The sequence below is a fragment of the Xenopus laevis genome, chromosome 6S, assembly GCF_017654675.1.
Source record: "Xenopus laevis strain J_2021 chromosome 6S, Xenopus_laevis_v10.1, whole genome shotgun sequence".
NCBI lineage: Eukaryota > Metazoa > Chordata > Amphibia > Anura > Pipidae > Xenopus > Xenopus laevis.
Window position 1 is genome coordinate 104,756,451 of NC_054382.1, and position 250,985 is coordinate 105,007,435.

The 250,985-nt window shown below is 38.7% G+C and overlaps 4 protein-coding genes, 1 long non-coding RNA gene and 1 pseudogene across 7 annotated transcripts; 1 reads left to right on the top strand and 5 right to left on the bottom strand.

Annotated features, from left to right (window-relative positions):
* Positions 1-6,582: 6,582 nt before the first annotated feature.
* On the bottom strand, positions 6,583-9,202 carry LOC108695321 (transcription factor 24). The gene is made up of 2 exons (XM_018223759.2): positions 8,748-9,202; positions 6,583-6,692 (listed from the first exon to the last, which is right to left on the bottom strand). Exons 1-2 carry the CDS (start codon positions 9,189-9,191, stop codon positions 6,591-6,593), a joined length of 546 nt encoding a protein of 181 aa, XP_018079248.1. The 5' UTR covers positions 9,192-9,202; the 3' UTR covers positions 6,583-6,590.
* Positions 9,203-47,994: 38,792 nt separating this feature from the next.
* On the bottom strand, positions 47,995-56,588 carry LOC108719736 (annotated as a pseudogene).
* A 2,303-nt stretch (positions 56,589-58,891) lies between these two features.
* On the bottom strand, positions 58,892-67,422 carry cops5.S (COP9 signalosome subunit 5 S homeolog). Its single transcript, NM_001092822.1, is given in 8 exon segments — positions 58,892-59,185; positions 59,883-60,031; positions 62,198-62,309; positions 62,781-62,866; positions 63,673-63,738; positions 63,818-63,946; positions 65,469-65,703; positions 67,269-67,422. Coding segments are annotated over 8 exon segments (999 nt in total). The 5' UTR covers positions 67,406-67,422; the 3' UTR covers positions 58,892-59,100.
* A 5,193-nt stretch (positions 67,423-72,615) lies between these two features.
* Positions 72,616-167,526, bottom strand: LOC108695329 (brefeldin A-inhibited guanine nucleotide-exchange protein 1). Of its 2 annotated transcripts, none has more exons than XM_018223771.2 (39): positions 167,159-167,526; positions 140,906-140,936; positions 129,654-129,810; positions 128,186-128,332; positions 125,281-125,460; positions 123,508-123,775; positions 122,832-122,945; positions 119,420-119,580; positions 117,209-117,342; positions 115,343-115,577; positions 114,665-114,764; positions 114,386-114,525; positions 112,463-112,571; positions 111,408-111,609; positions 111,136-111,247; positions 110,679-110,884; positions 110,066-110,150; positions 109,358-109,529; positions 108,646-108,797; positions 107,530-107,658; positions 106,517-106,675; positions 104,559-104,709; positions 104,344-104,434; positions 102,309-102,349; positions 99,785-99,954; positions 97,950-98,101; positions 96,280-96,452; positions 95,840-96,000; positions 95,593-95,723; positions 91,091-91,220; positions 90,066-90,201; positions 87,050-87,188; positions 86,145-86,217; positions 84,839-84,971; positions 84,332-84,471; positions 76,568-76,736; positions 75,438-75,576; positions 74,958-75,075; positions 72,616-73,909 (listed from the first exon to the last, which is right to left on the bottom strand). In XM_018223771.2, exons 1-39 carry the CDS (start codon positions 167,253-167,255, stop codon positions 73,676-73,678), a joined length of 5,571 nt encoding a protein of 1,856 aa, XP_018079260.1. In that variant the 5' UTR covers positions 167,256-167,526; the 3' UTR covers positions 72,616-73,675. The 2 variants fall into 2 exon arrangements, with proteins under 2 accessions (XP_018079260.1, XP_041423850.1); XM_041567916.1 differs by having other exon boundaries at positions 119,411-119,580.
* A 75-nt stretch (positions 167,527-167,601) lies between these two features.
* On the top strand, positions 167,602-183,549 carry LOC121395162. Of its 2 annotated transcripts, none has more exons than XR_005962302.1 (4): positions 167,602-167,680; positions 178,582-178,668; positions 182,763-182,896; positions 183,037-183,549. It is a non-coding gene; the product is annotated as an uncharacterized LOC121395162 (long non-coding RNA). The 2 variants fall into 2 exon arrangements; XR_005962301.1 differs by lacking the exon at positions 167,602-167,680 and adding an exon at positions 167,723-167,902.
* On the bottom strand, positions 181,464-233,595 carry LOC100126651 (uncharacterized). The gene is given in 11 exon segments (NM_001110751.1): positions 181,464-181,809; positions 182,800-182,884; positions 186,165-186,367; positions 189,031-189,121; positions 191,422-191,532; positions 195,581-195,685; positions 198,661-198,762; positions 199,929-200,043; positions 203,858-203,982; positions 208,172-208,247; positions 233,309-233,595. Coding segments are annotated over 11 exon segments (1,305 nt in total). The 5' UTR covers positions 233,413-233,595; the 3' UTR covers positions 181,464-181,621.
* Positions 233,596-250,985: the final 17,390 nt, after the last annotated feature.

The window sequence follows — 250,985 nt, forward strand, 5'->3', positions numbered from 1 at the left end:
GTTAAAATAAAATTTAAAAAATTAGAGAGAAAAGTCTCCGCCGACGTGCGTTTCGCAAATTAGCTTTATGAAGGCTTTATCTAACCAAGATTAGAAAAAAATTGTCTCCGTCCAAAGATTTATGGACCTAACTGTATGTACAATACCATATGTATGTGTGCTGTGTATATATATATATATATATATATATATATATATATATATATATATGTTCTAAAATCTCTTTGCATGTTGCTCTCAGAGATCCATGTTCATTGCTAAATGGCCAAGTTGAGGTCAGACATTGTACAGGTCTTTAGTGCTTGGATATTGATTATCCAAATAACAGCCGGCATCTGGGGAGTTGCTTCTACCTAAAAACAGTTAAAGTATCAGATCAATAAGTCCTTCCAGTGATGCTTTTGAGTAAGTGACATCTTCATAAATCACTCTGACACTTGACTGTCTGAATCACATGATTAATTGCTCTTCCGTCTGAGATATAATGGTCATGTGACCCTGACGCATCTCTTGTAGCTGCTCTTTGTCATGTACTTTAGTTCTATTAGTTAACTCCCTGCTGGGCCCCTCGATCTTCATCCAAGCAATGCTACATTGTGTCACCTTTTGTATGTTCCTTATGATACAAAAGGCCTTGGCTATAAGATACCTGGGACTAACTGAAGCCCCCAAATACTCCAGTGAAAATAAATTACAAGATAGATATTAGAGGGGACCTGTCACCCAGACATAAAAAGCTGTATAATAAAAGTCCTTTTCAAATTAAACATGAAACCCTAATTCTTTTTTTTTATTGAAATATCCTTACCTGCTATAAATGTATTTAAAAATATCCACTGTCAATCATATTGCCTGCCCCGCCTCTATGCCTTGGGTATAGAGGCAGGGCAGACAATTACTATCACTTTCCATTCAGCACTTCCTAGATGTCACTGCTCTCTCCAAATTCTCCTCCCTCCTTGCCACCTAATTGTGCAGCCAATTCATGGGCATCAGGCTCACAATTCTGGCACATAAACAAGATTTTGGCAAGATGTAAAGTTTTCCTTTCCGTTTGTGTTCACAAAATGGCTGCAGTTTGCTTGAGTTGATTATGAATTACAAGACCTGAAGGAAACAAAATGTAAAAAAGCTACATAAAGTTTATTTTGCTTGACAAACCTTATAGAAAAGAATTTGGGATTATTAATTCAGGTGACAGGTCCTCTTTAAGGGGCATATTTATCAAAGGTTGAAGTTAAAAAAAGTTCAAATTCAAAAAGACCAATTGAATGGAGGTCGAAGTTTTTTGGGGTCGAAGTGGGCCGAATTCGGCATACTTTGAATCGTACGTTCGTATTGCGATTGTACTTCAATTCTAAGTTTTTTTTAACTTCGACCTTCAATCTCCCAAACTCCCCAATTGCCTCCATACAGGTTGTAGGAGGTCCTCCATAGGCTAAAACAGCACTTCGGCAGCTTTTAGGTGGCGAATGGTCGAAGTTTTAAAGAGACAGTACTTCAAATTCGACACTCGAATTTCAAAGTTTTTTCAAATTCGAATGGAAGTATGACTATTCCCTAGTCGAAGTACACAAAGAATAGCTCGAAATTCAAAGTTTTTCACTTTGAAACTTCACCTTGACCTTTGATAAATCGCCCCTATGGGTCAATAGTAAAGGACATGGAGCACAGAGATGGCAATAAAAGATTTGAACTGACAATGCTGTTTACTTCTCTTCTGTGCATTTAATAATGTTTTATTTAAAGCAAAAGTGCTGGTTTTTATTGGGTACAGGGCTAGAACTAGGGGTAGATAGAGGAGGCACGTGCCTGGGGCATGGCGTGGGGGAGGCCGGGCACGTAGCTCATTTGTAGCCTTCCCCTAGCCCGGACTCTTTTTGAAACACAAGTGTGTGCAAAAGTTGCCTAGAGCTCTCAACCGGCTTGGCCCTGATTCCATAGTGTTATTACCTCTACCACATTCATCCATCTTTTATGGGCAGATTTATCAACAACTCGAAAGGGAGGTTATTTAAGAAATAAATTGAACGCCTAATATTAGATTGAATAGTCCTAACCCGGAAATTTGAATCAAAATCGAATCGAGTTTTCCCTCTGAAAAAAACTTGAATGTCAGGAAGGCAATTATTCAAATGGTTCAAGGGACCTCTGCCATTGACTTTAAAATTAACTCGGCAGGTTTTAGGTGGTGAATATTCGAATTAGAACTGGTTCCGTGGTTGAGGAAAATTAAAAAATTCATCTTGAATAAAAATTGAGTTGGATTAAAATTTGAATGTGTGAATTTTGACACCAACATGTTTTTTGAAAATTCTAATTTACTATTTGACCCTTATTAAATCTGCCCTTTAATATTTGTCTATATTGCCCATGTATTCTTTTCTGTCCAAGGTAAACCTTTCATATAAAATAAGTTTATATAGGTGCAATATTTTTATGAAGAATACAATTTAGTACATATGGCTCCCCTGGGCAGAACTTGAGTCAGCTCAGTCAGACTCCACTTGACTCAAAGGCTTGGCTCCTCTGCATCCACCCTCTGACCTCCCCTCCCTAACTTTTCCTCCCCCCCCCCCTTTTTTTTTTTTCTCTTCTTTATAACTTCTATTAGTATCCATATGAAGCATTATTAACGGACTGGACACTGCATATCCCATACCATAGATTGAGCACATGACAGTAGCACTAATAAAGACAATAATGCATTTATCTGTTCCATACGAAGATTTATTGGTTACTAAGTGATATGTATCTAGCAGTGCCTGCGAATCTTGATTTACCGATCCATGATAATGTAACTGTACAAATCATACATGTGTTAATATTATGCTTGTAATTACTGTTTTCTCATAAAAATAAAATCTTTAAATAAAAAAAAAAAAAAAGTGAGATTTAGGTTTGTAACTATTTTCTTTACATTGCATTTTTAATACAATCATTTTTCCACTGACAAAATGTGTGCCAGTCTTGGTATGCAGACCCGGATTTTGGAAAAAGGCCACAAAGGCCTGAGCCTAGGAGGGAAGGTTGGTTGGTTCTGAAGCACTGGGAATGTGCAGGAGATTTGATCGTTTTTTACGTTTCCCACAAGCCAATCCCCAGTGCTCTGGACCTAATAAAGGACAAGTGGGAGGGGGAGGGGTCACTCATTGGTAACAGGCCTATGGGCACCCCCTGTCTTATTCTGGCCATATACCTGTAAATGTTTTAACCTGTAACCAGTGAAGGGGGTGGCACATGCTGCTTATATAAAGGTCTGTGATCTGTTATCCAGAATCCAGAAAGCTTCAAATTACGGATATCCCGTCTCCCGTAGACTCCATTATAATTAAATAATCCAATTTTTAAAAAATGTTTTCCTTTTTCTCTGTAATAATAAAACAGTACCTTGTACTTGATATAAACTAAGATATAATTAATCCTTATTGGAATCAAAACCAGCCTATTGGGGTTATTAAATGTTTAAAATACAGGTCCCAATACCTGTATTCCTAATTATATATATATATATATATATATATATATATATATATATATATATATATATATATATAGACAAATACAAGATTCCTCTGCACTCAACCCATTATCAATATATTTAAGACAGAGACATTTTGTGCATACTGCTACTGAAAAATGCCTTACCCTTTAAACAAAACAGGGATTGTTTGTCCATATATTGCAATATATTTAAGCTGGCCAACTACGTTAAAGTCATCCCATATCTGGCCACTCCAGTCCTATGCTCAATATATTGCAATATATGGACAAACAATCCCTGTTTTGTTTAAAGGGTAAGGCATTTTTCAGTAGCAGTATGCACAAAATGTCTCTGTCTTAAATATATTGATAATGGGTTGAGTGCAGAGGAATCTTGTATTTGTCTATATGTATTTTGTGGTCACACCCTCATTGCACCCCCGTCTAATGATTTTAAAAACTAGTGGTGAGCACAACTTTCCCTTGTTTGTTATAGTTCTACAAGAGCAGTGACCAGCTCCATGTTGTAGCTCCCACCCCCTCCAACTATAGTCAGGTGATCCCACTGGTGTCTAATAAAAGGGCAGCCAAGTTTGGGAGTTTTGCTTTGAAAGCAGCTAGTAAGTTGCAGGTAAAACGTATTCGTCCCTTTTATAAAATGTATAATTAAACCATAGAATTCTTAATGAATCAGATGAAAATTGAGCATAGGACTGGCCAGATATGGGATGACTTTGACGTAGTTGGCCAGCTTAAATATATTGCAATATATGGACAAACAATCCCTGTTTTGTTTAAAGGGTAAGGCATTTTTTAGTAGCAGTATGCACAAAATGTCTCTGTCTTAAATATATTGATAATGGGTTGAGTGCAGAGGACTCTTGTATTTGTCCATATGTATTTTGTGGTCACACCCTCATTGCACCCCCGTCTAATGATTTTAAAAACTAGTGGTGAGCACAACTTTCCCATATATATATATATATATATATATATATATATATATATATATATATATATATACATATATACAGCTTGTAAGACTGTTGCACACACTTCAAAGGAGGATCATGCCCTGGTGCCAACAGAATGTGTATATATAAATTCTGTGAAAAGAAAGCTGTTGCACGCAAGGGACTTTTGTCTGAAGGTAAAAATTTAAGTTTTATTTAGATCGACGTTTCGACCCTCACGGGGCCTTCTTAATAAAGGCCCCGTGAGGGTCGAAACATCGATCTAAATAAAACTTAAATTTTTACCTTCAGACAAAAGTCCCTTGCGTGCAACAGCTTTCTTTTCACAGAATTTATATATATATATATATATATATATATATATATGTATATGTATTTATATGAATAGTATAGAATAACAATGACAGCAAAACGTTATCCTGATTCAGATTTTTTTCAGATCTGTTTCCACATATTTATTATTCTTGCTTAAAGGATGCCCATCCATAGACCGGGGATTCCCTCACATGGAGATCATTGCAATCAGTCTGGCAGTGCACTTAAACGTGACAAATTCTCAGCCTATTGTTGCATGCATTTAGTGCAAATATTTTTACAAAGAAATCATCTTCCAGTCAAGCATGAGGTCAGTTCTCTTAAATATACACAATTCCTTAATAGGACCCAGTAAATAATTCCAAGTAGTGTCTCAGAAATGTAAGGGTTGTATCACAGACAAGGCAAACATTACACACAATACATAGACAGCTGTAGGGAATGACATTAATTAAAGCTATAGACACACAATATTCTGTTTCAAGAGTTAGAGTTTGTGGCGAATAACGACAATATCTATAGACTACAATACATTGTACTGTATATAGCAAGTGCTCAAAAGAGCTTAGAAATGAAACAAAAACCTCTTGAAAATGCACAGCAAGGAGAGTGACAATATTGTGCACACAGCAGAGGGATCTTGAAGGTAGAGTCCTGCGCAGAACCAATTTGTTAAGGACAAGTCTAAAATAGAATAAGGCTAGAAAGGCTGTATTTTATAAACATAAACATGAACTTACTGCACCACAAGCCTAATCAAACAAATGATTTATGCTTTCAAAGTTGGTCACAGGGGACTGTCATCTTGTAACTTTGTTATACATCTGACCCTGACCCTGCATATGCTCAGTGTGGTCTGGGCTGCTTAGGGATCATCATAAACAAAGCTGCTTGAGTTCTGCATGGCTGGGAAGTAAGGCGGGGGCTCCCCCTGCTGTTCATAAGTATGATTGTTTCCCTGCTCAGCAGTTAGGGACCGTCTGACAATTCCTATCCACAGCAGTAAATGAAGGGAGAATTATTTCACTGCATACAGTCAGGTTTCTTATAAAAACGGTACACATTTTTTAATTAAAGTATATTGGAGATAGGTTTCTTTTTCATTAAAGAAAGTAAAAATGGGATTTTACTTTTTTGCCTTTCCTTGTCCTTTAAACCCGACCTGGACCCGCAACCTCCATACTTACCCGCTATGCGACCCGCAAGTACCTTATCCACAACCTGATCCGCGACCCGATGACCATCAAGAAAAGAACTGCTGTCATTGTAAACCGGAAGTGACATCATTAGAAGTTGAGAATTAGGTGTCTAAAAACTCGCTATTGAGAAGACCTGGAGAACCGCCGACCCACGTCTGTACCTGCTCCCGAAACCTCTACCTGCAACCCGCAGTGTACAGCAGGTTTTTGCGGGTAAACCGTGGGTACCCGACCCGCTGCAGGACTCTACTTGCAGATACCAGACAAAAATATTTGCAAAAACCAGTTGGAATCACATACTGAAGAGTTAATTAAATATTTAATTCTGCGTGACCCCTTTGTTTCCCTTTTAAAAAAATAAATAATACTTTAAGTAGATATTTGCTGTTTCTAATAAAATGTATAGAGCAGATCCTATTAACTGCAGCTGAGAAACCATCGTCTTATCCTAGGCTACAGTTCTCACGTGGAATGGGAAGGTGGGACTCATGCAGACATAGAGTAAAAGATAAAGTCCCAGGATTCCCATCACAAATGTGCAATTCTTTCATGTCTGTATATAACATGTCACAGTCTGCTATGGAGGCAGAATCCTGGTAGTGCAGATGGAGCTTTTCATTCAGGGCGTATTCTCATGTTGCTCTTGGCTTTGAGAGGACGTTGACTGGTGTAGGAACTGTCCTGTGGCGCCAATGTAAAGCCTGGAACGCATCGGCCATTTCTAAAAAAAAGCAGGAATTTTTACGTTAGACCAATGACAATGAAATAAAGTAGGCGTCCGGTATATCAGGGGCCAATTTACCTATCTATATCATTTTGGGTCGTGGGGATAAACCTTGCTCAGCTCCTAGCCGATGGCACCCTGGTGTGACTCAAATCAGGGCCCCATTGCCACAAAGGACATTTCAAACTTGATTTTGTGATTTCGCACTAATATTAATAATGCTGATTTGCAGATGAAATTAAGGGTCAAATAGAAAATTTGACACCTTTTTTTATGTTCAATACTCTCAAATTTGAATTGTGAATAATCCAAACTCGAATCGAATTTATTAGAGTTAAAAAAAATTCACATGAATTCAAGATTCAACCTTTGATAAATGTGCCTTTAAGTATCCATTCTATTTCACCACACTTTGTTCTGTGAGTATAACTGACATTGCAGAAAATGTGGATATCCTGCTTCAGCAACAGAGAATTATAGCTCTGCAGGTTGGATACGCTAGCAGAAAATTCTAAGTGTACCTAGAAGTGATGTGCGGGTCCAGAATCAACCCGCACCAACCCTAACACGTCCCCTCCAAATCCACACCCGGCCCGCTGCTGCCTCTCTATTTATAGACCCGCACCCGCCTGCAGTGACGTCACAAAAGGGACTGGTACAAGTCTATAAATTTTGGCGCATGAAGTGGTCGTGGGGCGGGGAGAGCAGGAGAAGAGCTCGACCCAGACCCGCCCACGACCTGAAGATTTTGTGCAGGAGTCGGCCCCAACCCGCCCGACCAGCGAGTTGCGGGCTGGCCGGCACTAGTACCTAGATATTGTATATATGGTGCCTATATCTAAAACTAAACTAAAACATCCAGCAGGTTCAACCTTTTGTTCAACGTGTTGTGGTACTGTGGTATAACAATATTAAAGGAGTGGCTCACTGTTATGTGATTTTTACTTTTCCTTTAGTTTTCAAATTAATTGTCTTCTTCTTCTGACTCTTTCCAGCTTTCAAATGGGGGTCACTGACCCCCATCTCCTCATCTAAAAAAACAAATGCTCTGTAAGGCTGCAAATGTATTGTCATTGTTACTTTTTATTACTGATCCTTCTATTCAGGCCCTCTCCTATTCATATTACAGTCTCTTATTCAAATCAGTGCATGGTTGCTAGGGTAATTTGGACCCCAGCAACCAGATTGCTGAAATTGCAAACTGCAGAGCTGCTGAACAAAAAGCTAAATAACTCAATAACCACAAATAAAAATGATCTAAAATGATAATATTCTAAGGGCAGAAACAGGTGAGAAGATTCAGGGAGATTAGTCACCCGGCTTTGGGCAACTAATCTCCCCGAACTGCCTCCACGCCGGCTAGAATCTAAATCACCGGCGGGATGGCAGTTGGCGACTAAATCTCCCCGAATCTTGTCATCTGTCTCTGCCCTAAAAGTGAATTTAAAGATGAACAACCCCCTTTAACATTTATATATTTTAATATGTTGTATATTTTCAGCATGCAACTGCAGCATGTTGTATTTTATAACGTGCAGTTGAATGTAACTGTGCTAAAATGTAGGGCTGAAAGCTTATGGTACACCCAGGCAGAATATGATGGAATGAATTAGCTAATGCATTAGGTGGAACTAATGCTACTCTATCAAATGCACAAATACATATGGATATCTGTCTCTAAGGGACCCATGTTTTCTACATGTTAGTCTGTAGGTATAAAATCAATTGCGGGATGTGAAACTTCATACAGTGGACGGGATGTTACAGTGGAGTGAATGGAGCCTTTGGGGTATCTGGACCAAAATCAAACAAAAATAGATGGAGCAGGTCTTAAAAGCCTCCCGGACGAGGACCTCAACCTCAATGTGGTTCTCTTTTGACGGGTCTCCCAATTTGGCCCACGTGTTAGTGGCCAAATCCGGTAAAGTTCTATTAGTCTGGTTATCTCACCAAACAAGCAGATCATACCATATGTTCTCAGCTTTACTCCAAGTCACAAACCGAATAGAGTCCCTAACTATACAGTATAGGGGAGGAGTTACTTTTTCATACCTTGACAGGATGCAGATATCCTTCTCCACTGTGCAGAGTCCCCAAGAGCTCTGGGCTATGTGGTGCATTGTTACTAGGAGTAGTAGTGGGGAGCTTAGAGTTGCGCTCATCCTCCTCCTGCAGGCTGCGGGTAAGATGGGCAATGTAGGTTGTGGCCAGTATTAGCACATCCAGCTTGGAGAGCTTTGTATCTGGAGGCACAGATGGCAGTGTCCTCTGAAGCTCCAGAAAAGCATGGCGCAAAGTTTGCACTCTGTTCCTTTCTCGGGCAGCATTAGCTGCAGCTGGACGCCCTGCAATGTTGCTTCCATTGCTTCCTCCAACTATCCCTTCCTCTGCATTTTCTTTTCCAAATGCAAGAGAGTCCTGTTCGGAACTACTAGGAGTCTCTTCCCTGCTGTGCACAAGGCTGGACACCTGAGGGCGCTGTACCTTCTCCACCATGTCTACGCCAGTCACTGCAAGGCAGAAAAGTGCATTAGACAAATGGAATTGCAGTGGGTGACAAAAATTACCCCTTAGTTTTTTAGTGCAAAATTGAACATAAACCATGCAGTGCTGTTTTGGTCTCCAGTGCTCAAAAGGAATAATGATCTCTCTATGATAGAGAAAGTCCAAAGAAGAGTTAGTAAGCTAGGGTAGGAATGGAAGGTCTCAGTTAAAAGGAAAGGCTGGCCAAGTTGGGGTTGTTGGGAGATAGAAGAAGAGGCAAGTGGGAGGGGTGGGATATGATAACTTTGTATAAATATATAAGGGGACATATAATAAACTCTCTGGTGCTTTATTCATGAGCAGCTCCTTTCAGCAGGCACAAGGCACAATCCATTCAAAGAAAGAAGGTTTCATTCTATAAAGCAAAAAAAGATTTGTTACAGTGAAAGCAATGAAGTTGTGTCAGTCTCTCCTTGAAATGGTTGTACCCAGGGCCACCATCAGGGGGGACAGGGCCCGGGGTTTTTTAGGACGTACTGCTTGGATAGCTGGCCCGCTGTCACTGAGCTGGAGACTTTGGAAGGGGGAGTGGGCGGGAGCCAGCATCTTCTAACTAAAAGCATCTAAGTAGATTGTAAGTCTCTATTAAGCCGCATGGTGATTAAACGGATGAATTTTGAACCTCCCGTCCAGCATATCCAATCACCATACAACATTACTGGGACTTACATTTCACTGGCAAATCAGAGCACAGGAAAGCTGAGGACACAGACACCCGAACTTGCCTGAACTTTGCAGCTGAGGCAAGTACACTTATTTTTTTTAATAACTTACAGGTGTCCTGGCCAACAATTTTCATGTAACCTGTAGGGGCCCTGGCCAATAATTTTCTATATAACTTGTAGGGGCCCTGGCACCATTTTTTAATATAACTTGTTGGGGCCCTGACCACCAATTTTTTTTATATAACAAATAGGGACCCTGGCCACCAATTTTTATTTTAAATAACTTATAAGGGGCCCTCGCCACCAGTTTTTTTTCTAATATAACTTGTAGGCGCCTTGCCCAGGAATTTTGTTTATATAACTTTGTTATACAATGTTTTTATTTTTTTTAAATAATTTGTAGGGGCCCAGGTACTAATGTTTTTTTCTTTACCTTGTAGGTGGGCCTTAAATGGTTTAGCACTTGCGCCTGTGTAGCCTTTGTACTGGTGGGTGGGCCAGAATTTTTTGTTGTGCAGGGCCTGTGATTTCTGATGGCAACCCTGGTTGTACCTGTAGATACACTCGATAGCTTCAAGAAAGCATTAGATGCCCTTTTATCAAGAGAGAAAATGCAAGGATATTAATATTAAAGGAGAACTAAAGCTTAACTGAAGAAGTAGGTAGAAATGTTGTACATTATGTTTTGTGCTTCTGTACCAGCCCAAGGCAACCACATCCCTTTAGCAGTAAAGATCTGTGTCTCCAAAGATGCCCCAGTAGCTCCCCATCTTCTTTTCTGCTGATTCACTGCACATGTTCTGTGCTGCTGTCACTTACTGAGCTTAAGGACCCACTCACAATATACAGTACATATAGAATAGAAATGTCACAATATAAGGCTGATTAGTAATTAATACAGATAATTACTACATGGCAGCACAGAAACAGTGCAATTAGCACCAGCATTTAATAATCAGCCCTGTAGCATCAGCTTATATTACAGGCCAACCTCATTTTCTGCTTGATAATTTGTGACAACCCCTAAATTTAGCTTCTCAACAGCTGCTCAGAGCCCACTGAGCATGTGAGTGTCACAGACACTTTCCAAGATGGTGACCCCCTGTGACAAGTTTGAAGTCCTGGATCATTGCTGCTATTGACAAGCTGAAACTTTAGGCTGGTGCAAAAAGTTCACTATATAAAATATTGCATTTTTAGTCACATTCATTTTTAGGGTTTAGTTCTCCTTTAACTGATATTAGTCGACCCAGGGACTGAACCAATTTCCATCTTGGAGACAGGAAGGATTGTTTTTTGCCTTTGATGCAAAGTGAAAGGTTTCAGATGGGGTTTTGCCTTCATTGGGATCAATTAGCCGTTAGGCAGGTTTCATTTAGACTTAATGGATGTTTACATGTCACAACATAGTAATTTATTAGATAAAAAAAACACACTAGTGTTATTAGGTATCACCACACAAGGTGCTATTTCAGCACAAATAATTCATTATTCTTCTTCTTGTAAAAGGTGTCAGAAAGAAATCTGAACTGGTTAATGGGACCCTTGTACAAGCACTCAACATGTCAACAGCGATTAAGGAAAAACCATCACTAGCCACCAACATACCAATGACTCCCTGGAGAAGGAATGTCCTGAAACAGACAGATTTTCCCTTGCCCACCTCTTTCTGCCCTCGGGCCCTTAGTAAAGTTCAGCGCCAGAAGAAACACCAACAGTCTCTGAGGTCTGAACTGAAAGATGCCCCTCAGACTCACTCAGTGTTACTAATGGAATGAAAAGCTTGAGGAAAATATATATAATAAAGGCACTGACTCTTTAGCAAAACACCTGGGACCTGTATTTATTCATTTCAGGCAACATAATATATTTTATTAGCTGTAGCTTTTCCTTTACCTGTACAAATGCAGCAGTGTAGCCTTATTAAAACTACGTTAATGATTTCCTATGTACAGAAGCCCTACAACTATAATTGCTCATTAATCATAGAGAAGTGCTTACATTCAGTTAATCCTTCAACTACACAAACTTCTGGGTAAGGATGTAAGTGGCCAGACAGGGGTCAGTATTGGGGAGTGTGAGTTGTGTGCTTTGGGAGGCTAGTTTCCGGAGGGGACATTTTTTGGCTAAACTAAAATAAAATTAAATTTCTAACGTTAATAGACTAATTGGTTGGTTTGGGCAACTGCACCTGCGCAATGTGGAACCTGGGTTGCTAAATAAGCCATTAAAGGGGAACTAAAGCCTAACTAAAAAAGTAGCTAGAAATGCTGTATGTTGTGTTTTGGGCTTTTATAACAGCTAAAGGCAACCACAGCCCTTTATCATGGAAGATCTGTGTCTCGAAATGCAATTAATACAGATAATTACTACATGGCAGCACATAAACCAGTGTAATAAGCATCAAAATATAATAATGAGTCCTGTAGCATCAGCTTATATTACAGACAAACCTCATTTTCTGCTTAATAATTTGCAACGAGCCCTAAGCTTAGCTTCTCAACAGCTGCTCAGAGCCCACTGAGCATGTGAGTATCACAGACACTTTCCAAGATGGTGACCCCCTGTGACAAGTTTGAAGTCCTGGATCATTGCTGTTATCGAGGAGCTGAAACTTTAGGCTGGTGCAATAAGTTCACTATATAAAATATGACATTTGTAGGCATACTGTATTTATTTTAAGGGTTTAGTTCTCCTTTAAAGGAGAATTAAAGTTCAACTGAAGAAGAAATGTTGTACGTTATGGTTATGTTTTGGGCAATGTTCCTTTTATGCCATTCATTTTTTCTTTTCCCATACCTGTGTTAAATTATAGTCACTGATACTGGAAAACAACGCCAGTCCATGAAATGCAATCCATTTTTACAAAATCCCTATAAAGGAAGGGTATGTAAACCAACCAATGAAGAAGAAAGGAAAAGGGGGTAAACTCAACCCTCTCTTTGCCCAGTGATGCTGGAAGGTACACACATAACATTCAGCTCTGAATCTCTATTAACATCTTCTACCACTTCTGAAGTGCTGTTGGTCTGCCCACACAAACCAAGAGGTACAAAGCTTCTAATATTCTCTTCCCACAGGAATGATGTACATACAGTAGCTCCTGGGGGGCAGTGCAAAAAACCCACTCACATTTCTAAACTGAAATCAAAGTGGAAAAAATTCTTTCACCCTCCAGATTAGCAATCAGATCACTTAGGGGCAGATTTATCAAGGGTCTAATTTCAAAAAACGTTGAAATTCAAATTCAAAAAGACCAACAAAATTAAATTGAAGGTTTTATTGAAGAATAGGTCAGTTTTTGATCGAATTCGAATCATTCAAATCGTAGTAATAGCACATTTGAATCGTACATTTCGACGTTTCCCCCCCAAAAAAACATAATTTTTCCACCAATTGACTCCAAATCTAGGAGGTCCCCCATAGGCTAAAACAGCAATTTCGGCAGGTTTTAAATGGCAAATGGTTGAAGTTGAATTTTTAATGAGACAGTACATGATAAATTTCAAATTTAAATTTTCGAATTCTTTTCAAATTCGAATCAAATTTGGACTATTTCCTAGTCGAAGTACACAAAAATTAGCTCGAATTTAGTTTTTTTTAAATTCGAATATTCACTTTGATCTTTGATAAATCTGCCCCCAATTGTATGAACACTATACAGCATCAATTCATACCAGAAACCTTGTATTTTCTCCTTATTTAAATTATTTAAAGATAATAATAGAAACTGTCTTTTGTATCTGACTATATACACGTTGCAGGGAGACACTGCAGCATTTCACAGTTCCAACTATATTGTATTCAAAGCTGGAGATAATGCCCTCATGCCACCTGAGAATAACAGTAAATGGATCCCTAAAGTATTTTTATGACCTATAATATGTTGATAGAAAGTGATAATATCTGCCCAAATGCCCTTATCCTTTGTAATTCAATTAAATGAGCCTGTCTTTATACCAGAAATCTTCTAAGCCCCTTATTCATTTTGTCACTTTACACTGGACTGGGAGTCCCAGGTAGGGTTGAATCCGCAAAGGGAGCCTGGCCATGGCTTCAATGGGGGCGGGGTTGTGACAGTCTGGGCGGGGTCATGGCATCAGGGGTGGGGCTATGACTTGGTGATCTGCGACTTTTGAATCCTTCAAAAACCCAGACTAGGCAACCCTAGTTCCAGGTTATAGTTTTATTCATCACAAACATCAGTAACATCATAGGTTCAATCAAGGAATCTTGAGTTGGTTCTAACATCCCACTCTCATGGTTAGATGCAGGTATCGGACCTGGGTTATTTTGGATGAGGCATCATTATGTAATTTGGATCCCCATTACAAATAATTGAAACATGAAATAAACCCAATAGGATTGCTTTGCCTTTTGCCACCAATGTGAATTAATTCAGCTTAGTTACCATCAAGTACATGGTACTGTTTTATTATTACAGAGAAAAGGGAATCATATGGAAAAAAGGACTTAAATGGAGTCAATGGGAGATGGCCTTCCAGTAATTCAGAGTATAGGTTTCTGGATAAAGGATCCCACTCCAAGCAGCAGATTTACTAAAGGGCGAAGTGACTAACGCTGGTGACGATTTGCCGCTTTCAGGCACTTTGCCGATTTACTAACAGGCGCAGGAATAACTTCACTAGCAAAAGAAACAGACGCTAGCTGTCATTCGCACTCTATCGCCAGACGAATTTTCGCTCTGACGAATGGACGTTACTCTGCAAATTCACTAAGATGCGGATTTTATTGAACGTTACCTCTTTCGCCAGACTTGCCTTCGCCAGCTCAGACCAGGCGAAGTGCACTGGAGTGCATAGATCTTCCTCAATCTTCTGTTACTTACATCATATTTGTAGTGGAAAAAGTCCCAAAAAACAATGGCGTCTTTTCATTTTTTCAGAGTGATAGCCTGCAAAGTCCTTACATTTTTTTTGGGTAACCCCGTACATTTTCTAATATATGGAACATAAAGTATACAGTGGACTCATGTGTAGGGCAATATAAAAACTATATTTTCTTTATTAAGGTTCCCTTAATGTAATGTATTTGCTGCAACATATACGTCCATTCAACTTTATAATTTCCTGCCATATGCTAATTAGCCTGAGCGAAGACATCTAACGAGGTTGCGCTGGGCATAATTGAACGCTAGCGCATCTTCGCTTTGATTGCCGACGTAACACTACCGAAAATTCACCCACGTTCGGCGCCCTGGACGCAACTTCGCATTATAGTAAATTAGCGTTGTCTGAGCGAATTTTCAACTGGCAAAGTGTTGCGATGGCTGCAATGTATCTTTTGCGCCATTAATTTTTCCTTTTTTAATATTTTTCCATGTGTTTAAACAGGTTCTACAGTCATATATTACTTTATCTGGCAACAGAAAAAAAGAATGGGAATTTTATCATTTTAGCTATTTGCCTCCATCATGCTTTGGCACAATAAAGATATGCAGTATCATAACTCTCTAATATAGACTTACATTGCAAAAGGCAAATTTTCTATCTTATTTATGCATTTTCTTTTACATCCCCCCCACATTTGTGATGGATGAAAAGTTCTTTTTTCTTTTTCAATTTGGTTCTGAAGTGCAGCAGCAAAAGAGCTCCAGGGTTTCTCTTGAGTCATTGAGATAAAAGATATAACTTATGAATGTATATGTGACATGGTACGGCTATGGTATAATAAACACACAGGGCAAATTCACTAAAAGACGAAGCGCCTAACGCTAGGGTGAATGCGTAGTGCATTTTCGTTAATTCGCCGATTCACTAACGGACGCTGGCGTAAATTCGCTAGTGTTACTTCGCACCCTTACGCCTGGTGAATTTGCGCAACGGACGTAACTACGCAAATTCAATGACGCGCAAATTATTCTGAACGCTACCTTTTACGCCAGACTTCCTTCGCCACCTCAGACCAGGCGAAGTGCAATAGAGTAGATAGGGATTGCTTCAAAAAAAGTTAAAAACGCTGGCATTTTTTTCATTTTTTATGGATGATCTAAAATTTTTGGGGCTCCCCTCCTTCCCCCCTACATTTCCTAACTCATGGCACCTAAACTATACAGTGGGCACATGTGTAGGGCAAAACAAAAATGTTATTGTGCTTGTGTAGTGCTGCTACATATACCTCAATTTTAACTTCAATTTGGTGCCGTATGCAAATTAACCATCGCTAGCGTAACTTCGCTTTGCTTGGCGAATTAACGCTAGCGCAACTTCGCAACCTTACGCTTCCCCTGAGTGCAACTTTGGATTTTAGTGAATTTGCGTAGCACTGGTGAAAATACGCCTGGCGAAGTGCGGCGAAGCGCGACGAATCGGACGCTGGTGCAACAACGAATCTTAGTGAATGTCCCACACAGGGTCCAAAATGTGTGCACAACATTGAAATAGTAAAATCCTCATACTCGAGCCTGTTGTTGTTTTTACCTCTGAAAATATTCTAGCTCTGTGTTCTCAATGAGCAGTTCAGAGCAGAAGGTGAAAGACTCTAAAGGAAAAATTCACCAGCTGCTGAAAGTATATATTTTAAGAATAAAAAAATAAAAATAAAATTGCAAATTAACATATACAGGTATGGGCCCTATTATGCACACACCCTTTATCTAAGAAGCTCAGAAACAGGGCAATCCATTTTGCTTGGTGGCATATTTATCAAGAGTCGAATTTCAAATTGAAAAAACTTTGAAATTCAAATTCAAAAAGACCAACCGAAATTAAGTAGAAGTTTTTTTGGCCGAATAGGTCCGTATTAGATCAAATAGGTCCGTATTCAGCCAAATTCGAATCGTATGAATCAAAGTAATAGCGCATTCGATCACATTTGAATCAAAGTTTTTCCTAAGTCCATCAATTGACCCCCATGGGCTAAAACAGCAATTCGGCAGGTTTTAGATGGTGAATGGTCGAAGTCAAATTTTTAAAGAGACAGTACATGATAAATTTCGATATTCAAATTTTCAAATTTTTTTCAAATTCGAATCGAATTTGGACTATTCCCTAGTTGACGTACACAAAAAATAGCTCGAAATTTGAATTTTTTGCATTTGAAAACTCGAAAACTGCCCCTTGGAGTCATATTTAAAGGAACAGTTCAGTGAAAAAAATGAAAACTGGGTGAATAAATGTTATATAGGCCGTGCAAAATAAAAATGTTCGTAATATAATTAGCCAACTTTCTGCTTTGAATTGCTCTAACTCTTTGTTAGTCAGCGACTTTAAGGGGGGCCGAGTTTACAATTGATCTTCAGCATGCAGCTTAGATTCAAAAGCAACAGATATGACCCATGTGGATCACTGTTAAGTGACTGACTGGTTTTATTTACCCAGTTTTTATTTTTACACTGAACTCTTATTTTGCTTTTTTAATTACGCATTATGGCATTGCGCTCCAAGTTGTGAAAACAAAAACCCCTTATGTGGGTAAACCCAGAGGTCGCAAGTGTTTCACTAAACAGATAAAATCAGTACAACATTACGGGGAATATTTATCAAAATATGATTTAATAAAAAAAAGTCTGACCAAACTAGAATCCACGACGTGGCCTTATTTACTATTAAAAAAAGCACAATTTAATCGGTTCGGAGACAAATGCGAAAAAATCGTGTGTAAAGATATTTTTCCTGAATTGTTTTGTTTTTTTGAACTTTTTCCCAAAAACCCAGAATTTTTGGGATTTTTTCCCGAAAAATCTGAGATAATCGGATTTTTGGACTAATTCCAGTGCAGACCACAGAAAATAGGTAGGATAGGGACCTCCCCGATTGACTTATATACAAAGTCGGCAGGTGTGAGATGCTGTAATTTCGGATTCTGACTTTTTCCATCCTCGTGGTATAATAAATCTCAAAAAATTTTAGTTTTTTTTCTACTAAAAATTTGGATTTACAGTATAGTTTTTGGCATTTGGACTTTAATTTTATAACCTGACTTGTGCTCTGATAAACTTCAATCACTCTTTACTGCTGTACTGCAAGTTGGAGTGATATCACCACCTCCCTTTCCCCCCCAGCAGCCAAACAAAAGAACAATGGGAAGGTAACCAGATAACAGCTCCCTAACACAAGATAACAGCTGCCTGGTAGATCTAAGAACAACACTCAATAGTAAAATCCATGTCCCACTGAGACACATTCAGTTACATTGAGAAGGAAAAACAGCAGCCTGCCAAAAAGCATTTCTCTCCTGCAGGCACAAGTCACATGACTTGGGGCAGCTGGGAAATTGACAAAATGTCTAGCCCCATGTCAGATTTCAAAATTGAATATAAAAAAATCTGTTTGCTCTTTTGAGAAATGGGTTTCAGTGCAGAATTCTGCTGGAGTAGCACTATTAACTGATGCGTTTTGAAAAAAACATGTTTTCCCAAAACAACAGGACACACACTTGTATATTCACAAAAATCAATAGTACAATGCTCTGAACAGTTTCTGATGTAAAGACACCACTATTGCGTAGTGGAAAGAAATTTAATATTTTGATTAGTTGAAACGGGGGACCTTATTTATCAAAATCCAGATTTTTCCACATTTAAATTAGAAAAGTCCAACCAAAATAGAATCCACAATTGGATCTTATTTGTTATTAAAAAGGCAGGATTTATTAGGATCTGGTAAAAACTCAATAAAATAGAAAGAAATTTAATATTGTGGTTATTTGAAACAGGGACCTTATTTATCAAAATCCGAATTTTTCTGAGTATTTAAATTAAAAAAGTCCAACCAAAATAGAATCCACAATTGGACCTTATTTCTTATTAAAAAAAGCAGATTTATTCGGATCTGGTAAAAACTCGATAAAATAGAGCAAAAGTCTGAATTGTTCGTTTGTTTTTGGATAAGACTGAATATTTCAGATTTTTGCCTGAAATAGTCCGATTTTGGGGCTAATTCCAGCACAGACCACAGAAACTTCCAAATAGGATAGGGACCTCTCCCATTGACAACCTCAGCAGGTCTGAGATGGAGGATTTTCGAATTCAGACTTTTTTCATACTCGGGGTATAATAAATCTTCCACTAAAAATTTGAATTTTATAGTTAAAAAAATAAAATTTTCTGAGGTTTTTGGATTCAGACTTTAGTAAATAACCCCTAAATGTGAAAATTATTCTAATATATATATATATATATATATATATCATATATTACAATAATTTTCACATCATTCCCTCCAGTAATTACCTGACAGATATACCTAATATATTGACCATATAATAACTATCTATAATATTACTTCTTATCCCCATTTCTAATTGCCTTTAGAGTTATAGTTAATATCTAAGATATTAACTATAACATATACACATATACATATGTGTTTATTTACTGACAATTATTGTAATATATATATATATATATACTGAGAGTATAATAATAAGAAACTAAAAGAAAATAACTGAAGAATATTAACTGTAAAACTGAAGATGAATAGAATGTCAAGCAAGAAAAGTAATAATATGGCAAGTAATGACAGTGGCAAAATAATTTCCTGATTAAAAAGAGCAGTAATAAACAGTATAATCTGACAAGTAAGTGATACCTGAGCATTAATGGGAAGAGGTCAGTATTTGATAGGAAATGTCTTGAATATTTCTTGAAACAGCAGGGAGTACAGGCGCACAAGGGGCTCAGTTGGCACTGGGGCTCTCAATACTGTATGCTATAGCACGGCAGGCCCAATGGTTATAATAACTTATCTAGAAGCCTGTTATACAGAAAGCTCTGCATTACAGAAAGGTCATATCCCTTAGACTCCACTGCAAGCAAATAATTCTAATGATCAAAAATGATTTCCTTTTTCTCTGTAATAATAAAAAACTCCGCTGTAGCTGATGGTAACTAAACAATCTCATAAGATTTATTTAATCTCAATATATTTATATATATTTTTTTTTATTATTTTTTTTTTTCAAATTCTTTTTATTGAATTTTACAACAAAGCATTATGATCATTTCACAACATGTAAATAAGCATGCAGTTTCATATTTCAAATGAATATCATGCAGATTTTGTCCTAAACAATAAACAAATATTGTTAACTATCTTGACCTGTTTCTCACCTATTCAATATTCGCTCGTGCTCGAAACACATGAACTTTAGAGTTCAGAAAGAGAGAAATCGTAAACACGTTTTAGAAATTAAAAATTGACATGAATGGGATGACAATCCAGTTTAATTCCTGAATTATCAATCAGCCTTCCCCATGAGTTTATGTATAAATTTATTTTTGTTGTCATCTACAGATTCTATATAAATTGACCATCTTCTGTTTATTTTTTCGTTCAAGGGAAAATCCCCCATTCTGAATCCAAGAACCTCCTGAATATATAAGCGATGTAAATATGAAAGTACATCTTTCAGAGTGGGGTTCTTTTTCTGTTATCCAGAACAAAAATATATATTTCCTAGTGACTGCCATTAATAGTTGACAAAAATTCTTAATATAATTTTAATAAGGTTCAGCGATTCAATTACTGATAGATTCCTTATCCGGAGGTCTTGAGCATTATGTATAATAAATCCTATACCTGTACTTGTATTTGAGCTCCAGTAATTTCTTGTGGCAGCCCCGGGATAAGCCTTGCGTTTAAACCAACAGTTTCTGTTGGTCCTATTTGTGAAAAGTAACATATATGGCTGGAAACATCATGTACAGGTATTGTCAGGATCTACCAACAGTGTGTGGTTGGCAGGTAGGAGCCGAAATGCATGGTAACATGGCGACACCATGTTTGGTGTTAGAATAACCAGGAAATGGAAGTGTGCTCAGAATGAAGTTTAATGGTAAACTATAAACAATTGGTGCTGGTGAAACGGAAGACAAATAATAAGAAGTAAAATGAGAACTATAACAAACCAAAGGTTGGGGCAGGCTGATGCAAGTCCGTGTACACAGGCAAGAGTTCATAGGCGGGCGGCAGGCGATACAAGTCCTAGGAACAGGCAAGAGATCAGTGGCAGGCGGCAAACAATGCAAGTCCGTGAAACAGGCGAGGGGTCAAACCAGGAGATCAGATCAAGGATGTAGCAGGTACAAGCAGGACAAGTCAGGAATCAGGGACTGGGTAATTTCAGAAACACTGGCACAAGGCGACTAGAACACAGAAATAAATCAATGATCCAGCAATGGCTGGCAGAAAGGTAATGGCTTATATAGAGCCTTGATGATAAGATCACCGACACCTGGCTTCAATGAGATTAGGGGTGGAGACATGGAATAGCAGTAATCTACACTGACAGTTCGAGGTGTGAGCTCCAACTGCCTCCAGTGGCTCAGCATGAGAATGCACTGTCCAGTCAACCTGCAGACCAGGGATTCAATCCCCAATAGTCCTGACAGGTATGGGACCTGTTATCCAGAATGCTCAGGACCTGGAGTTTTTACGGATAAGGGATCTTTCCATAATTTAAATCACCATACATTTTCTAAAAAATAATTTAAACATGAATTAAACCTTATCGGATTGTTTGGCCTCCACGAAGGATCTATCATATCTTAGTTGGGATCAAGTACAAGGTACTGTTTTATTTCTACAGAGAAAAAGGAAATCATTTTTAAAAAATTTGAATTATTTGTTTATAATGGATACGGCCTCTCTGTAATTCTGAGATTTTTGGATAGCGGGTATACATGTATATTCTGCTGCTCCTGACTCCTCACCACTCACAGTGTACACATTTGGCTAGAGAGAACGCCGTTGGGATTTGGGAACTACCAGGCTGCTTATTTTATTTATGCTTCACAAATTCCAGCATGCATAGCCAAACATTGAATACAAATCAGTCAGCTTAGTGATTTCCACCCTGCAACCCTCCAGCTGTTGTTGAACTATAACTCCCAGCCTCCCCTGACAGGCTTCAGCTTTAATTCAACAGCAGTTACAGAGAAGAGGTTTGACTTGAAGGAGTTATCTGATAACAAAGTGGAAATTGTTGAGCAAACTGGTCTCTGCATAAGGCTGCACCTCTATATAGTGACAGTCATGGTTATTATTATTACACATATGTACCGTATGCCTAATAATTAGGGATGCACCGAATCCACTATTTTGGATTCGGCCGAACCAGCAAATCCTTTGCAGAAGGATTCGGCCGAATCCTGCTGAAAAAGGCCTAATCCTGGCCGAATCTTGAACCGAATCCTGGATTCAGTGCATCCCTACTAATAATGTGCACAACTGCCAGAAACAGTTTTTATTCCCATACAATTACAGTGAAAAGTCAATTTTACATCCCATGATTTTAAGTTTTTCCACATTTTTCTGCTCCCACCTATATATTATGCATAATACATTTCCCTGATTTTACATTTTTCTGGATTTTACACCATTTTTTTCTGATCTCCTGAAAAACGTAAAATGGGGGTTCTACTGTACAAACAAGAATATTGTGCTTAGGGCAGTTTGTTTAAAGGGTAAATTGGTAAATTATATTTTAAGGGGGAAAAGGCACAATTGTTCACATTTTTTCCAGAAACGAAGGGGTGATTTATTAACTTTCTCAACAACACCAGTTGTTACTCAACCCTAATCCAGGTCGTAAAGATTTATTCCACTGAAGAAACGAGTTTTTCCAAATCAGCAATTACCTTATTAACTTTGCATTAAATTTGTTAATTACGGCAGCTGTCAATTTGGTTTGGTTCAACTCTTGAAATTCTTTTAAACTGACACAATCATCTGCTTTGATAAAAGTGTCGATTGATTAAAAACTCCCCTGACTACAGAGGGAAAGTGTTAGTAACTGTGAAAAATTCTAACAATGGTTATCCAAGATTTCTGTATTTAGTCAATTTTCCCCTAATTGAAAAGGGGAAATTTGGATTGAACATTGGAATACTTCCCTTGGGGAAATTTTGTGAAGAAATTCCTTGTGACACCTGTAAATGTGAAGTAATTTCTGTTGAACACCAGTCGCAATGGACAACCCAAAATTCACTTGCGCCCCTTGGTAAAGAAGTTTATCTATTACTTTAAATGTTCTAATTTCTTGGGATTTGTGGTGCTTTTTTTAAAGTAGAAAATAAGACTTCCCCTTTAAAATTCTGAAAATTTCATTTTAGTGAAAACTGATTGGGAGCGGTTTAAAAAAGGGATTCCGATTCAGGAATAGTTCTTAAATTTCCAATGAATAGAGCTCAAAGGAGAAACAAAAAGGAAAATAATTATATATCAGCTATGGATATAGGATCAGATCCTCTAACTGGAAAGAACTGAAAAAGAAAAATTAGAAAATTATTTACTGGAACTTTCTTCACTCAAGTAACACATCTTTTGAAATGATAATGATCCTATTTGGGAATTTCTAATAATATTAGCAAAATCAGTGCTTTGCTTTCAAATAAAGTGTTAGAAAAACAATTTGTAATCCAGAGTATCAGGTCAGTCTAATATGATACAGGTATGGTAGCTTGTTGGTACAGAAACCTGTTATCCTGACAGCTCTGAATTACAGAAAGGCATTTTAGCCAAATAATAAAACATTTTCAAAACAATTTCCCTTTTCTCTGTTACAACAGTACATTGTACTTGTTCCAAACTAAGATATAATTAATCCTTATTGGAAGCAGAACCAGTCTATTGGGTTTATTTAATATTTACGTGATTTTCTAGTAGACTTAAGGTATGAAGATCCAAATTATGGAAAGATCTGTTATCCGGGAAGCCCCAGGTCACAAGCATTCTGGATAACAGGTCCCATACCTGTATTATTTTGCAGAATGTTGTAAAATGTGGCAGTATTATTAATTATAAGTCCATTGTCTATATTTTAATGATTTAATTTCTTTCGACAATTGATACAGGTATGGTATCCGTTATCCAGAAACCCATTATCCAGAAAGCTCCAAATTACAGAATGCCCATCCCCCATGGATTTCATTTTATCCTAATAATCCAAATTTTAAAAAAGGATTTCCTTTTTGCTCTGTAATAATAAAACAGTAACTTGTACTTGATCCAAACTAAGATCTAATTAATTCTTATTGGAAGCAAAACCAGTCTATTGGGTTTATTTAATGTTTACATGATTTTTTAGTGGACTTAAAGTATGAATATCCAAATTATGGAAAGAACTGTTATCTGGAAAAACACCAGGTTCCGAGCATTCTGGATAACAGGTCCCATATCTGTAATAACTACGGTGGCATACATCCTATTCAATGGCAAAAAAATCCTAGTGGGTTTATAACACTTATATAGTATTTGCCTTAAGGCAATATGATTCACATTACACCCCCTCATCTAGATTATACCATTATATTCATTATCTACTCCCCTATAAATTTCTGTTTGTGTTGCTGCTTCTGTTCTGACTGGGGTGAATTATGAGGATAATAAAAGTCTAACTGAGCAGTAACCAAGGATGAGTACCAAATTTAATGCTGTAAGGAAAAGAACACTAAAATAAAGAAAGGCAAAATAACACTAACAAGTGAATAAAACATGTGTGTGTAACCTCTCATTTGTCAGCGACTCGCAGAAAGTGCAGTACCTGTGGCTGTAGTTGTTCCAATTCCAAAATGTCCAAATCCAGAGTTCTGTCTATACTTGGACTATTCCTCTGAACTTGCTGTGTGACAGAGGTGGCTCATCTGTGAAGCTTCTGTAGCCAGTAGTGCTGTCAGGCTGAAATGTCTACTCTCGTATTCCACATGTTCTCTGGTCAGGAGGTTAAATGGTGCTTGAAATATCCCACACACTTCTTACTGGAACTGGGCTACTCCCTCTGCAACTGCATCTTTACTGGGACTGGATTCCCTCCTCTCACACGCTCTTTTCTGGGATTGGGCTACTCCTCTCCCATACCATAGCCTTCATTACATTAAACTTCTCACCAATACCACCATGTCTTCACTGGGACTGGGTTACACCCCTCATTCAGCCTATTGATAATTAGTTTGTCTGGGCAACTGTCTTCTTTCTTCTTACCTATACTTAGAAACTGCCCTTTTTTCAGTGTATCATTCCTGACATAAGGCTATTGCCTCAACTAAACCAAACATACTCAATCAGTATTAGTGCTGGCCTACGCTAATCTTCCTTCCTAGGGCTGGCTTGCTACGTCCCTGTTTTCCAATCTTTTTTTAGTGAATCATACTGGAACTTGGCTACCCAACCCATCTTTACTTCATGTGGTCTATTCTCTATTCGCTTCCCAGGTTCACTTGGACTGGGTTACGGCTCCTTCCCATCCCATCCTTACTGTTACTGGGATACTCCACTATATACTTTAGATGGACCTTTCTCCATCAAAAACCAATCCTTACAGCGATTGAGTTATTCCAACCCCTCATCTCATCTTTATCTTACCTTACCACATCCATACTATCTATTATTGTTTTGACTATCCCATCCTAGCTTAGTTTTTCTCTCTTTTCTCTCTTTCATGTTCATCTAAATGGGACTGGGCTACTCATTGCTCCCAGGGGACCCACGCTTTTTCTTGTGATTGTACATTTTTCTTTTTCTAAATTTATGGTCTGGTCATGGTCTGCTATACTTTACAATCTCACACTTGCTGCACCTAGGCTATTTCCTCCTACCATCCCATCTTTACTTATTTACTCCTTCCTCCCAACCCATGTTTACTGGACCGGGGTTACTACCTCCACCTCCACCTCCACCATTCTTTCTGGATCTGGTCTATTTCTTTGCCGCTATTCTTACTATAATGGTATAATATATATTGTAATATTAATCCCACACATTCTTTTAAAGCCCACAGTATCCTCTCAACTTCTACATCCTTAGTTACTCCATCCTCTTTCACCATTCATACAGTCTGGTCTATGCCCTCTCTTCACTTCCAACCTTATTGGAACTGGAATACTGGTCTTTATCTCATTAGATGGGGTATTCTGTTTTCATGTTGTCCATAGCATAACTGTACGGCTACTATTTCTCAAACAGTCTTTACTGCATGACTCCCCTCTCACATCAAATCCTAGCAGGGTTTGGGTTACCATGTCTATCCTTACTGAATCAGAGTTAAACTCCCCCTTCTGCCCATACATGCACTCCTACTGCATGACACTCGCACCTGAAATTTGAGACATTTTGTAAAGCATAAATATCCCACTGACTGGAGAAACCACCCTACTGAGGGGTCAAAAGGCAGTAAAAGAAAAGACAATAAGTGTCGAGATGTGACCTTCACACAACACATACACTACCATAGCACATACTATATTAAGCCATTACAGATATGTCTTTTAGATAGCTATTGGAAATTGAACCATATTTGCGATTTCTAAAATATTAAAATACACAATTAATAATACCAACCAACCAAACAGAGATACCAGAGCCAGTCAAGCAGATAGGATTGAAGCTGGATATACAGATATGCCGTATTCAGCAATTGATAGAATCTCTCACAAAGGGTTCGGCTGAATCCTAAAATAGTGGACCCTAGTTCTTGCATATCAAGATAACATATCTTTTTCTTTTTGGAAGTGTCTGGGTTACAATTTTTATTCCCATACCATGAATAAGAATACTCCAGCAATGGCAATTTGTTTAACATCCCAGCAGAGAGATTATATCTGATTATTTCCCTGTGCTTTTACTTCTATCATTTGTTTCTCATTGAGAGGTTAGGCATTCTCATTAATATGATTCCTTTGCATTTGGCTTTGACTTGCTGCAGGTGAAGGCACTAGAGACAGTGGGGCAAAGTCACTTTTTGCTAAACTTATGCTAGCAACGACCACTTCTCCCTTTAGTAAATCTGCCCCAGTATGTACAGCCCCTCACTGTGATGGGGACATGAACCAACCAACGTTATGCAACGCATTATAGTAACATCATTTCAAGACAAATTGCAATTGTTCCTTTATTTTTTATTTTTGGTGAAATATTTACAGTTTTTGTGCTGCAGTCTCTAAACTTGGAATTTGCAGTTATTTGGTTGTTAAGGGGTTAATTACTCCAGTAACGACGGAGCAGTTTTGGAATAACAGAAGCCTTTATAAGAAAAATAAGCAATAATGAGCAATAAAAACTAAGAATATGATGGCTTTCATCTGGGGGAACAAGTGACCTAGGATCAATAGACATATTATGTACCTCCACAAAACCAGAGGCGGATTGGGGGTCCCACATTTGCTTCATTATTATAGGGCAGCACGTTGTGCCCAGATCCCCCCCATACATGGAGTCTAATATGATACAACCTTATTCATTCCAGAGCCTACTCTGGAATCCGAGCTCGGATATTAAAGTATGTAGAACTGTTTCCCCATTGACTTATACTATGATGCAACTATGGAACATACTTAAATTCAAATATCGTATGGCATCAAACCCTTCGGCAATGGTACCATTGCATGGAAACACCCTTTTTCCCCCGAGCCGATCCGAGTCGGCCTTTACCTGGTGGAAAGACAGGGGAGTACTTACCGCTTACCAGCTCACTGATGGATCTAAACCGCTACTTATGGAGAAACTTATTCAGAAATATCAGGCCCCGCCAACTGAGACATACCGGGCAATGCAACTATCACATTTTGCTACACACCTCTGGAACAAACATATGGCCTCTAGAACCTTTTTAGAGGCCATTTGCATGACTTCCCCAATGAGTAAACGAGTCCTATCAACCATTTACAACCAGTTGAACCATGCTGTTGCACCGGACAAACTTTGACACATGCTGGACTGGGAAAAGGACTTGGGGAAAACGTTTTCTCCGGAAATATGGCTCAAAAGCTACTTGAGAATTTTTAAAGGGAGCTATAATGTCACCATAGTGGAAACCTCATTTAAACTCTTTCACAGAGCGTACTATGTTCCGGAACGACTTCATCGTAAATACCCAACTGTTTCACCTCAATGCTTCAGGAATTGTTCCACTAGAGCAGGGGTCCCCAACCTTTTTTTACCCGTGAGCCACATTCAAATTTAAAAAGAGATGGAGAGCAACACAAGCATAAAATAGTCCCATGGGGTGCCAAATAAGGGCTGTGATTGGCCATTTGGTTGCCCCTATGTGGACTGGAAGCCTACAAGAGGCTCTACTTGGTACTATACTTAGTTTTTATGCAATTAAAACTTGCTTCCAAGCCTGGAATTCAAAAATAAGCATCTGCTCTGAGGACACAGAGAGCAACATTCAAGGGGTTGGAGAGCAACATGTTGCTCGCGAGCTACTGGTTGGGGATCACTGCACTAGAGGGACGGTATGGCATACCTGGTGGAGCTGTCCTATAACACAAGCCCTATGGCAGAAGATAGCTCGGATATTGACTACGCTCTTTTATACTCCCATTGATCCATGCCCAGAAGTTATGCTCCTTGGACATAAACTAGAAGGCATGAACCATTCGGCACAACATCTGACTCAACATATCTGTATGGCAGCTAGGATTCATATTGCGGCACAGTGGAAATCACCCTGCCTTTCCTTACCTAAAGTCCTGGACAAGATAGAGTTCATACATATCAATGAACGTTTGAAATACCAAATTGATAATCAAATGGAGAAATACACAGAGATCTGGGACACTTGCAGGGGAATGTAATAAAAGTCGCAAAGAGCAAAACAATTCACACCAATAAAACTAAAAATCCACATCTCGCAATGTAATATTGTTCCTTAAACTGTTATTGCATTGCGAATTTTAATTGCGCATTGCGAATTTTAATTGCGCATTGCGAATTTTAATTGGGCACTCATAAGAAGTGCTTGAAGGTGTCGTAATCTTTTGGAGCAAACATAACGACTTTTTCAGTAAGAAGTTTTATTACATTGACTGCGCATTGGCGCAAACTATAAAATTCGCAAACGGTCTTTCACTGTCGGAAGTGGTCGCTAAACAGTTTCCGGGCTCGCAAAAGCTATATTAAATTCGCACAAAGCAAAATTTGTTCGCGCAAAGGCATAACTTTTCGCATTGCGAATAGTTTTTCCGTTAGCGATTTTTATTACATTCCCCCGTTGGATTCTTCATAATTCTTCCAATTCCTTTGAGTTGGAATGGGGCAATGGGCAGAGTTCATTTAATTTTATTAGAGTATATGCTTAACTGATATCTGAGGCCTATGGCAGCAACATGCTCTTAAGGTACCAAATGTGACATGCTTAGCGATACTTCTCTTATACACAGTGGATCATTTTGCTTATGGCTCATTTTCTTTTCATGTTTTTTCCTTTTTTCTCTTTTCTTTATTTTATTTTTCTGTATCTTTTCCCCTGTCAAGCAATATATTGTACCATGCATTCATGTGTTGTGCATTATGACGTTTTTGTACACAGTCCTACGGGAAAAGTAAAAATTGAAATAAAACGAAAGTTGACAAAAAACTAAGAATAGCAATAAAACAGAATCTTCCCAGCTAATCTGATTTCTTTGGCTTTTGGGGGTCAGTGACTCCCGACAACCAGGGATAATTTTAAGCAGCAGGCTAGAAAGAGAATAGGAAGGCTAATAGTTAAAATAAATAAATAAATAAATAATGAAGACCAATTAAAGACATAATAGAATAGGTCTACCTATAACAAACTAAAAGGTGAAATTGCTGACTTTATACACTGCAACTGTCAGCAGCACATCAGCTGTTAGTATGACTGGCACTACACAACACATTACAGGACATAACTGTGAATAAATGACTTTGTATTAACATTGCCTGCAGCCATCTGCTTGTCCTCTGACATCCCTTTGGGACTACTGGATTTCTAGGCCTCGGAATGCTGCCCATGCTTTAGGCATATGCCCAAGAGAACTTGTTCTGAAATGAGGCTTTATGGGATCCAGCATACTTGTATTCATTTCATTTTGACAGAGACCAATACTATACCCACTACACAGCAACTGCTTATGTACAAAGCCTTTTAGTCCAGAAAGAGTGCAATGGCCTAACATTAATGGGAGCAGAACCAAGGATAATGGGGGGGTGGGGTCTGGAACAGAGAATAGTTTTTTACCACCTGGGCTCATACTTTTCCTGGGATGGTCAGACTTACTGGTCCAATAGGCCCACTGATATGTGCAGGAACACATCTGCAATATTAATGCACCCAGATTGTGCAGATTGTCACTTGAGACCCACATAAAAGCTGTTGAAAGTGGAAAGAATTTGGGAGAACTCAGTAACATAACCTAGATGTATCTACAGAATAGCTCCCTGAAAGTTCCATTGTAGGAATAAACACAAGATATCAAATACATAGTCTGGGCACAGGGCAGGGGGGCAATCTAGTTACCCTGAGTCCATTATAAGGCATCTCAGTACCTCAGAACAATCCAAATGTCTCGGGGGGGGGGGTGGAGCAAACAATGCTAATACATTTGTGCACCGTGTCGTGGCCTCTTCCAACCTGTCAGTCTCTCTACTGGTGGCAGCAGCTTCCTTGGCTCAATAGGCTAAGAAGGTCTCAACGTTGAATTCACTTGGGGATGACAAACAGGGGTCATTTGTCAAGTGACACAGACAGGGGCCACGAGCAGAAGTCACATAAACAGTTTGGAGAGTTGCCCTTATGCACAATGCTCAGTTTATTAGCCCTAGAATGTATGGGAAAGTAAACTGAGAAGTGACAGGTGATTCATTGAGGTTTCATTTGAACTAGTTTACAAAAGGTATAAATTAGCTTTGTAGCTAATAGTGCGGAACAGGCTCTGCCCCTTCATGCCCAAGGGCCCATCATGCCAGTCTGAGCGAGTCTTTAACCCCATCCTCAACCACCACTTAAGGCTAGTGGAAACAGATGCCCTTGTACTGCACATTTGCATTGCTGCTTACGGCCTGGAAACTTGGCAAGCCCATAGCTCCAAATGCCACTCGCATCCAGTTACTGGTCCTGCTATTTTGGCTCGGAAACTACTTTTTTTCAAATGGACCAACTGCACAGAAGGATTTTAAAGTGATACTGACACTAAAAATTTTCTTTTCAAAATATTAACCTACATTAAAAGTTACCTAAGCTTTTGTAACTAATTGTCACTTGAAGGCCCTAAACCTGACTGTTTTGCCAACCTGACTGTCCCTTCTCAGTCTGTCAGTTAGAGTTTCTAATGCTAACGGACTCCTGCTGCACAAATATGGCAGCCCCCTCATACAGGAACATGGGCAGCGCTGATCCTTGCCTTTATGCCACCTGAGGTGGCCTTCCATTGCCGCCCCCACCCCTCCTCACGGCGCTCACTTTTCAGTGCTGGAGGGGGGTCGGGGCGCTGCATGTCGCTAGTGCAGAGAGAGCACTGAAAACCGGAAATTCAGCTCTTAGTTACCAGGAGCAGCATTTTTGCCGCCCCTGGCAACCAGGGGGCACTGCCGCCTGAGGCAAGTGGCTCAACTCGCCTCACTGGTGGAGTGCCCCTGAACATGGGGGTAAGAAAGGTAATAGAAAAGCATCAGGCAAATACTTTTATGGCAAAATTATAAATAGCATTCAATAATGATGGGTATAAAACAAGATTATTTTTCAGTGGGGCTCATTTATCAACACTAAGCAAATTTGCCCATAGCAACCAATCAGTGATTAGCTTTTAAAAGCCAGCTGCAAGTAGAACAATAAATGCAGCAATCTGATTGGTTGCCACTGGTTACTGCCCAGTGTTGATAAATGACCCCCAGTATCTCTTTAATGTCATTGATCTGTAACCCTGCTAATAACCCTTTCCAGTTTCTTACAAGTAAAAGAGTATTGATACTCCATGTACCTGAATCAGTGATAATTCCTGGTGATGTTACTGCTCCTCTGCATATTTTTATTGGAGCACTTACACAACAGACACACTTCCTATCTGGGGCCAGCACTGCTCTGGAGTATTTTCCTGTGAGTGCCGCCATTTTATTCCATGTCCCAGGCATCCCATGTGCCTAATGAAGTTGGGCACTAGGGATGTCGCGGACTGTTCGCCCGCGAACTAATTCGCGCGAACATCGGCCGTTCGCGTCCGCCGAATGTTCGCGAACGTCGCGCAACGTTCGCCAATTTGGGTTCGCCTTAGCTGGCGCTTATTTTTGCCCTCTCACCCCAGACCAGCAGATACATGGCAGCCAATCAGGAAGCTCTCCCTCCTGGACCACCCCCACACCCCCTGGACCACTCCCCTTCCATATATAAACTGAAGCCCTGCAGCGTTTTTTCATTCTGCCTGTGTGTGCTTGGAAGAGCTAGTGTAGGGAGAGAGCTGTTTAGTGATTTGAGGGACAGTTGATAGTAACTTTGCTGGCTAGTAATCTACTTGATACTGCTCTGTATTGTAGGGACAGAACTCTGCAGGGATTTGAGGGACAGTGAGTTTAGGTTAGTTAGCTTTGCTGACTAGTAATCTACCTTCTACTGCAGTGCTCTGTATGTAGCTGCTGTGGGCACTGCTTCTGATCTCTCATCTGCTGACTGCTGCCTGTAACCCAATAGTCCTTGTAAGGACTGCTTTTATTTTCTTTTTTCTTTTTCTACTTTGCTACTATAAGAGCCCAGTGCTATTAGTCTAGCTGTGTTGGGGAGTGGGACTGGTGTGCTGCTCCTCCTAGTAGTTCACCACTACCAGCACCAACCAGAGTCAAAATTGTTACAAAGTATCTTATTTGCACCTGTTAGCTGTTCTGAGCTCTCTGCCAAAAGCTAATTAAGTTAGAAACTGGTTTTTTTCTGGCTGTTCAGTGCAGAGAAAAGAGGGACTGGTGTGCTGCTCCTCCTAGTAGTTCACCACCACCAGCACCAACCAGAGTCAAAATTGTTACAAAGTATCTTATTTGCACCTGTTAGTTGTTCTGAGCTCTCTGCCAAAAGCTAATTAAGTTAGAAACTAGTTTTTTTCTGGCTGTTCAGTGCAGAGAAAAGAGGGACTGGTGTGCTGCTCCTCCTAGTAGTTCACCACCACCAGCACCAACCAGAGTCAAAATTGTTACAAAGTATCTTATTTGCACTTGTTAGCTGTTCTGAGCTCTCTGCCAAAAGCCAATTAAGTTAGAAACTGTTTTTTTTCTGGCTGTTCAGTGCAGAGAAAAGAGGGACTTTCCAGTACAAAAGAGGGACAGGGGGTTGAGTGGTCAAAAGAGGGACAGTTGGGAGGTATGCAAGTGCCACCTAGCTGTGTGAGCTTTTTCACATTCTGTCTAAATAACAATAATAATTCCGTGTCCGTAAACATCACCTGAGTGATGTTTTTACAGCAGCAATAATATATTCCGTATCCACTACTGTATACGTTGCCCTTGCAGGCATTGTTTGCCCAGTCTTTAACCAAGTGCCACCTAGCTGTGTGAGCTTTTTCACATTCCGTGTCCAGAAACATCACCTGAGTGACGTAGTGTGATTTCTGCCCTTTACAGCACAAAACGCAGCGCTGTGTCAACAATGTATTTTTCAGAAACATTTTTGCCCTTGATCCCCCTCTGGCATGCCACTGTCCAGGTCGTTGCACCCTTTAAACAACTTTAAAATCATTTTTCTGGCCAGATATGTCTTTTCTAGCTTTTAAAATTCGCCTTCCCATTGAAATCTATGGGGTTCGCGACGTTCGCGAACTGTTCGCATTTTTGTCCGGAAGTTCGCGAACATGTTCGCGAACATTTTTTCCGACGTTCGCTACATCCCTATTGGGCACAAGCACAGAAATTGGCAAAAAAATGAGAAAGTGAATAAATCAGCTTTTACGTACAGTACACATGCTCTAGAAATGTAGTGTTTGCTGTAAGATCTATCCTTACCTCCTGTGCAGCATTTGTATGTAATCAGTTTGTGTAATATATACGCCTTCTATCATACAGTGCTGCTGCAGAATATGTCGGTGCTTTATAATAAAAAGTATTTATTATTAAAAAAAAGCAGCCGTCCTTATTCATCATAACTGGGGTGCAAATAAGGATATGTCCTTGGTTTTCATGTAGGATTTATGTAGAATTAGTCACCAGATCCAAGTGTCTTGCAGCTTTTTCCCTAAACCTGCAGGTGACGAGTCCCTCAGTTGGCCCCTCAGTGCCCAGTGCCAGCCAGTTGCCTTTGGCAATAAACACTTCAATATTTCTTGTTTGGCTCTAACATAAAACCCACTAGTGAAAGAGATGATTATATTGGTGAAATTTTAGATTATATTTCACTTCAACGCACAGTGTTTGTGTTGGGTGACACTATTGCTCCAGGCAAGTAACTATCCAGTGACTCACACGGGTTAAACCAAGGGCTTTTTTGGGTAGCTGCTTGTTAACTTTCCCTTTGTTGTGTTTTGCCTGTACATTCTGCAAATAAGAGCATACTAATGTTTAGCTGTACATTGAATACAGGAGGCTGTTTCACCTTTGGGGCAAAGGCAAAGGCTGATTTGCAGATTTTTTTCACCTCAACATTTTGTTGCTCCATTGCAAAAAAACACTCCAAATTACCCCTCTATTAACTTGAATTAAAAGCACCTGAAAGTGTTAGGCGCAGTTTTGGGACAGACATTGTAACTTTAACCAAGGTATCTCATAATTCTACAGTTTACATATAATAAATAACAATATCATATAAACAGTCTAAACGGTAATTATACTGCACTACGCAAATCTTACCATAAATTGCTCCATTCTTTATTAGGTGCCAGAATTTGGCAATTGGTGGGCACATGTGTCTGCATTTTGCATTATCATTGCTGCATCTGTGACAGAGTGATGGCTCCTCATGACCCGTTAGGGGTAATTTTAGTGACGGACTGGGACACCAGGGGCCCACCCAAAAACCTTAGAAGCCAACTAGGAGAGAGGGACCCGCTCTCAGTACTTTTATTCTTCCTCCCTCACTCAACCTCTATTCGCTTAGTCTCTTTTCTTTACATACAATAATCTATTATTACATGTATTTAGCCTCTGTGTTATCATAGAAAATAGGGAATGGCCATGAAATATGCCAAATGTTTAGCAGCACGAGGGACCACTGACACCTGGGCCCACCGAGAGTTTTCCTGGTATCCCAGCGGGCCAGTCCAACACTGGGTTATTTATACAGGTTAATATAAATTTGAAGAGTAAATTTTAACTTTTATTTATAAAGGTCTCTCAAGAGTGGAGATAAAATAACAATATACATGGAAGCAGTTGCCACTGATCTAAAGATAGGAGAGTAAGGAAGATGCACATGTTTTGAAATAGCAGTTAAATATCAAGGAAATGCACCTGCAATAACATATCCTACATGTGTGTGTGCTGTGCATATAAATCCCTCCAAACAAACTGACAAGTGCAATGACTGTGTCTATAGTACGAGCAGTTAATGATATCTCACAGTGCCCTGTTCAAATTATTTTCCAAACTAAAATCTGATATCTGCTTTATTCCAAACATTATTTCTGGAATGCTTTTCATACACTGACATTTCTTTGACCAGTGATTGGTGGTATATACAGTGATCATTTATTTTTTGTGCTACAAATATATATTTTTTTGTTTCAATACAAACATTGAACTAGTCTCGATTTATCCATTCATGAAAACATTACTAAGTTAGTGACCATTTTACATTAGGGGGCACATTTGTCAAAAGGTGAAAAGTCATACCTACCAACTGTCCCATTTTCTGTAGGACAGGCCTGATTTTGACAGCTCAGCCGTCAGTCCCAGGCTTCTTACTGAAATGCACGAGTTTCTCTTTCTCTTGCACAGATACCAGAAATGTTTTTTCAAAACCCATCAGTTAATAGTGCTGCTCCAGCAGAATTCTCCATTGAAATACATTTCTCAAAAAAGCAAATAGATTTTTTTAGATTTATGTTTGAAATATGACATTGGGCTAGACATATTTTCAGTTTTCCAGCTGCCCCCAGTCATGTGTCTTGTACTCTGATAAACTTCAATCACTCTTTACTGCTGTACTGCAAGTTGGAGTGATATCACCCCCTCCCTTCCCCACCCCCAGCAGCCCATCAGCAGAATAATGGGAAGGTAACCAGATAACAGCTCACTACCACAAGATAACAGCTGCCTGGTAGATCTAAGAACAGTACTGAAAATCCTGATCCCACTGCGGCACATTCAGTTCCATTGAGTAGGAGAAACAACTGCCTGCCAGAAAGCAGTTCCATCCTAAAGTGCTGGCTCTTTCTGAAAGCACATGACCAGGCAAAATGACCTGAGATGGCGCCTACACACCAATATTACAACTAAAAAAAATACACTTGTTGGTTCAGGAATGACATTTTATATTGTAGATTGAATTATTTGCAGTGTAAACAATGTAATTTAGAAATAAAAACGACATCAGAAAAATCATGACAGAATCCCTTTAATTGAAATAAGAGGCTTTTGGCAGAGAGCCCAGAGCTCTTAGCAGTTGCACTTTGATACATTTGTAACAATTTAAGCTAAGCAAAGATACAATTGTAATTATTTTAGTCTTTTGGGAGAACCGAGACTCACAGCATAAAGGGTCATTTCAGCTAGCAAAACTGTTATAACATACAAAACATGGCCCTGAAATTCCAAAAAATGTGTCCAAACTTTCAGAATTTATAACATAACAAATTTTGTAAAATGGACACGTAATTAGGGGGTGTGGTCATAAAATAGGCATGGACAAAATTTTTCGTCCTCTATGTGCCCCTGATACTTTTGTCCCTCTTTACATTTTTAATTCTTGGGAGGTATGCTATAGAATACTTTAATAATCCTAAATAAGTTAATAGAGCTGTGAAGTTCTCCTTATATACAGTATATCTTATTATGTCACCAGGCGTGGGCTTCATTGTCTGGCGCCCCTAGGCCGCCAGGCCCTAGAGTCCGCCGGCTTTGTCGAGCACTGCCCTCATTCCAGTGCGAGCGCGTGTGTGCAGGCACGCATGCGCCAGATCGTTGGGGAGCTGTGGTGCCCGGTTCATTGTAGTGAGCCCAGTGCAGCATGCCACCCCTGAAAATTTGCCGCCCTATACCTCGCCACAAATCCGGGCCTGTATATCACTGACATATACATAGTATATCATAAGAATAAGAAAAAATATATTGTATATACAGTATATATATATATATATATATATACAATGTATATATATATATATATATATGTAATATAATCACTATACACAATATAATAATTATTCGTGAGACAGAGCGAACCTCACTAAAGAGCCTAAAAGACAAAGATAAAACGGTTCGGCCGTGGTAATAAAGACACAGTCGTCATGTGAAGCGGAGCAATTTAGTAGTTGACAACCAAGATTTTCTGCACACCCATGTCTGATTCTATTTGAATCGCCTGCAGTTGAGTCAGGCACATCATAGACACTATTACACTGGCTTAGACAGTAAGCTCTGTGTGGCAGGGAACTCCTTCCTATTGTGTTTCTAACATTTTAAACAATTAATTTAATTTTGTAATTTTAATTAATTTTTTTAAATATTTTTTTTAATTTTTACATCTTGAATGGAACTGCATTTTGAATGTTATTATTGAATTGACTGTTTGTCCTATGAGTGTATTATTCTACTGTACAGAGCTGGGTTCACAACTATATAACTATAAATAAAAAGACACCTGCAGCATTGAACCACTCTAGCCACACCGTAGTACCTGGATAGAGAACTGGCTAAAAGATAGACTACAAAGAGTGGTGGTAAATGGAACATTTCTAATTGGACCAGTGTTGTAAGTGGAGTACCGCAGGGCTCTGTACTAGGTCCCTTGCTTTTCAACTTGTTTATTAATGACCTGGAGGTGGGCATTGAAAGTACTGTTTCTATTTTTGCAGATGATACTAAATTGTGCAGAACTATAGGTTCCATGTAGGATGCTGCCACTTTGCAGAGTGATTTGTCTAAATTGGAAAACTGGGCAGCAAACTGGAAAATGAGGTTCAATGTTGATAAATGCAGGTTATGCACTTTGGCAAAAATAATATAAATGCAAGTTATACACTAAATGGCAATGTGTTGGGAGTCTCCTTAAATGAGAAGGATCTAGGGGTTTTTGTAGATAACACGTTGTCTAATTCTGGGCAGTGTCATTCTGTGGCTACTAAAGCAAATAAAGTTCTGTCTTGCATAAAAAAGGGCATTAACTCAAGGGATGAAAACATAATTATGCCTCTTTATAGGTCCCTGGTGAGGCCTCATCTGGAGTATGCAGTGCAGTTTTGGACTCCAGTCCTTAAGAGGGATATAAATGAGCTGGAGAGAGTGCAGAGACTAAGTGCAACTAAACTGGTTAGAGGGATGGAAGACTTAAATTATGAGGGTAGACTGTCAAGGTTGGGGTTGTTTTCTCTGGAAAAAAAAGGTGCTTGCGAGGGGACATGATTACACTTTACAAGTACATTAGAGGACATTATAGACAAATAGCAGGGGACCTTTTTACCCATAAAGTGGATCACCGTACCAGAGGCCTCCCCTTTAGACTAGAAGAAAAGAACTTTCATTTGAAGCAACGTAGGGGGTTCTTCACAGTCAGGACAGTGAGGTTGTGGAATGCACTGCCGGTTGATGTTGTGATGCTGATTCAGTTAATGCCTTTAAGAATGGCTTGGATGATTTTTTGGACAGACATAATATCAAAGGCTATTGTGATACTAAACTCTTTAGTTAGTATAGGTATGGGTATATAGAATTTAATTAAAAGTAGGGAGGGGTGTGTGTATGGATGCTGGGTTTTCATTTGGAGGGGTTAAACTTGATGGACTTTGTCTTTTTTCAACCCGATTTAACTATGTAACTATGGACCTATGTTGTCATGTACACCCACTTTTTCCAGTCCGTTACAGAGGATGGGGAAAGGCAGTTACAGGGAATATTGGGAACATAATAGGTGATCATGATGACGATGACGAACCTATCATCCGTAACGTGTCAGGTGACGTGGTTCCTGTTTCTCTGTTTAATGGCCTGAAATAAACGATGATGTTTTAACAATTTTCCATGGAGTAGGTGCAGTTCTATTCTTTGGATCTTATAAATAAAATATACATACAAAAGTTAAAGGAAAACTAAAGCTTAACAAAGAAGTAGGCTAGAAATAATGTGTACTATGTTTTTGGACCTTTTTTTACAAACTCAAGGTGATCACAGCCCTCTAGCTCTAACCAAAAAATAACATCCCACATTTTTCATGCTAATCTACAGCACATTCTTTCGACTTTAACAACCCATAGCGCACTGAGCATATGGTTTAACAAGGTGCAAGATGGCGAGCTCCTGTACTGTTTTGAAGAACTGGATCATTACTGTCATTACTCTACTCTCTGTACCCTAAGTTCAGTATATAAAAAAACAGCATTTCTAGCCAAGTTCATTAAAAGAGAACTGTATATTCTAAACAAAACATCAATAATTTGCTATCCTAATAAGTCATAAAAAATTCCTATTTGGCAAATATATTGAGCCACGATTTTGTGATGTTGTGTGTCACTCACTGATTACCTGATAGCACATACTGTTTAAAATATATATATATATATATATACACAAGTCCCAAAGGTGCACTCCGTTTCCTGTGTAAATGCCGGGGTGCCAGCAAACATCTAATGGTATATCTGCAGGAATAGCGACACTCACGGGACTCTTTTGAGGCTTAAGAAATGTGATACTTTATTGGAGACTCAACATCGTTGTCAGGAGAATACAGAACAAAAAACCTTTTGTTCGGTATACAAATAGGATCCGCACGCTCAGGTCTTATAAATATTATCAAAATATATTTAAAAAGGCCTCGGAGGACTTCTTTTTAATAAAACTTTCATAATATTTATAAGACCTGAGAGTGCGGATCCTATTTGTATTTTATAGATTTATAATTGAAGATACTGCACTCAGGCAATTGAAACTTTTTATCGTGAGTGCCGGCTTTTCGATGGATTATATATATATATATATATATATATATATATATATATATATATATATATATATATATATATATATATATATATATATATATATACAGTTCAAGAGGACCCGCACTCCTTGGTTAGTGAACCAAAAATATCTTTATTTTTCAAACTTGTGCATCCAACGTTTCGACCCACATTAGGGCCTTTATCAAGAACAAAATACAAGTGTGCTGGTGAGAATTTAAACCTGTGTAGCTCCTCCCAGTGTTACAAAGGCACCAATCATAAAGGCATATAAATCCACATTGCATGTAATCAGCCATTGGTGAAAAAAATTGTGCAATATCTTAGCTCACCATGTGATGTCGCTGTTTTCTTTTTCAGAATAAGTCCATTCAATAAAAAACATCCTTCCCTGTGCATGTTTTTTATTGAATGGACTTATTCTGAAAAAGAAAACAGCAAAATCACATGGTGAGCTAAGATATTGCCTTTGTAACACTGGGAGGAGCTACACAATACTTGGGACCTGGGGTTTTCTGGATAAGGAATCTTTGTGTAATTTGGATCTTTATACTTTAAGGGGCACATTTACTTAGCTCGAGTGAAGGAATAGAATAAAAAATACTTTGAATTTTGAATTTTTTTGGCTACTTTGACCATCGAATTGGCTATGTCGACCTTCGACTACGACTTCGAACTAAAAATCGTTTGACTATTCGACCATTCAATAGTCAAAGTACTGTCTCTTTAAAAAAAACTTCAACCCCCTACTTCGCCACCTAAAACCTACCGAGCATCAATGTTAGCCTATGGGGAAGGTCCCCATAGGCTTTCTAGCCAATTTCTGATCGAAGGGAAATTGTTCGATCGATGGATTAAAATCCTTCGCTAAATCGCTAAATCCTTCAACTTCGATATTCGAAGTCGAAGGATTTAACTTCGACGGTCGAATATCGAGGGTTAATTAACCCTCGATATTCGACCCTAAGTAAATGTGCCCCTAGGTCTATTAGAAAATCATGTAAACATGAAATAAAGCCAATAGGCTGGTTTTGCTTTCAATAAGGATTAATTATATCTTAGTTTGGATCAAGCACAATGTACTGTTTTATTATTACAGAGAAAAAGGAAATAATTATAACAAATTTGGATTATTTGGATAAAATCGAGTCTATGGTAGACAGCCTATCCGTAATTCGGAGCTTTCTGTATAACATGTTTCCGGATAACGGATCCCATACCTATACCTGAAGAAAAACGAAACTGTTTGGGTCAAAACTGAACAAGATTCCATCCATTCCAGGGCTCTACACAATTACATCTGCACTTGATTCTTTAGAGACAAACCTGCTGTGTCTATAGGAAGTCTGGAATTACGACCACCTTCAAGTTATCGGTAGATTCATTGTCTTAGTCTTAGTCAGTAGGTGCAGATGAGATTCAATAGGTAGATGGCACTTGACAGAAATATGTGCAAGTGCAAATAGTTTGCTTAAAAGCAAGGTACAATGATTGAGTCTATTTTTGTGCAACCCACTTGTGGTTGTTTTATTTCAATGAACCATTTAAAGCTATAACTGCTGCAGAAGGGACATGATCTTAATTTGTGGGCACTTATTTAAGTTTTAGTGCTAGAAATAAAAACTAACAGAAAATACGGCCATAAAATCATAGAATTGGTCAAGCAAATGAATTATTTTAGCCCATGATATAATTAATATTTTTTGTGTGTAAAATTCAGGTTCACTGACCCAGAACTGCCCCTAATTTTCTACGAATGTAATTCCTTTTCTGTTCGCTACTCCATTCTTGTTTCTTGAGATTAACTATGTCATTAGTCCAGGATGACAGCTATATGCATCATTATTTTATCGGGTTTATTATTGCTGCTAGACTTTTGTATACACTTTCGCAATGTTATTAATCACATTACAGAACCCTGTACCAAAAACATGGGTAGTGCTCCCTGTCTTCACTTGATGTCAAATCTCAGCTATAAGCCAGAGGTGTTTGTGTATTTATTTATGTAATGACATAATGTACTCTAGTACTGCTACGCTACTGTCAGTTCTGTGCAAACAGCTCATTTAACCAAGTAAACGGATGTTTCCTGTAGAATGTTTTTTTAACGAATAGATCATGACTTACAACATGGTTGTACAACAACTTAATTTAAATATAATCCAGTCTGTGACTACCAGGAGTGTAACAGGCACTAGATTTACATACGGACTGTTGCTTGAAGTCCAGATATTGTTTGCAACAGAATAGTACTCTTATTTGGACATGGGAGAGAAACCTGGTAAATGAGAGGGTAGAGATGGAAAGAGACAAGCTTAGTAAAGTATTGTGCAGACAGCAGAAATCTAAAGATGGCCATACAAGCTCAGATTTGGTCTGGCAGTTTAGTCAATTTGACCACCAGTACGTGAATGTCAGGACTACCTGCCAGCTTCCACTCCTACAAGCATTGCTGTGCTGGAAATTAAGCAATTCTCTCCCACACCGACACAGATATAGGGGGTTATTTATCAAAATCCAAATGTAAAAATCCAAAAAAAATCCAAATCCAAATCCAAAAATAAAAAAGTCAGACCAAACTTTAGTTATCATTAAAAAAACACAAGTAGATCGGATCGGGGACAAACTCGACAAAATCAAGTGAAAACCTGTATTATACTATTTCCTGAGAGTTTTTTCTTGAATCACTCGTTTTTTTGGGGCTTTTTCCTGAAAAGCCCGAATTTTTCGGATTTTTACCTGAAAAGTCCCAAATAGTCTGGCTAATTCCAGACCACATAAACTTGCAAATTGGATAAGGACCTCTCCCATTGACTTAAATACAACCTCGGCAGGTCTGAAATGTCGGATTTTTGGATTAAGACTTTTTGGATTTAGACTTTTTGCAGCATAAAAGCCCAAAAAAGTTTTTTTCCCACTAAAAATTCAGATTTTATAAAGAGAATAATGTTTCTATATCTAATGCAAAGCCTTTCTAGAAGAGTAGAGGCTGGTATAGCACACAAGAGAGGACCAGCTCCATATAAACACCCTTGGTTTGTGAATGAGACATTAGCCAGGCAGACGTCAGATACTTTTGGTCATATGATTGTGAATATGACACACACTACATTACACACTGTGTGTAAATGTCAAGTCATCATCAAAATCTGTATATATCACACTTTGCAACCTATTGTTTACTGCTATAAAGCTTTCTCCCTTACCTTCAAATACCGTATATACCGTATAAGCCGACCCAAGTATAAGCCAAGGTACCTAATTTTACCTACGAAAACTGGGAAAACTTATTGACTCGAGTATAAGCCTAGACACAAATACAGTTCTGTCTCCCAGCAGCGCACATTCCGCCAAAGCGACCCCCCCAGCGATCAACCGGACTTCTTTGCAAAGTTGATGGTGACAGAGAATTGCCAAACGGATTACTGTGTGCATTGTCCCACTGTCCCACTACCATGTGCAGAGGGTGCTGTTTGATATTGCCATCACTGTTAATCTTTCGTATAACCAACAGAGGGCGCTGTGTGATATTGCAGTCACTGTTATTCTTTCATATAACCAACAGAGGGCGCTGTGTGATATTGCAGTCACTGTTATTCTTTCATATAAAAAACAGAGGGCGCACATTTTTATTCTTTCATATAACCAACAGATGGCGCTGTGTGATATTGCAGTCACTGTTATTCTTTCATATAACCAACAGAGGGTGCACTGTTATTCTTTCATATAACCAACAGAGGGCTCACTGTTATTCTTTCATATAACCAACAGAGGGTCGCTGTGTGATATTGCAGTCTCTCCCCAAGTGAACTGTTGGTATAGGAATGATTAAAAGTGACTGCAATCTTAGCTACTGCCCACTGACTTGAGTATAAGCCGAGGTAGACTTTTTCAGCACATTTTGGATGCTGAAAAACTCGGCTTATAATCGAGTATATATGGTAATCACATTTAGAGGCACGCTTATCAAGGGTCGAATTTCGAATTCATATGAGTTTTTTTAAACTCCTATAAATTCAAAATTTGACTAGTCAAAATTTATTAATAAAATTAAATTTTTTAAACTCCAACAAATTGAAACGACCTGAAAACTCGAATCGAATTCGATTCAAATTATAAAAACTCTATTCAAATTTTTAAAATTTATGGGACTTTAAAAAAAACTCATATGAATTTCGAAATTTGACTTGATATTTAGGCTTTGCACTAGATATAAGAACATTATTAGTGGGATTTGGTTTAATTAAGCCACAAGAGCATAAGTGGAATTGGGCACTGATGTTGGGTGAGTGAGCTATTGGCTTGCGAGGGGGGTCCACGAAGATGGCAGAGGGGTCCAGGGGGCCGCACAGAGAACATAATTGTACTCTCTACATTAGAATAGCCGAATTTGAAAAACAGAAATTCGTCTCTTAACGTTACCGGAAAAAACTTGAATGTCAGGAAGGATACAAACGACTCCAAATTGATCCCTGGACCTTTCCCATTGACTTATACAGTAATTCGCCAGGTTTTAGGTGGCAAATAGTCAAATTGAGTTCTTAAAGGGCCAGAGTAGGATAAATCAAGAAAATCAAATTCAACATTTTTTCTAAAATTAAAATTTCCACTTCGACCCTATATAAATCTGCCCCTTAATCACATTGTACTGCTTTTGTCTATAAATACTGCCCTTAAGAGTTCTCTACAAAATGAAGAAGGAAGGTGGTGAAGCCACAGTTACCTCCACTGAATTGTGTCGTTTGCCAACAGAGCAAGTCTCCACGTTCATGTCAGAAGATGATATATTTATCCCAGCAAAAAGAAAACAAATTATACAGAGATTAACTCCCACCTTTCATGTAAATCCCATGAAATAAAATATAATAATGTGTATATATTCACAAAGAGAAAACAAGTGGGCAAAAATGTAGATATTGAGTTTAACCACTGAAGCAAGACAAGATGCTATTTTATATTTATAAATGCAACAGCATCCTGAGTTCTGGTTACTAATACAGTAGGAGATGCGGTTTGTTGGGAGAAAAAGAACGCCATTCATATATCTCACAGAAAATCAACTGCAGTATTGAAATGCAGGTTTCTTACGAATACGTTTTTATTGGAACAAGACTGTAATTAATTATACAACACTTGATCAGGCACGGTTGAGAGAGAGAGAGAGAGAGAGAGAGAGGGTGAGAGAGAGTGAGAGAGAGTGAGAGAGAGAGAGAGAGAGAGAGAGAAGGAGAGAGAGAGAGAGAGAGAGAGAGAGAGAGAGAGAGAGAGAGAGAGAGAGAGAGTTCATGTTTCAGGGTTAGGAGTGGGAAAATGTAAGGAAAACGAATATCAATCTAAAGAAAAATATGAGTTATAGGCTTGTATACACAAACGAATTTTAAAACAAAATATCCTGTCTGTATTTACAATTGACAGGTACATTACATTATACAGGTATGGGATCTGAAAACCAGTTATCCAGAAAGCTCCAAATACTTTCATAACCAAATTTTGTAAAATGAACATGGTAATTAGGCGGTGAGGTCACAAAAATGGGCAGGGTCAAAAAATTGCCGCACTCTGCTTGGCAGATCTCTTTGTCCCTCTTTCTATTTCCAAAATGTTGGGAGGTATGGACACACCTTAATTCACCTTCACACTGGGCCCCGCATCTGTCTGGAAACATAGTCTCCACTCAAGTGGGCTCCAAAATGCCCAATTTTGCATTTCTGCCTGCATACAAGTGGAGGCAATGTTTTTGGGTGCAGGCACATCGATCAGCAGAGCAGCAGTGGATTCTCTGAAGGCTGAGATCCGAATAGTGTGGCACTAGACTTGCTTTTGACAATAGGTATAATAAACAATATATTTATAATATATATTCTGTACATAACCATGTTCATGCCGTGCATAGCCCGCTTTGAGGGAGTAACGAACTAGGGCTTTGGAAAAGTCCATGTTGCAGAACAGAAGCCATTAGTCACACATGGTTATTTGCTATGGCAACATAAAGCTGCAGGGCAGTTTATATTTTCAGGGTTCGCAGATCCTACTTTTGTAAAGGGGTAAAAAAACCTTTAACCAGAAGCCATCACTGTACGCAGTACATCCTCACACATTGCTTCTACTTTTACAGTTTCTATTTGTGCCGGGTCCCCTTGCCTTCACACCCCGTTCACACAAAAAATGAAGTGCAAAAGAGCTAAATTTTTCACGATCTGGAGGAAAAAAAGGGCTGATTTAGGGGAAGACAATGGGTGAAAGGATTTTTGTTTGCTCTGGTCCTATCTGTAAAATGTGTGGGTTCCCTGTCAGTGCTGCTGCTGCAGGAAGTTCTGGGGCCCCAAAAGGTTTCTTGGTTACACTGTTATCAATGATACCTGAACATGGATCTGATGTAGCCAGCACTTAACCTGGGCTAGCTGCAATGCACCAAAAGAGCCAACCCTGCCCCATGATCTAAAAATATTTTTATCAAGCAGTAATCAGAAAGAAATATCAGGTATTTCATACTAAGCAATCACAGAATGTTTTCTGTGCTGGAACTACAGAATTTTCCAACTCTTTCCCTCCCTATAGATTGGGAGTTGAAGCATGATGTCAATCACTGACATCTTTACATTTTAATAAATCTGTTAATTTTAAGTTTAGGGGGCAGATTTACTAAGGGTCGAACTTTGAAATTCGACATACGAATTGAAATCCTTCAATTTCGAATATCGTATTCTAAGGATTTTTAGCGTATTTGATCGATCGAACGAACAATTAAATCGTTCGAATCGAACAATTCAAACGATTTTTCGCGATCGATCGAAGGATTTCTATTCGACCAAAAAAAACTGAAAAAAAAAGTGCTGTGGAAGGTCCCCATAGGCTAACATTGCACTTCGGTAGCTTTAATTTGGTGAAGTATGAAGTCAAAGTTTTTTTTAAGGAGACAGCACTTCGATTATCGAATAGTCGAACGTTTTTTACTTCGAATTGTTCGAATCGAAGTCGAATGGTCGAATATAGCCTATTCGATGGTCGAAGTACCCAAAAATTTACTTTGAAATTCGAACTTTTTGACATTCGAACCATTCACTCGAGTTTAGTAAATCTGCCCCAGTTGTCAGTTGAGTGCCGGGGCAATCTTTTTATACATGAAGAGGACAACCAGCATTGCTGTATTTTTCAAGGAATTCCTTCTGTTTAATTTTTTTTCTCCCTGAAAAAGCGAGAATTATGGAACTTTTCTGTATTTATTTTAATAGATAAAGTTCTGTTCATAATATATAACTAGAGATATTAAATAAAGAAAATTAAAATGGAACTGATCCCTGACAAAAAATTAGAAGTGCTGTACTTTTTGCTGCACCAGCCCAGAAGTACAGCATCCCAAATATGTGACTATCTGGGCACTTACTATGGAGCAGGGTGCAGAAAATAGTGTTTTGCATCTGGTTTTGCACCTTTCAATGTGATTTCTAATAATGTACTGGATCACAGGATGTTTTGATTCAGAGGGTTACTAGGATGGATCTGGTGATCTGCTAGAAACGTATACGATAGCATAATTGAAATAGAGTTTTCTTTAAAAATTTCTATTTCAAAAATTCTTATTTTAACAAAAAGTAGAGTATAACAATGAGTCTACTAAAGCTGAATTGTCCCAGAAACATCGGCTATTAGACAGCTGTGCTCTTGACATTCCCTTAGGTAGAATCTCAGCCATAAAGCAGGGCAGGACTGATGCTTACAATGGGTTTTAGATAGGATCTGTGACACTGAGACAGAATGCTTCTTAATAAACTTGAGCTGTTTTAATTCATAAAATAATTCTTACCTTCCAAAGATTTATTACATTTTTCCCAGATGTGGGGTACCCTGGCCTACCATTGGCTGGTTGTCCTCCAGTACAATCACATCAATTATCCAGCACACTTGGCACATTCAAAAGTTTTTCCTCATAGGGTGCCCTCAATATAATGTGTTCACCTCCACATACCTTCAATTGCGAATGTATAAGAATTGCAGCACTCCAAATATGTGTTAAAACTGCCTTTATTCCAGGTACAGCATAACGACGTTTCGGACACACAAGGTCCTTTTTCAAGCATATCTTCAGCTCAGTCATGCTGCATACCCATACTTTTAGCATTGATTTTTTAAACTGTCAGTATCTGTTTAATATCACTGCATTCTAATGTTTGTGTTTAGCTGATGTACAGCAGCCAGTGGCAACAAGCACAAATATCTTATGGCACTGACATGTAGTCCCTGGCCTAACAAAGTAAACCAAACAGTCCTAGGGCACTTGGTCAAATGCAGGGGCCAATAATGAGCCATTTCAGAGACTGCAAAACGGACTGCAGCGGGTACAGAATAGGGCACCACTTACCTGATATCCTCAGAAATGCTAATATTTCTCTTCCCAACTGACCTCTGTAACTGTCCATGTGTATTAGAGCTTTGTGTTTGAGCCATGACAATATATTTTGGTTGTTCTATAAGCTGATGCCTGAAATTCTGATTGTAAAGCGACCGATAATTGTCAGATTCATCTGTGATATATATGAAGAAAAGAATAAAATTATCATATTTCCAGTACGTGATGTAAAAGCAAAGCTTTGAAAGAATATGTAATTATAAAAGTTTAATATATACTGTATATATACAGTATATACACTATATATTTAATGACATAGTACCACACTCAACAAGAAAACTTGTGAAAAAAATCAAGATTTATTGAAAAAATAAGTATTTGTTCAAGGTTTTTGTAGAGCTGAACCTGTACTCTGCAATGTCCTTTTACATTCTATCAGAACTTTATATGCAGTTAATCATAGTGTTGCCCAGTGAACTCTTTGTTAGCATGTGTAGAAATGTCTCACATAGTTGTGGCAAGAGAGTATTAGTCCAGTCATGTTTTCCAAATTGTTTTCTTCTTCCTAATTCTTGATGCCTTCCAGTTAAGTAAGAACAAAAATTTCTAATCAGGAGAATCGATGAATTATTAATGTATACAGATTTAATGACAAACTAGTTTCAGAAAGAAAAGTTACATTCTCATGTACAGTGTTCTAACTTTGAGTGTTAGGTGATAAGTTATGATCATACACTTTTCTCAGGGACAATTCACAGAAGAACATAGAAAACGCACCACATGTAGCACAAGTTTTTATGAATCCAGTAGAAGAGTAAAATTGTATGAATATAAAAATGCATATATCTAAATCAAAAAGAATAGGTAGAAACTGACATTTACCTAATGTTTTTGAGATGATTATAACCTTTTCTTTATATTTTGGTTTCAAGCAAACTGAATTCTCACTGAGATCCATTCTCCCAAGCTTTGTCCATTTGCTCAGAACAAATTCCAGATCCTGCAAACAGACACAAATTTTCTTAATGTTATTTACAAACTTTATATAAAGTTGCGCTAGCGGCAGCTTCACCAGGCGTAGTTTCGCCAGCGTTACGCAAATTCACTAAAATGCAAAGTTGCGCTCAGGGAGGTAAACGGTAGCGAAGTCGCGACAGCGTTAATTCGTCAAGCAAAGTGAAGTTACGCTAGCGATGCCTAATTTGCACACGCACCAAGTTAAAGTACAATGGACGTATATGTAGCAGCAAATACATTACACTACACAAGCCTGGGAAAGCTTCATAAAATAAAATAGAGTTGTTATATTGCCCTACACATGAGCCCACTGTATAGTTTAGGTGCCATATGTTAGGAAATGTAGGGGGGAAGGAGGGTATCCCCAACAAAAATGTACTGTCTTTTTCAGCCTATCACCCTTAAGAAAGAAAAAGAAGCCAGCGGTTTTTGGGACTAAGAAAAAATTTCAACTTTTTTTGAAGCAAGTCCTATCTACTCTATTGCACTTTGCCTGGTCTGAGGTGGCAAACGCAAGTCTGGCGCAAGAGGTAACGTTCAGTAAAATGCGCAAGTTAGTGAATTAGCGTAGTTACATTCCCTTCGCCATAGCGCAACGTTGCCTTGCGTAAGGGTTCAAAGTAGCGCTAGAGTAGGTCCACTACGCTAGCGAATTTACGCCAGCGCCCGTTAGTAAATCGGCAAAGTAACGAAATTACATCCTGCTGGCCAATTTGCCCTAGCGTTAGCCGCTTCACGCTTTAGTGAATTTGTCCCTTGGTCTGAAGGGAAGGAGAATGATTCTGCCCAGCCCATAGTGCACCCGTTAACCCAGAATACTGTTTTTTTTTTTTTGGAGTTTAACTTTTCATCTTTATTTGTTTTTACAGTTTACAAGAAAAAGAAAAAAGGAAAAATCATTATACCTTAATTATAAGAGAAAAGAAAGTAGGGTAAGTAGGTAGGTAGATAGGTAGTCTCTCCTTGTATTAAATGAGTCTAGCATCAATGCTGGTTAAAAGTATTTAGATTTCCATAACTGCCACTGTTGGTTGGCAGTTTGGACTTAAATGAAATATATTTTGCTTCTAGCAATTAGACCTTCAAAGGTAATGTTAGAGTCTATTATGTATACCAGGTCTTATTTTATTTCCATAGTCATAGTTAACCCAGAATAATGTTAACCCAGCATCATTTTAAAAATTCAGTATTTAACATTGCTCATGAAGTACAGAATTGTGAATTTCTTTAACTTGCATTTTAAAAGCCCACATTTTATTAACTACTGTGTTAGCCAATCTATGGCTGACATGATACAACACTGATACTTTCTAAGATCCGTTTAATTGGGGGGGGGGGGAAGCTGTCAGTGTTCCAAACTATAGATGGTGATGGGGTTGTGGCTGCTAGTAGTTTTTTTTTTGTTTTGTCCCAAGCCAAAAAACTTCCATGTTTACAGCCCATTGTTTCCACACTGATCGATACAATTTCAGTTTAGGCCCCTCCAACCCATTTGTTCACAAACGGAGAGAACTGTTAATCCACCTGTTAATGCACACACAAAGTGGATTTTGGCCAGAAAACGTGTTTATGTCAGCAGAGAAAGCGCATTGTGTCTGAAGGCTTATGGGTAAATTTATCAAAGAGTGAAGTTCCGCCACTAGAGTGAAATTCCGCAGCTCTCAATTCATTTCTATGGGATTTTGGAAGGCGTATTTATCAATGGGTGAAAGTGAAAGTTAATCCTTTGATAAATACGCCTATAAAAATCCCATAGAAATGAATTGAGAGCTACGGAATTTCACTCTAGTGGCGGAACTTCACTATTAACTTCACTCTTTGATAAATATACCCCTTGGAAGTGAAGCTTCAGATGGAAAGATTAGCAGACAGTTAGGTCATTTCTGGCACCCCAGCAGGCGTTTTTAATCTGGTTGCTATTGTGCTGCCTGGAGTTTTAATCCCAGTAAAGTGAAATAGATCAAGTTAACAGGGTGAACATCCAAACATCTCATGACTCCACAGACAACAAGCAAATTTTGGGTGACCTCCATCTGGCAATTTAAAACCAGGCCCAGACTGGCAATCTGTGGGCTCTGGCATATGCCAGAGGGGTTGCTGTAAGGTGCCATAGAAAGCAACTATTAAGTGGGCTGGTGGGGGCTGTTTGGGCCTCTGTGTAGTAGGAATGCCAGGGCCTATTTTGAATCCCAGTCCAGCCCTGTTTAGAACTATGACACATATTGATTCCAAGCAGTTCTATAAATTCCCCATATATGAAAATGTTCTGTATTGAATTTCAGAAATTCAGAAAGCTACCAAGGCAGTTTATTGCCAATAGATTAGCCACATCAGTGTAAGATAGAATACCATTTTTATTCTTTAGAATGATTTACCATACCTGAGAAAACAGCTGAGTAAACAGCTCTAGAAGCTTTCTCTGTTTGTTTAGGATAGCAGCTGCCATATTAGCTTGCTGTGACATCACTTCCTGCCTGAGTCTATCCCTGCTCACCCATTGCTCTTGGCTCAGATTACAGCAGGGAAGGGAGGGGAGCAAACTGAGCATGTCCTGGAGGTTTAAGCTGAAAACAGGAAGTCTGATACAGAAGCCCATGAGTACACAATAAAAGGAAAGAAATGCTGTGTTTCTTTTGACACAGGACTCAGAGCAGCATTACTTTGAGGGTTTACTGGTGTATTTATATAGACCTTTCTGATAAAGCTTACTTAATTTTAACCTTTCCTTCTCCTTTAAAGATTTCTATGCTGATCAAAATGCGTTCAGCTGCTAGTGCTCAGCACTGCTCATCTATCAGCCATCTGAATCCTTACACACCACAGCAAATCGCATGCCGGAAGAATGGATTCAGACAATTTATGTGCTGGAAAATTTGTGTTTATTATTATGAGATTTAGATTTATAATGATCATCAAGGAAAGCAGAAAATGATACATTACAATGAAATGCACAATTTATAGCAGCGGCCTTTGATTAATATATTGCTACTTTCAAGCATTTTTTTTTTTGCCAACTGCTACTCAGTTGATAAATGACCCAGAACATTCTGGTGCTATTGTATGTTTATGTTAGAATACACTAATTCTGTGGTGAGATATGATTACCTCTTTGGATACGCTCTATTTGTTTATTGCCTTCCTGTCTCTAATAAAGTACGTTCATTTCCAGATTTCCAATAGCACTTGCTGAAAGGAGCAGTTTTTTGAGGAGGTGTCTCTATTTGATAAATGATCACGTCAGGCTATCACTTAGAGGTTACTGATTTGTCCTGAAAACAAATCAAAATGAACACACAAGGGATACACCACTGGCATTAGCCTTCTATACCATTAATGCTGCTCATTTATGAACCTGTATTTGAACTGTGCGGCATCATTATTATTGGGAATGACTTCCCCGAGTACTTCACTTCGACTTGAGTCATTTGTCACTCGCTTGACTATCTGTCATAATCTCTGTGGGAAAAGACAAAATCCATATCGCTGTCCTGGGCCTTGACTAGGTCATGAACAAAATGCATCCATCTTTTTTGGTTCTGTTTTTCTAATAATCGAAGTTGCATCCATTAATGGCACGTTGAATAAAGAAATGGCCATGGGAATATTTTAACTATATCAGTCAAATCATGGAAATAGGCCAAGGACTCCAAAGTTAAGAGGAAAAACTCCAAGTTCTTGTATTACTATTTAGTAGAAATGTGTTGCTACAGGATTGTATTAAAATGAGATGTAAATATTACATGTTTGAAGGAATAAACAGCTACAGTACAAATTACTGGATAGTCATAGAAACAGCTGTGTTTCTTTTCATCACTGGAACTTGTGAAAATGTGCAATGCATGAAATGTTCATTATGTGGCAGGGAGTGTTAACATTTGGAACATTCCATATCTGATTTATTTTATTTTTTATATCTAAAATGGACAGGATGATTTGGGAATGCTAAGCCTGACCTGTATAATTCCTTAAAGTGATACTGACACTAAAAAATGAATTTTAGCATATGAATGTACATTAAATGTTACCTATAGGTCATGTTGATCATTTTTTGCTTGAGAGGTTTGTTTTTGTATATCATTTTTAGTTGAAGTTCCTAAGCCTGACTCTCTGACACTCTGACACTCTGACTTTGCCGACCTGACTGTCCCATCTCAGCCTGTTAGTTACAGTTTCTAATGCTAACGGACTCCTGCTGCACAAATATGGCAGCCCCCTCATACAGACACATGGGGCATCAGACAGGTAATGTAAAAGCATCATGCAAATACTTTATGGCAAAGTTAGAAGTAGCTTGCAAAGCCAATATTATAATAGATGTAAAAAAAAGTTTAATTTCAGGTGTCAGTATCTCTTTAAAGTAGAACTAAAGAAGTAGCTAGAAATGTTGTACATTATGTTTTGTGCTTCTGTACCAGCAAAAGGCAACCACAGCCCTTCAGCAGTAAAGATCTGTGTCTCCAAAGATGCCCCAGTAGCTCCCCATCTTCTTTTCTGCTGATTCACTGCACATGCTCTGTGCTGCTGTCACTTACTGAGCTTAGGGACCCACTCGCAATATACAGTACATATAGAATAGAAATGTCACAATATAAGGCTGATTAGTAATTAATACAGATAATTACGACATAGCAGCACAGAAACCAGTGCAATTAGCATCAGAATTTAATAATCAGCCCTGTATCATGAGCTTATATTACAGACCAATCTCATTTTTTGCCTGATAATATGTGACGACCCCTAAGCTTAGCTTCTCAACAGCTGCTCAGAGCCCACTGAGCATGTGAGTGTCACAGACACTTTCCAAGATGGTGACCCCCTGTGACAAGTTTGAAGTCCTGGATCATTGTTATATTGACAAGCTGACACTTTAGGCTGGTGGAACAAGTTCAGTATGTAAAACCTGGCATTTTTAATCATATTTATTTTTAGAGCTTAGTTCCCCTTTAACAAAATTGATGCCACAGTGACCTTCCCCACTTTATATTTACTGAGACTGGGGAGAGAAAGCTGCCATTCATAATATTTGCAAATTAAAAAGCTACCAGTATTTCTATTTAAACAGTATAAAAAGTTAATAAACACATTGGCATGTGATGCAGTGCTTTATGTGTAAAAAGTGAAAAAATGGCTCAAAAATTTCATTTTTTTTGGACTTTCCCTACCATCTGGTGCCTTGAGCAGTAGTGAAACTTCATTTTCCTGTGCCCTTTGCCTTTGTAATTTTAAATTGATTGCATTGGCTAATGCTTTGACTTCCAGAGAAGAAACCCTGTTCACAAACAGGAAGATATAAAAGAGAGTAAGAGAAAGGGGAACAGTCATTTACCTTCATTTCTTTAAGCTGGTTATCAGCAGCCACAAACTGTGTTAAATTCTCTAAAACAGCGAAGTCCTTTAGCTCGTCTATATTGTTTTTGCTGATGTTCAACACAGAAAGGGATATCTATTGGAATACAAATATATAATTATTTATTTAATGATAAATGCCACAGTCACTTTTGCCACCAACTGAATAGTATTTAACAAGAGCTGTAGAATTCTCAGAAACTGTAAATACGCAACGTGTGTACACTTTGACTATATTAAAGGATCAGTAATACCATTCAAGGAAAACTATACCCCCCAAATGAATACTAAAGTAACAGTTTATATCATATAAAGTGACATATTAAAGAATCTTACCAAACCAAACGGGAATATATGCTTAAATAAATCTTGCCCTTTTACATCTCTTGCCTTGAACCCCAATTTCATGATGGTCTGTGTGCTGCCTCAGAGATCACCTGACCAGAAATACTACAGCTCTAACTGTAACAGGAAGCAAAAGACACAGCTCTGTCTTTTAATTGGCTCATGTGACCTAAAAAGTATGGTTTGTTGGTATGTTTGTGTGCACTGTGAATCATATGATCCCAGGGGGCGGCCCTTATTTTTTAAAATGGCAATTTTCTATTTATGATTACCCAATGGCACATACTATTAAAAAAGTAGATTATTATGAAAATGGTCTATTTAGACGAAACAGGGTTTTACATATGAGCTATTTTATGGAATATCTTTTGTTATAGAGACCTACATTGTTTTGAGGGTATAGTTTTCCTTTAACATTAAAACAAGTTTGTATATGTTCAACCAGTAACTACACATAAGCTATTTCATTGCAACAAATTTCCTGTTTTATATGAGAGATTGTATTCTATAGTATTGTAGAGAGTCCTAATTGGACATTACTGCAACCTATAGCCCAGAGACTATACCCAGAGACAACGGAAAACCCCAGGTCCCGAGCATTCTGTATAACAGTTTCCATATCTGTGTATTCTCACTATACATCATTTTTTTTTCAGCCCCACCAATATATAATGCATAATGAGTAAATTTATATTACCGTAATTTACTTTTCTCTTAGTCCCTTCGGCCGCACCATGAGATCTATTTTGGCCTTCCTGCCGTGTAGGACAAGTGGAGTTAAAATGTTAACAGCCTCAAACCCCAGCTATAAGTAGGAGTAACTTGCTATGCACACTAGTAACCACACAAATCCATGCTTCAAATTTTAATAGGGAGGGAGTATTGCTGCCGAAGGGACTAAGGGAAAAGTAAATTACAGTAACTATAAATGAACTCGTTCCCTTACATACCATACGGCAGCACCATGAGACTTAGCGAGTAATATAGGGCGGGTATCCGGTCACACCGCCTTCTGGAGCACCTTACTACCAAAGGAAGCTTCCTGAGAGGCTAGAAAGTCCACTCTATAGTGCTGAATAAAGGTGTTTGGATTACTCCATGTAGCCTTTCTACATTTATGATCCATGGAAACAGCTGCCTCAGCTTATGATGTAGACAATTTACTTGTCGAATGCGCTTTGATCCCCAGAGGAGGAATAAGGTCTCCTTTTATAGATGTTTGTGAATAGTATCCTTAATCCATCTTGCCAACGAAGATTTGGAAGCTTTGAGACCTTTATTTTTCCCTGCAAAGGAAATTAAGTTGCTCTTCTGTTTCCTGAATTCCTCAGTGCGAGTAATGTCAATTTTTAGAACTCTTCCCACATCCAAAAGTTGTAGACGTGTAAAATTCTCTTGTGGTTCCTGAAAATATGAAAGAAACAATTCCTGATTCTACATTTCCTAACATATGGCACCTAAACTATACAGTGGGCACATGTATAGGGCAAAATAACAACTTTATTTTATTTTATGAAGCTTTCCCAGGCTTGTGTAGTGTAATGTATTTGCTGCTACATACTGTATACGTCCATTGTACTTTAACTTGGCGCCGTATGCAAATTAGGCAACGCTAGCGTAACTTCGCTTTGCTTGACGAATTAATGCTGGTGCAACTTTGCTACCACTCACGTAGCGCTGGCGAAACTACGCCTGGCGAAGTGAGGCAAAGTGCGGCGAAGCTGTCGCTGGAGCCACTTCGGGTCTTAGTGAATTTGCCCCTTAGTCTCTGACTGATGAGACAGGATTCCGAATTCATGAACTTCCTCCACCAGACTGACAATCTTGTCCTGGGGTAAGAAGACTTTCATCTGCACTGAGTCAACTACAAATCCTAGAAACTGGAGTACTCTGTTTGGAGAAAGACCAATTGCCTACAGCAGGTAGGACAGAAAACACGGGTGAAGCCCATTTAGAACAGCACAATTGTAAGTGGAGGTGTCAGTTTCATTACTAAAACTTGTGAATGTTAAAACATCACATTGATTTATTTTGAAACCAGAGTGAAAGGTGAAGTGACTTGGGACCCAACCCCCAGAGAGAACATAACAATAATAGAGTTACATTTCTCAGCTAATTGATTCATATCTAACTCGTTTCAATAAACAAGTCCTGAGCATTTTTTTGTTAATTATTTTCTTCTTTCAACTAAAGAAAGTTCTTGTAAGATTATTTTCCAGAAAAGCTTTTGGTAATAAAGTGCCTTAATATCAGATAGGTACAGATTTCTGCAAATTTGACCTCTGATTTTCACAAAAATGGGTATATTTACTGAAACCAAATGGTATTTAATTTAACTTGTTCATCAATGACTTAGGGGAGGTATTGTAGTGTTTGCAGAGGACACAAAATTATCCAGCCCAATTAATTCCATCCAGGATGTGGCATCTTCGCAACATGATCTTGACAAACTGGCAATCTGGGCAGCTAAGTGGCAAATGAGATTCAATGTTGATAAATATAAAGTCATGCACCTGGGATGTAAAAATATCCACTTATACCCTTAATGGGACTGCACTAGGCAAATCTATAAAAGGACCTTGGAGTGGAGACCTTGTAGATGATAAACTTGGCTGTAGCAAGCAATGCCAGTCAGCAGCATCATACAGTTTTGGTCTCAGGGATATTATTGAATTAGAGAGGGTCCAGAAATAGCTTTAAGAAAAGGTTGGCTTTTTAGCAAGTGAGGGAATACAGGGTTATGGGAAATAGCTCATAGTACAAGTTGATCCAGGGACTGTTCCGATTGCCATTTTGGAATCCGGAAGGAATTCCCCCCCCCCAATTGGAGAGGCTCCAGAATGTTTTTTCTTTGCCATTCTTTAGATCAACTAGCAGTGAGAGAGATTATATAGGCCTTAAAATGTTGAACTTGATGGACGTGTGTTTTTTTTCAACCTAACTTTCTGTATTACAACAATGTCTTCAGAAGCTTCCTTTATTTTTCATTCAGGCGAGATGGATGATTGGCAACAATACTGAATCAAATGAATCGTCCAAGTGCTCTTGGATATATAGTGGTTATGCTTTTGCCCACCCCCTTCTTTGATGATTTCAGCTTTTTCCTTATGTTTCCCTGTAGTTCCTTTTTGGGGCTAAGTACCTTTATTTAAATTTCTTAGCTTTATTTGGCCCACTGCCTTCTTCCTTAGCATGGTTGAGGAGTTGCAGGTTAAGGTGATTGTTAAAGGGGGAAAGGCAGAGAAGCACAGAGATCGAGACTGAGGCATTGAAAGTGGGTGGGGATGGAGTTGAAGGAAGGGGGAGGGACACAGAGAGGGATGGTGCAAGCGTGGAGGGAGACCACCATGGAGGGGATGACATCACGCCAGACCTTCGGAACACCCACCCCTCCTCTAACTGCGATATCTGTCTGTGGCAGCAGCAGCTCCAGACCCCACCCCCAATAACAAATACACGTGTGGGGAGCCGGGCATCTTGTGTGTAGGGTTGCCATCTTTTCTGGAAAAAATACCGGCCTTCCTATATATTTATCTTTTTTCTTATTAATAACATTGGGATTAACCATCATTTTTACTGGCAAAGTGGCAACCCTACTTGTGTGGAGACTGGGCTACACTTGCTTTTTTATGCTATATCAGTATGGAGTGAAACTAGAGAAGCTGGATGCCTGGGAGGGTGGGGGATCAAGACTGGAGAGAGACCGTACTAAGCAAACGGAAGACGTGAGGGAAAAACTACAGCGAACAGTCAGGGACAGGGAAAACAACCTGCGCTGGAAGTTAATGCGGAGCTGAGAGGGCGTGAGCGCGGGAGCAGGAGGGCTCTGTGCTCTAAGAGGTGAGACTGTCAGTCAGAACTGGAGGGAGAGAAAAAGCGGAAAGGAGAGCTGCAGAGCAAGAGCAGTGGGAAATGTCTCTGTCTTCTAAACGGCGCTTCTGATATAAGAATGCGCCGTTTATAAAGATATAATTTACAGTTTGGTCCCATAGGGAAATGACAAGACTGTAGATGATATATTCAGAATTAACTCCACTGTCTTTCTAGGTTAAAGAGATCTGTGAATAGTTCACGGGGTAAACCTTACTTTCAGTCACGGAACATTTCTCAAACAAAGTGCAACAGAAGAAAAAAAGAATGAAAACCAAACATATAAAGACCGTTTATAATATTTTATTCACTAAGAAAGCTCCAATCCAATAAATGCTGGAATATTTCTAGAATGTTACATCACATGACTTTTTCTTTCCATACTTTAAACAAAACAAAAAAAGTGCTACCCAGATGAAAATCTCTGGCCTCTGCATAAAAGAAGCAACTTATCTGAACAAGACAGACAGCCAGTCTTGAAAGAGTTAAACACTAGAAAGTATTGATCTGGTTAAACAATTTATCTTTAATCACTTGTGACATCAGTCCGTGGATGGCTTCAATCGTGGTTTTGCAGCTGAAAAACAACACACAGAGAAAAGGAAGGTAAAACAAATCTTTAAAAAAAAACAAAAACATTTAAACAGGAAGGAGGAGTGGCTTAAAAGATCCAGGATCTGACCAATAGCGAGGGGTTATTTATGACCACAAGTGGAGAGAACAAAATACATTTCTGTTTATTTCCCACAATGCAGCAACTTTTAAAATGCCGCATTTTCGTTTAACCGGTTTTGTTGGTTTTTTGAATAATGAAAAAAATTCTAAACATTTCAACATATACATTGATTTAAAATGTCCAGTGGTGAGAACGTTATCTGTAAATCTCTTTGTTGCTAAAATCAACATTTATTCATCGCTTTCCTCTCTCTGGGATTGCTTTCAATATCAATTTCATTTACATATAACCACTCAAAATGTTTGTATTTAACACACTTTTTGTTGCTTGGAATTACATTTTCTTTTACTATGCAAAAATGTTCTTTTAATGTGGAGCAGCCACGTTTTGTCGAAGTTTATCAGTAACTTTTTAATCTACCGGTGTATGGTGCCTTCCACCAGATGGCAGGTACAGTTGTGTTCAGAATAATAGCAGTGTGTTTAATGTTTAAATTTTACCAATAAAATCTTTCTTAGCGCTGACATTTTTGCAAAATATATTCATATAGAAAAAAATAGGCAAAAAATACAAATAAAACATAGAATCAATGCATTACCTGTCCCTTGTTGCCTTTGCCAGTTTATCCTCAGATTTTCGGTCGTGAGACTCTAACCCGAGCATGAAACTCCCTCGGCCGAGTTGGGCTTCAGACTGCTCTAATTTCTCTGATAAATCAAATACTTGTCCAGTTGTGTACTCTGCATTCTGGGAATGAAATGGGAGCAATTAGATCATAAAGAAACAAATAAACAATTCAAATATGACTAGACTATAAGCTTCTACGCCTTGTCAGAAGGAAATTCCACACGTTACACTTCTAGTTAGAACTCCATGATAGGGATAAAGGCACACGGACTCAACTCAGCTGCTTCAAATATATTAAATTTTTTAATTTGGAGTTCTGAGTAAGTCGGCTCATTTTTGCAGCTGAGCAGATATTGTTTTTATATTATTTTTTTTTGAGTCTGCCCAAGATAGACCATGAGGGAAAGCGGGTACGTCTTGGTGTTTTGGGTCAATGGCAAAAAGGAGGGATTTTGCCAAGTTTATTCTCAGGCCAGAGTAGTCTGTGTGACCGTTAATAACGTCTAGTGAAGCGCCAACCGCCCTTCCGGGATTAGCTAAATATAATAACGGTGCCGCATACATGGACACTGTTTCAGTAACTCGACCCAGTTGAAGTCCAACCACCCTTGGATTATTTCTAATTTGACAGGCCATAGGTTCCATGGCTAGGGAGAAAAGCAAAGGGGAAAGAGGACAACCTTGACTAGTACCTCTCAGAATGGAAAAAGGTTTTGAAATTGTAAAGTTTGTTTTGACTCTAGCTACGGGGTTATTATATAGAGCTTGAACCCATCGAATGTAAGCAGCTGGGATGCCCACTCTTCTCATCGTGGACCACAGATATGGCCACTCCACCGAATCGAAGGCTTTCTCGTTATCAAGTGAAGCAATCACTTTCACCCGAGTTTATATTATTTTTTTAACAAGAAAGGAAACAGAGATTTGATTACACTTCTAGTTAGAATACTGGTAGAATATTAATCAACCTGTAGGCCTTGAGGTGTTGTTGAACTATATCTTTTCACTCCCAACGCCTTATAATTCAGCCCAAACGGTTTAGTTGATCCCAGAGAACTTTTAAAAAAGATCAGTTGAAAATATGCATTTTGGGGTGGTAGGGCTTTTTTTGCACACATTTGTACACGTACATACACACGGTCACACAACTTTTACAAGTGTGCACATTTAAAATCATGAAATGAATAAATGCAGTTTATTAATTTTACCATTTTGTCGTTTGTGGTTTTTTTTAACCTAAAAAGGTATTTGCAGCATGACTTGGATCTGGTATTTTGACCACTAATCATGCTGTAATGTCATATTTACAATGTTTTACCTGGTTATCTAATGATCTATGGGAGACCACATGCTGTAAGCTGGAAGCTTTGAGGTCATTTTTCAAAAAACTGATAACTTGAGAAAAGCATTCAGTTTAGAGTAGAAAGACATATTTAACTATTTTGGATTTCATAAAAATATCTTCTTTCCAAAAATGTATGGTTATGGTATGTTAAGCCTATTGTTAATGGAACTACTGGCTCTGAAAACTAAATTGTGCAGATTCTGGAGCAGTGCAGCTAAAAACGTATCTGCAACGCTGCAAATCATAGTGCAATTATTGGCAGCAGGTGGGATATACCACAAGCTCAACTGGACCAAAGATGTATAAACTGTAGAATCCGTAAAAACCTGTAATGTCAATATTATGTCAGCATATCTTCCTGCCTAGTAAGGTGGGCTCTCTCGAGTCTGTATACATGAATACACACTACCAAAAAAAATCACCTCTGAATAACCTCTTATTAGTAGGGATGCACCGAATCTGCAATTTTGGATTCGGCTGAACCCCCGAATCCTTCGTGAAAGATTTGGTCGAATACCGAACCCAATGCAAATTAGGGATGGCAAGGGGAAAATATTTTTTACTTCCTTGTTTTGTGACATAAAGTCAAGCGATATCCCTTCCTGCCCCTAATTTGCATAAGAAGATTAGGATTCGGTACGGCCGGGCAGAAGGATTCGGACGAATCCGAATTCTACTGAAAAAGGCCGAATTCCAAACCGAATCCTGGATTCGGTGCATCCCTACTTATTAGTCATGCAGGGTTTCACACAGGTCAGTAAAGACATGTAAATCTAAAATGAGCCTGTGAGCCATTTGTGGTGTAGCTCAGCAAATCTGATTTACCCTTTACCAATGGGAATATACAGAAACGACTCCATAGATAAGAATGAGAAAAAAAAAAGATTTCAGGAGACTTATAGACAGGATACATTAAACACTTAGGCAGGTGGTGTACTTACTGTCAGAAGGCTTGAGGAACTCAGTGTATTCACCCAATATTTATTCCACAACAGCTCAAGAAGCTTCCGGTCCAAAGATGATTTGAAGTACGTAACTTCCAAGGCATAATACCTTAAATTATGAAAAAAATGCTGTGTGAATTCACAAGAAGTGTGTTGTGTATCAATATGTAGTTTAGTGTATACAAATAACCCTACAGTAGATTTAAACAGGTCATTCGCCTTCCAACACAGGTCTCAAGTGGTACATCAAAAAAAAAAAAAAAAAAAAAAACGAAGGGAAATATGTGGAAAATTAAAATAATAATAAATGGTAGATAAACACAATATCTACACTTGTATTTTACTCCAAAGAATGTCAGTCCCGTTATGTGATTTACTTTCCAATGCTTTTTCAGAACAGGTCTCAAGGGGTACATCAAATAAATAAAAAAAATGTAAAAAAAGAGAAAACAAAAGCACAAGAAAAGGAAATAGTTGGATAAAATACAAAAATAAAGGGTAGATAAACTGGAAAACATATAGCGTACTACATTAATAAACATTAATTATCCAATATGGTTTCCATTATAAAAATACTTACTGCTTACAATGTACCCCAAAATCTTCTATTTTGTTCAAAGGAATTGTCTGGTACTCTGACGGACCCTCATCTGGAGGTTTATAGCCCTACAACAAGAAGATCATGCATCAGCATTGCAATAGTTATAATCAGAGTTGCTAGATTTTATTTTTCCCCATCTCAAAATTATAGTTGAATGTTATATAAATATATGTTTGATATAAGAGCCTCTATACTGGGAGGTTTTGTAGCCCCTCACCACAGGGCGCCATCAGAAATGTTGGATCCCTTCCATAAACACAAGTGTATTGGACCAACATATCTTTATGGACCCGGTACAACAGTTCACCCCCCAATGGCAGCCCTACCTCAGAATTACCAGAGGTTGCTGTGAGGACAAAACCATGGCACAAGTAAAGAAGGCAGTGTCATGACGTTACTTTCCAATAACTAGCATGCACTGCTTTCCAAAAGTCTTATCATAGAGTCTTTCCCCCATATGTGCCGATTGGTTGATATGAGTTACTGCTCCTGGCAAACAAAAGTGATTTTTATTAAATTTTAACCCTATATAAACCAAAAACTCCAGAGCAAGGAAGTATGTGCATTTGCCATAAAGTTTTATGAGTAGTGAGTTTAGCCTGGAGTGTAACAGTGAATATGTTCCTTTCTTGTGTTATCGGTCTCATACTAAAAGCAAATAGACTTAAGCCATAATTATTAGAGAATTTGTACAAGTCAAGTAATGGCTGAATTATGATTGTGTCTGCATTTTGTAATGTTTGGCAGGCAAAGGTGTCGAGTAATTGCCTAATAGATGGAATAGTTATGTCAGCACAGCCTATAAACCAGATTCCAGTTACATTTATAGAACAGATGAAAGTAATACGAAACAAATATAATAAACGTTTACCTTTGGATATGTTCTGAAAGCACCAAGATTAACTTTGCCAGCAGATATTGTTCTTGTTGGATCGATCTGAAGAAAAGAAAAATTAAGAGTAACATTAATTGTAAATTAAAGATCTGCACTGATGGCAAAGTAATAGAATACTCACCACAACTGCAACAAAGGGTTCTTGAAACTGCTGATTAAGCATCTGGGTACTGACATCTATGCCGGAAAGCCAACAGCCGTAGCCAGGGTGACTGTGGTACCAGCCAATTGCATTTTCAAGTCTTCCAACCTGCGAAGAGAAAAGAAAGTAGGTTCTGCTATGCTCTTATGGCATTTTAATTCATTCATAGTTTTCATTTTTTTAAAAAAAGTGCAGCATGGACATTATACAAGACGTAAAGAGGAAGAGTTTGCAAATTGTATTTATTTTTGATTTGATTTCCATTTCATATACATGCATGTGTATTAAACAATTGTTATCTTTATACCTGCGGACTTCTATGTTACTTGTTACCAGTATAATGGAAGGCCTGGGAGACTATAGCATAAGGAGGTGGATAAGCCATAAATAAATTAATGGAAGGCACTTCAAATGGAACACTCCAGCGTAGACTTGTTAAAATCCATTTTCCAGGCCGGTGCTCCTGTTAGCAGAGAACTGCAGGCCGGAGTACTTGAGACTGAGCAATCCCCTTCCTCCCTTCTTTCTCCTGTAGCCGAGGCGTGCGCAGTCGAGTGAAATTGCTGGATTGTTTGTTAAAGTTTAGCTTTTCATTCTACTGTGCATGTGCAAGCAGCATGAAGTCAGAAGAAGGAAAAGGATCATCCGCTTGCATGTACCCAAGACCGGTGTAATTTTTTGCTAACAGGAATTCCGGCCTGGGATATCAGGTAAGTGATTACAATCCTTGGGGTGCCCTAACAATGCCCCCCCTCCAATCAATTGGACCTTGCTTTCTCCTCCTTTAGGAGAAGGAAAGGTTAAAACTAAGTAAGCATTATCAGAAAGGCCTATATAAATTTAACAGTAAATCTTTAAATTAATGCTGCTCAGAGTACTTTGTCAAAAAACAAAACAAAAACATTGCATTTCTTTCCTTCTATTGTGTACACATGGGCTTCTGTATCAGACTTCCTTCTTTCAGCTTAAACCTCCAGGGCTGGGGCTTGAGCATGCTCAGTTTGCTACTCTCCACCTCACTCCTCCCCTCCCTGCTGTAATCTGAGCCCAGAGACCCCCCCCCAAGCTCATTTAGAAGGTGAAAAATGAAACTTTACACTTCAATATTAGAGAAATGGCCACAAATAGAAAGTGATTGGAAAAAGTCTTTATTTCTGGTGAAGTATCTGAAACCAACTGAATTCGAAAAAAGTTTTTGAAGGTGAACAACCCCTTTTACAAATTCCCCAAAATTAAGTCCTTCTGATGGCTAACTGTCTGGTGTGGGGCTGTTTGGGCCTCTGTGTAAATAAAAAATAAAGGCCCAAGCCTGGTGTTTTCAAAGCATACAGCATCCCTATCTCAAACTGTCTATAAATTTCTGATCCCCAAACTCACTAATTTTAATCTGCCCACAAAAGATGGCTAGACTGCTACAAAACACAGACAATTAATCCTAGCTGCTGTGTTTACAAACAGGCAAGCTTATCTTTTTCAAAGAAATATGCAACTGTGTATTCAGAATATACTTATATAATTATTAATGTTCAATAAATGTTAAAAATAAAAAATAAGTTCAGAGGGTCCTTTTCGGTAAAGTACATCCACCCTTTGATCATATGATCTTTAAGCCAGAATGCAGTGAATTTACCTGCTTTGCGTTTTCAATATACGCAGCCATGTATTCATAAGCAGCAGCTTGAGCATTGACTCTGGTTTCAGTTCCTTCAACTGGTAAAGCAAAACTGTCCATAATAATCATCGTCTCCCCGTCCACTTTTCCAAGCATGAGGCCCATCACCTCCAGATTCCCTCCTGATCGGGCGTGCATCACCATCTTCAGCAGGGCCAGGGCAGACACCTTGCAGTACTTGAAGTAATGATGGCTGTAAAGCAGAACAAGAGAATTGTTTAATGCGTAGGTGAGGATCGCTCATGTAAACGTTAGTTCTAAACCAGTGTTTACTTTGTTAGTAACATATCTCACCATTTTCAATCAAAGTGTTTTCACCATTAAAGGCATTGACAAACAGTGCTACTTGTCCCCCGCCAAAATGCTAGAAAATGCCATAGACAATAAGAAAGTCATTTCTGCTAAAACACCCATATTGCACAATCACTCAAATATGCCTACATATGCCTTTTAGAGCAATTACGCGATTTCAGTGTTTTAGCAGAGACAAATCTCAGTAGTCAATTGCAGGGTATTTAGTGGCTTTTTATAGTAAAGTCCTGCGCGGAACCAATTTCTAAGACCCTAACCCGCATATTTACCCACTTTGATCCGCTACCCAACCCGGACCCGCAACTACCGGCCACCATCAAACAGGAAGTGATGGTGCTGCAAACCGGAAGTGACGTCATCAAAAGTGGGCGGGGACAGAAACAAGTTATGTAAAACTTTAAAAGGAGTAAAATATGGACAATATTATGAAAGATATGAAATTTAGATGAGACCCGCAACCCGACCATACCGCACCTGAAAATCCTCCCCTCATTCCACAGGGTGCCCGCTTTTTTTGCGGGTACCCGACCTGCTGCAGGACTTTTATAGTCACAAATATTGCGGCCGACAAGTCGCACCCAATGTCATTGCCTTAAGGACTCTTACAGATGAGCAGTTTTACCTGCTCTCCCCTGCGTTCAGCCACAGGGGAGCGCAGGAGTAGACGCACTGAATTCTTTTCAATGTGGCTGTACTCACACAGACGCATGTAAGCGCCGAACGCAGGTAAAATGCAACATGCTGCATCCCAACCTGCGTTCAGCTCTTACATGCGTCTGTGTGAGTACAGCCCCATTGAAAAGAATTCAGTGCGTCTACTCCTGCGCATGAAACCGGAACGCAGGTAAAAACACTCATCTGTAGGAGCCCTAAAACTGTTTGAATTACATTTATTGGGGGGGGGGACTTGGTAATAAAATACTGCACAGCAATATTCTTATTTTGACTAATGCTGGGTCAGTAGTGTTTCAATAGTGGAAAATGTATTTTTCATTAAAAAGTTTTATTCTTTTTTAATAGGAGTGTTTTAAATATGTAATATATATATATATATATATATATATACACACACACACACACAGAGCTGGGTCATGTAACTAGGGTTGCCACCTGGCCGGCAAAAATGATGTTTGATCCCAATGTTATTAATAGGGAAAAAAGATAAACATAAAGGGAGGTTGGTATTTTTTCCCAGAAAAGGTGGCAACCCTACATGTAACCTGGGGCTTTGGTTGGAAAGTTATAACTAACATTGGAACCATTTGGCCGCCAAAAGCGCCTGGGATTTGTAGTCCAGTGAGACAAATGCTGGGATCTTTTCCCTCAGACCACCAGTTGTTGTTGTTGTACTACAACTCCCATCCCCCTGATTGTCACAGTCCACCTCCCCCCACAACCCCAACCTTCTCAAATGCCAATTGCCCTACCCAGGCCCCACAATCTTACTCTTTTGTCCATGGCTTGGCCGCCAGGATCTCCTGCTGCTGCTTCTTATCGTATTTATAGATCTCATCGATGCTCTGCACCTCCTGCATGTTATTGGAGAGCTCCCATGTCTTCTGGGCCACACTGCTACCGGCCATGGCGGAATAGAGCTGCACAGTCTGCCCAAGAACGCAGATACACAAGCTCCTTCCCACTGCGCACACCCGGAAGTCAGGACTTGTCTCGCAGGCTCAGTCACAGACAGGGGAGCGGCTGCCTCTGGAATTATATTCGGTGTAACTATCGTGGCTCTGGGAAACAGTTTATTTGGACTGCGTTGGCCTGTTACATATACAGAGCGAACTGGAAAAGATCACACACAACGATCGTTAAAAAATCGTTTTTGGGAGGCAAACACGTACAACATTGCCCCCCCTTTCCCTATACATATGGTATCGTCTGCTGTAAAGTGGCGAACGGTGCAACTCGGAACATTCGCGTAGCTCCATCTAGTGTTGGGCGGGGGGATTGGCGTATTCCACTGAAAACAAGTTAAAGGACCAGCAACATTAAAGGGATACTGTCATGGGGAAAACATTTTTTTTCAAAATAAATCAGTTAATAGTGCTGTTCCAGCAGAATTCTGCACTGAAATCCATTTCTCAAAAGAGCAAAGAGATTTTTTTATATTCAATTTTGAAATCTGACATGGGGCTAGACATTTTGTCAATTTCCCAGCTGCCCCAAGTCATGCGACTTGTGCCTGCACTTTAGGAGAGAAATGCTTTCTGGCAGGCTGCTGTTTTTCCTTCTCAATGTAACTGAATGTGTCTCAGTGGGACATGGGTTTTTACTATTGAGTGTTGTTCTTAGATCTACCAGGCAGCTGTTATCTTGTGTTAGGGAGCTGTTATCTGGTTACCTTCCCATTGTTTTTTTGTTTGGCTGCTGGGGGGGGGGGGAATGGAGGGGGTGATATCAATTGCAGTACAGCAGTAAAGAGTGATTGAAGTTTATCAGAGCACAAGTCACATGACTTGGGGCAGCTGGGAAATTGACAATATGTCTAGCCCAATGTCAGATTTCAAAATTGAATATAAAAAAATCCGTTTGCTGTTTTGAGAAATGGATTCCAGTGCAGAATTCTGCTGGAGCAGCACTATTAACTGATTCATTTTGAAAAAAAAATTTTTCCCCAAGACAGTATTCCTTTAACATTTTTTTTTTAAAAATTCGTTAGTATAAAACTAATTTTTGTGTGTGGAGGGGGGGTTTACACATCCTTTAAGGTTAATGGACCATTCAAAATAATGTACATTCAAATATCCTGTAGATGAGTGCTCTTTGGCTGGACATTTAGAGGTTTGCCCCCCTTGTCTCAGAGGAAATTCCATTTCATACAGTCTGGTCAATAAGGCAGTGGTCATATCAGGCCTGGACTAGGATTCAAAACAGGCCTAGGCATTTCAGGTACACAAAGGTCCAAACAGCCCACTAAATTGTGACTTGTTATGGCATCTTACAGCAGCCCCACTGGCAGGCCCGGACTGGCTATCTGTGAACTCGGGCAATTGCCCGTGGGGCCGCTCTGTTTCCTGTTCAAGTGGGCCGCTCCTGAACAGCGAAATCAGTGTGTTTCCCCCTCCGTTGCGTTGAATGAAGGCAAGACCAATAGGGCAGCTTCAATGTGGCCCAGCTTGAAGCACTCGGTTGCCGTATAATCAGGAGGGAGAGACTCTGCTGCTGTGCTCTGTGACAGCACGCCTCCTCCCCCCTCCCCCTCGCAGCTTCGCTGGCCTGGCTGGACTGTGTGGTTGAATAGGAGACGTCACAGCTCGTCATGTGACTCTTCTCGTCTAGACCTGCCTCTCTGCATTGTGATCCGTCGGCATGTCAGCTCCTAGTAAGAGGTACTGCTCAGTAGGGGAGGTTAAAGCTATAGACACGGGAAGGGAGCCTGTGAGAGGGATCGCTGACTGTTTATTGCTAAAAATATACTAGCCACAATCTGATACAATCTGGACTGTTGAGGGGGGGGGGGGGGTTGGGGAGTTCTAGTTCAACAAGTGCTTTTTTTTTTAGTTTAACTGTTTATTGCTAAGAGTGTTTCGTGCTGCGCAGGTACCAGCCACAATCTAGACTGTTGGGGGGGGGGACTTTGTGAGTTCTAGTTCAGCGAGTGCTTTCTTTTTTGGTTTAATAGTCATTAGTGAGTAATGCCTTCCTACCTCAGCTAATTTTCACACAGTGCAACCATTTCCCGTCACAGTACAGCACACCATGTCCAACACCGAGCAGCTCTCCGTCGGGTTATTACCTCCTGTCTACGCTCAGCTGACTCGCACTGACAACCACCCTTCTGATTGGCGGAACGCCGTGACGATTCCAACTACAGACGCCATGTTTGCTATGGGAAAGTCACTATCCAGGGACAACGGAAATAGAAGAATCGCGCGGAATGGAGGGAATGATGTCAGGGGCCTCTCTGTGACGGGAAATGGTTGCACTGTGTGAAAATTAGCTGAGGTAGGAAGGCATTACTCACTATTAATAATAGTCGGAGCTGCTGCGGACTCTGGGCTTAATAAACCTAACTAGAATATAACATATACAACAGGTCAGGCATAAACATGCTGTCTTAGAGTGCTCTCATACAAAGGAAAGATATGCATTTGGCTGATATGGAACATAAACAGGTTTTCCATAGGCTGCTGTCACAGTTGTAGCGCTTAGCTTCCGGTTTTGGCAGAAGTCGGGTTAGGGGGAAGATGCAGAGTGCAGTCGCCTTATCGCCGTTTTGCAGTACACAGGAAGTAGTGTTTTCAAACAGTATTTTTTCAATAAAGTATGGATTTTAATAAACTTTATGCAGGGTAGACCTATTATTCGTGGGGGGGGATGGATTTTTTATTACAAAATTTTTTTGTGTTACTGGTCCTTTAACAGCACAATGAAACTTCAAACAGAAGTTGGTGGACTCCATGTAACACAGATGTGCAGCAGTTCTCAGAAACAACTAAATATTAGTTCAGTGATTCAAAGGAAAGCAAAATCCCGAAACATTTTTCAGTTGATAAAGTGAATGTTTGAGTTTGTAAAGAAGAATGCAGACACTGCTATTATTTTAAACTAATATTCTGTGCTTGTAACAAGGATGTAACCTTCCCCATTGTTAGTGTCTGCTAGACTAATCAGATGTAAAGGTGCAAATTAAGAGCCAGAATCATGGTTACTTCTTGGGTAGTGAGAGAGGATAGTTTCCTTTGAGGTGGTAGTAGAACTTCAACAATGTCACAGTCAGACACACTCATTCCTCTCTATAAGCTTCATGTGCAATGTTTTCATTGCTCAGTCTTTTTTCAGACTTTCCCGAAAACAATGGGCTTTTTTTTTTCTTTTTGATTGTCTTTACATCCACTGGCTTAGTTAGTATTTTTTTTAGCTTTTCTATGTTTTTATCCATCAATGTTTTTCATTTTTGAAAATAACATGCCATTGTATGAAAAAAAAAATTGTTTGAGTCTGCATGGTATTTGCCATCATGTTGATTTCTCTTGTTTATGTGAAAAACAAATAAAATATTTTAAATTGCTTTGTCTTTTTTTTTAATGCAGAAAGTTAAAGAGGTTCACCTTGGAGTTAACTTTTAGTATGATGTAGAGAGTGATATTCTGAGACAATTTGCAATTGATTTTCATTTTAATATTTGTGGTGTTTGAGTTAATTAGCTTTTTATTCAGCAGATCTCCAGTTTGCAATTTCAGTAATCTGGTTGCTGGGGTCCAGCAATGATGCATTGATTTGAATGGGAGTCTGGAATATGAATAAGAGATGGTCTGAACAGCAAGATGAGTAATAAAAAGTACCAATAACAATACATATGTTGTCCCACAGAGCATTTGTTTTTAGATGGGGTCACTGACCCCCATTTGAAAGCTGGGAAGAGTCAGAAGAAGGCGGTAAATCATTCAAAAACTAAAAATAAATAAATAATGAAGACCAATTAAAAAGTTGCTTAGGACTGGCCATTCTATAACATACTAAAAGTTAACTCAAAGGTGAAGCACCCCTTTAAGAGGTTTGTCCTTATTCAGTAAATTTACAAAAAGAACGTTCCGTGTCGAATGCAGTGAAGGATGGGGTTCACTTACCCAGAAAAAGGGGGATCCAGGTGCTCAAGCCCCAGACCCTCAGCTCAGGGAGGCAATTAATGCAGATAGATAATGAAGGGCTGGCACATACTGGACCACACTCCGTAGTAAAAAAAGTATTTAATAAAGCAAAAACATCAGAATAAAGCCTAACGCGTTTCGTGCCTTAGGGGCACTTAGTCATAGGCCTTATTCCTTGCATACAATCCCAATTTAGCTTTGCTAATCTCCATGGTGCATGCTGTTTCTGGAGTCCAGGAATGAGGGAAAGAAATGCAGCCTGTTTAGCTGATTGAGGTGAGGATTCAACTCGTAGGGGGTTAAAGGAGAAGGAAACCCCCAGGGCGCTAAACCCCTCCCCCCCCTCCCCTGTGCTGCCCCCCCTCCCTCCTCCCCCCTGGGCAAATGCCCCTAACTTTTTACTCACCCCTCTGCGCAGGTCCTGTCCACGGAGTACGCAGTCGCCATCTTCTCCCACGCGCGTCTTCTTCCTGCTCTGATCGGCGTTTTCTGGCGCATGCGCAGTAGGAACAGGTACCGGTACGGCTCTACTGCGCATGCGCCGAATGTCAGGAAGTGAAATCGGAAAACTTCGTGACATTCGGCGCATGCGCAGTAGAGCCGTACCGGTACCTGTTCCTACTGCGCATGCGCCAGAAAACGCCGATCAGAGCAGGAAGAAGACGCGCGTGGGAGAAGATGGCGACTGCGTACTCCGTGGACAGGACCTGCGCAGAGGGGTGAGTAAAAAGTTAGGGGCATTTGCCCAGGGGGACAGGTAGGCCAGGGGGGAGGAGGGAGGGGGGGCAGCACAGGGGAGGGGGGGAGGGGTTTAGCGCCCTGGGGGTTTCCTTCTCCTTTAAGTAATAAAAGGCACTAAGTTTGCCCAGGAGCAACCAATCAGCAGGTAGAATTTATTGGTCACCTGTTTAAAAGCAACCATCTTATTGGTTGCTATGGGTTACTGCTCCTGGCCATACGTTGTGCCTTTTATTACATATAGGGGATTATGTTTCTCTGAAATCCACTAAAGAGAAATTACACTGTGATAGAATTTGCCTTGTTAAAGGATCGTGAAAGACAAAGGCTCCCTGTCCTCTCCCCTTCTGTACCAAAAACACCAGACAAAATGGCCACCCCCTGTAATAACCTAGTAAATAGATAGTTTACCCTTAATAAATAAATATATATGTACACACAAGGAACTGGGACATTGCTTAGTTTGCAATGATGAAAGAATTCAAAAACTTTATTGACCTAGAACCTGATTATAATATGCCAGATGAGAACCGATATTGTACAGAAAGTTGTACAGAATTTTTACATAGAAAACTTTACAGGTCTGTACCATATACATTTGTCCAGTAATTCTACATCCACTGCAATAAGGAATGCTCATCAACTGCAACCGTTTCCCCTTTCCCGCCATTCACAGTAGCGATATCTCCTAATCGCTTTCCCTTTCCTCAGGCCAAACCGAGGCAGATCCGTTACGTTAATATAACATTAATATCTGTACAGAGTGAAATCTACATCAAACAAAATAACGTAACTTGAACAGCAGACGAGAGCAGGGCTTGCCAAATGATTCCAGCCCACCAGAGGAGACCCATTTATATTTATATATTCCATTGCTCTTTGTTTATTCCAAGCCCTACCATTATTATTTGTATAGATCATTAATTCCAATGTCTTGTCATCGTCCTCTGCTTGGGAAAGTCAGCAGCAGTTACATTAGGGCTAAAATAGAATTACAGAAAAAACTAAAAAAAAAAAAAAAATACATCTTAAATCTCAACAAAAAAAAAATGAGTGCATTCCATGGACAATAAAATAATGGGATTTGCAGTAAATCAGTGAAAAATTTGTAAATAAAATATTGCAGGAAGATCTGTATGTAGTGTTCTATGGAGGTTTCTGTTATGGAGCTGCAGACGTACAGAGTGCAACAGAAATGGCCATTTTTGGTTCTTTATGGATCTTCCCACAATAAAGAGTTAATTTGCTCAGTTTAAAACATTAATTGGGACCACAAAAATGTTACATCTTTTCCCCACACAAATAAGCCTTACTATATACTGCTCCCCCCATCATTTCATGGTGCCAAAGCCTTTAACGGTGAAACCCCAGCTCTGTGCGGGAAGTGATCCGGTCATGGAAAGAAGGAAAGACAGAGAGAGAATGGATACCCCTAACACACAGTCTGAAGTGTTGTGAAGTCACAAAGTGGCCGATGCTACAGAGCCAATCAAACAGTGGTAGAAAACGAGTCTTAGTTCAAAAGTTTGCTGGCTGGGCGGTCTCCTTCCTCCTCCCTTCTGGATACGGCGAGTCAGTTGCTTCCAACTTTTCCTCTACTCTTTGGGGTTCCTGCTCTTGTGGGATAGAGATTTTAAAAACAAGGCCGATCCGGTGGAAGAACCTCCGTAGTATAGTGCGCAGCTCCGGGATGAGGTCAAACTGGATTATCTCACAGAGCAGAGGGTAATAAAATGACGCATGAGCTTTAAACTGGAACAGAAGAAAAGTGTCCAAATCTTTATTCTCAATGTAGACCTTTAGCTGGTGATCAGACACTGTCTATATCTCTATGTCTATATCACCCTCCTATTTCATGCAGATATTTATTATTTATTAATATTCTTTCGACACGGAGCACCAGCGGCTTTAAAACATCCTTTTACAGTCTCTTAAAATAGTATTCCGTTTTCAATCTCACTATGCCATCATATTGAATACGTCTTTCTTCATCTGCATAATATTTGCTGTCATAATGTTATTACTTTAATATGAAAATCAAATAAAACATTTTCAAAAAAAAAAAACACATCCTTTTATTTGAAAATCTTTAAAACATCAGAGAGAGCACATAACAGCCAATTTGTTTGATGCGTTTCGTGGACAAAACCACTTCCTGAAAAGCTATTTTAATTGCATAAGGCTTATGGAGGAGGAGTCAATTTAACTGTTTATCTTCTTTCTCCAAGGTTATTTTGGGCAACTGCACTTCTCCATTCAAGTCTTGTTGACCCATCCTGTCTGACCACTTTACTCCAGGGTTGTAAATATTTAATTTCCCAAGCCACCCATGGCAGTGGTTTTGTCCACGAAACATGTCAAGCATTTGGGTTTTATGCGCTCTGTCTGATGTTTTAAAGAGTTTCAAATAAAAGGATGTTTTAAAGCCGCTGGTGCTCCGTGTCGAAATAATATTGTTGGAATCTTCACGCATCGGGAGTGGTTTACATAGTAGCACAGCAGAGATTCATCAAAGGGTCCGTGAGTGCTCCCTGCTTTTTTGTCTTTACACAGTTTATTTATTAAAGTTACATTTGCTCATTAATCAATATGATATGTAAGAAATGTTTTCAATGAAACAAAATGTTTTTATGGATGTAGTAATAGCCCAATAGTAATTGGGCGCTCCTGCATTACAGTGTTTACTTTGCCTTGAAACTATTTTTCTCATGCTGTGTGTCTTAGGAAACTCATTATGATCAATGAAATAATCACGGGGCTATTGAATCAATGAAAACCTTGGTGCATGCTGAATACTTACCCGTTCATCACTAATTTTCAGGACTTTGGTTAAGAAGAGCAGCAGCAGATTAGTCCAGGCCTCTCTGTGACTCTCAGATGTCAGGGTCAGAAAGTAACTCAGGGCCTCTCTACAAACACTGGGGGGGGGGAAGAAAATTGCACATCAGTAACTTTGCTGCACCATTTTTTGCAACAAACTTGTAACTCTACATTTATGTCACATTCTCATTGATTTTAAAGTTGTCATGTAATTCACATTCTAGGAGACTTCTCCCTTCCCTCCATCTGTGTTCATAAGAGAAGAAGACCCGCTTTAACAGTAGCAGTAGCCACAGCACTTAGACAGTTAAACAGAAGGGAGAATCCTCAGGAAAGGTAGTAGTATGTCAGTACCCACACCTATGCTTGAATTCAAACAAAGAATGTACTTGTTGTGCGCACAATATCTAATGAAATCACTGGTATAGGACTTTTCTTATGCTGGCGGCATTAAACTCACTTAAGCAATCGATGCTGAACTTCATCCCAGGCATCGCTTCGGTTGTCGTCCATGTACATGCGGAACAGAATGCGTAAGCCACAGGCCAGGCTGCTGCTCTCTTGTTTCAGGAGATTGGGTTTTGATTTCCCTTTGAAGCCTAATGGGAAAAAAAAAACAAAATTCATATTTATGCCATACATATATATAAGCCCACAAGAACAACTGATTTGTATGAGATGTAGCAGGGCCTCATACCCACACTGCACTAATTTGCAGGGGAGCAGGTAAAAAAGAAACCAGGGAAAATGTAAAATCAGGGAAATGTATTAAAAGTAACTTTTTCCGTACTGAAAGGATATAAGCACAGGAGTCAGTTTTACCGAGATATAATATTTACTGTATTAATAACAAGGGTTAAGCTTTGCAGCATTAATGTTACACTATGGGGGGTGTGTGCAAGACTCTCTGTCCTAATGCAATAAGTGATTTGTGCAGGACTGTATAAGGGGCAGCCTAAAACATTACTTAAAATCAAGGAAATGCACCCATTCAAATGCATTATAAACGGGTGGGACCAGAAATAAGAAATGTAAAATGCAGGAAAACTTGAAATCAGGGTAGTTTTTTTCAGCCAGCTACAAGTAGAATAATAAAAAAAAAAAACATTATTAGTTGCCATGGGTTCAAGCACAGGTGCATTTTTGCCCGGTGTTTATAACTGATCCTTAGGCTGCGGAGTCCTTCTTTTGTGTAAAGCTGGCCATAGATGTGCAGATTTACCTTCATATCGGACGAATGACAGGACATCCCCATCTCCTGACCTGCCACTAACTAATCAGATCAAATAAAGTAGTAAAAGAACAGATCAGACGATGTTCTGCCCCGAACAGCAATCGTACAAAAGTTATATCCGACAAAACCTGGTGACAGTCTCCCACTGATATCGTCAGATTGGCAATACATGCAGAGAAATTATCGGCAGCTGTCCGATAAACTGAACGACCGATCGACATGGCACGAAAAATGTCGAGACACTCCACACACAGTCCGAAAATCGCACAAATCGAGGATTCGTCCGATTACATCTGTATGTCTATGGCCAGCTTAAGTCCCGTCATTAGCTTTGCCTGGAGAGCCCCCACACTCACCTGCCTTCCACAGGGCAGTCCTTTGCTCATTGTTGGAATTAAAGGCCTTTGCAAATCGGTGAGACTCCAGCAGACAGTCCAGGAGTTTGAAGAGCTGTTGAGATGTGAGGAAGCGATACATGCCTTGATCCTGAGTGTCAACGTGAACATCCAAATGCACCGCATCCCTCTGTAGTGGTGGAAAAACACAATGTAGTGGTCAGTCAGCTCTTGGCATGGTTCCTATTGGCAGCATCACATTTGTACATCTATCTTTTTTTTTTTTTAACAGGTGTTCTTTTTATTGAATTTTCAAAAAACGGGGGGGGGGAATACAGAAAGGAAGGGAAGGGGGAACAGATACAAGAAAGCAGAAAATAAAATAATAATACAGCAGCAGTCATGACATCACAATCCGTCAAAGTACAGCAATATAAGGACCACACAGTTATGGCAAAGTTAACATATGTGTCTCCATCCAGACACCCCATATCCTACCAAATTTGTCGGGTTGCCCTCTAGCCTCGTAGGTCAACTTTATTAGAGGCAGCATCTTATTAACATAAGCAAACCAGATCGCTTTCTTGGGTGGAGCAGGGGCCATCCAATGCAGTACAAGTACCTTTTTAGCATAAAATAGCAATGTCCTCACCAGAACCCTGGTATTACTGGCCGGTATCAGATCGTCTAACAGACCCAGGAGGCAAATTTCCGGTGATTTCAGAGGGGGTAACTGCAGCGTATCAACAATATAGCCTACCACCTTAGCCCAGTATCTAGCTATTATAGGGCACGTCCAGATCATATGCCAGAGAGAGCCATCACTATCCCCACACCTTTTACACAATGGAAGGGGTATTTTCCCCATTCGATGAAGTCTATTCGGGGTCAAGTAAATCCTCATTAAAAATTTGTACTGAATAAGTCTGTCCCTGGTGCTTATTAGGAATTGGTAGAGCCTATCCGTTACTTCCTCCCAATGCTCTTCAGTTAAACTGGGGATATCAGCCTGCCACTGACTGAAAAGGGAGCGGAAAGGGGGGGACCTGGAGGATTGCAGACAGGCATAAAGCCTGGAAACCATTTTAACTGGGTCCTCCTTCCTCAGTTGGACCAAAAGGGAAGGATCCCCCAAGACCAACTCCCCAGACCCGAATTGTGCCCTAAACATATGCCTCAGCTGTAAATAACGGTACATAGGGAGGTCTGGAACGCCCATCTGATCCCTCAACGGAACCATATCCATGAATCTCCCATTACACACAATATCCCCCAGGTATTTGACATTATGCTGGGCCCAGAACCACATGGCCTCTGATGGAAGGAAGTGCTGGAGGTGTGAATTCCTCCAGAGAGGCAGCCTTGGAGACAGGATAGGGGATGGCATTTTGAGTGTTCTCAGAGCAACTAACCCAGCCGCACGGGGGGCTACCATGCAAGGGGGCAGTGCAGGCGAGTCCCTTGGTTTCCTGAGGATGCAATTACGAAGGGCTTCTAGGGATCCCACTAGACGGGCCTGTAGAGGTACATTAGGATTACTCAAATCCTGCGTTAACCACCAGTTAATATAACTAAGCTGACTAGCAATATAATAGTCATGAAAACTAGGGAGATTCAATCCTCCATTCATTGACGTGGCCATCAACTTGAGTGACGAGATTCTAGGAGCTTTGTTACACCAGAGAAAGGGGGTAATCAGAGCCTGTATGGCCTTACAGGTTTGCTTGGGTATAACCGTTGGGGAGTTATGAAATAGATATAAGTACTTGGGTAGATAGACCATTTTCACAATATTGATCCTGCCCCAGAGTGTTAAAGGGAGATTACCCCAAGCCTGTAACACCGTGGCTAGCTGATGATTAATGGGAGAAATGTTCAAGGGCACAAATTGTTCTGGATCCAGATGGATGGTGATCCCCAAATATTTAAATGAATCAACCCACTTGAGGCGGGAGTCAGCCGCTAGCTGGGGGTCTAAACCCGGGTCCAGTGGAAAGATCACAGACTTAGTCCAATTGATACGGAGGCCGGCATAGATTGTAAATCGGGCAAAGATGTTTAACACTTCCGTTAGAGAGGGACCAGGGTCTGCCAAATAAATTAATACATCGTCCGCATATAGTGAGATTCTTTCCTCTATGCGGCCATACTTAAGACCAATGAGATTAGTGGAAATGCGAAATTGAGTGGCCAGTGGCTCTATCGCCAAAGCAAACAGGAGGGGCGACAGGGGGCAGCCCTGTCGCGTCCCCCTGCCCAGAGGAAAGGACGGAGTGACAAAGCCATTCACTAAGACCTGAGCCGTGGGATGACTGTAAAGCAACTTGATCCACTTAATAAATTGTTTACCAAAACCAAAGGACTCCAACACAGCCCACAAGTATGGCCATTCAATAGAATCAAATGCCTTTTCGGAATCTAAAGAAACTACCACTCTGGAGCCCAGGTTGTCATGAGGGACCTGCAAATTATAATAGAGCCGTCTTAAATTAACATCTGTGGACCTCTTGGGCATAAAACCGGTCTGGTCAGGCTCAATTAACTGAGTAATAACCTGTTGCAATCTGACCGCCAGCACCTTCGCCAGGATTTTGGCATCTACATTTATTAGAGAAATGGGACGGTATGAACCGCATTGCTCCGGATCTTTCCCTTCCTTATGGATCAAAACAATAAGCGCATTAGCAAAGGAGGGTGGGAGTTTACTGGCTTGGTTGGCCTGATTCAGAATTTCACAGAGTGTGGCCGGTATTTTCTCCCCCAAGGTACGGTACCACTCCAAGGGTAGCCCATCTGGACCCGGGGCCTTGGCTGGAGTCATAGAGGCTATAGCTTCGCGGATTTCACCTGGTGTAATAGGACTGTCAAGTAACGCTACATGTGAAGGGTGTAAAGTAGGCAGGGGAATATCCAATAAAAATTCTGTTAGCTGGGCCTCAGTATAAGACACCCGGGAACAATATAGATTGGCAAAGTACTCAGCAAATACGTCTGCTACTTCACGTGGATCTGTTATCGGATGCCCGGTAGCAGACATTACCCTGTGAATGATTGTTTGTGGATTAGTAACTCTGGATAGATAGGCTAACAGTTTGCCCGACTTGTCACCTTGCTCAAACCCCCTCTGGGAAGCATATAGTAGCTTTTTCTGGGTAACAGCTGTCATTTTACATTGCAGTCTGGTGTGGGCCTGCATCAAGCCCTCATGTAGGTCAGGGGAGGGGGCCGCAACATACGCTAATTCCGCCGCCTCCAACTCCCAAGATGCCTGCTGAACCTCCCGTTTGGCCTCAGTCCTCACTCTACTAATGGATTGAATCAGGGCACCCCTCGAGACCGCCTTAAACGCATCCCATAGCATAGAAGGGGAGGCTGAGCCCTGGTTTTCATCTCAATAAGTTTCTGCCGTCTCGCAAACTTTCTCCGCCACCTCTTTGTGCGTGAGCCACAAGGGGCTGAGCCTCCACCTCCTATCCCCGGACCCTGCATAAGGTTGTATAGTGACAATTAAGGGAGAATGGTCGGAAAGGGACCTAGCACCATACTGAATGTGCCCAATTTTGTTAGCCATCTCAGAAGACATCAGGGCCATATCTATTCTCGAAAGAGTTCGGTGCGAGGCGGAGTGACAGGAGAAAACTTTAGTCCCAGGATGCCTGGCCCTCCAGACGTCCTGAAGCCCCATTGAGTCCGACCAGGCCTTCAATTTAGTTGGTTTAGTATCAGCTGAATTAAGCCTATCCAACACAGGGGTCATGCCGCTATTAAAATCACCCACCCAGCATTGAGGGACCAATGGAAGAGCCGCCACCCTCCGCATTACCGTATCCAGAAGTTCCGTTGTGAAGGGAGGGGGTACATATAGATTGATCAATATAAATTCAAAGGAGTAGATAGTACAGTGCATGACAAGATATCTACCATAGTGGTCCACATGAATGTGATGAAGCAAAAAATGAAGGCCCTTCCTGACTAAAATGGAGACCCCTCTCGCATGAGTGGAAAAGGTAGCGTGGTACGCCTGAGCGACCCACGCCCTTTTCAGCGATAGGACTTTTTGGCCCGTTAAGTGGGTTTCCTGGAGGCATACAATCGCCGGGGACCATTGCTTCAATGCATTGAATAGGAGTGCCCTCTTAATTTTATCATTAAGGCCTCTGATATTCCATGAAACCAAAGTAACCTTAGCCATAGTCAAATAGAAGAATGCTACTGTATGTCAAGACCTCGCTGCTGCACGAGTAAGTAAGAGGGTGGGGGCGAAAGGGGGAAAAACCTGGGGAAGACCCACAACACCCTAGCCCGCCCTGCCCACCCTGGAAACTGGGGTGGGCCTCGACCCCTAACAAAACCTCAATAGCCAGCGCCAGGGACATGGCGACTATAGCATAAACACTATGTAGTTAAACAAAATACTCAACATAAGCACGGGCCCCCAGTCCTCCGGGTTTTGGTGAGTGTCCCCACAGAAAAACAGATGGTACCAATGAGAGACTGTCCAGTAAAGACATGAGTGGTGGTCAGTACATAGGAACACTGCTTGGCACACCACGGGAGGAGGGTATATACTCACGAACCCAAGGCCACAAGTCCGCATCTGAAGAGTGGACAGAAGCCCCCAAGGGTAGGTACACCCCAAGGGGTGAGCAGGATGCAGGAGGGCCTTATCGCCGTTCCAGCCAGTCCATGGCCTCCTGTGGCGTCACAAAAAATCTGGTGTTGTTGCCGTCCACCACTCGCAGCTTGGCTGGGAAAATCGTAGAATAGAGAATGCCTTTATCCCTGAGCCTCTTCCGGACCTCTGCATATTTGGCTCTTTGCCGCTGGACTTCCATAGTATAATCCGGATAGATCATAATCTTGGCATCTCCGACGTGGAGGTCCTCTTTAGTGCGCATCAGCCGCAAGATGGCGTCGCGATCCCTGTAATTAAGGATCTTGGCAATCATGGTGCGCGGGGGAGCCCCCGGGGGCGGTTGCCACGATGGAATACGATGGGCCCGCTCAACCAGGAACATCTGAGATAGTTGAGCAGCCCCCAGGTGGTCCCTGAGGAGGTTTTCCAGGTACAGTTCAGGAGTGGCTCCCTCCTGTTTCTCGGGTATGCCGACAACGCGTATATTATTGCGTCGCTGCCTCCCCTCGAGGTCGTCGGCCCGCGTCTTACATAGCTGCAGCTGGTTCTGGAGATCAGCAATTGCGCGTGGGACCTCTCTGGTAACGTCCTCTAGGTCCGAAATCCGGCGCTCTGACTCCGCTGTGCGCTCCCTCAAATTTTGGAGATCTTGGCGGAGCAGCGCCAAGTCAATCTTCACCTCCTCCACCCTAGTATCAATCTTTACCTCCACTGCTGTCCGAGTATCCCGAATCGCCTGCAGTACCTCCTGGAGTGTCGGTTCTGGTCGCTCAGGAGGCTCAGGTCCGGCCGGATCAGGAGGGGGTGGAGGTGGCGGGTCAGTCCTACACAAGCGGGCGCCATCTTGGTTCTGATGCCGCACATATTTATCCAGCTTGCTGGTCGTTGCTTCGGCTGACTTCTTAACGCCTCCCATCTAGTGGCATCAGGGGGCACTCGGGCACCCACAGGGAAAATTTTGTAGCCCGTGGGGGCACAGGATCAGCTGTGACGGAGCAACTGCACCGGAGCTCTGAGCAGACGCGTCTCTCTACATCGGCAGTTAGGCCACGCCCCCTTGTACATCTATCTTTTATTTATTTTACCAGTTGTACAGAACACCATATTGCATTGTAGTATACTGAATTTCTTATTATGTCATGGGGGAACTGCACAGCTTATATACATTTAGTAAAGTTTTCCTTTGCAAAACCTTCACCTCAAACTTTGTGTGCTTGGGTTCCTGCATGGCTCTTATCTAAAATTTGGACTTTTCAGACAAGAGCTACAGTTTGGGAACCCCTCTCAGCCTGCATAATAATTTACTCCACTTTCAACAAAAAAGATAACAGTGTATGTTTTTCATTTCCCAGGAACATCTGAGTACTGGGGGGTTTTCTGAACAAAGATTTTTAGTGAAGCAATATTCAGTTGTATGTAATTAAATCAAATGTGAAAAACTGGCTGCATGCATGCAACTGCTCAATACTGATTACTGGCAACATCAAATTGGTTGGATAAGCTCACTAAGCCTTGAACTTCATAGGCAGGTTTGTTCAATCATGAGAAAAAGGTATTTAAGGTGGCCAATTGCAAGTTTTGCTTCTATTTGACTCTCCTCTGAAGAGTGACAGCATGGGATTCTCGAAACAACTCTCAAAAGATCTGAAAACAAATATTGTTCAGTATCATGGTTTAGGGGAAGGCTACAAAAAGCTATCTCAGAGGTTTAAACTGTCAGTTTCAACTGTAAGGAATGAAATCAGGAAATGGAATATCACAGGCACAGTTGCTGTAAAACCCAGGTCTGGCAGAAAAATACAGGAGTGGCATATGCGGAGGATTGTGAGAATGGTTACAGACAACCCAAAGATCACCTCCAAAGACCTGCAAGAACATCTTGCTGCAGATGGTGTATCTGTACATTGTTCTACAATTCAGAGCAATTTGCACAAAGAATATCTGTATGGCAGGGTGATGAGAAAGAAGCCCTTTCTGCACTCAAGCCACAGAGTCGATTGTTGTATGTAAAAGCTCATTTAGACAAGCCACAGTCATTTTGGAACAAAGTGCTTTGGACTGAGACAAAAATTTAGCTATTTGGTCATAACAGAAAGCTCTTTGCATGGTGGAAGAAGAATACCGCATTCCAAGAAAAACACCTGCTACCTACTGTCAAATTTGGTGGAGGTTCCATCATGCTGTGGGGCTAGTTCAGGGTCTGGGGCCCTTGTTAAAGTCGAGGGTCGGATGAATCCAACCCAATATCAACAAATTCTTCAGGATAATGTTCAAGCATCAGTCACAAAGTTGAAGTTACGCAGGGGTTGGATATTCCAACAAGACAATGACCCTAAACACACTTGGAAATCTACAAAGGCATTTATGCAGAGGGAGAAGTACAATATTCTGGAATGTCCATCACAGTCCTCCGACCTTAACATCATCGAAAATCTATGGGATGATTTGAAGCAGGCTGTCCATGATCGGCAGCCATCAGATTTAACTGAACTGGAGAGATTTTGTATAGACGAATTGTCAAAAATAGCACGATCCAGAATCCAGACACTCATCAAGGCTATAGGAGGCGTCTAGAGGCTGTTACATTTGCAGAAGGAGGCTCAACTATGCTGAGTTTGGCTGCTGAAATGACCCCCATAAACTTCAATGGGGAAAAAAATGCTGCGCGTCAAAAAAAAAAAATGTTGTCGTCCATAGACTTTAATGCATTTCGGCGAATTTTTAGCAAATGGAAACGGGTCAAATTAGCCCATCCTTAGAGCTATATTGTATATTGACTTATTCCTATATGTAGCTATATACTAAAATCTATATATCACACTATAAGCATATTTCAGAATATTTTACCTGCCATGCATAAATCCTGGACATACGATTACCTGTTTATTTAAAATGTTAAAGAGGCTACGTATGACGTGAGAAAGGAAAAGTTATTTTTCACACTTTATGATAAAAACCCAAACCCATGAACCACTGCTGCTTTTGACTGGAAGAAAATACAGGTATGCGTCTTCCAGGAAATAAGCGTCTAAATGAAGTAGTAGGGTAGGGTATGGTGTATATGGACTAATGCAGGACAACAGGAGTTGTAGGACAACAAAATCAGGAGGGCACCAGGCTCCCACACTCTTTAAACATTGGACAAGCACCTGTGCTGCAGCTAGATTCTCCGCATCTTCTTTTCTACTGGTGGCAGGGAAGAACACAATGTTGTCGATGGTCTGTATAAGCTCCAGCTGCACCACACATTTAATGAGTAAGGCTGCAAATAACCGCTGCTCCACCACTCCTGCAACACACAACACAAGATGGATCACGTAACCATGGGGTACATCAAGTGAGGTATCAGGAGGTTAAAACAGACAAAAAAAAAAAAGATGTGCTGGAGATCTTATGAAACAATTGGGGCAAATTTATCAAGGATCCAACTGAATAAAGATGTTTTTTTCTTTGATGAAATTAGAAGCACCTACAGAACCTACACTGACAGCTGTGGATAGTGAGGGGATTGTAACAGGAGACGAGGCTTTGCAGTTTCAGTGTAAGTGCCAATGTTGATGTGCAGGGTCACACATTGCAAAATTACCTTAAAACCGTGCTGCCCAAGGGCATATGTATGTAAATAGTGTGGATAGCTGGTACATTAGTGCACTTACTTGCACCAGGCCTTGCACAATGCCCGTCCTCTTGGACCACTGGGGAAACTTGAGCCGGGATGTTTCTCCTACTGTCGGCTGTGCGAGGCTGGATAGAGTCATGGATATCGACTGATTTCTGTGACACGGAATCCTACGATAGACACACGTGAAACATCATGAAGCCACTCCAGGATCAGATATCACATACAGCATCCTGGTACACTTTATAAGAAACCTAAATGTGTCCTGCTCCTGACAATCATCACATTGGATGTGGCCAAATGGCACTAAGCTGCTAATAAATGGAGACTAGAGCACACACAATGCATCATCCATAAATGTGCTGCTTGAAGGGGACCTGTCACCAAGACATAAAAAGCTGTATAATAAAAGTCCTTTTCAAATAAAACATGAAACCCAAATTATTTTTGTTATTATAACATCCATACCTGTTATAAACTCATTTACAAGTCTCAGCTGTCAATCATATATTGCCTGCCTTAGGCATAGAGTCGAAGCAGGCAGTTACTTTTACTTTCCATTCAGCACTTCCTAGATTTCATTGCACTCACCACACTCCACCTCCCTCCTCACCATCTAATTGTGTAGCAAGTGCATGGGCAGGGGTATTTGGTCCCCCCATTCTTGCATATAAACAAGATTTTGGCATGATGCTAAGCTTGCATTAATAACAGTGTCCTCAAAATGGCATCTGCCTGATTGCTGTGCTTTTGAATTCCGAGACTTAAGGTCCCCATAGACGCAAAGATCTTTCGTTGGTGAACGATCGATTTCAGCGCAATCCAACCAATCCGTCAAATCATCGTGAAGTTAGTGGGAATTGAACGATTGTGCATCTTACGATTTTTCGTCAGACATCTGTCAGAAAATTGACCAGCCAGGTTAAAAAATCTTTATCTGTCTATGTTTGCAAGGCCAAGCAGGCAGCTACCCTCAGTTTTCCTGGCAATATCGCTTGAAATGGTCTTTTTAGTTGATAAACAAATCGCACATTTAAACAATCGTTTTGAGATAATCGTTGTCTCACAATAACGAAAAGATCTTTTAAAAATCTTTACATATATGGCCAGCTTAAAAAACCAAATCAAGATTTAAATAATGTCATAGTGTCAGTGAAGTTTATTTGTCTTGACTCATCATAAAAATAGGATTTGGAATTATTTCTTAAGGTGACAGGTCCCCTTTAATACATTTACAGTATTCATGTAACACTGCCCAAATGGAATTCATTTATGGAAACAGTTTATGATATTTTAAATAGACCAGGGCAGCAAGTCTTTTACTGGAAACATAGAAAGCTCACCGCTTGTTTATCCCTGCTGTCAGTCTGTGAGCTCAGTTCTGTGTCTCCACCTGCAGGTTTCCATGTCAGTAACCTAATAGCCAAGAAAAAAATACATTTGTACTTACTATATATATATATATATATCTATATATCTATATATATAATTCATTCCCATATTCAGTAGCTGGAAGGAGAGCTGGGATGGAGGCTGGGTTTGCGGAGGACCGGAGTAATAAGCACTTGTTTGAACGAGGATGGAAAGGTGGACATGTTGGACATTTTTAAATCTGACCCTATATGTTTTGGTTTATGAATTATATTTGTACGGGATGTGAAAGCCAAATCATTGTCACTAAGTCACAGGGTTCTTCTTATTCTAATAGCAAATCTGTCATCACTGGTTTTATTTTACCGTTTCAGCAAATGATTAATCTTAGTATAATAAGCATATTCCACATGCCAGTGCCTTTTGGTTTGTTGTTCCAGCATTCTCTCCTTGTAAGTCATTTCTTCCTCAAATATTTTCTGTTACAGGTATGGGACCTGTTATCCAGAATACTCGGGACCTGGGGTTTTCCAGATAAGGGATATTTCCATAATTTGGCTCCCCATACCTTAAACTGACATAAAAATAATGTAATTATTAAATAAACCTAATCTTGCCTCCAATAAGGATTAGTAATATCTTAGTCTGAATCAGGTCAAGGTACTGTTTATTTATTACAGAGAAATCATTTAAATCATTTATATGATTATAATGGAGTCTATGGGAGACTGTAATTCAGAGCTTTCTGAGTAACAGGTTTCTGGATAACAAATCCCATTCCTGTATTATAATATTTATTTTTTAATTTGTGTTTACTTTTAAACTTATGTGTATGGCCACTCCAGCAGAACGATTTGGAAGCACATAGAGAACTTACGCCTGAGGGATTGTGGTTTTGAAGATATCCAGCATACAGTTGCAGGTTTTGTCCCAGATTTCCAAGGTAAACTTTTCTCCGTTTAAAATAACAACATTCTCTAAGCAGTTGGTGCCTGAGCGAGCGAGCTGTTCATTGTCTGCAAGTACAATATCATTTATTAGCTGACTGAAAACTTGTGCCAAGGATATTTTTATCACATAGTCATAAAATATATGATATAATATTTTAACGTTTTAATAACTTTTCGGCATACAGGATATGATGTCACTGACATAAGATTGAGGAGGATGTAGCTGCATCTTAGCAGTTTGCCAGGTCTAAGGTGGCGAAGTAAACTCTGGCGAAAGAGGCAACGTTCTGTAAAATTCACACTTTACTGAATTTTCGGAGTAACGATCATTCGAAAATTCACCTGGCGATAGCGTGCTAAACTATGCTAGCGACGGTCTCTTTTGCTAGCGAATTGTCCTCTCACCTGTTAGTAAATTGCCGATGTCCCTAAAGATGGGATTTCTGGCGAACTTTCACTAGCGACGGCCACTTTGCCCTTTAGTAAATCTGCCCCTAAGAGTTGAGAATTCTCTACCTCTAGGTTGAAGCTGATGAATCCTGTGCTATTATTCTTAAACCTGGCAACATAACCTGGGACTGGTCCAATTATACAGGCCAACTTCAAGTGAACTGAATGAGCAATGTCTTTTGCAAGTCTGAGCAGATCTATGGCCTGTATTAGCATGTGTATGGGGACATAAGAGAAGAATAACACTAATGTAGTTCAACAATCGATCAGCCATTTTAATCTGTGTGTAGCAAAACTGTCACACATCCCACTGATGTGGATTATTTTTTATCTTTTTCACCTAGGACATAAAGCTCCTTCTTGTTTAAAAGGTTATTGCTTAATGGTGGGCTGCCTAAACACACATAACTGTATTAAACACAAGAAAGTTACCATCGCTAGCTACTTTAGCCACCATTATAACAGAATTTGGGAGATTGTCAGGGCTGCGGGTCAATTGGGATAAATCTGCCTTACTACAAGTAGACCCAACTCCTCTTCCTGCTTTATCACAGGAGATTCCAATAATAGTGGTGGGGGAATTTAAATATCTCGGAGTCAATATCAACCCAGAATTATCCACCTTTCTACCACGCAACCTGGACTCAGTTGTATCCTCTCTCACTACTACTCTCTCTGTGTAGTCTAAGCTTCAATTGACACTCAGGGGGAGGATTAACATTTTTAAAACAGTGTATCTGCCACAATTTCTATACATATTCCACAACTCACCTACTCATATTCCGAAGAGTTTTTTTAAGACTGTCAATCAGATTGTAGTAAGATTTATATGGAGAGGTAAAACGCCCAGGTTGACTTGGCGGAAACTTACCCCCACCATGAAAGATGGGGGACTGGGCTTGCCAGATTTTTTACCTCTACTATCTAGCCAGCCAATTGCACTATGTTTAAATTGTGGTTCGAACCTGATCCCTATAACCCCAATACAACACTTCAGGCGCTGGCTATGCGGTCATTGGAAGGACTTAGGCACCTTCCATATGGACCAACCACAGATCATGATAAACTCCCAGCGGTTATGACAACCCCAAGGAAGGCCTGGAATTTGGCACTTAAGCTGTATCCAAAGAATCCCTAAATTTTAACACCTAGTGTGCCGTTGTGGGCTAACTCCCGCCTTCCCCATTTCCATAAATTCCCCGATTTTCTCTACTGGCCACGTAAACACATTAGGCGATTAAAAGATGTGCTAGACGGTGCCACGTTTGGCTCATATGAGTTCTTTAGAAAAACTTGCGGAACCCAATCTATCTCACTTTAGGTATTTCCAAATGTGGCAAGTGTTTCTAGCACAATTTGGAGGATCTGCAATACAAACCTCACAACCACAATTTGAAACGTGTTATGGTCTCCTAACATAACCAAACCTACATCCACTTTATATAAGACCTTGTTGCAAACGTGTCCCCCCCCCCCCTTTAAGGCAGCATATCAAAAACTGGTTGGCTGACATCCCAGACCTCGAAGACGAGGAATGGGAGTTAGCAACAGACAAAGGTTATAGTCATCTCTACTCTATACGCGACAAACTGGTTCACTTTAAATGGCTTCACCAATTCTATATCCCCCCTGTGCGATAGAAGGCCATGGGAAGTAACCCAACTGCAAGATGTCATAGGTGTGGGGCAGAAGGAGCAAACTTCCTACACATGGCTTGGTCATGTCCAACAGTCTCCAAGTTTTGGACCAAAGTCATGGATATCTTAGCAGATCAATTTGATTTCCCTAAGCTGCTGACCCCACAGGTGTACATATTAGGAGTCATAGACGAAATCATATACACTATTCATGCCAGAGTTAGATACTGAACACTGTTGTACTATGCTAAGAAAGTAATTGCTATGGCACGGATGGGACCCCAACCACCCACGGTGCAAAACTGGATAACATTGGTGAATCAGAATCTGCCTCTCATTAAACTCACCTTACTAGCCAGAGGCTCACTGAAAGGATTTGAAAAAATATGGAGTCCATGGTGGGAAGCGGGGCTTGGGGGTCAGGGCTCCCGAACATGAAAAGAAATATTTATTTATATTGTAAAAGGCAGAAATCCTTTATTGTATCTAGAATATGATGTTACTGTTCAGTATGTCGATGATAGGGACTTCAGAGGCAACATCCACATCTCATTGTATAACTGTTTGAACTGTATTTTAGATCTTGAGTGTATCAACCAAATGACTAAACAAATCTGTAAGTAAATATTTTGCTCCAAGCTGATAAGGGTGTTCCCCCCCGAAATGTTGAATGTTTGGTGGCTAAACAAAAGGGGATACTCCCCGACTGAATTAACTAGCGTGTGTGCGGATCCGTTTTCTATACGTATGCGTTGCTAAGGGACCCGGCCGGGTCAACGGGAGAAACGCAGGACTGGTGAACTACAGGTGTGCGGTAGGAAAGATTACATTGTATTGAAGCCCTGCCAATGCTTACCTTGCTGCACACACCAGTAGAGTTGTGCAAAGATATCATCCAGAAGTACATCGCTGAGTACCTCAAAGTATTGTGTAAACACATCACAAATTGCATAGAGGGCATGATTGCATGTAGTAGTCATCCATTCCGCCTTCTGAAAAGAAGAAACACAAACAAATGTCTGTAACTAAGAGAGGCATTTTATAATGAGAAGCATATAGACAATGTTGGCATATTAATTGGAAGAATGAAATGCAAGTAAAAATGTTTTATGAAGCTTTGGCTGCTTTTATTCTTCTTTATAATGCAGAATAATTGGCTTTACAATGGGAAGGCCAATTTAAAGCAACTGCTGAGACACAGGCTGTCTCACTTGACAGTATTCGTATGCGTGTTACGTTATGTCTTTAGATTGGTGACACATATATTACATATATTAGCTCAGTATATATTGAGAATCATTTGCTACAAGCCAATGATATTTTTTCTTATTGAACATAAAGAAAAACCTGCCAGATCGAGTGGAAGTGAGCAGGGCTACATCACCCTTACAGAAGGACTATTTAGTAGTTAAATAACCTTTATTTTTAACTCTTTGATTTAATTACTTACATTATTATTTAGCACTGAACCACTGATCAACGATTTTAGAGATCATTGATGCTGCCACTAGATATTGCTGAACCGTTACAGACTTGAAGGTCTGGAGTATAATATTCATTTTATGATATCCTGTAAATCATATACAGAATAATGGAAACCTATAGAAGTCAGGGAGACTTTATGTAACTGTATAAAGGCACAAGACAATGCACAATTCCCACAGGTAATTAGGGGAACATATATTTACTCATTATTTGTTGATTCTGCTACAGCAAGACATGTACTTTGCTCCTCTATTCACAAAGTTGTTCTCCACTTTGTATACTGAACATTATTTCAGATTAAGGAGACTGGAGACTCAAATATATTTTATAATGATGCAGTGTTTTTGCTATAGGCTGGAGTCTGGCCTTCCTAAAAGAGGCTCCCAGGGGTCTTACCTCCGTCTGCTGCTCTGGAAGTTTCATGTTGTCAAATATCCTAAAGACAATCCTAAACAAGTCTTGCCACCAGTGTTTCTCAAATGTGTGCCCATAGGTTTTCATCACCTCAAACATAACAGTCAGACCTCTGCAAATGAAGATTTAAACTCATGTGAGAAAACAGTGTAACAACTATCACAAGTATCTGCTTTAGTCTGATTTGTTGACTCTTTAACTCAAGCTGGAATTTTAGTGATGAAAATTTTTACAATTGATATTCTGACAGATTTGCAATTGGTCTTCACTTTTTATTTTTGGCGGCTTTTGAATTATTTAGCTTTTTGTTCAGCAGCTCTCCAGTTTGGAATTTTTGCAGCTATCAGATTGCTAGGATCTTATTTACACTATCAACCAGGCAGTGATTTCAATGAGAGACTGAAATATGAATAAGAGGGTCTGAATAGAAAGGTTAATAAATGTAATGTCAATCACCTGACGTGAATCCAATTGAAAATCTATGGAAAAAAAACTGAAGAGCAGAGTTCATAGAAGAGGCACCCTAGAGACCTTCAAGATTTGAAAACAGTTTGTGTGGAAGAATGGGCCAAAATCATACCTGAGCAATGTATGTGACTAGTTTCTCCATACAGGAGGCACATTGAAGCTGTCATTACCAACAAAGCGGTATATTTATCAAAGAATGAAGTCTGAGATAACCACAGTCTGCTAGAGTGAAATACCGCCTCTCTCCATTCATTGCTATGGGATTTTTAAAGGCGTATTTATCAAAGGGTGAAAGTGAAAGTTCACTCTTTGATAAATACGCCTTTAAAAATCCCACAGAAATTCATGGAGAAAGGCGGTATTTCACTCTAGCGGACTGTGGTTATCTCTAACTTCACTCTTTGATTTATATACCCCATTGGCTATTAAATAAATTTCATGTTCAATACTTATTCCCTGTGTCATTCCACTTTACTGCACATAACTTAATTTATGGATTTATTTGTTTTGAATTCATTGCATGTGTGGATTACTTGGGTTGTTACCAACATCTGGTGTAAATTTTATGTCAATAGCCCCATTTACTATTGTCCACATTGCAGCGTCATTTACAGCTTTTAACGGCACAATTTCAAATAGCCTGTAATGAGAGCTCCAGCGTTTCTTAAGACTTTGACTCTCTCTTTGTAGTGTTTCATGCACGGCTGCATAATGATTCTGTCAGCGCAATCCTGGAGGTGTTAAACCGGTGGGTGCTGTTTTGTGTAAGCAGTCAAGTCTTGAAAGCACCGATGTCATGTTGTAAAAAGGAGTGATAAAAGGCGTCTAATTGTCGGGCTTGTACAGTATATACAATTGAAACTATGAAAGAACATGCTGGGATTATTGTGTAACATCAAGAGAGACTCACAAACCAGGCCCGGACTGGCAACCTGTGAACTCGGGCAATTGCCCGTGGGGCCGCTCTATTTCCTGTTCAAGTGGGCCGCTCTTGAACAGAGAGATAAGTTGTGTTTTTCCCCCTCCGTTGCCTTGAATGAAGTCAAGAGTAAAAAAAACAGCAGACCAATAGGGCAGGACAGAGTTAAATGCGGCCCAGCTTGAACCGCTCGGTTGCCTGTATAATTAGGAGAGAGAGAGAGACTCTGCTGCTCTGCTCTGTGACAGCACGCCCCCCTCCCCCTGGACTGTGTGCTTGGCTGGACTGTGTGCTTGAATAGGAGCGTCACAGCTCGTCATGTGACTCGTCGCCTCTCTGCATTGTAATCCGTCGGCAAGTGAGCTCCTGGGAAGAGGTACTGTTCAGTAGGGGAGGTTAAAGCTATAGACATGGGAAGGGAGCCTGGGAGAGGGATCACTGACTTTATTGCTAAAAATATTTTGTGCTGCGCAGGTACTAGCCACAATCTGATACAATCTTGACTGTTGAGGGGGGGGGGGTTTGAGGAGCTCTAGTTCAACAAGTGCTTTGTTTTTCAGTTTAACTGTTTATTGCTAATAATGTTTCGTGCAGCGCAGGTACCAGCCACAATCTGGACTGTTGGGGGGGGGGGAACTTGGTGAGTTCTAGTTCAGCGAGTGCTTTCTTTTTTGGTTTAATAATCATTAAACCAAAAAACAAAGCACTCGTTGAACTAGAACTCCCGAACCCCCCCCCCCCCAACAGTCCAGATTGTGGCTGGTACCTGCGCTGCACGAAACATTATTAGCAATAAACAGTTAAACTGAAAAACAAAGCACTTGTTGAACTAGAACTCCCCAAACCCCCCCCCTCAACAGTCCAGATTGTATCACTTGCATATCACGTATCACTTGCATATTATAAGAAGTAATATACCCCATACTATAATGGTGAACTATTGAATCCTTGTAATTTTTAAATAAAATGTTTAAGGCTTATAATAAATGGCAAATCAACAAAGTGGTTAATATAGACACACTAGATTTATGTGGTGCCGTTAAATAATGTTTTATTGTACTATAATGTAATAATAATAATTACGGTAATATTTGACATTAATTACAGTTAAGCAAGAAAGGCAGCCCTTTATGCACATCACCTATAACCATTTTTGCAGTTTTACCCCAATATACTGTATGTGTGGATGAGTACAAAACATAGTGTTTTTACATGTGGGCTGCTTTGATTATTTTGCCCGGGCTGCTTTTTACTCCCAGTCCGGCCCTGTCACAAACTGTTCCAGCAGCACAGACTAGGTCTGAGATCTATTATACAGAGCAAGCAGCTGTACAGATTTTATTATTATTATTATTATTATTTTTAACATGTATTTATAGAACGCCAACATATTACACAGCAATAACTGGCCACAGCTGCTAGAAAGCAGTGGCTTTGTGTCTGATATAATATTTTGCTGTCATATATGCAGCTGCAGCTATAACCACGTAGGAAGCAACCTAAAAACATTACAAAAAAAACAAAAATATATATTACGGTCAATGCCAATGTCAAAAGATCACAATGAGGGAGACAAACTACTAGCTCAGTATCAAATGGGATAACATACTGGCAAATACGGACTCTTTCAGGTCTGGTTCAGTAATCACCAATTTCCATTACCTTTTACCTTGCACAAATGATAAATGATTTATAATATGATTATTATTATGGATTTATAATATCATAACAAGCAGCTATTCACAAATAAGGGCATGTGCTCTAAATGTAATTTCGTCTGTTGTGTATATTTTTTGTATGCAACATAGATGACTATAAAATCTATCTATCTATCTATCTATCTATCTATCTATCTATCTATCTATCTATCTATCTATCTATCTATCTATCTGTCTGTCTATTTTTCATCTATCATCTATCTGTCGTGCACCGCTTCACTTCTAGGACCAAGTTACCTGAGAAGGAAACTTCTTTTGTTTCAAAACATAGTAATTTCAGCAGTCCAGCCACCTCAATTTCCAGACCCGATTAATTAGAAAGCTGGGTTGCTGCCTACGGTCCAGTATGACCACAAACAGAAAAATTATTTGGTCTCCAAGAATATAGAATTATAAATGTTTTAATTGTTCTATGATTCAGTCTGCATCCCTCTTACCAAGAATATCACTTAAGACTTCCAACACTTATTAAAGGAAAACTATACCCCTGAACAATTTTGCTGTCTCTGAAAATATATTGAATAAAAAGGCTCATATGTAAAACCCTGCTTGATGTAAATAAACCATTTTTATAATAATATACTTTTTAGTAGTATGTGCCATTGGGTAAATAGAAAACTGACATAAAAAAATAAGGGCCGCCCCCTGGGATCGTATGATTCACTGTGCACACAAACAAACCAAACAAACCATACATATTAAGTCACATATTAAGTCACATGAGCCAAATAACAGACAGGGTCTTTTGCTTCAACACTTCTTCCTAATACAGTTAGGGCTAGGCCACACGGGAAGATTTCAGGGAGACTAATCGCCGCGTCTAATCTCCCTGAATGGCTTGCTGGTATCTTGCACCCGCTAGCACTAAAGTCGCCTGCGCCTATTCACACGCAGCGACACGTTTTTTGCCTTGTGAGGCATTTTCGAGCGACTTTGAAAAACGTATCGCTGTGTGTGAATAGGCGCAGGCGACTTTAGCGCTAGCGGGTGAGAGATACCAGCAAGCTATTTAGGGAGATTAGTCGCCTCAAAGACGCAGCGATTAGTCGCCAGGCGACCAATCTCCCTGAATGTTCCCGTGTGGCCCTAGCCTAAGAGTTGTAGTATTTCTGGTCAGGTGATCTCTGAGGCAACACAGAGACCATCATCACAAAATGGTGGTTCAAGGCAACAGATGTAAAAGAGCAATATATACTTAAATATATATACCGGTTTGATAAGATTCTTTGATATAAACTGTTGATTAAATATTAATTTTGGGGGTATAGTTTTCCTTTAAGCTTTTCTATTGTAAAAACAGACACAGATGATACAAACAATAAACACAGAGAACTTTGTAAATACCTTATAGAACTGGAATTGCAAATACGGATTGTTACCTGGTTCTTACATCTAATTTGCATCTGTTGATGATGCAGGACAGCTCAAACAGGATGGGGAACCATCCCCTCACCCACACACGGTCTTCTGGAGCTACATTCATATCATCACTTGTATACTCCTTAAAGGCCTAAAAAATAGAAGCACGTTTTAATATGCAGTATTATCAGTCTGTAGTATGAAATATGACATTTAAGGCAACATGTGTTGCTACTGGATAATCCCATGAAAAGAACGCTCCAGTACCTGTGGCCTGTCTGAAACATATTTTGCACAGTGACGAATCAGACGAATGGCTTCCATGCTTGTGTCTGGGAACGCAGCATTACACGCAAATTCAGACAAGCACTTAACTGCATCTTGGAAAGAATCAATGGTGGCAGGGAAGTGTTTTTCAAACACAAGCGCTGTAATAAAGACGATAATGCCATTATGATACAGATTGAAAAAGTGATACAGGCTAATGTATGAAATAAAATGGAAGAGTTTTAAGAACGGACACTTGTTTAATTTTATCTCAGGGCTGTCCAACTTTTTCCATGCACTGGGCTGATTAATCAACATACCAAATGTACAAGGGCTAAATTAAAAAGAATGATTTTATGCAAAGATGTTTGTGCATCTCATGAACATGAAGGGCCACATCCAACCCTAAATGCTCCAGAAATACCACAGTAAATACTCACTGACTATGTGCCCAGTGGTCTGGAATGCCAGCTCCACTATGCTTTCATCCTGGTCTGATGCAGCTAAATGAAAGACAGAGAAGATATTCTTCCAGCCTGAGCGAATGTTAGCAGCTTGAGAATTCACCATTTGCGCAATGCAGCGTACCACCATGTCTCTAATGGTAGGAGACCTAATTGACAGAAAATATATATTATGAGTGTAAGGCAGTGGTGTTTAGACTATTTCTGCTCAGGCCACTCTTTGCATTCTAACACTTGGTTGCAACAAATATATGTTGTATCAGTTTCCTTCAACAACTTCTAGAATACTTATGATGGCTTATAAGCTATCAGGTGACATTCAGGTGAGCTTCCAGGTATATTTACAAAAGCAATTACACATTCAACCTTATTTAGCCTAATAGCCACACAACACCAATAACCATATACTTTGTATTCACTGCTGTCACACCAATAGATAAGAAGTACCATGTCTCATAATTATTTAATAAATAAAAAATAAGCTCTCTAACTCTAAGTTAGTCGTTGACTTTAAGGGGGGCCACGCGGAACATAGTTATTCTGTGAGTTTGCAACTGATCCTAAGCATGCAACTCAGATTCAAATGCAACAGTTGTGACCCATGTGACCCCCACTCAAGTTACTGCCTGGTAACCAATCAGTGCAGACCAAGAGAGCTGCAAAGCAGAAATACCGTTCTGTTTATTATGTTACACATGCAGTCACTGCAGTCTTTATACATTACATTACATAGATTAACTATATTGAAAACATTTTTTATTTTGCACAGACTATTTATTTATCCAGTTTTTATTTTTATACTAAACAATTCCTTTAAACAGTCAATCTAATCCCAATCACTTCTTCCTCTATCTGCACCAAAAGGCCTGTGTGCAGAAACACGGAGTGGATTTCTGCATGAAATTTTGCATTTTAGCTCCGAAATTTGCTCCATGTTTCTTCACATGGTTCAACACAGAGCCTATCAGTGCAGGAAGAGCAAGAATTGGATATGGGCGGATCTGCTGTTTCTACACAGGCAGAAAAACAGCCATGTGTGGTGTTATCCTTAGTGATGGACTTGTGCAAAGCAAAGTTATTTACTATAATCAAAGTCAGCACTTGTGGTTAAGCTTTTACACATCATTTGCAAATAAGGGGGTCAGCATGAAGGTAAAAAAACACTTAGGGGCCCATTTACTTAGTTCGAGTGAAGGAATAGAGGAAAAATATTTTGAATGGTCGAATGGGCTACTTCGACCTTCGATTCGAACGATTTGAACTAAAAATTGTTCGACCATTCGATAGTCGAAGTACTGTCTTTTTAAAAATTTCTTCGACCCCCTAGTTCGCCACCTAAAACCTACCGAGGCCAATGTTAGCCTATGGGGAAGGTCCCCATAGGCTTCCTAACAATTTCCTGATCGAATGAATATCCTTCGATCGATGGATTAAAATCCAATAGCGCAAAATCCTTCGACTTCCATATTCGAAGTCGAAGGATTTTACTTTGACGGTCGAATATCGAGGGTTAATTAACCCTTGATATTCGACCCTAGGTAAATGTGCCCCTTATAGTATGAAAGCAAACCTACCTAGTACAAGCAACACATTACTGTCAATACGTACTCCCCCTGGCGAACCTACAGCTGTGACTGCTTTCTTACCGATTTCTTTTCATGATGTGCTCAAAGGGTCTCAAGAAGTCCTTCTGGAAACGGAAGTTAGCAAGTTCTCCCTTTTCTAAAAATTTCATTGAGAGTTGCCTTAGGGAGTCTACTGCAAAGATTGCCACATCTTCATTTGGATTGCAGCCAACCTGAAATACATTAAAAAAAAAAAACCAAAACAGAAATGTTATTAAGACTTCATGTATATATTAAAAGGGTGTGAAATTAGCATGTTAAAATAGGTGTTGAAATTATATTATGCCTATTGTTTTAATTGAAAATAAATAATTTTGTTTTATTTTATTTTTTTGCCATTATAAAGAACTAATTTAAAAGTTGGGGGCTGAACAGTTTTCTGAACTCATCTTCCCCAGGGGCATCTAGTATAAGTAAATCTAAAAACAACTGGACTTGCTGAGTAATCAATGAAGACGTTTCACTACTCAGGACTTCATTAATTACTTGCTGCTCGGATGAGTAGTGAGCTGCTAGGATGAGTAGTGAAACGTCTTCATTGATCACTCAGCAAGTCCAGTTGTTTTTAGATTTACCTATACTAGATATACCATGATCTGGATGAATGAAAATCTTAATAGTCTTATCTTCCCCAGGGGCATAACTACAGAGGAAGCAGACTCTGCAGTTGCAGGGAGGTCCAGGTGTGTAAGAGCTTCATATCTACCTTAAAACACATAAGGCTTTCCCTTTTCTAAGCAGCAGCCCCTGAACAGCAGATTTTCAGGGGATTCTCAGTGGACAAGTAATTAAAAATATTAGTTCCTTTAACGTTCTTTGGGACCAAAGAACTAAAGTGAAACTGGCTTCATATTTTTGTTTAGTGCCAGAAACAACAGAACCCATAGATATTTCTTAATTAAAACAATAGGTATGTTCGGCATAAGCCCTTTTCATTTAGCTCATGTTGAAAAGGTGTGTCTGCCCCTTTAACAGTGACTATTCAGATCCTAGCAATAACTAGATTAGCACATGTCTAAGACCGTTTACCTGAGGGAGCATTACCAGCAATGTTTCTGTATATAACATGAATACTGCCTTTGTGCGTGTTTATATTCTCAGATAGGTAAACTTCACTTTATATGGCCATACTTGGTTGCCAGACAGTGATGTGTGGTGTATTTGATCATTATTATTTTTTTGTGTGTTGTACAGCTTGATCTTAATGCCTGTACAACACAGAGACACACATTTTATTATGCTAGCTTGTTTGCCTTGCCCCAAAAATGTAATACAGAGCCTGCTGAGGGATTTAACCTCATCTTCAAATATGAATATGAAACCTCTAACCTGGCTGTGCCAGTCACAAACTATAAAAGAAGAAACTGGAAGAGTGTTACTTTCTAGAAACTAAGGGGGCAATTTACTAAACTCAGAATGCACAAATCACAAAAAATTCATGATTTTTTTTTAAAATCGGACTTTTAAAAAAATCACTGATTTTTCGGAATTTATTAAACCCCGAGGATGGAAAAGTCTGAATCAAAAAATCCGGCATCTTAGACCTGTCAAGGTTGCATATAAGTCAATAGGAGAAGTCCCAATTATCTTGCACTGGGTTTCGAGCAATACCCCAGTGTTTCCCCGCAAAGCAAATTTTTGGGAAAGTGTAATAATAAATTAACACAAAAAAACAGAGCGGATCTGATTGGAGTTTGTAGCAGAAAATATTGAGATAAATTCGGACTCTGATAAATAACCCCCTAAACGTTATAAATGTACAATTTAAACCTAATGAGTGATGTGAGGTAGTTCATGCTAAGGCCATGATTTGAAGGTAAAAATTTGCTACTTCAATAATGGAAAGTGACGTGTACCTTATTAAAGTGGTCTCCGATGACTTCCCATATCCTAGACCACTGCAGCCTGATACGCCCCATGTTGTAGTATGAGATTTCTACAATCTTTTGTAAGCTGAACATACGAGGGTGCATGGGAGATAACAATTCATCCATGGAGACGGCACACAGCCAGCGCACAAAATCCACTGAAAGAAACCAATGACACTTGTTGACCAAAAATACTGGATAATGATCTAGTCGGCACATAAAATCTACATTCAGGAAAGGTGTTCTATTGTCTTTTACACATGCTAGTGGATTTGTGTGACTTGCTGCTATTTTCAGAGGATCAACCACACAGAAGTCACAGTACCAGGATGTTCTGAAAAAACACATTTATTTCACCCCACTAGGTAAAGCTTTTGAATGCTGTGCAACGAGGAGAAGTGCCCAATCAGAAATCAGGTAGTTTGTATGCAAAAATATGGGCACTTGTTAGTATAGCCCAAATGATGTGCCTGTGTGGTAAATTAAGTAGGTCATGTACAGTTTACTCCCAACATACTCAGCTGGCGGCTTCTCATAAGCAGCAAAGTGTAGGCAATGTAAAGCTCTACAGGGCAGAGACCTCATCCCAACAGTGTACTGAAATTCTCAATACTTATTAAGTTTTTATTTTCACTGTCTTACTATACCCCTGCTTGTGTTTACACATTGTAAAGTTCTATGTACATCTGTGGTGATATATAAATAAATACAATATGCAGTACATTAGATTGTTATCTGCCCTTACTATAACCTGACCATTAGTCTCAGTGCTTGGTAAAGGTATGGGACTGGTTATCCACAACACTAGGGACCTGGGGTTTTCCAGATAACAGATCTTTTTGTAATTTGGATCTTCTTATGTGTACTAGAAAATCATGCAAACATTAAATAAACCAAATAGGCTGGTTTTGCTACCAATAAAGATTAATTATATCTTAGTTTCGATTAAATACAAGATCAAGGTACTATTTTATTATTATTATTAGGGATGCACTGAATCCACTATTTCGGATTCGACCGGACCCTCCGAATCCTTCGATTTGGCTGAATACCGAAACTAATCCGAATTTGCATATGCTAATTAGGGGTGGGAAGGAGAAAACATTTTTTACTTCCTGGTTTTTTGACAAAAAATTAGGATTCAGATTTAGTTTAGCTATGCTGCAGGCCAGGCTTCCATGTGGTTGTAGCACCCCCATACCCGTCTCTTTAAATGGTGGAACAATGCCTTTGGAAATGGGTGTTGGTCAGGGCAGTTTCTCTCTCTTAAAAGCCGCAAGCGGGGGAGGGTTAATCTCATGGAACCAATGCTGGGGTCTAGGTTATCTCTCCCCTTTGAAAGCTAATGGCGGGGGAGGACTAAGCCCTATGATGAAAACCAATGCCCAGGTCGGGAGACCTTATTTTTCAGGTAATGCTTTTATGCCGTGAGGCTTTAGCATTTGAAATTATGACCAGAGGTAAATAGTTAGGGACCGCCATATGGGTTTTACCTTGACGTGGTATGGTGGCTTATCAATTTTATGATCATAATTTTGTAACTAAAAAACCCCCTGTCTTTGTAAATACATGCATCTGCATAGATTACTGATATGACAGGGGACCAGGGAATGTGCATTGATCAATTTTTCTTCTTTTTTTCTATGTCTGTAGTTAATTTGGCCAGATCAGTAGCACTTCCAATGTATTTTAGTACATTTTTATTTAGCCATGGAGTGCTCTCACAATTTTTCCTTTTTGTATTCAGATTTAGTTCAACTGGGCAGAATGACTCGGCCACATCCGAATCCTGCTGAAAAAGGCAGAATCCTGGCCCAATCCCTAATTATTATAGAAAAAAAGGAAATCATTTTTTAAAATTTGGATTATTTGGATAAAATGGAGTCTACGGGAAACAGCCTACCCAGAATTAGGAGCTTTCTGTTTCCAGATTACAGATCCCATACCTGTGTTACCTGTAATGCATTATTTATAAATGTTTGTTTGCCATGCTTTGGCAGTTTCCTTTGACACAAGTTACTTCCAGTTTAACCTCACAATCTGCTTACTACACCTAATTAGTGCAAGGCCTAAACTTCTATTTGGGCTAAATCTCTAGTAGAAACAAACCTCTTATATTTAAATTCCCACCAGTCAATGACAGGAAGTCAGTGCTTAATTCAACAGCCAATCAAAATTCCTTTCTTTTTCTATGCTTTTTCTTACAATTATTTAAATGAATTTTAGGAATTGTCTTTCACTTTTCAAACAATCTTATTGTGTTTTGTTTTACCATATCATCCACAGTCTATTGCCCTTGTATTGATGGTGCAGTGTATGAATGTGTCAGAATGCTTAGCCACTGCAATAAAGTGAACTGGACAATTATAGTGAATCAAAAAATAATATAAAAAATGAGTGACTGATTTTTCCCCACACATTTTGTATAGCTTATTGCTTATTTATTATTTATTTTAAATTTATGCACACCATTTCATATGGAGGCCTTGAAAATGAAAATCTAAACTCTTACCTATTGCATTACCATCCAGTCTTGTGGATCCTGTAAATATCCTGCAAAAATCAACAAACCGTTTATTCAGCAACAGATTATAGAATAAACACTTATATTTAGAAGCTTTTTATAGAGCAATGGAAAGTTCCCTCTATGTATAAATGAAACAGTTGCTTTTCCATAAGCTAAAACCAGTTTGGAGTATCTTGCCAGTATCATGCAGGGAAAGAAAAACTAAATATTCTTAAAGGGATACTGTCATTCAAAATGAATCAGTTAATAGTGCTGTTCCAGCAGAATTCTGCGCTGAAATCCATTTCTCAAAAGAGCAAACAGATTTTTTTTATATTCAGTTTTGAAATCTGACATGGGGCTGACATACTGTCAATTTCCCAGCTGCCCCAAGTCATGTGACTTGTGCTCTGATAAACTTCAATCACTCTTTACTGCTGTACTGCAAGTTGGAGTGATATCACCCCCCCCCCAGCAGCCAAACAAAAGAACAATGGGAAGGTAACCAGATAGCAGCTCCCTAACACAAGATAACAGCTGCCTGGTAGATCTAAGAACAACACTCAATAGTAAAAAGCCATGTCTCACTGAGACACATTCAGTTACATTGAGAAGGAAAAACAGCAGCCTGCCAGAAAGCATTTCTCTCCTAAAGTGCAGGCACAAGTCACATGACCAGGGGCAGCTGGGAAATTGACAAAATGTGTAGCCCCATGTCAGATTTCAAAATTGAATTGAAATCTGTTGGCTCTTTTGAAAAATGGATTTCAGTGCAGAATTCTGCTGGAGTAGCACTATTAACTGATGCGTTTTGAAAAAAACATGTTTTCCTGATGACAGGATCCCTTTAAATACTATCTTAGTCCTTTGCCCAGTTAATTTTAAAACTAAATAATTTTAACCCCTTCTCACAAAATTCTCATTTATTACACATCTTCAATATGGAGTGGCCTAATCTTCATTACCCAGCTTCAGTATAAATTCCTAATCGAACTGCGCATTTAGAAGTAATACACTGCTTCATCCGTGCATCCACCCTTACTTTTTTATTTCAGTGCAGTAAGTTGTATTTGTAATTTAAAATAAACAAAAAGTTTATATTATCAACTCATAATATTGAGGGGGTTATTTATTTAAGTCCCATTTTTTCTGGTTGGCGTTTTAAAGGGAAAACAATTTTTTCGGAGGAAAAAAAAACTTGAATCTGTTGTGCTTTATTAAACCCTGATGCTGTTAAAATTCTGAATAAAAAAGTACTTCATCTCAAACCTGCCAAGGTCATGTAGACGTCAATGGCAGATATCCCGATTAGAATAGATCTTGATCTGCGCTAGGTTTCGACCATAATCCGAAGAATTTGTGCATAAACACTATCACTATCATATGCACAGACAAAACTGATTCCATAGACTGAAAGGAAAACATGACAATTTTTCTCTGCTCAGAGGGACCATTTCCAATAATTCTTAGGCTCACAGAATCATTCATTCTCTCTCTTTTTTTTTTTTTTTTTACATGTATGAGCTCATGTCAGTAAGGAGGGAAATGATTCCACTTCAGGAAGTTAAGGAGACAGACAATCCACAACAAGAATTTGTCTCTAGGAGGGATATATTGATATAAAACGAGAGCAATTTTGTTTACATTATCACCACGCCTATCACATGGTCTGTTGCTGGACTACTACGACTCCCAGTTTCCCCCAAGATCCGCTTTTTGATGTACTGAGATGTGTAGTCTAACCTACAAATGGAGGAACATCAGTATATTGCTGGGACAATTGAATCCCAGTTGTGTCAGATATTTGGAATTTTGATTTGTAATTGAGGTACCGCTACGGGACTACAGCATGAGACCCTCTTTTTTGAATCAGTAAATGGATCACGATTACTAAACCCATATTAGTAAAAACATGGCATAACCACAGAATTTCGCACCAAAATTTCTCAAACACAATTGGCCTTTTGTCTTTATGTCAGAAAAAAATTCTGGGACAAAACACCCAAGTGTCATAAGCCTAAAATATAAAAATTAAGCATACCTGTCAACAGCCACCACAACGCTTTGTGAACTTGTCTCCCCTATGGATTCCTGAATGCTTGCTATTTGTTTCCAGTCCATATTTCCCCCAACTGTAAACAGCACAGAATAAAATAGTGTAAAAATTGCAGCGGCACAGGCACACCAAAATGCTATCATAACATGTGAACCTCAACTGAAGAAAGTTTGTGTCTTTAATTTATTGGAAATACACACCTAACCCAAGACTGACAAATTCATCAGATGCTTGGTCTTTGGTGCTTGTAAAAAATCCTTCTCTGTTTCGAACAGTTCCAGATATGTAACGTGGCTTCACCCCAGTGCCAATCAACTGCGCAAGCTCCAGCTGACTAATGCACTTCAAAATCTGAAAAGTTAAAAAGAACAAATATAAATACACACACATTATATATACACACACATTATACACACACACGAGAATGAGAGTCAGCTCACATCATTTTTGTCAGCACCTGTTGGAGGTCACACCATGGCCATTTCCATCTCAAGAAATAGTATTTCCTAATAGTAAATAGTTAAATTTATCGTTTTTTTCCCCAAAATTAAAGTTTAATGTTCCTGTCTCTGGTCTTTCAGTCTGGCAGCTCAGTAATCCAGGGGTACATTCGCAACTGTTACAATTTGCTACATTTAGTTGATACAATTAGTTTATCAGCAGTACCTTTGAAATATTAGCAACTATTGTATCAATTCTCACAGACACCTTTAATGAAACTTAGGGATTCTGCTCAGCTGGGACAAAGATAAAAAATGTATCAACTAAGGAGGCTATTTAGCAAAATCCGAAAAGTTTCCACTATTTTCTGAAAACTACTCTGACCAAATCCACACCGACTTTCCCCCATTTATCAATAAATTTCTTGTGCGAGGAAAAAAATAGATAATATTGTGAAAAAAATCCAAACTGTACCAATTTTTTCAGATTTGTCTCCGAAAACTGTATCTTTTTCGAATTTGTCGCCGAAACCTGTGACTGTTTAGTATTTGACAACCGAAAACCACAAATTCTTTGGATTCGGATAATTGAATGAAACCCAGCCCAGATCTGTCAGGATCACTCCTTGACGATCCTGTTCCCGGCCGAGGCAAATCCAAGATGGCGGCACCCATGGTCGTCGTGTGGTTTCGAGCACCAGCACGTTAACGCCAGTGTGCAAAATCGTGATGCCACAATGCCGTGTTTTGGCGCCAAATTCAAATTAAAAGGACGCCCAGGACACCGGTTCAATGCCCGACTATAGGATTTGTTTGGTACATTCCTGGGTGTTCCTAAATTCAGTTAATTGTGGATTCCTGGACTTTTGACCCTGCCTGTACCTTGACTTTGCAATTGTCTGCCTGCCTATTGAACTATTGCCGGGATTTGCCTACGCTTATTCCTGAACCCTTGTCTGTACAGCAAACTTGGACTTTTACTCAAAGCTTCATCCTTGATCCGGACTTCCCCCGCTGGGAGCCGATAGACCCCCTGACAAGCTCAAGATATCAATGGGACATCTGCCATGACTTCTACATGAACTCGGCATGTCTGAGTTGGAGTACTTTTTATTGTGACTTTTAACACCATCGGGGTTTAATAAATCACGAAAATTTTAGGTTTTCCCCTTTAAAAGTCTGACCAGAAAAAAAACAGACATTGATAAATAACCCCCAAAACTTATACATTTAGAACAGTTAAAAGTCGGCGACCCACCCCCCCAAAGCTGCTTTAGAAGGTGAAACATTTAACTTTACACTTCATTATTAGAAAAACTTTCTCAAATAAAAAGTAACTGCAAAAAGTCTTTATTTCTGGTGAACTATCTGAAACCAACTGAACTGAAAAAGTGTTTGAAGGTGAACAACCCCTAGAACTACTAGAACATTATGTAAACATGATTAAAATAACCCCAATAGGATTGTTTTGCATACAGTGGATTTATTACATGAATCAAAAGTACAATGTACTGAGAAAAAAGAAATCATTTTTTAAAATTTGATTTTATGGAAAAACTTGAGTCTATGGAAGATAGCCTTCCCATAATTCAGAGCTTTCTGGATAACAGGTTTCCATATAGCGGATTCCATATCTGTATTGCCATTTACTATTCAACACCCAGACTTTGAAATGTATATTTTTGTCTAAAATTCTTCTAAAAATATAGAGGTAGTACCTCATGCCAAGACGATCCCAAGTAGTTTCCATCAGTATGGGCCACTGTGATGAGGGTTTTGATAGTATCTATGTTCTTCTGTTTCATTTCGGTAATTCCAGAGCTCACAGTTAATAATGTAAACCTCGCTAGGGCTTGTACATAAGCATCTCTCTCCAGCTACAAAAACAAAAAAAGAAAATGTAACCAGTGTTATTTATATATAAATCTCTCTCTCTGTGCCTAAGCCTTTACAAGCATATATATATATATATATATATATATATATATATATATATATATATATATATAGAAAGGCATAAGGAGCGCACAACCATGTGTCCATATTCGCCCTGGGTGCCAGTCAAGGAATATGTAATAAGAATTGCAGCAAGCGACGGCACTCCTAGGAATTTCACCAAAACAGCAGTGATATGAATCAAAGGTGAGGTTTATTAAACCTCACCTTTGATTCATATCACTGCTGTTTTGGTGAAATTCCTAGGAGTGCCGTCGCTTGCTGCAATTCTTATATATATATATATATATATATATATCCCAGTGTGCAGGAAAATCTCTGCAATTTAGGGGATCACTCTGGGATTAGTCTGTCCTCTTACTTACGATAACATAAAACATAGACTTCTGTATTTGAGAAGTGTGGAGCCATCAAATAAATGTCAGAGATGTGACAACAAGCAAAATCAGTGTTTAACCCTTTCGGAACCTACTTCTATACTGTAGATTACACACAATAGATTTTTTCCCGGTAACTTTATCAACATAGAAAATAATTGTCAATTTGATTTGCAATTAGGGCAGCAAGAATTCAGGTGCGTGATACGAACAGCACTGCTCTGCAACCCATAGATGGGAATGGCGCTGGACAACTCAGGCTAACAAACTCTGACATAGGCCTCAGATTAGATAAATGTGACAACTATTTATAACTTTTCTGTACAGTTAAACAAATGAAAACTTCACATAGAGATAGTGATCTGGCAATATGGAGAGTATAAGCTTTTTTTCTTTACCTGTATACAGAAAATGCATGCAATTCTGATGGCACAACGAATACCCTCCAGACACAGAGACGCTACTTCAGTGTCATCACAGTCTTGCAGGCCAACACTGAATGCAGCCAGGAATGGTGTCCATGCCAACTGATAAATAAACATACATTCATTATTTTATATGAAACCCCACGTGTGATAACACTGCACACACAACCGCATGTATGGCAATGATGAAACATTGACAATTAAGAGTTAATTTGTACAGAAAATAGTCCCTAGTTGAAAAGGTTGTAAACCCCAATACAGTATACTGCATTATGAAATCAAATATAAGACTACGCACTCATATAAAAATGCTTTGCAACGTTTGATTTTGCTCTTTGCTACTTTTAATACATTATGTTTTATATCAATATTATAGCAACAGAGGCTGGCAATAATGCCAAACCATGCAAAAGGAAGACCTGCATATCATTTCTGTTGTATATATGACAGCAGGAAAGGTGATCATCATAATTAAACTGTTAAAGGAACAGTTTAGTATAAAATAAAAACTGGGTAAATAGATAGCCTGTGCTAAAAATGTTTCAAATATAGTTCGGCTAAAAAGTAATGTATAAAAGCTGGAGTGACTGGATGTGTAACATAATAGCCAGAACACTACTTCCTGCTTTTCAGATCTCTAACTCAGCTAGTCAGCGACTTGAAGGGGGGCCACATGGGACATAAATGTTCAGTGAGTTTGCAATTGATCCTCAGCATACAGCTCAGATTCAAAAGCAACAGTTGTGACCCATGTGCCCCCCCCCCCCAAGTCACCAATTGGTTACTGCCTGGTAACCAATCAGTGGAAACCAAGAGAGCTGCAAAGCAGGAAGTATTTTTTCTGGTAATTATGTTAGACATCCAGTCACTCCAGCCTTTATACATTACATTTTTGTCTAACTATATTAGAAAGATTTTTGATTTTGCACAGCCTTTTTTTTTTTTTTTTGCACAGCCTATTTACCCAGTTTTTATATATACACTGAACAATTCCTTTAAGATGCAAGAATACAAATACTGTAAATCTTGACTGGCTGCAGTGCAAGTTATTTATAGCAAGTAAGCAATTGATATATGAAACAGTCTCACCTTGAACATTGGCCTGACATGTTCCAGATGAGTAGCACTGGTGAAGGGAGCCTGGACATGACTCACAGCCTCCATAAGGGCTTTTGCTGTCTTAGCCATTTGCTCCATTTCTAAATTGTACAGCAGTCTTCTTTGTTTCTCGCTAGCCACACCTGTTCAAAATAACATGTTTTGAATATGGTAATATGCTCATATAATACACAAAAACCATGAATATCTTGTAAATGATATCCTTATAAACCGTTATTAGTGATGTCATCAGTTAGAAAGAGTGAATAGTGATGTCATTTCTGTCACATGACTCACTAAAACGTGTTTATTATAATAAATAAAGTACCCCTTGTTGGAAAATATGAGGATATCAGAAGTAAACTCAGTGACTTATAATATCCTTATATTTTACAATAGAGGTACTTTATTCACTATATAATGTCGCTTCCAGAAGACTTGTCAACTGGAGACCTATACAACATCACTTCCAGAGAAATCATTAACTGGAGTCAAGCAGTTGCACACTATCTGACACAGTATCAGGTTTTAAAATGCTGTCAATTCATAAAAATATTCATGTTCATGACAGTCAGGAATGTTTTGATAAATGTACCAAACTGCTGGGAATCCATCAGAATCCCCCAGCTAAACATTGGCTAAACCAAACTCTAAACAATTAACTGCACAATTACCAAAGGACTGAGCCTTTAATTAAACTCACTTGGCTTGGACGACTTGGTAGTTATTGCAAGTTCTTTCGTTTCTTTCATGGAGATTTTTTTTCCAGCTATTTCATTGTAGATGGCAGACAGATACTCTTCAGGAAGATCCTTGCTATCATTGATACCCCTATTCATTTTGATATACTGTTCTTTTGTCATTTTACTCTTGACCTAAGCAACATTCAAAAAGATAAGAGATGAAACAGAAATATTTTATTCGTCAAAGCTGGTCTACATGGGGAAAATATATATACAGTAAATGCACAACAGGCAGCTGGTTAATAAAATCCCAGTTATGGTAGTTTAGATTCTCACTATCTGGTCCCTTTCCACCTCCCCCCCCCTCCGCCCATGATCGACGTCATGCATATGCTTTGTTTAGCACTTTTTCTTGCAGGCTGAACACAGGTATCTAAGGCTACCTTACTGTTCAAGTTTTTGGAGAATGTAGAATATACCATGTGGTGCCTACCTGAAAGGAAAAAATTAAGATGAAGGCGGGATAACTAAAATTTGGACAACATATGGCCCCTTTATTCAGTTAATCATATAGCAGATATAAGCAGTGGCACAGGTGCTCTGATCATTTAGGTTTTAGCACATTTTAAATAAAAATAAGTGCTTAATACATTTACATATTTGTCTAACTTTAGTGATATATTATTATGTAGTTACAATGTACATTTTTATTAAACATACTGTAATACCTGAGGGCTATGAAGGTCCGTGGTCAACATGATAATTGAATATGCCAAGACATAAGCAGTATCTGCACTAGCAAACAGCGTTTGCCTAGAATAAAAATATTTTAAGAAAGAATAGTAAGAAATATTTTACTTAAAACAAGTTTTACATAAAAACAGTGTTATATTTGCCATTTCGACTTCCACACAGTAATACTATGAATTCACAAAGTAAAGGATCTGGTTTAGGAACCTTAAATATTCCAGGACATTTTAAGATGGAGTCAGCAGCTTATCTGTCCCAACTGCCTACTCACTAGAGATCTGAGGTTTGAAAATGCTGTGGGCAGGAACTGCATTGTCGTGTTGATGCGGCCCTCTATTGACAAGCTTGCATAGGTTCCTACTGTAATCATTGGCCAGGGCCCAAATGACTGGTTATACATTTCCGGTGAAATTGGGCAAAGATCTGCTCATTATTTGCTTAGAAATTTCCAGCCCAGTAGGGAACTGGGACTGTCAAACTAGCACATTTACAGCTTTAATTTTCTGCATTCACAGACAATACTGGCAGCTGTAATTCACAGCTGTCGGGTCATAAGTTTGAAATTCTTGATAAAACGTTGACGTTACATACCCTTGGTTACATTCAAGATATCGAGCAGCAAACTTTTCCATTAAACGATCAATTTTTTGGGCTTCTCCTGGAAGACGGAAGCCTTCCAGAAACATCCGAAGTGCTGATACAAAGTCCTTCCCTAAGAAGTCATGTTGGTCAACATAAGCATACATAACTTCTTTGTTAAACTTGTCATTATCCCCAAGGAATTCCCCAACCTGAGTCTGCAAAATAACAATTATGAGTAGTTAGAATAAAGCCCTGCAAAGGATAGTAGCTCAGTTTTTACACAGTATCAGGCTTTAGATGTTGGGGATCTTACTCCTTAATTAATTATTAAATGAACAAAGAAAGTCAACTAAATAGTGCAGTGAAGCAGGTACAGTCAGAACTTTATATATTTTAAAGATATAGTGAATAATTCCTCTATAAATTGTTTATAAAACATTATTACTCATAAAAGCACAATACTTACAGAGTCTAATCTCTCCTCTTGGTGCAAAAACTGGGCGATATCTTCTGGCGTTGTTCCAAGCATCCCTTGTTCTTGCAGATACTGAATTCCTCTCTTTGGTTTCTTATTAAAGCTGTGCATTAATTGCATAAAATCAGTTTAGAGCTCATTTATATGCACTGTTAATTACACCATGTAGCTCTATAATAATCTAAGCACTTATTCACGGAGTATTTTGGAAGAGGAATTTTCAGAGGAATGTTATGAAGCATTCAAACTAGATTCTGACTTACAGATCTATTCCTTGCTCTATGATCTCTTTTTGTTGCTTCAGAACCTCGAACTGCTCTGGGTTGTCTGTTCCTGACATTTGCGTGCTGTAGCTGCCAATGCCCGAGGAAGCTGTAGAATCAAGTGAATTCAAGCTTCCATATCTATTGATGGTCTCTGGGTGTTTGGTGTCATGGGTATCTTGCTCAGAAGGCTTCTCTTGCCCTATGAAAGGAAAAAAAAATAATTTAACAAAAATATTTTGTATTCATCTGTTCTGTTGCAAAAATGCATTAAAAATGATGCCAGTGATATATCCAATTAAAACAAATGTACACCATACTTGTTAAAATGAAGCACAATGTTCTGTATACTGTTTAGTATCATGCAGGCATGTGGAGAAACGTTAAATAATGTGCCTGCAGTACCTAAACCCATAATTCATACATCAAACATTATATTTGTATTTATAATAAAGGAATATTGTGTGGTATTCTTTTCAATTACTTGTTAGCTGGCAATGAAACTGAAATAAAGATCTGAAAACATTCAGGAAATGAATCACCAGCCAGTCATGTAGTAAAACGGTTCTGATTAAAACCAAGTTAATCAAAATATCTCTACAGAGGGTGACCTCCATCCAAGTAAGTCCAAACAAAATGTACTAAAGAGCACATTTGAATACACAGAAACTGTAATTGCTAGGTAAAAATGGAGAAAACACTAGCTAATTAGTGTTTTCTCTAGCCAAGACCTGCTGTTACTATTCCCCTTTTAGAAGGCAATTATGCTGTCATTAATGATGAGCTAAAAAATAATTTACTTCATAACAGAGAACTTGGTATCACTCCGAAGTCTTTAGAGCAATTATGGTGGTCAAAGATAAGCTTTTAAAAATATATTATCTTTTACCATTGTGGCTTTAGCAATTTGATTTCTCAGCCATTAATGTGCTTTTGTGTCATATAGACTCTCACAGATCACTGAAACCCAGAATTGAAGCAATGAAGTCTACTAAAGTTAAAGGCTCCTCACTTTCTATCCATAGCATTACATTTTGTCTATAAATATGCCATACCTAGAGTTGTCTGAGAGTTGGGATTGACGTAGAGGTGTTTACTCCATTCTACCATACATTTCAAAATGGAAACCAGGCATTCCAAGCCTTTCTTACGTAAGCTCAGCTCCTTAAAGAATGAAATAAAGACAAATAATGCCATTCTAAAGCAGTATGAACATTCGTCAGCCCAATTCACATGAAAAGGTTGAGATATTTGGTGTCAAACAAACAAAAAAAAAAACCAAAAAAAACAGAAATCTGAAAATGTCTCACTATTTTCTGAAAACTACTCCGAACAAATCCGCAAGGTATTTTTTCCCCTATTTATCAATACATTTTCACAAATTTTTCTTGTGTGGGAAAAAAATCATGATGAAATCGTTAAAAAATCCAAATCCCATAATTTTTTGGGATTTTGCTCCTGAAAGATACAATTTTTTTCTGAGCTATATAGAGGAAAAAAAAATAGGGCTCCATATTACACTTGCAGTCGTTACAATCATCACGTTACAAACAAAATATCTGCATTAACTACAAGACACAACTGACATTTATATGATCTGATCTTCCATGCAAAATTCCGCACTTCCCCATCTGCAAACTTTTTGGCAAAACTGTGGCAAAAATCTGCCGCGGAAAATTTTGCAGCTACAAAAATATTGCAAAAATTGTCACAGAGACAAAAAAGTTCCCACAATAAAAATGCCCACTGACTTTAATGCATTTGGAGTGAGAAAAAAAGTGTTAAACATTTTTAACTCTCGACTTCAATGCGTTTTTCGATGTTTTTCACAATTTTGCAATCACTAGCTGTGAAATCTGATCCCCTAGAATGTAAAGTCGGATCAGATAAAGATCAGATAAAGTCAGATGGAGTAGATTGTTCATGCATCTACATCCGACATTTAATATATTTCAATGGTAACAAGTAAGCGGAGTTCACATTCAACATTGTGTCACATCAGCTTGGGAGTTTTCCTTGTAGTATGTGTTCTGCCAATCCAACTCCATCCTACAAAATCTCCAGTGGAGTTTAGCCCTTAGGGTTTCAGGAATTTGATCACTATGGTCAATTTCCTTCAACTCATGAAAGCACTGGCAGACAAGATTGTATGTCCAGCAGACCTACTGCAGTCTGATGGAATTACAAGAAATCTCCTACCACAAGATTAATGATTGCCAGTTTAGTATGGATTTTACAGACAGCCTGTAATCAGTTATGTTCAGCTTTAAGGCACGTGTGATTAATTATAATATAAAAACCAACATGTGTTATGTGAATTCCAGTTGTCAATATTAGTTGCTGACATTTTCCCAAGAAAGACTTGGAAATTCTGATTTTCACTGAATTTATTGCAAATTCTTGGCAAATTGCTGTGGCTATTAAGGGGCAGATTTTTTAAGGGTCGATTTAAAATACGAATTAGAATTTTCAATTTTTTTTACGGTCAAAAAGCTCAAATTGGAATTGTGAAACTAAACTCGAATTTTCAGTTTAATTTCGAGATTTATTAAACCATGCCCCTTTAAAAATTGGAATTCAACTATTTGCCACCTTAAATCTGCAGAGTTCATGTATAAGTAAATGGGAGAGGTCCAGTGACCAATTTGAACATGCTACTAGCCTTCCTAACATTCAAGTTTATTTTGGAGAAAAGAAAACCTTGATTCGAGTTTAGTTAAATTGGATTCGAGTTTTCGGGTAGGTAATATTAGTTTGAGTTTCAGATATTCAGGTTTTTTTTTTATTAAATAAACCCCCAATCGAATTTTGAGTATATTCGAATTTATAAGAGTTATAAAAATTCTAATCAATTTGAAATTCGACCTTTGATAAATGTAGCTCCCCATGTCTGCGCATTTGCAAATATAGAAAACACTAAAATTACAGAAAATGAACATAAAGTTACTGATACTGAGAAAATGATAAATAATAAGTACCTGAACATTTGACATGCCAAGTTCTTGGCTTCCCCGTCCTTGAGCAATCTTGGAGAGGTCATTAACCAACCTTTCAAAGATGTTGGCTGCATTCAAATCACAGTCATAATTGACATAAATATCAACTACACTTTGTGCATCTGCAGAGATAAAATATAACCAACAAAATAAATGAGTATTGATGCACTTAATGATGCATGTGTTACTCAGGAGCATGCAGTGGAAATGCATTTAACGCAGTGTGTAACCCCAGGACCTGCATTTTTCATATTTCCATACCTGCACAAATTCTTGTCAGTGTCTGAATCACCATCCACTTGTGATCAAATGAGCTCGTAGATGTTTCCAGTATGTAAAGGAAAATTTCCTTAAAGAAAACCTGTATATAATAAATTTTAAAAAAAACAACTTAAAGATATTCAGGTATTTGAATTTTGCAATTCCTTAGCATTACTTCATGTTCAGTTTTTCAAGATTACAACATCATAGCTTGTGGTTATCTGTCCTACACATAGATGTTGCTAAGAATGCAGTCATAGAAACTGTCCAGGATGGTCAACGAAAAACCATCAGATATTTATACTGCAGTCCAGATTGAATGCTCATAGGATGTAATAAATGTGATTGACCTATAGGTGTATAGGTCAATCACATTTATTACTTCATATGAGCATTCAGTCTGGACTGCAGTTTAAATGTGATTGACCTATAGGTAATAACAAATAAGTAATACAATTATCGAATTAAGCAAAATAATACAATTAGCAAATTAGGGTTGCTGCTAACACTGGGTACACAATAACAAAGAATGTATGCCATCTCAATGATGTTGAAAAAAAACTATATTCCCTAAATGATATTCATAACCAAAAACTATTTTAAAGAGCTGTGGAATATATTGAGATTACCTAAAGACAGGATAAAAACAATAATCAATAAGAAAGTGGTGTACCATACCTCAATCTGCATCTTCAGATGTAACTTGAAATTTGATAGCAGTGTTAAGAAAATAGACAGAGATAGCTCAAAGACCTCTGGGACAGACGAAACTCCATTTTTAGACAGAGCAACACAGAGATACTGCTTGATTGCATTGATAAACATTTCATTAGTCTTAAAAACAGGCCCTGCATTCTGCAGAATGGAGAGTAGCAGCTGGAGTGATAGTACCTTGGAACGCAATTCATGAGATCTAGAAAGAAACAAAAGGTAACATTACTGGAAGTTTTTAAATATTGGTTTGACTAAATAAACAGAGCAGAAATGCCCAACTAAAGGCTTACCCTGCAAGGCATTTAAAGGAAATGTTAAGTGTAAAAATAAAAACTAGGTAAATAGATAGGCTGTGCAAAATAAAAAACGTTTCTAATATAGTTAGCCAAAAATGTAATGTATAAAGGCTAGAGTGACTGGATGTCTAACATAATAGACAAAACACTACTTCATGCTTTGCAGCTTTCTTGGTTTCCACTGATTGGTTACCAGGCAGTAACCAATCAGAGGCTTGAGGGGCATATGGGTCATAACTGTTGCTTTTGAATCTGAACTGAATGCTGAGGATCAATTGCAAACTTACTGAACAGTTATATCCCATGTGGCCCCCTTAAAGTGCCTGACTAACTCAAGAGTTAGCGAGCTCAAAAGCAGGAAGTAGTGTTCTGGCTATTATGTTAGACATCCAGTCACTCCAGCCTTTATACATTACATTTTTGGCTAACTAACTATATTAGAAACATTTTTTATTTTGCACAGCCTTTTTTTTTATTTTTGCACAGCCTATTTACCCAGCTTTTATTTTTACACTGAACTTTTCCTCAAATGGCCTGTTCATGAGCCCGAGAATGTTTTCAATAACATATTCTACTTTTACAAATAATAAGCCCACAACAAAAACTTGGACATTAGTCTCTGCTTATTGGAGATTGTAACCTAGAGGGGGTTATATAATAAAAGGTGCAAAGTATGCTACAAGTCTAGTTACCTATGGCAACCAAGCCAACAGGTAGTATTTACTGGTCAACTTGAAAACATTTTATTGATTAATGCACATTCACAGTTAACACAGTCCCATAAGACAATAACACAAGTAGCAGAATAAACAGTGACATAACAAATTATCAGGAGCATAGGGACACTTATTTTAACATTTCCGGGTTATAAAAACCAATAAACACAACGTTTCTTTGTCCAAATTAAAGTAATGCTGACATGTTATGTAAGTGGTGCTGGCAGGTGCAACCCTTCCATAGGGTGGAGTACAAATGCAAACACTACTCCATTCTACTGAGCTATTTCACAGTTCCCCCTCCCAGCATCACTAAATCAATTCTGTGCACACAGCTCACATTCGCCTGGCTGAAATTGTCAGGAGGGTTAAATACTGCTGGGTTGGTGTAGCTTAGGGGCAGTTCTGTTAGAAAAGAACAGTGTGCTGCTTCTGCTATTAACCACTTACTATATGTAAAAGGAATGTTACAGCGTCACTGTAATGGGTTAATGATATAAAGTACTATTGCTATATAAATATATGCATTAAGTCTTTGTGTGTTAACTGTTTTTATATTGTGTATGTGCACCCAACCCAGGTCCACAGAGAAAGACCAACAAGTAAAAGCACCACAGGCCAGTTTTCAGCAAACAGGTGCACCAACCTGGGGTCTCAAGTAAGTGACTGTGATCAATGAGGTTACTTAACATTTGACACCCCCAAGTGATATACCTTTCCTTTTCCTTTAAGAACCCTACTGTAAATGCCTAATATCTAGTTCACTTTTCCTACCAATAAGCATTGCCAAATACTTATATTGCTTTCTCAATACTTACTTTGGGTCTGGTGGCCCATCAGAGAGAGGCTTCATTGACAATTTACACAGAGACCTGAAGACTAGAAAGGCATCTTTTTGTAAGATATGGGAGAACTTAGCACCAGGAGTAGGTGCCAAAGTGTTTCCAGATTCCTAAAACAAATACAAATACATCATATGACATACAGAAGCAGCATTATTTCTTCACACTAAGCATTTAAATACTTATACAGCCAGGGTCGGACTGGAGCATTGGGGCCCACTGGGATTGCAAAACGAAGTGGCCTCATGGCAGTCCGCACACCACAAGAGCGATTTATTATGGGGCCACTGATCGAGGGAACAGGTATGGGCTGACGTGGGCCCACGAGTCCATCAGGTTTTTTCCCCAGTGTCCCCCCGGCCCAGTCCGACCCTGTATACAGTGAAACTCGATTTTAAGTACCCTGTAGTGATGTGTGGGCCGGCTCAAAACCCACAGGTCAGGCGGGTTTGGGCCGACCTCGCACTTATCTTAGTGGGTGGCCACTGTCAAATGCCGGCTTCCAATTTCCGGTTACTTGTTTTATAGACGCTGCACCTGGTCACCCCCCCCTTTTGTGACGCCATCAGCGGGGCAGCGTGGGTCTATAAAAGAAACCCGGAAGTTGGGCTCGGGTGGAGGGATGGCGGGTGGATGCGGGGGAAATCCCGACCCTCACATCACTAGTACCCTGATTTTAAGTTTTCCAGCATTTTACATTTTTTATTTGTGGTCCCGCCAATTTATAATACCTTTCAATGGGTGCATTTCCCTAATTTTAAGTAATGTTTTACCAGATTTGACATCAAAATTTTATCCTGATGTACCCAAAAACTACATTTTTCCTCTATGGATGTTATTTGTGAGATAAAGAGGTTTAAAATACTACTAGACGTATATTTTGCCATTCTTCTGCCTGTAAATGTTCAATTCCAATTATACAGTCCTTCACCAATCACTTATTGCTTTAGGTTGTGCATGCCTCCCATAATGTAAAATGAATGCTGCAATGATTAACCCTTGTTATTAACACAGTCAATTTTGTATCTCAAAATAAAACAGACTTTTGTGCTTATATCCTTTCAGTAATTGAAGAAAAAATTATTTTAACACATTTCCCTGATTTTACATTTTCCCGGATTTTACATAATTTATTCCTGGTCCCTGAAACACTTAAAATGGGGGTTCTACAGTATTAAAGGAGAACTAAACGCTAAAAATTAATAGGGCTAAAAATGCCATGTTTTATATACTGAACTTATTGCACCAGCCAAAAGTTTCAGCTTCTCAATTGCAGCAATGATCCAGGACTTCAAACTTGTCACAGGGGGTCACCATCTTGGAAAGTGTCTGCGACACTCACATGCTCAGTGGGCTCTGAGCAGCTGTTTAGAAGCTAAGCTTAGGGGTCATGGCAAATTATCAAGCAGAAAATGAGGTGGGTCTGTAATATAAGCTGATGCTAAAGGGCTGATTATTAAATTCTGATGGTAGTTGCACTGGTTTCTGTGCTGCCATGTAGTAATTATCCATATTAATTACTAATCAGCCTTATACTGTGACATTTATATTCTGTATGTACTGTATATTTTGAGTCGATTCCTAAGCTCAGTAACAGCCGCACAGAGCATGTGCAGTGAATCTGCAGAAAAAAAAAAGATGGGGAGCTACTGGGGCATTTTGGAGACACAGTTCTTCCCTGCTAAATGGCTTTGGTTACCTTGGGATGGTACAAAAGCACAAAACATAATGTACAACATTTCTAGCCTACTTCTTGAGTTTAACTTTCCTTGTCCGTGTTAATAAATATAAATTTAAAAAAAAACTCTCTTCAGTTGTCCAGAGCTTTAAAGGAGAACTACAGCTTAACAAAGAAGGAGGCTAAAAAAAGCTGTGTGTTGTGTTTTTTTGTGTTCAGTACCAGAACATGGCAACCACAGCCCTGTAGCAGCATATAAAGATGCTCGAACCATAACTGTTATGGAAACTTTAGACTGGTGCAGTTCTGTATATAAAATCTAATTTTTACTCATATTTGTTTTTAAGGTTTAGCTTGGATTCAAATCAGCTGAACAGCTTATGCTGAATCTGAATCCTGGAAAATGTACTAGTATTCAGCCCAATATCCTGGGTTTGGTACATCTCTAAAATCAATGCAAATAAATTGTTAATTAATTAAAATTGACAAACAATAATTGCCTTTCTTGCCTGAGTGTCGTTAGAGGAAACTGACAATCTATCATCTGGTAAGGATGGGGTGTAGGCCATAGATTTAGGAGTTCCAGGTATCCCATTGGCATGTATGCTATCCCCATCACTGGTATCTTCTGATATCCTTTTCGTACATTCAGTGCTGACAGTCTCCTCCTCTGCATGAAAATAAGCAATAATATTATTTCAAAACAACCGCCCTTCAGTTACATAGTAGTTAAGGTTTAAAAAAAGTGAAACCTGTATTTATTTGCTAAAACCCCAGACTCCTTTATTTATTTATTTATTTTTCTTCTCTTTTTCCCCTTTTCTCTATTGTTTCTTTTACTCCCCATCTTACTCCATGTTATCCTATTGCTCTCTTATTCATGATTGAATCTACATATGATATCTTATGATTTTCTGTGACTGCACTCATGCAATAACATGTTGATTTTTTTTTCATTGGAAAATCAATAAAACATTTCAGTTTAAAAAAAAAAAAAAAAAAAGTGAAACCTGTCTGTCATTTGATCCAGAGGAGGGTAAACAAACATTATATGAAGTACTTAACAATCCTTAATTGATAAGGAACTGCTTTATCTACAAAGAAGAGATTCATTTATACACATTACAAGTGCTAAGTTAAGGCCATGGCACATATGGCAAGCTAAATGGTTTGCCTGGCAGTTTTTTACTGCAAAATCACTTAACAGTAAAGTGCCAGCAAAACTGCATTTTAATTGATTCTCATGGAGCAATAGACAGTGATTTGGGGTGTTATGATGCCATCCTATTAATGTAAATCTCCTCTCTGAGTCCCCCAGAGAAGTGCAAAAATAATTAGTCTGATAAGTCAATAAAGGGATTATAGCAAATAAAACTTAAGGAAACATGCAGTATTTCAATTGCAGTGCAAATAAAACCATAAATACCCAAAGAACTCCTCATTTAATCATATGGCTGGTATGTGACGAACTATAAGCACTCTTGCTGGCTCATTTCTGACAGCAGAAAATGCCAGCCAGCAATGCAGTGCTTCCCTCTCTTCTAAACTGGAATTGATATAGTGAATGCTGCAGTATAAACTGTGACCTTTTGCTTTAAAAGTTGCTGTATCAACTTTAATACTGTCACTTAAAGTTTTGGGTACACATGTACAGTACCAGAATTCCCATTGTTCAAGGATCATGCTGTCAGTTCTTCCAGGCAGGTTTTCTCCATTGTTTTAAGGTTAGTTGGGTGTTGTTTATGCTCCTGAATTTTCTAACAGTGCCACAGAGTTTCTCATGGATTGAGTGTAGGGGTTTTTAGAACATTCATTCATTTTTGTTTTTGAGCCACTCTAATGTTACTCTAGTTCAATGTCCTGCTGAAATGCTTCTCTTCAGTTTTTGATTCTCTAAGCAGCCTAAAGTGGGTTCTCCCTATATTTGGCAACATCTATTTTTCCTTTAATTCCAACAAGAAGACCTGTCAAGGCTGATGAATAGCAACTTACAGTATGATGCTACCGCATCCTGGCTTCAATGTAGGTATGAGTCAAATAAATGAACATCTCCACACATCACTAGCCATCACATGACAATTTTATCCAAATAATCCATATTTTAAAAAAACAGTAGCTTGTACTTGAGCCAAACAAAGATATAATTAATCCTTATTGAAATCAAAACCAGCCTATTGGCTTTATTTAGTGTCTACATGATTTTCTAGTAGACTTAAGGTATGAAGATCCAAATTAAGGAAAGATCTTTTATTCGGAAAGCCCCAGGTCCCGAACCTGTATAACGATCGATAGATAGATACAGTGGTGTGAAAAACTATTTGCCCCCTTCCTGATTTCTTATTCTTTTGCATGTTTGTCACACTTAAATGTTTCTGCTCATCAAAAACCGTTAACTATTAGTCAAAGATAACATAATTGAACACAAAATGCAGTTTTTAAATGAAGGTTTACGTTATTAAGGGAGAAAAAAAACTCCAAATCTACATGGGCCTGTGTGAAAAAGTGATTGCCCCCCTTGTTAAAAAATAACTTAACTGTGGTTTATCACACCTGAGTTCAATTGCAAAGGTTATAAAGCCATTTCTAAAGCTTTGGGACTCCAGCGAACCACAGTGAGAGCCATTATCCACAAATGGCAAAAACATGGAACAGTGGTGAACCTTCCCAGGAGTGGCCGGCCGACCAAAATTACCCCAAGAGCGCAGAGACAACTCATCCGAGAGGCCACAAAAGACCCCAGGACAACATCTAAAGAACTGCAGGCCTCACTTGCCTCAATTAAGGTCAGTGTTCACGACTCCACCATAAGAAAGAGACTGGGCAAAAACGGCCTGCATGGCAGATTTCCAAGGCGCAAACCACTTTTAAGCAAAAAGAACATTAAGGCTCGTCTCAATTTTGCTAAAAAACATCTCAATGATTGCCAAGACTTTTGGGAAAATACCTTGTGGACCGACGAGACAAAAGTTGAACTTTTTGGAAGGTGCGCGTCCCGTTACATCTGGCGTAAAAGTAACACAGCATTTCAGAAAAAGAACATCATACCAGCAGTAAAATATGGTGGTGGTAGTGTGATGGTCTGGGGTTGTTTTGCTGCTTCAGGACCTGGAGGACTTGCTGTGATAGATGGAACCATGAATTCTACTGTCTACCAAAAAATCCTGAAGGAGAATGTCCAGCCATCTGTTCATCAACTCAAGCTGAAGCGATCTTGGGTGCTGCAGCAGGACAATGACCCAAAACACACCAGCCAATCCACCTCTGAATGGCTGAAGAAAAACAAAATGAAGACTTTGGAGTGGCCTAGTCAAAGTCCTGACCTGAATCCTATTGAGATGTTGTGGCATGACCTTAAAAAGGCGGTTCATGCTAGAAAACCCTCAAATAAAGCTGAATTACAACAATTCTGCAAAGATGAGTGGGCCAAAATTCCTCCAGAGCGCTGTAAAAGACTCGTTGCAAGTTATCGCAAACGCTTGATTGCAGTTATTGCTGCTAAGGGTGGCCCAACCAGTTATTAGGTTCAGGGGGCAATTACTTTTTCACACAGGTTTGGATTTCTTTTCTCCCTAAATAATAAAAACCCTCATTTAAAAACTGCATTTTGTGTTTACTTGTGTTATCTTTGACTAATAGTTAAATGTGTTTGATGATCAGAAACATTTTGTGTGACAAACATGCAAAAGAATAAGAAATCAGGAAGGGGGCAAATAGTTTTTCACACCACTGTAGATAGATAGATAGACAGACAGAAAGATAGATAGATCCTTTCTTTCTCAAGACCATACAAACTAGTGCTTTAGAAAATAAAGATACAAGAAAATATTAGAAAGTAAGAAACAAAGAAGCTAGCCTCATATTTAATACTTTGCATTTAATAGTTACATGTGAAAAGATATATTTATTAGAGAAGTATTTCACCTCCAACTACAGATTTCAGCATTTCTTGAATGATACTTTGGATTATATCCTGTGTGGTTTCTTCACAGTCATTACTGGTTTCATCCCCGATTCCCAAATCAGGTTTGGAATGATCTTAAAAAAGAAAAAAAACATATACCTTGTAAGGTTGTGCTTAGTTTATTTAGTTTCATTTCTGTAGTTAGGGGTACATGTAATTAGGAAAAGCTTGTAAAGATAAAGATGTTGTCTGAGTTCACAATGAAATGTTTTGTTGTTTTTCATCAGATTTCAGTTTAAATACGAAGTTGGAAACGAGTGCACTTTTCTGCACCAATAATTCAATATTACGTAAAAATGCATGCACAGTAACAAGCTATAAAGGGAACCTTGTACATGTCACCTCACCAATTGCAGGTAAAAAGTCCAGCATTACCCTATACTACTGCGTGCCTATTTATAGATACCGCATGAGAGTTTGGAGCCCAGCAGTTATAATCACTAATATTATAATATGAGGCGCATTGTCAAAGTAACAAGCTCATTAATGTGTTTTAATTGTTCTATTTATTTTTAACAATATCTTAGTCACTTGGTGCAATTTGGTCCATTATATCCACTATGAGATAGACAAGCCAACCTGCTCAAAAACGCTTCTTATAATGCTGAATTACAAAGTTGCTTGAGCATTACTTACTTTCTGTGCACTGATCAGTTTCAGGCAGCTCATTTTCTGCACTTTGTGCATCGTATCCATTTTCTGGCTCGGCTTCTTCCTGAAGGCTGTTTTCTATGTAGTTTAAGTGATGGTCAATGTCCCCTTCATGTTCTCGAGTTAAATGGTCGGTTTGCTCCAGATGTTGCCTCATTGGTGGCAATTCCAGCTCATGGTGGCTTACCGGAGAGTGCTGCAAATGGAGTTGCTGCTTATGCCGCTCCTTTTCCATGTGTTTCGCTTCCTGAAGCTGAAATGGTCAAATATTATTTACATAATGAAAAACAAAGCTTGATTTAGAAGCAAAGATAAAAAGCATTATGGATTATAGATTATATGGGAGAATGAAACCCTGTCATTACAGCCTTGATGCTGAATGGCTTTACATTTTAACACAGACAACTTCTTTTAACACATATGAGAAGTGGCTGCAGGTCTAAAAAACAAAACACATGATGCCCATTTTTTGCACTTTGTGTCCTGCCCTTATATATATTGTTCTCATGCTTCCACACATTTATTTCAGATACTCCAGCTTCCTCCCAAACTTCAAAAACATACAGGTAGGTTGACTGATTCCTGATAAAACTGACCATAGTGTGTGTGTGTGTTTTTGTGAATGCGACACGGAACTTATTTAGGTTGTGCTGGAGAGTGGACTTGTGTGAATGATGCATATTTTCTTTAAAGTTCTACAAATATGTTGCAGAACTAAAATGACAGGAAAATTCTAGGATTACATGTTATTAATTTATCATAAATATGGAACACATAAATCACTGTCGCTTAAAATAAGTAATCTGTATTTATGGCAGACAGTGTTGCATGTGTGCCAGTGCATGGAAATGGTTCATGGAAAGAAATTTGCAATATTTCATCTTTTTTTCCACTGTGACATGCCAAGAGAAAAACATAAAAACAAAGCGATGTTAGTATAATATAATAAAAAGTTAACATTGCAACACCATGGGGTATATTTATCAAAGAGTGAAGTTGGAGATCACCACAGTCCTCCGAGTGAAATTCCACTACTCTCCATTAATTTCTATGGGATTTTTAAAAGAGTGGATGAAAGTGAAAGTTCATCCTTTGATAAATACACCTTTTAAAATCCAATAGAAATGAATGGAGAGTGGTGGAATTTCACTGTAGAGGACTGTGGTGATCCCTAACTTCACTCTTTGATAAATATACCCCATGGTGTTGCAATGTTAACTCTTTATTATATTATACTAACATTGCTTTGTTTTTATGTTTTTTTCTCTTGGCATGTCACCGTGGAATAAAAAGCTGAAAAAGTACAAATTTCTTTCCATGCACTGGCACACATGCAACACTGTTTGATACTGAGATAAACAGTGTTTTTTCAGACTTTCTGCATTCAAGTGTAAACTTACGGACCAACACCTAGTCAGAGATCTATTAACTCATAATAATGTTACCGCTATACGGAAATATTGAACAGTGATAATGCTGGTCCCCTATACACATCTTTAGTTTCCCCTAAGAAGCCCGTCATCACAGTTTGAGATCTTTCAGCCTGAACAGTGGACATCCAGCTGTCTGTAAGCAGGGCAAAAGTCAAAAACCCACAAACAGACAAAGGTTTCTAAAAAGGGGATTGAGTTCTAAAAACACACAATTGAGTACTCTCCTTAGTCTTTTAGACTAAGCCCAATTAAGCACTTTAGAATACCAATATTACAAATAAAAGACATTTCACAATGAAAATATTCAGTAGGAAAAGATACTTACGGCTTGGTTTTCCATTCGTGCAAATATAACATTGAGCATTTGTGTTAAGGTTGCCTTGGCTGTTGTCTGATTGACAAGGTTTTTGCTGGCTAGATAGATGTTGTAGCATGTTCTTACAGCTTGTAGAACTGTGCCTTCGTGTATTTCAATGTGTTGCGATGTAACAGCGGTGAGTAGTGCCTGAAATGTCATATTGCTTATTTTAAATTATTTTCATGATTCCACATAAACAGTTGGGGTTTAATGAACACATTTAATGTAGCGCCATGGTTTATTCTTTGATAGCTTGACTCATGGAACATCTACAACCACTGAAACCGAGGGCATAAAGAGCATTCAGAAAAATAAAACAAGTTTACATATATTCTGTATATTTCCATTTTATGGAAATCCCTGCAAAATAATTACACATCGCTAGTTAGAATAAATTGTACTTGTTACTTACCCATTTCTGTCTCGCACAGTAAATCTCACATTTACAGTAGATGTGAAATCTTTAATTGGCATTTGAACTGCTAACTGCTCAAAATGCAAAACACCACTATAAACAAGTATTGCTCAGCTATTATATACTGAAACATGGGATTAGCTAGGACTCAAAACTTTTACTAAAGACATTAGTCAGCGGACAAACCAGTCTCTTGTATCTTTATTAATGATGATCTGGCATGCTTTTTACTATAAGCTGCGTGGGAAAAACAAATCATATCTTTTCAAACATATACACTTGAACTATAAAACAAAAATGTCAGCTACCTACATGGAGAATACTATATCACATTTGGAGAAAATCCCAATCAGCCTCTCTGCTCTCTCTCTCAACTCCAAAATGTCAGTCATCGTGGGGCACCTGAATTCTATAGACCCCAATAACTCAGCCAGCAAGTTCTGGCACTTACAGCAATAAATTGAGTATATTTACTGGTATAAATTTACTTACATGCACCAAGTAACCAAAATAAATGATAAACCCACCTGGTACTAATCTCCAACCACATTTTCTGCAATGTCAATGAATTTCTTTATGATTTTTATGAAGTATCTATACTAATCTTGATAGCATGTTATTGAATGTAATTCAAAGGCTTAGGGCCTTGATGGGATGGTGAAAGTAGGTTAAAAGACAATTAAAATCTGCACTTAAAAGAACAGTTCAGTGTAAAATTAAAAACTGGGTAAATAGATAGGCTGTGCAAAATAAAAAGTGTTTCTAATATAGTTAGTTAGCCAAGAATGTAATGTATAAAGGCTGGAGTGACTGGAAGTCTAACATAATAGTCAGAACATTACTTCCTGCTTTTCAACTCTATAACTCTGAGTTAGTCAGTGACTTTAGGGGGGGCCAAATGGTACATTTCTGTTCAGTGAGTTTGCAATTGATCCTCAGCATTCAGCTCAGATTCAAAAACAACAGATATGACCCATGTGGCCCCCCCTCAAGTCTCTGATTGGTTACTGCCTGGTAACCAGGGTAACCAGTCAGTGTAAACCAAGAGAGCTGAAAAGCAGGAAGTAGTGTTCTGGCTATTATGTTAGACATCCAGTCACTCCTGCCTTTATACGTTACATTTTTGGCTAACTAACTGTATTAGAAACATTTTTTTTCCTATCAATTTACCCAGTTTTTATTTTTACACTGAACTATCCCTTTAACACTTGTTAATGCTTGTGTTACACTATGATCATATAATCTGCTCCCATTACTATTTTTCAGAATCATGGACTAGTCTGGATATCCCACACATAGGAAACAGGCATCATAATAATTAGGCAGCGGTTCACAGAGATTGGCTTGTTTTGGCCCCCAAGATTTATTACAATAATATAGGAGCCAAAGACAATCTTGCTCAATGGCTGACTCAGTTATATTCAGAGGTGAACTATTCCGGTGCAGCATTTACTTGATACTGACACATTCCTAGGATTTTTATAGGAATGTGTCAGTATCGCTTTAAGTTAACTTTTCGTGTGTTCTAGAATGGCCAGTTCTAAGCAACTTTTCAATTGGTCTTCCTTATTTATTTGTTATAGTTTTTTAATTATTTGCTTTCTTCTACTTCTGATTTTTTCACTGACCCCCATCTAAAAACATCTAGGGTAAGGCTACAAATGTATTGTTATTGCTACCTTTTATTACTCCTCCTTCTATCCAAGTCCTCTCCTATTCATATTCCAGTCTCTTATTCAAATCAGTGCACAGTAAGTGCTAGGGTAATTTGGACCCTAGCAACCCGACTGCTGAAATTGCAAACTGGAGAGCTGCTGAATAAAAAGTTAAATAACTCAAAAACCACAAATAAAAAATGAAAACTCTCAGAATAACACTCTCTACAACAGGGATCCCCAACCTTTTGAACCAGTGAGCAACATTCAGAAGTAAAAGGAGTTGGGGAGCAACACTAGCATGAAAAATGTTCTTGGGGTGCCAAATAAATGCTGTGATTGGCTATTTGGTAGCCCCTATGTGGATTGTCAACCTACACTGAGGCTCTGTTTGGCAGTACATCTGTTTTTAATACAACCAAAACTTATCTCCAAGCCTGGAATTCAAAAAATAAGCTCCTGCTTTGAGGCCACTGGGAGCAACATCCAGGGGGTTGGAGAGCAACATGTTGCTCATGAGCTACTGGTTGGGGATCACTGCTCTACATCATACAAATAGTTAATTTAAAGGTGAACAACCCCTTTAAAGTAACATTAATCCAATGATATAAAACAGAAATATGTCAGGATTATATAATACCAGGGTTAACTGGCTATTCATAGAAATACATTGATTGAAATTATCGTTGAGTATGATATAGACATTGATATGCTGATACAGTTTGCAATTGGTCTTCATTTTAGACTTTTTTTCCCAGTTATTTAGCTATTTAAAAACAGTGAATTATTTTTTGTCAAATACCTTTATTATTTGTAACTGAACATCTTCGTCTGTCTGGGGTCCTTGGAAACAACCACATATGGTTTCGATAATTCTATCAATTAATTTTTTCCCAGGAGTTGTACTATCTGGCGCATTTCCAGTCAAGTGTCCATAAGCTATTAGTTTCTGTAATAAATCATTAGAAATGTAACAAATTCAGCCTAATCAAATTATAATACCATTATTATTCAGTTATTATACATTATAACCATAATTCCCAGACCCAGTGGAGCTTAAAATCATAGGTCCCTATCTCACACATATACTGGGGTCAGCTAATTTCCCTGGATGTAGTTGGAGTGTGGGTAGATAAGTCAGGGTATATAATCGATAAACAAAAAACAGATACAGTCTATAACGAGGCATACAAACTTGTACAAAAATATAAATCACTGTCTGTAATAGATATAAAAAAAACAAGGATTTTCTAATATGTCCTATGAATTATTACATTATATATATATGCAGCAATTTTTGCACATAAAGGACTGTTTTTACCTGCAATTGGAGTCTGGACTTTTTTGTTTGGATATATGTTTTGTCCATAATTTGGACTAAGTCACGGACTGGGATACCGCTCCACATCAGTTTGTACGGATATATATATATATATATATATATATATATATATATATATATATATATATATATATATATATATATATATATATATATATATATATATATATATATTAGGGATGCACCGAATCCACCATTTTGGATTCGGCCAAAACCCATGAATCCTTCACAAAAGATTTGGCCGAATACCCGAACCGAATCAAAATCCTAATTTGCATATGCAAATTAGGGGTGGGAGGGGGAAAACAGTTTCTACCTCCTTGTTTTGTGACAAAAAGTCACACGAATTTCCTTGCCACCCCTAATTTGCATATGCAAATTAGGATTCGGTTCCGCCTGGCAGAAGGCCGAATCCCAATCCTACTGAAAAAGGCCGAATCTTGGCTGAATCCCGAACCGAATCCTGGATTCGTGCATCCCTATATATATATATATATATATATATATATATATATATATATCTATATCTATATCTATATAAATGATAAAACGAACATGTTTGTTTTGGGTCAGCAGAAAATCCAGTGTAATTTCAATTTGATATATAAATAAATTACTATTTTCGGATATGTCCTATGAGATTTAACGTTATTTATGTAGAACAATTATGAAAAGAATGTGTTTGTTTTAGTCAACTTTAAATCCAGTGTGGTGCCAATTTAATAAAAAAAAAAAAAAATAATAATAATAATTAAAATAAATTAATAGAATCCACTGGATGACAAATTAAACCTGTCTGTTGACAGCAGCTTATGTGACTTTCCTATTGCCCTGGTTAAAAGCCAAAATTTTAAATAACACCTATTAAAGTAAAATCAATGCAACTTTTTTTTTTAAATTTTTTGTTAATTTTAAAGCAATAACAGACCTGCAAGCAGTCCAGAGAGGTACTGACAATTCGCGGGCATTTAGACTGGCATGCAAGCTCGAAGGGTAAAAAGTACTTGTCAGCTTCTATAAAAGTGGCCTTTGATTTCACAGGTGGAAGGGTACTAGATCCAGCTTTGGATTCTTCTTGAGGCGGACTATAATTGAAAAAGGGAAAAGTAACAATATCATTAATTCATATTACAGCTGACAATATTAAGGTAAATTAACCTGTGTGTTTGATTACTGCAGTCCTCTAAGGATGACTTGCAGCAATCAGACCACTACATCTCCCCTCCACCCACTCATCTACTTCCCATTCTAGTAAATAAGAAACAGCTTCCTTAATACACACACCATTTTATCTAGGTGGATATTTCTCTGGAACACACACACACCAGTGCTCCGAAGTAACTCCTGTATAACTGAATGGCATATGGCACAGGGCATTCATTTCCCCCCACTGTCCAGCATCATTTTTAACAATTCTTTATTATTTATTTAAAAAAAAGGGGGGGTACAGAAGAAAGAAGGGAAAGAGGGGGTAACAAATATCCACTATTAAAATATCATATCTCAAATGAATTTAGCAAGAAAACAACAAGTTCTTACTCAGATCAAATACTCATACATAAATAGCATCAATACTACCAATCAGATCCTATATATTCTCCGCTGATCTATTCTAGTGAAAGACCGGTTAGTTTAGTTACATCAGGTATTTGCTATGGTAGTGATAGGGGTTTCACTTATGTGTTAGTTGAATGTCCTCAATATTTTTTGCTTTAATTATGGATGAGGGATATAATTTCTTCCATTTTTCTGACTTCTTTGACTTTAGATAACCATTCTCTAAATGTGGGTGCCTCTACTGATTTCCACTTTATCGGGATTAACGCTTTAGCTTATTGCAGGAGATGTAAGGTGAGTGGATCATTTATTATTTTTTCATGATGTTTATTTTAACAGACTCAGTGTTGTCTGAACATATGTTAGAATCTGTCACATCATTCATTGTCATAAGAACCTCTTTTCAGTATGAATGTATATTTGGACAAGTTAACCACACATGTGTATGATTTCCCTCAAACGTATGGATTCTCCAACAGATCCCTGTACTGTTATGGCATTTTTTTCAATTCCATTGGTGTATAGTGCCATTGTGTAATCAGTTTGTATACGGCTTCCCTTGTTTTAGCTGCTTTAGATGTCTTATGAATTGATTTGAGAATATCTCTCCACATCAGGTCCGGACTGAGAATTAAAATAGGCCCTGGCATTTCAGGTACACAGGCCCAAACATTCCACACAGGGGCCCAAACAGCCCCCACCAGCCCACTAAATACTAACTTTCTATGGCACCTTATAGCAGCCCCTCTGGCATTTGCCAGAACTCACAGATTGCCAGTCCGGGCCTGCTCCACACTATGTCATTTATGTCAATATTTAACTCTTTGACATTCAGCAATTAATTCTAGTAAGTTTATATGATTTGGATAGGGGTTTACTAATGTCAATCGGCGAAGATACTAACGTTTCCCAGCATGTTTTAAGTCTATACCATTCTCTAGATGCTTTTGCCTGGATATATACATGAGGTTGATTATAACCCCACTGTCCAGCATCTTTATAGAAAATAGCTTTTAGCAGCAACAGTCACATTTAGTCCTAGACATGAAATACATTGGTGTTTGGCTTCTGCACAATACATGCTGGTGATGCTGAAGGAACCAAAGTCACGTCCTCTAGAAGCTGGACTTTTTTAAATTATGCACTGGACTTAAAGGGGTTATTCACCTTCAAACCCATTTTTTTTTCCCCCAATTTTTTCAGTTGGTTTCAGATTGTTCACCAGAAATAAAGACTTTTTACAATTACTTTCTATCTTTTATTTGTGACCGTTTTTCTAATATTGAAGTGTACATTTCATTTTTCAGTTTCTAAGGGTCAGGGCACACGCTCAGATTCAGGGAGATTAGTCGACAAATCTCCAATTCTTCGAGGCGACTAATCTCCCCGAACTGCCTCCCGCCATCTAGAATGTAAATCACTGGCGGGATGGCACTTGGATTGCTTCGTTTTATGAAGTCGCCTCACGAGGAAACTCGCTGGTCGACTAATCTCCCCGAATGTGAGCGTGTGCCCTGACCCTTAAGCAGCCCTGAGAGGGGGGGTCGCTGACTCTGTAATCTGTTCGTAATTGATACATTTGGAGGCACAAAGGTTGAATTTCGATTCATGTGAGTTTTTTTTAACTCTATTAAATTTGAACATACTCAAAATTCGATTGGGGGTTGTTTATTAAAAAAAATCGAATATCTAAAACTCAAGAACTCGAATCGAATTCGACTAAACTCAATTCTAGTTTTTTCTCCGAAAAAAACTTGAATGTCAGGAAGGCTAGTAACATGTCCAGATTGGTCCCTGGACCTCTCCCATTCACTTATACATTTGATAAATCTCGAAAATAGAATTCAAATTTGATTTGAGTTTGGATAATGCACACGAATTTGAGAGTTTTGACCATAAAAATTTTTTTGAATTCCACCCTTTATAAATCTGCCCCTGAGTTTTTAGAAATGAGCAGTTGCTAATATTCCACAGATACTGCTGAGAAATGTATAAACTAATTGTATCAAATAAATGTATCAACTTGTTGTAGCAAATTGTAACATTTCAGATGCTCCTGGATCACTGAGCTGCCGGACTGAGACACTAGAGACAGGAACATTAAAGGTGTTGTTCACCTTTCCAAACACTTTTTTCAGTTCAGTTGTTTTTAAGATTGTTGCACAGAAATTTTAATTACTTTCCATTATTAATTTTTTACTGTTTATCCAAAATCGAAGTTTAAAGTTGAATGTTTGTGTATCTGGTGTTTGAATCTGTCAGCTCAGTAATTCTAATGCACTCTAAACTGTTACATTTTGCAACATTTAGTTGATACATTTCTCAGCAGCATCTCAGGAGTATTAGCAACTATTGTATCAAGTCTAACAGCTGCCTGTAATAAAACCCAGAGATTCTGCTCAGCAGGGATAATAAGAAATGTATCAACTAAATGTATCCATTTAGAACAGTTTACAGTGTCAGTGACCCCCCCCCTCCCAGAGCTGCTTCAGAAGGTGAAAAATGACACTTTACACTTCAGTATTAGAAAAAAAAGTGGAAAGTCAATAAAAAAATACGTTATTTCTGGTGAACTATCTGAAAACAACTCGTTGCTTGAAGGTGAACAATCCCTTTAAACTTTAAACCTAAATTTTGGGAAAGCAATTGAAAGTATTTGTTTATGGTTAACAATCTGAAAACAAATGAACAGCAAAAAGTGTTTGGAAGGTTAACAACCCCTTTTAACCCTTTAAGTGCCAGCAGAATTTCACATTTTGGTTACGCGAAATGCCAGCCGTTTTTAAGCATTTTGTGCTCTCTCACTTTAGGGGCATTTTCTGAGGGGAAACCTATAGTTTACCTAGGAAAACTATACATTGTTTTTTTCGGTAGAAACTGAGCTTTCTAAATCTGCCTGAGTTTTCATGTATTTCCACCTGTGCAAAAAAATTTATAGTGCTAAATAACAAAAAAAAATGAAAAATTACCATTTTTCATTGTATATCAATTTATACCAGAAAAATATTTCATTTTACAGATGAAAATCCAACTGATTTGGAAAGCCTTATGTCTCTCGAACGTGCCAATACCAGATATGTATAGTTTTAGGGAGATTTAGGATTTCTGTACAGCAAAAACTCCCGGCAGTATATTACTGAATTTTGAAAGCACTAAGGCAGAAAACGGCATGCTTTAGATTCCAAGGCAAAAAATCCTGAAACCATAGGTTTACCCCAGAAAACCATACATTTTTGAAAAGTACACATTCTGCCGATTACAAAATGGGTAACTATGTCTCTCTACTCCCAACTACCAAACAGAAAAGCTTGTCTGAACATAGCGGTTTTTCAAAATAAAATTCAAAATTTTGAAAAATCATTTCAAAGGTTTTATTTTGCTGCTCCGCATATCCCAAACTATATTACGTACCAAGAAAAAGCACCTGAAATATGATTGCCAGGGGTCCACTGAACAGTTTGATATCCATTATGCATAGGTTTACCAAAGTATCTGGCATTTAGAGACACAAATATGAAGTTAGCGCATCCAAATTGTTCAGGACTTTACTTCAGCTACTGAGAAATCAACACATTGACTGCATTTTTTGTGGGGTAAAAACACAGAAATATATGTTTACCCCCCAAACCCATATATTTTTGGAAAGAACACATTCTACAGAATCTAAAATGGGTACCCATGCCTTTCTGCTCCAAACTACTGAGTCGCAAGGCTTTCCCAAAATTGTCGGTTTTGGTGAAATATCTGAAAATTGCCTCAAAACTTCAACTTCCCAGCACCATATCACCCATGTATCATTACGTACTAAGAAAAAGCACCCTAAATATGATTGCCAGGGTTCCTCTGAACATTTTGGTGGCCATTGTTCATAAGTTTACCAAAGTATCTGGCATTTAGAGGCCCCAAAATGAAGTTAGCGCATACAAACAGTCCCGTGAGTAACTTCATCTAATGAGAAATCAACACATTGACTGCATTTTTGTGGGGTAAAAACACAGAAATATATGTTTACCCCCCAAAACCCATATATTTTTGGAAAGTACACATTCTACAGAATCTAAAATGGGTACCCATGCCTTTCTGCTCCAAACTACTGAGTCGCAAGGCCTTCCCACAATTGTCGGTTTTGGTGAAATATCTGAAAATTGCCTCAAAGCTTCAACTTCTCAGCACCATATCACCCATGTATCATTACGTACTAAGAAAAAGCACCCTAAATATGATTGCCAGGGTTCCTCTGAACATTTTGGTGGCCATTGTTCATAAGTTTACCAAAGTATCTGGCATTTAGAGGCCCCAAAATGAAGTTAGCGCATACAAACAGTCCTGTGGGTAACTTCAGCTAATGAAAAATCAACACATTGACTGCATTTTTGTGGGGTAAAAACACAGAAATATATGTTTACCCCCCAAAACCCATATATTTTTGGAAAGTTCACATTCTACAGAATCTAAAATGGGTACCCATGCCTTTCTGTTCCAAACTACTGAGTCGCAAGGCTTTCCCACAATTGTCGGTTTTGGTGAAATATCTGAAAATTGCCTCAAAGCTTCAACTTCTCAGCACCATATCACCCATGTATCGTTACGCACCAAGAAAAAACACCCTAAATATGATTGCCAGGGTTCCTCCAAACAGTTTGGTGGCCATTGTTCATAGGTTTACCAAAGTATCTGGCAGTTAGAGGCCTCAAAATGAAGTTAGCGCATACAAATAGTCCTGTGGGTAACTTCATCTAATGAAAAATCAACACATTGACTGCATTTTTGTGGGGTAAAAACACAGAAATATATGTTTACCCCCCAAACCCATATATTTTTGGAAAGTACACATTCTACCGAATCTAAAATGGGTACCCATGCCTTTCTGCTCCAAACTACTGAGTCGCAAGGCTTTCCCACAATTGTCGGTTTTGGTGAAATATCTGAAAATTTCCTCAAAGCTTCAACTTCTCAGCACCATATCACCCATGTATCGTTACGCACCAAAAAAAACACCCTAAATATGATTGCCAGGGGTCCTCCAAACAGTTTGGTGCCCACTGTGCATAGGTTTACCAAAGTATATGGCAGTTAGAGGCCCCAAAATGAAGTTAGCGCATACAAATAGTCCTGTGGGTAACTTCAGCTAATGAAAAATCAACACATTGACTGCATTTTTGTGGGGTAAAAACACAGAAATATATGTTTACCCCCCAAACCCATATATTTTTGGAAAGTACACATTCTACCGAATCTAAAATGGGTACCCATGCCTTTCTGCTCCAAACTACTGAGTCGCAAGGCTTTCCCACAATTGTCGGTTTTGGTGAAATATCTGAAAATTGCCTCAAAGCTTCAACTTCTCAGCACCATATCACCCACGTATCGTTACGCACCAAAAAAAAAACACCCTAAATATGATTGCCAGGGGTCCTCCAAACAGTTTGGTGCCCACTGTGCATAGGTTTACCAAAGTATATGGCAGTTAGAGGCCCCAAAATGAAGTTAGCGCATACAAATAGTCCTGTGGGTAACTTCAGCTAATGAAAAATCAACACATTGACTGCATTTTGTGGGGTAAAACACAGAAATATATGTTTACCCCCAAACCCATATATTTTTGGAAAGTACACATTCTACCGAATCTAAAATGGGTACCCATGCCTTTCTGCTCCAAACTACTGAGTCGCAAGGCTTTCCCACAATTGTCGGTTTTGGTGAAATATCTGAAAATTGCCTCAAAGCTTCAACTTCTCAGCACCATATCACCCATGTATCGTTACGCACCAAAAAAAAAACACCCTAAATATGATTGCCAGGGGTCCTCCAAACAGTTTGGTGCCCACTGTGCATAGGTTTACCAAAGTATATGGCAGTTAGAGGCCCCAAAATGAAGTTAGCGCATACAAATAGTCCTGTGGGTAACTTCAGCTAATGAAAAATCAACACATTGACTGCATTTTTGTGGGGTAAAAACACAGAAATATATGTTTACCCCCCAAACCCATATATTTTTGGAAAGTACACATTCTACCGAATCTAAAATGGGTACCCATGCCTTTCTGCTCCAAACTACTGAGTCGCAAGGCTTTCCCACAATTGTCGGTTTTGGTGAAATATCTGAAAATTGCCTCAAAGCTTCAACTTCTCAGCACCATATCACCCACGTATCGTTACGCACCAAAAAAAAACACCCTAAATATGATTGCCAGGGGTCTTCCAAACAGTTTGGTGCCCACTGTGCATAGGTTTACCAAAGTATATGGCAGTTAGAGGCCCCAAAATGAAGTTAGCGCATACAAATAGTCCTGTGGGTAACTTCAGCTAATGAAAAATCAACACATTGACTGCATTTTTGTGGGGTAAAAACACAGAAATATATGTTTACCCCCCAAACCCATATATTTTTGGAAAGTACACATTATACAGAATCTAAAATGGGTACCCATGCCTTTCTGCCCCAAACTACTGAGTCGCAAGGCTTTGCCAAATTTGGCGGTTTTGGTAAAATATTCTGAAAATTGCCTCAAAGCTTCAACTTTCCAGCATCGTATTGTCCATGTATCATTACCAGCATAAAGCATCCTAAATATAAACATAGGGGTCTACTAAACAGTTTGATGCCCAATGTGCATAGATATACCAAACTATGTGGGGCACAGAGACCCCAAATGACAATATGTATAGACATTTTCACGGCTGACGCGCTGGCTGCTGCAATATAACCACCCGGTGTGTGTATTATGCGACATTAGACCACCTAACAGTACAGAGACCCCAGAAAACCATATATTTTCAGAAAGTACACATTCTGACGAATCCAATATGGGTAAATATGTGTTCCTACTGCAAACTGTCAAACTGCAAAGCAATGCTGAACGTAACGGTTTTTATCAAATTTCTGAAAATCGTCACAAAGCTTGAATTTTACCCCATTATATGCCCCACATTTCGTAACTTATCAGCATAAAACATCCTGAATATGAACGCCAGGGGTCTACTGAACACTTTGATGCCCATTATGCATAGATATACCAAACTATGTGGCGCACAGAGACCCCCAAATGACAATAGTGTATATACATTTTCACGGCTGACGCACGCTGGCTGCTGCAATATAAGCACCCGGTGTGTGTAATATGCGACATTAGACCCCCCTAACAGTACAGAGACCCCAGAAAACCATATATTTTCAGAAAGTACACATTCTGACGAATCCAAAATGGGTAAATATGTGTTCCTACTGCAAACTGTCAAACTGCAAAGCAATGCTGAACGTAACAGTTTTTATCAAATTTCTGAAAATCGTCACAAAGCTTGAAATTTATCCCATTATATGCCCCACATTTCGTAACTTATCAGCATAAAACATCCTAAATATGAGCGCCAGGGGTCTACTGAACACTTTGATGCCCAAAATGCATAGATATACCAAACTATGTGGCGCACAGAGACCCACAAATGACAATATGTATAGACATTTTCACGGCTGACACGCTGGCTGCAGCAATATAACCACCCGGTGTGTGTGTATTATGCGACATTAGACCACCTAACAGTACAGAGACCCCAGAAAACCATATATTTTCAGAAAGTACACATTCTGACGAATCCAATATGGGTAAATAAGTGTTTCTACTGCAAACTGCCAAACTGCAAAGCAATGCTGAACATAACGGTTTTTATCAAATTTCTGAAAATCGTCACAAAGCTTGAATTTTACCCCATTATATGCCCCACATTTCGTAACTTATCAGCATAAAACATCCTGAATATGAACGCCAGGGGTCTACTGAACACTTTGATGCCCAATATGCATAGATATACCAAACTATGTGGCGCACAGAGACCCCCAAATGACAATAGTGTATACATTTTCACGGCTGACGCGCGCTGGCTGCTGCAATATAAGCACCCGGTGTGTCTAATATGCGACATTAGACCCCCCTAACAGTACAGAGACCCCAGAAAACCATATATTTTCGGAAAGTACACATTCTGACGAATCCAATATGGGTAAATATGTGTTCCTACTGCATACTGTCAAACTGCAAAGCAATGCTGAACGTAACGGTTTTTATCAAATTTCTGAAAATCGTCCCAAAGCTTGAATTTTACCCCATTATATGCCCCACATTTCGTAACTTATCAGCATAAAACATCCTGAATATGAACGCCAGGGGTCTACTAAACACTTTGATGCCCAATATGCATAGATATACCAAACTATGTGGCGCACAGAGACCCCCAAATGACAATAGTGTATACATTTTCACGGCTGATGCGCGCTGGCTGCTGCAATACAAGCACCTGGTGTGTGTAATATGCGACATTAGACCCCCCTAACAGTACAGAGACCCCAGAAAACCATATATTTTCAGAAAGTACACATTTTGACGAATCCAATATGGGTAAATATGTGTTCCTACTGCAAACTGTCAAACTGCAAAGCAATGCTGAACGTAACGGTTTTTATCAAATTTCTGAACATCGTCACAAAGCTTGAATTTTACCCCATTATATGCCCCACATTTCGTAACTTATCAGCATAAAACATCCTAAATATGAGCGCATGGGGTCTACTGAACACTTTGATGCCCAATATGCATAGATATACCAAACTATGTGGCGCACAGAGACCCCCAAATGACAATATGTATAGACATTTTCACGGCTGACACGCTGGCTGCTGCAATATAACCACCCAGTGTGTGTATTATGCGACATTAGACCACCTAACAGCACAGAGACCCCAGAAAACCATATATTTTCAGAAAGTACACATTTTGACGAATCCAATATGGGTAAATAAGTGTTTCTACTGCAAACTGCCAAACTGCAAAGCAATGCTGAACATAACGGTTTTTTATCAAATTTCTGAAAATCGTCACAAAGCTTGAATTCTACCCCATTATATGCCCCACATTTCGTAGCTTATCAGCATAAAACATCCTAAATATGAGCGCCAGGGGTCTACTGAACACTTTGATGCCCAATATGCATAGATATACCAAACTATGTTGCGCACAGAGACCCCCAAATGACAATATGTATAGACATTTCACAGCTGACGCGCTGGCTGCTGCAATATAAGCACCTGGTGTGTGTATTATGCGACATTAGACCCCCCTAACAGTACAGAGACCCCAGAAAACCATATATTTTCAGAAAGTACACATTCTGACGAATCCAAAATGGGTAAATAAGTGTTTCTACAGCAAACTGCCAAACTGCAAAGCAATGCTGAACATAACGGTTTTTATCAAATTTCTGAAAATCGTCACAAAGCTTGAATTTTACCCCATTATGTGCCCCACATTTCGTAACGTATCAGCATAAAACATCCTAAATATGAATGACAGGGGTCTACTGAACACTTTGATGCCCAATATGCATAGATATACCAAACTATGTGGCGCACAGAGACCCCCAAATGGATATATAGTAGATAAAATTTACATAGGCAAAACAAAATAACACAGAACAGTGTGAAATGCAAATAAATCACCAAAAACTAATAAAACCACAAAAATCAATGCTTTTTTTTTTCACACTAGTGTAATCGGCCACCAGAATTACCGTTTGAATATTTTAGCTGGGCCAAATCGATTATACGGGCAGAAACAAGTGAACAACACAAATGCAGAGCTGAAAATGCAATAAAATGGCTAAAAATTCAATAAAATGGCTAAAAATGCACCAAAATACCCAAAATTGCAATATAACCACCAAAATAACATACAAAAGCTATTGCACAGTACGGTTAGCGAATACGCTATTCGGAACGGCAATAAAACATTTTTTTTAGCCCAAAAAGAGACGATGCGATAAGAAAAAAAAAAAAAAAAGCCACAAAGCCATATATGTACATATGCGTGTGCACAACGGGTAAATTGCATGTTATTTGCGCATGTGCGCGGTGTGCAAGTGTACATGGGTGCTGTGAGTGTGTGTGACCCCCCCAATCCCCAAAAATCTATGTGTGAGTGTGTGTAAGTGTGAATGTAAGTGTATATTACTGTAATAAGTGTGTGTTGGTGTGTTTGTGTGTTTTTGTGTGTGTAAATGTTACACTTACCTGGGGTAGATGCTGCAGATCGATCAGAAAGGGTCCCACGCAGCAGATCTCCAGCTCCAACGATCATCAGCCATGTGGGGGCGGAGCTGGGCGGAAGTGCGGCGCAGGCAGCAGCAGGACGCATAGGAAACGCGTCCCTGCTGCTGCTTTGGGGCCCCTGGGCGATCGCGCCCCAGGGGCCACACGATCCCCTGCTCTGCTCGTTGTCTAGGGGCAGGGGATCGTGAAGGAGCGGAGCGAGCGGCTCTAACAGCCGCTCCTCCGCTCGCAAACCCGGAAGTGCTGCAGAACGTAGAATCTACGATCTGTGGCACTTTGGTCCTTTGATCCACAGAACGTAGATTCTACGTTCTGTGGCACTTAAAGGGTTAATTTCACTTGGCTACATAGAGGGATAACCAAACTCAGTTGACTAAACTGCATGTCTACAGGAGGACCCCATATATAGGGAGACGGCAGACATTCTGCCCAAAATTTACAGCACTGGCATTGCCATCTCCCTGGTTTTGTGGATAGATTGCCATTTTTATTTACAGATAAATTGATAGAAATATGACACATACCTTTGTTTTTCTGTTTCACATTTTATTTCCTCTGAGGATAAAACAAAAGAAAAAAAAACAATTAGTACACATTCCATTCATTTGTTTCATTAAATCCATCACACCCACTGGTAATTTGTACTATTTCTTTCACTGTTCAGTCAGGCAAAATCTCAGTTAAATAATTTCTATCCTTAGAAATTAAGTATCAGCTGGAGCAAACAGGATCGCAACTTTCGAAGGATCTGTAAATAATAAGTATATTTCCCCTAATTTATCAATACATTTTCCTGAAAAATTCCAGTTTGGGAAAAAACTCAAAAAAAAATTGTGAAAATCGCACAAAAATTTTGATTTCAGGTTTTTCAGATTTCTGCCCGAAAACGACAAAATCTTTGGATTATGGCACAAAACCCAGTGCAGATAAGGATATCTTCGGGACTTCTCCCATTGAATTATATACAAACTCGACAGGTCTGAGATGCCAGATTTTCGGATTCAGACTGTCTTCATCCTCTGGGTAAAATTAATCCCGAAAAAATTGTATTTATTTTTTTTAAACTAAAAATTCAGATTTTATAGTAAAACTAGAATTTTTCAAGTTTTTGTCATCTGGACTTAAATAAATAACCACCTAAATATATGGACATCTATACTCAATTACATGGGAATACATGGGGATAACAATTCAAAATAAAAGAATAAAAAACTAATTTGGAGCAAAAGCTTGTTCTATGTAATCCCGTCCATTCCCGATATGAAACACTGGACAGCATTGATTTTGATGCATGTATGTAGCACCATATTAAAGTGGACCTGTCACCCAGACACAAAAATCTGTATAATAAAAGTCCTTTTCAAATTAAGCATGAAATCCAATTTCTATTTTTTATTAAAGCATTCATAGCTGTTGTAAACTCATTTAAAAATCTCAGCTGTCAATCAAATATTGTCTGCCCCTCCTCTATGCCCGTGGCATAGAGGCGGGGCAGACAATTACTTTCACTTTCCATTCAACACTTCCTAGATGTCACTGCTCTCCCCACATTCCCCCAGTTCTCTTCACCATTTAATTGTGTAGCCAGGGCATGGGGATGGACATTGGGTCTCCCATTCTGGTGCACAAACAAGATTCTGAGATGATACAAGGCTTGCCTTAATAACAGTGTCCACAAAATGGCTCCCGTCTGCTTGCCATAATTATGAATTCCCTGACTGAAGGAAACAAGATTCAAATAATTTATATAGTGTAATTAAAGTTCATTTTGCTTGACTAATGTGATAAAATAGGATTTGTAATAATTTTTTTGGGTGACGGGTCCCCTTTAATGAATCTACTGCTACCAGGCAATAGAAAGCTTTCCTTCTCTTCTTTAGTAAGATCTGTAATAATTAAGGAAGCGCTGAATTAGCCATAAGAACAACATTGACATTCTAGCAAGGATATGAGGAGTGACAAGTCTGCATGGGAATCATAAATAATGTAACGGTCATACCCTGCTGTATAAATGCTGCACTAATAACTACACACTTCAGGAGGCAGCAGCTGTCCATGGATACAAACAATGCTCAATTTCATTAATATTTATTTTAGCAGCACAATAGCTGCCAAAATGACAGAAAGGGTGATTTTAACCGTAGACATAACCATTTTATAAGGGGACCATGACTTCTGCATAGTAATAAAGTTCACAACTTGGTTTATTCTAAGGGGACCATGATTTCTGCCTAGTAATAAAGTTCATGATTTGGTTTATTCTAAGGGGACCATGATTTCTGCCTAGTAATAAAGTTCATGATTTGGTTTATTCTAAGGGGACCATGATTTCTGCCTAGTAATAAAGTTCATGATTTGGTTTATTCTAAGGGGAACAAGATGTCTGCCTAGTAATAAAGTTCATGACTTGGTTTATTCTAAGGAGACCATGATTTCTGCCTATTAATAAAGTTCATGATTTGGTTTATTCTAAGGGGACCTAGATTTCTGCCTAGTAATAAAGTTCATGATTTGGTTTATTCTAAGGGGACCAAGGTTTCTGCCTAGTAATAAAGTTCATGGTTTGGTTTATTCTAAGGGGACCAAGATTTCTGCCTAGTAATAAAGTTCATGACTTGGTTTATTCTAAGGGGACCAAGATTTCTGCCTAGTAATGAAGTTCATGACTTGGTTTAGAAGAAGCAGACCCAAGACTCATGCCAGCTGACCATTTAAAGGATGAATTAGGCAAATGTTTTTTGTATTGGGCACATCACTTTATTCTGAGAAAAATTAAAGGAAAACTATACCCCCAAAATGAATACTTAAGCAACAGATAGTTTATATCAAATTGAATGACATATTAAAGAATCTTACCAAACTGGAATATATATTTACATAAATATTGCCCTTTTACATCTCTTGCCTTGAACCACCATTTCGTGACTCTATCTGTGCTGCCTCAGAGATCACCTGACCAGAAATACTACAACACTAACTGTAACAGGAAGAAGTGAGGAAGCAAAAGGCACAACTCTGTCTGTTAATTGGCTCATGTGACCTTACATGTGGTTTGTATGTGTGCACAGTGAATCTTACGATCTCAGGGGGCGGCCCTTATTTTTTAAAATGGCAATTATCTATTTATGATTACCCAATGGCACATACTACTAGAAAAGTATATTATTATGATAATGGTTCATTTACATGAAGCAGGGTTTTACACATGAGCTGTTTTACTCAGTATCTTTTAATAGAGACCTACATTGTTTGGGGGGTATAGTTTTCCTTTAAGTAAGGAAGGTGTTTAGTAAATATTAAGTATATGAATATAGAGGCCATAGTACAGGTATCGTAACCGTTGTCGAGAAACCCGATATACAGAAAGCTCCAAATTATGGGAAGGACATCTCCCATTGACTCCATTTTAAGCAAATAATTCAGGGTTTTAAAAAATTATAATAATAAAACAGTACCTTGTACTTGATCCCAACTAAGATATAATTAATCCTTATTGGAGGCAAAACAATTCTGTAGAGTTTATTTAATTTTTAGATAATTTTTTGCAAATTTAAGGTATGGACAGCCAAATTACAAAATACAAACCTTATTTAGAAAGCCCTAAGTCCCAAGCATTCTAGGTAACAGGTCCCATACCTGTAGTTTCAAAAGCCAGGTTAAGTAAAGTTCCCCAGAAAATGTATGGTCTATTCCCAGGTTTCATCATAGCAACCTCAGAAAAGGAAAGCAAATAGGAATTCTTGGCAAAGTAGATAGCACTGCAGAGAATGAGAGTGGAAACATGGCTGCATTCCATGTGTATGCCATACACCTACAAGTATTATTCCTTTAACATGTAGTAGTCAAACACCAAGGGGGATATTTAAAAGTCCGATTTTTTCTGGTCGGACTTTTAAAAAGAAAACACAATTTTTTTTGTGGGTAATCCCCACCGAGGCTGCTAAAAGTCTAAATAAAAAAATAATCCATCTCAAACCTGCCGAGTTCATGTAGAAGTCAATGTCAGAAGTCCCTTTTACAACTGGAAGATATCATAAACTGCCCTGGGTTTTGTCCGATAATCCAAATAATTAGTGGTTTTCATCTGATAATCCACAACAAAAAAATTGTATCGAGTCTTTTCCTGCACCAGATTTTTTCTACTTATTTTATTCATAAATAAGATAAAAAATTGTGGATTGGGTTTTGGTCAAAGTTGTTTTTGAACATTTCTGATTTTAATCAATAACCCCCCCCCCCAATGTGTCTTCAAATATTTATTATCTTGGTTTAAATAAAACTCTTACAAAAAAGCATACAGCAGACAAATCATGTCATTAGAAGATGCACAATAAAATAATAAGAGGAATGCAATTAAAAAAAAACTTCACATGTACAGAAGCTGTGTTTCTAACATTAGTCTCAGTACGCTATATCCCAACCAGTTAGCCTAGTACAGTGATCCCCAACCAGTAGCTTGTGAGCAACATGTTGCTCCCCAACCCCTTGGATGTTGCTCTCAGTGTCCTCAAAGCAGTATTTTATTTTTGAATTCCTGGCTTGGAAGCAATTTAGTTGCATAAAAACCAGGTGTAATGCCAAGGAGAGCCTCTTATAGGCTGTCAGTCCACATAGAGACTACCAAATAGCCAATCACAGCCCTTATTTGGCACCCCAGGAACGTGTTTCATGCTATTGTTGCTCCCCAACTCTTTTTACATCTGAATGTTGCTCACGGATGAAAAAGGTTGGGGACCCCATGCCTAGTAAATCCAGAACTTTGTCCCATCAGTATGCGCAGATCTACTGTATAATGAAAGCATATACTCCATATCATATTTGGCTATTGTGTCTTTATGTAGCCCTGGTAAGTATTCCATTCTTTTGACTTCAATATAAGCAGTTATGTTTATTTATAGTAAGTTCAATTATGGCTTTTCCTTTGCTTCTATTTAAAGGGCGCCTGTTGAGCAAAAATGTTATCCCCAACCAATTTAAACATTAAATAAAACCAATAGGCTGGTTTTGCTTCCAATAAGGATTAATGTCTTAGTTTGAATCAAGTACAAGATACGATTTTATTTCTGTGGATAAATCTGTGGCAGGCACTCAAATAAAGGCAATCTTCAAACAAACTGTAGAAATCAAGTAGAAAAGATTTATTTGTGTCCAATTTCAACAACGAAAAGGGAAATCATTTTAAATATTTATTATTAGGATATAATTGAGTGTATGGGAGAAGACCTTTCTGTAATGGGTTGCAACAACATACTTGTTCACCTCCTGACTAATGGCAACATAATGGAGCGTTGGGGGTATTAATAGAACAGAAAAGCCTCCTTATTATTGTTTCCTTGTTTAAGTGTAAGACAGTATTCTAATTCACCAAGGTCTAAGACATCCATCACGTAAAAAAAAAATATTTTTTTTTTTATTTCAACAAATAAATGTAACTTTAAATAATCGGCACCTTCCATGCCATAATTCTAGTGAACGCAGAAAAAATGAGAATAGATTACACAAATACAGCAATGTGAAAACTCAATTTACAGTGTAAACAATCAGACTAGCAAATTTGTAATTAAAATGAAGGTGTGATGGCGCAGAGATGTGAAATCAGAATTAAAAGACTAATCTGCTGAGAGTTTAATTAAACCTTTAACAGATCCACTGAACTCTGCATAAACATTGTATTTATGTTTTCAAAATGCATCCTAAACAAAGAAACATTAGCAATGAACAATAAAAGGCTTGTTCACCTTTAAGGTAACGTTTAGTGTGATGTAGAGAGTGATATAAAACAATTTGCAATTGGTTTTTATTTATTTTTTACTATTCAGTTTTTAGTTATTCAGCTTTTTACTCAGCAGCTCTCCAATTTGCAATTTCAGCAATCTGGTTGGTAGGGTCCAAATTATCCTAGCAACCATGAATTGATTTCAATACGAGTCCTGAATAGAAAGATGAGTAATAAAAAGTAGCAATAAATGTGTATTTTACTGAGCAGTTTTTTTAGATAGGGTCAGTGACCCCACTTGAAAGCTGGAAAGAGTTAGAAGAAAAAAGGAAACTGGGTTGCTGGTCAGTCTATAACATATTTAGGTGCAGATTTATCAAGGATTGAATTTCGAAGTAAAAAATACTTCGAAATACGACCATCTAATTTAAATACTTCGAATTTGAATATCGAATTCAAACTTTTTTCATAGAATTTGGGTATTCTGCGGTCGATTCGAACGATTTCATCGTATGATCGAACGATTTTACTTCAACTTCAAAAAACGTTGAAAAATGTTGAAAAAGGTCCCCATAGGCTAACATAGCACTTCGCAAATTGGGTTTCTTGGTTTTTCTGCACCTTCTAACCACCCATCACCACTGTTTATAAGTCTTTTAATCTTAGACGTGCAGACAGCTCTTAAAAATGAACATGAATTTGTACCAAAAAGAGAGGAACTGCAAAGAAGAGCTAACGAGGTCGCACAGCCTTATTAATGAATATAATTAGATTATGTGTGTAACTTGGAAACAATGAAAGGAATAATTAATGACTTAAAAGATGTTTTTGATGAGTGCAAATAAATTCATTCAAAATAAATTCATTGTCTCCACACTTTGATGTGTTGTCATTATTATATCTTGTGATAAACAATAAAGAGTTAATTAAGTGCAATAGTGTTAGGGGTGCTAATTACGTAAGCAACAGTTCGCATTCCACTAGTCTGTAGAAGAAGGAATCACTCAATAAAACAAAACATTTAATAGTTCATTTAAAATCAAAAGAGGGATTTAATGAAATATAAAAACACTTAAAAATATGATGTATCCCGATCTTGTTTCACAGTTGTAGGGATTGCAGTATATCTGAGTAATGAAAATACTGGTCCCACCTAGATCATTACATCAACCTATATGCCCTCTGATAGTAGTATGAGTTGGGGTGGGGAGCAGGAGGGTGTCTATAGTAAAAGAAATTAGGTAGCTCCCATTGTGGGAAAAACAATGGACAAAGCAACACCTTGTATGCTGGACCTTGAATTATCGCACAAGTGTTAATTCCAAAATGGTGTGCAAGGAGATTAAACTGACACTTTGTCCTCTCAGAGGCACCTAAGTAGGTATGGCCTATTCCCTATGTTTTGTGTTAAAGCAACACCAAAAGTTTGGACATGAACACAATGGGGCCCATTTACTTAGTTCAAGTGAAGGAATAGAGGAAAAATAGTTTGAATTTCGAATGGTCGAATATGGCTACTTCGACCATCGAATGGGCTACTTCGACCTTCGACTACGACCTTCGAATCGAACGATTTGAAATAAAAATCGTTCGACTATTCGACCATTCGATAGTCGAAGTACTGTCTCTTTAAAAAATTCTTCGACCCCCTAGTTCGCCACCTAAAACCTACCGAGGCCAATGTTAGCCTATGGGGAAGGTCCCCATAGGCTTCCTAACAATTTTCTGATCGAAGGAATATCCTTTGATCGATGGATTAAAATCCTTCGAATCGATTATTTTTCGATCGTAGGAATAGTGGTAAATCCTTCGACTTCGATATTCGAAGTCGAAGGATTTTACTTCGACCCTAGGTAAATGTGCCCCAATGTGTTAAATAACCAAAGGTAATGCATACAAACGGAGGACAGACCCAGTGAACTGTACCTTGCAATATTATACAGACATATATGTTTCCAATACGGTGTGCATAGAGTAACTGGCGCTTTGTCATATCACATAGCACTTCGGCAAGTTGAATTTGGCGAAGTATTGAAGTCGAAGTTATTTTAAAGAGACAGTACTTCGATTATCGAATGGTCGAATATTCGAACGATTTTACTTTGAATCGAATGCGAAGTTGTAGTATCCTATTCGATGGTCGAAGTATCCAAAAAATTACTTGGAATTTCACATTTTTTTACTTCGAAAAATCCCTCTAATTCACTTCGACCCTTGATAAATCTGCCCCTAAAAGTTAACTAAAAAGTGAACCACCCGTTTAAAGAGAGTTCATGAGAAGAGAAGTACAGGTATGGGACCCGATATCCACAATGCTCAGGACCTGGGGTTTATTGGATAAGGGGATCACCATACCATGCCTGCTAAAAAATTATTTAAACTGTAAATAAACCCAGTAGGATTGTTTTCCTCCAATAAGGATGCATTATATCAATCAAGTTGGGATCAAGTACAAGGTACTGTTTTATTATTACAGAGAAAAAGGAAATCATTTTTAAAAATGTGAATTATATGATTAAAAATTAAATCTATAGGAGATAGCCTTCCTGTAATTTGGAGTTTACATTCTGGCTACATTGAAATCAGCAAGCTTTAAGATCTGGTATAAAAAAATACTATTAAATCTGGAGGAGTCAGATGGTTAGACAATTTATTCCCCTTTCAAGTCATCAACTATTACAGGTATAGGACATGTTATCCAAAATGCTTGGGACCTGGGGTTTTCTGGATAATGGATATTTCCGTAATTTGGATCTTCACTCGTAAGTCTACTAGAAAATCATGTAAACATTAAATAAACCCAATAGGCTGTTTTTGCTTCCAATAAGGATTAATTATACCTTAGTTTGGATCAAGTACAAGGTACTGTGTTATTATTACAGAGAAAAAGGAAATACTTTTTAAATATTTGGATTACTTGGATAAAATGGAGTGTATGGGAGATAGCCTTTCTGTAATTCGGAGCTTTCTGGATAACGGGTTTCCAAATAACAGACCCCATACTTATATATACCAATCAAAAAAAAAAAAGAGACTAGACTGAACTAAAAGTCCTTTCAACCCGTCAGTGCCTGTTGGAGGTCACGGCTGAAACATACCAAGCTTGTGGCTAATGTATGGCCCGCAAGCAGAATAATTGGATTACATGACAATTAGCTTGTAGGGTACACAAGGATACTGACAGAGTAACTTGCAAAATAATACACCATCTAATGGAGGCAGTATTTTTGCCTGGGTATTTAAATCCTAATAAGTCATAGTTTGTTCCATATTAAACATGTTACCCTAGGAATTTGCAATTGCCAAGAATACTGTAATTTCTTTCTGAAATTGCAGAGCTTGAACACAACAGCATTAATTGTATTTTACAAGAAGCTAATTTTTCATTTTTTTTGTTTGTGGATGCACAGATATAACAGCTTCACTACACTGCAATTTACTAGTTATTGCATGTACATATAATAATAAAGTGAATCCTCAATTTTACATAAACTGATTTTAAGTTTTTCCATATTTTACACCATTTCTTGTAGTTCCATAATGACTTTCCCTGATTTTATAATCAACCTTATTTTACTCCATTTTTCCCACAGAAAAACATAACATGGGGTTTCTACTCTAATAACAATATCATGTTGTACAAATAAACAATACAAACAGCAGTAAGATGTGTAATGACCAATGAATACAGAAGTAAGATAATTAAGAACGCATTTGAATATGTTTCTGAATTACTCCTTTCCCTGTGCCCTACAAATACAAGAGGTGGTCTGCACTCAACCCATCATCAATATATTAAAGAACAAGGAAAGCCTTTCGACCAACATTAAAGTGTGCTACAGGGGAGCCCTTCCTGTCCTTGATCGCTAGGTTCATTTGCCAAAAGATCGTTTCATTTTTAGCATTCTCTTCTGCAAAATTTTTTTTCCCTTCCCAATGCCCCCCATTACCCCATGGGTATTTTGCCCAAATCTATGTTATCAAGATGGGCGATTCCAGTCCTCTGCACATGCGTAAAAAAATTATCCTCTCAGCCAACCGCGAAGCGTCGCTTATTCGCCTGTGCTCAGTTCACTGAGCATCACCATAGCAACCCAACAAAGCAGTTGCTATTGGTATGAATAGAAAGAAAGGCAGGTCAGGGTGGACAAGGTGGATGTGGGCTTGTTGAAAGTTCCCTTACAATTTGATTTATTGCGCATGTGCTGCTTCCAGCTCAAACCTACAGCGCATGATCGCAGTCTTGGTCTTAGTGCAGGAGCGACGGATTGTGGGAATTTAGAACTAACAGACATTGTGGGTTTTTCTTGTGCCACAGACAAACACTTTCCAAATGAGGCATTTTATGACTAGTACTGAACTTATTGGAGGTATGCTTTTCTACTGAATCCTGATGCATAACTGACTTTCCTTGGCCTTTAAGGACATTGAAACATTTCGTGCCTTAAGCTACTAAAAATGTTGTACCCTTTAAACAAAACAGGGATTGTTTGTCCATATATTGCAATATATTTAAGCTGCCAACTACGCTACTGTAGGACTGGCCATACCAGGGATGTGTAAAATATATAATGAAGCAACAGAATTCTTAATGAATCAGATGCAAGTGTTGGACTGGCCAGATATAGGATGACTGACGTAGTTGGCCAGCTTAAATATATTGCAATATATGGACAAACAATCCCTGATTTGTTTAAAGGGTAAGGCATTTTTAGTAGTTTGAGGCACAAAATGTTTCAATGTCCTAAATATATTGATAATGGGTTGAGTGCAGAGGATCTCTTGTATTTGCCTATGTGAATTTTGTGGTCAAAGCCTCATTGCACCCATGCTTACATTTTTTTTTAAATTATGGTGAGCACAACTTTACCTTGTTTGTTATAGTTGATACAGAAGCAGTGGCCAGCTCCATGTTGTAGCTCCCACCCTTTCCAGCTATGGTCAGGTGATCCCACTGGTAGCCAATAAAATGGCAAACATGTTTAGAGTTTTAATCTTGAAAGCAGCAAGTAAGGCAACCCTTCATGGCCCCATGCTCTGTGTCCATTACAACTGTGGACTGATCAGGTAGAGAATGCAAACTGCCTTAAGGGTGTGATTGATTGATATAGCAAACAGTCCTGGAACTATATTTGTAAATTAATCCATGTCATTACATTATTGTTTTTTTATTTATAATAACATCTTGGTGCTGCACTCAAAAACACAATGTCAAGGTCATAAGGAGCTTCTTCTTTAAAAACTTTATACTTAATTGCTAATTCTTTACATGCTCGACTGCTGTAATTTTCTGGCTCTAGTAACCCCTCATGTACATATGAAAATGTATAGAGATTTTTAGGCCCACTATATTGCACCACATGTTTTTATGGTGCAATTCAATTGAATTAGGCTTATTATAATAAGTCAGTTCACTAAACTGCAGCATCTTTTGTTGATATTTAGGAGTGGTCTGTCCGTTCACAGTAAGCCACGATAGCATGAGGCACAGCAAAAAATCTTTGTAAAGATTTTTCAGGAATCACTCCAAGTAAAAACAAAATGTGCTCCTTGTAATTTGCTCCTAAATTAATTTTAGCACCAGCCTAAAACAAACCCAGAATGTCCTCATATATAGGCTGCATATGTCCAGAATCTATTGCAATAATAGTGGTAGGAAAGGGAATGGAAAAAAACAACATTAAAGGGGTGGTTCACCTTGAAGTTAATTTTTAGTATGTTATATTTTCTCCAATTCTAAGCAACTTTTCAATTGGTTTTCATTATTTAATTTTTATAGGTAATTCCTTGACTTCTTCTGTCATATGGGGATCAGTGACCCCATCTAAAAATAAATGCTCAGTAAAGCTACAAATTTATTTTATTGCTGCTTTTTATTACTTGTCTTTCTATCCAGGCCCTTTCTAATTCATATTCCAGTCTCTAATCTAAATCAATATTATGAAATAATTAATTTATCATTTATAATACTGTATTTAAGTTGTCTCGTTGCACATCACTTGTATATGCTCAGCATCTTATTAATGATGGCAAACCTTTATTTAAAACTGTTCAGATGGTTCACACAAACACTACTATTCCAGAGCGTGCTGAAAAAAAAAATAGAATTTTGTTTTATGCATTTGACATTAGTGAGTGCTCTATCCTTATGAATCCAAAGGAAAAAGAAACAGAAAGATACTCTTCTTCATGTGGAGCTGCAAAGGGTTCTGTGGTTTAACAAATGTAATTAGGAAAAGACAACACAATATTTCAGGACCTGCTACTGCAGAGGGTCTGGCTAGACAAAGAAGAAGATAAAATACTTGCTTTATAAGATATGGCATTTGGAAAGCTATTGGAAGAGGAATTAATTCAGGGATACTGAGCACTGTATGAGTTCATGGTGCAATGCAGAAGAATTAGGCTATAATACAGCCATATGAAAACGTTTGTTACAAAATGATTGTGGCTTGTCTAAATGAGCTTTTGCATACAAAAAGGTACCCTATTTGTGGCATGAGTGCAGAAAGGGCTTCTTTCTCATCACCCTGCCATACAGATGTTCTTTGTGCAAATTGGGCTGAATTGTAGAGCAATGTACAGATACATCATCTGAAGCAAGATGTTGTTGCAGGTGATCTTTGCGTTGTCTGTAACCATTCTCACAATCCTCCGCATATGCTGCTCCTGTATTTTTCTTGGCCTGCCAGACCTGGGTTTTAGAGCAACTGTGCCTGTGGCCTTCCATTTCCTGATTACATTCCTTACAGTTGAAACTGACAGTTTAAACCTCTGAGATAGCTTTTTATAGCCTTCCCCTAAACCATGATACTGAACAATATTTGTTTTCAGATCTTTTGAGAGTTGCTTTGCTGATCCCATGCTGTCACTCTTCAGAGGAGAGTCAACTTGCAATTGGCCACCTTAAATACCTTTTCTCAAGATTGGACACACCTGCCTATGAAGTTCAAGGTTTAATGAGCTAATCCAACCAATATGATGTTGCCAGTAATCAGTATTGAGCAGTTGCATGCATTCAAATTAGCAAAGCCGGGATTTAATAATAATTTCATACAACTGAATACTGCTCCACTAAAAATCTTTGTTCAGAAAACACCCCAGTACTCAGATGTTCCAAGGAAATGAAAGATATACTTTCATTATATAAAATTGGAGCAAATAATTATGCAGGCTGAGAGGGGTTCCCAAACTTTTTTATATGACTGTATATGAAACTGTTTCAGGAAACGTTTGGATGCCTGATTAACAAGGGAGAAAATATGAGCCTACTGATTAATACAGTGTTGATCCAGCTACTAATTGCCTTTTTTGGAGGAGGAATATATATTTTTTTTATTTGGAGGCATACTTGAGACATCTTCAACTCAAACTTGATGGACTCTCATCTATGAAAAAATGTACATAGATTTACCAAAAAAATCCAGCACATTATCGAAATAACAGCTTTGTATCCAGATACATCAAGGCCTGATCTTTTGGAACAATTACCTTGCACTGTCTGCGTATTTAGACAAAGATTAGTATAGGTGAGAATGAATAAAATTCTGTGTATGCAGATTCCCCCTGGAGCCCCTCCTAGACTTGGATAGATTCTGTTCTCGAGCTAGCCTTGGTACTACTACCTTGACCTTGAGGAAGAACCATCTGATCTGTTTATTTGAGTAGTTCTTTGTTTTTCTGTACTGTGAAGAGATATCTCTCTATGCTCTCACAATGCTCTCACTTTGTGAGTTCAGAATCCACTGAGCTTGTGTGAAATAAACTTTATTTTATATATATATATTATAAGCAACACTGTAACGACTGTAAATCCCATCTCTGTCAGTCCAGCTATATGAAATATGAAAGATATTTGAGATAAGGCTGTAGTCATAGAAAGCCTTATGACTAAGGCTATGACTACAGCCTTATCTCAAATATCTTTCATTCTAAAGGGGACGTACAATGTTAGATCAAATTTAACCTAACAAAGAGCCAAATCTGTGACCAATTTCACCTAAATTGGGTCTACCTGCAAAAATCTAATCACTAAGAAGTAATGTTGAAAAAATGATCTCAGGGAATTATCTCAGTGAATGATGTTATGCGGTCAGTCAATAACCAGACAGACAGTAAAATTGACCAAACTGGTGACTGATTAAAATTCAATAATCTGCAGATTCTCAGTAACTAGTCCAATAACTGTAGTTCCAACAACTCTGCTATTCTCTCATTTAGTGATCAGGAATTCAAGGCGACTTATGTCCTTTGACTGCTCCAACCTTTCAGAGAGACAAAATGCAAAAAAAAAAAAAGTACCTTCCTAAGGAAAATGAGATTTAATAAAAGCCTTTAACAAAAAAAAATATATTTACAATGCTAACCTGTATTATTTTGAGCAAATTAAATATAGCATTTATTAACCAGGAAATTGTAATTTTATAGTTTGCACCAGTGCGAAGTTAATGTACTAAAAAAATGTAAGCCACCTTAAAGCACACTTTAAGGGGGTTAATTACTAAACTCCTAATTTTTCTGGTTGGAGTTTTAAATGGGAATACGCAATTTTTTCGTAGAAAAAAAAAAAATGTGAATTATTTGTGATTTATTAAACCCGGAGGCTGCTAAAATTCTGAATAAAAAAAAAATACTCAATACTCAAATGTCCCACTTATAGTTGGAAGATATCATGATCTGAGTTGGGTTTTGTACAATAATCCGAATAATGTGTGGTTTCAATATGGATTCATTCAGCTAAACTAACAGCAAGTACAAGGTACTGTTTTATTATTACAGAGAATAAAGAAAATATTTTTTTTTTATTTTGGATTTGACACCCACATTTTTTTTAGATTATTGCCTGAAAACCACAAATTTTTTGGATTATTTTACGAAACCCAGTGTAGATCACTATATCTCCCAATTGTAAATGGGACAACTGCCATTGACTTCTATATGACCTCGGCAGGTTTGAGATGGAGTATTTTTGGATTCGGGCTATAATAAATCTTGAGCGGTTTTGTCCACGAAAATTTTTTTTCCCCCTTTAAAACTCAGACCAGAAAAATGTGGACCTCAGATCGACACCTCATTGTGCTTTGATTTTGCTTCGGCAATCCCAGATTACAGTAACCCGTGTAGAGTTCTGTGGCCTTTTTTAAACGCTGTATTTTTTAATTGCAGTTAATTTAACATTACATATGGACTGCACTTCCAATATAGTGCAGGGATATATAGGCCATGATAGGGACTTTTTGCATTTCCCAGTGTATAGAGGTCCACTATTTTTCCAAAATATGGCATTATGCAATGTTCAGAAAGTCTTTGTTTATTGTGTTTGCAGTATCATTATGTTAGTACAAATGTGGGTGAATTTTTACACCTGGAATCAACAGGGGTTACTTTTGACTATCATTTTTTTAATAAATCATGATAAACTATGTTACATGCATTATCATAATTATTATTAGCGTATTCATCAAATGTACACATACAAATGCTGATTGAGCTAAAGGGGAATATTAACATAAAAGTCACATTATGATAAAAATGTGATAAAAAGGTTGAAGAGCCCCGATTTAGATGTAAATGACTAGATACTCAATGATTCAGGGGCTGCTCACATGGAGCAAACTGACATCAGAAGCAGAGTTTGGCATCTAAATGACAATATTCCATGTGAGTTCAAGCGTTCATCTGGATTTTTAGTAGCAGTCAAAAGAGGTTTCATGCCTTCACATCAATGGACTCTCAATATAACTTGCTCTTTATCCTGCAAGATACCCATAAGATATTCGAAGCAGAAAAAATGTCCATTGAAATTAGTTAGCATGGTACCGAGAGGATGGTAAAATCAAGACAAAGCTAAATAAAATCTCCAGCCCTGTATATTCTGGCTCTGTGTACTATGCATTGAAAAACACCTAACATAATGCAATAACCATCCAACAGGGCAGAGAAGGAAAACATAATTTCATGACTTTTGGTGCTAAAGAATACCTTAAACATATTCAACTCAACAATGGGGAGGAAATTTGCAAGACTACAAGCAAGCAATTATGACATAATATCACTTGAACAAATGTGTCTGTGATGAGAACAGCCATCAGCAATCAAGGTCATAAACTGACTCCTGCAGCTGTATGAGCTGTTTGTTATGCAAAAATGGCAGCTTTGACTGACCTACTGCCTGCCATCCAGTTTAAAGCTTAAAACCTGAACCATATTGGTGCCTACAGAAGAACACAACCTGGTTCTGGCTTCCATTGCCCGTGATTCTAGTCGTTAATCACTCTCTGGGAGCCAGAAACTGCATCTGTTGCTGTCAAAGACTGTGACTTTAAACCCCGCTGTGCAAGTATGGGCACCACGTTTCAGAGCACCAATTCAGTTTGGGTGGTAGCAGAAGGCCTCTCAGTTAAAAGTTTGGGTGGGGGCAGAAGTCCTTTCAATTAAAAACTTACCGTGGAGGTTTCATATCTTCAATGGCAACTGTCCATCTCTGCATAAACAAGGAAGATTTCAACTGCCATAATGTAAATCTAGAAGTACAGGTTTGAGAGCTTTCATCCAAAATTCTAGGGACAGGGACCTGATGTTTTCAGTATAAAGGTTTTTTTTCTGTAATTTTGAATCACCATACCTTAAGTATAGTAAAAAAAAAAAAAAAAGATTAAGGTATGGTTTTCTCATTACAGAGAAACAGGAAATAATGTTTAAAAATTTGAATTAATTAAAATGGAATCTATTGGACATGGAATTTGGACTGAGAATTAAAATAGGCCCTAGCACTTCAGGTACACAGAGTCCCAATCAGCCCACACAGAGGCACAATCAGCCCACACAGAGACCCAAGCAGCCCACTAAATACTGACTTTCTATGGCACCTTATAGCAGCCCCTCTGGCATTTGCCAGAACCCACAGATTGCAAGTCCGGGTCTGCTATTGGATATGGTCTCCCTGAAATTCAAAGCTTTCTGGATAACGGGGTTCTGCATAAAAGATCCAATAGGTAAGAAACAGGAGAAAAAGAGAAGCATACCATTTGCGTAAGGCTACTAAAAACACTTAAAACAATGGTACATAGGAGGATTTGGCACCCATAGCTAAATTCAAAATACCTTGCCATTGTCCGGAGCTTAAATACCTGTGAAAAGTAAAACCTATTTATTTTTTTTCTAGCACCTTTCCTCCATTGCAAATTTAGAAGTCATTTTGTGTCAGTAGATTAGTGCAAGATTTACAATATACTTTTCTACAAACTCTAACAATTTCTTTCTATTCTCAGAAGGCTTTTGTTTACCATGAAGCAAGCAACTGAAAAATCAGATACCGAAATGTGTTCTATAGTCTCTGACACCAATAAATCATTTATATAGAAATGTATGCTCTGGCGACAAGCCAATTAATCTTCAAAACACATGCACATTAGCTAAAGAAACCAGAACCTTTTATCCTGAGTCTATAAGAACCAAATGTTGCAGATAATAGAATAGCTTTTTTCCAGAAGTCTACAAAGTGGTCTGTTAGTGGCACACAGCGAATATTACTGCACAGTAGAATATCAGTTATAAAGTTATTAATCTTATTTCTCCTTTTCAGCTTATCACAGCTTCATCGTTCAGCAGCTAAAAGTCCCACTATGAAATCAATCAGGGGGAATCTGAGAAATGGAGAATGTTTAGCAGCACAGGGAATAAGATTGTCATGCAGTGTGATATATAAGGTGTGATATTGTTGGAGGTGTAAAAATCACAAATAATGCATGTCCCAAGCTACCAGGACAGCCAAGTAACAAAATCAGTCAATGCAGTTTGTTCTAGCCAAAGAGAGGTTACATCAAAATGCTTAATTAATAGTAGGGGGGAAAAAACCAAACTGTGGAAACGCATGACAGCAAGCAGAGCAAAGAGATTCTCTCCTGTATAACTCAAAGGGCAAATTTCTCACTTAAAGGGATCCTGTCATCGGAAAACATGTTTTTTTCAAAACGCATCAGTTAATAGTGCTACTCCAGCAGAATTCTGCACTGAAATCCATTTCTCAAAAGAGCAAACGGATTTTTTTATATTCAATTTTGAAATCTGACATGGGGCTAGACATTTTGTCAATTTCCCAGCTGCCCCTGGTCATGTGACTTGTGCCTGCACTTTAGGAGAGAAATGCTTTCTGGCTGGCTGCTGTTTTTCCTTCTCAATGTAACTGAATGTGTCTCAGTGGGACATGGGTTTTTACTATTGAGTGTTGTTCTTGAATCTACCAGGCAGCTGTTATCTTGTGTTAGGGAGCTGTTATCTGGTTACCTTCCCATTGTTCTTTTGTTTGGCTGCTGGGGAGGAAAAGGGAGGGGGTGATATCACTCCAACTTGCAGTACAGCAGTAAAGAGTGATTGAAGTTTATCAGAGCACAAGTCACATGACTTGGGGCAGCTGGGAAATTGACAATATGTCTAGCCCCATGTCGGATTTCAAAATTGAATATAAAAAAATCTGTTTGCTCTTTTGAGAAATGGATTTCAGTGCAGAATTCTGCTGGAGCAGAACTATTAACTGCTTCATTTAAAAAAAATTCTTTCCCATGACAGTATCCCTTTAAAGGTGTTGTTCACCTGCAAACACTTTTTCCAGAAACAAAGACTTTTTGCAATCACTCTATTTGTGATGGTTTTTCTAATACTGAAGTCTAACGTTTCATTTTTCACCTTCTATAAAAAGCTCTGGGAGAGGGGGTTGGCAACTCTGTAACTGTTTTAATCAATATATTTAGTTGATACATTTGTTATTTTTGTCCCTTCTGACCAGAATCCCTGAGTTTCATTAAATGCAGCTGTTAGAATTGATACAATTGCTAATACTCCAAAGACACTGCTGATAAATGTATCAACTCATGTAGCCACTAAGGGGGTTATTTATTAAACTCGGAATGCCAAAAACCCTAAAAGAATATTTTTTTTTACTATAAAATCTGAATTTTTTGTGAACATTTTTTTTCTGATTTATTATACCCCGATGGATGGAAAAAGTCAGGATCCAAAAATCCGGCCTCTCAGAACTGCCAAGGTTGCATAAGTCAATGGGAGAAGTCCCGAAGAAATCCTGATCTGCATTGGGTTTCATGCAATAATCCGAAGATTTTGTGGTTTTCCGGCAAAAATCAGAAAAAAATCATGAAAAATTTGTATGGTTATTTTTTTTTCACGGAAATTTCACAGGAAATTTTGGGTTAAATGTATTGATAAATAAGGGGTAAACCCCGTGTGGATTTGGTCAGAGTATTTTTCAGAAAATAATGAGATGAATTCGGACTCCCCATGTATCCAATTGTAACAGTTCAGAATACTCCTGGACTACTGCCATACTGAGACACCAGAGACACATACTTTAAACTTCAATTTTGGAAAAATGATAAAAAATAAATGATGGAAAGCAATTGAAAAAAACGTATTTGTGGTGAACAGTCTGAAAACAACTAATCTAAAAAAAAAAGTGTTTGGAAGGTGAAGAACCCCTTTAACAAAACTATCACAAATATGCAAGAAGCAAAGTCAGCAACTAGTTTTGCTGCATATAAGGTGAGTTCCAAAACAAGGAATACTAAGAGGTTAAAGCAAAATTCAATCAAAGCAGAAAACAGTGTATTTTGTCTTGCAGTTGTTTACATGTTTTGCTGTTTCACAAGGTGTGTTAATGCTCTTTCTAATATTCTTCTGTACTGTCTGAAATACCCCAGAAAGAACAAAGGATTTCTGTTGCACATGCCATTGCAAGAGGGCCCACCACAACCTCTATTATAACCAACCTATAGGCACTCAAGGAACTTTCTGAATAATAATAATAATAATGTAACAATACACCCTTTTGAGACCAAAGTTGGCCATAGATGCAACAACTACGATCTTTCCTACGACCATTGGCAAATCGTGTTAGTGCTGAATTCTATTGTTTCTACCTGTATATCTGACAATTCAACTCTAACAATGGCCAATCTTTGGGTGCCTTCAAAGGTGCCTGATCAAAATGTTCTGGCTAGCCCGATCAATGCGCCGGCCGATATTCAAGCCCTGTGCCGATACTGGTCGGCTTGTCTCCTGCCATACACACACACACCGAATCACACATTCGTTTTGTACGATATTGTCAGTGCATCTATGGCCACTTTAAAACCTAAACCAATCCAAGAAGGGCCGCCATCAGGAGTGGAAAGGGGTTTCTGGATTTAATGGCCCCATGGCAGGGGGGGGGGGCAAAGATGGAAAAGAGAAATTTGCAGTCCATAAAATGATGGGGATTGTTCTTGAATGGGTGGGGTTTTGATGGGTTGCAGTTTGGCATAAAATGGGGAGTGACTGGGGTGGATCAATGTTGTGGCAATAATACATGCAGGAAGCATATTTCTCCAAGGCCACATTCCAGAGGGCCCAGATGACTAGTGGGCTAATGACTAGGGCCCCATAGGGGAGCACCCTGCTCATGATGACTGATAGCAGCCCTGGGTCTGAGAAAAGGTCTTGGGATTATAAAGGTAGTAGGGACAAAGAGTGAATTAACCAGTGCTTTACCCAAACAACTCCATCCATCACACCATTTACAGTGTGGGGGTAGGATTAGATAGAATAATTTCTTGTGGTGGTAACCTCCCATGTTTTTGTTCATCTCCGACTTGGCACTCCCCCAGATGCTTTCTCATTTCTGTTCTGCATTATGTTGGGCGAAATGGATGTGAAGAGTGATCACTGTTCAAACAGCACAGTCTCTGGTTTGAGTAGTCAAACACTGTCCAAAGGGCAGCTGAAATCCCAGCCCATTAGCCAGCCCATTAGCCAGCCAAGCACAGAGGCAAGAGTAGCAGGGAAATGTTGGGTCTCTGTTGAGCTAAGCAAACATTGTTCAACACAACTAACAACACAACCTAGCAACAACTAGATGTAAAAAAATCCATTTGTCTCTCACCATCACTTTTCTTATACATGATGTACATTACATGCCGGTTTGAGAGAGCACCTAAATGTATTTGTTTACTGATTCCATTATATTCTGCCTGATTGTACTCATGAGTGTTCAAAGTTGTGTTTTAAAGCCTCTGCCTTTCAGTATTTATTTTTTTTAGATGCTACATGCTTGAACTTGATGAGCGTTCAGAAGACAACAGAATAGAGGGTTGCGTTTGAAAATGACAAAAATGCACTCATGTGTGCTTTAAATATATGCATTTACACTGCCAGAATGCGTTTGTAAGTGCATAAAAAGATGCCTTTTTGCAAAAGCCCTTATAGGCGAGCTAAATCCCCCCTAATTAGAAAATCCCCATCCACTACTCTACATAGTGCCCCCTCCCTGCATAGTGGATTAGTGCAAAATGTGTCCATGTACAGTAGTGCAGCAGAGCTCAAGGGCGCCATCTTCCACATCTGACCACCAAGTAGTCAAGGAAGTTACCAGGAGAAAGAAAGAGGCTGCTCTGATGTTCTTCTGCTTAGGAAAAACATTATAAACCTTTCTCAAATCTAACCAGAAAAAAACCTAACCATAAAAACATCAAACCAGCCCACTATCTTTCTCCTGACAACTTCCTTGACTACTTGGTGGTCAGAAAATCACCAGGTGGCACAGTTGTAACATAATTCATTGATGTTAACAGTACATGTAACCTTTAATATCTTGGAATTAAAAAATAAATAATGAATGTATATTGCAAAAGAGCTTAGTATAGCACTCTCATAAATTTTACATTCACTTATTTTTAGTTTACTTATCCTTTAACAAAAAATTCACATATAGATAATTACCGGAGAAAAGGAAGGAGGACAAAACGCCATTTACCATCCTTTTTCCTTAACAGATGCATTGCTGCTTCAACCCAGAAAAGGAATGGCGAGCTCTGCATGAGCTAATGTTATTGATTAACTTAATTATATGGTGTCTTTGCACGCGTCTGTGTATAGTTACATTACAACACTTGTTCCATATACTGAGCAGAAGCATTGCTTGCTGGAAACAGACCTGCACTTAATGATGTCGATTCGCAGTCACTGAGCAGGAGTTGTGTTTAATGATAATAAGTGTATGTATATTTGAAGAGAGTCAATATTAAATAGCACCATGTTTTATTATGTATTCTGTGTGTTAACATTTTAAATATCTTTACATCATTTTGAGGTTTAAAAATAAAAAACACCTGTAATTAAAAGAAACAAATTGGCACAACTATTATAAGAATGTTTGTCCTGGGGCAAATATTTTTCTTAAACCAACCTGGTTTGCTTGTCAATACCAAGAGAAAATACGTGCCCCTATTGTTCTGTTGAAAGGCACGCAGCTTTTGTGTGCCCCGTTGTGATTAAACAGTGAAGTCTCTCTTCCTTTGCATTATTGCAACCTGCCTGCACACTGAGCATGACAGAGGCACATAAAAGCAGCATTGTTTACAGCAATCTTTTCTGAAATCCTTGCCTCACAAAGCTTTCTTTGCCCTGCCATGCCCCGTCTCCTTCTCTCCTCTTCAGTACAGCACCTCTGCCTTCAATACTTGATACTAGGCATGAATTTTAAATGATAGTACAGTAATGCAACACTTTGTTTTTACCTTCCCTCCCCCTGTGTCTTTCCATATATTCCCTTTCACCTGCTTCACCGTTTTTTTTTGTAACAGACAGAGCTAATACCCTGCATCGAGCAATGTTCAGAAGCCTTAGCAAGGAAAAGGTCAGAGCACATCACAGCATTTCTAATGTATATAGAACAACTGGGTCTTGATGGTATTGGTATGGGACCTGTTATCCAGGCCTGGGGTTTTCAAGACAAAGGGTCTTTACGTAAAATGGATATCCATACTTTGTCTACTAAAAAAAATAAGGTTAAACATTAAAGGCCGATTCACTAAGGGTCGAATATCGAGGGTTAATTAACCCTCGATATTCGACTAGGAATTAAAATCCTTCGACTTCGAATATCGAAGTCGAAGGATTTAGCGCAGATAGTTCGATCGAACGATAAAATCCTTCGAATCGAACGTTTCGAAGGATTTTAATCCAACGATCGAAGGAATATCCTTCGATCAAAAAAAGTTAGCCAAGCCTATGGGGACCTTCCCCATAGGCTAACATTGACTTCGGTAGCTTTTAGATGGCGAACCTGGGGGTCGAAGTACTTCGACTATCGAATGGTCAAATAGTCGAACGATTTTTACTTCGAATCCTTCGATTCGAAGTCGTAGTCGAAGTAGCCCATTCGATGGTTGAAGTAGCCCAAAAAAGTTTTTTACCTTCGAATCCTTCACTCGAAGTTAGTAAATCGGCCCCTAAGATGCGAGTCCAAATGAGCAAATCAGGCAGCACTCCGGACAGGTTTGAGGAGGTTTTATAGCAACATTTGAGGTAACAGCATCGCCTTACGCGTTTCGGGAAAGCATTCGCTTAATCAGGCATTATTAAGATGCACATTTATCAAGGGTCGAATTTCGAATTCATGAGAGTTTTAACTCACATGAATTAGATTTTATTTGAAAGTCAACTATTTATTAATAAAATCAAATATGTAAAACTCTGACTCATTTTACCGACTCGAAAACTTGAATTGAATTCATAGTAACATAGAAAGGAAGTTGAAAAAAGCACACGTCCATCAAGTTAAACCTTTTAGGTTTTTTTTTTAATCTGCCTAACTGCTAGTTGATCCAGAGGAAGGCAAAAAAAACCCATCTGAAGCCTCTCCAATTTGCCACAGAGGGGGAAAAAATTCCTTCCTGACTCAAAAATCGGACCAGCCCCTGGATCAACTTATACCCTATGAGCTATCTCCCATAACCCTGTATTCCCTCACTTGCTAAAAAGCCATCCAACCCCTTCTTAAAGCTATCTAATGTATCAGCCTGTACATCTGATTAAGGGAGAGAATTCCACATCGACCAAACTCGATTCGAGTTTTTTCTCCGAAAAATACTTGAATGTCAAGAAGGCTACCAACATCACCAAATTGATCCCTGGACCTCTCCCATTGACTTATACAGTAATTCAGCAGTTTTTAGGTGGTGAATAGTCTAATTTGAATTCTTAAAGGGCCAGAGTATGATAAATCTCGAAAATCTAATTTTTTAAAAAAAACTCAAATCAAGTTCCCTAGTAGCATTTGACAGTTTTGACCATAAAAAAAAAATGAAAATTAGAATTCTAATTTTCAATTCGACCCTTAATAAATCTGCCCCTAAATAACACTATAGGGTTGTTTTACCTTTAATAAAGATTAATTATATCTTAGCTGGGATCAAGTACTGTTTTATTATTACAGAGAAAAGGGTAATTATTTTTTAAATTTTTTAATTATTTGGATAAAATGGAGTCTAAAGGAGACAGCCTTCCTGCAATGCGGGAGCTTTCTGGATAACGGGTTCCATACCTGTACAGCCCCGATGAAGGTTTTCATAATCATATGAACTACAACATAAAAGCTTATCAGCATGACTTTAAAAGAACACATTTATACAGAGCAAAATGCACATTCAAAGCCAGAAAACAAAATCCCGCTACTAAGGTACAAGGTACCAATCTGTCATTAATACCAGCTGACAGTAACATGTATGGTCAGAAAGAACTGTTAATGTGGCAACGTATGGGATCAGGAGCAGTCAGTTCTAAGCCTGCTTAATCATTCTAAACCCTCCCACACCTGTTACTATGTGCTAGTGCTATTGCATCACTCAATGCCGTCCACACCTGAATGACATCACAGGAAGAAGGCGTGTCACACAATAACCTACTCCACACGTCCTCTGGCAGTCACACTGCTCAGTAGCTATACTCAGTTATTTTATAGCAGAATAAAGGTGGCCATAGACTCAAAAGATCCGCTCGTTTGGCGAAATCGCCAAACGAGCGGATCTTTCCCCGATATGCCCCGATATGCAACTGACCATGGCTATATCGGGCGTAATTCGGCCGAACGATCGAATTACGATGCGCCAAGGGGCTCCGACGGGTCGGTCAGGTAAAAATCCAACCTTCCCGATCGATATCGTGGCCAGATATCTATCGGGAAGACCCGTCGGAGCCCCCATACACGGGCAGATAAGCTGTCAAATCGGTCCAAACGACCGATATCGGCAGCTTTATCTGCCCGTGTATGGCCACCTTAAGTCATCCTGGATCACTGAATATGAGGATTGTGGAATCAAGATGCACAGTATATTATGCAAGGTGTATAAAAGGATTGTGGGTTTACACAAGGCCACGACATACTGGAATAGTTTTCCTTGTTAACCAATAATAACAAGGGAGACTTCTGCAGCAAAGTTTTCCTTAATTTTGGCCTTTATGTATGAGTGAGTTTTATTGCAGTGAGCTGTAATCTCACACTTTGAAAAATCTGTGGCCTCAAAATTGTATGAGAGGGCGTGAATGCATTGCTTAGCAAAACCACTCCTGTGCACCTCAGGCCCCCAGCAACAGCAATTTTCTATTCCAGCACATAAAACATTGTGCCTCTTGTCACTGGTTTCCACAAGCACAATGTGTCAGGTACATTTTCAGGTAAAAGTTGTAGGAGCATTGTAACTCACGGCGCTTCCTCAGTCAGCACTGCAGAATATTTTGACACTAAATATGGATTAATAATAGAAAGCAATGTGCTACAAATAGGAATTGTTTTTTAAAAAAAAACCCTGGGTAACCTAAGTCTCTCCCTCCTATCACCTCACTTCAGAAGGAGACCAAGTACTGTATGATGCACACAACACGCAACTCCTTTGTGACAGAATGTTTGCTCTCCTGTCTATGGAACAAACAGTATGCAGCTCCTTCTATGCATTGCATTTTACAGTATGTTCACTTTATGGCACCCACTTTATATATACTGTAAGCATGCACCTTACAATACACAAGTACAATATGCAGTACATACCAGCTCTCACATAAATAAACTGAAGGCACATCCTGTCAGGAGGACATATGCAATAAGGAACCCCATAAACAATAAACTTATGCCCAACATATTACACAAAAACAGTATGAACCTCTTCCTATCAGTTGGGGAACACTATGCACCTCCCTTCTCACCTAATCCTACCTTGCACTGTGTCAAAGGAACACTCAGCACTTACTTCCTGTCACACACACACATGTACTCACAGTAGGCACTTGCTGTCACTCATGCACACAGGAGGCACCCGCTGTAACTCACACACACAGGCGGCACCCGCTGTAACTCACACACACAGGAGGCACCCGCTGTCAGCTACACACAGGAATCAACCGCTGTCAGCCACACGCACAGGAGGCACCCGCTGTCACTCACACTGTCACACAAACAGGAGGCACCCACTGTCAGCCACACACACAGGAGGCACCCACTGTCACTCACACAATCACTCACACTGTCACACGCACACACAGTCACTCACACACACAGTCACACACACAGTCACTCACACAGACACAGTCACTCACACACACACAGTCAATCACACACACTGAGCAGCCATTGTCACACACACACAGTTACTCACAAACACACACAGTCTCACACACACTGTCACACACACACAGTTACTCACACACAGTCACACACACACACAGTCACACACACACACAGTCACTCACACACACAGTCACTTACACAGTCAATCTCACACACACACTGAGCAGCCATTGTCACACACACACAGTTACTCAAACACACACAGTCTCACACACTGTCACACACACACTCACACTGGGCAGCCATTGTCACACACACACAGTCAATCACACACACACTGTCACACCGGGCAGCCATTGTCACACACACACAGTTACTCACACACACACACAGTCTCACACACTGTCACACATACCCTCACACTGGGCAGCCATTGTCACACACACAGTCAACCACACACACTGTCACACTGGGCAGCCATTGTCACACACACAGAAGGCACTTATCATAAAGGACACAACGCGTGCCCCTCTTGTCACTCAGTAAACACCTCTAATACGTGAGGTCACGGTCTCCACCCTCTGCCCCACACACTGAGCACTTCCTGTCTCAGGTACAAAGCCTGTCACAGTAACATGTCTCTCCCCCACATGAACTGCCCCCGGTTCTCACCTAGCGCCACCTCACACGCTTTCCGTAGCTGACTATGGTGCGCTCTCTTCACCTCCTTATCGCTAAGGATCTTATCCAGCGCTCTGGTCAGAAACATGTCGCTCTATCTCCCGGCGCCTCCTATTCCGTTTCACAAAGAGGGTGCGTGTCCCGGGAGCGGGGGGCTCCCCTCGGCTAATTCCCCTCGGCTAATTCCAGGCGCTTTCTAGGGCTCCAGGTTAGAGGTTGGTACAGTCGGGGGGCCACCCCATTACAGCCAGTCACTGCACCTGGGCTGTTCCGTGGGCGGTGCTGATGTGGGGTGGGCTGCGCTAGGGGGGTCGCTATGCGCTGAGACTTCTTAGTGAACCTGGGCTCTTCTTCCTCTCGCCATGTTGGAAGGAAGCGACGTCACGAGTAGGCCCCGCCCATAGCAGGCACTGCAGCAACACCCGGGGGAGGGACGCGGAGAGATCAGGGAGTGTGGGGCACGCAGAGCCGGCCTGGGCGTTCCGTACAGCTGGGATAGGCCGCTACTTCTCTGTAAGGAATTACAGCTGCAATGCGCTCCTCCGCCAGCACTGGGTGACAATGTCTTACTGCTGCGAGTTGTAGTTTCGCAATAATTCCAGCAACTTCTAACTGATTATGCCAGGCGAACGTAGAACCCATCTAAGCGTGAATTTTAGTTTTACTTTCTAAGACTATTCCCTTCAAGCACATGGATAGGACGGGTTGAGTGTCTAAGGCCTCATTTATATGCGTGTGAGTAGGAGCTGCCATAGTGCAAGTTGTGTTTGTGGTTAATTAATTAATGAGAAATTTCAACATATCTTTGTAAAACAGGACAACCTCTGGATTTGTTGGGGGCCCTAGAATTAATTTGCTGTGGGGCCCAGTAATATTTATTTACAGCACTGTTAGTTCTGCAATAACAGACCTATAACCTCACGTTTTACCTTTAAATGGCCCCTGTGGTGCAGTCGTGTAAAGCTTTGTTACCGGACACTTGTATTTTTGTATGAAATGTGGATGTTCATTGTACTGAACCATTCGTTGTTCAGCTCAGCTGGTGCTTTATAAATGGGGATAATAATTCTATACAATTTCCACGATCAAAGAAGGACGGCACTCCGGGGAAAAAAGCAGTGTCCTGCGGATAACAATTGCCTTATGCGTTTTGGGATTTACTCTCGAAACGCGTAAGGCGATTGTTATCCACAGGACACCGCAATAAACCTGCTTTTTCCCGGAGTGCCGTCCTTCTTTGATCGTGGAAATTGTGTAGACAGTGGGGACGCTGTGGACCGGGACTTTAACAGGAGAGCAGCTACGGGAGCGTGGACAGGATGATGTGGACAGAGCACCCAGACTTTTACAGGAAGAGCAGCTATGGGAGCATGAGTTTCCCTTGTTTTTTTTTATACTAATTCTAAAGGTGTGGCTGTTCCAAGTAGGGATTGAAGTAACTGCAGCAGCACTCTGTTCTGTGATAAATGATATTTATTCGTGCATCGGCAACGTTTCGAGCTATACCAGCTCTTTATCAAGGCTTGATAAAGAGCTGGTATAGCTCGAAACGTTGCCGATGCACGAATAAATATCATTTATCACAGAACAGAGTGCTGCTGCAGTTACTTCAATCCATGTGTGAGAACCTTTTGCAGAGAGGAGACAGCGTGCACCTGTGACTTCAAACAGTGATTGGTGTGAGTGTGGCTCTTTATCTTTGTTTATCTTTGAATTGTTCCAAGTAGGGATGCACCAGATCCACTATTTTGGATTTGGCCGAATCCTTTGCGAAAGATTGGGCCGAATACCGAACCAAATCCGAATCCTAATTTTCACGTGCAAATTAGGTGTGGGAAGGGGGAAAAATGTTTTACTTCCTTGTTTTGTGACAAAAAGTCACGCGATTAACCTCCCCGCCCTTAATTTGCATATGCAAAATCGGTTCGGCCGGGCAGAAGGATTCAGCCGAAACCTGCTTAAAAAGACCGTATCCTGGCCGAATCCCAAATCCTGGTTTCGGTGCATTCCTAGTACCAAGAACCTTGTTGTAATGTTGAACTCCATGGCACAGAAGTTTTCTTTTTACTCAGCAGGGAACAGTGGTGGAAGTTAGGGGACTCTGGTCCCCCCCAAATATTTGTTTCCAGGCTCCCTGTGAACATAATTGTGGATGACCTGCAATCCCCCCACTGCAGATACTTGCGGCTCCTTTGGCCGCACATAATCGTGGATGACAATCGATCATCCCGCTGCACATACAGCCGAGGCCCCCCCCACCCCAGGTGCTTGGTCTGTTTCTTTGGAGGTAGTTAGGCCACTGGCAGGAAAAGTGGTATAGATTTGTTACTGAAAGAATCTATAATTGATTTACAGTTATTCAGTCTCAGGGCAGGTGGGAGAAGCATATGGAGACTGTCTGATGGCTATTAATCTGCTCCTGCACTGGCCAGTTAGTTGGTAAGAAACATCTGTTTTGCTAAAGGCCCTTTACAAGCAAAAGTCGTTTTTTTTCCCTAAAGAAAAGCTCCAATCATGCTAATACAATCAACACCTAACTTTGTGACATTCTTGCTGATTATGATAAACAGATTATGCTGATTGGAGCAACGTTCCTTGGTATTTATTCCAGAAAGATCTTATTTACAAGTCATTCTGAATTGAGAAAGCCAGTTGGATGACTGGTGAAACGTCTCCAAGAAAAACACTGCAAGTCCGGTTGATTTGACTTGTTTCTACAGATATACCATGATCTGATGATTAATGAGAATCTTCACATACATTTTTTTTGGCTAAAAAAAATCCAGTACCAGTGCTTTCAGGCATTTCCCATTCAAGTTAGTGGAATTCGCTGGATGAAAGGCATCACATGTGCCATCAGGCTTGGGCTCTAATACTGCAGTGCAGGCTTGGACTGGCAATCTGTATATTCTGCTGCAAATGTATAAAAACGTATAAAATAACATTTATCGAAATATAAATAACAGAGATCCACCTTTCTGTTCTTACTTTAAGAAGGTTTAGTTAGAAAATGACCCAAATTTCATACAGATAAAGTAGATAAAATCATGGTCTGCAAACTGCTAACTTGATCAAGTCCGCAGGTAATATCAGTCTTTGTCGGCATAAGTGCATAGATCTGGGGCCACTTATGTGATCAACATTTTAAATGTAAATATATAATATACATGGTTTATTTAAACCAGGCATTCCCACCAGGCTCTACTACTATATTTTGCACATGGTTTTTTGAGGTTTTTGGATCTGAATCATCTTCTAATCAGTCTGACAGTCAGATGTTATTTTGAGACAGATTTGAGATCTGAAATGTTTGAACATAATGTATGAGGGTTTGAGGAAGTTGTCAGACTGCAAGAGCAATGTGACATGTACCAATCTATCAGGTAATGAGAACATCATTGAAAAGTAGTTGTCAGGCCTGAAAATAAAAGCGAGCGTGTGGCTGTCATTAGGGATAATTATGTTTTGGATTTCAAAGGTTGCTTCTGGATACTCCTATTTAGCTATAACTGTACACAATTTAATGAGGAATTATTAATATAGGACACACTTCTTTAATATTACATAAACTGTTAAAAATCCCTGTATAGTTTTCTGTAGACTTTGTGATCCAGTTTTCATGAAACATTTAATATGAAAAATTCTGAAGACATAATTTTTTACTTTTTTTAATTCCCTCAATTTTTCTTGAGGCAAATCTTCCATTTTCCAGTTTGTGTATATGACAAACAAAAAGATGACATAGTACTGTTTCTATTGAGACTAAGGGGCCCATTTACTAACAGTTGAAATTTTTTTCCCATGAATCCCAAAAAAAATTTGATTTTCCTATGTTTCTAAAAATTCTAGATTTATATGGAGGCTTATTTATTAAGGGGCCGATTCACTAACTTCGAGTGAAGGATTCGAAGTAAAAAAACTTCGAATTTTTGTGCTCCTCGACTATCGAATTGGCGTAAATTCGCCTGAGTAGAATGATTCGAATAGATCGAGCGCAAAAACGCTGCGACTATTCGCCATTCGATAGTCGAAGTACTGGATCGAGTGCAAAAACGCTGCGACTATTCGCCCATTCGATAGTCGAAGTACTGTCTCTTTTAAAAATACTTCGACTGCCTACTTCGGCACTTAAAACCTACCGAATTGCTTTAAAAGCCTATGGGAAAGTTCCATAGGCTTGTTTTCCAAGTTTTTGATCGAATAAAAAGGCATTCGATCGAATGAAAATCCTTCGAGCGAATATTCGATCGAGCGCCTATTTGCCTGGCGAATATTCGCCAATTCGACTATTCGCCAGCGCGTAAATTCGCCCAAATTGTCTATTCGATTCTATTCCCCAGTCGAATTTCGAGGGATTTAACCCCTCGAAATTCAACCCTTGAATTTGCCCCTAAATGTCGGATTTTATTGTTGATTACTGTTGTTTATTGTTGAAACCCTGACTAAACTCGTACTCTAAAACCACGATTGTCATTGAATTTATTAAAAGATCCGAATCTAAAAAGTGCGAACAAATAAAAAGCACTGAACGGCGCGCCAAAATATGAATACCTCGAAAAACCTCAAAATATTCTAGTTTTTGGACAATTCTTAGCAAAGAAAAATCTGAAAATTTAATTGATTTAAAGCAGATCATCACAGCTCCCATTGACTTCTATAGCAGCGCAACAACTTTTACTTGGTGAAGTTTTCCCTTAGAGGCTTTCGTGGTTTTTACACTTAAGAAATCTCATTTCTCACTTTTTGAACTTTTTAGAACTTTTAAGAAATCTAGGAAAATTTAATTTTTTTTGAGATTTCATGGAAAATAAAATGCGTAAAGTGTAAAAACTATAAAAACCACAAAAAGCCCTAAGACAAAACTTTGCCAAGTAAAAGTTGTTGAGGTGCTATAGAAAACAGCGGGAGCTGCGCTGTACTTATTGGACTGCTTTAAATAAATTTTAGGTTTTCAATTTTTTTTGCTAGGAATTGTCTGAAAAACTAGAATATTTTGAGGTATTCATATTTTAGCGCATTGTTCAGTGCTTTTTTGTTCACACTTTAAAGGGCACCTGTTGGGCAAATATATATATATATATATATATATATATATATATATATATATAGATAGATAGATATATATATATAGATATAGATATAGATATAGATATAGAGTCCGCACTCAGGTTGGGGGTAACCATGGTTTGTTTTTTTTTTTTTTATAAAATTTCCCCCTGCCAGCTCTAGGCCACCCGCATGGGGAGGGCATTCCAGGCACGAGCAGCCATGTTGGGGCACATGCATAATGAGCGAGTGCCGCGACTTTCTCATTATGCATATGCCTGTGATCTCAGAAGCGCCTTTGTGCATGCACTCTGGCTGACATGGCCGCCCCACTGGGAGCTCCCTCCTGGTGCCAGTGTCCTAGAGCTGGTGGGTGCAAATTTAAAAAAAAAAATATTTACCCCTCCAACCGGAGAACCCGCAGCTTTGGTTGGGGATATATGTTGCAGCTAATGCGTAAGAATAAAATTAGTCTTTTGTGCAACACATTTCTAGCATGTACCAAAATACATATGCAACTTGCGAACATAAATTTAAGTTCAACTTTAAGTTAGCTCATGGTAAGTTATAGAATGCCCTACTGCTTTTGAGTTGGTCTTCATTATGCTACATTTTTTTTTTATAGTTCTTGATTATCTGGGATTTGACCATAAGCAGTTGGGTTCTTGGCACCTTTGTCCATTAGTTAAGTGTTGACGACTGAAAGCAAGTGAGACAGACTACATTGTTCTGAATCTGCTAAATCAATTGTTATTTCTGAAGACTGTATTTGTGTCTAAGAAAGGAAAAGTTAAGCCTACAGATAAATGTTCCAATAACTGGGGGGGGTATTGTTTTAATGCAAGTTGGTATCAATGGAATACAACAATAATAACAGATTTTTAGGTCAAAATTAATCCTTTTTTTAATGTTGGTGCAGCAGGTTCTTCAGAACAGCACAATTATTTAATATAACATTTTACTGCCCTTGAAAAATATAAGGATATCCAATGTCACCAAGTAATTCCCATATAAAGGTACAAGGTTGTAAGCCGAGTCCTTTATATACAGGGGACTTGTAACATCCTTGGATTAGTATTGGTACATTATTAGACAATTTCCATAATTTATTGCCACTGTAGTTAAAAATATCGGTAAATGTTTAAATAGAGAAAAATATAAAATAAAAATATTCGATAGCAACGAGTTGTTCCTGAAATATATCGAAAATACATTTTTTTTGGTGTTTTTTTTTTAAACTGGGGGTACAATATTTTGTCATGACATGGCATCACTAAGCATATACAGTATTTTAACTGATGGCATAAAAAGGAACAATTTATAAGGATGGATTTTACAATATTTTTATGGCTTTTGGTGTATTATAAATGTTATCATCATACTATTTAACTGGACCTAAACGCTATATGCACATCAAACAAAAACATGTCAGGTAAAACCCCAAGATAAATACTGTATAAGTACATTATCAAACAATTTGCATCATTTAGATCCATTATAGTTAATTATATAACTAAGCAATGTTTATACAGAGAAAAATGTGCCCCCTGGCCTGTATCTGTTCTATAATGGGTTCCATGGTATTGCTTGTGTATATTTTTTTACCACACTTAAAGGGCATATTTATCCATATGTGAGATTAGTAGGGATGCACCGAATCCAGGATTCGATTCGGGATTCGGCCAGGATTCGGCCTTTTTCAGCAGGATTCGGATTTTGACGTTTCCTTCTGCCTGGCCAATCCGAATCCTAATTTGCATATGCAAATTAGGGGAGGGGACGGAAATCGCATAACTTTTTGTCACAAAACAAGGAACTAAAAAATTTTTTTTCCCCTTACCACCCCTAATTTGCTTATGCAAATTCGGTTCGGTATTTGGCCGAATCTTTCAAGAAGGATTCGGGGGTTCGGCCGAATCCAAAATAGTGGATTCGGTGCATCCCTAGAGATTAGCGTTTACTACCGAAAAATGTATCCAGTTCTGTTCATTCTTTATTTATACATATTTGGGATTAGCTTTTACTACCTGACAACTCATCCACTTTCTGTTCGTACCTCATTTTAGAAGTGGTTATCAATTGACAAGCTCCAACTTTCCCCCATTGATAAATATTCTTCTAAAAATCCCATAGGAATGAATAGAAAGTGGATAACTTTTTCCTGTAGTAAACGCTAATCTCACATTTTGATAAATCTACCCTTTGGAGACCCATTTATTGAAGGTTGAATTTTAGAGGTTCTTGACACCATGGGGCAGATTTATCAAGGGTCGAATTTCGAGGGTTAAAAAACCCTCGAATTCGGCCCTCAAAGTAAAATCCTTCGAAATAGAATTCAAAGGATTTTAGCGCAAAAGCTTTGATCGAATAAAAATAGTTCATTTGAACGATTCAAACTATTTTAAGCGACCGATCAAAGGATTATTATTCGACCAAAAAAAACTTAGAAAAGTGCTGGAGAAGGTCCCCATAGGCTAACATTGGACTTTGGTAGCTTTAATGTGGCGAAGTATGAAGTCAAAGTTTTTTTTGAAGAGACAGTACTTTGATTATCGAATGGTCGAACGATTTTTACTTCGAATCATTCGATTCGATCGAATTTGACCAATTTGATGGTCCGAAGTACCCAAAAAAATACGAATATTTTTTCATTCAAAATATTCACTCGAGCTTAGTAAATCTGCCCCCACGATTAAACCCTATTTCTCTAAATTCACAAAGGCCATGAAAGTTATTAAAAGATCCGAATAGAAAAAGTATGAAGTGGGTTAAAAAAAGAAAAGCTGGACTATGCACTAAAAAATAAGAAAACCTCAAAAAATTCAGACCATTACTAATGAGAAAAAGGAGAAAACCTCTAAAAGTCCAATAGGATCAGCACAACTCCCATTGATATCCTGCCTTGACTTTCAAAGTTCCACTGTCTGAATGACCTTATGGACAGTGGAATTTGTAAGCTGGAAGCCTTTTGCAACCTTTTTATAGCCTTCCCCTCCTTCATATGCATCAGTTAGCTTTGTTTTTTGATCCTCAAGAGGTTTATGATGTTCTGCTGGGAATGACCTAGTAGCTATACTAAACATTGTATAAGAATCCCTTAATAGACTGTGCAAATAAGAGCTGGTAGATGTGGTTAGCTGTGTTGGCACTGTTACCATGGGAGCAATAATACAGTACATAGTACATATCAATGAATTCACAACAACAGGGAAAATGACTATTACTCCTTGTTGTGTAAATATGTCAATGGATTTGTTGTTACCTGCAGTCTTATATGAGCAAAGGAGTCTCAAATCTTTAAATAGAAAAATCCACATGGGCTGCCAGGTGAAGGTAAAGTTTTTCATTAGTATGTTTATTAGCTATTTACAAACTTACTCTGCTTTCTTTTAAAGGCAATTGCACACACTAGAAACTGTAAAATAAAAATCTAGATATGTCTTAGACTTTCTTGCATTTTTTGTGATTTCTAAGAAATGATATGGAATTAAAAACAGTAATACCCAATACAAACTGATTTTCTTTTTTCCAGGGCTTCAATTTGGTCCATTTGGTTTCTGCTTTGCTCACTCTGCTTTTAAAGTATAACATTAACATTCAATTGCAGGCTTAACAAACAAGTCAAAAACCAAGAAGAAAGTTGGCCATAAACCGTTAAGATATATGACTATCTGTACCTGTATTTTTTTGGGTGATGGTTCCCCTTTAAAAGGCTTAATGCGATAAGGTAGTTGGGTACAGTCAGAGGTCAGGGCAGGCAGCAAACAGGACAGACTCTGACACCAGGTAGTGTTTTGCAAAAGGAACAAAAGTAATTACTAAAAGCAACATTGGGGAGAAAATGGAAAATTATTCATTTTTTAAGGCAAGTTATAGTAGACACTATTTGTAGGCATTTGTCAAACAAGGAACTGCATTTTCTCATAAAACACAAGCACTCAACATTTGAATTCAACATTAGTGTTGTTTCACCTGAAGGACTTCTTTAGAACATAGAAATCAAAACCAGCGGGGTGTGGGCATCCGTTTTTAGAAGCATCCTCTTCTTCCGAGATGTCACCGGTAGACACTAGCACTGAAGAATAGAAATTAGGGACATCAGCACTCTATTTTCCATTATAGTTTTGTAGGTACCCACACACACCTGTGGATTTACATTTTACACAGAATAGCAGCTTTTTTTGTGTCAGGAGTGCCTGTTTGGAATTTGTATATCTGGTTTTAGTTTGCATCTGTGAAAATCACATGACTAGGACTGTGAAATGTAATGCACCTCAATCACCGGGATGTGTCTTTTGTACCAAAATATATTGCACACACCCCCCCCTTATGTAAAAGGCACACTGTTTGCCGGGTGCAGGAACCATTAGCAACAAATTCGATTTTTTTTTAAACAGGTGACCAGTAAATGCTACTTGCTGATGTAAGTGGTGAATGTTTCTTATGAGTTAATGAACACAATAAAACCATTGTTGCAAATGTACCGTACTTAAAAAGATACTGACACCATAAACTAAACCTTTTTTTGCATAACATTGTCTTTGCTTTCTGTTTATAATTTTACCATAAATGTACTCCCAGATGCGTTTATATTAGTTATCTGATCCCCCACGTTCCAATATGAGGAGGCTGCCATATTTGTACACCAGTAGGTTGAGAAGGGACTGTCAGGTTGGCAAAAAATCATGTTTGGGAACTTCAAGTAGCCGTTTAAAGGGGTTGTTTACTTTCCAAACATTTTTTCAGTTCAGTTGCTTTCAGATTGTTCCCCAGAAATAAAGACTTTTTTCAATTACTTTCCTTTACTTCAATATTAAAAAAACAGTGACACATAGAAAATTGAAAGTAATTGAAAAAAGTAGTTATTTCTGGTGATCTTATCTGAAAACAACTAGTTTGAAGGTGAACAATCCCCTTAATAACAAAAGCCCTATCAGTGCAAAATGACCTATAGGTAACTTTTAATGTATATTGATATTTTGACGATGTAGAAACAATTGAATTTTTGTTTTAAAAGCCTGTAATAAAATCCTCATAGCATTCATTTTTGACCAGATCATCCGTATCAACCTAAATGCCAATATGGCATCAGAAGAACGGCAAGAACTGCTGCTTTTGTACAGTAATTAATTAATAAGTCGGTGTAGTAGTATATATTTTTTAGTACAGGTGTAGGATCCCTTATCCGGAAACCCGATATCCGGAAAGGTCCGAATTACGGAATGGCTGTCTCCCATAGACTCCATTTTATCCAAATAATCCAAATTTTTAAAAATTATTTCCGTTTTCTCCGTAATAATACAACAGTAGCTTGTACTTGATCCAAACTAAGATATCATTAATGCTTATTGGAAGCAAAACCAGCCTATTGGGTTTATTTAATGTTTAAATGAATTTCTAGTAGACTTAAGGCATGAAGATCCAAATTACGGAAAGATCCATTATCCGGAAAACCCCAGGTCTTGAGCATTCTGGATAACAGGTCCCATACCTGTACACTCTTGTAGTAGAACAATTTTCACATGGGTCCTGGTAGGTCCTACATTTAAGTGCTGTATATTTTGATGTTTAGCCCAACTAAAACATGGGTCAATGTTTTATTTGCCGGGAGCATTAAGTCCATATTTGCTTTAGCAACCATCTGTTATGCTTTCCTCAAATTATCTTTAAACCATTTTTATACATAGCCATGTTCTACAACCTCAGCGGCCAAAGAATGATGTCACTTGACTCTCAGTGCCAATATTAACAATTCATGCACACCAGGCGATCAAATGATTCTACTATAAGGAGGATGTAGGATTCAGTTACCAAGCCAATGTTGTTTACATCCTTTATAGCAGTGCTAGCCACTATTTTGTATTATCATACAAGCAACTCTATGGAACTTTTGAAGTTTGTAAATACTGCAATACTAGAGAACCATAATAAACTCCTTGGATCTGTTTATTTACATTCATGTATAAAAATGATTAGGTTACCCATATCCTTATATTACACAATGCAAATCACATGCTTCACAAAGGCATATATTATTAAAGATTACTTGTGTTTCCACAGTAGATAAGCAAATATTTGTAATACACTGTAATGCGTACATGCTAGCTCATGCCTTAGGCAAGGAATTCATTGCTTAGTCATCAAAGGCAAAATGACTCCTAAATATTGAATGGAATATAATTGGCTTTTATGATGGCATCAAGAAATTTTAATAAAAAGACTGGATTGTCAATTATTCTTTTAACTATGCTGAGCAGATGTCCCAAATATTTGGGCCATATGTCCCATATCGGATTTATTGGAATTTAACGTCACACTCTCCTCTCATTCCTAACCCTCTTACTACCCTATGTCTCTTCCCACTGCAGGTAATGTAAGGTATCAATGAACAAAAGTCTAGTGAAAGAAGAGAGAATGGGAGAAAAAGTAAAATTGGATTAATAGTGAACTTAAAGGTGAGCCACCTCTTTAACATGCATTTTTTGCTACATTTACTAGCGACTGAAAGACCGCAAAGTCGCTACATAGATAACACATGGTTGAGTTTTTGACCACAAGCTAAACGTTACTCGTTTCAGTACAGCCATTTGCCCTTGGGAGATTTTCAAGTAATGCTATAATGAGAATGGATGAAGTAGAATAGGATTTATTACTATGTAACCTCAGCTGCCTGCTTAGTCACAAAGCATAATGTTCATCAGCATTGGTCAGTGCATTGCTGTGCAGAGGAGCTTGAAGTATAGGAACTAAAGACAAAGAAAAAAAATGGTAATAGGAAGGGCAAGGGCACAGATGATGTTTTTACATTGTGTTTCTAAAAACCTTAATACTGGCATAAGTGAGCTCTAAATGTAGCTCTATGGGTAAAATGGAAAACATACTTCAGTAAACCCACAGGGCACTTACAAGCTGACATCAGCTGATAAACACCATTCTTTTCATTTTCTGTCCGAAGCAACAGGAACACTAGTGAAATTCTATACTAATAGAACAGAATATGATCTGTTCCTACTGCAGAGAAACTTGGCTGAAATAAGCTGCATTGTCCTTTATGGCAGCAAATTTTTCCCAAGGTGTTGGATTTATGTCATGCCATAATGACACTGCGTTGTGATATAATTAAATGCCCACCTGGAGGTTCTTCATAGATGGTGATTCTGGAAAATGTGAACTTCCGAAAAAACACACAAAATCGTGTAATGTGATTTTATGGGCTTATTTATATCAGTGTTAATGTTTTTTTGTTTTTTTTTTAAATGTGACTGAAAACCGCCATGTGTGCCCTTGCTCTAAGAAGTGAGAGAAGATAATATTCCAGATGGGTTTGAAGGAAAGTAAAGAATTGAGAGAACAGTATAGAATAAAATGAAGTAAAAAGAAAAGCATAATACAAAGAGAAGCAGAAGGCTGAAGTAGGAGAATCACAGACGGATAGAGGAAATGTAAAACTGTGGAAGTGGGGGTGAGAGAAGAAGTAGATGAAATACGAGATAAGAATAGCCAGCAGTTGTAAAATTGATGGAGGAGACAAAGAAGTAGTTAAAAATAGTCACAGCAATGAAATTATAAAGTCATTGTTGAAATAGATGGGTGGGTCTATGTCATGAAACTCCAACACAATCTGGAGTACTTTATCAGCCTAAATGTATCCTGCATGGAAGCTCTCAAATATACATAGATTTCCAGAGGTGCCATATCTACCTTGCCAGGAAATTGGTATCTCGTGTATAACCAGATATAGCTGTCCTCACTGAGGGAAAAGTTAAAGAGGGCTCACATAGCCTGTGAATGAAGGGACAATACTATTGAGATGACCACATCCAAAGCACTTTGACTTGCACAGTTAAACAAGGGGTGGAGATTGCCCAGTGAGACCTTAATTAAATATCAATTTCAATATATTATAGTATAACCCATATGTACCAGACACAGTGACACTTTTTTTGCCACTAAATAGTTTGTTGTTGGGTGACTAGGGGATATCTGCTTGCCAGACCAGACCTTAAGTACCATATAGAAGAGGAGATTGAGGAAGCGGAATGGCCATTGATGAAACATTAACAATAAATAGCATATTCTACAAAAGATTAAGGAATATGTAGGCCTATATCATTGCCCATACTGTGTAATCCAGTCTGAACAGAGATAAAGCTATGGAGCAGCTATTAATAGCCTATAAGTGCAATATGCATGACATGGGTCAGGCTTTTTTAAGGATGCTTTGTATTATTAGAAATGTCATGTTTCTAAATATATGGAATGTTAATATTTGTAATATTACAAAGATTACAAATTTTATCTGTTGGCCTTAGTGGAACCTTGTACCAACCCCTATTTAGATATACCGTATATACTCGAGTATAAGCCGACCCGGGTATAAGCCGAGGTACCTAATTTTACCTACGAAAACTGGGAAAACTTATTGACTCTAGTATAAGCCTAGACACAACTACAGCCCTGTCTCCCAGCAGCGCACATTCTGCCAAAGCGACCCCCCCCCAGCGATCAACCAGACTTCTTTGCAAAGTTGATGGTGACAGAGAATTGCCAAACGGATTACTGTGTGCATTGTCCCACTGTCCCACTACCATGTGCAGAGGGTGCTGTTTGATATTGCCATCACTGTTAATTTTTCGTATAACCAACAGAGGGCGCTGTGTGATATTGCAGTCACTGTTATTCTTTCATATAACCAATAGAGGGCGCTGTGTGATATTGCAGTCACTGTTAATCTTTCATATAACCAACAGAGGGCACTGTGTGATATTGCAGTCACTGTTATTCTTTCATATAACCAACAGAGGGCGCTGTGTGATATTGCAGTCACTGTTAATCTTTCATACAACCAACAGATGGCGCTGTGTGATATTGCAGTCACTGTTATTCTTTCATATAACCAACAGAGGGCGCACTGTTATTCTTTCATATAACCAACAGAGGGCATTGTGGGATATTGCAGTCTCTCCCCAAGTGTACTGTTGGTATAGGAATGATTAAAAGTGACTGCAATCTCGGCTAGACTTTTTCAGCACATTTTGGATGCTGAAAAACTCGGCTTATACTCTGGTATATACGGTAGTCACTTGATAAGCCCCATTGATCCAGCAACTCTGTATTTGTCCAGGCACAGACAGAAGAAACCATAAGGTATAATGGCATATATATCTCTTCATAAGGCATATGTGGTTACATTGTTCACATATATACGGGTTAAGATGTTTCCCAGACACAAACATTGAAACTATTGATATGTTGTTATCACAAGTGACTGTTTATTTATTATGCATTTAACCACATCCAGAATTTACATAATCTGCAGTGATGCCTGGTACATCTGTGCACAGGAAAGGTTTAAATCACAGGAAATGACAGGAAATTAAACAGAATGAGGTGTATTTCCATGATGCTTTAGCGACACTTCTTGAGCGCATGCATTGTGATATTTTTAACTGCTAGCATGGTTTCAACACAGGTTGGTTTAATGAGACCCTCTGGTAATAGAAATCCATAATATCCAGTGTCACGAAGCTCAAAGGCATATGCATATGGAATGCCATTATTGTAGGCCCAGTCCATGGAACTGCCTGAGGTCAGATCTAAAAAGGTTGAATACAAAAGAATATTTATTGAGTAATATAATAAAACATATGTGGTTTTCCTAGCAATAAGCTAATAAAACATGCAGGGTTCTGTCTGGTCCACAAGAAAACTCTCCTTCCAGATCCATCATCACACTTCACCAAGTCCTATGAGAACTGATAAAAAGAGCTATTGCAGATGACTGGGAAGAGGGTACACAGTAGGGATGCAAGGAATCCACTATTTTGGGATTCTGCCAAATCATATGTGAAACATTTGACTGACTGACAAAAAGCCACAAAATTTTAAGGATTCAGATTTCGTTATGCCAGGCACATGGGTTCTGCCAAAGCCACATCCTTCTGATAAAGGCCGAATCCTGTATTCAGTGCATCCCTAGTGCATAGAAAGCCTATGATTATCTAATACCAACCAGGGACTGGTTGGTTCAATTCAAAATATTGTATCCAAATACTATTCCCCAACAACATTTTCTCCTCTGTATACCCTTTCCCCTCCCTTCCCCAGTTAAAATAATACATTAAACCTTTAAAAGAATGAGTTTTATCCAGAATGTATATGGAAAAAAGGAAAGCAGAGGAATCCAAAAACATACTTTGGCTGTGCACCTACACCGTATAATAATAATTATTATGATATAATAATATGATATGTGACTATTAAACACTCCCATGCTGCTGATTAGAGGCAGTTTTTCTGGTACTATTTTGTTGCATTGGACTATCTCTAGATTAGATCTGGCCACTTGTTATGGTTTTGTTTCTTTAAATGAGGAGCCATTGGTACACGATTATTATTTATTCTTTATATATTTATATAGCGCCAGAACATTCACACTATGATTTGCAGAGATTATCATTCACAGCACCCATGACAGAATACCAAGTTAATATCATTGTGCCAGGGATAAACATAATATAACATTTTGTTTTCTATTGTACATTTGTAGGTGATACGTTTAAAGCAAAGATTTCAAAATAACTTACATAATGTGGAGGATGCTGGGCCATGTTTATACGTTATGCCGTAAGCTGAGTGTATTGCCAGAACAGCGTTATGTGCAGCTGATTCCTATGTCAAAAGGTAAACCGTAAATTAGTATAGCATTATTATTATAGAGTTATTTTTTTTCCAATTCAATTATTATAGAGTTATTTTTATCCACCTTTAACACTCTTCTTTCCCTTTCTCCACCCCTCCATGCCCATCTGTCTCTGCTCAAGATATTGTTGAGCACTTCAAAAACAACATTGACAGAAGTGACATTACACTACTCGACCCCACTGGACTTCCATCACCCTCCCTCCACACTCCCCATTCTCTCCTGTGCTCCTTCACCCCTGTAACTGATGAGGAAGTCTCAAAACTGTTGGCCTCTTCTCCCCTTACTACCTGCCCGCTTGATCCTATTCCTTCAAAACTTCTCCATAATGCCAATCCCTGTCTAATCAAAGCCTTAACTCATTTATTTTTCATCTCTCGCTGTCAATGGGAATCTTTCCTTCTCAACTAAAACATGGTCTTGTCACCCTGATTCTAAAAAAACCTCTCGATCCCTCGAATCTTGATAACCTCTGGCCTATCTCTCTGCTACCTTTCATCTCTAAACTACTTGAGCGCCTAGTCTACAACCGACTAACCTCATTCCTCTCTGACAATAACCTGCTGGACCCCCTACAATCTGGTTTTAAGCAACAACACTCCACTGAAACTGTCCTAACCTGACTAACTAGTGACCTTTTAACAGCTAAAGCCAACAATCACTTCTCACTACTAATACTGCTTGAGCTCTCCGCTGCATTTGACACTGTGGACCATCCTTTTCTTCTCCAGTCTCTCCATTCACTTGGCCTTCGTGACACGGCCCTGTCCTGGTTCTCTTCTTACCTCACTAATCATTCCTTCTGTGTCTCCTACAATGGAGTAGCATCTTCTCCCTTTCTTCTTTCTGTTGGGGTTCCTCAAGGCTCTGTCCTGTGCCCCTTATTATTCTCCCTTTATACTTTCTCCCTCGGCAAACTAATCAACGTGTATGGTTTCCACTACCACCTCTATGCTGATGACACTCAGATCTATCTCTCCTCTCCTGATCTCAACCCAGATCAACCCTCTAACTCGGGTCTGCTCCTGCCTGTCCGCTTTCTCTACTTGGATGTTGCAACGCTACCTTAAATTAAACCTCTCAAAAATGGAAATGGTTCTCTTCCCTCCAACTAACACAATTAACATCCCGGATGTATTCATCATAGCTAACAATTCCAATATCACCCCATCTCCCCAGGCCCGGTGCCTTGGGGTTATCCTAGATTCTGTCCTATCCTTCACGCCTCATATCCAGTCACTTGTTAAATCATGTCATAATCAACACTGCTGCGAGGCTCATACACCTCAGCAACCACTCCTCCTCTGCCACGCCATTCTGTCAATCCCTGCACTGGCTTCCACTACCTCTCAGAATAAAATTCAAATGAATGACCCTGACATTCAAATCACTTCATAACTCTGCCCCACCCTCTGATGTCATCTCTATATATACTCACCCAATCGCTTTCTACGCTCCTATACTGACCTGCTACTCAACCCTTCTCTCATTACCTCCACACATGCTCGCATTCAAGACTTTGCAAGGGCTGCACCCCTGCTCTGGAATTCTCTCTCACGGTCTGTCCGACTTTCTCCCAACCTTTCTGCTTTCAAAAGATCTCTTAAAACGCATTTCTCTAGAGAAGCCTACCCTCACTCTGCTTAACTACCAAATGCAATACCACATACAGTACTACATCTCTCACTCACTTAATTCTAATCCTGCCCACTCCCACACCTTGTTTTATTCCCTTCCCTTTAGATTGTAATGCTCTTTTGCACAGGGCCTTCCTCACCATTTGTACCGTATTAGTTATGATGTATGTATGTTCTATGTATGTAATTAATGTGATTTAGTTGTATAAACACATTTACTATACAGCGTTGCAAAATATGCTGGTGCTATATAAATAAATGTTAATAATACATAATAATAATAGCAACAATTTTAATTCCACAGTCTCTCATTAAATGCCATATTTCGAAGTTTAATAGTAAGATCTGCAAGTCTAACTGCAGGATATTTTCAACTAATACTATAATATTAGTTATTTGGAAATGTATATGAAAGGGCCACTTCTAACACAGGAAAGTGCCCTATAATTCTGTGCAGTAATAGGGACATATACTCTACATATACAACCTTTGGCACTGCACTGTTAAATTGCAGAGGAGCAGTGCAGAGTGTACTTGTAGTGTAACCTATTTATAAAACATTCTGTTTACTTCCTAGAATACATTACAAAGGAATTTATTCATAAGACCAATTAATTGCTGCTTCAGAGTTAAAGGCCCCTACATTAAACCAGCCAGCTTCCAATGTTGGTTAATTAAATGGGAATGTGCCTGGGCATGTAAAAGCAGATTGGTGTCTCGGCACCCCCTGCTCCCCCGGTATTTCCGCCACTGGCTATCCAAATAGTTAAGTGCCTGGAGTTTTGTGCGCAACCAAAACACTGGAGCTAATCATATTAGTCAGTATAAAATTAATTAAGTTTCTGTAAACCACGTAAAAAGGTATATACATATATATATTTATAAAATAGTCCAAAAAGTGTCTACACTCTTCCCCTTCAAAAAAACTCGTGGGTGCTCGGTAAAACAATGCATATGCTTGATTATTTAGAATGGACCTGCACTCCAGTTACTTTAAATACATGGCAATCTTTATTCAAACATCATTTGTGCATCCAAAGTTTCGGCCCACATTAGGGCCTTTAGCCTTGAAGCAAGTTGTTTTTTTTTTCAGTAATAATTTTACTTTAACCTGGACTGGAATATATTTATAGTTCATCTGCCTCTTGTGCCAGCATGGCTTTGTTAGCTGTCTTAATTGTCTGATATTCTTCACTTTCAATAGCAATCCGAGAAACTAAATAGAATAAGCAATAATTTTCCCAGTAAGCAATACTCAGGTAAAATAATAATGAATGGGCTGCCTTTATTTAAATTTTAAAAGCAAAGCACAAGTAGCAACTAACTTACATTCTGTAAAGCATGAATATCTGTGATTAATAATACAGTTTCCACAGGCAGCCTGTAATTAATTATGACTGTTAGTGCAGCACTGTAATAGAAATGTTATAAGCACAGACTTTGGTAAACCTCACTCACTAAATCAAGGGACTCAAAAGAAATCAGACATATTCGTATAATGCACAAAACTATAATGTAAATTAGTCGGTCAGCATGCTGTGTTCTTTATAAATGCCAAAAACAGGCTTTAACATTGTAAATGCTACAGGAAAATATCACAAGACTTACTTACCACACAGCTAAAATTTGGAATGGTACCATATTGATAAGAGTAAGGATAAAGCAGCATCTGGGCATAAGCATGGAAGGACATGTAGGCCCGAACATGTTTTCTTTGTTTGTAAAGGAACTGGGCGACAGCCTTAACTTCTGGCTCAGACTCAGCAAAGGGGCCACAGTATGTATTGTCACATGGGTTTAAGGAAGCACCTTCATCTGTAATGTTAGAAAACAGATCATAAACAAATTTACTAGAGTGATGTAAATATCAGCACATCTACATGGATTGTGTGCAAGCTGAAGTCATTGAACATTGAGTTCATTGATGGGGTCATTTACATTTCCTTGGGGCGCAAGTGATAAAGCACTAAGCGACACAAGAGCACATCCCTACAACAAGGTTACAGATTGAAAATAAAATTAGGGACCTGAACACAAGAGCTAGTAGTACGCACAGGAATTTATTAACCAATTGCTGTACTATTTCAAATTAAAGACACTGTGTACATTGCAAGTTAATAATTCTACCATTTAAAATTGTATTCAAGAACCAATAAATGTATTTTATTTTAGTTGTGATACTGGTGTGTAGGCAGCCATTGCAGTTCATAATGGAAATGCTTTCAGAAGGAGTAGTGATTTGGGTTAGCTGGACTTAGATTCATACAATTTTACTAGTGCTGTTCTCATATCTACCACTAGGTGAGGCACGGGAGCACATTATCTGGATACCCTCCCATTGTTTTGCCGATGGGTCGCAGGGGCGGGGGTGGGAGGGTGGAAGGAAGGGGGATGATATCACTTCAATTTGCAGTGCAGCAGTAAAGAAATTTATCAGAGTGCAAAGCACATGGCTGAGGACATCTGGGAATCTATGAACATGGCTATCCTTACTTCAAATTTAAAAATTAAATTTAAAAAAAAAACCCTGTTCCCTCTTTTGAGAAGTGGATAAATGATAAAACTTTATGATTTTTTTTAAGAATACACAGAAACTCCAGTTGCTTTAGACTTACCTTTACCAGATACTATATATCGTGACTTGGACAAATTAAAGCCTTTATAGATATGTTGATATAAAGTTTGAAAGCAGTGAAAAGAAATTTAGGGCATATTGACTATTTCTTTTTCCACATCCATATAGTTTAAGACAAGGGAAGCATTATTTCATATTGTTTGCTGACATACGTTGCCATTTAAAATATTGAAGGGATACTGTCAAGATTTTTATTGTGTTGTTTTTATTTCTAAATTACATTGTTTATACTGCAACTAATTCACTCTACCATATAAAATGTTATTCCTGAACCAAGAATTATATATATATTTTTTTACAATTTTTTTTTACAAATAATATCGGTGTGTAGGCAGGCCTCTCAGGTCATTTTGCCTGATCCTGTGCTTTTGAATAGAGACAGCATTTGGGATCTGCTAAAAATTATTAAAACATTAAATAAACTAATTAGGATGGTTTTGCTTCCAGTAAGGATTCATTATATCTTATTTGGGATCACTTTTTCTGTAGGGTGTGAGCTCCTAATGTAATTGCCTTTTTATCTGTATGTAATTAATTTGAGGGCATTAGCAGAAAGAGGCTCAAACCACAAACGTACAGCTGATACACATTTCATAAGAGCAGATAGCTGTCATGGGTAGAACTGATTCTGACTGTATTCGTTTAAAGTACTCTGGATACCCACGTAGTTGCTAGCTGCTTTTCATAAAGACACATTAACACCCCTGCTGAAATCCCTGCAATCTGTCCTGTATGCCTTGTATTTCTTAAACAAAGAGATACCAGAGATTCTCAAGGTTGAATAATATTAATTGCAGGAAGAGTAGTAAAAATATGCAATTAAATAAGAATTCATGATATTTCCTAAAAATACTATCTCTTCACTATCTTGGCTAAGCTGCTGTGCCTGAGATTGGGTACACTCTTTTTTTCTTCTAGCAGCCCTTTAAATGGAGATTACTACTCCCACACTAAAAATGGTACAGGTATGGGATCCGTTATCCGGAAACCCGTTATACAGAAAGCTTCAAATTATTGATTGGCTGTCTTCCCTTTTCTCTGTAATAATAAGACAGTACCTTGTACTCGATCCAAACTAAAATATAATTAATCCTTATTGGAAGTAAAACCAGCCTACTGGGTTTATTTAATGTTTACATTATTCTCTGGTAGACTTAGGTATGAAGATTCAAATTACAGTATCCATTATCTGGAAAACCCCAAGTCCAGAGCATTCTCCATCCCATATTACAGAGGAGCAGACAATTTCCTATGTTTTTAGCCATATTGCTATTTAACTGTTCATTTAGCATTGTAGATTTTAATATTGGCGATAGGCTTGCAACTATTTTTTTATGCAACAGAATGCTTCATTTCATGCCTTATGCCTTATGCCTGGGCTTGGCTTGTAAGCTGACGTTTTCCTGGGCAGGTTTCAGATGTATCCTATAAGAATTTCTGGCCAATACAGTAGTTGAGACATAACCAATGGAGTGAGCAATTTAATTCCCTCTCTCAGCAAATACCTGCTGCCCAAAAAAATGGTGACATTAGTAGAGTCTGGGTGCAGTTATTTTTTATTACAAGGGTCCTTGCATTCCCTTATTCGGGATGGCAATTGGTTTCACATTACACCAATGGTTAAGGGGTGAGGAGAAGGGGGTCTATCGAATCTCTTCCCTGGTCACATATTGTCTCCTTTCACATCCTTGTAGTTACTCATAGATACAGGCAGCTGGTAGTTATGAGTCTCTCTGAGTGTTGCATGAAGCTAAAAGTTACCATTAAACAGGGGTTGTGCAGAGATCTTTTATGCTGTGCCCTCTTATATCCCCCCCCTAACAGAGAGAAGTCTTGCACTTACCGCTCCAATGCACCTTCCAGTTACGATTAGCATCAACCCCATAGCATTGATGTCTTGTGTTTTTAGACCTAGTTTTCCTCCAAAAGCGATCCTGTTTACAAAAGGAAATGTACAACAATAAATCTAAAGTACAACAAACATATTCTAGTCAGTCACATTAGCATTATATTATAACACACAACATGCAGCACACAGAAAATGTATATAAAGCAAGGGTTTTCCTCTTGAACTACTGCATGAAATGCTACTGAGATTGTGCAACTGCAAATCAGTGCAATAGTTTGGTTGTGCAAGGTACACAACAACAAATGCACAAAAATTGTTCTTATTTGGAAAGGTTATAGAAGTCATCATTGTGAGGTTGTATGCTAAAATGGCCAGTGGCATATACATACATGACCCTGAGTTGTGCCCGGGTACAGTGCAGTTGTTTGTGTTTCTCCCCACATATCTCATTTTGAAAACCGAAAGAGGGGCATATAAGTAGTTAAGCCACTGTGATGGAATTGTTGACATTGGGAAAATGCCTAAGCCCAATATTGTGCACCACCAAGAATTGCAGGGCAGTCTTCACTCGTGCCCAGCATCTGCCAGACACCAGCATCTTAGCAGTCTAAGTGACAGTTAACATCTAAAAATACAATGTATCTTTACATTTGCTTCACCTTAATGTGACAACTTTATAAAAATGTGTGATTTTTTTAGACAGTTGTGTAACAAGAGGCCTTGAGCCATTGTGCCAGACTTGGGCCTGCATTGTTGTTGCTCCTGATCTCCGTAACCACAGTCTACAGTTTTACTTATTTTACCCCCTATATTCCCTTATGTCACTACTTGTTCAGGTGTGATGTTGTGCTGGCCCCTTTAGGGCTAGTCCACACGGGGAGATAGCGACGCGTTTGCGGTCGCGGCGACAAAGCGCCGCGACAGTCGCCGCGACCGGCGCAGGCGACAGTTTTGTATGGGCGCCTATGTAAAAACGCCCGTGCTAACCACACGAGGCGATGCGCTTTTCAACAGTCGCCTGAAAATGCCTCGCCAGGCTTTTTCAGGCGACTGTTGAAAAGCGCATCGCCTCGTGTGGTTAGCACGGGCGTTTTTACATAGGCGCCCATACAAAACTGTCGCCTGCGCCGGTCGCGGCGACTGTCGCGGCGCTTTGTCGCCGCGACCGCAAACGCGTCGCTATCTCCCCGTGTGGACTAGCCCTTAGCCTGTATTGCTTTTATCTTCTTTGTTTAACAATCTTATTCTGTTTTTTTTTCTTTCTAAGGGGCCTTTTATGTCCCAGAGTTCATTTGTGTATGGAACCTCTGCACCTCCTGTAGTTGTACCTCTATTAGCATTATAAAAAAACATGAATAAGTTTTATATGTACAAATCTGTCCATTTAGCAGGTTTTAGAATTAATGAGACATGGAGGCATCGGCTCCAAGTGTATTTACTTGCTATTATGTCAATGGCAATTAAATTAATAAGAGATTATTTAGCTGCACACAATACATATGCAACACTGCAGCCATTAATTAACACAAATGGCTTCAGGGGCTATAAACACACCGTGTATTTTCTCAGTAGCGGCACGGGTGATTAAAGGCAGACAGAACCATTCTCTTTCAATTAACTTTGAGGTAAAAAAACATTGTTGAGAAGACACTCAAGGAACGATTATACATTATATATTGTGGTCTGGGGGAAATAAATAAGAGACATTTTATAACAAATAGAGGTTAGATGAACCTGCGGCGGGATATTATTATAATATATATATGGTCGACAGACTTTGGGCAGGTATCACAGGATATTTAGAACATACTGTATATTAGGGGAGTTGAATTCATATTCAGGTTTGTTGAAAATCTTAAGCTTTAAAAAGCACAAAAAAGTGACTTTTCGGACATTGTCACGCTAAAAGGAAACTCAGGCAACCAGTCGGAGGTGCCGAATATAGCTTCAAAAGACCCAGCATGCGGCGTTCACCTCTGACATGTGTGATGTTGGATGCATGTAGTTTGTAGCTGCGATGCTTCTATAACTTAAATTATATTCAGCGCCTCCGACTGGCCGTTTCCACTCGCGACGCATCTGATATCATCGCCCCATGGAGTTTCGCCCTATGACATTGCTTATCAATTACTGTAATTCTAGTTGAGTAATTTAAAAATTCAGTATGGATCGAAATCCATTGATAGGGATCTATTTCCTTCCTCTAAAATATTGCATTGATTTTGTGACCTTTCCACAAATCCAGCCTGGATATCATGTATTGGACTCCCAAACTTCTGGCCAGTAGATTGGGAATAATAATAATGTATATGTACAGTACACCATCAATTACAAAATAGGGCAATGAAAAATAAATATCATTTGTAAATCAAACAAGTCACTTACACTATGCCAGCTGAAATCATATCCATCCACGTTGAACACAGGCATTACATAAATGTAAAGGAGATTGAGGATTTTTTTCATAGCAGGATCAGTGTTGTATGAATTAATTGCCTGCAAAATAAATATAATTATAAGATGAACACTATGCATATTATAAAAATATACTTATATATATGGGTTAGTTTGCCATAATGTAATGTATATAAACATATACAGTACAGTCCAAATACAAGTTAAATGCTCCATTGAAAGAAGCCAACTAGTGTTAGAATGTATACAGTATGTCCATATTTATTTCTTTATTTTACATTTAAATTGGTTTAATAAAAATAATTGCACTCTTCTTCTTGGCAGCTAACTGTTTCTCATACTTATCGGTATTAGGTCAATTAGTCCAGTCTGTAGTGAATGTAAGACTAGAAGATTGGGCTTTTTCCTTCAGGCAAATTACATCATTATGTAGGCACGCTTTTGTGTACACACTGATTTCACTGCAACCACACAAGGCAATGGTACAATACACAGTTAACTATAAAAATGTGGGCACCCCTTGTGAGATTACATATTTGGTTAATTTTGTAAATAAAAATTAGAAACAGGTAATCAGAGTCCTGGAGTCAGAGTCGGAAGCAATTTTGGGGAGCTGAAGTGGGAGTTGCCAAAAATGTACCAACTACAATTCCTAATAAATTTAAATTGTAATGAAAAAAATACATATTACATTGTCCTATTCCACAGATAATAGTCATATTAAAGTACTTCTCTGCTATAAGTATAAAGCCCAGTGCATAGTGTGATGTCAAGCTGAGCTATTATACTTTAGGTTTATGGAATGTTTCTTTAATAAATAAAATAAAGAGCCACAACGGCATAGTCTAAGTTATAGATTTAGAACCAAGCTTGAACAGTATCCTCATTCATGTTGGCAGTGACAGGCATGGATGGCCAATAGGATAGTGCGTCAGCTTCGTAGCCAGTAGTTGTTTGGTTTGTTCCTAAAAGCAGACACCGTGTTCATATAGTTTTTAAACTGCTGAGCTTTGGCAGTGATGAAAAGTCTTGTATATTGTCCTCTTTTAATCAACATGGCACATGTATAATATAATAATATATTCAAAGCAGAGGAGTCTGAGTGGAGGTACCATAAACCAAGGAGTCTGAGGAGTAATGCAAGTTTGTTAATAAAAAGAACATATTTGGAAATGTTAATATACAGTTACATTTTATTTCACAAACTTTAAAACAAAGAAACAAAGAAAATAGTCATTGTGTCATGTACAAAACTTGTCCAGTAATAAACACTGTTTTTCAAGGACCCTGACACTAATTACCTCATTAGCCGTTAATAACCATTAAGAGTTGTCACCAATTGAAGTGGTTAATAACATCTCTGACCCCTTAAACTTTTGGCTGTAACTCGCACACCTTTAGGGCCCCCCGCCAGTCCGCGCCACTGAAATGCGGGCCTAAAATACGTGTACGGGGGGGGCGGCTGCATGTCACGCACCAGGGCCCGCCCACCTCTAGTTACGTTACTGGACAACCCTCAGCATCAGAAAATTAAGCTAATTGATTCCTACAAAGGAGGAGAAAGCTATTAAATATTGTAAAATGGTTCCAGCTTGCAGTTTCCACTGTGTAATGTCATCAAGGTATAGCAGTTAGAGGAATTGTGAAAGTCAAAGCAAGATCCAAAAATCTCTTAGGCTGGCAAGAAAGGCTGCAAAGAAGCTGCAGAAAGGTTTGGCTGAGATAGCAGCGGTGTTGCAGCATTCCATAGTGCTGCGTTGCTTGCACAAACATGATCTGCACAGAAAAGTCATCAGGAGGAATCTTTACCTGCACCCTCATCGCAAAGGTATGCTACACAAGCTAGAAGCCCTTTGGAAAAGTTCTGTGGACTGATTTAGTAAAAAATTAACTCTTTGGCCAAAACGATCAATGAATTGTTTGGAGAAAAAATGAGCAGCATTTAATGGATTCCACTAAATATCAGTAAATTCTGAATGCCAATGTGGAACAAGAGGCTGAAGCTAAAAGGGGAAAGTGGCTCCTACAACAAGATGATGATCCTAAACAGACCTAAAAAGCCATCATGATCTCCTTGAAGAAAAGCAAGCTGAATGTTTTGTATATTATACATGTGTTTAGTCCTCTGACTTAAACATTATTTTAAATGTATGAATTTTATTAGCATTTAATTGAATACAGAAGTCGCTACAATGTCCAAACTTATAGAACTGTTTTCATTGCTCTTATGCTTTAAAGTAACATTTGGCAGTATGCTGTTTAACACACTGACTGCAGTAGTTGTGTACTACTTACGAAACAAACCAAAAATGTAATGGCTAGTCAAGGGGGGGTCCAAACATTTGCAATCAACAAATTTCTAAATTTTGCAGTGTAATGTGTTTTTTGCTTTGTATATTTTTGTTGTCATGGTTATTTCTGATACTTCTGTTTTGGAAGCTCTTACATCAGCTCCCAAGGAGAAACTTAATCTAAAGGCCAGCCAATTCCAACCTTGCACTCGAGTATTGATTTCCTCACAGTCCATGATCTGCACTAATCAGCAAGGCTGAAGTCAGAGGCTCAAAACATAAGAGAAAATAAATACCTTCCCTATTTGGGTTAAGCATTCAATTGACAAACCGGAGGATAAAAACCGTATCAAATTGTAACTGTTGGTAAGTATTTTGGATAAAAAAGTACAAAAATAGCATGACTAGCTTAAAGGGATTCTGTCATGATTTTTATGGTATAGTTTCTATTACTAAATTACACAATTCTGTCATCTCAGGTCATTGTGCCTGATACTTTCAAAAAGAGCCAGCACTTCATAATGGGACTGCTTTCAGACAGGCTATTATTCCTCCTACTCAATATAACTAAAGGAATCGCAACTTGGGTTAGCTGGACTTGGATTTTTACTATTGAGTGCTATTCTCATATCTACCACTAGGAGAATTTTTAGCAATGCAGGTGTCAGGGAGCTGTTATCCTGTTACCTTCTCAATATTCTGTTAACAGGCCCGGATTTGTGGAAAGGCCACCTAGGTCGGCAATATTTTAAGGGGGCCTCATGCTGTCCAACCACACCCACATTGGTTCAAAAACACTGGGGATGTGCTGGATAAAAATTTGCACGAATAAAGGGGCGACAAACGGCATTGGGCCTAGGTGCGCCCACTATGTAAATACGGCCCTGTCTGTTAATAGGCTACTGGAGGCAGGAGGGGGGTAGTAAATAATGACTGAAGTTTATCAGAGCATATGTCACAGGGCTGAGGGCACCTAAGAAACTACGTCAGATTTCAAAATTAAATATAAAAAAAAAATCAGTTTTGGAAGATGGATTTCAGTGCAGAGTTCTAGTGGAGGAGTGAACTTAACTGATGCATTTTCTAAAAAGCATGTTTTCCCATGACATAATTCTTTTAAAGTATTGGTTACATTTTCAATTGCTCATTAAAGTAAGAAAACACATTGGTCAAAGGAGATCTAGGGAGCTGCCATAGAAAAGGATACAACTGAATGGATGTTTTCAGACCCCTACCACCAGACCCAAATTTATGCTTTGTGGTGCACCCCTAGGGCAGAGGGTCCTGCGGCTTTTTCTCTCACCTGTCAGAGCACCCCAAGTGCAAGTTTTCAGAGCCAAAGCACTAGGAATTAGGCAAATCAAATCTCCTGCATGTCCCCAGTGCTTCTGAAAAGATTAGGGTGTGCTGGGAATCATGCTGTAATCGAAAGCTTGCCGTCGTAGGCCCCGGCCATTGTGGCATTCCCATAAATCCAGGCCTGCCTTTCACAAATAAATTTAATGGAAGAGGAACTTTATATTTCCCTATTCAGCACTCTCTGTTCCCCTAAAAGTGGATGGACCTCAGTACAGCAGTACCAGTTTACCAGGAGAGTTCCCCCTTGCATACAGTAGATCTGGAAAGTGTCTGGATGGCTAGTGTGAGACAGAGTAAGCTATGGGGATATAAATATTAAAATATCACATAGGTCACAAGGAATTTGTAAGTAATTGGGTAACCTTGATAAGGAGACATTGAAGAAGGATGTCCAATTTCGGAGATAATCCTGGGGGAAGGGAAGATGCAGAATGGAATAAAATTCACACAATTCCAGTATAAAATTAAATACGCAATACCTCTTTAACAAACCACTGACAAAATGCTGGTCCAATCCATTCTCGTGCGTGCATACCACAGTCCATCCAGACAGCTTTCTTATAAGAATTTGTATCTTTCCCCAACTGCAAAATCAAATGAAAAAATAAAGAAAAAAATCCCAACACTACGGCTCAGCTACTTTATATGCAACAGCAAAATTCTAAAAATCAAATTCATTATTCTGCAGAATGGATAACGAGCCTAAAGCTCTGGGGAAGACAAAATCTACCGTAATATTCATATGTCAGGAAAGATCAGTTCACCTTCTACAAAATAATTTTGGATAAAAAGGGTCCAAAGTCTTTCGTTTAAGCTTACAGATCGTTAAGAAACACATGATTTTAGGGGAAAATTTTACTTCATTCCAGGTAGGGTCTATTGTATTCTTAGAAAACTATGGGGTCATATGTCACTGAATGGACAGGAAAGTCCATTCTAGAATATATGCATTTATACTAGTATTTGACAGTTGCCAACAGGGGCACAATTAAAATTGAATATACATATAGTTGAGATATCAACTGATTTAATCATACTGCTGTCAGTGGCTCTCATCCTTATATGACAGCTTGTATACTGCCTAATATCCCCTCACAGAACAGAAAGAAAAGCAGCGAGGGTACAATGGTTATCCTCTTGGGCACTTATGTCATGAAACAAGGCGAGAATCTTCCTTCAGGCAACATATTAGTAGGAATAGCATAAAAAATATGTTCACAGGTTCAAAATGAAACAGAATAAATCTCACTTCATTAGAAATTCTTGTTATCCTCACCTGGGTCTGAGAAGGCTAGAAAGGGAAGGAGTGCAGGCAGATTGGCCTAATGTATACCTAATTTCCAGAGAAAGCCACATTGTCTATATCTAACATTGCATCAGACAATGTAGAACCCTGATGTTACAGTTCTCGGGGAACCATAGTAAACAGGTTGCGTAGTTCTGGGCAAATAAGTGATCTTTGGAAACTTAAGAAAATGATGCAATTTGCGAAGAAAGCTTTTTCGTATCCTACTGATAAAGTGTGACCTGCATTGGCATGTTTATCATGGATACAGGTGCATAGCTGTAGAACCAGGTTTTGCCCATAATGGTGCCCTACGTACACATAGCAGTAGATTTGTCAGCATAGTTGAAGAAAAAAGCAGTGTGAAGGTGCAGAGTCACAGTTATACTTGTATGGAATGAAGTATAAAGGTGATAGGAAAAATTGTTATATATAAAATTAGACCAGCTATTAGTTTGGTGCAATCACAAAATCATATCCAGGCACAACGAAAACACAGCTACTAAGCACATGCAGTGCACATTCTGAGACCCGGCCTATTAAATTTGTAACTGACTTATATAATAATTATTTGTTAACTAATTAAACATACTAAACAATGGAATTCTGCCATATGGAAATAGGGCACATATTAGTTTGGTTACTTGGAATGACCCCCCTCTTGGAATTATATCTGTCCTTTAGCTTTTTTAGCATTTTTACTTTTGCTGCACCTTCAAGGAAAAGCAACTATCAAAATGCCCTAAATTACCGATTTTCAAATAAAGGCATGGAAACATTGCTCGGTGACAAGCAGGTATTGATTATGGAACCAAAGCAAGCACTGCATGGTTCTTGTGTGTCTTTGGCAGTGTCTGCCATTGTTTTGTATGAGATGGGGTGACTAGTGATGTGCGAATTTCTCTACTCGCGAAATTCGTGATACGGCAAAAAAAATTTCAGTAAAATCTGAAAGTTCCACGAAAAAATCGTGAAATTCTGACATTTTCACAAAAAATCTTGAAAATCTGACATTTTAATGAAAAAATCTTTAAAATCTGACATTATTACGAAAGAGCCAGCACTTCAAAATAGGACTACTTTCAGATGAGCTATTGTTTCTCCTACTCAATGTAACTGGAGGAGCCTCAGTGGGACTTGAATTTTTCACTATTGAGTGATATTTACGTATCTACACTCAACAATGCTGGTGTCAGGGAGCTGTTATTTGGTAACCTTACCATTGTTAAGTCGATAGGCTGTGGGGGGGGAGCAGGGGGTGATATCACTCCCACTGATGTTTATCACAGCACAAGTGACATTATTGAGGGCACCTGGGAAACTAACTACATGTTAATGTAAATTTAATCTAAATTAAATTTTAAAAAAAATCTATTTGCTCTTTTGAAAAATGGATTTAGTGCATAATTCTGCTGGAACAGCACTAACAGTACTGCAACTAATGCATTAAAAAAACAAGTTTTCCCGTGATAGAATCACTTTAATGCCTTTAGATTGCATGCTTATGTGAATACGAAATCTTTGTTAATTTATTTTAAATATCTTCTTGTAAATATTTAATACTGTAATATATTCATAGAGCATTACATAACTCTAAGTTATCAATTACATTCCATTTAGCTCGTAGCATGCTTATTAAAGTTGCCCAAATATATAAATATATAGAAATTTTTGCATAGTAAAATGCAAAACCTGTAAAACTGAAATATGTTTTCTAGCATTTTAGTTGTCCTTCAATTTTTACCAATAATTGGTTAACACTATCTCTCAGCAAGCTTTAAGCTTCACGCTATTGATGTTAGACTTATGGGTCAGTGATTCCCTGGTTGAAATCTATTAAGGCATCTAAAAAGGAAAGACTTCCTAACTTTGAAAATATTTATTTCTTCTTTCAGGAAAAGCAAAAACACATTTTATCTTTCACCAAGGCCAACTTGTAAGTCTGTGTTTTATAAGCTGTATTTGATCTAAATTGCTCACGGAAGTTCCTTGATAAGATGAACATACGGGCTACTGAGTAACTCAAAATATTTAAACAAAAAAGAAGGTAACATTTCAGATAAAGGGCCAGATTTTATTTGATGAGACAACTTTATTTCATGGTGTATCACATGAAAATTCCTTTAAAGTCTATGGGGAAATCTAGAATTTAATCTAAAATGGAATCGAGTGGGTTTTATCGAAATAAATTTCAGGATAGTCCAGAATAAATGCAAATCTTGGCACCATCAACTTTGTTAATTGCAAGATCTACTCAGGGGATGATTCATTTACCTTAAGCACATATAATGATCTGCCCTCATAAGACTTTCCAATGGTAAATAAAGAAACAAGATCATGATGGGTTTTGTTCATATAAAACATCCATGACTCGATCTAAGAGACAAAAGAAAAAGTCCAAAAAATTAAATTGTTTTAAAGTAATAAAAATATAATGCAGTGTTGCCCTGTACTAGTTAAACTGCTTTGTTTGCTTCAGAAACACTACTATTTATATAAATAAGCTGCTGTGTAGCAATGGGGGCAGCCATTCAAAGGAGAAAGGTTATACAACAGATACACTCTGTAGAATATAACGGTGTTATCTGTTATCCACTATTTAACCTGTGTCATTTAGCCTTTTTTCAATTTCCGCCATTGCTACTCAGCAGCTTGTTTATATGAACTATAGAAGTGTTTCTGAAGCTACATTTGTAGCCTTACAGAGCATTTTTTTTAGATGGCGTTAGTGACCCAGATTTCAAAGCTGGAAAGTGTTAGAAATAGAAGGCAAATTATTCAAAAACTATAAAAAAATAAATAATGAAGATCAATTGAAAAGTTGTTTAGAATTGGCCATTTTATAACAGACCAAAAGTTAACTTTAAAGGAGAAGGAAAGCTAGCAAAGCAGTTTATTGCCAATAGATTAGCCACAATAGTGCAAGCTATAACCATACCGGAGTAAACAGCTCTAGAAGCTCTCTCTGTTTGTTTAGGATAGCAGCAGCCATATTAGCTTGGTGTGACATCACTTCCTGCCTGAGTCTCTCCCTGCTCACTCATAGCTCTGGGCTCAGATTACAGCAGGGAGGGGAGGAGCAAACTGAGCATGCTCAAGCCCTGCCCTGGAGGTTTATGCTGAAAACAGGAAGTCTGATACAGAAGACCATGTGTTCACAACAGATATATATAAATACCAGGAGGAGTACACCCTAAACTTGTTTAGCAACTTGCCTGGGTGCTGGTAAATAAGGTTAATAAAGTAACATAGTACCGCACTCAACGGGAATACACCAACTGTGCTCTTTCTCAAGGATAACAAAAGAGGAAAGTTGGTGTTCGAAACATCAGATTTTTTCAATAAATCTTGATTTTTTTCACATGTATTCCCATTGAGTTTGGTACTATGTTACTTTATATATATATATATATATATATATATATATATATATATATATATATATATATATTACAGCACATATTTGTATTATAATTCCGTGAATCTGTCCCTGGCAGTTGTTCTGTGGATAAGTGCAAGACTCCATGTAAATCACTTCTTACCTCATGCAAAGGATGGTATTCATTGTAATCATATCTGGACAATGACCTACGTTTTCTTCTTGGTCTGAATACCTGCTGTGCCTCAAGCATCAATTGCACATTATTTACGAGGATCCTAAAGAATACAGAGTAGATGAGAATCAGCTACAAATAACAGTTTCATGCACAAATATCAATGTATGAATATTTATCTTTAAACAACGCAGACAACAGCCTGTTAATCAAAACTGATAGGAAATCCCTAGAACTATAAACACGGGGGCAGTATGACAAGGGATATGAATGACCAGCAGCCAAAATAAGTGATTGGGTGAGAAAAAATAAGTTTTCCTGCATATTGTGGTTTTGGTACTCTTATACAGTATAAAAGGGAGAGTCTGTATGGTATCATTCATGTTAAAAGGATGTCAAATGCTTGATCCAGGGAATGTTTCTGATTGGGGTCAGGAAGATTTTTTTCTTCCTTGAGGCATAATTGGCACTGGCTTCAGCTTGTTTTTTTTTTTTTTTGCCTTTCTCTGGATCAAAAAAATTGATATATGATAATGTATTTTAAGTTTTATTTGTCACAGCAGTGATAGGACCTTGCCAGAGTAGTGCACAGGTAAGTTTAGAAGATGGAGAAACGAGGTCCTCTCTTCTGACTGCATGGTAGGTGAATTGATACAGAATCTACTACTGCTTGTCCAATGTGACAGACTCTTGGATTTCCTATCATTGAGACACTGCAGACTCAGGACAGACAGCAGAGCTGCTGAACTTCTCTCACGGTGGGAGATGCAGCTCCTTCTGGTAGAAGATTTGGGGGCTATCCTCTCTGTAGGTAGAGGCAGTCTAATACTCAGTGGTGGATGTAATGACATAGTGTTGACTAACCCTATATCTGTCTATAAAAGAAGCAAATAATTTGGGGACCTATTGGAAGGGAAATCAGATTGCATATGTACAATGCACAATATATGGGATCTTAAAACTATGGTTAGAGACCAGGGGGTATATTTATCAAAGAGTGAAGTTAATAGTGAAGTTCCGCCACTAGAGTGAAATTCCGCCACTTCCCATTAATTTCGATGGGGTTTTTAAAAGCGCATTTATCAAAGGGTGAAATTTCACTTTCACCCGTTGATAAATACTCCTTTCAAAATCCCATAGAAACGAATGGAGAGCTGCGGAATTTCACTCTAGTGGCGGAACTTCACTCTTTGATAAATTTACCCCCATGTGCCTGTAGTGAAACGTGGGGGAGATCAAGAGGTCAGGTAGTTATAATGGGAATGTTACTGGATTATTAGCAATTTGCAAACTTTGATTCCAAGGGGATTATTTACTGCATATTCTCTATCTAGTTTCTTAGGAAGAATATAATGGGCATAAGAGGGTGAAATATCGCAATGAAAGAAGAAGTAAATGATTTTATCTTGAATTGTGAAACTTTACTTGCATTGTTGTACTTTTGAGAAAGAGACTTTGCACAGTTCCGAAACCTCAAGCAAAGAAATTTAAAATGCCATTCACCTGTGTCCTGATTAAAAAAATTCTTCCAATTTTAACTAACTTTCCTTTTCTATGTATTAATAAAACACTATTTTGTATGTTATTTTAACCACCCGTTTATGCAAACTTAGTTAAAATAACATACAAAATAGTGCCATTTTTATGTTAGTGTTTAAATGTACATATTTTAGTAACATCAAGGAATGGTGCTCCAAATTCCAGAAAGGCACCTTATTCAGGAAATCCCAGATCCTAACCATTCCAGATAAAATGTCTCATACCATGATGTATTCAATCAAGTATTCAGTGCTATGTTCTACTGCCCCCCTTTTTTCCTCTTATATCTCTGTCCCATATATTTAACTGAAAGTTCAATAAAAATCTATAATACAAAAAAAAAAGATCTCCCATACCATTAATGTACAATGTTTAATTTTCCCTATTACCAATAAACCCAATTAACTTTTGCATGCCTTCATTAGCAGCTTTATCCAGACATGGCAGGTGATTTACCACTAAGTGCGAATTAATGAGGAGAGGCTCTTGTTTAGTTCACTAGAGAGAAGGCAGGGTGTTTTCTCCAATAAAAAGGGCCCTGGATCTACTTCTGCTTTCTTCTATTCAGTTGAGCTGGAAATGTCTGATGGAACCATTACTGGCTCTTTTTAGCCAAATACAGGAAATAATAATAGCCTGCCCTTGTCAAGAATTAGCCCGTTAATGGAAGTTGGCAGGGGCAGTTTCTGGCTGTAACACACCTGTGGACAAAATGCTCTGTTCTTTGCATTGGATGCCTCTGATTGCTCATTACACACTGTTTTGCTCAAATGTGCTAGAAATCTATGTAGGTTTGAGCTGGACAGTAATATATAACATTTCAACAAATCAAAAACATTGGATGTGTAAGTGTATGGCTTATGTACAGACTTTTCAATATATCAGTTTGTCTTCAATTATTGTCAACAACTGGAATCGACAAAAACATGGACAGGCAACATTTTGGAAGCTAAAATTAGGCAAGTGCGGCATAACTGGCAGTGACATGAAGTGACTGATAATAATCTGTTTCTACTATTTGTATTAAGAAAGTATTAAGTTCTGGTCACAAATCACTAGAAAATTTCCCAGTGTGACTTTCAGCAAAGGTGAACTGGTAATTAAGAATCATTGATGCAATGTGACTGCCAAAGAGGGAATTCAGGAAAGGGATAGAGAAAGGGATGGAGGGGGACATAAATTCACTTATGACTCTTTTAAGATTCAGAATTGCTAATTAAAACAAACCACAATTCAACTACCTCTGAACTATGTGTTATGAGCGTTTTCATTTAAAGGAATTTGACTTTATGCTTTTGTTGTAATCAGCAACATCGTGGGCAGTCGACTGGTCACTCCAAAGGATGCCAATGAAGGGTCAAAGAAAAGTTTCTGTTTGAAAAACCATCTCCATCCGCCCTAAGCAGTTTGTGTCCCAAGCATACTTAAGGTGGCCATAGCTGTAAGGATTTTTAAAAGATCTTTTCGTTATCATAAGACCCAGCTTATCTTGAAACCATTGTTTAAATGTGCAATTTGTCCATGAACGAAAAAGACTATTTCAAGCACTATAGTCTAGTTGAAGTTAGGAAAACTGTGGGTAGCTGCCTGCTTGGCCCTGCAAACAATTGGACAATGGATAAATTCGGTGACCACTAACCTCACAAAAATTTGATGGATTTGTCAGATCGAATTAAAAGCGGACGTTAAGGAGAGAAAAATCTTACTGTCTATGGTGAGCTTTGATCATGGGCCCATCAGCCTTAATTAGCCCTTGTACTTGGGACATGAAATGCATAGGGCGGATGGAGATGGTGATTGTTTTCAATACAACTTTGAATAAAGAATTTCACTTTTATATTTCTGTGACCCTTTGTGAAATCTTCTGAAGTGCCCAACTGCCCATGCTATTGATGATTACGGGGCAGGTTCACCCAGACCCCTTTTTCACTCAGTGAGTGTGTTTACGTCTTGATCCTTTGTGAGCTACCTTTCTCTATTAGATTTATATTTGTGCTTTTGTTGCTTAAGAACTGTACGGGTATTAGGAAACAGATTACACACCTTAGAAACTATATCTTTTCTTTTAAATAGTCGTAGTAAAAATGTCTCTAGAGAAGATAGAGAGCTGTAGAAAACAGAAGGACGGGAGAACTGAAATCAGAATTTAGGGGAATTATGGCAGATTTCAGGAAAAATAGGGGAATGATGGAACAGAAAAAAAACAGGCTGAAAAAGAATGGAAGAACTGGAGTGGAAAAGAGAGTGCATAGGGGAATTTCATGAGTCACTTTCGAAGAGGCAACTGGTATAATACTGGTGTGAATCCAGAACAGCAGAAGGAAGGAGCTGTATAGGAGATAATTCCCACCTTAGTCTCACAAAATGCTATATCTTACTTGTGCTGGATTTTTGCTTTTGTCAAGTAGGTTAGCAAGACCTGTGAGCTGTTTCCAGAAGTGTGCACATCAGTTACTGTGTCTTTTCCTATGTGGCGTATACTGCTGGGCTGCCAGAGGTCCACCTGTAGAGCCAGACATAACAATACATTCTCCAGACACAGCAGAAGATGCAAGTCTCAACATGGATAGAACATTTTGCAGTAGGGGATGTATCCACATACATCTCTAAAACACCATTGATATATGTTTAAAAAGCATAACATCCAAATATCTAACTGTACATTGCAAATGTAGCTTTAAAGGTAAACCATCCCTTTAAAATGCAGGAAAAGTCAAATTTACAGAAGAAAACATGGATTTTTAGGGAAATGGGGTGAAGTTATGACTAAATATGGGAAAACATACATAAAATCTGGAAATTCAAAATAAGGGTATGTAAAATCATGCTTTACGCTTTATATATAATGCAGGTCCTGATATTGTGTTGCTTCTGCAGACACCATCTAGTTGCACTACTATGTATATGCCCATCATACTGCATCTTAGCTCAAGCAGGCTTACAACCCCCCATAGACTGGCCATAGACTTTATCTGTTTCCTTAATTGCCAGAAACTATTGGAGTATTGTCTAACACAGTATGTGTGGGATTTTAGACTTCATAGCTGCTAAGCTAGAAGAGAAATAGCTTGTCACTGGTGCTTCAAAAATGAATATTGTAAAATCCACTTCTTTCAGCTTAATGATGTGTTGAGAAGACCTCAGCAGAGCGTAGAGATCTAGGACAGAGGCAGGGGGTAATTAAGGCCAATAGGTAGCTCAGTACATGTGAGTGATGGACAGGAAATACATTTTGTACTGAGAGTAGAATTAATTAGAAACCAAGAGAAGACAGATTCTATCAACAGGAAGCAGATACTGAACAAAGGAATAATATTATGATCTTTGCAACACCATAGGTATCTGCTGAAGTATGGAGATCTGAGTTGTGCAAACCTGGCATGAAACACATTGTGCCAGTAATGAGACAAGGGTACGTATTTGATTTTCCCGGAGAGAGTCAGAAATTGGGCAAATAATATAAAATGACATGTTTTCTCAAAGCCCTACAGGAGTCCCCCTTGAGTATCACTAAACTGAGACACGAGAATGCCATGAAAAATATCATCAACCAACCAATGCAAAGTTCATATTGTCAAAGGAAGTAGATCTTGGCTGGACCGCTACATCCACACACACTTTCACATATAACTACCCATAACCATCCATAATAATTCACTTCTCTACTTAACCCAGCAGTAAGGGTGGTACCGGCCAGGGCAGTAATTATAGGTAGGCAGAAGAGGCACATGCCTAGGATGCAAGGGTGTGGGGTACTGGGCATGTACCTCTTCTGCCTGCACTCCCCTAGTTTAGGACATGCAGGATCTCAAGTGCTGGCTGTTTTAACAGTTCCCTGGTCTCTTCTGGGGCACCAATGTGACTAGGCCTGGAGCTGGTCTGCCACTGTTTTATTGCCTCAGGTTGTATTCACCTTTTTCATGATTATGCTCTTTACTAGAAATCTCAAGATGGCAGCAAGGTGGCTCATGGGGTAGCACTTCTGCCTTGCAGTGTTGGGGTTCTGAGCTCAATTCCGACTTGGGCACTATTTACAGGTAATTTGTGTGTTCCCCCTGTGTGAGCATGAATTTTTACCAGCCCCCCCTTGTTTCTTTCCATGCTCCAAAAACATAGTGACAGTTTCATTGGCTCCTAATAAAACTGACCCTACTTTATGCAAATATGATAGGGACCTTAGGCTCTAAGCTCCACTGGGGCAAATACTGATGTGAATGTAATTCTAAGCAAATGTAATTCTAAGAAGCTTTTTGTTCTCTGTGTTATTCTCTTGTAGTACTGAGATAATGAAGCTGAAGCCAAGTAGAGGAGAACTGGTTGTTTTAAGTCAGTACCAGGGAACAGAAATGCATAAACACATACTTCTTTCAATTGCAATTACAAATAGCTTTAAAACCACAGAAAATGCATAATTAATGTAGACTGGAAAGTTGCTTAGAATTACATTTTCTTTCATTATGCTTGAGTGGAGATCCCTGTTGAGGACTGACTTAAGAGCTAATCCTTTCCTTTAACTTCATTATTATTTAACGAAAACAATATTTGGATTTTATTTTACTAAGAACACACACACATTTCAAATACAAAATGGTTACAATCCTTTATGAAAAATGATAAAAGAAGATCTGAGCAAATATCCATCACAATAATAAAATTAATTCTTGTATTTTTTTTGTATATCATAAAGGTAATGGCTGTATTACTGAGGATAGCTCTTAATAACCCAAAGTGGCTATAGCGTATGGTTTCAGATTTTAAGTAGAAGGGAAATGAGTCTTCTTACTTATGATCAGAGAAATGTCGCCTTTCTTTAAGGAGGTTACTGATCAGCTATAATTGGACTTTCCAGCTACAGAAGCAGCTTAATAGCAGAAGAACAGCTTCCCAACAAAGCATGTGATGGTTCTGCTCCTTTGAAGGCATCCTACTGAGAAGGACTTGGCCAAGGGGCACAAAGATAATGATGTAAATTTATACTTTGGTAATGATGTAACAAAGTGAAACAATGCTGGGATAATGATGTGAACAATTTTTTTGCCAGAAACTCGTAGCATTAAAAGAACCCAGAAGAAGAACTTTAGTGGTTACATCCCTTTCCAAAGTATTGGTGTTATACACCTCTATGGTATTAATACTCTGTTGGCTTGTGTTTATTTTCTTAACCATAATCAATCTAACCGATAATTACTCTTTCAGTTTGTGTGCAAAATACTAGGTCATATGCTATTTATTTTACTTACTTTATTTACTCTAGCACAAAAAGTAGGAAATAAAGATGATTCTATGAGCAGACTCAAGCTCTTATCACTCCCGATGCCAGATATTGGGCTGAAGAAAACACTTTGATGGAGCATTGGGAAGAATAGGAGAGGGCCAGACTAGTAAAATGAGTTATAAAAAGTAGCATTTGTAGACTTAAAGAGCATTTGTTTTTAGATGGGGTTGGTGAACCCCATTTGAAAGCTGGAAAGATTCAGAAGAAGAAGACAAATCATTATAAAGCTATGAATATATACAGTAAATAGTGAAGACCAATTGAAAAGCTGCTTCGAAGTGGACATTTTTATAACATTCTAAAAGTTGCAAAAGCCGCCTCTTTAATTCTGAAATGAGTATTATCATTTGCACTGACAACTTTTGTCATTGCCTTCTTTAGATTTTTTTACAGGACCTCGCTCTGTAGAATGAACAAAGATTAAAGATATTGCTCACCGAGGCTGTTATAATCTGCTACTCTATAGATGATGAGTAAGTTGTGATGCAAAAGTTAAATGTCTAAACCAAAAACTCTATTGTTGAACTGTTTATTCACTTTTCGTCACAACACCATTTAAAAAAAACCTGCTTGATCAGCTATCCAAGGCTTGCCTCGTTAGGACTCATTATCGATCTGTTAACAGACAAGGCAGAGTGTCCCCTCGAGCAATACCATCATTCATTAACGAGGGGAAACCTTTAAACAGGGAACACAGCCATACATTAGATTGCAGTGCACTTTTTGTTATCTGTCTAATGCTTTCCAGGCTGTTTTAATTCAGGTTTCCTTGAGAATGACAATGTAGGAGATGATGCGGAAGATAACAGTGCAAATAACCAGATGCATTTTTCTGAAGAAACCCAATGTAATAAGAATCAGTCTTAACAAAACGATGTTTTGTACTTATTAGGGGATTATTTACTAAAGTCCGAATGCAAAAATCACAAAAAAATCATGATTTTTTTTTTTATAAAATCAGTTAATTAAAAATTACGAATTTTTCTGAATTTATTAAACCCTGAGGATGGAAAAGTCAGAGTGTGAAAATCTGGCATCTCAGACCTGTCGAAGTTGCATATAAGTCAATGGGAAAAGTCCCAATGATTTTTTGAAATGCGCTGGGTTTTGTGCAATACCCTGAAGTTTTGGGGCAAAAATCAGAGTTTTCGTGTGAAAAATCTTGAAAATCGGATAAAAAATCCAAACAAATCTTGAAAAATCTGATTTTTTTCTCGCAAACCAAATTTTAAGGAAAATGTAATAATAAATTAGTGCAAAAAACCCAAGCGGATTTGATCGGAGTTTGTAGCAGAAAATATTGAGATAAATTCGGACTTTGATAAATAACCCCCTTAGTGTGCAGCCCAGTAAGGTACAAGTCCCAGCTGAATGGAATAGCACAGACGTTTTCAATATTCTCCCTTAAAAACCTTACCTGTAGCTGCTGATACATATTCTTTAACTCGTTAGCTTCTTTTTCATTCTTTGGAAAAACCCGTATTACTTTATCTCTGTTGAAAAGTTTGGGAAAACAATAATAAAATAGATTAAACATCAACAGAAAAGTTTCCCATTTTTTTGAGGCTTGAACATTAGGACATTCAGTCCTTATCTGAGCATATAGATAAGCCAATATATTCCAGAACATATTCTGTGTATTTGATACCAAATCTGCTTTTATTAAAGCTACACAAAGTAGAGGAAGAATTCCCTTAAGCAGAACCAAGTTACTAAAATGTTTTTTACTTGTCGATATGTTTAAAATTGAGAATATAAGGACATCCCAATGTGTGATTGTCAAGAACACTGGCATTACAATATAGGTATGGGATCTGTTATCGGGAAATCTGTTATCCAGAAAGCTCTGAATTACAGAAAGGCCGTCTCCCATAGACTTTTATCCAACTAATCCAAATTCTTAAAAACGATTTGCTTTTTTTCTGTAAAAATAAAACAGTACCTTGTACTTGATCCAAACTAATTATATATTAGTATATATATTATATTATATATTATATTATATATTAGTACTTAATCCTTATTGGAAGCAAAACCAGCCTATTGGGCTTATTTTTATATTTGTATCTATGTTTAAGTTATTTTCTAATAATTTAAAGCACAGAGATCCAAATTACAGAAAGATCCATTATCCAGAATACCCCAGGTCCCAAGCATTCTGGATAACAGGTCCCATACCTGTATTGCAAATAAGCTATTGGCAACTCAATTTTATGTAAGTTTGTTGATATTTCTCTTACTACTGAAAACTAGAGGAAAATAGTTGGTTTCAGGATTTTATTTATAGCTTCACGAATGTGTTTGGGAAATCAGCTTACAGGCTTACAGTTCAGAATTGCTGATGTAAAACAGTGATTGTCGTTAAGAATGTCTTTCCTCTTGATGCCACAATCAGCCTCAAGTTGTTTCAGATGAACCGAATTCCTAATATGATATACCTGTAGCTGATATGAAGTTGAAAACATTGTTTGATTGTGATCAGATGATCTGAATAAAGGCACAGATTGATTTTCATATGACATAGCTAAGGTTTATAAGAATTCTTCACTGCTATCAGTAATGTAAGTCATCTGAATTCTGTGGGTGGCTACAGCAGGTAACCCGAAGGAAATAGATTGCCTCCTCATTAATTATGGGTTATTTTGCTGAGCTGTTGTTTGGCCAAAGGGAAATTAGGGTCATGCACTGGATTAATATCACTACCTGCCATGCATTGCTAGTATAATATGAAAGCCCATGCCAAAGCATCTTTGAGTGCTAATCCTGGATACCGGGTCACCTGTAGTGGTAGCGAATAGCAAGTTATCTGCAGTGGGGTATGGGACCTGTTATTCAGAATGTTTGGGGGTTTTCAAGATCAGGGATAGTTTCAGTTTTAAAAATCATTAAAATATTAAATAAACCCAATAAGATTGTTTGCTTCCAAAAAAGATCCACCCCTAACCACACTAGATACATGGTGGGTATCTGCCCAGCAATTAGAGAGATAAGGAAGTGTAGGGATTTAAAGCCATAAGGACATACTAAATCTGTGGGTCCCTACATACACCTGGGGGCACATTTACTAAGGGTCGAATATTGAGGGTTAATAAACCCTCGAAGTAAAATCCTACGAATATCGAATTTGAAGGATTTACCGCAAATCCTACGATCGAAGGAAAAATCGTTCGATCCTTCCATCAAAAAAACCTCAGAAAACTGATGGGGAAGGTCCCCATAGGCTAACATTGTACCTCGGTAGGTTTAAACTGCCGAAGTATGTAGTCGACGTTTTTAAAGAGACAGTACTTCAACTATTGAATAGTCGAACAATTTTTACTTCGAATCGTTTGAATCGAAGTCGTAGTTAAAGGTCGAAGTAGCCTATTCGATGGTCGAAGTACCCAAACAAAAACTTCGAAATTCTACGTTTTTTTACTTCGAATCCTTCACTCGAGCTTAGTAAATGTACCCCCGGGTATTGAGCATACATTGATGCTACAGTTCTGCACAACATGCCTAAATATTTGGATTTTATGGCTATTATTATTTTTTATAATGCGAGACAGGTATGATATATATCAGAACATGTATTAAGATTGATAAAATAAAATCTTTCCGAAATAAAAACAGCTTAAAAAAATCGAATGTAGTAGCTGAATAATATAATGGACGTAACTGAGCTTGTAAAATGGTTAATTTTTCAGCAGGGAAATGAATTAGATCCCCCTTGTTAAGAAGCCGCTTATAATATTCCTCAGTGTTGGGATGGTTTTAATTGCATGGCAATGTCTAATGATGCCCACCTTGTACAGGTATTGGAGTCAGAAACTCATTATCCAGAAACCTCTGAATTATGGGAAAGTCATCTCCCATAGAGTCTGTTTCAATTGAAATTGTAAAAAATTATTTTGCCCCCCCTTAATAATAAATTAGTACCTTGCACTTAATTCCGACTAAGATATCATTGATCTATATTGAAGGGAAAACCATCCTATTGGGTTTATTTAATGTTTAAATGATTTTTTAATAGGCTTAACGTATGGAGATACAAATTATAGATACACCAATTGTCTGGTAAACCCCAGGTCCTGAGCATTCTGGATAACAGGTCCCAGTTCTGTTCTATCTTCACTTAATAGCTATCTTTCAATACAGTTACCTGCCTTTTTGTTTTTTTGTCTATCTGTGCCCCTGAGGAAGACCCTTAAGGTCAAAACGCGTTCGGCTCACTGTTATATTATTTAATATTTTTTGTATAATTTTTGTATTTTTCTTTTCCTTTTTGTAATAAATTTTCTACTATTTTTTCAAATTGGGTGTGCTATCCATTACTCTGAGTACCTTACATATTTTAGTCTGGATCAGTAATAGTACCGGTATGGGACCTGTTATCCAGAATGCTCAGGACCTGGAGTTTTCCATATAACTGATCTTGGTAATTTGGATATTCATACCTTAAAGTGATACTGACACTAAAAAAATACTTTTTAAAATATGAATGTACATGTAGGGGCACATTTACTTAGCTCGAGTGAAGGATTAGAATAAAAAATACTTCGAATTTCAAAGTATTTTTTTGGCTACTTCGACCATCGAATTTGCTACTTCGACTTTGAATCGAAAGATTCAAACTAAAAATCGTTTCGACTATTCAACCATTCGATACTTCGACCACCTACTTCTCCACCTAAAACCTACCGAGCACCAATGTTAGCCTATGGGGAAAGTCCCCATAGGCTTTCCTACCAATTTGTGATCGAAGGAAAATCGTTCGATCGATGGATTAAAATCCTTCGAATCGTTTGACTCGAAGGATTTAATCGCTCGATTGAACGATTTTTCCTTCGATCGTTCGATCGCAGGAATTGCGGTAAATCCTTCGACTTTGATATTCAAAGTCGAAGGATTTAACTTCGATGGTCGAATATCGAGGGTTAATTAACCCTCGATATTCGACCAATAGTAAATGTGCCCCTAAAAGTTGCCTATAGGTCATGTTGATCGTTTTTTGCTGAGAGGTTTGTTTATCTAAGTTATTGTTAGTTTCTAAACCTGACTGTATTGCCAACCTGACTGTCCCATCTCAGCCTGTCAGTTAAAGTTTCTAATGCTAATGGACTCCTGCTGCACAAATATGGCAGCCCCCTCATAAAGGAACATGGGGCATCAGGCAGGTAATGTAAAAGCATTGTGCAAATACTTTATGGCAAAATAAGTAGCTTTCAAAGGCAATATTATGACAGATGTAAAAAAAAGGGTTTGATTTCTGGTGTCAGTATGTCTTTAAGTCTACTAGAAAATCATGTAAAATTTTAATAAACCCAATAGGCTGGTTTTGCTTCCAATGAGGATTAATTATATCTTAGTTGGATCAATTACAAGCTACTGTTTTATTACTACAGAGAAAAAGAAAATCATTTTTAGAAATTTGAATTATTTGGATAAAATTAAGTCTATGGGGTACATTTACTAAAGGGCGAAGCGACTAACGTTAGCAAAAATTCGCTAGCGAAAGAGATAGGCTCTAGCCGTACTTCGCTCCTTTACGCCTGGCGAAGTTGCGCTCTGGCAAATGGACGTAACTATGCAAATTCACTAAGACTTGCCTTTGCCACCTTAGGCCAGGCGAAGTGCAATAGAGTAGATAGGACTTCCTCAAAAAATAGTTGAAAAAAGTCCCAAAAAACGCTGGCGACTTTTAATTTTTCAGGGTGATATGCTGCAAAAGATTGTAAATTTTTTCTGGGGTACCCGGATTCCCCCCTACATTTCCTAACATATGGCACATAAACTATACACTGTGCACGTGTAGGGCAATATAACAACTCTATTTTGTTTTATTAAGGTTTCCCGGTCTTGTGTAATGTAATGTATTGGCTGCAACATATACGTCCATTGAACTTTAACTTCCCGCCATATGCAAGTTAGCCAACGCTAGCGCAACTTCGCTCCGCTAGCAATACTTTGCCAGCGTTTGGTGTCCTGGACGCAACTTTGGATTTTAGTGAATTAGCGTTGTCCTGGCGAAGCGTTTCGATATGAGCAAAGCTGTCGCTGGCCAATTTTCGGAGGTTAGTAAATTTGCCCCTATGGGAGATGGCCTCTTCGTAATTCTGAGCTTTCTGGATAAGGGGCTTCCGGATAAAGGATCCCATGCCTGTAGTAATAAGATGCTAGAATAAAATTGTTTTACATTCCCATGTAATTTTGTCTATAGTACAATATAGTAATATCACGCTGAGTGCAAGTTAGCAAGTCAGAATATGTTTTAGTATTCAAACAAAGTGAGTGTCAGGAGTGAGGGATGGATTATGTAACGTGATTGTTATCAGAGACTCTAAATGAATTCTCTCTCCGCTCTCCCTACATATTATCTCTGCCCGAGTGTTGACGTTGCTGCCAGCTTCAATAGGAGAAGTGCAAACTTGTTCCACTTCTCTAAAGCCTGCGTACTGCCTCCCTAATCAGTGTCCCTGAGTAAGGTCAGGCGATTTAGAAAGAACACATACATTATCTGTACCAGCTAGAGCAGAAAAATGTATCCTCGAGCATCTGAAGGTTATAAATGGCAGTTGTAATGTGGCAAATATGCAGCAAGGGCTGACAATTAAAATAGAATATTTTATAGAAGGATATGAAACTTTACTGAGTTATATATACTGCACTGCAGCTTTACATTAAAGGCCACATTCACCCCTCATGCTTCTCTGCATTCAAAGCTGAGGATAAACTAAAAATGAGCTTTTATGTAAAATAAATACAGGTATGGACCCTGTTATCCAGAATACTCGGGACCTGGGATTTTCCGGAAAAGGTGTCTTTCCGCAATGGGGATCACCATTCATTAAATCTACTTAAAAACCATTTAAGTATTAATTAAACCCAAAAGGATCATTTTGCCTCTAATAAGGAATAATTACCGGTATATATTAGTTGGGTTCAAGTAGAATATACTGTTTTATTATTAAAGAGAAAAGGGAAATAATTTTTAAAAAATTAAATTAAATTATTTAATTAAAATTGAGTCTATAAGAGTTCAAGTTCCACAACCTCCAACTGTGCTTATTAATACTACATTTGTAACCTTATTGAGCAATAGTTGTCTGGCTGCTGGAGTCAGTGACCCCGTTTTGAAAGATGGAAAGAAGGAGAACAGGAATAAGAAAAGTAATGAAAAACCTATAAAAAAAAATGAAAAAGATCAGTGTAAAAGTTTCAAGAAATAGATAATTATATAACATAATAAAAGGTTACTTAAAGGTGAATCACACCTTTTATCTGTGATGAATGATACCCCTTTAGTTAAAATGTTGCATGGGCCTCCCACGTGATCCATTTGTTGGTTTGAGGGCTTGGAAGAGCCAACTACTTTGGTGGTCAAATGCATGGATCTCGACATGTATGGCCAATCTTTAGATATCCATAAGTGATATTTCTGCTGATCTCATATTATTGGTTCATCAAACTGACTTGGCCCACCAGTTGGTTATCCAGATCGCGTCCACAAAGGGTGACATTGAACCAGAATAAATTAATCAATCGTACAGTATTATAACTTCAAATTTCAATTCCACCTGTTGGTGGCTCAAACCAACAAAAATTCCAATGACGAAATCAAAATACCTTGAACACACATATATTTATATTCTTTAATTTAACACACCAATGTATCAATACAATCAATGGCCAAACAATCAGTGGCTGGCCAGTCTACTAACCCATACATAATTAAAAAAGTGAATAAATACAACATAAATGAATAAATGAGTAAAAATAATAATAATAATAAAGAGGGAACCTTGTGAATTCATACACACTTCTGACCACAATTCATAACACTATACCAATTTCAAAATTCAAACGAGCAAAAAGTTGTTGTTAAAAAAAGGGTTTTTAAAAAAGATGTCCTTCAAAGGTGGAACCACCATATCTGTAGCCAAAATAAATAGTCCAAGCCAAGAGAGCAGACTTAAAGGGCATGTAAAGTCTAAAATAGAATAAGGCTAGCAATGCTGTATTTTGTATACTAAATATAAACATGAACTTACTGCAGCTTGAGTACTGCTTGGCTGGGAAGTAAGGCGGGGGCTCCCCCTGCTGTTCATGATTGTTTCCCTGCTCAGCAGTTAGGGACCATCTGACAATTCCTATCCACAGCAGTAAACGAAGGGAGAATTTCACTGCATACAGTCAGGTTTCTTATAAAAACGGTACAGATTTTTTAATTAAAGTATATTGAAGATAGGTTTCTTTTTCATTAAAGAAAGTAAAAATGGGATTTTATTTTTATGCGTTTACATGCCCTCTAAGGTGTATTGCCAGTTATCTTTGCTGTTTTAGTAGTTTTTTTAAAATACTGTAATAGTATAGAACTTTCATAGGTTAATCATAAGAGTTCAAGTTCCACAACCTCCAACTGTGCTTATTACCACAGTTGATATGTTTGAGGCAGATTTTTCAAAATTTCAAACCCACAGAGAAGACTTAGAGGCACATTTATCAAAGGTTGAATTTCGAATTCATGTGAGTTTTTGTTAAACTCCCCTAAACTCCCATAAATTTAAAATTCGACCAATTGAAATGTGTTATTAAAATTGAATTTTTAAAACTAGGATGAATTAAAAGGACCCGAAAATTCGAATCAAATTTGATCAAAATCGTTTTGAGACTAAGAAAAGAACTCGAATGTCAGAAAGGCTGCAAACAGCTCCAAATAGATCCCTGGACCTCTCCCATTGACTTAAACAGCAATTCGGCAGGTTTTAGGTGGCGAACAGTCAAATTCAAAAAGGACCAGTGTATGATAAATCTCGAATATCGAATTCACATTTTTTAAAAAAACTCATCAAATTTGAATAACTCCCTAGTTCTGACCATAATTTTTTTTTCGAACTTTCTATTTGACACTTAATAAATCTGCCCCTTAGAGTGTATTGCTGATTATCTTAGCTGTTTTATTAGTTTTGTTGAATGGTATAGCACTTTTAGAATTTAGTAGTGAGAGTTCAAGTTCTCCTAGTGACATTAAACCAGCTTAAAGTAGAAGGAAAGGCTAAAATTAAGTAAACTTTATCAGAAAGGTCTATATTAATACACCAGTAAATCCTCAAAGTAATGCTGCTCTGAGTCCTCTGTCAAAAGAAACACAGCATTTCTTTCCTTCTATTGTGTACGAATGGGCTTCTGTATCAGACTTCCTTCTTTCAGCTTAAACCTCCAGGGCAGGGCATGAGCATGCTCAGTTTGCTCCTCTCTCCCTCTTCCCCTCCCTCCTCCCCTCCCTGCTGTAATCTGAGCCCAGAGTTATGAGGGAGCAGGGAGAGACTCAGGCAGGAAGTGATGTCACACCAAGCTAATATGGCAGCTGCTATCCTAAACAAACAGAGAGATTTTCTAGAGCTGTTTACTCTGGCAAGGCAAAGCAGTCTACAGAATAAATACAGTGTTATAGCTTGCACTAATGTGACTAATCTATTGGCAAAAAACTCGATATCTTTCCTTCTTCTTTAAGGGTTATTTTCCTGTGCTGAGCTCTGAGAGCTTATTTGTCCATTACTTTATGAATTCTGGTGCAACAGATACATGAAAAGAGCACAGAAAGGTATAGTATAGTTATCTGCAATGTTATGGACAAGACTAATGTGTACTGCTAGCTTAATGGCTTTGCCACTTACTTTATCTCGTTTAAGGTTCAAAGCCTAACATTTAACATTTCATTAAAGCACTTACGCAGAACAAATAGCCTTTTAAACTGTGACTCCGCTGCCCTGAGCATAATTCAATATACAAAATGTCACAAGCACTTCACACATGCGTGAGCGCTGCTGACTACACCAGAGTTGCACATGAGCCTCCCGTTTACATGTTTCATTTATTTCTGATTTGGGCTTAGTGTTCCAGGACATCACTATGGAAAGGAAAAGTGAAATTATAGTGGTTGGAAACCCAAAGAGAAACTTTTGCCTGATAAAAGAAAAAAATAATTCTGCACAATATATCATTATCAATTCCTAAACAGTCTCAATGGGTACAAAAGAATTGGCAATGTAATTGCGACTGAAATCAGAACCTGTCTGTCCCTTGCTATTTTCCGCGCTGTTGTTTTTTGAAGCAACGTTGCAGAAGCCTGCCGACTAACGGATCTATGGAGACACGTGCAAGGCATTGTGGGAAATGGAGCCTTGGCTGGAGAACTGACAACTGCTACGTTGTTTTAATTGTCAGAGAGGCAACTAAGAATGCAGCCTTCAGTTGCAATTATGAATAAAAACACTGGAAATATGGGATTAATATAGATTGTTTAAATACCGTTTTTTTTAACATTAGGCAAAATTGTGTTTTTGGGTGTTTATCACCTTTAACTAATGCACACTCAGAAGGATGTGCTGACAAAAGTTGCTTTTAACGCAGCAATCACAACCTACCCCAACAAAATAGCAGAAAAATATAAGGTACTTTCCAGTTACCATCTAGTATTTCAATTAGAGTGGTATGAATACAATATTTCCTTTATATATGATTCACTGTTGCTAAGGAACAGAACTCTGCGGTGCATTAACCCCATTTGTCCTCTGAGTTCATTCAGTCCATCCAGAGTCTACTCAAGTTCCGTCAGTCTTGGTTCCAGGGACAATATCAGTCACATTAATTTAGTGGTGAAATCCCTGTTTTATCCAAATGGCACATATTGTAAGCACAGGTATAGGGTCCATTATCCGGAAACCTGTTATCCACAAAGCTTAGACCCCATTTTAATCAAATAATTTAAATTTGTAAATCTTATTTCCTTTTTCTCTGTAGTAATTAAACAGTACTTTGTACTTGATCCCAACTAAGATATGATTAATACTTATTGGAGGCAAAATAATCATACGGTATCAGGTTTATTCAGTGTTAGTAGACTAAGGGGCAGATTTACTAAGCTCGTGTGATGGTTTGAATTTTTAAAAAGTTTGAATTTCGAAGTAAATTTTTGGATACTTCAACCATCGAATAGGCTATATTCGTCCATTCGACTTCGATTCGAACGATTTCGAAGTAAAAATCATTCGACTATTCGACCATTCGATAATAATCGATAAGTACTGTCTCTTTAAAAAAAACTTCGAATTCATACTTCGCCAAATTAAAGCTACCGAAGTGCAATGTTAGCCTATGGGGACCTTCCAGAGCACTTTTCTAAGGTTTTTTTGGTCGTTTCTAAAAACTCCCATCCACTCCCATAAACTCGAAATTTAAAAAAAACAAAGCCAATCAAAATGTATTTATAAATAAAACCGATTTTTTTTTAAAATGGGTGAATAGGATCGAATTGCAAACTCGAATCGATTCGAGTTTTTTTCACCAAAAATTGTTTTTTTTTTTTAAAAAAAGTCCACCAAATGACTCCAAATTGATTGTAGGAGGTCCCCCATAGGCTAATACACCAATTTGGCAGGTTTTAGATGGCGAATAGTCAAATTTGAATTTTTAAAAGGACAATACATTTTGAAATTTAAATTTCTAAATTTTTTCAAACTCAGATTAAATTTGGACTGTTCCCTAGTCGAATTACACTAAAATAAACTCTACATTTTCAATTCGACCCTTTATAAATCTGCCCCGTAAAGTATATAGATCCCAATTATGGAAAGACCCCTCATCCAAAAAAAACTATAGGTCCCGAGGATTCTGGATAACAGGACCCATACCCTTATTTAAGTGTTCTTATAAATAGAAACCTGTCTCCTGAGTCACTCTGTAAGCCAATCAAAGGGATGCTGAAGATATTGTAATGTAAGCAATGCAATTATTCATATACTGGACCTTTATAAGCAATATACAGGTATGGGACCTGTTATCCAAAATGCCTGGGATCTTTCCATAATCTGGATCTTCATCCTTAAATCTACTAGAAAATCATGTAAACATTAAATAAACCCAATAGCTTGGGTTTTCTTCCAAAAAGGATTAATTATATCTCAGTTTGTATCAACTACAAGGTACTGTTTTATTATTACAGAGAAAAAGGAAATAATTTTTAAAAATTTGGATTATCTGGATTAAATAGAGTCTATGGGAGATGGCCTTTACGTAATTCTGAGCTTTCTGGATAACGGGTTTCCTGATAACGGATCCCATACCTGTAGCATTTGCCCAAGTAGTGCATATTCTATCCATAGGCAGGATCTTCCACCCTAGCTGTAAAATAATTCCATAAAAAAACAATGTTTTTCCTGAAAAAATGTTTTTACATTTTTTTTTAATGTTATGTATACTTTCTAGTGCTCCCCTGTATATCTATAGCAGGTATGTTACTACGTAAGGGTCTCGGCTTCCTTACAACAGAACTGTTGTCTTTGGAAAGTCTAACTGTACCTGAATGAGTTCCTTGGGATAAGATTAATAGAGAGTAATGAGAGGTGAGCTGAGTGTCCCAGATAAGGTGCCAATTCTGATGATCAGCAGGTTTCTGTGCCAGTAACAGTAAGCACACAGTATACTGAATTTTGTGTTTCCTTTATTGAATTTACACAGCATTCATCCAATATGTTGCTGCCGCTGATGTTTGGACACCACTGACGTAGATGTTAGATACAGATTGGAATAGAGTGTACCTGGTGCACAGTATGTCCTGCTGGATCTCCTGTACCTTCTCCAGATGAATTACTGCCTCTGATCTTGTTTAACCCTTTCTTTAAGGAAGCCATTAACCCCCCAAAAATAAATATGTAAGTCCCAGATCATTGGAACCTCTGTAGGGACCAAGCATAGATTGCTCATGCTCAGGCCAGGATATACGTTGAATACTAATACGTACTTACACAGCAACAGCTATAGAAACTACAATTGTTAAAGGAAAATTGTCAGAACAAAAATGCCACCTGGTGGTAGAATATATTCCAGCAGCAAATGTAAGTTATGTTTGACCATTTTAGACATATTCTGCACATGTATACAGAAATGATATACCATTCACCTCAGTCACAGCTCCAGTGGTCCCTACTGCATGTACACATAAACGGTCTCTATTTTAATGTGTGGGAGAGAACCTCAGGGACAGAACTAGAGGTAGGCACAAGGGGGCGGGATAATGGGCAGGTGTTATGTTTTGGGTGGCCGAGGATGAGTAGAGTATAACAGTGCTTTATTAGCAGAGTCATGCAGCCAATACACTTCAACAGTAACTTCATCTCTAATGCTTTTAAGCATTATAGAAAGTCCTATGTACACAGTATAACTCTGGTGCATAGTGACACCTACAACCCGTTTGTATAAACACCACAGCAGGTACAACTTGAAAAGCCTTTGTTCTCCGCACCTTTTTTTTTTATTACAGGTTGAATTCTCCTTTTTGCTGCAAGTCTATTTCCACAAGAGACCTGCTTATCTTAAATTGTTACAATTGTTTCTTTCCTTACCTTAAATTGTTACAAAAGTCTCACCTGCCAAGTATTCTGGGCTCTCTGCCAAAAGCGAATTCAGTTTTAGAAACGTTGTATCTTTTTCTGGCTGTTCAGTGCAGGAGATCAAAGAGAAAACTCTGAACATTTCAGTAACAATCCGGGACTGCGGGTTGAGCTGTCAAAATTTGTACTGTCCCGAGAAAAAAGGGACCGCTGGGAAGTATGGGTGTGTGGAGTGGCAGGGGGAAGGGAAATGCTTTTGTTCTTCTTAGTGCTCTAGCACTTCAGCCCTGGGGATCTGTAAACGACCCCTTATGACCTCCTGAAATTCCAGTTGTTCATATTTACACTATTGAATTCTGTGCCAATAGATAACAGATAGATAACCGCAAAACAGCCGTGAGACTTTTCCACAATTACAGTATATACTAACTGTCTGAAGCCATCTTACTCCTGTTAATTATTCTCAACAGATTCTCATCAGTCGGTGCAGAGGAGCTTTAGTGGGTGATCAAATTTTGTGGTTTTATATTCTAAAGGTTAATTTTAAAGACATTAGTATTTAACGATCCCCTCTCTGGCATTCTCTGTTAGCTCCACACTTCATGGTGGAATAAGTACTGGCAGACCGTCCATCGTTTTTGCTCCCAAGATCTCACTGTGATCAGTTTCATTTTCCTTAAATGCCCTTTTTGGAGCTCATTGTATTTTCTTTATCCTGTTACTTTGCTAAGCATGGCAATTATGAAACCTTCTGTAAAGAAACACAAGCATCCATAGCTGTTCTGTTTTAACATGAGCTATTACAAAATATAAGGCATTTTTCTTCACAAAACCAGTATTTTCTTATGGATTGATAGTGTGACCATACAGCACCTTCTTGATACAACTTGTCCAGTTTAACACTGATGCTGCAAACTTCTCTCAGGGCTTTTCAACAACTTTGCAACTTCATCTATAAAACCTTCATCTATTTTTAATCTGTTCAACTTGAAGTTTTTTTTTGATATTTTCTAGATGGTTTAGTGGTTGGTCTTATTTAGAAGAGAGGCACCGCTTGCACAACCCGGCCTTCTAATCTGGACACGTGGTGCACGGTGATGGAGGGATCGGCATCCTCCAAAAAGTCAGAACAAGAAGAATTCACTGGCACACGAAGGCTGGTGCAAGCAGGGACAATGGGATATATCCCTGAAATGTTGCACCTATCTGCAAATAAACATGCAAGGGCTTGTCCCTGCTTGCATCAGCCTTCGAGTGCCAGTGAATTCTTCTTTTAGTGTTTGGTCTGCCAGTAAAGCCCTACAGCAGTGCTGCACTGTCATCTATACATGTTTATTACTTTATTTTTACCTCCTTATAAGTGTACAGGCTACAAATATCATTATCGATACGAAAGAAGCTTGCTTATGAAATATGCCCAGCAGGTCGGAACTAGGGGTAGGCAGAGTAGGCACGTGCATAGAGCGCAAAGCTGGGAAGTGCATTCAAACTGTACGGCAGATGCTTATTAAAGGGGATCTAAAATAAGGCTAGAAATGCTGTATTTTGTATACTTAATATAAACTTGAACTTACTGCACCAGAAACCTAATTAAGCAAATGATTTATGCTTTCAAAGTTGGCCGCAGGGGGCTGTCATCTTGTAACTTTGTTAAACATCTTTGCAAGACCAAGACTATGCACATGCTCAGTGTGGTCTGGGCTTCAGTTACATATAGTAACATAGTAACATAGTAACATAGTAAGTAAGGTTGAAAAAAGACACATGTCCATCGAGTTCAACCTTTTTTTTTTTTTTTTATTAACTACCTATCTGCAAGTTGATCCAGAGGAAGGCAAAAAAAAGGCAATTAGGTCAATTTGAATATGGCGGGTACATTAAAGTCGTATGGACGTCTTTATAAGAGATATTCGTGCAAATGCTTGAAGTGGTCACTTTGTATTACAAATGTCCAAGGAACGTTAGGAGGTTAAGCTCAATAAATTCTCAAAACAGCACAAGCCATAGAAGCTGATACAGCAAGACTGATTAATAATCAAAATATGCAGACTGCACTGGGTTTGTGGAAATTAATCTCTACACGGTCGCCGGCTGCTTTATAGGGAAACAAACAAAGCTGCTCAAGGTCAGAGAAGTAAGGTGGGCGCCCTCCCCCCCTGCTGTTTGAAAGTATGATTGTTTCCCTGCAGAGCAGTTAGGGGTCATCTAAAGTTTCCTATCTGCAGCAGTCAGAGCAAGTAATACAAAGGGGGAATTTCACTGCATACAGTCAGGTTTCTTATAAAAACGGTACACATTTTTTAATTAAAGTTTATTGGTGATAGATTTCTTTTTCATTAAAGAAAGTAAAAATGGGATTTTATTTTTTTGCCTTCACATCCCCTTTAAGGTGTAACATAACCAATGTTTTAGCACAGGAATCTGTTTTATTTGTTCTTGCTGCGGGCATTTTGTATTACTCTTGCACTGTAATTAACACAGGAAGAATGTGCAACAACAGCAAAAAAAAAAAAGCATTTACATTTAACTAAAGTTGTGCTTGATAAATTAAGTATACCATTTAGTAAAATATAAACCAAGGCCCGGTGTCTCCTTACCATATACATCCGCTGGCTGAATTCATGCATGCCTGAGGAATTTAGTTCCCAAATAACTAATGGTAGAATTTGTAGAATTCATTTGGGTACAGGAACATGCTGAATTCTTCATGTCCCTTAAAGGGTGTAATCAGTTGGCTGTCTATTCCACTTGCCACTGCACAATCACAAGGGAGCTCTGCAGATCAGCCAAGTGATACGTCTAATAATGGAAAGAACTAATAATGGAAAGCACGTGATCACAACACAAGCAGCTGTAATACAGGGTAACAAGTTCAGAAGCATTCTTACGACACAGACAATAAACGGAGAGCCTAAAGTGCTTGGGAACATCTGTAGTTCATCTGTAATGAGCATCTGAAGTAGTGTTCCTCAACTTATTTTAATGACCTTTGTGGGCTACTATACATTAGAAAATCAGTTATTATCCCACTTGTGTCCATGTATGTAATTAAAGAGGAAGTAACACAGGAATTCCCAGTCTATGGGGAAACCTGAACTACAGGATTCAACAAAGGTTCTGACCAACAATAACGACTGGCTCAGTCAAGACAAGCAACATGTCAAGTTTATAACATGTTTGTTTGCACAGAATAAAGGGCCTGTTTATTAAACGTCATTGGGGCAGATTCACTAAGGGGCGAATTGTCGCCAGCGAATGATTCGCCACACTTCGCGCCACTTCGCCAGGTTAAAATTCGTTACCACTAGGCTAATTCACTAAAATGTGAAGTTGTGTCCTGGGTGCTGTACTCTGGCGACTTTTCGCTAGCGTTAATTTGGCAGTGTGAGAGGTTCAAAGCAAAATGACGCTATTGATCGTTATCGAAACTTCGTTAGTCCTCTTACAATTAGGTCAATTTGAAAATGGCGGGTACATTAAAGTCGTATGGACGTCTTTATTAGAGATATTTGTGTAAATGCTTGAAGTGGTCACATTGTATTACAAATGTCCAAGGAACGTGAATAAAGACAAAAGAGATCCTCTAATGCCCTACACATAAACTCACCCTAAAATGAATGTTCCATGCCCCTCAAATGTCTGGGGATAAAATATTAACCACAAAAAGTTTAATAGTTAGGACTTTTGCAGGCAATCCCATTTAAAAAAAGGACAAGTCGCCAGTGTTTTTACAATTTTAATGCATTTCCGGCAGACAAGATATGTGATTGTGGAAGATGTAGCTTCATTTTAGCAATTTGCCTGGTCTGAGGTGGTGAAGTCAACTCTGGTAAAAGAGGTAACGTTCAGTAAAATTCACACTTAATTTGCGGAGTAACGCCTTTTCGCCAGAGTGAAAAGTTGCTTGATGATAGCGTGCGAATGAACCCTAGTGGCGCTCTCGTTCTCTAACGAATTGTTGCCTACACCTGGTAGTAAATTGACGATGTCCCTCTGGATGGGATTTCTGGCGAAATGTAGCAATCGTTAGCCACGTCGCCCTTTAGTCAATCTGCCCCATAAGATTTATCATACAAATCTTAAATATAGAAATCCAAAGATTTTTCAGTTCCTTTTATTTGTACAAGTAAAGTTAAGAACGAGTTTTTTCAGCAAATAAATGATAGCAATTGAGAAATAAAATCATAATAATTTTTCGGCATGTTTAATTGCAATTTTTTTCACAATTGAATTTTGAAAAAACACAAATTTGAGGACTCTTAAATTAAGCTCCCTTTTATGGGCCATATTTGTGTGTAATAATCACGTCATAGATACAATTTACTGCACCTTTTTTACATAGCACCCCATTGTATAAAAGCCAGCGAAGTCTTAAAACCAAAAGGTCGATTTAAAATTATATTTAAAAAGAAGTTTTGTAATCTTGTATAAATGCACAGTAATTCATATACAAAAGGTATTGTTATGGTAAAATACTACACAGACATGAGCAGTTTCATTCATCCAGCTGTTATATAGACTTCAGGAAATGCCTACTCCCCACACACTGTATTTCCTAAGCACAAGGGACTGGATCTTATTATGTAAAATAAAACTGTCAAACGTATTTTGGGGGATTAATAAAATGTCCTGTGTATAATAAGATGTGTATTGTCTAATGGAAAATGATCTGTACCCCAAGGCGTGAATCAACCCTTCATTTTCATGGGTACAAATGCAGCTTGAATCCTATGGGGCATAAGCTGGGGGAAATGTTTTCCCCCCAGCTTTAGGGTGCAGAAATTGGTGCAAAATAAGTGGTATAGAAAATGCTCTGCTGTGGTCCTAATGCATGTATTATACTGTAACCCAGAATTTTAGCACATATCCTCTTTATGCAGGAATTGATGCAATGCACCTTGATTGCTGAAGAAGTCCATTGCATAGTGAAGCATTTATAGCATTGTGTATACAATTGAATGCAGTGTACGTCCTCAGTTCTGGTGTAACCATTTGAAGTCATTGGGAGAAATTCACACAGAGAGAAATTGCCGGTGTGAAAAGCCAAGACCTCTTTTTACTCCAGAATTTTACACACATACTCCAAAATTCCCTACACATCTATATAACTAAATGTAATCGTACATTGCATATAATGGCTCTGATTGGCAAATTGGTGTGTAATTCTGCACTGTTTTCTTTGCAAGTCTTTAAAACTATGGCGCTATATGATCATGGCTGGGGGAGGACAAATTTTACAGTAAATGAATTAATCCACATTAATGACAGATGGCATTTATATTACAGGTATTTAGTCCATTATCCAGAAACCTGTTATCCAGAAAGCTCTGAATTACGGAAAGGCCGTCTTCCATAGACTCATTATAACAAAGTACCCCAAATTTTTTAAAATTATGTTATTTTTCTTTGTAATAATAAAACAGTACCTTGTGCTTGATCCAATCTAAGATATAAGTAATCCTTATTGGAAGCAAAAGCAGCTTAATGGGTTTACCGTATTTAATGTTTATATGATATTCTAATAGTAAAGATCTGATATCCGGAAACCCCCAGGTCCCGAGCATTCTGGATAACAGGTCCCATAGCTGTATTAATTGGCCTCCACTGTGAGTATATATTGTAAGTGTTTAATTCAAAGTATTAGCCACACTTACATTGGGGTGTGAAACTGGAGGCCCATTAAGGATATTAATAGTTCCTTGTTTGTAAAAGAGACTTGGGTTTTTTTTTAAAGTTCATCATCAGTTTATAGTCTTACCAGTGAACACCTGGTACATTGAATAATATGTGGACTACACTGCCTTACACAAACTAAGTTATGGCAAGTGAAAGTTAAAGATCTGTAACAGATACCAGACACACAACGGCAAGTGCAGCGGGGGTGACCCCTGCACGTTTATTACGTGTTTGACGTAATAAACGTGCAGGGGTCACCCCCACTACACTTGCCATTGTGTGTCTGGTATTTTTTACGGATCTTCAAGCCGACCTCTCTAACCAGCACCGGGCTTAAGCCAAAGGAGAGGAGGGGGAAAGAGGACCAGTGCAAAAACGGAACTAGAGGAGGGCGGCTCTGGCGCAGGACGCCCAGTCGGGCCCCCCGCCCCCTTCGTACGCCCGGAACTGGCGGGGAAACATGCGGCGGGCGGACTGCCGGGGGGCCCTGAGGGGTTGCGGGCCCTGGCCCACTCGCACCCCCTGCTCCCCTGGTAGTTCCGCCCCTGGACCAGTGTGGAAAGTAAAAGTTAAAGGCCGTGGACTCCTGGGCCTCAATGTATTATATAGACTGGTAAACCGCATTACTCATCTACCTATTCAAATAATGAATCATTTTTGATGATGATGATCTTTTATCATCAGTTTTCTGGTGAAAGATAAATTAACAACCAACACAGATAGCCTGTTTTAACAAATGCATTTTGTCACTAAGATGGGTTAAAGCGCAATCCCTTTCCACCTTCTGTTAAGAGTTTTTTTGCACATCTGTCCTCAGCTCCATACTTTCCCATCCAGCTGCAAACGGCTTCTCCTGCAGCAAACCTTCTCTAACATCTCTTTCAGTGGACACTTGTTGCTATGATGGCACTATATCCTGATTTCCTGCCATGGAAACTATGGGGCAGATTTACTAAGCTTGAGTGAAAAAAATATTCGAATTACGAAGTATTTTTCTGGGTACTTCAACCATTGAATTGGTCAAATTTGATCGAATTCGATCGAATCGAATGATTCGAATGATTCAAAGTAAAAATCGTTTGACTATTCGACCATTCGATAATCGAAGTATTGTCTCTTTAAAAAAAAACTTCGACTTCATACTTCGCCAAATTAAAGCTACCGAAGTGCAATGTTAGCCTATGGGGACCTTCCAGAGCATGTTTTTAAGTTTTTTTTTGATCTAATAAAAATCATTCGATCGATCGCTTAAAATCGTTCGAATCGTTCGATGGAGGTCAGGAATGTCTAAAGTTGCCCATACAACGGCATACAGTATATTGACTTTCCTAATGAGTCTACAATTAAGTGTCCAGGAAGGGCATGAAACACGTTTGCCTTTATTTGCAACACAACAATGTCATTATTGTTAATACAATTATTTTAAGCAGCATTATTTTCAACTGAGATCCTTTTTTTCTACATGAATATGTCCTAATATCCTGTCTGACACAATCAGTGCATTTATGAAACCTAAAAGGTTTTCTTTCCTAATCAATAGCTCAGTGAGGAACAGACCTCTTCTTCTATTAAATACAGCAGATATGTCTCACATGTGGCCCTCCAGCTGCACCAAAAACAGCTTGGAGCTAAAGATTACCCTGGAATATTAAATTTACTTAGAGACACATCATACATTTTGCACACTGGCTAATTATAGACCCAGCAGAAACCAACTACATGTTGTCTTGGTCCCTACAAACTGAAACACTACAACTCAGAATTAAAAAGGTCAAAACAACCCATCCCTCACTATACTAAATGAATGCTCACTGTATATCATGACACACCATTGACTTTTAACATGTTTCACACATGTTTACCTGACCCAGTCACCCAGATCTTATCCTGAAAGATTCCTCAGCTCATACCCAGGAAACGTAAAGCCTTATTTACTGGGATAACAGCCTACTCATTTAGCCTGAACAGCCAGGAATGAAAATTGTGTCTGCACTGCAAATGTATAGTATGCCTCCTAGTAAATGACTGCACTAGTAAATGTCATCTATTGCTCCTGTCAGCTATAAAAAAAATATATATATGGCCACCGATGACGAGATGACAGATTACATAGACATACACACATAGAAACAGAGATGAACAAATACACACATAGTCACATATGGGGCAAATTCACAAAGAACCGAAGTTGCGTCAGCGACAGCTTCGCCGCCCTTCGCCAGGCGTAGTTTCGCCAGCGATACGCAAATTCACTAAAATCCGAAGTTTCGCTCAGGGAGGCGAACGGTAGCGAAGTTACGCTAGCGTTAAGTCGTCAAGCAAATCGAAGTTACGCTAGCGATGCCTAATTTGCATACGCCGCCAAGTTAAAGTACAATGGACGTACAGTATATGTAGCAGCAAATACATTACACTACACAATCCTGGGAAAACTTCATAAAATAAAATAGAGGTGTTATATTGCCCTATACATGTGCCCACTGTATAGTTGAGTTGCCATATATTAGGAAATGTAGGGGGGAAGGAGGGTACCCCGAAAAAAATTTACGATCTTTTTCAGCCTATCACCCTTAAAAAAGGAAAAGACGTCAACGTTTTTTGGGCTTTTTTTGAAGCAATCCATATCTATTCTATTGCACTTCGCCTGGTCTGAGGTGGTGAAGGCAAGTCTGGCGCAAGAGGTAACGTTCAGGAAAATGCGCAAGTTAGTGAATTAGCGTAGGGTGCGAGGTAGCGCTAGAGTAGGTCCACTTCGCTAGCGAATTTACGCCAGCGCCCGTTAGTAAATCAACGAAGTAACAAAATGACGTCACTCTGGCGAATTTGCGCTAGCGTTAGCTGCTTCGCGCTTTAGTAAATTTGCCCCATAGAGGCAGAGATGAATAAACAACCAACCAACACAAATGAATAACTGAGTTTCATTGACTGACTTTTTACATTTTTTTAAAGCCCCCACAATCGATTTCTTGCAGCCTTGCGGCATTTTTCAGCCGTGCATGCGACTTTTCACATACGTTAGAGCTAACTTGAGTGCCTATACAAAATAAAAATGGAATTCAGCTGGTCAGAATCCCACAATGCCTTAATGCACTGCAGATCTGCCCTCTGCAAATGTTACACTGTTCAGTTCATTCCAGAAGTTGCTTTAAAATGTCATGGTGCCAATATCAATATGTTCATGTCACAGTGGATCTAACCTGTTGGAATGGCACATCATTCGGTTCAGTGCATAATGCACTAATATACAGAATAAGGGCTGTCGCTGTGAATTTTTTTTTTTTCATTTGGCTGAAAAATGTCACCTCCATTGCCAGGGAGAAATGGTCAAATGTAAAAGATCTAATGCAGCAGCATAAAACATAATGAAAACATTGATTTACTGTGCCAAGGACAAGCATTGGCCCCACTGGAGATTGGCTCCCCATTAAGGGGTACAGGGGGTAGTAGCCTTCTGTTGTCATCCTGTAATGTGATGCTCATACTACATTTGACTTGGTGTTCTGGGACATTTTACTGACCATTAATGGGTTCTGAGTAATGCAAATTGTACAATTTAGTTTAAGGGCAAAATATGTTCCCACATCAGAGCCATAAGTGTTTCAGCCCCCAGTTAGATGTTCACAAATTGTAAACTACTCTATGATTAAAATTATTTGCATTACTGGATTATAATATGAAGGCAGATCTAGTTTTTTTTACCTAGAGTATACAGTGACTTTAAGGGGTAGGATATCCCCCCTTTTGCTTGTTGCTTTAAAGGGGTGGTTCACCTTTAAGGTAACTCGTTGGGGCCGAAGGGTCGAATATTGAGGGTTAATTAACCCTCGAAATTCAACTAGGAATTGAAATCCTTCAACTTCGAATATCGAAGTCGAAGGATTTAGCGCAGATAGTTTGATCGAACGATCGAAGGATAATTCCTTCGATCGAACGATAAAATCCTTTGAATCGAACGATTCGAAGGATTTTAATCCAACGATCGAAGGAATATCCTTCGATCAGAAAAAGTTAGCCAAGCCTTTGGGGACCTTCCCCATAGGCTAACATTGACTTCGGTAGCTTCTAGATGGCGAACTAGGGGGTCGAAGTTTTTTTTAAAGAGACAGTACTTCGACTATCGAATGGCCGAATAGTCGAACGATTTTTACTTCGAATCCTTCGATTCGAAGTCGTAGTCGAAGGTCGAAGTAGCCCATTCGATGGTCGAAGTAGCCCAAAAAAAACTTCGAAATTCAACGTTTTTTACCTTCGAATCCTTCACTCGAAGTTAGTGAATCGGCCCCTTAGTGTGTTATAGAATGGTCAATTCTAAGCAACTTTTCAATTAATCTTCCTTACCGTATTTATTTTTTATAGTTTTGTAGTTATTTGCTTTTCTCTTCTGACTCCTTGCAGCTTTCAAATGGGCGTCGTTGACTCCCTTCTAAAAAACAAATGCTCTGTAAGGCTACAAATGTATTGTTATTGTTACTTTTTATTACTGATCCTTCTATTGAGGTCTCTCCTATTCATATTCCAATCTCTTATTCAAATCAGTGCATGGTTGCTAGGGTAACTTGGACCCTAGTTACCATATTGGTTAATATGCAAATTGAAGAGCTGCTGAATAAAAAGCTAAATAACTCATAAACCTTCAATTATAAAAAATTAAAACCAATTTCATATTGTCTCAGAATATCACTCTCTACATCATACTAAAAGTTATCTCAAAGGTAAACAATCCCTTTAATTAAAATATATTTGTGGGGTTTTTTTGCACATAACTAGACAACTAGTGCAAGTGAAAACTAAAGTCACATTCTACTTCCTGATCTCTACAAGCACAATCAATACTTACAGGAATTGTTCAGTGTAAAAATAAAAACTGGGTAAATAGATAGGATGTGCAAAATATAAATGTTTCTAATATAGTTAGTTAGCCAAAAATGTAATGTATAAAGGCTGGAGTGACTGGATGTCTAATGTAATAGTCAGAACACTACTTCCTGCTTTTCAGCTCTCTGGTGACCAAGCAGTAACCAATCAGTGACTTGGGGGGGCACATCTGAACTGAATGCTAAGGATCAATTGCAAACTCACTGAACAGATATGTCCCATGTGGCCCCCCTTTACGTCTCTGACTTACTCCGAGTTAGAGTAGTGTTCTGGCTATTATGTTAGACATCTAGTCACTCCAGCCTTTATACATTACATTTTTGCCTAACAAACTATATTAGAATTTTTTTTATTTTGCACAGCCTATCTATTTACACCAGTTTTTATTTTTATACACTGAACTGTTCTTTTAAAGGGAACCTCTCACAGACACATAAAAAGCTGTATAATGAGTCATGTTCAAATTAAACATGAAAACCAAATTCTTTTTTTTTTTTCTTCATTAAAACATTCATACCTGTTATAAACATATTTCAAATTAGCTGCTGTCAATAATATATTCTGATGGAACTTATCATTCTGGAGGCTGTTGTTGTACCCCCATACATGAACGGAAAAGCTGCCAACTTTTTTAGGAGTGGCAAGTGAGCAGCCAATAATAACAAACTAGGGATGCATTGAATCCAGGCCCGGATTTGTGGTGAGGCCACAAAGGTCCGGGCCTAGGGCGGCAATGTATTAGAGGCGCTAGGACCACACGTCATAGGGTGCCTGCTGTCTGAATCCATCCCTGACTGAATCCAGAATTCGGTTCAGGATTTGGCCAGGATTCTGCCTTTTTCAGCAGGATTCGGCTTCAGCCGAATCCTTCTGCCTGGCCAAACCGAATCTGAATCATAATTTGCATATGTAAATTAGGGGCGGGAAGGGAAAAAAACGTTTTCCCATTCCCACCCCTAATTTGCATATGCAAATTAGGATCCGGTTCGGTATTCGGCCGTATCTTTCGCAAAGGATTTGGGGGTTTGGCCGAATCCAAAATAGTGTATTCAGTGTATCCCTACATATAACCCAGTCAGGCAACATTGCTCCACCTGTTAATGAACCTGTATAGAAATAGAACATATACCCACCAAAACATTATCAATTCCTTCCCCAAATTGGAACAGGTATTCCCTGTGAGCTGTGGGTCTGAGTTGTTGAGTTCAGAAAGAGAAAGTCACAAACCAACTTGTGGAAGATGCCAGAAGGTTTCTTCCACTGCACAAGTTGGTCTGTGACTTCCTCACTTAACATACAGAATTTCAAGGTTCCTGCCCTAAGTAAAATTTGAAAAAGATATATTAAAACTGGGGCAGGAATGTATGTTTTTAAATAAAAAATGGTTCTATTCCTGTTCTTCTTCCACAGAACCAATTGCCATGACTAATTTTTCCTGAACTCTAGGGGGAAAATTCACTAACTTCTGGAAATTCGCCAGCGACGGCTTAGCTCACATCGTCACATTTTTGCCAGGCGAAAATTCGCCAGGACAGCACTAATTCACTAAAATGTGAAGTTGCATCCAGGGCGCCGAACGATGGCGAAGTTTCACTAGCGTTAATTCGGCAAGCAAAGCGAAGTTGCACTAGCGTTGGCTAATTTGGATGCGGCGGGAAGTTAATAAAATAAAGTTGTGATAATGCCCTACACATGAGCCCAGAGTATAGTTTATGTGCCATATGTTAGGAAATGTATGGGGGAAGCCGGGTACCCTAAAAAAAATTTACGATCTTTTGCAGCCTATCACCCTGAAAAACTGAAAAGTCGCCAGCGTTTTTTGGGATTGCACTTCGCCTGGTCTGAGGTGGCGAAGGCAAGTCTGGTGCAAGAGTTAACGTTCATTAAAATCCACATCTTGCGTAGTTACGTCCATTTGTCAGAGTGAAAATTCACCTGGCGTTAGAGTGTGAAGTAGCGCTAGAGTCTATCTCCTTCGCTAGTGAATTTACGCCAGCGCCCGTTAGTAAATCGGCGAAGTCACGAAATGACATCACGCTGGCAAATTTTCGCCAGCGTTAGTCACTTCGCCTTTTAGTAAATTTGCCCCTAGATGTTTATAGAATCACATGGGATCCCCTAGTTGTACAGCTGGGTGCAATATAGAAGGAAATTTTTTACCTTGGATCACCTAAATTAGATTACATGAAGCTGACTCCAAACGAAGTAACTATCGGTTGTTTAAATTCTCAGGACCCCATTCCCCACCTCACCTACATGTATTGATCACCTCTAGATAAAATTCTGAGCACAGATGTCAGAAAGTAAGTTGAGCTGGGTTAGAAGTAGTTCTAGTTAAACCCTACGAGGGTAAATGAGTATGCTTTCCCCCCTCCCCCCGTAAAAAAATAAAATACATTTCTAGACAGCTGATACTGAATAAAGCTACAAATATCCATAAATGCAAAACTAACAGACAGTGAAATAACAGTTATCATGTTTGAGTAGTATTCTGCACAATTTATCTCATAGCAAAAACTGCACAGACAAAAGACCGCTGAGTGCAGGCCTGTAAGAGACTGTTGGAGACAGATAGAAAGCAAAGACAAAGGTAAAAACAAAGGTAACTTGAAGGAAACAGCAGAACATCTTACCCTGAATATTGGTTATTGTACAGGTGGCACTGTCCAGGCAGCAAAGCACAGGAGAGGAGGAGGAAGAGCGGGACGAGGTGCTGAGCCCCCCATGTGCAGAACATGATCTCGCGCTCACACAGCAGAACCTCAGAGTTGCCAGATATGAATGAGACCACCACTGCTAAGCATCCATATGTTCAGTTCTCTGGGGAGAAGTGCTGGTGGGGGGAAGTGGGCTCTTTGTAGTGCTGGATGAAATTCAGCAGCAGAAGAAACTCTGTGGAAATGAAGCCGTGACTTGCTACTATGGACGGATTTGTGAAAGTGGGAAGACCTTGCACTCATTTAAGGATTTTGGTGTTCCTGACACTCAGCCAGGATTCGTTAAGATGAGACAGAGGGGGGTAGGAGACATGTGACTGCAGTGAGGAGGCACATATATTAACTCCACAGAAGACCTCTGTATGTTTGTTAATCACCTAGTGACTTACTTTGCCTTGGAATTTGTTATGTGGTTCATTTCTTCCACTCCACCGCAGACTGTACATTTGCTGATCTTGTCTTTCATTAGTCGTTACAAATGTTCTTTGGCAAAGGAGCAAGTCGGACACTATGAAACAAAGTGGAAAAAGAAAAACGTTAGAAACCTGTACAGACTGCTTTGTGTCTTGCTAGTTTAATCTCACCGCCCTCTGTTTGACGATTACTGAAAACTTAAGTAGTTTATTTCATTTTATACACTGCAGTCACTGGAATATTAATGTTTGTGTTCCCCTCCATATATGCCTTGTCAGTAAAATGACTCCTTGCACCTACAGACCTTAAAACTAAAGCTTCTGCTCCCCTCCCGCACACTTTGAGTTGCTAATAATACGGAAATTTGTATTTGGTTTCCCTGCTGTGCCTTTATATTCTGATTTATGTTCACAAGAGAGAGACACAATATCATTTTTTGACAGATAAGGATAAGAAGTACAAAGAACAGCGGGTAGGGCCAGGAAAAACATTCCCACCATCAGTAATTACTTGTTCCCATACTACTAAGGTACTGTGGACCTCACCTCACAGGGCCCCAATTATTAGCCCACTGGTCACATAGGCCAGTGAGCCTATTGACATTATTGGCATTGGCTTATTGGCACAGCCAAGCCTAGATCTGCTTTGGTCACCCCTCAGTTATGACAAAACTGCACCCATGAACCACCCAGACCCTGCCTACTCAGACAAGTTCTGCCCCTTTCATGATGCAAGAGTCTTACGGCCGGCACCCAATACCAGAACAAGTGCCAAGCACCCTGGTCTCGGCTCGGCTTCACCAGTAGTGTGACCACCGTTGGGCTTCGGGAGGAACCCTTAGCTTACTTGGGTGCCACCTGGACTTAACGAGGGGTACAAGGCGAGATGTTCTGGCTGGCAAAGGGGCACGGCTGGAAGCAGAGTCTTTTGGGCAAGTGGATGGTCAGACAGGCTGGGTCGAGGCAGGCGGATATCAGAATCGTCAGGCAGGCAAGGGTCAAAACTGGGTAGTCAATCAAAGGGTTAAGCAGGAGAGTAGTCGTAGGCAGGCGAGGGTCAGGATACAGATTGGAGAGTAGTCAGGAACAGGCAGGGTCAAACACAGATAAACAGATAAGAATTTTCAAGACAGATGCACAAGGCTCAGGTAAACCACTAGAACAAGTTCTATCATGGGCACTGGCTGGGAGTTAGAATGGGCCTTATATACACACAAAGGTCGTGCCAAAACGTGCCCAATGCGCACTGGTGTGACATTTTGGCGCCTGTACCTTTAAGAGGCGCGCAGGCCCGCCGCAAGTGCCCTAATAATCCAAAATGGTGCCTGCTCCGGCCTGAGAACCACGCGGCGGGCGCCCCCGCCATACAGGTAGTTTTATTACAAAGAGTTGCACCTATTTATTGTTGGGCCTCTTTCTACCTAGGGTTACCCCTTTAAATTTTGACACTTATTCAATGCACATGCTGCAAGCTGGATGCATGACTGCATAGAAATCCTTGATCCATGCATCCATCTTGCAGTATGTGTATTTAAAAAGTGTCCCACTTTAAAGAGGTCAGATGGTAACCCTATGTCTACCGAAGGGCCCCTATCTGCAGAACCCTCTGTATTCGCCTGATGGTGGCCTGAGGTAGAAGAAGCATTGGTTTTCTATAGGCACAAATGCACTTGTCATCTTTCTGCTCAGACAATCCTAAAACAAATGCCCAGGACAGTCCAGCATGAAAAAACGAGCGAGTTGTATGGGTTGTATGTTTGTAGAAGGGGCACAGGGAAGTGATGTCAGGAGTGTGATGTCATGGGGGAGATTACATCAGTTTTTTAGGCCAAAATAGGGGAACCCACTCTTACCTGTTCTGTTCAACCAGCCATGAAACCACAACTTCCTGTGGATTTGCTTGGCATGATTTGAGTGCCAGAGGTTTATGATTATTTCTATTTTTTTTTTTACAGAACTAATGCAACAATGTTGTGAGTCAATTAAGGATGGGAGCGGGCAGGGAGCACTGTTCCCAAGGGGGTGGTCAGGTGGTGGGAGGATCGGGTAGGGGTACCTGGGCCGCTCTGCAGATTATTTTTGTTGGGGGGCCTGTTGCACTCTTGCTAATCCCCAGTAAACAGCCATCAAGATTTAGTATGAGGGTAGGGTTGGCATCTGTCCGATTTTAACCTGGACAGCCTGTTTTTTTTGTAAGGGCTGTCTGGGGTTTTCCAAATTATGAAATCCAACAGGACCCTGCAATCAATGATGTGCATCACATTCCTGTCCCCTGATTTCACCTGCCCAGCCCCCTACTCTGAAAGGTAGCAATCCTAAACAGGCGGTATAAATATATAGTTCATATTGCTCACATTGCTCATACCCAGATGGAAGCTGCCAGGGATATGGGCTTAAAGGCTGTTATGGCCTCCTACTTTTAAAGTTTATATAGAATGTTATAATTTCTGTTTTTTTAAATCTGTGGGTGAAAGTCAACTGCAACACAAAAGGCTCCTGTCTTTACTGAGCACATGTAACGGGGTAGGCCAGAACCAGACAGTATGAGTGCACAGTAAAAGGGAAAACTGTCTAAAATGCTGTGGAGGGGAGGCTGCAATTTTTGGAGCAACATAGTGGCAATCCAGAAACCAACAGTAACCAATTAGACATCTGCTTTTATAATTCTGACTGCAGAAGAACAGTCAAAATACAATATGAACTCTGCATACCCGACAATAGTAAATAGTATGGATATTGCTAGCACTTTACTGAAAATTCAAAAGCATACAATGGTGCAATATTTACAATCTCAAATAACAAACAACAGTCCAACAGTGCAAAGTACAATACATACCACCCAGCAAAAGATTTAAGGTACCAGAAAGCTTATACCTTTTTGGTGAGAATCACCCCAACGTTTAATCAAGGGGAATGCCCCTTGGAAGAATCCCTTTCTTGCAATAATCATACCACCTCTTGTCTATTTTTTTTTTATTTTTTTAAACTTGCTTTTATTAAAGGTCGACCATGTACAGCAATGACAACCGTTTGGACCTACCAGAAGTCCGAAATAGTAAATAAAACAACATGGAGTAGTACGTACATGTGTCTTAAAGTGAAAGAATAGAGAAGGAAGAAGGAGAGAAAAATCAAGAAATAAACAGATAAACAAAAACAATAAGCTCTGATATAGCAAATCACAGAGTACTGATCATTTCCATAGGCCAAAGTCAATTACCGTATATACTCGCGTATAAGCCGAGTTTTTCAGCACCCAAAAAGTGCTGAAAAAATTGACCTCGGCTTATACGCGGGTACCTCTTGTAGATGAAATACGGTAGGCTGCCTCACCGGTAAATTTCAGGAGGCGCCACCCCCGAGTCCTCAGCCCGAGTCCCTGGAAGCCCCACAGCTCGAGCAGCAGTCGGACGCGCGTTTCCGCCCCAATTTATACCAGATCCCCGGCCGCCTCTGCCTTGTGCTCCCGGCCGCCTCACCTCTCTCTGCCACGAGCCATTTTTGCGCAGCTCTCTCCACTTCCGCCGGGAGCGTCTGTGTCTCTCCGCCGCTCTTCCCTCGTCTCCAGCTGCTGCCGCCGGGTCTCACCTTCCGGCCAATGGGGGAGGAGGAGCCGGAGAGTCGGGGAGAGCGACCTCAGCAGCCCCTGGCAGTCTGTGTCCTACACAAACAACTACCGGTATTAGAAACTTTCTCAGCTCTGCATTAACATACCGGTATGTTATCAGCCTTGTCATTATTGTGTGGGGAGTGTGTGTGCGGTATATAGTGTATGATGGTGTGGGTAGAGAGTTTGTGTGTGTATATAGTATATGTGTGGGGAGTTTGTGTGTATAGTATGTGTGTGTGATTATTTTGTGGGAAGAGTGTGTGTGTAAAGTATATGTGTGTCTATGTGTGTATAATTGCTAGTGGAAAGTATATTTTGTCTCAGCTGAAAAATATCTGTAATATAAATCCACTGGGGGGGACAAATTTTCAGTGATTTCATTTGCGCTGCAGTGATTGTAGCATAAAGGGTCTTAGTTGTGTCTAGGCTTATACGCGAGTCAATACGTTTTCCCAGTTTTTGTAGGTAAAATGAGGTACCTCGGCTTATACACGGGTCGGCTTATACACGAGTATATACGGCTTAGATATGAGACCTCTTGTCTATTTTAATGAAAGGGTGTGCAGTGTTCCTATTGTATTTATTTTGTATTCTTTATTGGTTAGGTTATTATTTCTAGCACCCACAGACTATGCATAATTATCATTAATGTGAAAGTGTGGACTAATTAATTGTGCCCTCCATTCACGACTTAAAGGAACAGTAACGTCAAAAAATAAAAGTGTTTTAAAGTAATGAAAATATAATGTAGTGTTGCCCTGCACTGGTAAAACTGCTGTATTTGCTTAAGAAACACTACTATTATTTATATAAATAAGCTGCAGTGTAGCAATGGGGGCAGCCATTCAAAGGAGAAAAGGCTCATGTTACACAGCAAATAGCAGATAAGCTCTGTCTGTCTAATGGTGTTATCTGTTATCAATTAGTTAACCTGTGCCATATAGCCATTTTTCAATTTCCGCCATTGCTGCACAGCAGCTTGTTTATATGAACTATAGTAGTGTTTCTGAAGCAAACAGATCAGTTTTACCAGTGTAGGGCAACAGTACATATTGATATGATGATATTGATGATAATGATATTTTCATTACTTTAAAGCACTTTCATTTTTTGGTGTTACTGTTCCTTTAAAGCTTAATGGTAATAACTGGTGTCTGTGAATTGGACCAGTCTAACTGCAGGATGGATTTATTTATCTTTGAAGCACTTGCAGTAAATAACTTTATTTTAATTGCACAATATAATATCAAAACCATTTATGCTTTTAAAAGTTTTCTACTTCCCCTTTATGAGTAAATTCATCTTTGAAGTTTTATAATGTAGCCAATAGGATGCCTAGGCACTAGTCATGTTTTTGATATTCATTCGAGCAAAGAGGCAAACATCTGTGTGTGATTTGTGAATGTTGGGGCAAGACTTAAAGCAGTCCATGTGGAATACGCAGCTGACATTTTCCATGTCAAATAAGGTATAAATGAGGCCTGACTATGCAACTCTGCCTGCTAAACAGCTTCTTTTTCATGAGATCATCTGGATCTCCCACTGAAATGCAGAACATCTGAAAACATGGATTATAACATGGATCAGTAGTGATGCAGTTACAGTATTTACATTATCAATGGGGCCGAGCACAAACGTATCCATGTCAGTGATGAATAATCTTTGTAAATTGCTGCTGTATAGATAAAGGATAATAAATATATAACAAATAAATAAATATAGTCAGATGGAAGAATGATATGTTCCATCTGGAAAGATTGCATCACTCCCCTGTCCCTGTATCTCTGTATAAGATACGTTCATTCATTTCTTACACTAGGCCTCATTAACATGAATGACATGTGACAAGGCCAGCACCTACAATGGCCAGCTGGAAATATGCTGCTATTTATAGTGAGAATTAATTGGGGAGGGTAGGGAGGCAGAGGGTAACGAACCCCTGGGAGTGATCCTGGATCCAAGACAAAACTCAGCAACTGTTGCAAAATAAGGTTATTTAGGGTGAAGCTAAATAACCTTATTTAGCTTCACCCTAAATAACCTTATTATCATTTTGCAGAATGTCACTAGTCCCATCCAGTACATATACAGATAATACAGGCTGTTCTGTAGCATCAGTGGGTATAATACACCTGACTTCAGCTAAACTGCTGCATAGCTTCATTCTTAGTGAAACAATGGAGTCTGTTTGATAATTCTATATAGTACAGTTTTACTGAAAAATTATGCCAGTGGGCAATGTCACAACGGAAGATTCGAATGCTAAAGTCCAGTAATAGCTGAAACCAATGGCATCTGCTTCCCTTTGGCTGAAATAAAATCATACATTCTGTGGAACATCATAGGGGCAAATTTACTAAAGGGCGAAGTGACTAACGTGGGCGTAAATTCGCTAGCGAAGGAAATAGACTCTAGCGCTACTTCGCACCTTAACGCCAAGCGCATTTACGCTCTGGCTAATGGACATAACTATGCATATTCACTAAGATGCATATTTTAAGGCAAAGTGCAATAGAGTAGATAGGACTTCCTCAAAAAAAAAATGTTAACATTTTTTAAATCAGTTTTTCAGGGTGATAGGCTGCAAAAGATAGTACATTTTTAGGGTACCCAGCTTCCCCCCTACATTTCCTTACATATGGCACATAAAATATACACTGGGCACATGTGTAGGGCAATATAACAACGCTAGCGCAACTTCGCTTTGCTTACTGAATTAACGCTAGTAAAACTTCACCATCGTTCGGCGCCCTGGATGCAACTTTGCATTTTAGTGAATATGGGGTACATTTACTATTGGTCGAATATCGAGGGTTAATTAACCCTCGATATTCGATCCTCGGAGTTAAATCCTTTGACTTCGAATATCGAAGTCGAAGGATTTAGATCAATACGTTCGATCGAAGGATTTTAATCCATCGATCGAACGATTTTCCTTCGATCCCAAATTGTCTAGAAAGCTTATGGGGACCTTCCCCATAGGCTAACATTGATGCTCGGTAGGTTTTAGGTGGCGAAGTAGGTGGTCGAAGTTCTTTTTAAAGAGACAGTACTTCGGCTATCGAATGGTGGAATAGTCGAACGATTTTTAGTTCGAATCGTTCGATTCGTAGTCGAATTCGAAGGTCGAAGTAGCCAATTCGATGGTCGAAGTAGCCGAAGTAGCTCCGAAATTCGAAGTATTTTTTATTCTAATCCTTCACTCGAGCTAAATAAATGTGCGCCTTAGTGTTGTCCTGTTGAATTTTCACCCAACTCCACCCAATCTCCGCCTTGTGCCAACTTGCGCCCCCCTTTCCCGCCACAGGTAAGAGAGCAGCTGGAGAGTGGGGTTTGACTTGCTAGCTATAGAGGAAGCAGACCCGCAGACCATGCCCCCGTGTTCCCCGGGCCCCCTGCAAATGTGTGTCTGCTTGCTCTATAGTTACACCACTGGTGTTGACTTGTGATATGCACCAAAATAATGATAGACAAGTTGAGATTGTGTTTCACGGACATTGTGGTTGGGCCACTGTATGCTGGAGGGGGCAAAAGATTCAAAACAGAGAATGTAACAATACACTTCACATTTTCACTGTGTGTCACATTCTGTGTGTGCATTACCTGTCCACCGGGAATGTACAATGGAGCTCTAGTTGCATCTTACACCCTTTCTGAACCTTTATTGTTTATATAACTAGATGAAGCTTTTAAGAAATACTCTGAGAATTATTTTGCTATTTCAACAGTGACAGAATGCAGTGGAATAATGAAAAAAGCAGTGATCCCCAACTAGTAGCTTGTGAGCAACATGGTCCTCACCAATCCCATGGACGTTGCTTCCAGTGGCCTCAAAGCAGGAGCTTATTTTTCTGGCTTGGAGGCAAGTTTTAGTTGCATAAAAAACATTTGTGCTTCCAAACAGAGCCTCCTGTAGGCTGCCAGTCCACATACGGGCTACCAAATGGTCAATCACAGCACTTATTTTGCACCACTCAAGAAATTTTTCATGTTTGCATTGCTCCCCAACTTTTTTTTACATGTTAATGTTGCTCACAGGTTGGGGACCTCCATTATAAAGCAACTGTTCTGTAAACTGAAGTTTTCCTCACACCTCTCTAACTGTGGGAAACACTGTATATATATATATATATATATATATATATATATATATATATATATATATATATATATATACATATATACATATATACATATATACATATATACATATATACATATATACATATATATATATATATATATATATATATATATATATATATATATATATATATATATAGATAATTGTGCAACACTCCTAACCGTCCCAAGCAGAAATCAGGCAATCTAACCATATCCTTCCTTATCTGTAAATGGTAACTGTGCTGATATTTTCTGCTGAATTCATCCATCCTCTCTGAAGGTACTTGCTGAATGCTTTAAAAAAATACACAGGCCAGCTCAGATCCTAGACGGGATTAGGCTACGTTGGCTTATGCTACTGTCATTTTATGCTTTCATATTGTGTTATGGAACATGCTGCTGCCATGTAAGCATATGGCAGAATAATCAGGCTTTCAGGAGTATCATATTTGGACAAATATTAGAACAGGTTGGTCAAGAGAATGCTGGCTCCTGCTGTGAGATACGTGTACAGTTACATTTAACTGTAACAGCCACTATCTCTTTATAATAAATGTTATTAGTAGAACCTCCTTTATTCTCTGAGGTTACTATGAAGCTCAGTTTGGTCAGTATTTGACTGTATTGAAGGCTCATATGTGCATATTGACTAACTGCAAAAACTTAGCAAAATGCATTGAAGTCAAATGAAAGGTGAAACTACATTGCTGGGGGCCGGTGCATTTATGAAAGAGCCTAAAGCAATATGTTCTGAGGAAAATAATTCAAACTTTCTTTCTATCCTTAGACTGGCTGCCTTGGAGCAGAGCTGCTATCTCTCTCCTATTCACCTTTGGGGCAGTGGCACATGCTGCTACTGGGGGGACATTAGTCACCCAGTGACAAATCACCTCTTCTTCAGGTGACTAATCTCCCCTAAATCCCTTCCCGATGGCTAGAATGTAAATCCCCGGCGGGATGGCACTTGGAGTGATTCGGTTTCCGAAGTCGTCCGAAGTTGCCTCACAAGGCCCGTGAGCTCCGCTGTGCTGAATCTGCAAAGAGGGGTAAATAAAGAGTTAGGGGCATTTCCCAACGGTACAACCTAGGCTGGGGGGGGGGGAAAAGGAGAAACAAATAAAATGGGAGGAATAGAGAGAAAAATTGGAGAGGAGGAGAGAAGGAGCAGTGCAAGGAGAAGTGAAAAAGCAGGGCCATACTAACAGTAAAATACAATATTATGTCAAGCAAGTGCTGAAAGCAGCTTCTAATAAGCAATGTGGCATATCCAGAACACATGAGTCTGAGAAGCAATCTTAACACAACACATAAAGTAAGAAATAAAAAAAAAACCATTATTATGTATTAGAGCTATTAGTTCACAGAGTCCAATATTGTTTTATAAGAAGCAACAGTAGTTAGTAAGTTAATTAAGGCCAGAGGGGGCAAGAGTATTCAGTGTAAATTTCCATTTAGATTCCATCTGTAGGATTCGCCGGGCTATATTGCCCCCCTCCCAATCAAAGCTGGGCATCAGTCAATAATCATTCATCTCATTTTTCAAGATAATGACTGGCGACGAGTTTGTTGGATTTGCCCTTTTTGAATGTCTCTCTGATCGAGCTGCGGTGGTTTGCCATGCGATCCCTGAAGGAAGTGCTGGTCTTGCCAATATAATATAGTCCACAGGGGCCAGTAATAAAATGTTAAACATAGTCTGAAAGACTACTTTTTTTTAAAAATTACTTATACAGGTATAGGATCCGTTATCCGGAAACCCGATATCCAGAAAGTTCCGAATTACAGAATGGCTGTCTCCCATAGACTCCATTTCATCCAAATAATCCACATTTTTAAAAATGATTTCCTTTTTCTCTGTAATAATAAAACAGTAGCTTGTACTTGATCCCAGCTAAGATACAATTAATCCTTATTGGAAGCAAAACCAGCCTTTTAGGTTAATTTAAGGCATGAAGACCCAAATTACAGAAAGATCCATTATATGGAAAACCCCAGGTCCCGAGCATTCTGGTTAACAGGTCCCATACCTGTATTAGATATACCATGACTTGGATGAATAAAAATCTTCATAGTCATAGTCTGAAAGACATGTCAAGTGATAACAAATGTGATATCTTTTACTGATGAGTGGGTGAGGGAAGGACGATCCAGTCAGCAAACTGCAACATGTAGTACAGTCAGGACACCGTAATTATTAATTCATTTAAATTATTTCCCATCTTGAGACGTTGAGAAAAATGTTATATGACTGATACCTTACTTTCATACGGAAGAGCACTGGGGCCAGCTCTTCCGTACTTTCATATAAGCTTCATCATGTGAATAAATGTTTACCCAATAAAGATGACTGCCATAATAATGTAATGTGACTAAATGTATGTCTGGTGGGCCTGTTCAGCTCTTACACCCTTATGAACAAAATTGGGGAACTGAATTAAAAATTAATGGGATATTCAAATACAATGGAATTAATCAATTCCCAAAATACTTCCCAAAATTACCATACAGTTCTCCACCACTTCATATATGTAATTTAAACACAAATTGCAAGAAAATGCAAATCACCAGAGACACCTGCAGTTTCACCTATTTTTTGGGAGATGAAACAAATTAACTTTCTATGAAAAACTCGCTGCCTTTAATATTTCATCAATGGTGTCATTCTACAAAAAGATGAGACAAATGACTTGGTTACCCCCAACCATCTGAGTTCCATGCCTAATTGTTAATTAGCTTATGTTTCAGCTGAAAAGAACTGTACTTGTTCTTTCTTTCCTTTTTATCTTTTTTCTCTTGTACGGTTGGATATTGGCAGTTCCTAGGCCTGTTAGCTAAAGTTCAGTATAGTTAATTATGTTATAGTCGCTCTAGGAGCAAAAGGCAGGGTTATGTTGTGTAGCCGGGCAGCTAAGGCATAAAGGTGGGGCATGGTAATGTATGATTGACAGATGAGACTTTTAAACAAGTTTATAATTGGTATGGATGTTTTTTTTTTTTGTTTTGTTTTTTTTGAATGTAAAACATTTAATTTAAAACGTCAACACTACAATATATATATATATATAAAATAGCTCTTGAAAATAAACATTTGTGAGCTGTAGCTGCCTGGCTTACACATTACCTGCTAAACACCTAAACACTTTCTCCCACATAGTTAATTTGAAAAGGGACCATGGTGGTAAATTTCGATACTAGAATGGGTATGGATGTTTTAATAACAAAAAGAATTTGGGTTATATGTTTAATTTGAAAAGGACTTTTATCATACAGCTTTTTATGTCTGGGTCACAGGTCCCCTTTAAAGGGGTTATTCCGTTTTGCGTTAACTTTAAGTATGACGTAGAGAATGATTGCAATTGCAACTGGTTTTTATTTTTTATTATTTGTGTTTTTGAGTTATTTAGCTTTTTATTCAGCAGCTTTCCAATTTGCAGTTTCAGCAATCTGATTACCATGCATTAATTAGAATAGGACAGTGGAATATTAATATGAGAGGGCCTGAGCAGAAAGACGAGCAATAAAAAGCAGCAACAACAATACATTTGTAGTCTTACAGAGCATTTGTTTTTAGGTGGGGTCAGTGGAAAGAGTCAGAAGAAAAAAGCAAATAATTCAAATACTATAAGAAAAAAGAAGACCAATTGAAGACCAAGTTGCTGAGAAATGGCCATGCCATACCATACTAAAAGTTAATTTAAAGGTCTAGTTCAAGGCACTGTTTTATTATCACAAAAGGAAATCAATTTTAAAATGTTTTATTATTTGGATAAAATTAAGTCTATGGGAGATGGCTTTCTGGGTATCCAGATAACTGATCCTATACCTGTCTTCAAATATCTTTACACAGACATGGCCCATGGATAGTTTAGTGATTGCCAGTAGTACCAACCACTATGATTATTTTAACACCAGTAGAATATTTTTTAAGGTTTATGTCTTCTAGAATCCTAATATATTCGCCCCTTTTGCTGAGAGTATTTGCATGATAACATAAGCACAATCCACAAGATGGCAGTGTTTCATATGGATTTACAATCAAGTTAGAAAAAGTAAAAAAAGAAATAAAAAGGTCTGTTTGTGACAATTTACAAAGAATGCCACATAGTTCTGTTTCAGCATTTATGGATTTACTGTTTAAACTGGACTGAGTACTTGTGACAAACCTGCCCTGTACTTTTATACAGTGCTGTAAAATTAAAAAAAAAAAAGCTTTAAATGCAGTAAATACATCCAAGAGAGCATAATAAAAACTAGAGATTGAAAGGAATTAGATTAACTTTACGTACCAGGTTGACAGGTGAGTTATTTAACCCTTTTTCTTTTGTGGAAGTTATCTGCCTTCCAGGGCTTATTTGAAGGAAACGGCGAACAAGGCATTGTTTCTTACAGCAGAGAAAACATTTATTTGCTTCGTAGCACTGGCAGGCATAGAATCCACCTGTCATTGTGCACACTGGGTTATTTTCAGCATTAAAATGCATAATTTGATGTTTCAATGAAACCTGCCATGTGTTTACACTGATAGACAGATGCTGTGTGCTGCTGCAGTATGGGGCATATTGGAGTTTCAGTGAAGAAAACACAGTGTTTAGGAAGTAAGAATGGAAGATAAATAGTAGAGGGCCTAAATATTGTAGAGGACCTAAATATAAAATAAGGATATGGATGAGATAGAAGCTTCATAGTGTTATTCAGTTACTGGTGCCAGTGCCTGGCAACCACAGGGTATTATTGTTTCATAAAGATAACCTTTAATGTCAAGGAGATTCATTTTACTAAAACCCAGCTTTGGCGATGTGGAAAACTAGGCAGGTTTCCCTATAATTGACGTGGCGAATGACCAATCGCCATGTCGTAGGCCCTGACGTTGCAATCCCGCCACTGCAGCATCACAGCCCAGCCCCCTTTGACTCGGTCAGCCCTTCAAAGAATCGGGCTGTCTGTGGCTACTCTATGTAGAGTGCAATTGCTCCAAAAGGAACACGTTTTCAATTTAAGAAAAAACAAGTCTCTTCCAGTTAACTTGGGCACTTTTCCCTATAAATTGTGCACTAAGCAACTGGTGGTTTAAACACAAAATTTTGGAAACACTACAACTTCTGTGCACGCATTGAAAAAGATATATGTATATTTATGTTGTGATAAGTTGATTGCCTGTGCACGCAGTTTGTAAGGAAAATTAGCTATGGTAGGCAGGTAAGAGTAGGATCGGGGACATGCCATGTCTTCAGGCAAGAAGATAGGTTTATTTAGGCAACTCTTCCCAACACAAAGGTAACAGGAACATAGTTCAATGGTGTTTCAACACCATACAGAGTAGCTTCCAGTGGTGTAAATAAATATTACTGGGCCCCACAGCAAATTATTTTTCAGGCCCCCAAAATGTTTAAAGGTTTACTGGATTTACGAATATTTATTGAAATTGTATATGAATTAGGGCCGCATGGGGCCCAATACTGTATCTCCTGCCTGTAACTGCGGGGTCTGCTTCCTCTGTTGTTACACCCGTGGTAGCTTCTACACTAAGCTTCTCACTAAGCACGGCTGACTCTACCCTTCAGGTATACCAGCCTCTGGCCTGTCTCACCTTCTGGCTTTCCTTAATCGCTTTAAACTCACCTGGTCATGTCTCCCTCTGCTCCTTACAGTGACAGGCAGCACCCCAGCCCCTCTGGGAGTTCCTAACATAGACAGGTAACTTTCCTGCTTTGTGCCCTGTGCAGAGAGACCTTCCTAACACTCTCATTAGAATTAAATACCTTTCCACATGACAATCCTCCTGTGGAAAGTGAGCTCCAACATGTGAACTAGACCACTGGAATGAATTATCTGGCTCACCTGTTCCTCCCAAAACACTATGGGGCAAATTTACTTACCTCCAGCGCCAGCGACGACTTCGCTCACAGCGCAACACTTTTCCAGGCGTAGATTCGCTAGGACAACGCTAATTCACTAAAAAAAGTTGTGTCCAGGGCGCCGAACGCTGGCGAAGTTGTGCTACCGTTGCCTAATTTGCATACGATGGGAAGTTAAAGTTGAATGGACATATATGTTGCAGCAAATACATTACACTACACGAGCCCGGGAAACCTTTAAAGAAAATAGATTTGTTATATTGCCCTACACATGAGCCCAGTGTATAGTTTATTTGCCATATGTTAGAAAATGTAGGGGGGAAGCTGGTTACCCCAAAAAATCTTTACACTCTTTTGCAGCCTATCACACTGAAAAAAGGAAAAGACGCCGGCGTTTTTTGGGACTTAGAAAATCTTTCAACTAAATTTTGAGGAAGTCCTATCTACTCTATTGCACTTCACCTGGTCTGAGGTGGCGAGGCAAGTCTGGCGCAAGAGGTAACGTTCAGTAAAATCCTTAGTGAATTTGCGTAGTTACGTCCATTCAGGGTGATAGGCTGCAAAAGAGTGTAAAATTTTCCGTCAGAGTGCAAATTCAGGCGTTAGGGAGCGAAGTACCGCTAGTGAAGTTAAGCCAGCGACCGTTAGTAAATCGGCAAAGTACCGAAATGACGTCACACTGACGAATTTTCGCCAGCGTTAGTCACTTCACCCTTTAGTAAATTTGCTCCTAAAGCTTTTAGGACAGCAAAATCCTTTAAACAGAAAAACTCCTCTATGAAGAAATTAAAGGCAAAACACACCTTTTTGCACATTTCCTTGGTCACTCTACCACATAGTCAATATCCTAGTTTTCCCCCTTATATTGCATTTGATGATGATTTTGTTCCAAGGAACACATCACAGCCTATGCATGGATGGATGCATTCATTTCATTACCTCTGCAGTCAGATTTCAAGTGCACAAACCTTTATTCTGTTTATTCAAAACACATTTTACCTGTGAACCCAAGGGTCATTTGTAGTGTTTCCACTTCAGGAACCAGTAATAAGACAAGTAATTAATCACTAGCGGAGGGTTTATTCTAAGTGAAAGCCCACCTTGTATATAATACATCTAATTGAAAGGTTCCCTCACCATAAAATATTGGGCCAGGACAGGGGAAAAATAAAGGGACTGAATAGTCATGGTTTAACTCTCTGCATATCATAATCAGTACTCTCTAGTCACTCAGTAGTACAGGCTATTAAATACTCTAAGAAAGTTTCTCCTTCTATAAAACATTTCTAGTAGATCATGCCCCAGTGACACCTGACACACCTCCTGGCTAGCTATGCTAGGCCCATAGCCTGATTGAAGAGGATTAAATTGTATAAAATTTTATTAAATGGAGATCTCCTAAAAAGAAAAAATCTGTGGTGAACTAGGGACTGTTTTGGGGCTCCCCATAGATATGCTATGGTCCCTGTTTGAAATGAGAAGTAGGGTATGTCTGAATGGTCCCTACCATAAGCACAGTAAGACGGGGATAGACAATCAGAGCCCAGCAGTCACACTATCAAAGACATGCTTCAGTTCCTTATCAGGTCAGCTGCTGATTGGTTATCCTACAATGCAGTGTAGCCAAGTGCCACTGACTCCCCTGCACAGCTTGGGAAAGGAGGCAACAGGAAGTAAATGGGAGGGACTAGAAAGACTTTTGGAGAAATTTTCAATACATCAGCCCAAACACATCTTTTAAAAATGTTCATTCTATACTTAAAAAAAGTGTAATGCACTAGCATATTGTTGTTTTTTTAAACAATATGATTGATGGCTAGCTGCCAAATAATCGGAACAGACAAGTGGTTTGCTTGGGGAGCTTGCTGCACAAGTCAATACATTTTTATATGGGCAACTTGACTGAACACTTTCAGCTCATCTAGTGGCTACTTAAGTACACATTTGAGATAGACTGGTAGACCAACTTTACTCTCTAAATTAGCTGGTTGGCAATCCACAGTCTCCAGCAGAAAGCACTGAAGCATCTCAAGTGACCTCTCCAAGGTGTTTTTTGTACACTCCAATATTACTCCAGTGGGTTTGGAGTCAAATCTTCAAGGGCCTTGCAAAAAAAAAAAAAAATCCTCTGCAGAGTAAAAGAACCAACAGTGGAAAGGGAATGAAGATTTCTACATGCTGATTATACATCACACAGAACAAGGCTCTCTTCTTTTGATCTTCAGGGATTGTGAGAAAGTGCTTTCTGTTTGGGTGATCTATGTATCAGAAATACATCAATGGTTTTTATAAGGGGAATTGGTTCAGATTAGAAATGTATCATATGGGAAATTAATCCTGGAAGATGAAAACAGTTGTGAAAGCCTTCCACTAGATTGATAATGTGACAGATACAGCTAATTTTTCAACGCAAAGCCAATTTTACATACCCAAAACTAGGCCCACTCTTGTGTTTCAATTATTAAGAAAGTGCTTTTTGTTTTGGGCATTGTATGTTTTGGTCACTCCATTTAGAAATCCACCTTCTCCAAGAAAAAGCACAATTGTCTGTGGAAGAGTCGTTAGCTGACCAATTTGATATCACCCAAAACTAAGCTCTCTCTTGTGTTCTCTTTGATCCACAGGCATAATATATTAAAACCCCTTCCATAGGCTCTCCCCATCAAGAATTATTGGATTCTGAAGGCATATGTCTCTAATTTGACAATAGCCATCCAATTAAGGCCAGCTTAAGTCAGATGTTAAACATACAAGGTACATTCTTTAAATAAAGCCAGATGGCAATGGTGCCTGTTATATAAGAATTCTGCTTTTATCAATTTACCCAATGTGCAACTTTCTGCCCTATAGACACCGAGTTGTACAATACTGTTACTGAATTCCATAATCACTATCTGACTCACTGTCACCCAACAGGCATCCTGCTGCCTATCATTTACTTTCAGTACAAAGATGTTCTTTTCTTGTTCTTTCTGCTCACATTTCTTGCATATAATATATGAAATTTATTTCACTTGTTTTTCTGGTATTCATGACTGCCTTGTTGCAGAATATTTACTGTATGTTGTTGTACAGGTGCTGTTGCAGATATTATTTTGGTCTACAATAAAATCAATCATGGTACATCTGCCAAGAACTATAAAACAATGTTTATTACAGTAAGATGACATATATATATATATATATATATATATATATATATATATAATATATATATATATATATATATATATATATAATATATATATATATATATATATATATAATATATATATATATATATATATATAGAAAACAGTCTCCTCTTGGATGATCCACTGCCACCTTAACCTAGATAAAACAGAGATCATATTTTTCTGCCCAAACCTGGCTCACTGCCTGGGGGTTATCTTTAACCAAACCCTATCTCTAATCATATTAATGCTACTGCCAAAACCTGCTGCTTTTTCCCTCCATAATATTGCCAAGATAACCCCCCTTTCTTTTACACATAACAGCTAAACACCCTTATCATATCCTACTAGAATCTAGGGAATAGCTACTCCCGTCTATCCTCCTTAGTGGAGCACAAAGCTGCTCTTACTAGCTAA

Coding starts and splice junctions, on each gene's coding strand:
- LOC108695321 (XM_018223759.2), bottom strand. CDS start 9,191: ATGGTGGAGAAGGTACAGCGCCCTCAGGTGTCCAGCCTTGTGCACAGC. Junction 6,693..8,747: donor GATATCTGCATCCTGTCAAG/GTATGAAAAAGT, acceptor GCTTTTTTTTAG/AAATGGCCGATGCGTTCCAG.
- LOC108695329 (XM_041567916.1), bottom strand. CDS start 167,255: ATGTTTCTGACCAGAGCGCTGGATAAGATCCTTAGCGATAAGGAGGTG. Junction 109,530..110,065: donor CGGACCTTCATAGCCCTCAG/GTATTACAGTAT, acceptor AATGTTGCTTAG/GTCAAGAGTAAAATGACAAA. Junction 87,189..90,065: donor CTACTGGTGTGTGCAGCAAG/GTAAGCATTGGC, acceptor TTGTACTTGCAG/ACAATGAACAGCTCGCTCGC.